At 41.5% G+C, this 279,664-nt stretch overlaps 2 protein-coding genes and 1 pseudogene across 3 annotated transcripts in view; 2 read left to right on the forward strand and 1 right to left on the reverse strand.

Annotated features, from left to right (window-relative positions):
* The window catches only part of ARL14EPL (ADP ribosylation factor like GTPase 14 effector protein like), a 7,141-nt gene extending 2,595 nt beyond the window's left edge, over positions 1–4,546 (forward strand). Inside the window, exons 3-4 of the mRNA XM_036309676.1 lie at positions 3,222–3,361; positions 4,256–4,546. Coding sequence (XP_036165569.1) covers positions 3,222–3,361; positions 4,256–4,478 — 363 coding nt within the window. The 3' untranslated portion in view covers positions 4,479–4,546. The remainder of the gene's footprint in view (positions 1–3,221; positions 3,362–4,255) is intronic.
* Positions 4,547–20,028: 15,482 nt separating this feature from the next.
* COMMD10 (COMM domain containing 10) lies at positions 20,029–173,574 on the forward strand. 2 transcript variants are annotated; one of them, XM_036309884.1, is made up of 7 exons: positions 20,029–20,172; positions 21,478–21,568; positions 23,066–23,176; positions 26,078–26,233; positions 45,305–45,415; positions 171,964–172,023; positions 172,732–173,574. In XM_036309884.1, the coding sequence occupies exons 1-7, from the start codon at positions 20,132–20,134 to the stop codon at positions 172,849–172,851; spliced, it is 690 nt and encodes a 229-aa protein (XP_036165777.1). In that variant the 5' UTR covers positions 20,029–20,131; the 3' UTR covers positions 172,852–173,574. The 2 variants fall into 2 exon arrangements, with proteins under 2 accessions (XP_036165777.1, XP_036165776.1); XM_036309883.1 differs by having other exon boundaries at positions 20,030–20,172; positions 172,728–173,574.
* Positions 25,105–25,686, reverse strand: LOC118656477 (annotated as a pseudogene).
* Positions 173,575–279,664: the final 106,090 nt, after the last annotated feature.

The following is a 279,664-nucleotide window of genomic DNA, read 5'->3' on the forward strand; positions in this document are numbered from 1 at the left end:
GTAGGAGGTGTGCAGGAGGGAGCTGATCGATGTTTCTCTCTCATCGATGTTTCTAACTTTCTATCCCTCTACCTTCCTCTCTGTAAAAAATCAATAAAAAATATATATAAAAAAAGTTTGTTTTTCTTTGACTGCTCTGATTGGGTGTTTTCTACTATCATTTCCAAATCGCTTGTTCCATCTTCCGCTTCATTTAACCAGATATTGTATTCTTCATTTCTGACTGGTTATTTTTTTATGGTTTCTGTGACGTTTTTTATCTTCCATCTCTTTGTTGAATTTTTCACTGTGTTCCTTGAGCATCCTTATAATTGTTTTTATGAACTCTACTAGTGGCCTGGTACACGAATTTGTGCACATTGAAAGGGAATTAATTAGAAGAAATATTTTAATATCACTATGTTCCAAGTCCTGGGTGTGGGTATTTGGCTCCCTCCTCCCTCCTGTCAGAGTCTGGGCCGACGCCCGCAGGGATTCAGTGTCAAGTCCTGCCGGCACTGCGAGACCCAGAGTCAAGTCCCCACCTACCCACACGCCCTCAAAATCACACAAGACCCAGACCCGCCGGTGCCCGCAGGGATGCAGCATCAAGTCCCTGCCCACCCATGTGCACCTCGCCATGCACGCAGCCCCGCCCACCCGTGAATGCCTGCCATGCACGCAGCCTCCTGGTGATTGTTTGTTACAGCATGAGGGCATCACGACTACAAGCTTTTTATAATATGGGATATCTGGTAAATTGCTTACCTATGCTTCATTTAGCTTTTTTTTTTTTCTGGAGATTTCTCCTGTCCTTTCATTTGGGGCATCTTTCTTTGTCTCCCCATTTTGACTGCCTTTTGAATGCATTTTGTTTGTTTATATATTAGATCTGCTATGACTTCCAGTCTTGGAAGGGTAACATTATATAGTAAGTGTCCTGTGGGACCCAGTGATGCAGTCCCCTTGACCACCTGAAGTTGGTGATCCTGGCAATGTCTCTTATGTGTATTAAGTGGACCTTCCTGTTGTACTTAAGTATTTCTTTCTATTAGCCTGTTCATCTGTGGTGTCAACCCTCAGACTGGCTGGCTTTCAGTGTACAAGCTGCTGTACCTCAGAATAGAATTTGCCTCAGCAGGGTCTGGTACCTGTTGAGTTCTCCCTTTGGTTATGCTGTTTGTGAAGCTATTTGGTTTCTGCTCTGATGTTGTCTAAAGCTGGCCACTGGCTATGTTGGTTCTGTGCCTCTTGGGAGAGACTCTAGTGCAGGTCCATGTCAGATGCTGCCTGTGACTGGCCCTGAGCAACCTCTTTGAAGCTACAAAGCAATCCATAGTTTTTGGCTGCCTCTGCTGAGCCTGTGTGTGCAGGAAGGACCAAGCTGTGCACCAAGGCCATCTTTTACCAGCATCTTTTGAAATTCAGTAAAAGTTCCAAGGCACCCCAAGATCCACCGCCACCTGCCTCCATCTGCTGGCTGCCTGTTAGGCTTAGTCACTGAAGAGCCTCTAGTGGTACTTGAGTTGCATGAAGTAGGTTCACAGTGAGTCACCAGGCAGAGATGAGTGGTGTTCACCAGATCAATACAGTTTCAAACTCGGAGCCAATGCTGGGTCTGAGGCCATTCAACAAATGTCCCAGGGTATACCAAATCTAGCTGTCACCTGCTGAATTTTTGCACACCTTATGGTGGGGGCAGGGTCTCAGGGAGTTATCAGGCCCAATGAGACCAAAATTTGGTTGTGTAAAGGGAGGGCTCCGCTTGATTTTCACAGACAGATGCTATGTGGGCACCCCTTCCCATCTCTGGTTCTCAGGACTGGGGAACCAGCTTGGGGTTTATGCCCCACATTTCTCAGGTGGAACCTTTGCAGCTGAGATAACCCTCCAGAATCTCAGCTGCCGCTTGTGGGAGTAGTCGCTAGCCCTTTTCTCCCCTCCACCCTTCCTACCAGTCTCAATGTAGCTTCTTCTATAAATCTTTGGTTATAAGACTTTTCTTCAGTGAATCTTCACTTGGTTATTCAGGTTGATTGTTCTCTATTTTAATTGTAATTCCAGTTTTGTTCTGGGAAGAGGCGAGTGTAATGTCCCCCTACTCTGCCACCATCTTGGATCCCTCCTATTTATTAATTATTGTATTATTTTCCATATGAATAACTAAACCTACTTTTACCCCTATACCCTTGTATAGTAGCCTTGTATAGTAGCCTATATGTTTTTGGGCCACTCAGGTTATCCTTATAAAATCCTTTAAAAAAGCATTCCCGCCGAAACCGGTTTGGCTCAGTGGATAGAGCGTCGGTCTGTGGACTGAAGGGTCCCAGATTCGATTCCGGTCAAGGGCATGTACCTGGGTTGCGGGCACATCCCCAGTGGGAGATGTGCAGGAGGCAGCTGATCAATGTTTCTCTCTCATCGATGTTTCTAGCTCTCTGTCTCTCTCCCTTCCTCTCTGTAAAAAATCAATAAAATATATATTTACAAAAAAAAAAAAAAAAAAAGCATTCCCTTCCCTCATTACATATATGACACATGTTCAAAATAAGACATCGGTATTGCTTGAAGCATCTTTGTTACTTGTGTTCCTGATTAAGCCCCATTAATTTGGAATTATAAATAACCCCAAACTGAGACTTTTGAAAATTTGCATTAACACTCTAGACAGCATTTTAGCAAGATTTTTTTTTCAAATCTGGCTTTGCCTGAGAGTGTAAACTTCATTTGGCTGCGGTCTGCGCCGGAGCCCTGGTAGAGCCCACACTCCCAGGGTATCAGTCCTTCCGAAATGTCCCAGAGCACGGAAGGGAGGACCGCGTGTACTTGGGCCCTCTGTGATGTGACACAGTTTACCCGGGCTTCTTCAGCCGACAACTGTGGAAAGGCCTTTGCTCCTTTGTCCTTCTCTACCACAAAATGCTAATTCTCACTTTCATCCCCATCATGTTTGAGGAGCCAGCTGGTGTTTTGCTGGTATAAAAAGAATTATGTTCCCATTTGTTGGTTTGTTTTTACATGTCTTATACTATGGATTTCTTTGTTCAGAAAGAATGACTTAACTTGAGAAAATTTACATCATCTTCTGGAACTTAATCAGATTAAACTGGTTATTTCTCTACGTAATAATATCTGTCTTCCATGCCATTATGGTAAACATTACAGAAAATTTATTTTGACACAAGGTAAAATAGATAAAGCTATCCAGTTCTTACTGCTAATGCATTTTATTTGTTTCATAGCAACAGATAGAGCGGCAGTTAAGATGCTTGGCATTTCAAAACCCTGGACCCCAGGTAGCAGACTTTAATCCTGAAACACGACAGCAGAAAAAGAAAGCCCGGATGTCAAAGATGAATGAGTATTTTTCTGTGAATTACAAGTAAGATCATGATTTATTTTATTTGATCTCTGGGATAATAAAATGCACGAGTTCTACTTGACAAAGCAAAGTAATTAAAGGTTGTCTCTTGTTTATGATTTAAATATATGTTTCTAAAGTACAGTGTCACCCGATGTATCTGGAAGTTAGTAACTTTAACAAATAAACGATAATCCCAAACTAGAATTCAATTTCAAAAAAAAGCTTCAGAGAAATTTAGTAGGGAAAGTGATTAAAAGTAAGATACATCATTTGAAGGAGAAATAATATAACCATGGGAGTGGATTCAGATATCAAATCAGCATGAAGTGTCATAAGTACAATGATTGCTAGTGCATCAGAAGTGTAAACTAAGTAAGCCACAAAGAAAAAGCTTGATAAGTTCTACTACTTTGAAATTAAGGATTTATAACCAATAAAAGACACCCTAAAATAATGATACACAAATCACAAGGTAGGAAAAGTTACTTATAATTTAAAAGATTAGTGTCCAAAATCTATAGAGAATTCTACAAGTTAATTTTTTTTAAAAAGGTAAATTTCCTCTGAGAAAAAAATGAACCAAACAATGGACAGACATTTCATAGAAGAAAAGGCTAATAAACACTCAGGATACTGAGCCCCATCAGTAATGCATGGAGAAGTGCCCCACTCCCCAGACAGCAAAGAGTTCAGTCTGATAATATCAGTGTTGATGAAACTATAGAACACATATTGGCTGAATTTCCCAGAACATCACTGCCATATAATATTTTGAAGTGTTGCTGGGTAATCTCTAGGGTACTGTTTCCTCTGAGTAAAGGGATCACATTAATGAAGTTGTTGCATAATAATTTATCCTCAGTGTTGAGGAACAGTGCACTGTTGTGTTAGTGTCATTCTTTTTCTTTGCAGAATTATGAAGAAGTATGACAAAAGTGGCCGGCTAATCTGTAACGATGCTGATCTGTGCGACTGCCTGGAGAAGAACTGCCTGGGCTGCTTCTACCCCTGCCCCAAGTGTAACTCCAACAAGTGTGGGCCCGAGTGCCGCTGCAGCCGGAAGTGGGTTTACGATGCCATTGTCACCGAGTCTGGAGAGGTCATCAGCACCCTGCCATTCAGTGTTCCTGACTAGGAGCCATTACATGTGAATTGTTTGTTTCTTCTTCTTTACATTTAAGCCAACCTATTTATCTTGGTGAATTGTAGGGCATGGGTGGGGGGGGATGCTGGAAAAAGCATACTTAAGGGTCGTGTTGGACAGTCATTCTATAACCTTCTTACTGTGCCTTCTCAAATTCTTTCACTTGGGAAGACTGTGATAGTGGATGGATCTCTGTTTCTCTCATCAATACTTCCATCTCTACTCTGTCCTCAAATTTAAAATCTCTTTCTTTTTTGCTGGTACATCTGAGAAACTGTAATTTTAAGATTTTCAGATTTCTTTGGCTTAAAGTTGTTTTTTTTTTAACATAGAATCATACATTTATAATACCTAGTTATCCTTAGAATTGTACACATCACTAGTTTTAAATCAGAATTGCTATTTGGACTTTAAAAAAAGGACCCAAACCTTATGACTTTGCATTGCATATTCATAGTCTCATTTATTATTGTTATTTTAATAATATTAAATTTGGTAATGTTTTTATTAAAAATTTATATTTTACTTGTAAAGTTGAGAAATGAGGACTTGCATATCCTAAAAAGCCAGTGGTTTACATTGTTTTCATTCAGGCTCAGTATCTCAAAATTTGTTTTCAAAAGAAGAAAACTGAAGTTATTATACAAATGTGAGTTTGTTGTATGTTTGCTAATTAAGTGTATGGCTATGCAGTTGAATAGATATATGCTGTGTGTTTTTTCAGATCTGATGCATTGTGGGAGGTTTATAGAAAGTTGAGCTGTCTTCTTTGAATTTGGTTTTATAGTCCCATTTACCTTAAGTTGGTAGACTTGTATCATAGATTTTTATTATCCTACATCCAAGTTTCTAATTCATTAGGTTGAATTTGCATTTCCAAGGTGATATTGCTGCTGCTGGTGTGGGGCCAGCCTTTGAGAACCATTTCTTCAAGTTATATTAGATACATAATGTATGGAAAGGTTTAAGTAGATAATTGAATAAATGCTTTAAAACATTATTAAGCACATTTAATTTGAAAGTAAACTTTTCAACGTTTTATTTTTCCTCTATAATCATTTTCAAAAGCATTTATTTCTTCACAGTCCACATGTCCCAGGGAAGGGTCCTGGTAATTCTAGGCTTGTTATTTCACAGTATGTTTTGAGACTAACATAACAAAAATTTTAGAAGACCTATTTTGACTATAGTACCTCTGTGTGTGTAGCAGGAGAACTTACCTATGCTTCCAGTTCATTACCTATGATCATCACGGCAACTGAGGAAGATAGGAACTCAGATCGCCAGAGTCAGACTCTTTGAAATGCCTACCAGGAGCGTGCAGCCCTGAAACCAGTCAAAAGGAGTGGGGGTCTTTCTTGGTTTATATTTTGTTTTGAGAATAATTGTTATTTTATAAATATCCAATGCATTATTTTATTACTTATTTATTTTACAATCACATAATTTTTTACATTGAAAGTAATCTTATAGGTTGTCTAAATAATAAACTAATCAGCAACTATGAACCAAGAGGCTTCTCTGTGCCAGGCCCCAGGCTAAGCCCAGGGGATGGAGCAGTGAGTGAAACCCAGCCGCTTCCTGTCTTCACAGGGTTTATAGACTACAACCAATCTTTTTTGTTTGTTTTGTTTCTACAATGGAGGAAATTTACACCCAATGAGGTAAAATGACTCTGTTAAGGGCACATGGGAGAGCTGGCTACCTTGGTGTTTAGAACCCTAAGACTAGGTCAGTGTTCTCTCCACGACACCAAGCATTTCCCACATTGGCCTGATTGTAAAACGTACCCAAGTGCTTTTAATAATACACATTCCTGAGCCCCATCCCAAACCTCAGGAATCACCACCTCTAGGGATGAGACCTGGGAATTCATATTTTTAAACAAGCACCCCAGGTAAGTCTCAGAGCAAGTAAGTTTGAGAAACACTGCCTTATCACTAGTTGTCCAATTCTCTTATTAAAAAAGAATCTTAGGCAAAATAACACCAAAGTACCTTTCCCTTTTGTCTCCTCTTGTCATTCAGTCTTAATCATTAGATGAGATAATCTGCTTTAAAAAGTGTGTTGGTGAATTATGTTGGTAAGTTTCCAAGGTAACGCAATAAATAAATAAGGTAAAATGAATGGCAGTTATTAAGCAGACACCTCATACACCATGGGGACCTGGTAAGACATTTGATGGAGAACTTTTTTAGAAATCAGGTTATTTCATCCTGACTAATGTCAAGTCTATGCATTTTTCAAAAGCCTCCTGCACTAAATGATCATTGAAAAAATAAATTTATGTGAATTGTCAGAAACCTATTTTGCAAGTGTCAATTTTATCACAGAGTGAACAAAACTTTTTAGTTATTTGAACTAAATTCAGATTAACAGGGAACATAGCCACACTATCTGATTACATTAACTAAGGAAATTGTCTTGTCATTGTATTAGGATTTTTCTCTTCCTGCTTGGCTATCTTTGAATGCTGACAGCGTGTCTAAATGAATATGTATAGAAATGGTAAGGAAAGCTATTTCACAGAAGATCATTTAAATATAAGCTGTTACAAACTGAAGCATTTAGACAAGTCATCCTGCACCAATTTATACAAATTGGAATGCCATATCACATCAGTTTGCAGAATGACTTTATCTGAATCTAATTTGTAAGAATTAAAGACTATCCATAGTGTCCAGACAACCCTTTTGTACCCTACCCCTCATTCCCCCACCCCCACCCCCCAGTATCCTAGATCCATTTCAGCTATAAACATTTGGATGCTAACTGATGGAAAAATCATTTGATCTCTCCTTTATATATTTATTTGCTTTTCTGGAAAGTGAACAAGGTCATCTTGGATACTTGGTGGATATCAGGATTATGGTTCCATAACGCCTAGGAAACTTGAGCATTGGCACGAGCAGGCCGCAGTGTTTGGCTATGAAGGCTGTCAGTGGCTTACATGCAGGGGTTGCCTTCCACGTCATGATGACATAGGCAACACTGCCAAGAATGCCCCCGAGGGCTGAGCCGCCAGGGGCCCCATGAGCAGGTGGATTTCTTGATTGTCTTGTCCAGTGATGGCGAACCTTCTGAGCTCGGTGTGTCCATTCGATGTGTGGATTTCTTGATTGTCTTGTCCAGTGATGGCGAACCTTCTGAGCTCGGTGTGTCAGCATTTTGAAAAACCCTAACTTAACTCTGGTGCCGTGTCACATATAGAATTTTTTTGATCTTTGCAACCATAGTAAAACAAAGATTTATATTTTTGATATTTATTTCATATACTTAAATGCCATTTAACAAAGAAAAATCAACCAAAAAATGAGTTTGCATGTCACCTCTGACACGTGTGTCAGAGGTTCGCCATCACTGGCTAGTCTTTATTGGCTTTTAGTATGTTCTAAGCATTGAGTGCTTTAGATGAGCTTACATTCTTGTATAAAATAATGAAAAAAAAACCTTTCATTCTTGTTTCTTTCTTTTCTACTTTTTCCTTCTTGCCTTCGCTCTCCATGGGTTCTGTAACAGTTTTTGATTGTTTAGGAAAATGGCCCATATATCTGACCTAGCCTAAGCAGTTTTCATACTTTGTTTCCTTTTCAGAATCTGTACTTTAATCCTAGATTTGGAATGTTCTTTTCATATTCACAGATTTCCTAAACTTCTGCTTTTTCCACAGTATTTTCTTCACTCTATGGGAGGAAAATGACTCTCTTATCATCACTATCCTTGTATAACAAGGAGTTTATTTTGTGTTTATAGTGTTAGCAGACTTTTCCCCCCTTCACTTTTGTATAAGCTGTCTGTTTGTTCTTTTTAAATTGGCCAATGTGTACATGAGATAGAACAATTTCAAAGAGACTGGGGACAGAATTTGTTTTTTCTTCAATAATGCATTTAATAGCTGTGCATGCTTAATAGATACATCACTTAGTGATCATTCATTCATTCATTCATTCATCAAGCACCTGTGTCTGAGGTCTCTATCTAGTCTGCCTGTCTCTCTCCACATTACAGAATTGTCTGATTTGTTTTATTTACAATGTCAAACCTTTTTAGCTATACTTACCAAGAGGAATATAAAAAAGAATGTCTTTCTGGAAGTGGAAGTCTCTTGTTGGGCTTTGGTATCAAGGTTTATGGTCCTCACAGTGAAGTTGGGACAGCTTTGTCTTTTTTTCTTGTCATCTTTGTTTCAGATGACATTGTTATTAATTTTTTTAATATTTGTGGAACTTGCCAGTGAAGCCATTTGGGCCTGGAGAGGTTTTTTTTTATAGGAAGGTTTTTAATTATACATTTATTTATAAAAATTGTTATAATCTATTTTCTTTTATCCTTATATTAATTTTGGAGAGTTACATTTTTCTAGGAATTATTCATTTTACCTAAATTTTCAAATTTGTGAAATAAAGTTGTATAAAATAAAATCTTATATAATTTTTAATTATAAAATATTTCCCCCAGATTTTAGTTATAGACTATTGAAAAGATAATGCAAACCAGCATTCTTTCAATAAATTCCTTTCCCCCTTAAGTTAGTCAAAGTTGGATTCTCTTGCTTTAAAGCAAAACACCCTAACTAATACAGGTATCATGCCGAAAATGGAGAGAAGGTTACATTTATTTGCAGCCAATTCCTTTTCAACAACTTCTACAAAACATGTACTACTTCTCTTCCTAAGGTTACATATCTATTGCCTGATTCAAGAGGTCTGAATCAGGCAATAGATATTCTTGTCAACACAACAGGAACCGGTATGAACCAATATGTGCCCAGCAATGAAAAGTGAAAAAGTGTTGATACAACTCACAGAATGTTTCCACAGAAATAGAATACAAATTACCTAGCTTTGGAGAAGTTACTCCAAACATGCCCCAGAGAGAGGAGAGAGAGAATGAGAGAGGAAGGAAATGAGGGAGGAATGTTGCTTCTTTGAACTATTTGAAATTCAGAATCTCATTCTAGCTTTGAAATTTTCTATGCAGTATTTGGTGGCAGAGTAGCATTAAGTTATATTTTTAATGATTTTTGCATATATTTTTAGAAGATGCGGTTTATTTGCATTTTGTAGTTTTTATTCCATTTTCCTAAAAGCTATGTAGAAAAGAGAAAATGTCCATGTGTGGTTTTGGCTCCCTCTGCTGGCCACTCATATGTAATTTAGGTGTAACATACAAGGAAGGCAAGACACCACTATTGGAATAAATTGTTTTTATTCCCCCCAAAGTTTATTTCAGTTTTTAATTTAATGTTTCCAGACTTATGACAAGCTTGAAATTTTGGTAAGTATATATTTTATTTTGGTACTTTTTTGCTTCAAAATTATAACTGAAAACAAAGGATACATTGAGCAAAAAATAAAGTTTAGAAAATACTTCAGAAACATGCATGCCTCCCACTGTCTCTTTCTCAAGTTGTCTATGGGAAAGTGCCAGCTTATACAGCCTGATGCTCTTACCTGTTCCCATGGCCATGATTCCCTTGGTTCAATCAGCTCCTCACATCCTTCACAGCAGCTACTTAAATCTTTAGCCTCTAACTCCCCACCTCTTCATTCTCTCAGCAAGGTTTCCTCCTTCTTAGAAATGTTAGAGGTCACCCAACACAGATAATTTTGACATCCTTATGACCTCCCTGCCCCAAATCCGCATACAAATCTTTATCCATGCCTCTCCTTGCCTTCATCCCTCTGGGTTCAGAGAAACACCTTTCTCTCCTGTCAAGGGCCACGATTGGAATGACCTCTGAATCCTATTTCCCCTGATTCTTCAGGAGCACTACTGTGTTTATCACTGTTATTTCTCCTCTGCATTTTCTATATCTCGGAACTATGACTCTTTGGGGGCTTTTCATGATCAGGATATAGACATACTTATGTTAACTATGGCTTTTATCTGCAAATGGCTCTAATTTAAGCCAGAAAAGAAAAGGCCCCCCACATGTATGGAAATGTGTACCCACCTTGGGAAAAACAGGTGCCCAAGCAGCTCTGTGGAGCTGGATAGCATTGCATCATGGGCAGTGTTTTCTAGGTCTAAGATTAGGCCTGGACAATCATACATAGGTTTTATAACCAGAGCCAGGCTCCTCATCATTGTTGGGGTGGATCAACTCCATTTTTTTTTGTCCTGGTGTCAATCACTCAAGTTTTGATGTCTGTCGGGAGAGTGTCAGGAAGTCCTAGCGGAGGTCAGGGAACCACCCACCAAGTTAGCAGTCCTGCCAAAAGAGCATTGAGGGCCAGAAGAGGATTACCCAAATAAAAATCAGGGGGGAAAAAAAGGTGGGAGAGAACCTAGACAGGTCAACTCAGCGCCCATGCCCTATCTATGCTCAAGTCTCTCCCTTAGAAAAACCAATTGTAGAAAAAGTCCCTTTGGCCTAATATCTATTGCTCACCCTTATCTGAACAGCTAGGCTTCCAGAAATAACACTCCACACTTACTGTGTTTGTTTCTCTGTCGCTTATTTATTCATTTCCCAACTCACTGAGATCTGGTATCAGCTCCCCCCAACTCCACTCAACCAAAACTTCCCTTAGCAAGATCCCCAAGGCCCTCACTGTGATTAAAGCAAAAGGACCTCCTCTCCCTATTTATTCTGCTGGCCAGGCTCTGCTCTTTGAAACTGTCTCAATCCCTCCTTCCTCTCTGACTGTTCCTTCCCAGCCTCTGTGGTTGCCCTTTTGTTAATCATTCATCACGAAGTTTCAGTCTTCAGCCCACTTGCACTCTCCTTGTTACATCAGCCTCTCAGCAGGACAGTGGTTAAGAGTGCTAGGTCTTGAGTTAGCATATGAGTTCAAATCCTGGCTCTAGCCACCACTCACTCCCTGAGTGACCGTGGGAAAGCTGCTTAAGCGCTCCTGTGAGTTTCCTTATCGGTCAAAGTGGAACTGCTCCCAGGCTGGCTGTGAGATGTAATGAAATAATGCTTGTAAAGCACTGAAAACAATGCTGGGCACACAGTACGCATGGCCTGATAAGTGGTTGCTATCATGTGTATTCAGAGCTCCCACCCTTCTCGTGCTCACATCAATCAGGGCACTTTTTTAAAAAAAGCTTTGTATTGATAGGGGCAGAAATAGAATGTTGGGGAACCAGCTAGAATTGTAAGAAATATTAATCATGCTCTGTTGACCGTTATTGTTTTGTTCTGATGTAAAAAAGGCACATTCTAATCTGGCTGGCAGTTACAAACGGCACCTGGGAGCTCACCTGGAAATGCAGCCATCCTCCCCATTTGGAGCTAGTTTTTTCATAGAAAGATGAACAACTTTGTTGCAGAAACCAGAATAGACAGCCCTTTGAAGACCCCAGCTCTTGTGCATATCTGTAAACTGCTCATTTGCCCTTTTTGCCTACTTCCCCATGAAATCTTTGTCCTACCCAGTATAAGCAGCTGGCTTATGGTGGGGTGCAGAGCAGATTTTGTGGATGACCTGCTGCTCTCCCCATACTGCCGGCAGTATTGGAGTAAATGCTCATATATGATTCAATCCTGACTCTGCTTAATTGGCTTAAGTAGTGACAGGCAGCACGGACCTGTTGCTTGTCTGGTTATAGTATTGCCCTTTTTCTTTTTTCTTGGCTTCACATTGGTTTGTAAGTTCCTTATCAGGAAGTACTGTGTTGTTACAATAACAGATCCCTAGCACAGAGCTTGGCACAGAGTTGATAATAAGTACTAGTACATATTTGAGGAAGGTGAGAGACATCATGGATTCCATGCTGAGGAGAATATTAGAGTAAAGTGGGCATGGTTATGAAAGGTCTTCTGGGTTTCCTAGGTAGTAACATAAGTTTTTTTCACTTAAGTATTTGGTTATCATTTTTATATTTTCATTCCCACTTGACAAATATCCCACTTGAACCCTTCTTCAAGTAAAACTTTTGTTCAAATAAATTCAAGAGACTATCAGACTTTTCCTTTCCTTTGTCTTCCCATTACCACCAGGACTGCCATCATCATCATCATCATCATCATCATCATCATCATCATCATCCTGGTCTTCAAGTACCTTTATGATCATTGAATAAAAACTTTTTTGAGCAGTTTGTCCAATAAAAAAAATCCCAGCAGAATCTGAGCTGACATTAGCATGTAGGAAAGTTAGTTAAGGACTGCTCTTGAGTTAAATACCGGGAAAGGCATTGCAAGGAAGCAGTGTTAGGTAGTCGATTTGTTTTTTAAGTAATATATTTGTTTTAAGATAGCATGAAAGATTAAGAAATTAATACTCAAAACTTTCACTTATTTTGTCCATTTTAAAATTAGATTTCTTAGCATACATTAATTTTCCATGATCAAATGCTAACATATATATATTTAATTTCACAAACATACTTTTCATTTTAACTAAATCTTAGTTCTATATGGATTTAATGTTCACTACATGCCATAGCACCTCCATTTTGGAGTTCTTTATTTTTATTAATCTCTTGGTTGGCTTGTTTACAATGATCAGTTTTCCTAAAAAGAACTCATAAATGTTATGAATGCAATCATGTTTGAGAATATCTGACTTTTGCTTAATAATTGAATAGTGTCTTGGTGTGACATAATGTATTTTTCTTAAAACTTTGAAGAAGTCTGAGACTTGTTGATTTTTTTTCTTCTTGTGAGTGACTTACTTTTTTCACCTGGAGGCCTGAAAATTATTTTCTCTATCCTGACATTTGATAATTTCCCCAGAATTTGTCTCAGCATCATCATTCTATCTCAGGGTCTTCCAGAAAACAATATGCTCTTTCAGTTTTTCCCAACATTATAGGGAAATTGTTGTGATCATCCCATAGAGGGGAGATGACTTCCCACCCCAAGTTTGGTTTGCTGTTGAGAGTTATGATGCCACACACACACCAAGATGGTTGTTACTCACAGAATGAGGCTTTCTGGGACCAGTAGGGGAGGCTCCTGGGCAGGCTCAAAACGGCTTGAGAGAGCAGGGCAGGGAGACTGGCTTGGGATTTCCTGTTGGTTACGGAGCGGGCCAGGATGTGGATTCTCCCAGGCAGTCAGGGGCTTGGGTGGTTTGATCTCTTGCCAATGCCAACGGAGGGCGCACCTGGGCTTCCTTATCCGTTTGCCCAGATGTGGAGCAGAACAGGACAGGGAGGGATGAGGACCTGCAAACTGTCAGCAACCAAACATCAAAAATGGAGTCAGCCGAAACCGGTTTGGCTCAGTGGATAGAGCGTCGGCCTGCAGACTGAAGGGTCCCGGGTTCGATTCCGGTCAGGGGCATGTACCTGGGTTGCGGGCACATCCCCAGTGGGAGATGTGCAGGAGGCAGCTGATCGATGTTTCTCTCTCATCGATGTTTCTAACTCTCTATCTCTCTCCCTTCCTCTCTGTAAAAAAATCAATAAAATATATTTAAAAAAAAAAATGGAGTCAGACTCCTATTTCAGTACTTGAATATATTTTTGTGTCTATTTCTTGGGTTCTTTCCTTGGGGACAGTTATCTTTAGGTTGGCTTTTCTTTGTTCTCAGTATCTATTTTGTGTTTGTCTCTTTCCTTTGCATTCTCTAAGAATAGCCCTTCCTTTCTGTCAATAACTCAATTTGCAATTTTGTCATCTGTTTTTTTTTCTCTTCCATTTCTAATTTATGCATTACTTAGGAAATGGTGAGCTTTCAGTCTCAGTTTCTTTCTTTGGTTTTGCAGTGGCTTTTACATCTAAATGTATTGTTTTATCAAATTGTCTTTTAGCTCTTGTTCCACTGAACTTATTTTATTAAGTTTTATCTTATGGAGCATTCACATGGGATTTTCTTCAGCCTCTTAGGTTATATTTTATTCCAGATTGAATTTTTAATCTTTTATTTTTACATGCGGTTTACCTCTCTCTCATAGATTTTTCTGCAGGGCGATTGCACAGTTGTCATGCCCTTTCTTCTCATCCTGCTGTGTGTAGCATGGACCGCTCTGCCCAGGCCTCTGTTTTCTCTGATGCAGTGCCAAAGGCTCTTTAGTTGCTTTGCTTTAATGTGAGATCTGTTTTTCCACCCAGGACACCAGCTTGATAGCTCAATATAGCATTCTATCTACTTTCCTGCAAAAGTTTCAGGGGAAGCTGGGGCTGAGGGTAGCGTTTGTTGGTGGATTTGATTTCTACTTTCCCAACTCTAAGATTTAGTTAACTGTCCTGTATCAGGATTCACCAGTCCCTGAGCGGGACAGATACTCCACCCTTCAGCTGAGCCCTTCATTAATTTTGGCACCTAGAGCCCCAGAATCCTCCTGAGTCAGCCCTAGCTGTTCACTTCCTTATTTCGTTCTTCCATTTCCACTTAGTACGGGGAAGGATTAGTGGTTTTCAGCCAGTGTTAGTTTAACCATGGGGTGGGGAGGTTGAGGGAAGGTTTTTTCACTGCCCTTCAATGTAACCTCCCCCACTGGCTTTTTGTTTCAGAGTATTTTTTCTTCTGTTTGCTTTTCAAGTCTCTAGCTCTTTATTCATAATTTGGGACATTAGATAGAGTTTTGTTTTTTCTGCCTACCGCTCTACTTTTCCCTTACCCCCCGAGGCACCAAAAAAGTGACTCCTGGAGGCTCCTCCACCAAATCCTGCACTGGCCCTCACAAACTCACAGCCTCTAGGGCACCGGTTCTCAACCTGTGGGTCGCGACCCCTTTGGGGATTGAACGACCCTTTCACAGGGGTCGCCTAAGACCATTGGAAAACACATATAATTACATTACGATTCATAACAGTAGCAAAATTACAGTTATGAAGTAGCAATGAAAATAATTTTATGGTTGGGGGTCACAACATGAGGAACTGTATTAAAGGGTCACGGCATTAGGAAGGTTGAGAACCACTGCTCTAAGGGTTTCCCGAGGATTCCCCCGCTGACTATTTACCTCTCATTCTGCTCCTCTCCAAACCAGGGGTGATTAGAGAATTCTCGTGACTTTGTGGACAACCCTCTTTCCTCCTCTAGGAAGGGAAGAGAAGGCGTCTGTTTCAACAGATCGGGAATCACCTTTAGACTCCAGCTTAGCCAATACACATAGATATTCTGTCTTTTCTTAGCAGACTTTTTTTTGAGTGTGTGATTAAGTTATGCTTCTTTCCTGGTTTGTGTGCTGTTGATGCATGGATTTTTCTTTTTCTGTAGCCTGTTTGTGTTGTTTGCTATTTTTATTTCCTTTACTAGTCATTGGGTAGACGCGGATCTGTAATCGTGCCTCGCTTAACCTGTGTCTATGGGGAGCACCATCTCATTCTTTTCAAACTGTGTTCACTGGTGAAAATTACTGAAGAAACCGTTCAATCTCTCTCACATCCTATGTGTAAATATCAGTCCCGTTAATGGAACAGGCCTCTGGGAGGTAGAATGGAGAAAACTAGGTGCAAATTAAAATGAGGGGTGATAATTTGAGATGGTTTTCAACTTTAAATTTGAGAGTAGATTAGACAGGGATCTGTTCATATATTACAAAGTATATTTTTGCTACATTAAAAAAAAAACTTACCTCTCATACTCTTCCCAATCCTCCATTTAGTTAAGGGTGGGTGAACATAAATAATGTTTTTTATGGGCAAAAGTAGCCTGCAGCTTTAATAGTACTTTTTCTTTATTTTCTAAGTTTCTTGCTTCCTATCTACATCACAACCTGGTATGCAAGTTTCAAAGAATTCATTATATTCATGCACCCCTTATTCTTGATATATCTTACATTAAACAGGAACATTCACATAACCAACTCATATATAAAAATATATAATTTCAAAACTTTATTCCCTCGAGAATCCGGAGAGAAAGTGTGAAACCAACAATTACACATTAACCATGTAGAAGGGTGTTCTTCAGTTTATCCCAATTGGTTCTCTCACACCTATGAGGCAAGTGCTGACTACAGAGCTAAAAACGGGCGAAACACTGAGTGATGGTGTGGAGGGGGGAGGTGTGTGTCGGCATGGTGGGAAGGGGGAAAACTGGGCCAGTGGCTTCTGCAAGCAAATGTGACAAAGCAGCTGAATATGAATTTTGTATTTGATTGTCATCTGGGGATAGGACATGGGTAGCAAGTAGTGTTAGTCCTCTGCCAGTGCTTCTAAACTACCTCTGGTAAATGCACCTGAGAAACTGAAGGTGAGGTGAGTGTAGGACTACAGACTTTTACAATCTGAAGGGCCTGGTCCAGATACCTAGCTAACCCAGTGACAGAACAATCTAGGGTACATAATGGGAAACCTGTACCCTCCTATTTGACAATATATACTGGTATATCAAGAACCTACTTGAAAGGTCATTTCAGCTGGACTGAGTTCCTGGGGCTCAGATATTGTCGTGGTGGGTAAGTAGGTATTGCCCTTCCTCCAAAGATATCATTTTCATTGTGGCTGGAATGTTGAAGGATGGATTTGGGCAGGGCTTCTTGTTGTACCCAGGGTTTACTTAAGGGTTGGAGGAGAATTCTGGGGAAAAAGGCTCAGACTTTGGTCTATTTCATTGAATGTTAAAGATATAAATCATGCCTAGAGGGCGAGAGGGTGGGTACGACTGAGGCTATGTTGCAGGAGACTGCACAGAGTCCTTGAGAAGGAGTCCACCAAAAGGGAGAAGCTCTAAGCAGGACAAAGATCACACCTAGAAGGAAGTATTAACTCTCCTGACACAGTGGAGGGCTGTCACCAATCTCACTCCAACCTGTGCTGTGACAGACTTTGGTAAAACAACTAGGCACATGTGAATTGAAAAGCTACATCATTAAAGAGCTGAAGAACTCAGGACCCAGGCAACTCTTGTGTTGAGATTCCACTCAAGGACTAAAACTGTCTCCAAGTTACCAGATGTACCTCCCCAGATATGCTCAGCCTACTATGACCTAGGCTTCAGTGTGTTGCTTTGCTTTCCAAGAAAGTGGTCCCTGGGAACTCACCTTTTCCCATAGCCATAAAGCCCCTGCCACTTGCTGCCACCCTTACTAGGGCAGGGGGTAGAGAAGGAGACATCTGGAGGTGGGTATGGTTAGGGATTAGGCCATGGACTCCTCTTCTCCTGCAGCTCCAGGACTTAGTTCCTCTCCACCAGACTGGACTCACGGAAGCTCTGGATTTTCCAGGGCTTGTTTAGAGGCACCAGGGACATCCTGCAGAAGTTCAGGGGAGGTACGAGCTATAGGACAAATATTGACCAACAAGAGAGAGGAGATATAAAAGAGTCTGCAGACAAATTTCCTCCCCTCACGCCTACCTCCTGGCTATTCCAAGACACAATGACTGGACATAGTCTCTCTCAGAATACCCCACAGTACCAAGAAATGAGCTAGGTTTTGAAGCTGTAACCAGCTGGATAACATACTACTTTGTATTTGCTTCCCTTCTTTCCTTCCTTCCTTCCTTCCTTCCTTCCTTCCTTCCTTCCTTCCTTCCTTCCTTCCTTCCTTCCTTCCTTCCTTCCTTCCCTTTTGTCCTCACTCCCACGTCCCTACAATTATAGTACCCAGTGAAGCACTATCATGTAATCAGATTGTTTTCTAGAGAACCCAGGCTAACACAGAATGTAGAAAAGAAACAAGTGAATTGTTGGAAGTTTGCAATGAAGACAAAGGGATGAAAGAAACTGGGGCATTCAGCATGTTTAGTAGCCATAAAAGATCAGGGGCAGCAGATCTGGGCTCTGGATCCATCATAAAGATGCACCGACAGGTTTGGGGATCAGGGGTAAAGTATGATTATGGGATTATGTCTCCAGGAGGTACATTTCCTATTCTCTAGCAGGTGGCAACAGGTAGACAACTATAAGGACTTTTTTTTAATGGTTATATATATGCCTATATTCCAGAGACCACAGAAATATTTTGGGTGAGAGTCTCATTTGAGGGATAAAATTATTTACTGCATCAAGCCTTTTTGGCAAGTGGCAATTAGAAATCATCACCCCATCAGTGAAAATGAAAAGAATTGGAATGAGAGGCCCCTGTATCCAGTGGAGACTCTCTTTTGCTAAAACCTCAGAAGCCTGCGCTTTGCTTAATGAGGGAGGGTAGAGTGCTTCTTGTACATATGCATCACCTTACGCTATTCTCACCACAGTGCAGGGGAGCAGACATTGTTCTTGCTCCCATTTTGCAGATCAGGAATGGGAAATAGTGAGGTTAAATGCTTTGTTCCAACTTGATGCTCTTTTGCTCAAAATCTTAGCTATGGTTTTGAAGGTAACTGAGGAGGACCAAAACTCCACTAGAGATTATAGAGGGTTTTAGCTGGTTAGTGGCTCTACTTTGGCAACGGATCAAGACAAATGGAAAATGACTCAAAAGGCGATTGAACTGGGTTTCTTTAAAAGTTAGGTAGGGTAATGTGTTTGTATCAGAACCTATAATTTATGTAGATTCAGATCCATCTTTTTTACATCTTGCACCAGTTGGGGAGTATGTGGAGTGCTGTGGAACTAAATGTATTTGTATGTGTTCAGCACACTGTATAATTGACTCAATTATCCATGTGGGGATTATTGACTTTTAATTTGCAATCTGGCTTCGCCTTTCAGTTAGGATGTTTTGGGCTGCTGTAGGAGTGCCAACTAATTTAAATAATAATTTAAGTAAAACATAATTAGGTAGGAAAATGAAATTCAACCTCTTGCCAGCTCCGGAAGATTCTACAGCTGAAATGTAACACTAATCCATCTACTCTCTTTTTATTCACCAATGCCATTTTACTACCATAGGATCTTATTGCTTTCCATAGATTATTGCAAATTTCCTATCTGGCTTTTTTGCTTACCTCTTTCCAATCAATCATCATTCTGCTGACAGTAATCTTAAAGCAAAAAGAACCCCCCAAAACAAAAAACCAAAAAACCCAAAACCAAAACCAAACCAGCTCTCATCACAAGAATTCCTTTGCTTGTAAACATTTAATATATCCCCATTTTCACCAGATCAAGTGCACATGCCACAACCCATCATTCAAGGCTTCTTCATGTCACCTGCCCTAGGAATCTTTCCTGATCCTACCTCCAATGCCCCATCACTGTTCCCACCTTTGAATCCCCTTCAGGCAGTACAAGTTTTTCTGGGGTAAACCAAGGTATGTGAACCCCCGTTGTTGCCCACTTTCTCTCTTGTGAGATCCTTAATAGCAGTCTCTGCGGCGTTTCATCTCTCCCACTATGCAGAGCCTAGCTCAGTGTCGGACCCCAAAGAGGGAGCAACAAATACCCGTGCATTTGTGCTGCGGGGAAACCAAGAGGGCAGAAAGTTCGTTCTTTTGTGTCCCAAGTGCCTAGCCCAGCGCCTGGCGCATAGCAGGCGCTCAAGGAACAACTGAAGGTACTCCTGCAAGCTCCACGTGGCGCCCCGCAGAGCGTGTATGTAACATGCATATATACACACATGCTACACACATGATCCATAAAAACATACATACACACCTCCATATGCAGGTGTATACAATTAGTAAACATGCAAATATAAATAAATTTATTCGGGTACAGGCCTAACTCCGAACAGGTTGGAGAGGCAGGGAGGACGGTGGCGCCCCCCGACCCTCGGACCGCAGGACGGGGGGCGGGAGCCCGCAGGCGGGGCGGCGGCGCGGCCTGGCCCTTCCGGGTTCCCGTCCGCGCGCCGCCATTGGCTGGGCCGCGAGCAGCTGACGGCGAGCGGCGGGCGAGGGAGCTTCGAGGATGGCGGCGTCCGCGGCGTTGATCCTGCGGGAGAGCCCCAGGTAGCCGCCCGGCCCGGCGCTCGCGGCGGCCGCCCCGGGGTGGCGCGGGCGGCAAGGGTGTCCTGCGGCTGTCGCCCCGGCTCCGCGGGGGCCGGCCGGGACGGCGGCGCGGGGCTGTCCGAGTCGCGGTGCGGCCCGGGACGGTGGGCGCCTCGCCCTCGGGGGCACCCCCGTGGGTCCCAGCCGCGGTCCGCACGCGGCGCGCGGACGCCGGGGGCAGGGCTTCCGCTCCGCCCGGCGCTCTCCCCGACCTCGGACCCGAGAGAGGCGCCCCACGCCGGGCGGTCCGCAGCACTGGCCCGTGTCAGCACCCTCCCCTCCCGCGGGCATAGACCCAGGCCGGGGTGGGGGCTGCTAGCATGGTGCAGTCAGAATTTGGTGACATGGCTTTTGTTTTCATTCTGTTTCCGTTTAGTTAGTTTCTGTTTGTGGTAGGTAAGCGGCTGTCCGCGGTGGAGATAGATTTGGGTGAAAATGACTTCATGTAAGGAACAGTCATCAGTCCCACTGAAGCGGTGGTGTGTGGGTGTGGGAAAGTGTGGAAATAGATGGGCAAGTCACTGAAGGTGGAACAGAACTCCTTTGCGCCCGAATTGGGCAGGAATGTTGAAGAACACCGTTGCCATGTCAAAGCTTTTCCTTCTGCCCGGAGTCCTTGAGTTCTGACAGCCAGAAACTTGCCTCCCGCCAACGTCTGGGTAACCAGACGCCACATCAGTGACCCGCAGTGACACGGTGCCATAGGACTGTGCTTGTCACCTAATGTAAAGTTCTCGATTACTGTTGCACCAGGGTTTTAAAACAGCCGTGTGCTTAGTGACCCCAAATGATTTTTGTATAGTATTTTTTAAAAAAATTATCTGCCATACAGCATTCTATTCTTCATATGTATGGTGTACTAGCCACTTCCCTCCTCCCACTCTTTTCATGTTGCATTTGCATTTTGGGTTAAGTGGATGCTGTGCTGCTACATTAATGCCATCCCCCACAGAGTGCAAACTTTCCTCCTGGTTTGCCTTGCCCCAAAGAAGGAGAACGTTTGCCAAATAGACCTTTTCAACAATAGTTGAATGGGTGTGTGTGTGTGGGGGGGGGGGGGGGGGGGACAGGGGGGGCATTAGGTAATGCCCTGCCTCCTTTGCTGGCCATCATCTATTTTTCTTTGTTTCACTCAGACTTACCTTATAGCCATTAGAGTTGTTGCAATGAAAACTTACACCTGCAGTTGTGGACAACTGTACTTATAACCAGTACAATTCCACTTGGAAAGCATACTTAAAAACTTTGTTTTACTAATTTATTTAGCATGAAAAAAGCAGTGTCGCTGATAAATGCAATAGATATAGGAAGATTTCCACGATTGCTCACTCGAATTCTTCAAAAACTGCACCTGAAGGTTTGTATGTTATTTCTATAACTTATAATACTTTCTTGTGATTCCACTGAAACTGTGTTTCTCCTTAAAGAACCTTTTGCGAAGAATAATGTTTCAAAGTGCGTCTTTGAGAACACCAGGTCTCCAGAAAAAAATTTTTTTTTTCCTGGTTAACATTTTCTTTTTAAAATCTTTATTGTTGAAAGTATTACATAGGTCCTTCTTTTCCCCCCATTAACCTCTTCCAGCCAGCTCCCGCCCTCCCGGGACAGGCCCTCACCACCCCATTGTCCGTGGCCACTGGTTATGCATACATGCATACAAGTTCATTGGTTGATCTCTTCCCACCCACCCTCCCCTGTCTTCCCTCCGAGGTTCAACAGTCTGTTGATGAAAATTTGATAATGTCCCATGGTCAAAAGTTTTGGAAGCTCTGTCTTCATTAACGTTAATTCTTTTTATTATGGAACTTTTCAGTATATATTATATAGTAGTGTTTATAGTAAATATTTAAGGCTGTGCACAATTTCCCAAATGTGTTTGGCCTTGGAACTGTTTTAGATGGCATGTATTTTGGGACTAAGGTTCTGTGGAATATGCGTTGGGAAAATTCCGATTTTATGACTTAATTCTTCCTCTTAAAAATAATTCTGTGGTATTGCTGTCAATCAGTAATCTTTCATTTAGCCTTTCACTTTTGTTTCAAGGGTGTGGTTATTTTTGACATATTGATGTTTAGTAATTCACTGCTTGCTCACTAATCTAAGTTAACTTCTTTATCAGGTTATAAAAAATTTAATTCCGTCCATCACATGTTTATGGAGCACCACTAACTGTTCTGGCCTCCCTGTTAAACAAGAACTTGGACTCGTTCCTCTTTTTTTTTTTTTTGCCTGGCCAGGAGCCAGCCTCAAAGCCCTTCCTTCCTCTGAAGTATCTCTCAAATCCAAGTTCTCCTTATAGTCTTAGTTCAGATTCTTATTATCTCTTCTATGGATGCAATGATTACCTTCAAATTGCTATCTTGAGGCCTCTAGTCTTTCCCTTCCTATTGCTTCTTCATAACACTATTTCATTTATCTTTCCAATTTTTTTTTTTTCCTAAAAAAGAATTGATTATATCAAAGCCATCAGTGATTTTCCATTGTCCATGGAAAAAAGTTCAAAATCCTTAACATTATATCATAATAATACATTATGGCCACAACCTGTATTCTCCCCACGTTGGAAGTGCTCCAGTCACACTGGACTGTGCTCTTTTACTAGAACTTGTGGTTGTGCATAACCTAAGCTGTCAAGGCAGAGACTCATGGCAAGATCCAGATATTGAACTGTGCTGATTTTCATAGCTTGAAATTTACAAATGCATAAGTTTTTGTTGTTGTTGTTGTTTTTTTTACCATGGATTTACTCTTTCTTTCAATTTCTCATTCCATATATGACTGAATGGATCTTCCTTTGAGGATCTGAGTTTTGAATACCTGAATGTGTGCTAGTAGATTGCTTTTTGTGTTGTAGGCTGAGAACAGTTTCAGTGAAGAAGAGGAAGAAAAACTTCAAGCTGCATTTTCTCTAGAGAAACAAGATCTTCACCTAGTTCTTGAAACAATATCATTCATTTTAGAACAGGTATTTTTATTGTTCTCAACCATTGGTGTCTGGTACATGTTTGTATTGCTATGATAGGGGTAACATTTTTTTTCTTAAGTGTGCAAATGGAAGCTGTGAATATATTTTAATTAAGAATTTCAATGTAGTAAAAAAAAAAAACATTTGAATGTATGATTTTCCCCCCACAGGGTATTGCATTTTATAAAACAGTCTTAATGTTGAGTAGTGTAAGTGTTTGACAGTATGAATCAAGACTTTATTGACTTGAGACAGTTATGAAAGATATGAAAGATTTTAATTCATTGTTACTTGTTATAATAATTTGGAAAAATGAACACTTTATTTAAAAATTTTAACAAATGATTTTTGGGGGATTTATTTGACTAAGATGGTAAATAAAACATTTAGAAAAGAAATATTTGTCAAAGGACTTTTAGTTATATTATTTCTTCTTACTGAGCTGCCCTTCTGCCTGCATCTCTTCTCACATCTCCTTTCATTGTACCCTTGACCCCTTATACTTGCACTCTTCCTCCTATTTGGGTTCCTTTTATCTTTAGCTGATAGTAGACCACTTTGTTAGTCTTTCATTGTTTCATGGGTGTCAGTGATATCTTCTTCACTAGGTTTTAAATTTGTGGGAGGCCAATATCTTGTGTGCGCGCGCGTGCGTCTTATATAAACCTAGCACATTCCAGGGCTTAACATAGATTCTGTATAAATTCCTGTTGGTTGATTAAATAGAATACTTGTGGAATTAAATTTTAAATAGTACTGTAGCTTTATGAACATTCTAGTGACAGATACTGTTAAAAGGACAAGCTACGAGGCATCTACACATATAGCTTTATACAAATTACAGATCATAATGATGACTATCCTTGGTGGGCCTTCAGTAGATGAAAAGGATAATCAAGTAAGACAGAGCATCAAGGGGCTTATGAGAAAGTTGTTCCAGAATAATATAGGTAATAGGACAGATATCACTGTTATAATTTTTACAATATTTTATTATATATTATCTAGGAAGTTGGGAAAGGGAGGGCAGTATTGAGAAAGTGCTTCTTAGAAATTTTTGTTAGTTGGGAAGCAAAACCATTGTACTACTCTTTGAAATAATTAAGTGAAATAAGGAAATGAATTTTTTTCCTTTCATAATTGACATTTAATTGGTTGTTTTTAGGATAAGTACACAGACATTTCAGTTTGTACGTAATTCTTAACATATATACCAAAAACCTAAAGTCATGTAATTGTGATTCTTTTCTAAACAGTTATTCCAGTGACTTCCCAGCTTAAAATTTGAAGGCTAATTTTCCTTAATAGACTATCAAGAACCAATATCTTCAAATGTTGATACATCAAAGTCCCACTCATTTACTGTTCAATGTCGTATATACTACAGAATCAAATTTTCAATCTTTCACAGCACATTAACAAACTTACTAGGAAAACTGGACTACCACACCAAAGATGTTATAGAGCGTACAAAATTCTGACAGTGAGAGCCAAGATCATGAAGTGGTTTTCTTTAGGAAACAATTTTACCAGAAATGAAAATGAGAATAAAAGTAATTTAAAATGTTCAGGACATGGTAAATGTATGACTGACTTCAAATTGCCACTTTAATATGCTTTGTATCATAGAACAGAAAAACTACCCTCATCTATGGAATGTTAAGTTGACACCCAAGATAATCAAAGCCTCCCATATTTAATATACCACTATGTTTTGGTTGTATCAAAAAAGAAACAACCAGCAAATGATTTCACCTCTTAAAAAACCATTTACATTTTAAAAAATGGGATGAGGTCGAATTCCTTCATTCTTAAAAATGTTTCTAAAGCTACTAAAATATGGGCATTTACAAAATAGTTGGTAAAATTATTCTCTGGATTGTACAAAAAGGGAGACCGATACCACTGATAAGACATGGTATATGATATTAATTAGACTTGGCTTCTTTTTCTCCTGCTTCATCTGAGTCTGGCCTGTCCTCATTTTTACTTTTTTTATTGTTGTTAATCCTTACCCGAGGATATTTTCCCATTGATTTTTAGAGAGAGTGGAATGAAGGGGGAGAGACAGAGAGAGGGAAATATCACTGTGAGAGAGACACATCAGTTGGTTGCCTCCTGCCTGTACTTGCCCCAACCAGAGCTAGGAATGGAGCCTACAACCAAGGTATGTGCCCTTGACCAGAATCGAACTTGGGACCCTTCACTTTGCTGGCCGACTTTCTATCCACCGAGCCAAACTGACTAGGGCTGTCCTCATTTTTAGTTTCTCCATTTTCCACTGGTAGTTCTTATTTAGGTTCCTGGTTTGCCGTTTTTATCTGTTTTCCCTTTGCTTCCCTTTTCCCTTTCATTTGCACTTTTTTTGTCTGCATATTTATCCTTTCCTGCTGCCATTTTTGGCTTCATTTCCACTTTTACAGAGCAAGTTTAGCTGACAACCTCACTGGTCTCCTCTTGGGTTCCTCCTTTGCTTCGCCCTCAGTGAAGCTGACCTTCCTCTTGGGCATCATGGCAGTGGGGTGGGGGGCCGAGAGCCTTTGAGAACCTGAACTGCCTAGCCATTGCCTGGCCCAACCTGCTTGGACCATGATGGGGTAGTGGGAGAACCCAGGAAATGAATAATTAGGGCACCATTAGTTAAGGCAAAGAAGTTTTTCCATTAAATGGAGTACTTAAACCTCAGGCAAAACTGAAAAAGTTTAGCCTGAATAATTTAAGCATTTAATCCTAAATCTTTCAGCCCTTGGAATGGTATATTGTTTGTAAAATAACAAAAACTTTCTGCAATAGAAATATAAAATATTCTTTTGGTTTAAATTATTAATTTTGTATTTGATTATAGATCAAGGTCTCTGTATGAATATTAGAGATATATGTAATTTATTTTCTCTTTAATAGGCAGTATATCACAATGTGAAGCCTGCAGCTTTCCAGCAGCAGTTAGAGAACATTCATCTTGCACAAGACAAAGCAGAAGCATTTGTCAATACTTGGTCTTCTATGGGTCAAGAAACAGTTGAAAAATTCAGGCAGAGGATTCTCGCTCCCCACAAGGTATAGGTTATGTTACACCAAAGATATTTTTCAGTAATGTATGGCATAGATTTTTATACCCGAAGAGCTTTTTAATATTTTGTAGAGAGGTACAGTCAGGCAGAAGAGTATATAGACAATTTCTCCTGTAAAGTTATTGCCATACATATTTGCTACCACAATGTGATTTAATTTCAATTTACAGTTTAAAATATGCCTCTATAACTTAAGGATAGGAATGAAAGTTTTTTTCCCCTCTTGGGCCATGATCAGAGTTGGTTCTCTTTTAATTGTGTACCTGCATCTAAGACTCACTGTAATTTTACCGACACACATACTTATTTGTTTTTCTGTATTAGTGCCTAGCAGAATGTTGTGCGTGCAGAAGGTAGCATAGCCAATATTTGTTGAGTTACAAACAGTGAACAAAATGAACACTTTAGGAAAAATATAAAGTAACAAAAAAGTCACAAATCTCTTTAGTTACCTTTAGTCACTCTTTTTTTAAAAAAAATATATTTTATTGATTTTTTTTACAGAGAGGAAGGGAGAGAGATAGAGAGTTAGAAACATCGATGAGAGAGAAACATCGATCAGCTGCCTCCCGCACATCTCCTACTGGGGATGTGCCTGCAACCCAGGTACATGCCCTTGACCGGAATCGAACCTGGGACCTTTCAGTCTGCAGGCCGATGCTCTATCCACTGAGCCAAACCAGTTTTGGCAGGTAACTAGTCATTCTTAATGGAGGTTAAAATGATTGTACAGATCATTTTGCCTTTTTTTTTCTGTGTTAGCATAATTGATTTTCCGATTTTCAGCTAGCTTTGTATTCCTGGGTTAATATCACTTGGTCATGATGTATAATCCTTTTTATGTGTTGCTGTATTTGATTTTGTAATAATTTGTTAAATGTTTTTCCATCTGTGTTCATGAGGAATATTAGTCTGTACTTTTATTGTGATGTCTTTGGTGGTATCAGGGTAATACTGGGCTTGTCAAATGAGTTGGAAAGTGGTCCCCTCCCTTTCTCTTTTCTGGAAGTATTTGTGACAGGTTGGTATTATTTTTGCATTTCAATGCAGCATTATATGAGAGTTCTAGTAGATCCAAATTCTTGTCAGCACTTGGTATTGTCAGTTGTTTACATTAAAACCATTGTATTAGGTTTATCATGGTATCTTGTGTTTTTAATTTGCATTTTCCTAATAACAAATTATGTTGATGATCTTTTTATGTGCTTACTTGCCATTGATATTATTTTTTGGTGAAGTGTCTATTCAAATTTTTGTTTAACTGTATTTCCACATTATGACAGATAAAGAAGTCCCGTTATAGTAATACAAAGGATGATTATAGGCATGAATCCCAGCATATAGAAATGTATGGTTTTTCTTTCTTTCTTTTTTCTTTTGATTGTTACAATGTGTGGAGGGTATTTGTTTTCTTTCTGTTGAGTTTTGCGAGTTCTTTATGTAATCTAGGTGTAAGTTTTTTGTCAGATATGTGATTTACAGATTTTTTTTCTAGCACATAGCTTTTCATTTTCTTAAGTGTCTTTTGCAGAGCAAAAGCTTTTAATTTCTGATAAAGTTCCATTTATCAGTTTTTTCTTTTATTGATTTTGCTTTTGGTTTTGTATCTAACAATTTGTAGCTTAATGTAGCGTCACAAAGATTTTCTCTTTTGATTTTTTCTAATTGTTTTATAGGTTTATGTTTCACATTTAAGTCTAAGATCCATTTTGAAGTAATTTTGTATAAGGCATAAGGTGCAGGTCAAAGTTCTTTTTTTTTTCTGCTTACGGATGTTCGTTTTCCCCCACATAATTTGTTAATAACATCATTTTGTCACTGACTTGTCTTTGTCCCTTTGTCAGAATCATTTGACATATTTGTGTGGGTCTTTTTCTGGACTCTCTTTTTGGTTCCATTGATCTCTTTGTCTGTCTTTATGCCAATATCACAATACCTTAATTATTGTAGCTTTGTAAGCTTTGTAGTAAGTCTTAAGATCAGGTATTGTGAGTCTGCTTTGTTCTTTTTCATAATTGTTTTTTTTTTTTCTAGTTTCTTTGCACTTTCATATAAACTTGAAAGCCAGCTTCTGTATATCTACTAGAGGCCCAGTGCACAAATTTGTGCATGGGATCGGGTTTGGGGGTGCTGATCAGAGGTGGGGCCAGCTGGGGAGAAGGGCTGCAGTAGAACTCCTGGTCGAGGGGATAATTTGCATATTACCCTTTTATTATATAGGATAAAAAATCCTGCTGGGATTTTAATAGAGATTATATTTAATTTATAGATCACTTTGTAGAGAAAGGTCTTCTTAACAGTATTGAGTATATCTCTTCATTTTTTAAAGTCCTTTTTTAAAAATTTAAATTCTTTATTGTTTAAAGTAGCAGTCGCCAACCGGTGGTCTGCGGACCACTGCTGGTCTGTGAGGTCTGAAAGGTTGGCAACCACTGGTTAAAGTATTATATATGTTTCCTTTTTCCCCATTGACCTCTCTCCAGCCACTCCCACCCCCCAGCACATTCCCTCACCTCCCTACTGTCTGTGTCCATTAGTTATGCTTTATGCATGCATACAAGTCCTTTACTTGATCTCTTACCCCTCCCCACCCACTCCCCTGCCTTCCCTCTGAAGTTTGATGTTCTTTTTGATGCTTCTCTGTGTCTGGATCTATTTTTGTTCATCAGTTTATGTTGTTCATTATATTTCACAAATGAGTGAGATCATGTGATATTTATCTTTCTCTGACTGGTTTATTTCACTTAGCATAATGCTCTCTAGGTCCATCCATGCTGTTGCGAATGGTAAGAGTTCTTTCTTTTTTACAGCAGTGTAGTATTCCACTGTGTAGATGTACCATGGTTGTTTTTTTAGGTCCTTTTTTATTTCTCATGTCAGTGTTTGCATTCTTTAGCATACAGATCCTGCACATATTTTGTTAGATTTGTACCTAGGTATTTAGTTTTTTTTTTGAGTTGATGAAAATAGTACTATTTTAAAAATTTTTTTTCTAATTGTTCGTTGCTAGTACATACAAACACAATTGATTTTTGTACAGTATATTGATCTTATATTCTATGACCGTGTAAACTCACTAATTAGTTATGGCATTTTTTTTGGTGTGGATTCCTTGTGATTTTCTTTGTAGACAGTCATGTTGTCCATGAATAGAGACAGTTTTATTTCTTCCTTTCTAGTCTTTTTAGCTTTTATATTTTGTTTTTTGCCTTATTGCACTGACTAGGACTTTTAATATGATGTTGAATAGGAGTGGTATGTCTGAAACAACCTGCTTTGTTCCCAGTTTTAGAGAGAAAGCATTCAGTTTCTCATTAAGTAGGATATTAGCTATAGGTTTTTGGAAAATGCCCTTTGTTTTCATCTCTCGCCATTTCTTTCTTTTTTAAAAACTGCATTCTAAGAGCTCTTAAGTGTCCTCAACATCACTGCTTCATTTTTCATTTCAATTCTACTTTTTCCTATGTCCTGTACAGATTTTAAGTTTTCCATTTTGTGTTACTGGAATTCCTTTTTCTTCCAACCATCTCCATTAAAAATAAATCTCTACTTGCCTTTTAATATTTGCTCGTTCTCTATAATTTTCTGCTATTTTACAGGGTTCATATTTTTACATTGATACAAGTAGAGTTAAAATATTTTTATGCTTCTAACCGTAAGTCATTTTTCAGTATCTTCTAGATCAGTGATGGCGAACCTTTTGAGCTCGGCGTGTCAGCATTTTGAAAAACCCTAACTTAACTCTGGTGCCGTGTCACATATAGAAATTTTTCGATATTTGCAACCATAGTAAAATAAAGACTTATGTTTTTGTTATTTATTTTATATATTTAAATGCCATTTAACAAAGAAAAATCACCCAAAAAAATAAGTTTGCGTGTCACCTCTGACACGCGTGTCATAGGTTTGCCATCACTGTTCTAGATGATACATATTTTTAAAGTAATACTTCTCCATATTATGTTACATTTATATTAAGTTCTGCTTAAAATGTGGTTTAATCAGTTATCATATAAAATGTGCAAAAAGAAGTTGAATGAACATGATTAATTGCATATTGGCCTCTTGAGAATGATGGAAATTATTTTTGCCAATTTATAGTACATGAGAGGATAGCCAGTACATTATTTTAAATGCTTAAATAAGGTAATGTAATAATAGCAAACATTTTTTGTGTTTTTTTTTAATACTTTTTTCTTTATTGGTTAAGGTATTACATATGTGTCTTTATTGCTGCATTGCCCCCTGCCCCCCACTCATGCCTTCACCCCCTGTTGTCTGTGTCCGTTGGTTAGGCTTTTTTTGTGTTTATTGTTGACCAACTACTCCAATAAGTGCTTTATATCTTATAAAACCCATTAATAGTTCTACTTTCTATTTAAAATAAAATCGAGGCTTAGAGAGATTAAATAATTGGTCCATTGTTATGCAGCTAAGTAAGTGGCAGAGTTGGGATTTGACACAAGTAGTCACACTCCTAAGCCATTATACTATACTGGAGGCCCAGTGCATAAAATTCGTGCACTCGGCGGAGGGTGGGGCGGTCCCTCAGCCCGGCCTGCGCCCTCTTGCAGTCCAGGAGTCCCGTGGGGAGCGGGCCTAAACTGTCAGTCGGACATCCTTAACGCTGCCACCGTTGCACTCGCCAGCTGTGAGCCTGGCTTCTGGTGCACTGAACACCAGGGGGCAGTTCCTGTGTTGAGCGTCTGCCACCTGGTGGTCAGTGTGCATTATAGCTACTGGTTGTTCCACTGTTCAGTCGATTTGCATATTAGCCTTTTATCATATAGGACTACCGCCTAAATGTTACCTGCAAATTTTTTTTTTTGTATCAGACTTTATGAAGGGTGGTTTATATAGTTGTGTGTATGTTTGTGTGGTTCTTATTTTTGAAAAGGAAGGAAATAAAACTTTAGAAAGTGTAATTTTATCATGATAACCCAAGCAGTCCATGGTGAAGCTGAGATGGGAATCAGATTTGTCTATCTCTTAAGCTTTGTTCCTTTTATATCATGCTACTTCTGGCAGCTATGATGTTATCTTTCTCTTTTATCCTAATAACTGTTTAGGATATGGTGACTAAAAATAGTCATGTGTGAAAATAGGTCATGTCATTTAAATTGTAACAAAATATATGTCAGTGATTTATTATATAATGAACAAAAGGTATATTTACAATGAGTGACTGATGTTTTAATGGTAACTTAGGGGCTCACTCATGTGAACTGTCTGGGTGGTACTTGCAGTGGAAGACTAGTGGGTAATAATTCTAAATTCAAAGAGTCAGGTTCAATTAAATAATAAATTAAAAAATCAACAGTTGCTTATGTTTAATTCAGTTTTTAAAAACACCTCTTTTCACCTTTTATTATTTGAAAATGAATTTTAGTGACAGCTTTTTGCAGGATATGATTGAAGGGATTTTTATATTTTATTCTGTCTCTCTTCTTTTAAAAAATAGATGTTTTTCTTAACCTCTTTGTAGACATGAGACTGAAATGTCACTACCACTTATTATAATTTGTATGCTCTTTTTTTTTTTTTTTTTTAAATCAGTGTTGACTCTGCCAGCAGAGTTCTTGTAAAAGGGTTTTCCTATTTGATTTTTGTTATAATGCCTATGTGGTCATGACATTTATTAAATCATGAATCCCCTTTCAGACAGAACTTTAATGCTATGTTTAATTTTACTCTTGAAATTCTATTTATAAATTCTTTACATATATTTCTCCTAAACTAAATTTACAGACTTACATGTTAAATATTATTGATGTACATCTTTTTTTTTCCTGAGACCATAAGGGAAATAATTGTATTCTTTTTATATAATACTTTTTTTCCCCAAAATATTTTTACTTTTCTAAGCTAACTTTATTCCTTATTTAGTATCAGATATGATAAGTATCAGATATAATAAGTATATATAAGGCACATTTAAGCACTCTAACTTTCTCTTTAAAGACTACATGCACTGATTCCCTTTCTTAAAAGCATTTATGTGTGTTTGTTAGGGAGTTTTAAAATATAAATCTGACAGTTACATTTGTTTGAATGTTCAAAATGAGTTTAATGTGATTTTATCCTGTTAAGAGTAGTCTTAACGTTACCAATTACATGGCAAATATATTCATACTAGAGGCCTGGTGCACGAAATTTGTACATGGCGGGGGGGGGGGTGGGGGTGGTGTCCCTCAGCCTGGCCTGCATCCTCTCCAATCCGGGACCCCTCAGGGGATGTCCAACTGCCGGCAATAGGACATCCCTCTCTCTATCCAGGACCGCTGGCTTCTAACTGCTCACCTGCCTGCTTGCCTGATTGCCCCTAAATACTCTGCCTGCCTGACTGATTGCCCCTAACCCCTTTGCCTAGCTTGCCTGATGCCCCTAACTGCTCCCCTGCCAGACTGATCACCCCTAACTGTTCTCCCCTGCTGGCCTGATCGCCCATAACTGCCTCTGCCTGCCTGCCTGATTGCCCCTAACTGCTCTCCCTTGCTGGCCTGATCGCCCTTAACCACTCTCCCCTGCAGATCTGATCACTTCTAACTGCTCTCCTCTGCTGGCCTGATCACCCCTAACCACTCTGCCTGACTGCCTGATCGTCCTTAACTGCCTCTGCCTCAGACCCCGCCACCGTGGCTTTGTCTGGAAGGAGGTCTGGAAGACATCTGGTCTATCGGTCTAATTAGCATATTACCCTTTTATTAGTATAGATCTTCTCATCTGTCTACACCAGGGGTCCTCAAACTTTTTAAACAGGGGGCCAGTTCACTGTCCCTCAGACCGTTGGAGGGCCGGACTATAGTTTAAAAAAAAACTATGAACAAATTCCTATGCACGCTGCACATATCTTATTTTGAAGTAAAAAAACAAAACGGGAACAAATACAATATTTGTATTTGCATGTGGCCCGCGGGCCGTAGTTTGAGGACCCCTGGTCTACACTGATATAAGAGAAACATGCAAATTAATCATCACTCCGCCACTCTGCTACACCCACAAGCCACGCCCACCAGCCAATCAGGAGCGAGTATGCAAATTAACCCAACTAAGATGGCGGCGGCCATGGAACTGGAGCCAGCAGGAGGCTTGGATTGCCCCTGGCGATGGAGGAAGCCAAGCTTCCTGCCTGCCCTGGCTGGCCCTGGGCTCCGCTCAAGGCTACAAAATTTCAATTATAAAAGATAAATAAATCCCAGATACCTGCTTCCAGCCCACCCTGGCCTCTGCTCAAGGAGGCGCAAAAAAAAAAGGAGAGGCTGGGAGCTTGGGTCACCGGGGGGGCCTGGCCAGCCTGAAAATGGCCCTCAGCCCCTCACCCAGGCTGGCCAGGCACCCCCGCAGGACCGCCCCCCGCCACCATGAAGGGGCTGTGGCCAGCCTGAAAACAGCCCTCAGCCCCTCACCCAGTCTGGCCAGGCACCCCAGCAGGACCCCCACCCTGATCTGGGACACCCTTCAGGGCAAACCAGCCGGCCCCCACACGTGCACCAGGCCTCTATCCTATATAATAAAAGGGTAATATGCAAATTGACCCTAACAGCAGAATGACTGGAAATGACTGGTCACTATGACACACACTGACCACCAGGGGACAGATGCTCAATGCAGGAGCTTCCCCCTGGTGGTCAGTGCACTCCCACAGGGGGAGCTCTGCTCAGCCACAAGCCAGGCTGATGGCTGCCAGCACAGCGGTGGTGGCGGGAGCCTCTCCTGCCTCCTCAGCAGCGCTAAGGATGTCTGACTGCAGCTTAGGCCTGCTCCCCGCTGGCAAGTGGACATCCCCCGAGGGCTCCTGGGCTGCCAGAGGGATGTCTGACTGCCAGTTTAGGCCTGACCCCCCAGGGAGCGGGCCTAAGCCAGCAGATGGACATCCCCTGAGGGTTCCCAGACTGTGAAAGGGCACAGGCCAGGCTGAGGGACCCCCCCAAGTGCATAGATTTTTGTGCACCAGGCCTCTAATATATATATAAAACCCTAATATGCAAATAGAATGAACTGTGGAACAACTGAACAACCAGTTGCTGTGACGTGCGCTGACCACCAAGGGGCACACGAGGAACATGGTAGGTGTTGACAGCAGGCAGCAGAGCGTGGAACATGGTGGGTGTCGGCTGTGGTGGAATGGTGGAGCAGGTGAGCGGGGGCACCAGACCAAGGTGTGGTGCCAGTCGCTGTCATTGGGGCAAGCCTCTGGTGGTTACTGAAATTCTTTGTTCCCACACACCATGGTCCTGCTTGGCACTCGCATCTGCTGCTGGTGCCAGCCCCACTTACACCCGCTGCTGATGCCAGAGCCACTGCTTGCACCTGCTGCCAGCGCCTGGCGCTGGCCCTGATCACTCGGTGCCATCAGCGGGTGCGAGCGGTGGCTGCCGGCCCCAATTGCCCTTAGGGCTTCTCCACCTCCCCCTGCTTCTGAGGGGCTATCGGGGGCAGCAGCTGCTGCTTGCATCCACTGCTGGTGCCAGCCCCACTTGCACCCACTGCTGGTGCTGGAGCTGCCGATCGCACCCGCTGCCGGCCCCGATCACCTCTGAGGGCTTCTCCACCTCCCCCTGCTCCTGAGGGGTGATCGGGGCAGCAGCCACTGATGGCACCTGCTGACGGTGCCAGCCTTGCTTGCATCTGCTGCCGGCGCCAGCCCCAATCGCTCCACGCTATTAGCAGGTGCGAATAGGGCTGGTGCTGTCAGCGCGTGGGAGCGGGGCTGCGGCAGACAGGGGACCAGGGGGCTGCGGCGGGAAGGGCCAGGTGCGGGCGTGGAGGATGGGCTGAGACCCGCCGCCGTGCCCACCACAGCCTCATGGCCCACAGTTCCTTTCAAAGTGCACGGATTCATGCATTGGGCCTCTAGTTTCATTATAAAGTGAAATTTCATCATGTTTTCTCATAGATTCTTGAGAAATCTACGTTTAAAAATGGATGGCCATTGTTCCTAAGATAATAATATTCCTATAACATTCTTAAAAAATATCCCTGTTAAAGCCGTTATATGATTAACTTTATTGTTAAGTGTAACAACTAATTATTTGCTTCATTAATTGTTAAATATCTGTATTTTATATAGAGTATAAAAAATTAGAAATTTTTATTTGACATTTAAATGCTTCTTAACATTATCTTCTGCATTCATAGGAAATTTATTTTACAACTAGAGGCCTGGTGCACAAAAATTTGTGAGAGAGGGAGAGGGGGGGTGCCCTCAGCCCGGCCTGTGCCCTCTCGCAGTCTGGGACCCCTCGGGAGATAACGACCTGCTGGCTTAGGCCTGCTCCCGGGTGGCAGAGGGCAGGCCCAATCCCTAGGTGCAGCCCATGGTCGGGCTCAGAGCAGGGCTGATTGGGGAGTTGGGGCGCCGCCCCTGTCATGCACAGAGCAGGGCGGATCGGGAGGTTGCGATGCCACCCTCTGTCACGCTCAGGGTAGGGCCGATTGGGGGGTTGGGGCACTGCCCCCTGTCACACTCAAGGCAGAGTCAATGGGGGGTTGTGGCTCTGTACCCTGTCACGCACAGAGCAGGGCCAATCAGGGGGTTGGGGCGCTTCCCCCTGTCACGCACAGAGCAGGGCGGATCAGAGGGTTGGGGCGCCGCCCTCTATTACCCACAGAGCAGGGCCGATCGGGGTTGGGGCGCCGCCACTGTCACACTCAGGGCAGGGCCGATGGGGAGGTTATGGCTCTACCCCGTCACACAAAGAGCAGGGCCCGTGGGAGGGCGGGGGTTGGGGCGCTGCACCCTGTCAGACACAGAGCAGGGCCGATCAGGGGGTTGGGGTGCCGCACCCTGTCACACACAGAGCTGCAGGGCGATCAGGGGGTTGGGGAGCTCCCCCCTATCAGGCACAGAGCAGGGCTGATCAGGCGGTTGGGGCGCCTTCCCCTGTCATGAACAGAGCAGGGCCGATAGGGAGGTTGTGGCCCCACCCCCTGTCACACACAGAGCCGAAGGGGGATCAGGGGGTTTGGGCGCTGCCCCCTGTCACGCTGATCCCGGTGCCGGGAGGCATATTACCCTTTTACTATATAGAATAGAGGCCTGGTGCATGGGTGGGGCTGGCTGGTTTGCCCTGAAGGGTGTCCTGGATCAGGGTGGGGGTCCCCACGGGGGTGCCTGGCCAGCCTGGGTGAGGGGATGATGGCTGTTTGCAGCTGGTCACACATCCTTCAGGGTGGGGGTCCCCACTGGGGTGCCTGGCTTGCCTGGGTGAGGGGGGATGATGGCTGTTTGCAGCTGGTCACACACCCTTCAGGGTGGGGGTCCCCACTGGGCTGCCTGGCCAGTCTGGGTGAGGTGCTGAGGGCTGTTTTCAAGCTGGGGGTGACTGAAGCTCCCAACCGCTCCTTTTTTTCTTTTTTTTTTTTATTTCTGGGCCAGCTTTAGCTTTGAGGCTTGGCTCCAGCTCTTAGGCCTCCGCTGCTGAAAGTAGGTTTCTGGCCTTTGCTTACAATGTTGCGATCCTGCTGGCTGAAGCCCGGCGGACTAAAGCAAGTTTCTGGGGTTTTGTTTAGCTTCTATATTTGTTACATAGTTGCTTAGAGTTGCAGCTCAGAGGCCTGCAGCGGCAGGCGGGGAACGTTGGAGTCCTCCGTCACTGAAGCAAGCAAGCCTCATGTTAGTTTCAAGCTTCCTGGCTGCCGACCGCCATCTTGGCTGGCAGTTAATTTGCATATTGCCCTGATCAGCCAATGGGAAGGGTAGCGGTTGTACGCCAATTACCATGTTTCTCTTTTATTAGATAGGATAATTATATCTCCATTCTACTCGTTTTTGCCTTCTTTGTTATTTTAGTTATTATTAGTACCAGAGGCCTGTTGCAGGAATATTCCTGCAAGAATAGGGCTTCCTGTGGCTGGAGCAAAGCAGAAAAGGGAGTGAAACTCGCTGAGGCGGGCTTCGCTCCCGCTTCAAGCCCCTGCAGCTGGTCTTGCCCTCCTGCTCCAAGCCGCTGCCTCTTATGCTCCCAAGCCACAGTGGTTGGGCTTGCCCTCCTGCACCCATCCCCTGGGGCTGGGCTTGCCCTCCTGCTCCCAGTCGCTGCCCCTCCCCTCCAAGCCTCTGCCCCTTCCACCCCCAGCCGCTGCCTCTTACGCTCCCAGCCAAAGTGGTTGGGCTTGTCCTCCCACTCCCAGCCGCTGCCCCTTCCTCTCCAAGCCGCTGCCCCTCCCGCTCCAAGTCGCTGCCCCTCCCGCTCCCAGCTGCTGCCCCTTCCCCTCCAAGCCACTGCCCCTCCCGCTCACAGAGGCTGCGGCTCCGTTTCTGTCATCGTGGCCTCTACTTGGCTCCCTTCTGTACCGCTTGGCCTCCATGTTGTCGTCAGTCTTCGCTCTCAGCTAGTATATGCAAATTAACCGCCATCTTTTAGCTTCTATAATTGAAACATTGTATCTTTTGGAGCTGTTGCTTCAGGAGCTCGGAAGCCGGCAGCGGCAGGCGGGGAACGTTGGAGTCCTCAGTCACTGAAGCAAGCAAGCCTCATGTTCACTTTAAGCTGCCTGGCTTCCGGCCGCCATCTTGGCTGGCATTTAATTTGCATATCTCCCTGATTAGTCAATGGGAAGGGTAGCGGTCGTATGCTAATTACCATGTTTCTCTTTTATTAGATAGGATGCTATGAATCAAGTAAAAGACAGTTTTCCGTGTGCTGAAATTAACTGAATATAAATTTTTGTGAGGTTTAATGGTGCTATATTTACTACTTTTTATTGAAGTATAATTTACCTGCAGTAAATTGTAGAGATTTTTTAAGTGTTCAGTTTGATGAGTTTCAGAACGTACACCCATTTAATTACTATCCATAACAAAATAGAGAATATTTTTATGACTTGGAAAGTGCCTACTTTCAATTCTTTTTCATTACCATAGATTGGTTTTGTTTGTTCTTGGACTTAATATAAATGGACTCAAATAAGTGTGTCTAGCTAATATCTCAACATTTAAAACATTTATTCTTTACCCATGTTGTTCCTTGTATTGGTAATTTTTTGATGGCTGAGTCATATTCCATTGTATGAAAATACTGGAGTTTATTTATCCATACTTTTGTGTATGGACATTTGGGTTATTTCCAGTTTCTGGTTATTATAAATAAGACTGCTATGAACACTTGTGTAAAACTTTTTCTGTGGACATATTTTTTTTCTCATGGGTAAATATCTAGGAGTTGGATTGCGGACCCCTCAAGCGAAATCTGAGGCTTTACATTTGACTTTCAGCCATCCCATGCTGTGTGGATTGGGAAAAATCATATAAATGTGCATCTCTCACCTTGCGTGGGATTCCTTCCTTCTTTTATAAGTCAGATTCTCTGCCTGGAGAACTTAGCCCTTCTACAATGCCTTCAAATTATTGTTTTTAAAAAAATATTTGTCTAGAGGCTATAATTTTTATTTGTAAGGAGGTTAATGTAAACTACTTCCTACTATTACCAGAATAGAAGCTCTAAAAGTATTATTTTAAATTGTTAGATCTGATTCTGTCCCTTCTCTGCTCCAAACTCACCAAAGCCCTTAAGACAGGGGTCCTCAAACTTTTTAAACAGGGGGCCAGCTCACTGTCCCTCAGACCGTTGGCGGGCCGGACTATAGTTTAAAAAAAAAACTATGAACAAATTCCTATGCACACTGCACATATCTTATTTTGAAGTAAAAAACCAAAACGGGAACAAATACAATATTTGTATTTGCATGTGGCCCGCGGGCCGTAGTTTGAGGACCCCTGCCTTAAATTCTTACAATTGCATTTAAGGCCTTACATGATCCACTCTTATAATTGCCTTTAAGACCTTATGTGCTCTATCATTCCCCTTGTCCCCCTCGGTCCACTACCTATCTTCTTGACCTTCATCTTTTAGCATCCTACATCTGGCTCAGTTTGGATACTTGAATCTCTACCTCAAATGTTCTTTTCCTGGATTTTCATATGGCTGGCCTGCTTTATCTTCTTCAGCTCTTTGTGTAAATGTCACATTGATAAGTGAGTCTTGCCCTGATTATCATAATGAAAAGTGCCCCCACCTCTATGGTACTTAATTACTTCATTTTTCTCCATAAAATTTATTATCTGGCCCACTATATATTTTACTTATTTTTTTTATTGTCTATCTCTACTACTAAATAATAAGCTTCACAAGGGCAAGAATTTTTGTTTGTTTTGTTCACTGCTGTATTTCACTGCTTTAAATGCCTTTGGGATATAGTGGGTTTTCAAAAATAGTTGTCGAATGAATAAATATGCAATATCCATGCATTATAAATTGTCCTATTTAAAGTTCAGTTTCTTAAGTTTTCTTATAAAAGGGATATTTATATTTATTGGTAGAGATAAGAACAGTAAAGAGAGGAGGGTGTGGATTGTATTTTGTATTTCCTAGTTTTTTTGTAAATATATTTTTATTGATTTCAGAGAAAAGGGAGAGAGTTAGAAACATCAATGAGGAGAATCATTGATCAGCTGCCTCCTGCACACCTCCTACTGGGATCAAGCCTGAAATGCGAGCATGTGCCCTTGACTGGAATCGAACCCGGGACCCTTCAGTCTGCAGGCCTAGGCTCTGTTCATTGAGCCAAACGAGCTAGGGCTATTTCCTGTTTTTTTGTTTTTTTCTGTGTGTGTGTTCATTTTGGTTGTACTTTAAGCCTTTTGTGGTTCACCTGTTTCATGACTTGAATTTTGCTGGAATACTAGATTCAATCATTTACAGCTTGTCCTCTTTAAAAGTGGGAATATAGAGAGAATTACTTTAGCTTGAAACAGATTCTCCAGGGGGAAAAAGTGACATCATTAGCTGTTGATGCAGCAATCAATTTAAAGAGGTTTAGATCCAAGAGACCTTGATCAATCTTATTTGGCACTGAAATGTATTCTCTGCTTCATACATAATTAGCTAAAAACCAGAACCATTAATAAATTAAATAAAGATTTCACTAATGCCAAAGAACTGTGCTGTTAGCAAAATTACTCTTATTATGTCATACTATTCAAAGATATGTACTTGCTAAATAATTTTGATGTACCTTTTCAGAGTGTTGCCAATTGTGAGAGCATTAGTTGAATTATATTTCAGTGTCCTCAAACTTGTACTGTTAGCTTCATATATTCTTGGTATATAGAGAGGTAGCAAACAGTTTGAAGGCAGATTCATCGATGTTTTCCCTCAACACCTTACAACTTGGATATCAAGACTATGTTTAGGGCCCTATCCAATTTGGCTCAGTGGGTAGAGCATTGGCCTGTGGACTGAAGGGTCCCAGGTTTGATTCCAGACAAAGGCATGGTCAGGGGCACATGCCTGTGTTGCAGGCTCTATCCCCAGTAGGGGATGTGCAGGAGGCAGCCAGTCAATGTTTCTCTCTCATCATTGATGTTTCTATCTCTTTCTCTCCTTCTACCTTCCTCTCTGAAATCAATAGAAATATACTTAAAAAAGAAAAAAGACCATGATTAGGTATTTTGATCAAATTTGTGTGTTAAGGAGTATAATTAAGTTCCATGCCACCCTAGCAGTAAGACTAGGTTGAACTTTTTTGTTTTGTTTTGTTAATCCTCACCTGATGATATTTTTTCCCCAGTTGATTTTTTTGAGAGAATGGAAGGGAGGGGGAGAGAGAGAGAGAGAGAGAGAGAGAGAGAGAGAGAGAGAGAGAGAGAGAGAGAGGAACATCGATGCAAGAGAGACACATCGATTGGTTGCCTTCCGAACATGCCCCAACCTAGGCTGGGATCAAGCCTGCAACTGAGGTACATGCCCTTGACTGGAATCAAACCCACAACCTCTCCATTTGAGGTCCGATGCTCTAATCACTGAGAAAAACCATCCAGGGTCTACAATGACTTGTGGCATCTAAACTTGAGGGTATAAGTTAAGAAGTATCCCTAAGTTGTGATATTTGTAATAAAACATTTGTACCTCTTATGATTTGATGTAGTAGCGACATTAAAAAAAGACATTGGTTCAGTTACTTTTGGATTTGTTAAAAATATATATTTTTATTGATTTCAGAGAGGAAGGGAGAGGGAGAGATAGAAACAAAAATTGATGAGAGAGAATTATTGATTGGCTGTCTCCTGCACACCTCTTATTGGGGATCGAGCCCACAACCCAAGCATGTGCCATTGACAGGAATCGAACTGGCTTTTTTAGGTCATATGCATTTCCATTTAAATTTTAGAACCAACTTGTCAGTTTCTATAAAAAGTGCCTGCTGCCCTAACTGGTTTGGCTCAATGGATAGAGCGTCGGCCTGGGGACTCAAGGGTCCCAGGTTCGATTCCGGTCAGGGGCATGTACCTTGGTTGCAGGCACATACCCAATAGGGAGTGTGCAGGAGACAGCTGATTGATGTTTCTCTCTCATTGATGTTTCTAACTCTCTATCCCTCTCTCTTCCTCTCTGTAAGAAATCAATAAAATATATATTTTTTTAAAAAAGTGCCTGCTGGGAATTTAATTGGATTGCCCTAAATCTGTAAATCACTTTTGAAAGAATTGACATCTTAACAACACTGAGACTTTAAATTCATGAACATGGTATATATCTCTTCATTTATTGATATCTTATATCACAATTGTTTTGTACATGTTTTGTCTTCATTACTAGACTTGGAGCTTTTGGGTCAGAGATGGTAAGTTTATTGATTTTAATGTCCCCAGCACCTAAGACAGTATAAAAGTTAGGTCCATACTCTTATGATTTTTCTCCTTTCTGATTGCTGCTTTTAGTCACATTGCTACTTTCTCCTTGTTTCCACAACCTCTAAATTTTACACTGTGACAGAACTCCTTTGTCACTTTTAGGTGATCTTAATTTTGATCTCTTGGTAAAGATGGTGTTTGTTTTCTCTATTGCATCATTACTTTTTTTTTTCCTAACTAAAAAGCCATTGTGGATAGATGCCTTGTGACTCTGCATTCCACGTCAGATTTTCACTACTTAGATTTAGTATCCTTTGCTGATTCTTACTTGAATCAGTTTCTTGTAACTTTTTTGATTTTGGTATAATTTCAAAATTAGAGAAAAGTTGCAACTCACACTGGCTGGGCCAATTCACTAAGTTTTTACATTTTACATTATTAATCTGTTAAATGATGATGATAAGAATAGCTCTCTCAAGTAGTATTGGTTTTGTCTCCTACTTTCACTTAAAAGTATGTTTTGTTTCTCTTACCGTTCTGTGTAACTGTAAAATGTTCTTTTATAACTCTAGTTATTCTTTCTATATTTCTTCATTTAAGGTTTCTGAATACTGATCATTTTCTGTAAATTTTTGTGTGTGTCTGTGTATATGCCTATACGTACATATGAGCTTAGCAGTGTTATTTTTCTTTGTAAGTAAATCTTTCATGTGATCTTGGGACAAATATTTTTTAAATCATAAAACTCAATAGAAGGGCTATGAAATTAAAGAAAGCCAATCCACAAAACTCTTTTCAGAAATCACTTTTTAAAAAATTACCTTTTCTTGTGAGTGTTCTTTGATTCATTTTAATTCAGTTCAATCTACATATGTATAAAAGCCTAAGTGACCGTTAAGATTGGTCAACCAAATGATCGGTCAACCGGCCGGTAGCTATGACATGCACTGACCACCAGGGGGCAGATGCTCAATGCAGGAGCTGTCCCCTGGTGGTCAGTGCGCTTCCACAGCCGACCTTCTGTGGCCGGCCAACCTCCCGCAGTTCCTCCCCCCGGCTGGCCAGCCAACCTTCTGTGGTCCCTCCCCACTGGCTTGCCAACCTCCTATAGTCCCTCCCCCCGGACTGGGTGAGACAGCCCCGATTGGCCCCCATCGCCGGCCAGGCCTAGAGACCCAACCTGTGCATGAATTCGTGCACTGGGCCTCTATGTATAAAGTGCCTACTCTATTTGAAAGTTATCATAGAAAAGAATAGGTGATCAAAATGTCTATATTTACAATGCTTTGCAGTTTCCAAAACACTTTGAATATGGGAATTTAATTTTTTATTTGATACTAGAGGCCCGATGCATGAAGATTTGTGCAAGAATAGGCCTTCCTTCCCCTGGCTGCCGGCACCAGCTTCCCTCTGGCACCCGGGACCTGGGCCTTCACTCTGGCCGCTGCCTTCTGCCTTCGCTCCGGGCTGGAGCCGCCTTCCACCTTCTCTCTGGGCCAGAGCTGCCTCCTGCCCACTCTGGGCTGGCTCCGTGGCTGCCGCCCAGAGGCTGGCCCTTGGTGGCCGGCTGGGGCTTGCAGGAAGCCAAGCGTCCTGCCTGAAGGAAGCCAAGCATCCTGCCCGCTCTTGACGGTCTCCGCCATCTTTGTGGCTATGGGAGCCGCCATATTTGTTGTGGAGTGACAGTTAATTTGCATATTACCCTTTTATTAGTATAGATTACCAATAACTTAGAAAAGTAGATAGTTCAGATAGACATTTCTATTTCATATGAGTAAATTGAGAGTTTAGAAGATTGTTATTTAACCAGGGTTAGGTAACTCGTGAGTGCAGCTTAAGCATGAACCAAAGCATAAGCTTTAAGTTCTTTTTAATTCTCCCACATACCTCTATGCAGTGACTAAGCATATATTAATTTATGCAAAGATCTGACCACAGTGGGGTATGCTGTTCACTTAAAGCAATATTTATCTTTATTTATCTTAAGTGCTTACAAGACAGGGATAGAATCAGTTAAATTAGATCAAAGAAGTGTCTTATAGGTTCATATGAAGTTCTAGAAGATGACATGTATATATGCTTGTATATACGAGAGTGGTTATGTCATGTTTTTCCCCCTGTTCTGTTGTAGGCTCTATTGTATAACTATTGAAAACAGTGGTGGGCTGGTATTAAAGACTTACTGTAATCAGTGTTAAAGATCAATGCATTAAGGATCCTTACTTAACATGCACTATTAAATTGATATTTTACTTGTGGTATTATGGATTATGTTTCTGCAACATCTTCCCCATAACTTCTAAAAGGTTCAGTGCCAGAGAGAACAGAATTGTATCTTTATTTTCACATCACATCCTCTCTCGAATAGATAATACTTCCATTGCTCTCTTTCCAATTTGGCTTTGAGTCACTGCTGTGATTCTAACTGTTGAACAGGCTTCCAAGTTAGCAATTAGTATTCTGATTAAGTAAAAATTCTTCTGAGGCTGCCATTCTTACCAGTGCAGCTAAGGTAGTTGACTAAATCGGAGTCGTTGTCAGAGGCATTTGACAATTGGCATTTCATAATACTTCCCTAAATAATGATACTTGAACTTTACTGGAAATTAAATCTAAAATTTTGTACTCATAGTTCTGAGGTTGGAGAAACCAATAATCTGTCAAGTTCAATAAAGCCGCATTTATGCTGCTTTAACCTGTCTATACTATGTTTGCCTTACTTGATTAACTTTTGCTATTGTGCTAATTAATAAATTAAAAGGAAATATTCTAATTAGTTTGTGTCATAACTGGGAACCATAGTAAGTTAGAGTACTTTAGAAAGCATGATAGTCCATTGGGTAACACCTGCTCACTAGTAGATAGCAATTCTTTGCCTGGCTCTATTCCAGTCTCACTAACTGTGTCTAAATGTGTGAACCTCTTACCATCTGGGTACTTCAATTTCTCTCTAAATTAAGAAAAAACCTCTTCCCTGTGTTCTACCTAATACAAGGAGTTTTTAAAGATAAAGGAAGGTCATTGAAGGGATTATGACCAATATATACTATTTACTAGTTAAAATTCATAACTACTTAAAAATCATTGGCTTTGAAATATACTATTTTAAAATAGTAATGTGCTATTTAAAAACCATTGACTCTCTTAGTGTGCTTTATTGCTTAATCTTGGAATTTTTATTTTTAGAGCAGATTGTACTTAAAGACCAGTTTTACTGTTGAATTTGACAGGCATGGCATGAGGCCAATATAATGAGCCTGAAGGAAGAATTTGCAGAGTATGCCAGTTAAAGGAGCTCTGGAGCTGACTTTCCATATAGTCCAGGCTATCCATATTCATTCCTGCTAAGTGGAGATTTGCTTAAAGTTGTGTGCTTTCTTCCTTCTGTATCATCTGATTCTAATCTGCACTTCTCTTTTATAGCTAGAGACGGTTGGATGGCAGCTTAACCTTCAGATGGCTCACTCTGCTCAAGCAAAACTAAAATCTCCTCAAGCTGTATTACAGCTAGGAGTGAGCAATGAAGATTCAAAGGTAAGAAATGGTAGCACACTGAAATGATGTATTTTTTTTTTTTTTAACTAGGTCTTGTACTTTAGCACAACCCAGGTTTTTGTTCTCTGGGTTGAAAATTTAAACACAATTCAATTAAAATTAAACAAGGTTTAACGAATCGACTGATCCTTATTTGTGACAGGTTTTGATGTCATATTTACATATATCCCTTTGTTATTTATTTGAAGAAATAGCTTATCTTATAAGGTGCCTTTCTTGCAAGGACATTTCTTAATGTCTTCTTTTAAATTCTGTAGTGGAAAAAATTGGTAGTAGCCATATAAAATTATAATTTTAATGTCTTGTATATTTGTGGTAAGATTTCTTTTTCTTTTTTTTTTAACCAAATAGTATTCCATTGTGTAAATGTACCACAGCTTTTTTATCCACTCATCCATTGATGTATACTGGGTGTGGATATTCCTGGGTGTATTGTGGTTTAGCCTGAATACATATGGTAGAGGGAATATTGTTGTTCAGCCAATGCTGGAATATGAGGATGATCTGCGTTGTGTTTGTGATTTTGTAGTAGGTGTGTGCATATGTTTATATTTCAACTCTTGCAAAATAGAATTTTTGATTAGTTTTGTACTGCATGGTGATTTCTTCTTTAATATTTGTTTCAGAAAACTTGGGTGTGTTATCAAAGGTTAAAGAGTTTTATGGAATAGTTTTTCTTACTATAACATAGAGAGAAATGCATATTTCAGATACAATGAGAGCTGTTTTTATATTTTTAAATTATAATTATCTTTTTAAAATAGGAAAGGGGGAGTTATTTTAAGACATAAAATAGAGGTGAGACTGAGGCAGAAAGAACTGAGGAAGGAGAGATTACTATCGCTGCATGTGATCAGAGAGTAATGGAAGAAATGTTATTATTTATAACATTTGAAGTATATTGAAGGATGAGAATATTATGACTTATTTGTTAGCACTTCCATTATTTATCATGTCATACACATTTCTGTCTTCGTTAAGGACTGGGTCCAGTGCCTCGCCCAGGTTACATGTCTATAATATTTTACTAGGTCTTGTACTTTTTCATTAGCATGGTCTTTGTTCTCTGGATTGAAAATTTAAACACAATTCAATTAAAATTAAACAAGGATTAATAAGATTGAATTGGGTCTTTAAAAAATTTTTTTATTTGATTTATTGGGGTGACATTGGTTAATTATATAGCTTTTAGGTGTACAGTTCTATAATACATCATCTGTATATTGTATTGTGTGTTCACCACCCTAAGTCAAGTCTCTTTCCTTCACCATTTGTTTCTCCTTTATCCCTCCACCTCTGCCCCCCTTTCCTCTTGTAATCACCGTTCTGTTGTCTGTGTCTATGAGGTTTTCTTAATGTTTTCAAAGTTTTTTTTCACCCCAACCTACTAAACCCCCTCTCCTCTCTGGCAGCTGACAATCTGTTTTTGGTATGTGAGTCTGTTTCTATTTCATTTATTTTATTTTTTAAATTATTCTTTATTATTGAAAGTATTACATATGCCCCCATTTTCCCTCTATTGACCTTCTACAACCCACCCCTAGCATTCCCCCCCCCCCCCTCAGGTCTTCAGCACCCTATTGTCTGTGCCCATGGGTTATGCATATATGCATTCAAGATTTTTGGTTGATTACTTCCCACCTACCCACCCTCCCCAGCCTTCCCTCTGAGATTCCGCACTCTGTTTCATGCTCCGAATCTCTGGATTCACTCTGTTCATCAGTTTATTTTGTTACTTAGATTCCACATATGAGTGAAATCATATGGTACTTGTCCTTCTCTGACTGGCTTATTTCACTTAGCATAATGCTCTCCAGGTCCATCAATGCTGCTGCAAAGGGTAAGATTTCTTTTTCTTTTTCTTTTTTTAACCAAATAGTATTCCATTGTGTAAATGTACCACAGCTTTTTTATCCACTCATCCATTGATGTATACTTGGGCTGCTTCCATATCTTGGCTGTTGTAAATAACACTGCAATGAACATAGGGATGCATAAATTCTTTTGAATTAGTGTTACAAGTTTTTCATGGTTTCTGTGTCCTTCTCCATGATGTTGAGTATCATTATAACCATTACTTTGAACTTTATCCTATACTAGAGCCTGGTGCACGGATTCGTGCACCGGTGGCGTCCCTTGGCGTGGCCTGTGGGGATTGGGCTGATACTGGCAGTCCAACACCACCTGCTGCTCCAGCCTGCTCCTGCTTATCCCGGCCCTGCTGCGCCTGCTGCAGGCTTGCACAGAGTCAGTCCTGATCAGGAGAGGCTCACACTGCTGCAGTGGTGTTCGCTAGTTGTGAGTCCTGTGTCTGGCACCTGTTGGTCCGTTGAGCGGCACTCCTGCTGTGGGAGCGCACTGACCACCAGGGGGCAGCTCCTGCGTTGAGCGTCTGCCCCTTGGTTGTCAGTGTGTGTCATAGTGACTGGTCAACTGGTCGTTCGGTCGTTCAGTCATTTGGTTGCTAAGGCTTTTATATATCTCTTTATATAAAAGCCTAATATGCTAAGTGTCTGGCTTGACCAGTTGCTATGACATGCACTCACCACCAGGGGGCAGACGCTCTGACCGGTAGGTTAGCTTGCTGCTGGGGTCCAGCTGATGGGGACTGGGAGAGATGGGCCGACACACCCTGGAGCTCTCCCGCAGTCCCTCCCCAGCCAGCCAGCCCCCATTGGCCCCAATCGGGACTGGGTGAGATGGCCCTGATCAGCCCCGATTGCCAGCCAGGCCAAGGGACCCCACCTGTGCACAAATTTGTGCACTGGGACACTAGTATAGATAATAATATGCTAAGTGCTCGACCATTTGACCAGTCGCTATGATGCACACTGACCACCAGTGGGCAGATGCTCCGACTGGTAGGTTAGCTTGCTGCTGGGGTCCGGCCGATCAGGACTGGGTGAGACAGACCGGACACACCCTGGAGCCCTCCTGTGGTCCCTCCCCAGCCCCCATTGTGCACTGGTCCAAGGGACCCCACCGGTGCACGAATCCGTGCACCAGGATTCTAGTATCTGATAAATTGTTTGCCTCCATTTCATTTAGCTCTTTTTCTGGAGATTTATCCTGTTCTTTAATTTGGGGTCTATTCTTTGTCTCCCTATTTTGCCTGCCTTTCTGTGTTTGTTTTTATGTACTAGGACAGGTAGATCTCCTATGACTGCCAGTCTTGGTAGGATGGCCTTATATAGTAGGTGTCCTGTGGGGTCCAGTGGTGCAGTCTCCTGATTACCTGATCTGGTTGCTTTAGGAATGTCCCTTGTGTGGTTCACATGGTCCTGCCTTTTGTACTTGAGTCTTGATTTCTATTGGTCCATTTGTGTCTAGGATTGACCCTCAGGCTGGCTGACTGAGGATTGACCCTTACCACAGAGTACAGGCTGCTGTGCAGGTGCTGACCACACGAAGCTTAATTTGCCGCAGGTGTCTCCCTTTGGATATGCACTTGTGAAGCTAATTGGATCCTGTTCTGATGTTATCTGAAGCTGCCCACTTGATGGGTGGGTTCTGGTGCATCTTTGGAGGGACTCAGGTGCAGGCTAATGTTTGATGCTGCCTATGACTGACCCTGGGCAACCTGTTTGGAGTGAGAAAGCAATCCACAGTTTGTGGCTGCCTCTGCTGAGCCTGGATGTGTATGGGAAGGACAAAACTGTGCACTAAGTCCAGTTTTTACCAGCACCAGGCTCTGGATCAGGTCAGCAAAAGACCCAGTGCACCCTGAGATCTGCCTCCACCTGCCTCAGCCTGCTGGCTGCCTCATAGGCTTATAGGTTGGAAGGATACTGTTTGACTATATGTTGGATGCTTTAAGCGTCATGACTTGGCAATGCTTGACTTTGGGATGCTTAAGTCTTCCCAGCAATTTTGGATGTCTTCAAAATATGACTACTGGTATGTCTCTTATATTTTTAGGCAGTAGGAATAAACGAGTAATGCTTCTAGTCAAAGAGTCATGTTTTTAATTCATATTATTCAGGAAGTCTATACAGATGTGAGATCTAACTTATTTGCAATATAGGTGTGAATGCATAGAGGTTTTGTAATTTTGTGTGTTGCTCTTCTGAAATTTTGAATGGACTCTTATAACTTGCAGAGATAAAGAAGCATTTTCATTAATAAGTGGACACTCAGGGAAAAAGAGCAGCACAAAATGTAGAGGTTATTTTCATTCTGTGAGTAGATATAAGTAAACCTCTTTCTCTGTATTGCTTGTGTCCCCTATAGCATTGTGTGGAATTAGTCCCCGTTTCTCACATATGCTAAATGATGTACATGTGGGGGAGTGCACAACCACTATCAACCTGGACAGAAACATGCAATCTCCAAGTGAAGTGGTGTGCCTTGTCGTAAAAGAACAGTTAACTTCTACACTTCTGTTCTCCTCAGTTAAACCTGCCTGGAATTTTTACTTTTTGTTGTTGTTTGTTTGTTTACATTCTCCCTGTTTTTATGTTCTAGAGGTCCAGTCTTTGTACTCTTATTATATCTGGTAACTGGATGTTAATTGTTATGTAACTCCTGTTACTAAGGACCACACACTACTTTTCCCTAAACACTTGTTCTTTTCTGAAATGAGAATGCTGGAATTCTTGACAAGTTGGAATATTAGGTAAAAGGAATATGAGTATGGATGATGTTTTAAAAACCAACTTTATTAAACAAAGGGAGAGGTATTATTAAGAGGAAAATTAAAAGTTAATCACTGGTTAATTTATGATACAAAGTACCATAAAGTACAAAGTTGTTATACTTATGAAATTGGCATTTATTTAAACAAGAAGCAGTAGGTAAAATTATTTTAAAGGTATATTTTATAGGGTAGGTATCTTGAAAATATACATATACTAAAATTATTCTGAGATGATTATAGTCAATGTAAATTCGAGAGAATATTTTGATGGTATTTACTTTTGAGCTGCTGAACTGAAAACTTACTGTAATTCACTGAAGAGTGTGATTTCTTAGAATCTCTTTCTTCTCATTCACTTCCAACATACACATGAAAAGTGCAGCCTGCAGTGAAACTTTAATTGCTATCACATTTGATAACATTGTTTTACTGCTCTCCTTTCTCTTAGAACATTTCTGTCTCAAGGCTTTCCTGTTTTGCCACTAATTTTATCATGGAAACTGGGTGATTGTAATTTTTCCTACAGTATTTGATATATATTCTACTTGTTTTCAGTTAATTGTCTTAGTGTTTGTCTATTGCGTTTAGCAAAGTAAGATTATTTTCCTGTTTCACAGATATCTCAAAGGGAGTTTTCTGGGGTGTTTTGTTTGTTTGCTTTTTTGTTTTGTTTTTTTGTTTTTTGGTCTATTTCATTAGGGGGCAGTAGAGCTCTTTGCTTTCCTAACCTCTGGTAGTCACATTATTATTTGAAATAACATTCAAAATAATTTGTGAAGTCAGTAGTTGTGGGAAATGCTTGTGTTTACATTTCTAATCTGTATATAACAATAGAATTTGCTTCTTTCCATCAACAAAATTAATGCTTATTAATCAGATATTGCACATAACAAATAAATGAAATCATCATGATTTCAGTGTTTAATTTGTATGTGATCATTTGCCAAGATGAAATATATTAAAAGCCTTCTACACTGTTGACTTTTTTGTTACATTCTGTCACTTGTATTTTCTTTATGACAAAAGAGATTAAAAATCCCCAAGATAGTTGAATGGCTGTATTGTTATTGTGTAACTAATTCTAGGCTAATCATAGACAATTGAAGTTTCCTTATTTATAGAGAATAGCAGTATTATATGTAACAAATGTTGGTAATTTTGAATGTCATCAAAATTTTTAACTTTGAATATCTGAAAAACACTGAAATATTTAAATGTATTATTTTTGCTGTATTGCATTTTCCCCAATAAATTTGCTGTTCAGGACAATTATGTTTTGTTAATAAGTGATTCTAATTTTTTTGGGTAGATCATTTAAGAAAGTCCTGTGTTATACTTTTTGTTTCTTCAACTGGGATGAAATCATCTTGATAAGAGAACTTTCATTTCTATTAATGTTAAACTGGATTCTGCTCAGGTTCTCAGGTTGCAGACAGTACTTCATGGGTGGGTAATTATGATGTCAAATGAGGTTAGGACTTTCAAGACCACTTTTTTTTTTAAAGGTCTTTATTTTTATTTTCAAAATTTATGACAAATTCTATCTAGAGTGTTAAAAAGGGGTGAAGGGAAGCCCTTTTTTTTGTGGTTACTTCGTGCTAGACATGGTTTTACCTCCAACATCTCTACCAGGTATGAATACTTATTATTCTTGTTTTATATATAGAGAAATGAAAACATATAGAGCTTATTGTCTTATGTTATACAGCTAATAAACAGCAGATCTAGGATTTGAAGCTAGACAATTTTACTTCAGAGTCCTCTATGCTATATTCATTGCTAGGACACTGTATTATGCTTATTTAATAATTTAGTACTTGATCCTATAATATGTGTATATGTTTCAAGTGTTAAAATTGTTCTAGAATGCAATGGTTGTCTTATTGTTATTCTTCATTATAAAATCATAGTTATATGGATTCTATTTTTCTTTTTCTTTATTTGATTAAGTTGAAACAATTTTACACTCTAAGTCAATGAGAGACATGTGACTGTTGGGTTTGGTAGATGGACTTCTCTAAAGACCTTGACAAATAGTAACCTCAGTTACAACTGAGTGAAAGAAGAAACTTTACTGATTAAACTAAATAAAGAATTTAAGGAGAGAAAGGAAAAGCAACCATACAGTAAACTCTTTCAAGAAGAAAAGAAATGGATAGTCAGTGTAGCAGAATGTGACTTCAGTGACTCGAGATATTAGAGGAGGTTTGTATGCTGATACCACAGATCCATTGGGGGAGAAATTGATGATGCAGGACAGAGAGAGATATAAGTTTCTTAAGAAAGTGAGAAGATAATGAGGTCCAGAGCATAAATGGAAAGGTTGGATTTTTGATGGGAGTGGGAACATATCATTTGTTTTAATAGGAAAAAAGGAAGAATACAAGTTAGGTTTTCTCATGAGTAAATTGCATTGTTCAATATTGAATTCAAGCCTAAAAATTTGACAAACACTTTTCCTTCCTGGCCTAGTTTAAATGAGATTTTGAGCATGTTTGATGTTAGGTACCATATAAATGCTTAAATATATCTCTAACAGATTCTGCAAATTATGTTTATTTCACATTTTTTCTTTCCTTTATATGAAAAATATTTAGAGGAAATTAAACGTATATGAAGAGGAGGAATCACTTTTACTGTATAACATATTTCTCTTCTTAGAACAGATAATTGGACACTGTTGGCTGTTTTATGGTATTGGGAAAAGTGAATATTTTTTTATGTCAAAATCTTTTCTTTATGTCATGTTCTTTTTCTTTTTCCTTTTTTGAGCTTTTCAGCTGTCTTTAATTTTAATGACCCAAAATGATGTACTCTTTTACAAAAATCTTATGTCTCTATATAAAAGGTTTAAAGGGCTTAATCAGATCTTCACATCTTGCATCATCTGGCTTATTATTTGGAATTGTGGCCATCCTAAGATGCCTAAGGATTGTGAGTCTGGTTTGGCTGTTTTCTTTTTGTATTTAGCATCAGCTCAGCATTATCACTTCTGTGCTTTTGTTCTGGATCTGGGTATATATTTGAGGGTCTGAAGGTAGCTATTTAGTCAGTACACAGAGAATAGTGTATTTCAGTCATGTTATCATATAATGGAGAATGATATCTTTAGGCAGTGGGAACATATCATAACTAGGGTCATAGATGAACAGGGGGTAGAGATAGGGTTAGTGAAGCAATATTTATCTTACCACTTATTCCACTCCTTGCTACTAGCAAAATATCAGACATATCCTATATAATAAAAGGGTAATATGCAAATTGACCCTAATAGCAGAACAACTGGGAATGACTGGTCACTATGACACACACTGACCACCAGAGGGCAGATGCTCAATGCAGGAGCTGCCCCCTGATGGTCAGTGAGCTCCCACAGGGGGAGCTCTGCTCAGCCACAAGCCAGGCTGATGGCTGCCAGCACAGTGGTTGTGGCAGAAGCCTCTCCCGCCTCCTCAGCAGGACTAGGATGTCTGACTGCAGCTTAGGTCTGCTCCCCGCTGGCAAGTGGACATCCCCCGAAGGCTCCTGGGCTGCCAGAGGGATGTCTGACTGCCAGTTTAGGCCTGATCCCCCAGGGAGCAGGCCTAAGCCAGTAGGTAAACATCCCCTGAGGGGTCCCAGACTGCGAGAGGGCACAGGCTGGGCTGAGGGGACACCCCCAGCCCCCCCGAGTACACAAATTTTTGTGCACCGGGCCCTAGTAGAATTAATATAATCTAATTTTTACAAACCCTGATAACTTATTGTTTCAAAAAGTATTGATCCCAAATCTAATTAATGAAGTAACAAACTATAAACAACTTTTAAAATATTATATATTAAGTTTTGAGAAATATTTTCTTGCAGATGACATGATACTGTATATAGAAAACCCCAAAGATTCCACCAAAAAAAACTATTAAAATTGATAAATGAATTCAGTAAAGTAGCAGGGTACAAAAAAAATATCCAGAAATCAGTTGCATTTATATATATAAATAATGAACTATCAGAAAGGGAAACTGAAAAAACAACCCCATTTACAATTTCTTCAAAAAATACAATTCCTAGGAATAAATTTAACCAAGGATGTAAAAGACCTGTACAGTGGGACCTTGACTTATGAGTGTCCCGACTGACGAGTTTTTCAAGATATGAGCTGTTTCTCAGCCGATTTTTTGCTTTGAGTTGCGAGCTAAAATTCGGGTTACGAGCCAGCTTCACATACCCCACCGCTAGTTGGTGCAGCGAACGTCACAGTGAATGCCACAACATCAGCCCAGCATCACGTGTCTCACTCGTTCACTTTAAGCGGTTAGCTCTTAGTTGAAGCATCAGTTTTGTGCTTGCAGTTATTTTGCAAAACTTAGTTTTTCAACCATGGATCTGAAGAAAGTAAGTGCGAAGGACAGTGCTGAGAAGAAGAAGCAAATGATGTGCATTGAATTAAAGAAAGAAATTATCGAAAAACATGACCAACGTGTGCGTGTAATTGACTTGGCGAAGCAGTACGAGCGTAGCACTTCTACGATCTGCACCATACTGAAGCAGAAGGAGTCGATACAGGCTACAACTCCAGCCAAGGGCGTTAAAATAATTTCTAAACAGCGGACATCTATCCATGAAAATATGGAGAAGCTGCTAATGGTGTGGTTAATGGAGAAGCAGCTCGCAGGAGATACCGTGACGAAGGCTACAATCTGCGAGAAGGCACGAGCTATTTATGCTGATTTGCTGCAGCAGAGCCCAGGCACTTTAGTGGACGAGGCATCGGGCGAGCCGTTTAAAGCCAGTCGGGGCTGGTTCGAAAAGTTTAAAAAGAGGACCGGTATTCACTCCGTTGTCAGACATGGGGTGGCAGCGAGCGCAGATATAAAGGAAGGTGACATCAACAAGCTCGAGGAGCACTCCGAGGAACTGACAACGTAGGAGCTAAAGGAGCTACAGGCGCAGCAGCACACGGAGGTTTTGCAGGAAATAGATGACGAGGAGGAGGAGGAGAAGGAGGAGGAGGAGGAGGAGGAGGAGGAGGAGGAGGAGGAGGAAGAGGAGGGGGAGGATATCTCTATAGGTGAGATAAAGGAAATGTTGGGAATGTGGGAGAAACTTTCAGACTTTATTCAAAAGAAACACCCAGAGAAAATTGCAACTGGGCATGCGATGGAGCTATTTAATGACATTTGCCTAACTCATTTCAGAAATATTCTGAAAGGGAGGATGAAACAGATCTCATTGGGCAGGTTTTTATCGAAAACTCCTGTAGATGAAAGTGATGAAAGCGTGGCGAAAAGGGCAAAAATCAGCAAATAAGATTCAGTTATTCAGTTATTCAGCTCAGCCTTTCTCCTTGAACTCCATCAGCATCTTTAAGTCTTTTGATCTCCAAGGTAAATGCTGTACATTAAACTTAATAAAACAAGTTTATTGCGCTACATTCTATTGTTCAGTATTGTGTTTTTATACAATATTCGTTATTTTTAAATACATTTTTCTTATTTAAAAACATTTAACAAAACAATTGCGGTGTTTTTTGGGTGTCCGGAACAGATTAATGGCATTTCAATTCATTGTAATGGTGAAAATTGATTTAACATACGAGTAATTTGAGTTACAAGATCCGTCACGGAACGAATTAAACTCGTAAGTCAAGGCCCCACTGTACTTGGAAAATTATAAGACACTGAAGAAAGAAATTGAAGAAGATAAAAATAAGTGGAAGTCTATACTGTGTTCATGGATAGGAAGAATTAACATTGTTAAAATATCCATACTACCCAAAACAATCTTTAGAGTCAATGCAATTTCTATTCAAGATACCAATGACATATTTCACAGAGCTAGAACAAATATTCCAAAAACTTATATGGAACCACAAAAGATACAGAATATCCACAGCAATCTTGAGAAAGAACAAAGTTGGAGGAATCATACTACCTGATAAAAAACTTTTCTATAAGGCCATAGTAATCAACAGCATGATACTGGCATAAAAACAAACAGACAGATCAATGGAACAGAATAGAGAGCCCAGAAATAAACCCACATCTTTATGGTCAGTTAATATTTGACAAAATAGACAAGAACGTACAATGGGATAAAGATAGTCTATTCAGTAAATAGTGTTGGGAAAATTGTACAGGTGTGTGCAAAACACTGAAACCAGACCACCTTCTTACACCACACATAAGAGAAAATTCAAAATGGATTAAAGACTTAAATTGTAGACTTGAAACCAAAAATATCCTAGAAGAAAACATAGGCAGTAAAATCTCAGATATGTCTCATAGCAGTATTATTTCTCATCTGTCTCCTCAGGCAAGGGGAAACAAAGGAAAAAATAAACAAATGGGACTACATCAAACTAAAAAGTTTTTGCACAGCAAAGGAAAACATCAACAAAATGAAAAGACACCCCATTGAATGGGAGAACATATTTACCAGTGATACATCTGATAAGGTTTAATATCCACAATTTATAAAGAATTTATACAACACAACACCAAAAAAAATCCCTAAATAATCCAATTAAAAATGGGTAAAGGATCTGAACAGTTTTTCAAAGAGGACATACAGGTGGCTAATAGTCATATGAAAAGATGCTCAGTGCCACTAATCATCAGAGAAATGCAAATTAAAACCACACAATGAGATATCACCTTATACCTGGCAGAATGGCTGTTATCAATAAGTCAACAAACAAGTGTTGTCGAGGATGTGGAGAAAAGGGAACCCTCGTGCACTGTTGGTGGTGATGCAGATTGATGCAGCTACGGTGGAAAGCAGTATGGAGCCACCTCAAAAAATTATAAAAGCAACTGCCTTATGACCCAGCATTTCCACTTTTGGGACTATAACTAAAGAAACCCGAAACACTAATTTGAAAGAATATATGCACCCTTATATTTCAAACCTCTAAATTTAGTGATGAGAAAATTCAGGCTCAGTGAAGTTAAGCGATTTGTTAGTTGATTATTAGCACAGTCAGAGATACCTTAATTTGACACAGTGAAGGGAACACTGGATTTAAAGTAAGAATACTGATTTTAAATTCATAGACTGGTCAAGAATCTGAATCTTTCTGTGGAAAATTTCTTAATTTGATAAAATCTCTGCCTCTTAGGTTTATTGATAGAATTAAATGATATCTCTGCAAAATGATTATTATAATAATTCTCACATAGTAGGCACTTAATGTTAATTGAATTTGAATTTGTTATATTGTAATTTTGTTAGGAACATAAATTACTCAGGAAGATATTTTTAGGAATGTATTATCTTGGAAGGTAGCTGAGTACTGACTTGGTGGCTTGTACAGTAGTTTGTATTCAGTGTTACAGTGTTTTACTTTGTAGCCAGACTATTAGAATTGAGATTGAATTGTCTTAGCCATCATTTTTAACAAATCATTGTTCCTTTCCTTTTAATTAGTAGAGATGATTCCCAAATGAATATAGAGGAAGAATACCACATCCTTAATTACTGGTATTTTATTGTAGGCTACTTGAACTCCCTGTGGGATTTTCTTTTTTCCACCCACAGTGACCTTTCGTAGAGTATGTGCTCTGAAAGAACAAATCCTCAGGGGTAGTATGGCAATGTGCCAATTATAAATGTAATTTTCTATTATATTAAACCATCTTTCATTTATTTCATTATTCTCAATTATAGTACTTAGTATTTACGTGGTAACTTTCAGCTACAGGGCCTAAAACTCTTTACAAATATTGAGTCTTTTGCGGCAGGAACACTGTAATCATCCTATTTTTTTTTTTTTTTAAATATATTTTATTGATTTTTTACAGAGAGGAAGGGAGAGAGATAGAGAGTTAGAAACATCGATGAGAGAGAAACATCGATCAGCTGCCTCCTGCACATCCCCTATGGGGATATGCCCGCAACCCAGGTACATGCCCTTGACCGGAATCGAACCCGGGACCCTTCAGCCCGCAGGGCGACGCCCTATCCACTGAGCCAAACCGGCTTCGGCATAATCATCCTATTTGTTAAGAGAGGAGGAAAACAGTATTATTTAATTGTTAATGCTATAATGAGAGAAGGAATAGTCTAATAAAAATATGTTGTAATTATAAGAGGGTCTCATTTTAAATTGAGAAACGGAAAGTTCTTCTGCCTCAAGTGAATGATGCTCAAATTTTCACCTCCATTTTAATTTGGTTATTGGCTCTACTTTTCAACTGATTGTAATGTACATTGACTTATTTTGATGCCAAAGTACAAGCAAATATGAAAATTGTAAGCATGCTTCTAGACTGGCTTGATTTAAATTTACCTAGCCTTTTTTGCTGTATATAGGTAAGTAAAAGGATTTATAGATTTCTTGGCTTTGAGAGTGGATATTGGATATTCATTTATGCAAAAGTTACATAAAAGTCACCTTCTCCAATACTTTAGGTTGGCATGATAATGACTATTGAATAATAAGACTGCTGTCACATAATAGTGTATTTATGCTTCTCTTTGATGATACACAAGCCCTTTATGAATAAAGTACTACCTAATCCTATATATTTTGGCTCTTTCTTATAAGTGGTGATCTTTGGAGATGGGGAGACATTGTACCGAAAAATCTAAAAATACAATTAAAACTGGGGCCTAATTAATAGTAATTCATAAAAATAGATACATATTTTTCATAAAATTTTGTTTATGCTAAGAAGTAAACCTGTAAATTGCCTTTCTATCTGGAGGCTGAGGGGACATCTAAGTCCTTCATAATATTATATAAAATTTGCAGGTGGTTAAGAGACTTCATTGTATCTATGTAAGTGCTGCCACCTTTTCCTGAATTCTAGTCAGACTGGATGGGTGGAGCTTATCAAAGCTGAGTTTCTCAATTGTTGCAGTGTACAAAGAATAACCACTATACCTGATACTATCACACCAAACAATCAAGAAGATATGATGATATATAACATTTATTGACTACTTATTATGTGCCAGGCATTATTTTTATGTACTTTTATGCTTTGTCTCATTGGACCCTTGAAATTAATAAGCAGTGAGTCACGTTTTTTATTGTCCCAGAGGGCTGAAAATTAGGTACAATTTAATAAAGTAGCCACCATGCTTTCACAGTGAATTCTTTGCCATTGGTCTTCTTTGAGGTCCATGGCTAGTCCAGTAAACCCTATTCTCACAATCTGTATGGTTTTATCTTGCTCTTAAACATTTTGTTTTGATGGCTGTGAAACTCTCTTGAGGGTAAGTGGGTAAGTGATTTATTTCAATTTCCCAGATGTGAAGAGTGAGAGAATGAGCTTGATAGAAGATTGGACTGAGAATTGTTCCTGTTTTTTGTTTTTTCTTCTGGTGGGGCTAAGTGTTGAAGTACTTATAGTCCTGCAGAATCAGAGAATTTCTGGTAGTAGAATAGAGTCTGTACTGGATTTTTCTAGAGAGTACTCAACTGAAGTGTGAGTAGGCAACACGTCAGCTGAGATATTGGTTGACCTCTTAAGCCCTTGGGGCAACCAAGCTGTGTTGGGGGAACTGGAGTCCCCAGCCAGTCACCTACCCTCAAAGTCTCCCATGGTTTTCATTCTTGTAGGCTCTACTGTTTTATATGGTAGGAGTTTGCCTTTATTTATATTAGCAGTATTACTCATCTATTAATTTTTCTCCATTTTAGGTTATTAAAACATCACATTCATTAATATAAGAAGAATTATAAAAATTTTCATAACAAATTAAGGCTCTAAAATTTTTTAGAACAATTGTAACACTTAATTTATTATACTTCAAATGATTTGGCTGAAGATTACCATGGTTTTCTTTCTGTTTTTTTTTTTTTTTCCATATTAATATTGTTGTAGAAAGGGCTTAGACTTTGTTGCTAAGTAGTTGTATATCCTGGGACAAAGCATTTCACCTTTCTGATCTTAGTGCTCTCATGTACAAAATAAAGGGATTGAGTTAAGTGATTTCTGTCATCCAGCTAAAAAATATCTCATATCTCATATTACATTTTGACAGATAGATAATAGAGAATCAGGTGAATGACTTTGAGCATAGCATTACATAGTAAAAACAACACAGGCCTTGGAATTCTACTGTTTGCCTCTTAGCTGGAGAAGCTCAAGCAGGTTACTTATTTGACAGTTTCAGATTCTGATCTGGAAATTTGGAGAATATCAGCTATGTCAGGGCTTTTCTGAGAATTAAATATGACAGAAAATGTAAAAGTGTCTATTATAGCACAGTTTTAGATCATTGATATCTGTTAAAAGAGGTCTTTCCAGGTTAGAGCAGGAGAATGGAAATGCCCAGCTCTTTATAAGATCGTTATTGAGTTTTGCAAAATGTGAAATGAGCTGTTAACATAAAAGACATATGGAAGACAATTCTTTCTGTTTTTTATAGACTCTATAACATCTATGATAAATTGTTATTTGACAGCAATTGGAAGAAAATATTTAGGGGAAGATTAGGCCTGTCAAAAACTTTACTGAAATTTGTTCTTTGGTGCTAGTGACCTTTTCCTCAAGCATTTGAACTTGAATCAGAAGAGAATACTATGTAAGTATTCAGGCAAAATGTTGAATCAAATTTTTTTTATTTTTTGAATGACTTTGAGCTAGTCATTCAACAGCTATATACATCTTTACAGATTATGCCAATTTGAGGGGTACTAGAATACATGTAATATTTTGAAAAGTTATATTTAGAAATATAAAAGAAAAGGGACTCTCAGCACATTTTTGAGGAAATGGTTCACTCAAACACAAATAATAAAAGACTATGAATTTCTCAGAGTTTTCTGTTAGCACCATAATGGTAGGAAATATTTTGTTTTTTTTTTTAAATTTCCTTACCTGAGGGTGTGTTTCTACTGATTTTAGAGAGAGAGGAAAGGAGAGAGAGAAATATCGATGTGAGAGAGAAACATCGATAGGTTGCTTCCCATATGTGCCCTGACCAGGGATCGAACCCACAACCTAGGTTTGTGCCTTGACAGGGAATTGAACCTGCTACCTTTTAGTGTATGGGTCAGTGCTCCAACCAACTGAGCCACTAGGCCAGGGCAATGGTAGAAAATCTTAAAGCAGTAAATTCTCTCTTGAATTTGTGACAATTCTCGTTTTTAAAGTTGGTACCTTTTTAAACTACTGAATATTTAATTATAATGTGGTTTGCATGTGACCTTTAACTGAGTATATTGGGTAATTATACATTGCTTTATGTATACCAATTTGTTAGGTACATTCTTGGTGGATTAAGCATACTAGTGGTATTTGCCCTTAGGATTCATTTTGTTATTTTTTGTTAGGATCGCAAAGTTTTAACTTGTCTCTGGGGTTAGAGCAGCCGTGGGCAAACTACGGCCCGCGGGCCGGATCTGGCCCGTTCGGCTGTTCTATCCGGCCCGCGGAGCCGAAAGAGCGGAGGGTTCTCTTGCTCTCCCCTCCGCTCCTTCACCAGCAGCAGTGTTAACATGGCAACGTCGGGAAACACGGCCGCAGCTCCTTCTTCTGAGTCCAGTTTAAGAACCTATTGTGGCCCTCAAGTCAAAAAGTTTGCCCACCCCTGGGTTAGAGTAACAATTTTGGACTTATAGTGGCTGTTTGAAAAGTTAATAAAGATCTACAAGAAAAAATATCCTATCTAATAAAGAGGGAATATGCTAATTGATCCTCACACTGTCACAAAGATGGTGGCGCCCATAGCCAATAAGGAGGGAATATGGTAATCGACTGCCCCACCCTCAAAGATGACGGTGCCCAGTCTCCTCAGCCCTGCTGGGGCGGCAGGCGTGCAGCAAGGCTGGGCCCGGTGAGCCCGGCCACTCCGCGCACCTGCCTCCAGAGTCCCCCAGTCCCCTCAGCCCCCCAGCTGCCCAGGGCTGCCCGAGGCTCAGGCAACCAGGGCCGGCCAAGGCTTGTGCTGCCAGCAGTGGCAGCAGCAGAGGTGTGATGGGGCGTCGCCTTCCCCTGATTGCCGGGTTGCCTCCTGCCCCTGAGGGCTCCTGGACTGTGAGAGGGGGGCAGGCCGGGCTGAGGGACCCCCCTCCAGTGCATGAATTTCCATGCACCGAGCCTCTAGTCACTATATAAAAAGCTGTACACTTTTTAGAAAGCCTGTCCCTTTAATTATAACAAATGGGAGAAATTTTGAATGTTTGATGAATGTAAAACTTGAGCTAGAGTTATCAATATTCCTTCTCAAGTTTAAAATTCAAAAAGTTTATAGATTCCAAGATGGCTGTGGAATAGGTGGAAGCTATACTCATCTCTGGAGCCAAACTGTATTTACAACTAAATTACAGAGCAAGTATCCTGAATAACCAACTGAATTATAGCTGAACAGGAATATTGTCACCATGAATTTACAGAAGAAGCCACATAGAGACTGGTAGGAAGGGCAGAGATGTGGAGAGGGCTGGTCCCTGCACCCATGTGCATGGCTGAGAAGCCAGAGGGATATGTTGGCTGCAAAAAAGTACCACTTGAGTAACGTGGGATCTCAACCCCACACCGGGATCCCCAACCCAGAGAACTAGAGCTGGGAAGAAGAGCCTGTGTAGCATCTGGCAGTGAAAATCAATGGGGACTCTGCCACCTGAAAGAGGAGGGAACCTGCTATAAACCCAAGTGCTCTCTTAAGTAGTCAAAGCACAGGATCTGGCTCTGACACTCACCCAGAGCTCCGGGAGAAGGAAGGCGACTCAGGGCATATGGGAGTCATAAACTGAAGATCTGGGTGGCGTGGCCCTGAGGAGAGATCTGGAGGGTCAGCCACTGAGGTCCCTATGCTGAGTCCCTATCCCACATCACCCTCAGGCACCATCTTCCCAGGACTGAGCACTCCTATTCTACAGCACCAGCCTGGGAGTGTATTAACCTAGTCCTCCACTCACTGGCAACACCACCTGCCAAGCTCAAGTCCTGCAGAAAGGTCTGTTGGCTGTACCCAACAGGGACCTTTGGTACAGAAACCTGTATGGCTTTATTAACCAATGTCACCCTGATAAATTCAATACAAAATAAGAAATAAAATTTAAAACATTAAATTAGAAATGTATGAATCACCAGATAAGAGTTTTAATTATTATGGGAAAAGTGTATAGAAAATTTGGGAGATTTTAGGCATCTTAATTTAACATTTGTAATGAAGTTATGAAAAATTAATTGAAGTATCTTCAGATTTTCAGTTTTTAACCAAAGTTACTTTTAGGACTACATCTACTTACTAAAAATAGTCACTGACTTGATTCTTAAATATTTGGACTAAGTTTTATAGAAATTTACTCTGTAATAGTTTTATCAGCATGCAGAATCAATAATTGCAATATAAAGTTTGCATGATATTTGGACCTTATAAAAGCAGTTCATGAAATTTGCTTACTGCAATTTTATCCAAATGTGTAAGTGACCTTGAAAACATTAAAAAAAATACCAGTCACAGTGGGGTCCTGTGAAAGAAGTATCAGTAAACTGAACCTGATTTGAAATTACAGTTGTCACTTGGTCAAGAAAAATCATTTAACGTGGCATTTACCTCAATTGAAAATAACATAAGCAAATAACTGGATTTTTAAAACATTATTGATTAGTTTGCTTCCATTAAAGCCAGGTAAGTAAAATTATAACAAGTTCTATTGTTGATATAAATAAATATTTATACTTAAAGTGTTGTGAGTTATAAATTTTTGTGTTGTGAGTTTTAAATTTTCAATCTATGTTCTGGAAAATATTAACCATTAAAATATACATGAAACAAAGGAGAAACCAAGATGGCGGGATAGGTAAACACCTGAAATTGCTGCTTCGCACAACCACTTCAAAAATACAACTAAAAGACAAAATAGACATCATCCAGAACTACAGGAAGGCTGGCTGAGTGGAAATTCTACAACTAGAAGGAAAGAGAAAAGCACATTGAGACTCAGAGGAGGCGCGGAAGTAAAGTGCAGAGGTACGGAGGCGAACACGGAAAGGGCTGGCAACTGAGGATGTGGTTGTCTCTTTCAATCAGGAGGGAGTCACACGCTCCTGACTGCTCTGAACTCCAGTTCTGGGTGAGTCTTTGGGAACCCAGACTCATACGGGGAGAAACTGGACTGTCTTGCATCAGGCGGAACTTGAGGGCAGCTTTCTCTCAGAGGTGCTTGCAGTGATTACCACGGTACACTGAGACCCAGGGCCTCTTAGGGCAGGGCTGAGGATCAGCCATAGCTGTTTGCACCACCCTGTTGATTCCCTGAGACCCTGCCCCACCCAAGCTGCATGCAGAGGCTTTTGCATATGAATGGCCTGGCCCTTTGCAATCTAAAATTACCTAACAAACTGCAGCTGGGTCAGAGAGACCCAGAACATCCAAAAGAAGGCCCAAGGCCCCACAGCAGCTTGCATTGCTTCACAGCTGGGCCTTATCTGGGCACCTCCAAATCCCAAACAAAGAAGAGGACTTTGCAGATCTCTCTGTAGCTCCTGCTGGGTAGCCTCAGGCAGAGGCTAAATTAGCACCTCCTTAGAGATCAAGAGCCAGTGTACCCAGTGGTCAGAGTACAACTGCTCAGATCCATAAGGGACACACTCAGGGGGAAGACTCAGCACCAAAGCCCCACTGAAGTAAGTCTTGCCCCATAAGGGTGTCTCCAGCACAGAAGTTCTCCCACCGTAGACACAGCTGATTCTCACGGCCAATTGGCCTGGAGGTCAATTCCTCCCAGTGATACCAACAACAATCAAGGCTTAACTACAACAAGACTGTGCACAAAGCCCACAGAGTGGTGCACTAAGAGTGTCCACCTCAGGTAATTAGGGAGGCTGAGCCACTGGGCCCTATAGGACACCTAGCACAGAAAGCCACTCTATCAACACAGGGAAGCAGCCAAAATGCGGAGACAAAGAAACAGGTCACAAATTACAGAAATAGAGGAAAGCAAACTACTGGATATAGAGTTCAAATCCACACTTTTAAGGTTTTTCAAGAATTTTCTAGAAACCGCCGATAAATTTAGTGAGACTCTCAATAAATCTAGTGAGACCCTCGAGGATATGAAAAAGGACCAACTAGAAATTAAGCATACACTGACTGAAATAAAGAATATTATACAGAGATACAACAGCTGACTAGAGGATCGCAAGAATCAAGTCAAAGATTTGAAATCCGAAGAAGCAAAAAACACCCAACTGAAAAAGCAAAAAGCAAAAAGAATAAAAAAATATTAAGATAATGTAAGGAGCCTCTGGGACAACTTCAAGCATACCAACATCCGAATTATGGGGGTGCCAGAAGAAGAGAGAGAGCAAGATATTGAAAACCTATTTGAAGAAATAATGACAGAAAACTTCCCCTACCTGGTGAAAGAAATAGACTTACAAGTCCAGGAAGCACAGAGAACCCCAAACAAAAGGAATCCAAAGAGGACCACACCAAGACACATCATAATTAAAATGTCAAGAGCAAAAGACAAAGAGAGAATCTTAAAAGCAGCAAGAGAAAAACAGTTACCTACAAGGGAGTACCCATAAGATTGTCAGGTGATTTCTCAATAGAAATTATGCAGGCCAGAAGGGAGTGGCAAGAAATATTCAAAATGATGAATAGCAAGAACCTACAACCAAGATTACTTTACCCAGCAAAGCTATTATTCAGAATTGAAGGTCAGATAAAGAGCTTCACAGATAAGAAAAAGCTAAAGGAGCTCATCACCACCAAACCAGTATTATATGAAATGCTGAAAGGTATCCTTTAAGAAGAGGAAGAAGAAGGAAAAGGTAAAGATAGAAATTATGAACAGCAAATACATATCTATCAACAAGTGAATAAATAATCTGATGAACAGAATAAACTGGTGAATATAATAGAATCAGGGGCATAGAAAGGGAGTGGACTGACTATTCTCAGGGGGGAAAGGGGTGTGGGAAGAGACTGGACAAAATTTTTACACCTATGGATGAGGACAGTGGTGGTGGGGGGATAAGGGCAGAGGGCGGGGTAGGAACCGGGTGGAGGGAAGCTATGGGGGGAAAAAGGAGGAACAACTGCAATAATCTGAACAATAAAGATTTAATTAAAAAAATATACATGAAACATGTGAATAGGGGCACCCATTTCTCCTTTTTCCTCCAGTTCCAGGCACTGATAAGAACTTTACAATAATGTATTTCCATTTCTCTCCTCCAGGCCTTTTGCTATTGTTTTCATACATTTGTCTTACATATTTTATAAATGCCACACTATATCATTATTTTTGTTTAAACGGATAATTATCATTTAAAGAGATAAAATTAAATCCCCAAGTCAATTGGCTTAAACTATGGGGAGTTATCTGGGTGGGCCTGGCCCAATCAGATGTGATCTTTAAAAGCAAAAATTATTGTCTGGATGGTAGCAGAAGAAAAGTGAGAAAGATTCAAAATTTGCAATGGACTCCATATGCTCCTGGTTTGAAGATGAAGAAATTGGTGAGAAAGAATGAGGGCAACCCCTAGGAACAGAGAGTGGCTCATGGTTGACAGCAAGGAAACAGATCATCAGAGGCAAGAATCAGAATCTGCTACCAACCTGCTTTGAAGGAGCTCCTTCCCAGAGCCTCCATATAAAAGCCCAGCCTGACTGACAACTGATTATACCCTTGAGAGTCCCAAAGCAGAGAGGCCAGCCAGGCCTGTCAGAACTCCTGACCTACAGAACTCTGAACTAATGGATGTTGTTGTAAGGCACCAAGTGTGTGGTAATTGTTTATGTAGCAGTTAAAAATTAATATACTTTACTAGAGGCCCAGTGCACAAAAATTTATGCACTGGGGGGGTGGGGTCCCTCAGCCTGGCCTATGCCCTCTTGTAGTCTGGGACCCCTTGGAGGATGTCCACCTGCTGGCTTAGGCCTGCTCCCTGGGGGATCGGGCCCAAGCTGGCAGTCAGACATCCCTCTGGCAGCCCGGCAGCCCTTGCGGGATGTCCAGTTGCCAGCGCGGAGCAGGCCTAAGCTGCAGTCAGACATCCTTAGCGCTGCTGAAGAGGCGGGAGAGGCTCCCACCACCATCACTGTACTGGCAGCTGTCAGCCTGGCTTGTGGCTGAGCAGAGCTCCCCCTCTGGGAGTGCACTGACCACCAGGGAGCAGCTCCTGCATTGAGCGTCTGCCCCCTGGTGGTCAGTGTGTGTCATAGTGACCAGTCATTCCCAGTCGTTCTGCTGTTAGGGTCAATTTGCATATTACCCTTTTATTATATTGGATAGAGGCCTGGTGCATGGGTGGGGGCTGGCTGGTTTGCCCTGAAGGGTATCCTGGATCAGGGTGGGGGTCCCACTGGGGTGCCTGGCCAGCCTGGGTGAGGGGCTGATGGGTATTTGCAGGCTGGTCACACCCCCTTTTGGGTGGGGGTCCCCACTGGGGTGCCTGGCCAGCCTGGGTGAGGGGCTGATGGCTGTTTGCAGCTGGTCACACCCCCTTCAGGGTGGGGGGTCCCCACTGGGGTGCCTGGCCAGTCTGGGTGAGGGGCTGAGGGCCGTTTTCAGGCTGGCCAAGCCACCCGGCGACAGAAGCTCCCATCCTCTCCTTTTTTTCTTTTTTTTATTATTCTGGGATTTATTTACCTCCTATAATTGAAACTTTTTAGCCTTGAGAGGAGCTCAAAGCCAGACAGGGTGGGCAGGAGGGAAACCTCCTGCTTGCTCTAGCTCCGTGGCCATGGCCAGCTGAAAGCAGGTATCTGGGGTTTATTTATCTTCTATAATTGAAACTTTGTTGCTTTGAGTGGAGCTCAGAGCCCGCCGTGGCAAGCGGGAAGCTTGGCTTCCTCCATCATTGGGGCAAACAAGCCTCCTGCTTGCTCCAGCTCCATGGCTGACAGCTGTCATCTTGGTTGGGTTAATTTGCAAATAGTTGCTCTGATTGGCTGGTGGGCATGGCGAAGGTACGGTCAGTTTGCATGTTTGTCTTTTATTAGTGTAGATAAGACCTTTTGTCAATCTGAACATTTCTATGAAGTTCTGTTAGATCTTCCTAAAGTCTTAACATATGTTCTAAAGATCTCTGGATTTGATTTTTACCTGGAAGCCACTTACTAGTTGAGAATAATTTTGTCATCTGGAGGTGCTTGTTACTTCACATTGTTATTGTTTAACACAGCAAGTCCTTAGTTCTTGAGATTTAACAGTTTGTTCTTTAGCTCATCTGTTTCCTCTCATATGTTATCTTACGCAGCCCAGAAGCCCAGTGACACTTTCGGTGAATGATTTCATTAGGAACATTTTCTATTTAAAATTTTTCTGCCAGTATCATTGTTTCCAAGTGTCCTTCCAAAATAAAACAAGGATCCCCTTCCCTGCAGCTTCCAATCACATTCCCTTACTTTCTTTTAAACCTTCACCAAGAACCCTTTCCTGGGCCTTACAGGCTTCCACTAACACTATCCTCAATGCCCGTTAGGGTTTTAACTCATAGTCTACACCTAGATCTAATGCCAATGGCAACTAAATTCTGAGAACGAGCATCCCAAGACAGACGTGCATGACATTTTTATGACCTAGCCTCGGAAGTCACACAGCATACTTTCTGTTGTTTTCTATTGGGGGAAGCAATCACAAAGGTCTGCCAGGTTCAAGGGGGAGGGATGTTAAATTTGGAGAAATGTTAAATTCATATTGTAAGAGGGGTGTGTGAGATAAAAGATATTGTCTATACTTGGAGAATTAAATATGCTACAGTCCTTAACATTTTGGCTTGTATTTTAAAATTGCATTTTGTCTGATTTGTAATCCCTTTCAAAGTATAATGCTGCTAACCTGTAACCCATTTTACAGTTATAGATTCATAGGAAAATTTATAGTTTTCTTTATAACTAGAGGCCCAATGCACGAAAATTCATGCAAGAGTAGGCCTTCCTTCCCCCAGCTGCTGGCACTGGCTTCCCTCTGGCACCCGGGACCCAGGCTTCGCTCTGGCTGCTGCTGACAGGCACCCGGGACCTGAGCTGCTTCCCTCCGGACGCTGCCCCCAGGCACCTGGGACCAGGGCTGCTTCGCTCCGGCCCCAGCTTGGTCTGGAAGGACATCCAGAATGACGCCCAGAGGACATTTGGTCTAATTAGCATATTACCCTTTTATTACTATAGTTAGTCTTATAGTATAACCAGTACTAACATCAACCGACTGGTACATTCTAAATTTAAGTAAAGTTGTTATGTGCTAATTCAAGCTGCATTTTTTCTTTAATGTGTTTACAGTTTTATTATGCTTTTTAAATTGATTTTTAGAGAGAGAGGAAGGGAGAGGGAGAGAGAGAGAAACATCTATGTGAGAGAGAAACATCTATCAGTTGCCTTCCACACCCACCTTTACTCAGGATCAAGCCCACAACCTGGGTACATGCCCTGACCAGGAATCGAACTGGCGATCTTTTGGTGCACGGGATGACATTTAACCTTTGAGCCACAATGGCGAGGGCAAATGAGTTTGCAGTTTTAAAGAAAAGTGTTCTCTGAGTCAATCTATAATTCTCTTTTATGCTCTGTGTTATAGATCGCAAAACCTGTAGCAGTAGAATATGAAAAAATGGACAAATATGAGTTATATTAGTAATGATTTTTCAGCATTTATTTTATAGTAGTATCTTTTTTTAAAAGAGAAAGTTATAATGGAAGCTAGGTAGTATAGAATATTGTCATCTTGTGTGTACATGTCTCTTACCACATATATCAAGTTGATAGTCAACTGGGATACAGTACTGAAGTCTTAAGAGAGGTCAGATCTTGTGGGCTCTCAGTTTTGGTGTTTCTCTGGCAGAAAGGGACTAGGTCTTCTGCTTTCAGCTGTAGTGGGATCAGGAGGGAATTCTACTAAAATGTGTCCCATCACAGTAAAATATTGATTTCTGAAGAGCAACTAGATAAATGATGGAGGAGTAATATTTTATCAGGACTTTTTGAATTGCTGTTGAACACACATCTTAACTATTACTGCCCCTAATGAGAGACAGTGGCAGTTCATCTCATAATATAGTACCTGCTAGATTTTATTGAATAACTAATCAAAAAGGAAATCCTTTTTTTCTCTCTTAAACCGGCTGACAGAATAAATCAGTGTTGCTTTGGTTATATGCATTGAACAGAATCTCAGCACAGCATATCATTTTAAAGAAATAGATTTATTACAAAGTGCTTATGAATCTGGACATATTTAGTTCTTTGGCTACCATGGTCTGACCTGTGGTCTCACTTATTCACATCTCTTTCACATGCTAAATTATGTATATACAGAAAAGTACAGAAAACACAGATCAGTTAATCACAAAACCAATATCAGTGTAACTACCACCCAGCTCAAGATGTAAAATATTGGCAGAATGTCAGAAGTCTCCATGGCCTCTTCTAAATAACTTTCCCTTCTCTCCCCCTCATGTAATCTGCTGTCTATGGTAATATTTTCTTGTTTTTCTTATATTTTTACCCCAAGTCTTAAATTTCTAAGCACTACATTTCAGTTTTGACTTTTTTTTAAAAAATATATTTTATTGATTTTTTACAGAGAGGAAAAGAGAGGGATAGAGAGTTAGAAACATCGATGAGAGAGAAATATCAATCAGCTGCCTCATGCACACCCCCCAATGGGATGTGCCCGCAACCAAGGTACATGCCCTTTATTGGAATCGAACCTGGGACCTTTCAGTCCGCAGGCTGACGCTCTATCTACTGAGCCAAACTAGTTAGTAGTTTTGACTTTTATTTTTAACTGTATTTTAAAAGGAATCCTATTAATTATGTTCTTATATTTCTGATTTCTTCAAAATTATATTTGTGACATTCATTCTTGTTATGTTTAGCTATAGTTTGTCCATTTTTATGGCTCTGTAGTATTTTATTATATAATCAGATCACATTTTATTTATTCATAATAATGTTGATAGGCATTGGGATTGTTTCCAGTTTTTAACTAATATGAACACTTTCTTATACATGCCTCTTGCTACAGACGATCACCTATTCCTGTTGGGTGTCTGCCTGAGAGTGGAATTACTGGGTATCACATTATGCCAAATGCCACACTTAAATCATTTTGAGATGTGCCTCTTTCTCTAGACTTACTTTGGGTGTGTCAGACTGCTGTGAGGCAATTCCTTTAAGGCTGTAAAAGCCTTTTATTTAAATGAGAAGGTCTAACAGGCCCCTTATATTTCTTTTTAGTGGCATTAATTAAGAGTTTTCATATACTCCCTTGAGTTGACCTATAGTCCCAGAATCTATTCTATATATATAAAAGGCTAAGTGACCATCTGACCAGCTGGTAGGTATGATGTGCACTGACCACCAGGGAGCAGACATTCAATGCAGGAGCTGCCGAGCAGTGGTGGTTCTTGGTTGATGCACCCTGGAACCAGAGAGGAGGGAACCCGATTCCTTGTGGGGCCACGTGATTCCACCTTTGGCTGTGGGTTATGTTGTTGCTGGGGCACTGTCAGCCCAAATCTGGTCTACTGCTGAGCTGCAGTGACTGCAGATGCCCTTCGAGCCAGGGTGCTGCCCCAGGTACAGCCAGCTGGGCAGGGACCATGGGAGATTGGCTCCAGGGCGTGTCCAGCTGTCTCGCCCAGTCCCGCCCTGCTGGCCACCTTCTAATTAATTTCCTTTCAATGTGCATGAATCCATACACCAGGCCACTAGTATATTATATTTGGAGAATGTTTTGCTAGCTGAAAGACTGGAAATGAGAAGCAGTTATATATTCCAACCCAGCAAGTCCTGACCCCTCTTAATTCCTACTACATTTTGCTTATAAACTAATAATTAGTTTTTCATTAGCTCTCCTTTTTTTAAAAAAAATATATCTTATTGATTTTTTTACAGAGAGGAAGGGAGAGGGATAGAGAGTTAGAAACATAGATGAGAGAGAAACATCGATCAGCTGCCTCCTGCACACCCCCTCCTTGGGATGTGCCCGCAACCAAGGTATATGCCCTTGACCAGAATCGAGCCTGGGACCCTTGAGTCCACAGTCCAACACTCTATCCACTGAGCCAAACTGGTCAGGGCTAGTTCTTCTTTTTTATGCCATATTACTTTATCATAGACTAGAGGCCCAGTGCACAAAATTGGAGAAGCTCAGCCTGCGCCCTCTGGCAATTTGGGACCCCTCCGGTATGGTCCCTAGGCCTGGCCTGTGGTCAGGGCCTATCAGGGCTTTCCTTCCCCTGGCTGCCAGCAGCTGGCCCCGACCTTGCCGCTGCTACTACTTGCCATCTATGTAGCACTGCCCTCCTCCCTCCCTCCACTGGTCGCTTCTCTCTGTGGGTGATAGGCATGGGGTGCCATTGCTTGGCTGGTCTGGGCCTCCTTCAGCAGGGCAATGGCTGGCTGGCACCACACACCCATCACAGCATCGGTGGCTGGTACCCTGGGCCCTCCTCTCTGGGGCGATCGATCGCGAGGCCCCCAGATCCATCACCCTGCAGAGGGAGGCCCCACCCATCCACTGCAGCACAGTCAGCCAGGTGGCCTCGGCCTCCCTCTGTGGTGCCAGCCAGGTAGCCTGGGCCTCCCTCTTTGGGACGATTGATTGCGGGGCTCCATGATTGATTGCCCAGCAGATGGAGGCCCTGTCCACCCAGCTAGGGCTCCATGCAGAGGGTGGCTTGGTCTCCTTCTGCAGGGTGATTGCGGAGTCGTACCCCCCCCCCCCCCCTGCGCCATCGATGCCTTGCCAGCTGGTGGCCTGGGCCTCCCTCTTTGGGGTATTCGATTGTGAAGTCCCCCCCCCCCCCCATCAATTTCCCTGCAGAGGGTGGCCTGGGCCTTCCTCTGCAGGGCGATCGTGGGACGATGGCAAGCTTCTTGACCAATTCCATCACACCTGCCTTGGCTGGCCTGGCGCCATTGCGTGTCATAGAGTGGTTGTCTGGAAGGTTGTCCGGACAGTTGTTCTGCTGTTCAATCGTTTGGTCGATGTGCATATTACGCTTTTATTATTATAGATAGGTAGGAACAACCAGCTGACTGTCAGTATTTGTCTAGAGATCTCAGGCAAATCCAAATAGTTATTAAGTAACTTTTTTATCTTCTGAGTTACAGTTGACAGCATAATTTTGTCATTTGTTTTGTTATTACAAAACACAGTTCTTATTATTTTAGCCTCCATTGAAAAATTTCTTACCCTTTTACAGCTTTTCCAGTTTGCACATCATTTTTCAAGTCTTAGGCCATTGGTTCCAAAGCCAGTACCACATATTTTTAAAATGATGGCAGTTTCTCACTTCTGGTACCATTAGTTAGCTATTGCTATGTAACAGACCACTCCAAAATTCAGTGGTTTAAAACAGTAAGCATTTATTCTTCTTCACTAGAGGCCCAGTGCATGAAATTTGTGCATGGGAAGGGGGGTGGTCCCCTCAGCCCAGCCTGCACCCTCACCAATCCGGGACCCCTTGGGGGATGTCCGACTGCTGGTTTAGGCCCTATCCTGGGAATTGGGTCTAAACCAGCAGTCAGACATTCCTCCCACAATCCGGGACTGCTGGCTCCTAACTACTCACCTGCCTGCCTGCCTGATCACCCCTAACTGACCACCCCCCCGCCAGCCTGATCACCCCTAACCACCACTGCCTGCTGGCCTGATCCCCCCCAACTGCCCCCCTCTGCTGCCCTGGTTGCCCCTAACTCCCCCCCCCCCACTGGCCTGGTCGCCCCCAACTGCCCCCCTCTGCCGCCCTTGTTGCCCCTAACTGCCCCCCCCCCTGCTGGCCTGGTCACCCCCAACTGTCCCCCTTTGTTGGCCTGGTCTCTCCTAACTGCCCCCCCCCCCGCCAGACTGATCACCCCTAACCACCTCTGCCTGCCAGTCAGATCACCCCCAACTGCCCCCCTCTGCTGCCCTTGTTGCCCCTAACTGCCCCTCCTTGCCAGCCTGGTCACCCCCAAATGCCCCCCTCCCACCGGTCTGGTTGCTCCCAACTGCCCCCTGCCAGCCTGGTTGCCTTCAACTGCTCTCCCACTCGCCAGCCTGGTTTCCCCCAGCTGCCTCCCCGCCCCCCCCCCCCCCCCCAGCTGGCCTGGTCACCCCATGCAGCCTGCTGTTCGGTTGTTACTGTGACAGCATCCTGGACAATTTGCGTATTCCTCTATTATTAGTATAGACTAAAGGCCCGTTGCAGGAAGATTCCTGCAAGAATAGGGCTTCCTGTGGCTGGAGCAAAGCAGAGAAGGGAGCAAAACCTGCTGAGGCGGGCTTCGCTCCTGCCCCCCGCTGCTGTGGCTGAGTTTGTCCAACCTGTCCCCAGCCACTGTGGCTGGCTGGGTTTTCCCAACCTTCCCCCAGCCACCGTGGCTGGGTGGGTTTGCCCAGCCGCCCGCAGCTGCTCCGGATGGGTGGGTTTGCCCAACCCGCCCCCAGCCGCTGCTGCTGGGTTTGCCTAACCAACCCCCAGCCGCTCCGGCTGGGTTTCCCCTCCCACTCCCAGCTGCTGTGGCTGGGTTTTCCCTCCCGCCTCCCGCCTCCGCAGCCTTGGCTCCTTTACTGTGTCCGCGGCCTTTACTTTGCTCCCTTCTGTAGCACTTGGCTTCCATGTTGTCTTCAGTTTTCGCTCAGAGCTGGTATATGCAAATTAACTGCTATCTTTGTTGATTTGCATATCACCCTGATTAGCCAATGGGAAGCATAGCAGAGGTATGGTTAATTACCCTTTTTCTCGTTTATTAGATAGGATGAGTCTGTGAGTGGGTAAAGTAGTTTACTGGCTGGGCTGGGCTGATCTCAGCTGAGTTTGCTTATGTGTTAGCAGTTTCCTGGGGGCAGGCTAGCTTAGGATGGCTTTATTCACCGTGGCTCTGGGGTGACTGGGCTTCATATTTATTACCATTTTGCAGGTCAGCCTAGGCTTGTTCACTTGGTTCATAGGGAGCATGAAATGACACAGGCTTTTTGAGGGCAAGGTGCAGAACTGGCACACTGTTGTTTTCACCACATTCTATTGGCCAAAATAAGTCAAAGAACAGGCCAGATTCAAGGAGTACGTAATAGCTCCTAGTTATTGATGGAAGATGCTACTGAGTCATTTCAGAGGTAATGTCTTTAATAAAAAGTGGAGAATTGAAGTCACTTTTACCTTCTATTAAAAAATACATACATATATGTATATATATATGTATTTAATTTTAAAGTAGTTGCATAGTTTCCACACACCAAGTATTTAAAAGTTGTGATTGTTTCACATTGTTATCAGAACTTAGTAATGTCTTTTTAGTTTTAGCCATTTTGATGAGTGTCCAGTGGTGTTTTGTTGTGGTTTTAATATTTATTTTCTTAATTGCTAATAAGATGGATTACTTTACCTTAAAAAAAATACCATTTGAATATTTACTGTTGTTAAGGAGGAAGTCAGGAATGCTTCCAAAGGCCAAGTTTCTCAAAAGGGCTGCTCCTGGATCCTGAATTATAAGTCATTACTTTGTTGTTAGCCGGTGAGAGCCTACATGACCCCAGTGCCTTCAAACAAATATGTTTTCATGTTTGTTTTTAGTTATTGTCAAGTGTTTCTAGTTGATCTTTAGTAGGAGAGTTTGTGTTAGCCTGCTATTCCTGGAAATGGAATAATTTATTCTTATGTTTGTAGTTTTGATTTTCATGAATCTGACAGGTTTAGGGATATACATTTAAAGCTTTAAGGATTAATGTACATTATGAAAAGACTTCTGTAAATGAAGTGTCATTTATTATGCATAGAGTGTTGTTTTTCCTGAGGTCTGACTAATTTGTTGGCAAACAAATTTGTTGTGTTTGACAGGTAACAGGTGCTAACATCTTTGCAATTTTGTCATAGGGAATAGAGGGTCTAGGTCACCATGTTCATTAATTAAGTCCAGGAAATTTTATTTCTCATGTGGCTAATCATTTACATTTGACAGGAATTTGTCATCTGTGCTTTTAATCTCCCTGCTTCTACCTTTATTCTCTGTAGCTTACACAATAGTCATAATTATTAGACATAATTCAGATTATGTTATTTCTCTGCTCAGTGTACTTTAAGGGCTTCCCTTATAATTCAAATTAAAACCCAAAGGCCTTAACATAGCCTATGAGATCCTACGAGATATAAAACCTTTGCTGCCTGTTTAACTCATCTGTTACCTGACCCCACACTCCACCCCCAGCAGGCTCCCACCTTCCCCGACCCTCATCCCCACTCACTGTTCTTTAACCATGGAAGCCACCTCGTTTTTCCTGGAAACATTGCTTCTGCTTCATGGTATTTGTATCCTTGTCTAGAACGAATCTTCCCTTCATATCCACATGAATTGCTATTTTCTCTCCGTTAGGTCAAATACCTCACCAAAGAGAAGCTTTCCCTGAATACATTATAAATAATTGCCACAAACATCTGTGACTTCTTATCAGTCTTAACTTATTCTATTTTTCTTCATAGAAATATCATCCTTTAATATACTACATATTAGTATGTTTATTTGTTTAATTTTTGTTTCCCTCTCCTAGAATGTAAACTCCATGAGAGTGGGATATGCCTAAAACAGTTCCTGGCAAATGGTAGACCTTCAATTGTTACTGTATTTTTAATGAATGAGTCTGTAGCTACTGAAGTATTTGTATTTCACATTTACGGACTGTTCTAAAATGCTGAGCTAAATAGCTAAGTTGAACAAGAGTAGAACATAGGAACTTTTATCAGTAGGCAGGACTGAGACCTTTCTGACATAGTAAAACAGCTTTGAGCCCTGAGCATGTCTGGCCATGGTGATAATGTTACAGAGTTCTCTTCATGCAGTGACGATTTTGAAAACTAATAAACCCCAAATTAGGAATAGATTATAGAGGGAAGAAGTTTTTTCTATATCTTAATCTTTATAAGGATTTAAAAACAGTACATGATTTTAATTAAGTATCCTATCTAATAAAAGAGAAACATGGTAATTAGCGTACAACCGCTACCCTTCCCATTGGCTAATCAGGGCAATATGCAAATTAACTGCCAGCCAAGATGGCGGCCGGCAGCCAGGAAGCTTGAAACTAACATGAGGCTTGCTTGCTTCAGCGACGGAGGACTCCAACGTTCCCCACCTGCCACTGCAGGCCTCTGAGCTGCAACTCTAAGTAACTATGTAACAAATATAGAAGCTAAACAAAACCCCAGAAACCTGCTTTAGTCCCCCAGGCTTCAGCCAGCAGGATCACAACATTGTAAGCAAAGGCAGACCTACTTTCAGCAGCGGAGGCCTAAGAGCTGGAGCCAAGCCTCAAAGCTAAAGCTGGCCCAGAATAAAAAAAAAAGAAAAAAAGGAGCGGTTGGGAGCTTCAGTCACCCCCAGCTTGAAAACAGCCCTCAGCCCCTCACCCAGGCTGGCCAGGCACCCCAGTGGGGACCCCCACCCTGAAAGATGTGTTACCAGCTTCAAACAGCCATCATCCCCTCACCCAGGCTGGCCAGGAACCCCAGTGGGAACCTCCACCCTGATCCAGGACACCCTTCAGGGCAAACCAGCCAGCCCCCACCTGTGCACCAGGCCTCTACCCTGTATAGTAAAAGGGTAATATGCCTCCCAGCACCGGATTAGCGGAGCCACGAGGCCTCCCGACACCGGGATCAGCGTGACAGGGGGCAGCGCCCAAACCCCCTGATCGCTCTGCGGCTCTGAGTGTGACAGGGTCGGGGCCACAACCTCCCTATCCACCCTGCTCTGTTCGTGACGGGGAAGGCGCCCCAACCCCCTGATCAGCCCTGCTCTGTGCCTGATAGGGGGGAGCTCCCCAAGCCCCTGATCGCCCTGCGGCTCTGTGTGTGACATGGTGTGGCGCCCCAACCCCCCCCCCCCCCCACGGGCCCTGCTCTGTGTGTGACAGGGTAGAGCCATAACCTACCCATCGGCCCTGTCCTGAGTGTGAGAGTGGCGGCGCCCCAACCCCCTGATTGGCCCTGCTCTGTGGGTGATAGAGGGCAGCGCGCCAACCCCCTGATGGGCCCTGCTCTGTGCGTGACAGGGGGCAGCGCCCCAACCCCCTGATTGGCCCTGCTCTGTACGTGACGGGGTGGTGCCACAACCTCCCCATCGGCCCTGCCTTGAGTGTGAGAGGGGACGGTGCCCCGACCCCCCAATCAGCCCTACCCTGAGCGTGACTAGGGGTGGCATCACAACCTCCCGATCGGCCCTGCTCTGTGCATGACAGGGGGCGGCACCCCAACTCCCCAATCGGCCCTGCTCTGAGCCTGACCAGGGGCTGCACCTGGATTGGGACTGCCCTCTGCCACCCGGGAGCAGGCCTAAGCCAGCAGGTCGTTATCTCCCCAGGGGTCCCAGACTGCGAGAGGGCACAGGCCGGGCTGAGGGACCCCCCCCTCCCCCCCGAGTGCACAAATTTTTGTGCACCGGGCCTCTAGTTTATTGATAAGAAAACTGGCTGTATAGACAAATATATTATTGAATAAAATGTCTATTTTAATGGAAATATTTGAATTTGGCATTTTGTCAAATACACCATGTTGACTGTTAATGAATGGATTTGGGAATGAATATAAGGTTTAATAAATTTAATACTTAAGATAGTGATATCAAAATCATAGAGGATAGTTTTCTAATTCTCTATTCTTATACCTTATTTCCTTTGTCCTTCCACCAATACAAAATCTCAGAATTGTGGTAGATATCAGTTGTATTTTTATGAGTTACACCAATATTTTTTGTGTTCTGTGTTACGTATCTGTTTGAGTACCAGTGGTCCAAAGGAAGACCATAATAATCATTGCTGGATTAGGGCTAAATATAAATCTCAGAGACAACAGCTGCTGTCTACTGAATTAGTGTGTGCCAGTGCCTAAAATATGTTATCTAATTTATTCTTCACAATAGCTCCGTGGAATAATTAGTATTTATTATCTCCATTCTATAAATGAAGAAACTGAGCAAAACCATATGGCTAGTAAGTAACTTGAACACAAGTCTGTTTGACTCCAATGTAATAAAGCATTCAAAGAACAACTCTCCTGATTTAGAGATAAAATTATTTCAGCAATTAATTCTCTATGTGAAATGGGGAAAAAAAAGTCAGAAATGAGGATCTGACATGTGGACATCATACTGATGCTAAGCAATTATTTTATATTTTAATTTTTAAAAATTAATTTTAGAGAGAGAAACATCTATCAGTTGCCTCCCGCATGCACCCCGATAGGGGATTGAACCCACAACCTAGGTATATGCTCTGACCAGGAATCAAATCTGCCACCTTTTGGTATATAGGACGTTGCTCCAACTAACCGAGCCACACCAGCCAGGGCCTAAGCAATTATTTATATCAATTTCAGTTGTGGAGGAAAGTAAAAAATCAAATTTTGCATTAGAATAATAAAACTTGAAGATGTTGATCAAATTATAGTTTTTATATCTTAGGCAAATGCAATTTATACATATTTCTTTTAATAAAATGTATACTTTTAATAAAGTATGAACATTTGTTTAAAACCTGTTATCTGCCAACCTCTGGGATAGGTGCTGAGTGGATGAAAATGGGTATTAAGGTTTCCTCCTCTGAACAGACTCACAGTGATATGAGAAAAAAGGCTTTGAAACAATGCTATTAATTGGTGCCTGACATACTATATACTTATAAATGGTATTGAATTATGGAGGTTTATTCAAAGTGTAGTGTGAGCACACAGATGTGTTTGATTTAATCTTATCTAGATCTATAGGGAAGGCTCCACAAAGGAGAACACATTTGAATTAGGTCTTAAAAAGTAAGTGAGACAAAGAAATGAATAACCTGATTAAGGGGAAGAGTTTATGCAATGACTGAAATCAGTAAGGCTAAAACCTAAGTAGATTGCCCAGAAAAATGCTTAACTTACCTCCTTTGTAGCATTTTTTTATAGTTAGAAAGCATTTCATTTACAATATGAATAGATTGTTCCAATAACTATATTATGATCTAAAAGGAAGTGAGTGACAAAATCGAGAATATTTATTTTTGTTTTTATGTTTGGGCAATAGAGATATATAACCTAACTTTACCATGTAAGATGTAGTAGATCAATCATTATACTATTTAATCCTTAAAAGAGAGATTTTCCCCAGTGTTTTGGCCTAAAAGAGTTATTGCATAAAATTATGAACTTTATTTCCAAGGAATGAATTACAGAGGTTAGTTTCAAGTGCAATTGGACAGCAAACAGTAGGTTGCTTTCTGTCTATTTGCCTCTCCCTAGACCATTGATCCCATCATCTGCTAAGTAAATAGACGAAATTAGAAATACCAAATACTGTAGTATTTAGATATACGTGTCTCAGAATTATGACTTTTGATGCTAGTCACTGTTTTGAGGACAAACTATGAATTTGAAAAATGTAAATTTATTCTGAAAACTTAGCTCAAATTTATTAATATTTTACACTTTTTCTGGCATTGGTTATGAGCTAATAAATTCATTGTATATTGACCCTCAAATAGCAATTTAGCATCATGATATCAGATGTTTCATCCAAACATGAGGAAGACAAGGTTCTCACTCTTTTTAATTAAATGTGACAGATAAGGCTGGGAAGACAGGTGAACACTGAAGATGGATGAGTCTCTTAGGTACAAGATAATAGAGCGAGGCTCTTTAACCACTCTTTTGTTTGCATCAGATATGAAGATGTTGTTTGAAGAAAAAAGCCTAGAGAAGCACTGCTATCTGTGAAAATACATAGTAAAACTGGAACTGTTGATCTGTTGATACCAAAAGCTTCTTTAACTTATTTTTAAGCCTCATAATTCTTTTTGTCCTCAGAACCTTGGCATTTAAAACTTTGAGAAAACCCGTGGCTTTAGTCAAGTCGAATGCATGTTTATCACCTTTGCAATGAGGTAGAAGTGAATGTAGACAGTTTTCTAGGCTTTCTGTTCTACTTCTCTTGTATGGGAAACAGTGTGCTTCGGTGCACTCTGTAGGAGGACCTGTGCTGTTCGGGGGTGAAAAATAAAGGTTGTCTACTGTTCTTTCTTCAGAAGCCTTGCTTATATTTTGAGATTGTCTTTCTCATGTTAATATCCTTTTGCTTTATAAAATAATGCTAATGGTAAATAGTAGACTTTTAAAAACATGTATTATTTCTGCCCTGGCCAGTTTTGCTCAGTGGTTAAAATATCAGCCCTTGGACCAAAGGGCTTGGGGTTTGGTTTCCAGTAAAGGGTGCATACATTGGTTGTATACTCTATCCCTGACCTGGGGCACACACGGGAGGCAACCAACCGATGTGTCTCTCTCACATCAATTTTTCTCTCTCCCTCTCTCTCTCTCCTCCTTCCCCTCCACTCTCTCTAAAAAAAAAAAAAATCAATGGAAAGAGTATCCTCGGGTGAGGATTAAATACACACACACACACACACACACACACACACACACACACACCCACTAGAGGCCTGATGCATGAAATTTGTGCAAGAGTAGGCCTTCCTTCCCCCACCTGCCGGCACCGGCGTCCCTCTGGCACCTGGGACTCGGGCTTCCCTCTGGCCACCAGCAGGCACCCGGAACCCAGGCTTCCCTTGCAGCCCTGGCTTCATCTGGAAGGACAGAGGAAGTCTGGTCTAATTAGCATATTATGCTTTTATTATTTTATATATATGTTACTTCTTTTTTTTGATTAATTAAATCTTTATTGTTCAGATTATTACCTTTGTTCCTCTTTTTACCCCCCATAACTCCCCTCCACCCAGTTCCCACCCCATCCCCCTCCCTCACTCCCCACCCACTGTCCTCATCCATAGGTGCACGATTTTTGTCCAGTCTCTTCCCGCATCTCCCTCACTCCTTTCCCCCCAAAGAATAGTTAGTCCACTCCCTTTCTATGCCCCTGATTCTATTATAATCACCACTTCATTCTGATTATCAGATTATTCACTTGATTTTCAGATTCACTTGTTGATAGATGTGTATTTGTTGTTCATAATTTGTATCTTTACCTTTTTCTTCTTCTCCCTCTTCTTAAAGGATACCTTTCAGCATTTCATATAATACTGGTTTGGTGGTGATGAACTCCATTAGCTTTTTCTTATCTGTGAAGCTCTTTAACTGACCTTCAATTCTGAATGATAGCTTTGCTGGATAAAGTAATCTCGGTTGTAGGTTCTTGGCATTCATCACTTTGAATATTTCTTGCCACTCCTTTCTGGTCTTTAAAGTTTCTGTTTAGAAATCATCTGACAGTCGTATGGGTACTCCCTTGTAGGTAACTGACTTTCTTTCTCTTGCTGCTTTTAAGATTCTCTCTTTGTCTTTTTTGCTCTTGGCATTTTAATTATGATGTGTCTTGGTGTGGTCCTCTTTGGATTCCTTTTGTTTGGGGTTCTCTGTGCTTCCTGGACTTGTAAGTCTATTTCTTTCACCAGGTAGGGGAAGTTTTCTGTCATTATTTCTTCAAATAGGTTTTCAATATCTTGCTCTCTCTCTTCTTCTGGCACCCCTATAATTAGATGTTGGTACGCTTGAAGCTGTCCCAGAGGCTCCTTGCACTATCTTCATATTTTTGGATTCTTTTTTCATTTTGCTTTTCTGGTTGGGTGTTTTTTGCTTCTTCGGATTTCAAATCTTTGACTTGATTCTTGCGATCCTCTAGTCTGCTGTTGGGAGTCTGTATAATATTCTTTATTTCAGTCAGTGTATGCTTAATTTCTAGTTGGTCCTTTATCACAACCTCGAGGGTCTCATTAGATTTCTTGTAGGTCTCATGAAGTTTATCGGCAGTTTATAGAAAATGCTTGAAAAACCTTAAAAGTGTGGTTTTGAACTCTATATCCAGTAGTTTGCTTTCCTCCATTTCTGTCATTTGTGTCCTTTTTCTTTGTCTACGCATTTTTTATGCTTCCCTGTGTTGATAAAGTGGTTTTCTGTGTTAAGTGTCCTTTAGGGCCCAGTTGTTCAGCCTTCCCAATTACCTGAGGAGGACACTCTTAGTGCACCACTCTGTGGGCTTTGTGCACAGTCTTGTTGTAGTTAAGCCTTGATTGTTGTTGGTATCACTGGGAGGAATTGACCTCCAGGCCAATTGGCTGCAAGAATCAGCTGTGTCTGCAGTGGGAGAACTTCTATGCTGGAGACACCCCTCTGGGGCAAGACTTGCTTCAATGGGGCTTTGGTGCTCACTGAGTCTGCCCCCTGAGTGTGTTCTTTATGGTTCCATGGAGCTGCAAACTGGATGGTCCCACTCTGACCTCTGGGTTTCCTGGCTCCTGGATCTCTAGGGAGGTGCTAATCTAGCCTCTGCCTTAGGCTATCCAGCAAAAGCCTCCCTGCAGGGCTTGGGTGTGGCGGGTCCCACGGGATCAACAGGGTGGGGCTAGCAGTTATGGCTGCTCTCAGAGGCCCAGCTTCTCAGTGTCCCGGCAATTTCTGTAAGCCCCTCCGAGAGAAAGCTGCCCTCGAGTTCTGACCGATGCCAGACAGTTCCGCTTCTTCCGTATGAGTTTGGGTCCCCAGAGACTCGCCCAGAACTGGAGCTCAGAGGCTGAGACTCCCTCCCGATTGAAAACGACAGCCGCGCCCTCAGCCACCAGCCCGCTCCGTGTGCGCCTCTGTACCTTAGTATTTTACTTCCGCACGGCGCCTCCTCTGAGTCGCGGTATGCTTTTCTCTTTCCTTCTAGTTGTAGAATTTCCACTCAGCCAGCCTTCCTGTGGTTCTGGATGATGTCCCTTCCACCTTTTAGTTGTATTTTTGAAGTGGTTGTTCGAGACAGCAAACTCCGGTGTTTACCTATGCCACCATCTTGGTTTCTCCTATTTTATCTTGCTATGTCATTTCTTAGAAAATAAAATGTTGCCAGACTTATGAGATTCACCAATTTGTGTGTGTGTGTGTGTGTGTGTGTGTGTGTGTGTGTGTGTGTGTATTATATTGGTCTATGAAATCTGAAAGTCTGGGAACTGATGTTTTAGTGGAAAGGTCATAGGCTTTGGATTCAGCAAATCTGGTTTAAATTCTTTTTCTGCTATGGTTCTTATCATTCTCATCTTTAAAATGGATGCAAATACCTATCTCCTGGGGTCGAGAGGATGACTGAGATAATGTATTTAAATGATATGTGCCAAGTACATAATAAGAGCTGAATAAATTTAGTTTCCTTTCTGTTTTTTTCTTATAAGTAGCTGAAGTGGAGGGAATATCAGGTAAAGTTTACCATTTAAATGGAATGTAAACCCAAGAGAGAAAAATTAAGGAAGGGACCTTAACAATGCTCAGTTTGATGAAGGGACATCGCATGGTACCTTGTACATATTTGGACTTTAATGATATGTATTTGTTTTAAATTATTTGAAAGTGTTGGGTAACAGAGTTAATATAATATTTGAGTCATAAAACAAAGAAAAATAAATCAAATTTAGAGAAAAATGGTAAGATTTTAAATTTTATTGTGGTAAAGTGAATCAGATAATGAACCCACCAGTTTTACACTAATAAGTCATTTTAGTAAAGTATTAGAAGTATCTATTCCCATCTTATTATGTATACTTATAACTTATATTAACTCAGACATGTGTTCTTTATTGTTTTAAAATATTTTCACACATTATACCATTGATGCTTCTATGTATGTACTCTGCATATTACTATTTTATTAATGTTAGTAGATCAAAGAAAACTGAAGGTAAAAAGGTTAAGTGACTAGCATAGTTAGTCATGGTTAGTAGTGATAATCAGAATCAGATCTTAAGATAACTAGTGTAGTTATTTTTTTATTTTTTTTTGCTATTATTCATGAGAAAGACTTATTAGGACCCAGGGTATTTTAAGTATTTTTAAGTTTTCTCTCTTGTCTACTATGAAACATTTTAATCCTTATTATTATAAGTTGGGCATTTTATAAAAAGAGAGAATGATTTCCCCAAGGTCACATTAATGACCTTAATAATTCTGAAGCAGAATATATCTAATCACTAAACTCTCTTGCTTGCACTGATATCCAGTGACAACAGTTGTTGCTATGGCACTTGGATAAATCAGCCAAATGAAAGCTTTCTTGGGGTAGACAATTGGGATAGATGACCCAGATACTTTTTTTCCAGGTTTATGAGCAACTAATTTTTTTTTTTTAAATTTACTTAAAAAGGCTTTACTTAGAGAGGCTTTTTCAGATTGCTTTAAACACCTGAAGATTTCCGTGTAAAGTAGGTCAACTGGACGAAACATATGCAAATCAACTCTCATTTAGTGATATACAGTGTATGTATGTATGTGTGTGTGTACATATATATATATATATATGTACACACACACATACACATATACACATACACATACATACAGCAGGGATGGGCAAAAGTAGGCTTTTAGTCGTAATACAAATAAATAATATAATAATTAAACAATAAAACAAGAATAAACTGTCTTGCATACTCACAACTGTAAACCTTCTTTTGCCCACCCCTGTATATATATGATACAGTTGACAAATATATGACATATATATCACATAAGATATATATAATCTGTATATCTATCTATCGTGCATTACTTTCTATCTCCTTACCTTGCTTCATTTCCTTTGAATTTATCATCATCTGACATATATTAGTTTCTAACTTTTATGTCTGTGTCACCCCAATGAAATATAAACCCTGTAAGGGCAGTGGCATATTTTTTACTGCTGTAGTCCAGGGGCTAGAATAGTACTTAACATGCAATAGTTACTCAGTAAATAACTGTACATGGATTGAATGAATGTTTTTTAAGTAGTTGCCCTTATGTGAAAACATAGCACAGTATGTGGCATAAAATTAGTGTTTATTAAATGGCAGCATGAAAAGAAAAATGGTCATTCTTGTGCATTGCTGGTGGGAATGTAAAACAGTGCAGTTACTGTGGAAAACAGTATTGTGATTCCTCAAAAATTAAACATAGAATTACTGTATGATCCAGCAGTTCTATTTATGTGTATGTGCCCGGAAGTGAAAGCAGGGACTCAGATATTTGGACACCCATGTTCATAAACAGCATTATCCACAATAACCAAAAGGTGGAGGCAACCCAAGTATTTGTTGACAGATGAGTGGATGAAAATATAATATACACACACAATAGGATATTATTCAGCCTTAGGAAGGAATGAAATTCTAACATTCTACAACATGGATGATCCATGCAGACATTATGCCGGTCATGAAAGGACTACTATTGTATGACTCTACTTACGTGAGGTGCCTGGTGTGGTCAAATTCAAAAAGTAGAATGGTCCTTTCCTGGGGCTTAGGGAAAAGGGTACAGAATTTTAGTTGGGGAAGATGAAAAAGTTATGCACAATAATGTGAATGTGTTAACTCCACAGAAGTATACACTTACAAATGGTTAATATAGTAATTTTATTTTACTACAATAATAATACAATAATAATTTTAAAAAAACACAGAAAAAAAATGGGCCTGAAAACAGGCTGTTCTGAGTTTGAATCTCACCTTGACCTTGTCAGCTTTCTAGACTTTTTGGTGGTTCTACTTTAGGCTTTAACAAATAGAATCTGAAGTATTTAACCTAACATTCACTGAATTGGAAGCTTGACAGTATTATTCTGAGGCTTTTAATTTTGTATTTCCTCATTTCTAGGTTCTTATTAAGCTCAATTTTACTTATGGTATTTTCCTATATATATATATGTGTGTGTATGTGTATATATATATATATATATATATATATATATATATATATATTTACTTTATTATGTATCTCAAATTCTTATTCTAATGCTTTCTATTCTGTGTTTTCTGATGTTTAGGTCAGAAAGGCTGTATTTTTAATAGATGATTTACTTTCATTTCCTCATTTTATTATTTGTAAAAAAATTCTCATGTTATTCATTTTCAAGTATTTATTCATTCATTCATTCATTCATTCATTCATTCATGACTGTTGTCAGTATCTCTCTGAATCCATTCTGGAGACAGAAACCACCAAGTGATTTAAATAAGGGGCATTTAATATAAAAAATTATTAAGCTACCATAGGTGAATAACTTTCCCAGAAGAGACAATACTGGACAAGGGGCAAGGACTCTGCTGTTTATGTCTTCCATGGTACTGGAAGCCAAACTTGACATTTCGTAGATTCTTAATAAGTAATTGCCATGGACATGGATAACAGTGTGGTGATTGTGGGAGGGGGGAGGGGAGTGGAGGTGGGAGAGAGCATAGAGGGGATAAATGGTGATGGAAAAAATAAAGTAAAATAAACAAAAAATACAAAGAGAGCTATAACATACTTTCTAGCCGAAGGAGAGTATTTAAGGACGGAACAACTCAGAAGAGAGGACCCCTTCCCAAGGCTGGAGTTCAGACCTTTTTGGAGACGATGTGATTGTAGCCTACTGGATGGTGGAGAAATTTGCTTGGTTGCTGAGGCCAGAGTTGTTCAACAGTTGATGGGCAGGCAGGAAATAACCCTTTGGGGCATAGTCAAGCTGGGGCTGGTGCTTGTAAACACAGAAGTACTCAGGATACCACTGACTGGCAGCATGAGGCTTAGAGCACACGGGGTCTGTATTGAGAGGTCATAGGGGATCCTGTGGAAGAAGAATGCTAATAGAGATGGAGAACTGGGAAAGGTTGATGGTATTGGAAAAGAAGCAGCAAGAAGCTGGGACATTTGTAGTGGGATATGAGAAAGGAAGACAGCCTTAAGAGAGCTTTATTTTTCCTCTCTCCTCTAATTCTCATATATTTAAAATACATACCAAGTATTATAAATGCTATTTCCATTAATATCTTCCCATCCTCATTGCTTTAGCTTAGGGTTTCATCATCAGTATCCCCTGGGACTGCATTCTCCTAATTTATCATCCCGTCTTCAGAATATTTCTCTTCCAATCTAGTGTTGCTTTTCTAAAAAAAGTAAATCTGATATAACATTTGCCTGTTAAAATTCTTCAATGACCTCTCACTACTGAATACTATACCTCCAAATCCCTATGGTGGCATGTGAGGCCCTGTAGGTCAGACTACTGCCCTCTGCCAGCTACCCTAGATACCTTCTATATTGAATTTATCAAAGATCTTTAAACATCATTTTATTCTTCTTTGCATGTTTTATCCCCTCTATTGTCCCTTATTCACCTCGCCCTCATCCTTTAAAATTTAATGCCATTTAATCTTTCCCTCTTTGCCCAAGCTTTCTTCAGTGCCAGGTGACCATTTTACATTGAACACATTCTTTAGTTTTTAATATTTCATCCCACAATGGAATTGTTGTTGTTATTGTTTATACCTTATGTCTTAGTTCCTTCAGGCTGCTGTAATAAAATACTACAGACTAAGTGGCTTCTAAACAGCAGAAGGTTTTTGCTCACAGTTCTGGAAGATGGAAGTCTAAGATCAGGGTGCCAGAATGGTTGGGTGAGGGCCCTCTTCTGAGCCTCAGACTTCTCGTTGCATCTTCACCTGGTGAAAGTGGATAGAGATCTCCCTGGAGCCTCTTTTATAAGACATTAACCCTACTCAGGCGGGTCCCATCCCAATGCTTTAAGCCCTTTGAAAGACCCCCATCTGCTAATACCATCAAATTGGGAGTTAGGATTTTAACATGAATTTGGGGGTTGGGGACACAAACATTCAGGTGATAGCACCCTTTTCATCTTTATATCCTTGGTATTTGATGTACCACACAGCACATAGTGGGTGTTAGATGCTTGTTAAATGAATAAACAAACTATGCCAGTTTACACTGAATTTTTTTTCTTAAACAACATGATCACCTGCCATAACTTAAAAAACAGAATTCAGAAGTTTGATTGAGAATTATTGGTGTTTTTTTAACTTTATACTTATAAAAAATACCTTAATTTCTAAAATTCTTTTATTTCCCTAGTGCTTAAATATAGGGGTGGGCAAAAGTAGGTTTACAGTTATTTGTATGGAAAAATATATAATACAAAAATAAATAATAACAAGATTAAACTGTTTCATGTGCTCATAACTGTAAACCTACTCTGCCCACCCCTGTGTAATACATATCTTTTATCCTCAGGAACTTTATAACTTAGTAAAGATGATTAAATGTAGATAAAACTTAAAATATTAAGATAATAAGTATTGTAGGAATTAAAGAATTTTAGAGATAATCTAGCTTAGTATCTCATTTTACTGATGAGGAATCAGAACTTTTGTTACCTCAAAAATCTTTCCAGGGTAACACTACTGGATAATGTCAGAACCAGACTTAGAAACCAGCTTTTCGGACTTTAGCCTAGTTCTTTCTGTTTGCAAGCACCTTTGAGCCTATGTGGAGTGGTCTTGATTCAAGACATATGGAAGAAGTGAGATGTAGAAGAGTATGGAAAGATGGTGTGGAGAAGAACTGGTATTGCGTGATGGAGAGAGTTTAGCAGGCTTGGGAAGGACAAAGGGAAGGACCTGAGCAGAGAAGAAGGCACACAGTAGAAACTGTTAGTAACCTGGGGTTGGGTTAAGGAGATCCTTGCAAACCAGGTAGGTTTTATGGAGGCACTAGAGCGCATTTCTAGATTTCTAAAACATAATGACTTGATAAATATTGCATTTTGATAAGATCAGTCTGTGGTGGTGAGCATGAAGGATTAAAGTAGGTAATACTGGGGCCAGGAAGATAGGGTAAGTTGGGTTGTTAGGTTGTGGTAGTAGGAATGAGGTAGAAAATTCAAACCCACAAGGCATTTCTGGTGTGGTGGGGTGGGCCATAGAACTAGAGTGTAGTTTTATAGTATAGAGAAGCGATTTTCAAACTTTTTCATATCATGGCACACATAAACTAATCACAAAATCGGTGGAACACACAAAAAAAATACATTTTTTGCCAATCTGACAAAAAATAGATATAATTTTGATTCATTCATATCAGATGACTATTGTGTTGGCTATTGTAATTTTTTTTATTTGGCAATCTAAGGGTAAAGATGTCAGTGCCCCTGACTAAATTTTCAACCGTGGCACATGGGTTGAAAATTGCTGGTATGGAGAATGAAGGGAAGAAGCATGTAGAGAATGGTATTTCCATGGACAGAAATAAATAACTTGGATGAGAACTAAGATGAATTGAGTTTTTGTGTGAAATTAAGATGTTTAAATTGTAAAGGATTTGGAAATCATCTGTGCTGAGTTTGGGGGATAATATTAGGTCATCTGATTGAATATGTGTCTTGGGGTTAAGAAATAGAGCACTGAAGTGAAGGGATCAAAATATAGATTTTTAATCTCATTTATGTGATCTTATTGAAATTGTCAAAATATATGAGCTTACTAAAGAAATAGGGCAGAAAAACAGTAGAGAAGAGACAGTCTTCGATATTACCTGCAATTAAAGGGAGAGGAAGAAATGGAAGAGCTAAACCAGAGACAGAAGAGAATGAATTAGAATTATAAGTGTTATGGGAGAATAGTTAAGAATACCATGGACTTTTGGTTCCTTACAAACCTAGTTTGAAGACTGTCCTCTGTGTCCAGTTGGCTTTGTTATATTGGATGTTATCTTTTTTAACCACAAGATTTTTTTCATATGTAAAATAGAATAGTAATAGTAATAGTAATAGTACCAACATTTTGAATAAAGGTTACTGAGAGCATTAAATAAAGCCAATGAAGAGCTTAGGACGATAGGTTCTACAAAGAATAGAGAAATGAGACTGGTTCTGATAAACAACAAATAAAGAAACTAATGGGTGACATCTGAAAGATGGGTTTGGGTAAAGCAGTGTGGAGTCATAATGCAGTGAATTTGATGCATGTTTAATGCAGGTTATACAGTGGTGACTCAAGTTTGAAGTAGAATTAAAATCAATTCCAATTCAAAGGATAGGAATTAAGGAAGCTTTTCTTGTTCTTGTCCTTAAAAGGATTGCTACCAAGTGCTAATGAAGACTTACTGTAAATATATTAGCATTTAATTTAAAATAGGATTTTAGATTTTTCCCCTATATCTTTGAACAGTCAATAATGAAGTTTTTGTATTTTCATTTAGGGTTAATAATCCATTGTACCTATTGTGTACACTTAGACTATTAGGTTATTTCTGTAAAGTTTTAAGTTATATGTGCTAACATTTTTTTTTCCAGTTTTTTTATTTCAAGAAAAAGGATCTTAAATATAATAATGTTACATGCAGTAAACTTTAATATCTCAAGAAAAATTGATTTTAAACATGATAATGTTACATGCAATAAATACCAATTATTCAAGAAAAATTATCTTACATATAATAATATTACATGCAATAACCATTAACATTTCAAGAATAAAAGGATTTTAAGTATAATAATATTACCAAAATTGTACTAACATAGTATGATATCACAAAAGTTGTAGGAAATATTAAAAATCTGCAAATAGGATTACTTCTATTATATTCTAGTATATTTTGCTTAGCATGATGCTTTTAAAGTCTATTTTGTCGGATATGAGTATTGCTACGCCAGCTTTATTTTTCTTTTTCATTTGCATGGAAAATTGTTTCCATCCCTTTACTTTCATTTGTGTGTATCTTTTGTTTTGAGGTGGGTCTCTTGTAGGCAGCATATAGTTGGGTCATGTTTTTGTATCCATTCAGCTACCCTGCACCTTTTGATTGGAGCATTTGATCCATTTACATTTAGGGTTATTATTGAGAGGTACTTATTTATAGCCATTTTAATTCTGTATGGCTAGGTTTCTCTCTCTGTTTCTTCTCAGCAATTCCTTACAGAAATCCCTTTAGCATTTCTTGTACTTCTGGTTTGGTGTCGATGAACTCCGTTAGCCTTTTTTTTTTTTTGGTCTGGGAAGCTCTTTATTTGACCGTCTATTTTGAATGATAGCCTTGATGGATATAGTAATCTTGATCTCAGATCCTTGCTTTCCATTACCTTGAGCACTTTATGCCATTCCCTTCTGGCGTGTAGAGTTTCTGATGAAAAACCAGGTGTCAGCCTTGTGGGAACTCCTTTGTAGGTAACAGTTTTGTTTTCTCTTGCTGCCTTTAAGATTCTCTCTTTGTCTTTAATTTTTGGCATTTTAATTATGATGTGTCTGGGCATGGGTCTGTTTGGGTTCTTCTTGTTTGGGGTTCTCTGTGCCTCCTGAACTTGTGTGACTTTTTCCTTTACTAAGTTAGGGAAGTTTTCTACCATTATATCCTCAAACACCTTCTCTATTCCTTTCTCCCTTTCTGCCTCTTCTGGCACACCTACTATTCTAATATTGTTACGTTTCACATAGTCCCACAGCTCTCTTAAGCTGTCTCCTGTTTTTTCTTTCTTTTTGGATCTCTAATTGAGTGGTATTTTGAACTCTCTTCTAACTCACCTCTTCGATCCTCATCTTCCCCTAATCTGCTGTGTATTCCTTCCAATGTGTTCTTTATTTGTGTTATGGCATTCTTTATCTCAGACTGTTCTTTTTTTATAGTTACTATATCTTTTTTCATACTGTTGAGCATTTTTAACATCCTTACTCTGAACTCTGTTTCAGCTAAATTTCTTATCTCTGCTACATTTATCCCTTCTAGAGAATTCGCTAGTTCTTTCACTTGGGGGTTGTTTCTTTGTTTCCTCATTTTGAATGTGTTTTTTTTAAAACATATTTTTATTTGATTTCAGAGAGGAAGGAAAAGGGAGAGAGAAGAACATCAATGATAAGAGAGAATCATTGATTGGCTGCCTTCTGCACACCCCTATTGGGGATTAAGCCTGCCACCCAGGCATGTGCTCTTGACAGAATCAAACCCAGGACCCTTCAGTCCACAGGCCGACTCTCCATCCACTGAGCCAAATCGGCCAGGGCTGTTTCCTCATTTTGGTTGTATGTTTGGGTTTGTGACTATGTTTTAGGTAGATCTTCTATACCTCTCAATCTCTAGTGCAGGACAGTTTTAATGGCTCTTTCTGACTAATTGGATCAGGCAAAGACTCAAAGCCTCTAGAGACCTCCTCTGTCTATAGACTAATACAGTGGTCACCAAATCGCGGCTCACGAGCCACACGCGGCTCTTTGGCCTCATGTTATGGGCCACGAAGTTTCAATCGCACTGTATGTGCGCGCCCGCACTTCGTATTTTGTGGAAGAGCCACACTCAAGGGGCCAGTTTGCCGACCACTGGACTAATATGATTCCGACTTGAATTGCCCCCAGGCAATCAGCCTCAGGTGTGGCAAGAGTTTTTTCAACAGGGTGGGGCAGTTGCTTCTGCCTGGCTAATTGTTACTTTTAATCTCTTAAGTGGCCTCAGGGCCAGGTGTTTTCCAATAGGGTGTGTCAACTGTTTCCCCCCCCCAGGCAAGGCAGATGTCTATGTGGGAAAAGATGTCCTCTGCTATGTGAGGCAATGACTCACATATCATGTGGAAACTTAGGGTATCTGCCTTCTGAACTCTATCCCTCGAGTTCCCAGTCCTGGGTTCTGCTCTCACAGCTCCAGTCCACTTCACCCTCCCTCTGCTAGAGCACAAGATGGGTGGCTCCACAGAGAATTTTTGTGCGTTGGCCCTTCAAGAGGGTGCCTGAACTTTTAGCTGCCACTCCCTGGCAGACAGCACCCCACTGCTTTTCACAGCTAGATGTTATGTGGGAATAAGACCCTCCTCAGTTTGGTGCTCTCTGCTGGGGAGCCCAGTTTTGGGATTAGGTCTTAGAGTTCTAAGTGGCACCCCACTCCCTCCCAGCTGAGATATCTCTCTGGGACTTCAGTTGCTGTCTGTGGGTGCCTGGCCAACACTTTTGTACCTCCACCCCTCCTACCAGACTCTATGTGGCCTCCACCTTCAGTCCTTGGGTATCAGGGTTCTCTTCTGTGAGTTTTCCATTGATTATTCAGGAAGCCTTTCCATATTTCCGTTATAATTCCAACTTGTTCTTGGGAGCATGTCCGTGCAGCATCCTCCTACTCTGCCGCCACTTTTAATCTCCTGTACCAACATTTTTTAATGGAAGGTTAATTATATTCAAGTTTATAAAAACACTATGGATATTGTTTAAATCTAATAGCATTAATATACCTGAATTTGTAATTGTTACTGCTGTATTGCTTAGACTGTGTTTTTAACATATTCATCAGATTCCTTCTCCAATTAAGTTATTTATTTGCCTTTTTTTTAGGTTCTAGACCACTGAAATAGAGTAAAAGAGAAGGAACAGGCATTGTTTTTCATTTCCTTCTTTTCTGTATTATTCTTGGAATATGGATTTACTTTTTCATATAAGACCCTAGTGGTTCATTACATTTTTAATAATGCTTGCCTAAATGAAAGTATAATTTATTGTGACATTTTCTATTAGCAATTCATTCATAAATGTTTCAGAAATCATTAGTTTTTATCTATTTGTGGCCTCTAATTTTAAAGTTTTTGAAAAACAGATGTAATAAAACTAAAATAAAAAGAAGAAACATTTCACCCTAGCCAGTTTTGCTCAGTGCATTGATCTATCGACCCATGACTGAAGGGTTGTGGGTTTGATTTCCATCAAGGTTACATACCTCTGTTGCAGGTTCGATGCTTAACCCTGCCAGGATGTGTGTGGGATCCAACCAATTGATATGTCTCTGTCACATCAATGTTTTTCACCCCCGCCCCCCCTTTCCTCTCCCTTCCACTCTCTCTAAAAAATCAGTGGAAAAATATCCTCAGATGAGGATTAACAAACAAACAAAAAAACATTTTTCATTGCTAAAATTAGGAATTTTTAAAACTGTTTTTATAAAATCAGTTCTTTTGATTTGGGGATATTTAGTGGGTTTATATATATTGTATCCTACTGGCTACTGACTGCATTTTAATTTTTTTCAGATTAAAGATATTTTTTTGTTGTCATTTGAGGAGAAAAGGGATAAATATTTGTTAAAATCTTTATTATTTCTGCCACACATCCATTTTAATCACAAATTAATTTTATTTCTTAGGTGTACTTCTCTATTGGATAAATTGAGATCTTTAGAAACATATTAAGTAGTATATGTGTATATAGTCTGTGGATATTCGATACTATGTGACTTCTAAACACTGACTTTTATGCCTAGGGATTTTTTTTTTTTTTATCAATTTCTTTATTATAAACTAAAATTATGCTTTATATTTGCAAATTCTGAAATTATATGAAGTAGTAAGTTAAAACTAAGCTAGTGATTTATAACTAATGTGAAATAAATTAATAAAACTCAGAGTAGTTTAAACCTGTGTACAGTATGCATTATATTTGAGTCATGTATTTTAAAAGCATAAAGCATAGTTAATCATGAAAATCCATGTAAAGAAAGAAAGAAATAATAAAAGGAAGTCTGTTCAGTTAAATTCAACAAATATTTTTAGAGAATATCATTTTAAGAAAGCACTGTGATCCTGATGCTGCTTCGAGAACCAGGATCCACACTTGGCGAACCACTGTTACAGATCTTGTTAGGCCCATTTGAAGTCATCAAATGAGATTGAGAAGAAAAATCTTTTAATTTAAGAAAGTGATCTTTGCCCGGCTGGTGTGGCTCAGTGGTTTAGCATTGACTCATTCCATTCCTGGTCAGGGCACTTGCCTGGGTTTTGGCTTGCTCCCCTGTAGGGGATGTGCAGGAGGCAACTGATTGATATTTCTCTCTCATTGACCTTTGTCTGTCTGTCTGTCTCTCTCTTTCTCTGTCTCTGTCTCTGTCTCTGTGTCTCTCTCTCTCTCTCTCTCTCTCTCTCTCTCCTTCCCTCCTTTCTCTCTCAAAATCAATAAAAACATATTTGGAAAAAAGAAAGAAAGAAAGTGATCTGTAACTTCTAGCACCCATGGCCTTGTTTACCACACTGTGTTTAAAAAACAAAACAAAAACTGTCCAGAATCTCAGCTTTTCTTCATTTAAACTTTCCAGTGTATTTATTCAACAAATATTTACTAAACATATACCAGGTGTATTTAGAACTGGAGATAAAGGGTAAGACAGACATAGCTCTTGCCCTCATTGAGCTTACATTGCCCTTCCATATACAGACAAAAACAGGTAAACAAATTAATGTAGTTGACATATGTCATATAAAGGGCACAAAGAAGGGGAAGAAGATTGAGACGATCAGAGAGAAAACTATGTTAAGTATAGTGGTCTCTGAAGAGGTGACATTGTGGTAGAAACTAAAAAAGAGAAGGAACTAGGTCTCTTAAGAGGAGGATGGAGAAGCATTACTTGGTACAGACAATTAAATATACATAGGCCCTGAAGAAAGATAAAAAAATATTTATTCCAGGAACTGAAAGTAGACTAGCCTGTTTGTAAATTTGGGGATAGGAGGGAAGGGGAAGGTAAGGGAGGAAGAGGGGAGAAATTGACCATTTGTACGCCATAAGTGTCTGTAGATGCAAGCGGCAGACCTTTTTAAATTAAATTCAAAATATCGTGGCAGTTAACTGGTTAAGAGCAATCCTTAGGTTTCTGGTTTATGTAAATTGATGAGCTGTAGTATTAATGGGAATGGTGTAGTGTGTGTGTGCGCGTGCTGCACATGCACGCGGGGGTGTGTAGGTCTCAGCTGTGTCTTGAGGGAGTTTGGTCAAAGAAGCAGTCAGTTGCAGTAATGAAAATTGTTACTACAGTAAAGTAAGATTATACAGAGAAGAAACTTTAATTATTGCTACAAAATTTAGGAGATTCCTCAGAATTTAAGAACAGTTAGGGAAATAGAGCAGTGTTCTTGGGAAAAACTCCAAGGCTATTAAGAATTGAGAGAAAAGCAATCTGTTTTGGCAAGTTTGAAGTAATATTGATACCTACAAAGATGTACAGTTAGAAAATCAAGTAAAAAGGGGTTAAAATTCTAACCAAGTGGGAAAAAGGCAGATTGTCCAGACAGTAAGTGAAAATAATAAATTAATACATGATCATGAAGATTGCTGGTGAGAGAGGCATTGGCTCATCAGAAAATACCCTATTATATAATAAAAGCCCAGCAACCGAACGTCAGAATGACTGGAACAACCCGAATGACTGTGGCCCCATCCCTTGGCTGGCCCCACCCCCCAGCAGGCCCCCACCCTGATCGAGGGTGGGGCCGGCCAGCACCACTGGCATCCCCTTGCCTCTGCCGGCCCGCTTCCCAGGGGCTCCCCCCAATCTGCCCCCATCGGGCGGGCTGGTTGGACTCCACCAGTGCACGAATTTGTGCATCAGGACTCAATAATTACCATGGACACAGAATATCTAATATTATAGTTGAAATGTGAAATGTTAGTATTCATATCCATTACTAAGGGGATAGGGCCAGAATTGAAAGGAAAAAAGTTTCTACGGGATCTAAAATCTTGATCTTAGCAAACTCCTTGAGAATAAAATTTAAATGCCTAAAGTAGTTTTAAAAATCTGGATTTAGCTAGCTCATGCTCTAGAATTTCAATGACTACATAGAATATGAACTCATTAAAATGAAAGTCAATCTGCTTTTATTTTTAATGTGATATTTCTCAGTTCTCCAAGAGACTATTGGAAGGACTTAAATAATCCATATCCACATGAAAGTGAATTATAAGCCTCCTTGAAATTAGTAAGGGTAAATAAAGATTTTCAGAGTAGTATTCAGTCTAAATTTGGGACTTTCTTTCAAAAGAAAGCTCTGTTCTGAGAAAACAGTTTATTTGCATTTGAGGAAATAGATCATTTCTGTTTTGTTCACCAAGATATGACCATACTTATTAAAGCACAGTGCCAAACTCATAGTAGCATTTAGTAAGTACTTATTGAATGAATGAATGAATATGGATTTTACATTCAGTTTTGGGTTTCTGGAAAGCTGATAATCTACAAAGCAGTTCATTTGTGGTGCCTGAAGAGATCTCTCTGCCATCATTGTGTTCCGATATTGTACAGAAGCAGCGCTATACCTAAAAAGTATTAGTGCCAATCAAAAATGGGGTCGAACATTTTTGAAATTAGGTGTTTCCATGCATTACAGAGGTTGCTGGCATCATTGTAAGGGAAATGTAAATTCCCTTTAGAATTTGTGTGGATTTTAATTATTTTGTTCAGTTTCCTGTGTTGTTCTTAAATTCCACATATTAAAGAGGACTGAGTTCATGATGCTTTTGAGATAATTACTATCAGTGACTATTGAAAGAAGTTTTATAGCTGATAGATGAGATATCCCAAGACCTCCTTTTACTTGGTTTTATTTCTGGAAGTGTAGTAGATGTACCTATTACTGTAGTCAGATGTGGAAAAATGGCAGACATTTCTATCTGGTTCAGAGTTCTGTATTTTTCAACTCTCTGTATTTTTTAAATCTAGCATGCCAGTTCTTTTGTATTCACTCCCTAATTATATACCCACTAGAGGCCTGGTGCTCAGATTCATGCACCAGTGGGGTCCCTTGGCCTGGCCTGTGGGGATCAGGCCGAAACCGGCTCTCCGACATCCCTTGAGGGGTCTCAGATTGCTAGAGGGCTCAGATCAGGCCAAGGGACCCACTAGTGCATGAATCCGTGCACCAGGCCTCTAGTATGCATATAAGATCTTTGGTTAATCTCTTCCCGCCATCCCCCCCCAACCCCCTTCCCTCTGAGATTCATCAGTCTGTTCCATATTTCCATGCCTGTGGTTTTTGCTCCTGCATTAAGTGTCTGCCCCCTGGTGGTCAGTGCACATCATAGCTACTGGTTAGCTGGTCACTTAGGCATATATATATATATATATATATATATATATATATATATATATATATTCTTTCTTTATTGTTCTTAATTATTTTTTGAAGCTTTTGATTAAAATAAACTTTTCTCTAGAATAATTTGAATTGACCTGAACTTTTTTTTTTTTCATGATTCTGTTATTTGGTGATTATTTCCTCAAATATTTATTTCCAGTACCTTTGTTACTTTATGTAGATACATTCTAGTGGTTGCAGTTTCATCTCCAGCTAACCTTTCTGGGTTAATAAGACTGGTTTACACTAATTCCTAGGATAGGCTCTCATGAATTGTGTAGATGTGGAATTAGGACATAATGAACACTAAAGAAGTAACATTGACTTTTACTCTAGCAGCAGTTGCAAGCATTATTATTATTTACTCCTGTCCTCCCCAATAAAAAACAACAACAACCCGACTGAGCAGAGAGATCTGTTAGAGTGACTTTGTTATACACTATTACAGCAAAAACAGTTACAGTTCTCAAGAGTTAAGCTGTTTTTAATGTTATGTATGAGACAATATTTTTTGGGAGTTTAGCCAGAGAATTTTGTATATAAATGGTAAAAGAGGAATAACATAACATTTATGAACTTGGAAGCAATGGAATATAATGGACTTTGGGGCTTTGGTGTAAGGTGCTTTGAATCTAACCCCTTCACCTATTAGTTTTGTAACTCTGGATTTGACCTCTCTGGACTCCTGCTTCCTGTTTTACAAAATAGAAATAATGTGACTTCTTGACAAGAATTTTGAGAGAATTGAATGAAATTACAAATAAAATGTCTAATCAGACTTTTGGCCCATACAGATTTTTCTCCAAAAACAAGTAAATCCTACTGCTAAGTATAGAAAGGGAGGTGTGAGAAGTTTCTTCATAATTTTCTAGATCTTTGTGTGCATAGTTTTCTGTATTGCCTCATCCTAAGTGATCCATCCGCATTGATCCCAACAAGGATATGTGTTTTAAGGAGGTGTGGAATTTTTACTTTTTTGTATACTTAGAACAAAAGGTTACTTTTGACTCTGTGTTCCTAGGTGGCTACTAAATACAAGGATATGGAAGGAATAAGGTGAGCAAAGGGAGTTTAACAGACCCTTGGTCCTACTTCCAGCAGAGCAGTACATTTTTCTGTTTTATCTTGTGTATTTCCATGGAGTATATTCATTGAACAAAAAAGTCTGTGTCTTTTTAAAAAGTTTGAAAAACTAAAAGCAAGCTTACCCACTCTATTCCTTGGCTTCCTTTTCTCTTTTCTTTCTTTTTAAATTATTTAAAAAAAATTTTTTTTATTAATTTCAGAGAGAGGAAGTGAGAGGGAAAGAGAAAAATCAATGATGAGAGATAATCATTTATCAGCTGTCTCCTACACACCCCCTACTGGGCATGTGACTGGGAATTGAACTGTGATCTCCTGGTTCATGGGTCATTTGAGCCATACCGCCAGACCTCTTTCTATTTAAAAAGTTAAATATTTTAGGTGACATTGATTAATAACATGTAAGTTTCAGGTATACAATTCAATAATGCACCCTCTGTATACTGTATCATGTGCTCACCACCCAAAGTCTAGTTTCCTTCTGTCACTATATGTTTGGCCTCCTTTACTCTCTTAGTCCTCCCCACCTCCCTTCCCTTTTGGTAATCACCATACTGTTGTCTGTGTCTGTGAGTTTGTTTATTTGGTTGTTTTGGCTCATTTGCTCTCATGTTTCACTCTGCTTTCTCCTTGGCCTTTTAAACTTTGTGGGGATGAGTGGGAGCACTGGGAACAGAGGAGTTCCATGCCCTCTTGTTGGTAAGAGTTCTCAGTCAACAGAGCATCATAAAAGGATAAGGGTCTTATGCAAAAAGAATACTCATGGTGGAAAAATTCCTTGACCTCCTTATAGCTCTAGCATTGATCTCTATCTATGCAAAGTCACATATTGAACCATCATCAAAAAATTTCCAGCTTTGAAATAACAAACAGACATCTTTCTTCTGATTACGTCCTTCTATTTTGTTTTATTGAGATCTCTTTAGTTGAACCTTCCTGTTTTCATTTTCTCTTGTATTCATCTTAGACTCTGATTCATCACTTGATGGATCTTTTCAGTGTCCTGAAGCATTCTCCCCATTAGTCTACCCTACACCATCAGCAAGAACTCTTGCTCTGAATGAATCTGACTTCATCTGTCATGAAGCATTGTTGGAGAAAATAACACACTGGGCTTATTAGTTTTCCATAATTTCCTGAGCTCTGGGTTCCATTCCTTTCAGTTTATCGGAGTGATTTTTCTCTTCTCCATCTTCACTATCTTCCTCTCTCTGGGCCTCTTGCTATCAACATTTAAACATGCTCAAATGAATCCAAGCTTCAAATGAAAGTAGCCAACCAATCCATCTGTCATTTGAGGTATAACCGTCTCTCATCTTCTTACAAACTTTTAAACAAATTGTTTATTTCATGGTCTTTAGACTGTAATACAGTTTCTTCTTCTATAACCCAGACTGCTTTTGTAAATTTGTTTCACTTCCTTGCTTAATGTTTAACAACTTTCTCACATCCTCGGCCTTATATTCGTACCATTCTACTGCTCCTCAATATTCATACACACTCCCATCATTTTAGCAAATATACTTTTTTTTTTTAATTTTTTTTTTAAAATATATATTTTATTGATTTTTTACAGAGAGGAAGGGAGAGAGATAGAGAGTTAGAAACATCGATGAGAGAGAAACATCGATCAGCTGCCTCCTGCACATCTCCCACTGGGGATGTGCCCGCAACCCAGGTACATGCCCTCGACCGGAATCGAACCTGGGACCCCTCAGTCCGCAAGCCGACGCTCTATCCACTGAGCCAAACCGGTTTCGGCAGGTTTGTTTCTTATAGTTGGAAGACACTCTACTTGAAGTCCCCACTCCTCTGTCAATTTATGTCATCCCTTGAGAGATTTCCCCTCACTTGACCTGACTTGGCTTAGTCTTCCTTCTTTACATCCCCTTCATAGCACTTACCACATTTGTAATAATTTAATGTCTTTCTTCTCGTGTCTTTTAATGTTAGTTTCCAGAGAGTAGAGATCTCATTGTCCATACGACCTGATATTTTTAAGGAGCTCAAGAAATATTTGTTGAAGAAATGACTGAACAAATGAGCAACTTTATCCTCCCTAGCTCAGTTATGTCTTTAACCTTATAAGAACTTCTTTTCCTTAAAAGTGTAATAAATTTTAAGTGGAGTTGAAATTAGGAGTTCCTCTGCTAGAGTTATTATTGTTAATACTGAATAATAACTGTACAGCATATTAAGTTTTTTCTTACTGCCCTCTGCTTTTTACTTTAAAAAAAATCTGTACAATGTAATATGTAATAATTTCAAATTTTTTCTTAGGAAGTTGAGTACTTTGTTTCTTATGGCATTTTGAATTAAATCACATATTTATTGAGTGTATACCCCTAAATGAAAATTTTAAATGTAGATAAATGATTCAAATTTCTTTTAAAATATACTATAAAAATAGTGTAGGAATACATATATTTAAAACAGGCCCTATAAATTATGTTTTCTCTTTTCTATCTATATTAGGTATCAGTTCCTAATGATCTAGTAAATAAAATATTATAAAACCTTTATAATAAAGCTTTGATATCTAAAACTACAGCTAAAAAATAAGATAAATTAATGAATCTATTAAGGAGCAGATACCAGGGACAGTGTATTTGTTCTGTAGAATTTTCATTTATACATAAAATAATAATAACATGTGCATTTAAATACAATCTAATGCTGCACATATGCACAGAGATTGGTACCATATTTTGTGGATTGGTAAATAATGTTAGAGGGAATTCTGAAAATATTTTAGTGTTTAAAGTAACCTTACTTCATTTGCAAGCTACATTATTGATGTAAAAAAAAAATTTCCATAAACTGATCTAACATATGGATATGACAAAGAAGAGTGACAGAATATGGGCTAGCACTACAAGTAGATTAGATTAATGACTCTCTTAATTACTTCATGTATTAACATTTACATGTAAATATATTCCAGCATGTTCTAATTCAAGCTCCCAATGGAAATGTAGAAATGAATGTAGTTTGCATTTAACTGGGTCAAGAAAACATATTGTAATAATTAAATTCTCTTTTAAAAAACACAAACTTTTTAATAAATAAAATTGCTGGCTTATAAGTACTTGTACTTTAATTAAAACAATAACTGTATGTTTTAAGGCAAATTTTCATCTTAAATACTTCCTTTGATTTTTTTACTTTATTTTCTTTAGACTATAGCTCTGTGATTTGGGTAAAATTCTAAGAGAATAATAATCGACCTTTGCCTTGCAATCACTGAAGCACTTTGGTAATGTAGGAGCCAAATGACAGCGTTTTCCTTCCAAGAATAGAGATCCATAGTTTGGACAGGAATCTTTAGGACTGAGCTAACACATCGTTCAGTTAGTTTGCAGTAGAAGATTGACTCTGTTAATTAATTTCCAATAGCTATAATGGAAACTAACCTAGATGGACATTGGTACCTACTTTGCAGTAAGTGACTGAATTTACTTGACCAGTTACCACTCATGGTGAAAGAAGTAATTTGTTCATGACCTGACATAATCTACCACAGAACGTCAAATTTGGATTTCCTCCCAGGATTATTTATTGCCTTATTAAATCCACTTGACTTCAAGTATGTTGTACAGGCAGGATACATTTGGGGATAGGGAATGGAGTTTATGTATTTATTTTTGTTATTATTATTTTTAGTCCTCACCCAAGGATATGTTTATATTGATTTTTAGAGAGGGAGGAAGGAAGAGGGAAGGAGGGAGGGAGGGAAGGAGGGAAGAAGGGAGGGAGAGAGAGAGAGGAGAGAGAAAAACATTGATGTGAGAGAGAAACATCCATCAGTTGCCCCCCATAAATGCCCCAACCAAGGATTGAACCTGCAACTGTTTTTTTGTTTTGTTTTTGGTATATGGGACAATGCCCCAACCTACCGAGCCACCTGGCCACGGCAGAATGGAGTTTATTTTATTTTATTTTATTTTATTTTATTTTATTTTAAAAAAATATATTTTTATTGATTTCAGAGAAGAAGGGAGAGGGAAAGAGGGGTTGAAACATCAATGATGAGAGAGAATCATTGATTGGCTGCCTCCTGTATGTCCCCCACCGGGGATCAAGCCCACAACCCAGGCATGTGCCCTTGACCGGAATCTAACCCAGGACCCTTCAGTCCACAGGCTGACACTCTATCCACTAAGCCAAACCAGCTAGGGCTATTTTTTATTTTTAGAATGGAGTTTATTTTTAAGGAGTTCTGTCTGCTGGAATTAGAGCCAAAATAGTTGATTCAGAGTAATCAGTTTTTGCCTGTTTTCTACCAATAATTGTGTGATTTTGGAAATATTTTTATTGTTTTTCTTTTTCTTTTACCCTCATCTAAGGACATGTTTATTGATTTTAGAGGTAGAGGAAGGGAAAGAGAATGAGAGAAAGAGAAACATCGATGCGAGAGAAAAACATTGATTGGCTACCTCCCTCACGTGCCCCCATTGGGTACCCACAGCCTAGATATGTGCCCTGACTAGAATCGAACCCACAACCTTTTGGTGCACAGGATAATGCTCCAACCCACTGAGCCACCTTGCCAGGACTGTTGTGTTGTTTTTTTAATGAAGATGATGCTATCATCATTATAGTGTCATGGTGCAACAGTATTTGCCATATAATCCTTAAACCATGCTTTTGTGAGAATAATAAATTATATTTAGTAAGGCCTCATTATATGTTAGGGTTTATTCTAAGTGCTTGAGGCCTCCTGCTCTGAAAGCCAAAATGGGCAGATAGTCCCTCTCATGGCTTTTGATATAGCTGGAGTTTGGGACACATGATTTACGCTCAACCATTTAGAAATCTCTGCATGAACCTTCACATCTGAAAGAAAAATGATGCAAAGAAATGGGAACAGTGAAGAATCATTCATCTAGCTGCTATAGGAGCATGCAGTGGAGGCACTGGTGCCAGCAGTGGTTGGGGTGCCAGCATTCTCAGCAGAGGCTTCCTAAGCTGATTTTTTCTCTAGCGTGGTTTCGGTTGCACTTCTAGCTTCCTAGCCTTCTTTAGTTCCAGCTTGTTTCCCAAGTCCGTTTCTTCAGTATCATTTTTGTGTACTACCCCAGTTCTTTTCTGCCTAACAGAGATTGCTTCTGCTATTTGCAACCAAGACCTCTGATTAGTGCGATTATGTTTGGCAAAAAAACTGGTATTAATCTCTAGCTATTTGAAAATATATTCTATTTTTTGATAACTACAGCTGTCAAAACCTCAATTTCAGTTCACATAAAAGGAATTTGAAAGGGGAAAATTATTACCAATACTTAAGTAATTAATTATTGGTATCAGAAAGAAAGAATAATAAAAATCGAATGAAGAGTACTATTTTTAAGAGATGTTTATAATATTCAGCAAATTAAAAAACTTAAAGCAGTTTTTGTAGAAGTTATTGTTTATTTACATAATCTTTATTATGAAAGAATATAATTTGTATTGGCCTTGTATTCCTATATTCTGAAAACCATCCATTGGTTTTCCTTTGAAGAATCCATCCCTTCCCTTCTCTTAGGGTAAAGTCACACCCTCCAACTCAGAGATGGTGTATGTCCCCTACACCTAAGCAGTCTGCATATTGTATCTCCTTAGATGCACTGATTGGTTCATATTGGGCAAATATATATTAGTATACTTTGAAAGATAGCTCTAGTAGCTTCAAGTACCACAGCCTCACATATCATGTGGAGCCCAAGAAGGAGACAAACATGTCAGACAGTAGAACTGAGAGGAGGGTGGAGAGAGAGAAACTGAGTCCTGATTATATATTTTGATGCCAAAATACAACTCTTCCAGAAGCCATCCCTACTGTTACACTTTTAATCCTATGAGCCAACACATTACCTTTGTGTGTATGCCAGTTTGGGTTAGGTTTTCTGTCACTGGCAACCAAGAGCTCTAGTTTCTTTAGAATGTAAATGCCAAATCATCTTGATATGATATATTACTACCACATTTTTTATGATTAACTTATATTTTCTAAGTTATATGTAACTTTTGTACCTGAAATATTAAAAAGGAAAAAGCAACTAATACTTGCAGGTGAAGTGTAGTAATCCAAAAAGAGAACAGCGTGAAAATATAAACTTTAAATTCTATAAAGCTTTCAGATAACTATATTTTTACTTCCTATATGATTTAAATATATAAAATACAAGTTGGGAAACAAAAACTTAAAAATAATATTTAAGTCATGTAAAATGTGTTTAAAAAGTCAAAATAAACAAACATTACAAATACTTCTTGGATGTATTTGATTTACAGTAAGCACATTCCTACATTTTATACTCTATTGTTGCCTTATTATATAACTTTCTACAGTATTGACATGGTAACATTGTGCTTTTTTATCAAACACCATGACTGAAAATGAGTTTATAGGTGAGAATCATTTTATTTCCAGATTTTTGTATATAGATATTTTAAGTAGGAAAATATACTTACTAATATTGCTTTTAACTACCCCAACTTCATTCTATATCCCTATATTTACCCTCTACTAATCATCCTTGATTTGAAATTGATTTGCATTTTCTTCTTACTTACCATATTCTCGGGTATTTAACTGGATGAAGAAAAGGACTAATGGAAACACCGAGGGAAGATCTCCTCAAGAGCAAACTCTGGAACCTGTGTTAGTCAGGATTCTTTTGGGTGCTAGTGTCAGAGACCTAACAAATTAACTTAGTCACGATTCACTGGTCCAAGAGATACTACGAAATGAGGTAAATCTTTAGCTTTAGTCATGGTAGGATCCAAGGGGTCAAGCACTCCCACCACAACTTGGGCTCGGCATCCTTCAATTCTGCTCTCCTCTGACTGTGTTGAGTTTACTCTCTGACAGGTACTCTCCATGGATTGCATGTGTCCATGTATACACCATTCTTGTAGTACTAGATTTCAGATAAGTGTGGCTTTATTTTCCCAGTGAATTGAAAGTCTCCAGGGGGAGAAGGGAATATTGGTCCTGCTTGGCTCTCATGGCCACCAGGGGTTGGAGAAGGAAGACCACATGATTGATAGCTACATCAGATTCACACTGAATGGAGTAGAGATATTTCCAAAAAGGAAAAGATGCCAGATAAGTAAGATGTCTTTTTTGGTAGGGCTGATCTACTTTGCTTTACAAGCTGTTCTGCTTACTTTTGTTTCACTACCTAATATACCATTCTTGGGTTCAGTTGAGTTAAGTTGTTGCCTTTTTATTTTATTTTTTCTATTTCTTCCTTCCTTCCTTCCTTCCTTCCTTCCTTCCTTCCTTCCTTCCTTCCTTCCTTCCTTCCTTCCTTCCTTCCTTCCTTCCTTCCTTCCTTTCTGTATTACATATGTCTCCTTTTTCCCCGATTGAAGTTGTTGCCTTTTAAAAAATCATAATCCTACTACTTCTGCTAGGATTTAGTTATTTTTATCCAGTCTAAATTAGATCAGAATGTTTTTTTCTAATGTGTAGCTGGGATCACCTGTATTGAAGAATTGGGAATTTGGGCTGTGAAAAGGAAAGTAGTAGGTATTTTAAAGGCTGGCAATGTAGTAAAGTGATAGACAGCATAACTTTGGAAGCCATATGGACCTGGATATGCCTTAACCACTTCCCAGCGACATGACCTTAGAAAGTCACTTAATTTTTCAAAGCCTGATTTTTTAACCTGTAAGATGAAAATAATACCTATTTCATATAGTGGTTATGAAAATTAAATGAGGTAAAACATGTAAAGCATTTATCACAATGTCTAGCACATAGTGGGTGCTCAGTAAGTGATAGCTGATATTATTCCCACCCTAATAACAGTAATAATGAACACTACTCCTTGCCACCCCTGTCTCCAAATGGTCCCCAATACCTAAGATTAGAAATTTGAAAATGGTTCTGTAGTTCAACTAAATTAAGGCTCATATCAACTTTTACAAATGAGTCTGGAAGTCTAACTGCTGTTCGTAACATTGGTTCTATGGGAGAAATTTTCTTCAACTTGAAGAAAATATATTTTTGTAACATAACTCATTCTTTAGTGTAATTTGTCTCTCTTTGTTCTGTTTTCTATTATATCTAGTTCCTTTAATGAGGGCCAGGCAAACAAGTAAGTAAGGATTAGAACTCATTTAATAAAATGATAGAAGTCTTTTCTAGCAGAATAAAATACTGTATATTCTCAGGCTGCTGACTGCTATAAGTTGTACCATGATCATGTGGCTTGTTTTGAGAACTGTTTAACTTGAAGCCTAATTAAGCTACAAATGAAATTTCAAGCTTTTTCATTTTGTTTTTATATTTAAGAAAAACAAATGTTTAAGATTTCACTTTAAAAGTTCTGTTATAACTTGCGGCCCTTTATAGTGGTGAGCTGATTGACTCAATATGAGGAAATGTGGTTATGGTAAACAGACAATTCTCCTGAACTTGAGACTATTCATTTTATGAAAACTGATCTCAATGTAAATTATACAAATATGCCAGGATAGATGTACACAACTACACAGTGTGTGGTCAGGTGAGTCTGTTGTCCATTGCTTTATCAATGATATATAGTACAGATGAATATTTTAAAACTTTTAATATTGAGAGAATTAGAATAATTGTACTTAGCAAAGTAGCAAAAATTATTTGCCTCTTTAACTGTTTTGATATCAATGAGGATTAGTTCATGAATGAACAGTCTTAGACACACAAAGCTATAATGATGACTTCCTAGTATAAAAAAACTTAATGGCCAAATCTGTCAACACTCTCATGCCTACTTTGGTAATTATTACATGATATTAAGGAGTCAGTGTTATAGCGTTGGTATTGGACTGGCTTACTTTTTATTTTAATATATTTTATTGATTTTTTTACAGAGAGGAAGGGAGAGGTATAGAGAGAAACATCAATGAGAGAGAAACATCGATCAGCTGCCTCCTGCACACTCCCTACTGAGGATGTGCCCGCAACCAAGGTACATGCCCTTGACCGGAATCGAACCTGGGATCCTTGAGTCTGCAGGCTGATGTTCTATCCACTGAGCCAAACCGGTTAGGGCCGGACTGGCTTACTATTAAGAAAGAAAGTTTACTATTTATGACATTGTGTGTGGCATGCTTAATGCAAGCATTCCCCATGCTATTATTAGTCACAGAAATATTAAATACTAGAGGCCCAGTGCACAAAATTTGTGCACTTGAGCGGGGGGGGGGGGGGTTTCCCTCAGCCTGGCCTGCATCCTCTTGCAGTCCAGGAGCCCGGGGGATGTCTGACTGATGACTTAGGCCCACTAAGCCATCAGTCAGACATCCTTAGCATTGCCACGGAGGCGGGAGAGGCTCCGACCACTGTTGCTGTGCTTTCTAGTTGTGAGCCTGGCTTCTAGCTGAGCAGCGCTCCCCCTATGAGAGCACACTGACCACCAAGGGGCAGCTCCTGCGTTGAGTGTCTGTCCCCTGGTGGTCAGTGTGCATCATAGTGACTGGTCATTCCACTACTAGTGGCCAGTGCACGAAATTCGTGCATGGGGGAGGTGGGTTTCCCTCAGCCCAGCCTGCACCCTCTCCAATCAGGGACCACTTGGGGGATGTCCGACTGCCAGTTTAGGCCCGATTGCAATCAGGCCTAAACCGGCAGTCAGACATCCTTCTTGCAATCTGGGACCACTGGCTCCTAACTGCTCGCTTGCCTGATTGCCCCTAATTGCCTCTGCCTGCCTGATCACCCCTAACTGCCCTCCCTTGCCTGCCTGATCTCGCTCCCAACTGCCCTCCCCTGCCAGCCTGATCTCACCCCCAACTGCCCTCCCCTGCAGTCCTGATCTCTCCCCCAGCTGCCCTCCCCTGCCGACCTGATTGCCCCTAACTGCCTCTGCCTTGGCCCCCACCACCATGGCTTTGTCTGGAAGGAAGTCAGACGTCCAGAAGATGGCTGGTCAACCCAGTCTAATTAGCATATTACCCTTTTATTAGTATAGATTTGGTCATTTGCATATTAGCCTTTTATTTTATAGGATACGCTGTAGATGAGGCCCCCTAGAACCATAAGAGATGCAAAAAATTCACTGTTAACTCATTCTTGAATTGCCCCCACTTAAAATCAAATTGCCCCCACTTAAAATCAAATTCCCCCCCCCCCCCCCCCGTGGGGCATGTGCTGCACCTTGGGAACCACTGTGCTTGACACTTTTCCTCTCTGAGCTTAATTTCTGAATACATATGCATATACCGTGGGAATTGTAATCTCTTCTCCACCTACCTCACTGGGTTGTCATGAGGAGGTTCTGATCTAATAAACCTAGAAATGTTTCATCAAGTAAGTGATCTCTAAACAGGAAGGGATTGTTATTTTTAAGCCCATAGGTACCCTCGCAGGTAGCAGGTGCTGAGTAGGGGAGGAGGGCATGATTGTTTCCTGTGACTGTAACTATTGAAGCTTTGCAGAGGGTTCCGAAGGCCTTGGAGGGGCGAGCTCTGGCCAGCAGCCTTGTAGTGGTAGTCATCTCTGGAGGCGCTGGCTTGGGGGCGCTCGGGGTCGGGGAGGCTGAAAGGGGGGTGACTGTCAAACCTCCCTGCTTGGCTCCATTCTTTAAATTGTATGTGGCTGTTTCCAAGCTGTACCTGCTCAGGGTGGGGCTCCAATCTCCTGGAGCAGTGTGGGGGCAGGGCTAGGGCGGGGCCAGGCAGGCTAGGAGGGTGGGTTTAGCTGCAGCCCCTGGCGAGGTTCAGTGCGCTTCCGCAGCAGAGATGGCGCTGCTGCTGTCAGGGGGATGGGTCTGACCCTGGGGTGCCACTCGGGCCTGCCTCCACCCGGGTGTGGAGTTGTAGGGAGGAGAGGAGTGCCCGGCCCCAGCAGAGGGGACCCAGCAGTGGGGGGCCATGGGCCCCGGGTGCCTCAGGGGCGCTGATGGGTCATTGCCGGTGTGCTATTGTGGTGGGCACCCCTAACGGGGGTGATGGGGGAAGAGATCAGGAGTTGGAGGTGTGGGCTGCAACTACCCCTGAGGCTGGGTCTTCTCCCCGTCCATCCGGTCAGCCTCCCCGTCCCCTCAGTGGTATGGGGGCTAGGTGTCCATTTAGGGGGATTGGAAGAGCTCCCTGTGGCTGCTTCCTCTTCCTTCTTTGCAGTCCGGGCTCCTGTCAGGCGCTGTCCTCGGGCTCCTGGGAACTTGGCTCTGCTGCTCCGCCCCACTCGGCTCTCCCCAGCTGCCTGCCTGTCAGGAGGCTGCTGGGTCGCCCTGCTGCAGGCAGTGCAGTCCTGGGGCAGGGTGTGGGGGTGTGGGGAGCATCTCCAGTAAATTTTAGTAAACCCCGGGTCCACGTCGGGATTTGGCTGCGGGGCCTCAGGGGAGTCTGCCTGGGTGGGACAAAATCATGCGAGACCCAGAGTCCCACTCCATGGCCCCACAGCCCCACCTACCCTGCTGAATGGTGGTGATGTGACTGCATCCCAGATAATTTGCATATTCCTCTATTATTGTATAGGATGTGTATATGGATGATGACATGATGTAATACAATTGGAAAAATAGCTAATATAATATATTCTGCATGATGGATTTATATATTCATATATAAAGGATAGCATATTACTAATTTTCACATTTATCAAGAAAAAATGACACTAAACAAAACCTCAAAAATAATGGATATTGTTTTAGTGTGACAGATGATCTTCTAAATAAAGCCTGGGAACATAGCTATACCTGTATCACTGTCTCTCAGTATGGGCTTACTTAAAAATAACATCTAGATGGTGTTTTTCCCTTTATATATTGTCAGTAATTTATATAAAAATACAGAGTGGGGCAAAAGTAGGTTTACAGTTCTGAGTACATGAAACAGTTTATTTTTGTATTATTATTTACTAATTATATTATTTTCCATATGAACAACTGTAAACCTACTTTTGCCTCACCCCTATATATAAATCAAGAAAGGATTATTGTTTTTGGCAAACAAATAGCTATCATTTTCATTTTTTATATTTTCTGCAATAAACATTCTTGGCATTTTTAAATGTGGGGTTCTTTCACATTTCTCAGGCTAGTTCACAATCATAGAGTCTTTAGTTTTGGAAGACTGTAAAGGTTACTTCATTCATTCCCCCCCGCCCCCACCCCCATCCATCTGATGGTAATGTGCTTTGCAGATTTAATATGAAAGGAACACCCTAGGCAACATTTTTTACTTGCTAAAATGTCATTGTATTTCAAGTAAACAGTTTTTTAAAATCTTTCTTGCCAATAAGAATTATAAGGAGAGTTTTACAAAATCTATGGAAGGACCTACTACTTTTTCTCTCTGAAAGTGCAGTAAAATGTAAATTACTACATGGGCTTCTGTGGAAATCACCAGTTACCCTTTGAGTAGAATTCAGTTCAGATACAGAAGCACAGGGAGATTACATGACTTACCTAGGTTAAATACAGAGTTAGTAGTAGAGGTAAAATTGAAGTATAAGACCCTGATTCTCAAGTCAGTTCAGTATAAAGCCATGGATGCTTTCCTTGTGATTATTAAGGGAAGCTTGACAACCAAAAGTGTAGTCACCTCATGTCATATCTCACTTCATCTCCCCTCCCCTCCTTTTCCCCTCCTTCCCCTCCCCTCACTTCACCCTGCTCTCCTCTTCTCCCTTCCTCGTCTATCTTGTACACATAGTATTGGTTGTTTTGATAATTTTTCTATCACATATATACACAGCTCACACACATTTTTAAAAACTTCATTTTATAGCCTTGAGTGAAGTTATCCTCAGAAATGTGCTTTGCTACCCTTAAAGAGAAAGGTTTAATATTAGTCACAGCTGGAGAGAGAAAAGACAACCTAGAAGGAGCAGTTTAATTTTCAAGTACATTTTGGTTTTCTCCTTGCTGTTTATTATAGGTGGATGCTTTCGCTAGATTTTCACCTTTAAAAGCTAGTCTCTTGCCTCTGACTGATACTGTGAAGAATTCCTAAAACCGTATTGATATCAGTTAGTTGCTGTGGAAATAATTTTAATTTCATAAAGGGACCCTGACTACACTGCTACATTAAATGAAGAGAATAAGAAATTGCTTTTTGTTTTTAAATCTATAAAGCAAACGCCAGGAAGGTTTTTTATTTACCCAAAGTTACACAGTTTTAAATAACACAGGGGGGAACTAGAACCTAATATTTGGACTCTCAATCAAATTCTCTTTCTACTGCACTAAATTCCACTTTTCTGAAAAGTATTGTGGATGGCTCATATAGAGAAATGTTACAACGAGGTTTAAGTTATTATTTCTGATATATTCATTTAGGTGTTTTTCTCTTCCACCCTTTTCAGTAATTCTTTATTAACTTCCTTTTTGGATCCAGTTCCTGATTGTGCTGAATATTTAGAAGAATACATGCCATTTTTGAGGAGAAAATATCTAATAATGTAACCTTCTTTCTCTATACTATAGGCAGAAGGGGAATTGAAGCACAAATCTGTCTTCTCTTTTATTCATTTGAATTTATACAATATGTTAAAATCAGTTCTATGCAAACAGAAATATCATGTGATGAATCTACTTATATGCTTAATTCAGCACCATGATTAAATTACAAAGTTTAATATCATTGTACTCCATTTTAATGTTAATATTTGATTTTGCTGATAATGGATGTCTGCACGTAAACTTTTTATTTACTCTGAAGGTTGTAGTATAGGATATTAAAGAAGACATTCAACTAAAACTCGATTTTCCTCATGAGCTCCCAGGTTCCCATAGCAATTTTAGACAACACATGCTGTTTACTGGAAGAGTAACTAGAGGATATAGTCTGATCACTCTCTGCCTCCCATGGTAAGCCTTCTGTTTGTTTTGTGAATTTAGTAGTTAAAGGTGCATAATAAAACTTTCCATCTCTGTTAGATGCTGCTAAATCAGACAGTAATAAAATGATTGCCATGCTCCAGCAGCTCTTCTTTTTATTCCAAATTAAACATTGATTTCCTAGATGGACATACATTTGCTGTGTCCAAAACCTTCTTCTCTGAATGCTCTATAAAGTACAACGTAAATTTTAAATTCCAAATGAAAGGGAGGAGCCTTCCTCATAAGTGAAAAACATTCTTTTAACAAATGAAAGAAAACATAAATTTTCATGGACATTTGCTTTTCATTTTTCTGACCGTATATAATTTTCCTAGCAATATAGAACAGTTCCCTGCAGTCCCTCCCATTTAATTTTTGAAGCAGTAAAGTACATTAAATCTTAATTAGCCATACTACCTATAGTAGCATCTGGTGTTACTGAATATTTTCTGGCATCTAAAAGCAGTTCAGTAATCATTCCTTACCTGGGGGAAAAGATTCCAGCATTCTGTTTCATTAGGTAATTTTTCTAGTCTTTCTTTCAATTACATGATTTGTTGAGGAAAAGTATATGTATTCAGTTACATGATTAGTTTAAAAAATATATACACATTATATACATACATATGTGCATATATGTGTATTCATATATACATGTACATGTGTGTTTATATGTATATATGTTCCTTTCTGTTTCAGGTCTTGGAAAAATATAAAATCATGAAAAAATAAGGTCAAGAAAGCTTCTTTTAAGAAACTAAGTTGTTAAGACATTTTTTCACCTTTACATCACAGATATTGAGAAAACTTAAGGACTTTTAATTTGTTTAGACATTTTTTAAAAAACATTTATTTGATTTTTACTTAGCTTTCTTTGTATTCTCAGTTATATGTTTGCTTCTTATTATTCTCAGTGTTTTTTATTTCGCTACAACACTGTGAATTCCACCTCACTAGAATACGAGAACCATGAGGGTGAGGATTTTGTCTTTCTGATTAATCTGATGGTTTCTAACTGTGGAACAATGCCTGGTACACCTTAGGTATTTGGGAAAATGAAAGTAGGAAGACATGTTTGCTGTGGCAATAAAGGAACTCTGGGCTGGCTGTTTTCACCAGTGTCAACTGTGGTACCTTTACACATTTTTGCTTAACACATTTTTTAAAAAAATGAATGAATACAAAAATTAGGCTTTAATAACCCACTTTGGAAAACTGCTTGTCAATGTCTTCTAAAATTGAACATGCATATACCATATAATCCAGAAATTATACTTCCAGGTATATGCCTATCTGAAATGCAGATATCTGTGTTCAACAAAAGACATGGACAATAATGTTTATAGAACTACTATTTATGATGGCCCCAATATAGAAACTATTTAAATGCCCATGGACAATAGAATGGATCAATTGTAATATTGTCATAAATGAAATAATATATAGTGAGAATGTAAGAACTATAGCTATATTTAACACTGGATGAATCACATAAATATGATGTTGAGTGAAAGAAGCCAGAGGCAAAAGAACACTTATGATAATCTTATAAAGTTCAAATCTCTGATGTTAGTTGTCAGGATAGTGTTTACCCTTGAAGGGTGGGACTAGAAGGGGACATGAAGAGGGACTTTTAGGATGCTCTAATGTTTTGTACTATAAAGAAGATGTGTTTCATACTTAAAGATATTCCAACATGACAGTCCTGGTTTAGAAAAACTAACTTAATGAAGGAGCAACAAACTAACATTAGGCTGAGTAAAGTAAATGATGTACAAATAAAATGCTTTGAGTGAGTGGAGAATAGAATCACTAATCCTATTAAGGTGTGGTAGCCTTCTGTCTTTTGAGGAGTATAGAGTAAATGTACCTTCAAATCTAAGCCAGTAGTGATGGCTCTGATTGCCTGGAGTGGGGTTTTTTATAAAGTGGGGCTTGCAAGGAGATTGAAGATTAGAAATGAGGTTCCAATGAAGGAGGTGCTAGGGAAAGGGGCATTAGCATGGGGGTAGATGGAGAAAGGAGGATATAAAGTGGTAGGCTAGGGTGATAGGTCTAATACAACTTTGGATTTTAAAAAAATGCCACCTGTATATTACTTCAAGTAATTACTCTTGGTATTTTGTTGAAACTAGATAATGAATTCATCACATTTTATGATCCCAGCCATCTTTATTTTAAGAAAACTAACTGGATTTCTAATCGTTTGTTTTAATAGGACAGTGGTATATGTGAGTACAGACATTGAAGTTTATTAGCAAACCCAGGTTAGAAGTTTAATGATTATAGGAATTGAAGAATATTATAAACTAGAGGCCCAGTGCATGAAATCTGTGCACTTGGGGGGGGGGGGATGGTCCCCTCAGCCTGGCCTGCACCCTTTCACAGTCCGGGAGCTCAGGGGATGTCCGACTGACGGCATAGGCCTGCTCCCTGTGGCCTAAACCGGCAGTCGGATGTGCTTAGCACTGCCGCGGAGGCAGGACAGGCTCCTGGCTTCTGGCTGAGCAGCGCTCCCCCTGTGGGGGCACACTGACCACCAGGGAGTAGCTCCTGTGTTGAGCGTCTGCTCCCTGGTGGTCAGTGTGTATCATAGTGACTGGTCGTTTCACTGTTAGGTCAATTTGCATATTCGCCTTTTATTATATAGGACTAAAGGCTCGATGCATGAAAATTCGTGCAAGAGTAGGCCTTCCTTCCCCCGGCTGCCAGCACCGGCTTCCCTCCAGCACCCGGGACCCGGGATGGCTTCCCTCTGACCCCTGGCTTCGTCAGGAAGGACGTCCGGAATGACATCCGGTCTAATTAGCATATTACCCTTTTATTATTATAGGTACCTGACACATAACTACTTTTTGAAGAGTGACTGTAATAAAACTTCGGTCATGTGGTTTTTTGTAGTCAATATTTTCAGAAGTAAACTTGGTGCATAATCATATTGAATGGTTTTTTTAAAAATATATTTTATTGATTTTTTACAGAGAGGAAGGGAGAGGGATAGAGAGTTAGAAACATCGATCAGCTGCCTCCTGCACACTCCCTAGTGGGGATGTGCCCACAACCAAGGTACATGCCCTTGACCGGAATCGAACCTGGGACCTTTCAGTCCACAGGCTGACACTCTATCCACTGAGCCAAACCAATTAGGACAATATTGAATGTTTTTAGAAGACTAAGTCTGTATCTTTTATCTTTGTGAACTACACAATGGCTAGAAAGTACCTTCTATAAAATAGGGATTTAATATGTTAATGAGTTACTATTTATGAAGATAATGTACTTTATTTCTTGCATTAGCTTATCTTTTTTTTTTATTTTTTATAAATTTTATTGATTTTTTACAGAGAGGAAGGGAGAGGGATAGAGAGTTAGAAACAACGAGAGAGAAACATCGATCAGCTGCCTCCTGCACACTCCCCACTGGGGATGTGCCCGCAACCAGGGTACATGCCCCTGACCGGAATCGAACCCGGGACCCTTCAGTCCGCAGGCCGACGCTCTATCCACTGAGCCAAACCGGTCAGGCAGCTTGTTATCTTTTATAAGCCTGCTTTCTTTTAGAGAATCATCATGATGTAACTTGCCAGGGAGCCTTGGTCTATGCAAGCAGTAGACCCTTTTCATTATGAGAAGTCCAAAGACCTGGATATACTAATGATTACCACTAAAGCATGTCTTGATAACTAAATAATGAATTGTAAAGATGCCAAAGTCAAACTGAGATGTGAACACCAGGCTTCCTCACTAGCTAGGTGACTTGCTAGTTCACATCAGTCTTTCAGGTTTATTTTAATGTGATTCAAATGTGTGCCTCAGCAAAATAACAAATTGTCACTGGCCTTGGACCTGGGGTCACAGTGAAAATATTCACTCAATATTGAGGGTCTGTCTACATAAAGATTCTTAACCTGTATGGGTTCTGTCTTCAGAAGGCTATGAAGCTCCTAAGATGGTCTGCTATATTTTGTATGTGCATACACATTTTTTTCTAATGTCTGTACCATTTATGAGTACTATCACGTCTGTAACCCAAAAAAGGTTAAGGGCCAATTTATACTAATAAAAGGGTAATATGCTAATTAGGGCAGATGTCTTCCAGACATCCATCTGGACAAAGCCACAGCGGCTGCCCAAGGCTCAGGCAAGCTGTGGATGGTGGCTGCCACTGCCAGGGATGGCCCGAGGCTCAGGCAGGCCCCAGATGGCAGGTACCACTGCCAGGTCTGGCAGCGGCCACTGGGAGGGTCCGAGGCTCAGGCAACGAGGGCCGGGCCGAGGCTCAGGCAGCGCAGCAGCCGGCAGTGGCAGCAGCAGAGTCCACAGGGAGCAGGCCTAAGCCATCAGTAGGACATCCCCTGAGGGCTCCTGGACTGTGAGAGGGGGCAGGCCGGGCTGAGGGACCTCTCCCCCCAGTGCACAAATTTTCGTGCACTGGGCCTCTAGTATATTCATAACCTCTTTAGGAGTCTTTTTACATTGACTAACCGTTTGCCATCTTATTTTCTTGATACACAGCATATACCTCTAGAGGAATAAAGATGTCCTGCATGTTTATCAGTCTTATTTTAATTTTACAGTCTAGAAAACTTGTGGCCTTTTCAAAATACAGTAGTATTTTTATGTGAATTAATATTTTATTGCAGTGCAGTGTCACTGAATGAATGTGGTTGATAAAACATGAATGATGCTTTAGGTAGTTTTATTATTTATATACCTGAATTCATTATTAAAGGGGCAAAGATGCCGAAACCGGTTTTTCTCAGTGGATAGAGCATCGGACTGCGGACTGAAAGGTCCCAGGTTCGATTCCGGTCAAGGGCATGTACCTGGGTTGCGCGCACATCCCCAGTGGGAGATGTGCAGGAGGCAGCTGATCGATGTTTCTCTCTCATCGATGTTTCTGACTCTCTATCTCTTTCCTTTCCTCTCTGTAAAAAATCAATAAAATAAAAAAAAAATAAAATAAAATAAAGGGGCAAAGAACTAATTTCTCATATTTTACATGCATCTCTTTTCATTAAGTAGAGTATTTTAAAGCAAATTTTGGCTTGAATTTAAAGTTTTCATATTCAGAAAATACCTGCTTTTATAACCTTAACTCATTCTGTAGGAATAAGATCTTATCATACAGAAAATAACAGTACAGTAGAGACTAAACAATGGTTATTATGAGTGTATGTGAATATTCTGTCTGAACTGATAGAATCACACTTCATCTTTAAAGTTTTAGCTGTTGCTTCCTGGACCTTTGTGTTGCTTAAGGAAAGCAAATTTCCTAGAAAGCAGATCCACAGAGAGTTGAAAATGAGCGAGAAGAATTAGAAGAAGTATTTATAATCTAACATTAATTAATATTTTGGAATTAGAAATGAGTAATTTATTCTAAAACTCCAGTACCCATAGTTAATAAATTTACCACCTACATTAATGAACAAATGTGTTGCTATTTTGCTGATTTAGGAATTAAATTTTGAAAACAAGAAAATATTTTGTCACTAAAAAAGGAAGCACATTGGTTATGTTAATAAAGAGACTAGAATTAACAGCCGTTTGTTGGGTGTTTACCCTCTTATAGGCACTTTTGCATATCACCTCATTTGATTTTTGCAAATGTCTGAGATAAACAATACTGCCATTTTGATATGGATACTATAACACAGAGTCGCTTGTTCAAGGTTTTCTTTGGGCCTTCAAAAGCAAGCTATAATAGATCTTCAGTATTTGTTAAATTGAATTGCACTATCTGTGAATCTCGGATCCTTTTATTTTTTTAACATTTCCATGTCCCCATTTACCTGTGGTTAAATTATGGCCTCAAGACTCCAGACCTTAATCCATGTAACATGGAAATGCAAATATGTGCCATCTTGTTAGCAAACTTTTATCATAATGTTTAGAAGAAATATGATTATATTTTATAATCCTATGAAAAAGTAAGTGGATTTCCTATATCTCCACTTGGGCTTATTAAACAGCAATTATTGGACTGGAGATTGGTTGAAATACAGTCACACACTAGATAACACTGTTTTGGTCAACAACAGACCTCATATGCCATGGTGGTCACATAAGATTACAATAGAACAAAAAATTCTTTTTGCCTAGTGACATTGTAGTTATCATAATATCATAACTCAATGAGTTATTATTGCCTATAGCGTTTAGTACAGTAACATGCTGTACAAGTTTATAGCCTAGGATTAATAGACTATACCATATAGCCTAGGTGTATGGTAGGCTATACAACTAAATTACTGGTGTTTAACTTTGATAAAGTACAGATAACTGCATCACTTGACCATGGGCCCTGCATAGATTGAAAGTTATATTGCTTTTTGAAAGTTAAAAGATGGCTCCTATTTTTATAAAATTGTTTTTGAATTAAATTTTTTATACTTTCAGTTTAGTAAACTATTTTTGAGGTGACCCCACTGATTGTTTTTGGATGTTATATTTTAGTTCTAATCACCATTCTTTGTTTAAATGGGTAGTAAGTCAGGAAGAAAATAAGGGTGGTTTGGAGACCTTGTTTCTTTTCTTTTTTTTTTTTTTTAATAGATTTTTATTGACTTCAGAGAGGAAGGGAGAGGGATGGAGAGATAGAAACATCAGTGATGAGAGAGAATCATTGGTAGGCTGCCCCTGCACGCCCCACACTGGAGATTGAGACCGCAACCCGAGTATGTGCTCTGACTGAGAATTGAACCATGACTTCCTGGTTCATAGGTCAATGCTCAACCGTTGAGCCATGCTAGCTGGGCCTTTGTTTATTTTCCCAGATTTTTTTTTCTTACCAGAGGAAGAATAACTAGATAGATAGATAGATGATAGATAGATAGATAGATAGATAGATAGATAGGAAGAAAGAGAGACAGATAATTCCACCAGAAAAATAAAATAAAACCTATGTGGCAGCTGGTGACTGCATGTATTGATCTGTGGCTATCCTTTAGTGAGCAAGTGGGTGTCAGTAAGCCTCGGTGCACCAGCATTGATACTATTTGTGCTATAGTCCAAATACTGTAAAGATGTGATGAAAGGAGGGAAAATGTTAATTCTCCCTGCGGTATTAAAGAGTAGAGGGAGGACACAGAGCACAATTAAGAAGAATTTGTAATGTCTTCCTCTCTAGTCATAGTTAAGACAAATTTAATCCTGTTACTCAAGTCTCGTGAAAATATTACCAAAGTTGAAAAGGATAAATAGTAAGACACTCATGTGGATCTTAAGAAAAGTTAGTTTTGACTGTTGGAATTAAATTTTAATAGTTTAATTTGGAAATCTACTCATCCTGAAATCTCTCTTGGTAAAAACGTAGAAACTTGTAATATGGGTTAGAATTATTTTGGCTAACAATTATAGTTTCTATACCCATTAGGTTATCAAACTCTTATATTCCAAATAATATTAAGTTGACTCATTGATTCATCTAGTTAAATGGAAATGTGCTTTTAGAAGTAGGATAGAATCTATTTGTAGTCACAAAGTTCACACAATGTTTTATGAGTGAATTTAATATTCTATTCAGGAACATGAGGCTGGTCAGAAAGATAATCTTACAAGAAATTATCTCAGTTATTGATTTTGACCTTTTGTTCACAAAAGAAACTAGAATTCAAAAGAAAATAACATTTAGACTTTTTTTACATTATGGTTATTTTAGTTTATTGATATCTGCAGATTGCTTTTGATTAGACTATATAAAATATTTAATAGTATTTTGTGTTATTTTAGTTTTATTTTTCTGTGTTTATTTCTTTCAAGTTGTCATCTTTCACATATTTTTGCTGTCCATCTATAAATTATGCATTGCAAGTCTATACAGGAATCAGATATATTCTATATCAAAGTGCTATTTTTCTTAAAAAGAGAAAAGACAGGATAAAATATGAGGAAATTAAATCTTAGAACTGCTTCAGAAACATCAGTGGATTTCTACTTATTCTGTGATGAGAGGTGTTAATATATATATGCTAGAGAAAATGACAAAATGACAGCATGATTTCCTGCTCTTTAATTAGAGAAAAGATTTTCCACTGCATTGTAATATGTGTGGCAAGAAATAATGAGTATGTTTATTCATATTTTACCTGAACATCATTTATTCAACAAATATTTATTGAGTTTCAAACCAGGTGCTCCAGGAATATAGTACTTGCAAACGTATTGTTGAATCAGACATTACACTTATAATTAGAAATTTTAGGAATTCTAGGAAGGGGAAGCTCATGGTGTATTCAGAGCACAGTCCGGGGAGCTGTAGCCTATTCCAGGGGACCTCAGGAAAGATCTAAGCTGAGACATGAGCAGAAATGTAAGACTGGTCAGAGCCAGAGAGAGAGGCCATGTTATTTAGGCAGTGGGAATAGAATATTCAAAAACCCTGAAGCGACTATAACATATTGGAGGGATCTCTAAAAGATGTTCATAATCACCGGAATGGAGGCGGTGAGGTGAGGTGAAGCCAGACTGGAATGATTTAAAAGGCAATACTTGAAATCATCTGATTAAAGTAAGGTAGTCAATATATCCTTAAGAATGAAGGTATTCTAATTGGTGCTCCTTGACTAATTGCTTAAAAGCATTTTTATGTTTCTATGTGCTGAATTTATTTTACATATTTTCAAAAGGAAATCATGTTAGAAGCAACATTACAAGTCCATGAAAATGGTTTTCCCTATTACTCTCTTCCTTTGTAGTATATTTTTAAGAACAAAGCATTTTAAACTTCCATTTCCAGGTCTGTTCACTTAATTACGATAGTTTCTGTTCTCGAAGATAGTTTGGAAGTTTAACTCAACTCTTTTTTATAAATTGAACCAATACGTTTTCATTGAGAAATAGTTCATAAATCTTGCTGCTCAAATAGGTGACTTTGGTAGGGAAATTGCTTTATGTTTGTTCATTAGGATTAGAAAATCTACATGTAGGGGGGAACCATCTCTGTTTTCACTCATCATTGTATCTCCAATGCCCAGCTATTGCCTGATATATAATTGATGTTCTATAAATATTTGTTGATTGAATTAATACTAAATTTTATTTTTTAAGTCCTATTGAGTATTTCGTAATTCCATGGTCTGTGATAAAATCTAGGGCTAAGGTGAATAAGTATTACAGTATGATTTGAGTAATCTTTTAAATTTAAATATAGGATAGATGAGAATATTATTTTAACATTTTATATATCACTTAAGACTCTATATGCGAGTCCTGCCAGAGTGACTTAGTTATTTGGGTGTCATCCTGTGCACAGGAAGGTTGCAGGTTCAATTCCCAGTCAAGGCACATACCTGGGTTGCAGGTTCAGTTTCCAGTCAGGGTGTGTAAGGATTCACATGGATCTCTCTCTGTCTCTGTCTGTCTCTCTGTCTCTCACTCTCTCCCTCCCTCCCTCGGGTGAGGATTAAAAAAAAAAAAGAATATGTGACTCTTCAGTTTATGAGACTCCTTTTGAAATTAGTATGAGTTTGATATTAAGGAGACATATACTGAGAACAAAAGGAATAAGAATTGGATTGTTCATGAAGTTTTATACTTATACTAGAGGCCCGGTGCACGAAGTTCGTGCAGGTGGGGGGGGGGGCGGTCCCCTCAGCCCAGCCTGCACCCACTCCAATCCGGGACCCCTCGGGGGATGTCTGACTGCCGGTTTAAGTCCGACCCCTGGGATCGGGCCTAAACCAGCAGTCGGACATCCCTTTCACAATCCTGGACTGCTGGTTCCTAATCGCTCACCTGCCTGCCTGCCTGCCTGGTCACCTTAACTGCCCCTCCCCCCCGCCCCCGCTGGCCTGATCGCCCCTCACTGCCTCTACATGCCAGCCTGATCGCCCCTAACTGCCCCCCACTGCCGGCCAGGTCACCTCCAACTGCCTCCTCCCTGCTGGCCTCGTCACTCCTAACTCCCCCCGCTCCGCCAACCTGGTCACCCCTTACTGCTCCCCCCTGCTGGCCTGGTCACTCCAACTGCCCCCCTGCCAGTCTAGTCACCCATCACTGCCCCCCCCCCCGCCAGCCTATTCGCCCTCAACTGCCCCCCCCCCCCCCAGCTGGCCTGGTTGCTCCTAACTGCCCCCCCCACCAGCCTGGTCATCTCTTACTGCCCCCCCTGCCAGCCTGGTCGCCCCCAACTGCCCCCCCCCCCGCCGGCCTGGTCGCCCCTCACGGCCCCCGTGATAGCCTGGTTGCCCCATGCAGCCTGCTGTTCAGTCATTTAGTTGTCCCTCACTAACCCCCCTGCCGGCCTGGTCACCCCACGCAGCCCACTTGTTCAGTTGTTTGGTCGTCCCTCACTAACACCCCTGCCAGCCTGGTTGCCCCACGCAGCCTGCTTGTTCAGTCGTTTGGTCGGCCCTCACTAACACCACTGCCAGCCTGGTCATAGGCAGCCATCTTGTGAGGGCATGAGGGTTAATTTGCATATTACCTCTTTATTATATAGGAGGATTGGGAATCAGATAAAGCAGTTATATGCTGAACCATGTATAATATGGACTTGTGTGTTTGAATTCTTTTACTTAGCATACTATTTTTGAGGTTCCTTAATGTTGTAGAATATATCAATGGTTGGTTACTTTTTATTGTTTAATAATATTCCACTTTATAAGTATATCCTATTTTGTTTATTTATTTAACAATGGGGGGCGGCATTCAGATTTTTTTCCAGTCTAGTACTGTAACATTCATGCACAAGTCCTTGTATGGGCACATGTTTTCATTTCTCTTATGGTAACACCTAGGAGTAGAATTATAAATTGGTAAATTTACTTTTAACTTTTTAAGAAATTGCTGATCTCTTTCAGTGTGGCTATGCCATTTTACCTTCCCTCCAGCAAAGTAGGAAAGTAAGTTTTTCTTCCTCAGTAACACTTGATATTATCAGTTTTTAAGATTATATCCATTCTAATAGATGTGTTGTGGTATCTTATTGTGGTTCCAAATTTTCATTTCCTTAAAGACTAATGATATTGGGTGTATTTTCATGTGATTAGTCCTCTTATATCTTCTGTGGTGAAGTCAGATTTGCAAATGTTTTCTTTGAGACAGTGGAAAATCTTTATTTTCTTATGCTGTCTTCAAGAACAGAAGATTTTAATTTTTATGATCCAGTTGATCAAATTTTTCTTTTATAGATTATGCTTTTGGTGTCGTATATAGGATATCTTTGCTAGCCCAAGATTTTTTCCTTTATTTTCTTCCAGAAGTTTTATAATTTTATAGAGGAAAGATTAGTCTTTCAACATGCAGTACTGGGCAATTGGATAGCTATATGGACTATTCTTTCCTCCATATAATTCCATAGTGGCACCTTTGTCTAAAATTAATTTTTCACAAATGGAAAGATTTATTTTTGGGGTTTCTATTCTGCTACATTGATATGTATGGCCATTTTTAGACCAATACTACACCGTCTTGATTATTACACCTTTATAGCAGGGTTTTTAACTTGAGTTTTATAATTTCTTCTACCTTGCTCTTTGTCAGCGTTATTTTTCCTACTTTACATTCTTAGCATTAGTATAAAAACTTATGATTAGTTTGTCAATTTCCACAAAATACTGGGATTTTGATGCAAATTGCATTTTATCTTTAAATGAAGTTGGGAAATTTTTCATCTTAACAATAGTCAAACAATTTATAAACATGGAATGTGGCACCATTTGCTTAAATTTTCTTTAAATTCTCTTAGTGATCTTTGGTAGTTTTCAGTAAATAGGTTTTGTACTTTGTTGCTAAGGATTTTATTATTTTTAAAGCTCTTATGAGTAGAATTATTTTCTTAATTTCATTTTCAAATTGTTGGTAGTAACCTTTAATTTTACTAAATATATATATTAGTTTTAGTAGTTTTTCTTTTAATTTCTTACAATTTTTTGTATACAGTATCATGTTGTCTAAGAATACATTTTACTTCTATATTTCAAATATGTTTGCTTTTCATTGTTTTTGATGCCTTATTATACACTAGAGGCCTGGTGCACCAGAAGGGGGTCCCTCGGCCTGGCCTGCGTGACCGGGCCGAAACCGGCTCTCTCTAACATCCCCCAAAGGGTCTCAGATTGCAAGAGGGCACAGGCCAGGCTGAGGGACCCCACCAGTGCATTATCAGGGTGAGGGAGGGATGTGGGAGGTTGGCCAGCTGGGGAGGGACCATGGGAGGGCTCCAGGGCATGTCTGGCCCATCTCGCTCAGTCCCAATTGGCCAGACCCCAGCAGCAAGCTAATCTACCAGTCGGAGCGTCTGCCCCCTGGTGGTTAGTGCACATCATAGTGACTGGTTGACCAGTTGACTGTCTGCCCCCTGGTGGCCTGTGCACGTCATAGCAAGCAGTTGAGCGGCCTTAGCATATCATTAGCATATTACGCTTTGATTGGTTGAATGGACAACCGGACACTTAGCATATTAGGCTTTTATTTTATAGGATTTTAGAATTACCCATACAATGTTGAATAGAAGTGATTGGAAGGTATATTCTTTCCTTGTTCCCAAACTTAGGGGGAAAGTATCCACTTTTGCATTATTAAATATGATGTCAGGTGTAGGTTTTCCATATACAGTCATATGCCACTTATTGATGGGGATACGTTCTGAAAAATGCGTTATTAGGCAATTTTGTAATTGTGCAACATCATAGAGTATACCTACACAAACCTATATAGTATAGCCAACTACTGAATTCATATGTGCTATACTTTTATATGACTGGTAGTGCAGTAGGTTTGTGTTACCACCAGCATCACCACAAACACATAAGAAATGCATTGCACTACAATGTAACTAGGCAATAGAAAATTTTCAGCTCTGTTATAATCTTATGTGACCACCATAGTATATGCGGTTCGTTGTTGATTGAAATGTATGACATATGTGTGTATGTCCTTTGAAAATTCTCGTTTATTACTACTTAGTTTGTTAGGTGGTGGTGGTGTTTTTAGTGATGCTTGGTTTGCTATTACACCAAACAGTTATTCAAAAGTTAGAGTTATGGTATAATCACTATTATATTACCCTATGTTAGTAATTAAAGTTTTTATAGACTTTATTTTACAGTAATTATAGGCTTTCAGAAAAATTGAACAGAAAATACAGAGTTCCCATCTATCTCTTTTCACCCTGCATAGTTTTCTCCTACTATTCACATTATACTTAAGTGTGGTATATTTGTTACAATAGATGAACTGATGTTAATACTACATCATCATTATTATTATTACTATTATATTATTAACATAAAGTTCATACAGTGGTATAACTCTTGCCTTAGGTAATCTTTTGTGTTTTTTTATTAGGAGAAGAAAGAAAAATTTTGTATACTCTTTATATTATGCATATATTTACTCATCCTTCTTTTCTGTAGACCTTAGTTGTCATCTAGTATCATTCAGACTGAAGAATTTGTTAGCATTTTTTATTATTCAAGTCAGCTGGCAATAGATTCTCTTATTTTTGTTATCTGAGTATGTCCTTATATTACTTTTATTTTTGAGGGATGAACTTTCTGGAAATAGAATTCTTGGTTTCTGTACTTTAAGTATGTTGTTTCAATTTCTCTGGCTCCTTTAGTTTCTGAAGAGAATTTGGCTGTCAGTCTTCATTTTCCCCTTTATGGAATTTCCCTGGTCTCTTTCAAGATTAATTTTTTATCTTTGGCTTTCAGGAGTTTAACTATGTTGTTTCTAGCATAAATTTTCCTAGTATTTATCCTGTTTAGATATTACTGAATTTCTTGGGTCTTACCTATTATTTTGCATTAAATTTGGGGATTTATTAGCCATCATATTTATGAATATTTTAAAATTCCCTTTATCACTTGTTCTGCTAGGATTCCATTTATACTTATGTTGGATTAGTTCATACTGTCTTACAGGTCTCTAGTGTTACAATCATTTTTCTTCAGTCTTTTCTTCTCTCTCACCTTTGGATTGGGCAATTCCTATTAATTCAACTTCAAATTTATGGATTCTTTTCCTGCTATCTCCAATTTGTTGTTGTGTTCATTTGGTGAATGTTTTATTTCAGTTATTGTATTTTTCAGATCTAGAGTCTCCTCTTTTTCTTTTTTAGCTTCCATTTTTCTCTTGAGATTTTTTTTTTGTATGTTCATTCACTGATAATGTTTTCCTTAAATATTACTAGACATTCAAAGAAATGGAAAATGTTACTTAAACTCAGTCGCTTCAACATGCAGGGTGAGGCAAAAGTAGGTTTACAGTTGTTCGTATGGAAAATAATACAATAATTAATAATACAAGAATAAACTCTGTGCTTTGTGTACTCACAACTATAAACCTACATTTGCCTCACCCTGCATGTTGAAGCGACTCTAAGCTTTATTATATGCTTTGAGGACCTTGGTTTTTTTGATCTGGTAGTCAGTTAACTTGCTTGAATTGAAACTGCAAATGTTGTCTCTGCACAGTGTACAGATTATAGCTTCCCATTGCCCATATTTTTTATGAATTTAGCCTGAAAAGCTATAGGTCTCCCCTTGTGCCTGCAAAATTTGGTTATTAGCTCAAGGATTTAGCCTCTCTCTTTCTATTTTTTCTTTGCCTCTGAGAATTCCCTCCTTGTTGATAGTAACTGTGCTGGCTTTGAGCTCTATACTTTGACAGTGAAGCCTGTCCAGGTTCATCTTTCTCCCACACAAGGTGCAGATGGCTGATGAGTTGACTCAGTTCCATTATTAATCAAGTGAGATTAATAATAGCAGCATCTACCTTCTAACACTGTAGTGAGAATTCATTGAGTTAATGAATAATTAAGTGTTTTTTACAGTAGCTGGCACTAGGCAAATATCATTTGTTGTGATTGTCATCATCTTGTTAAGAAAACCTCCATCTCCACCCCAGACCACACCATTAAGAATGTTATAAAAAGGGTCATAGAGTAGAAGACTGCTTTTCTCAGTGATCTGGAATAAGTCTAATCTAGGAACTATATTCTTCCTCTTACCTCTACTCTCTTCTTAATCATTCTCTTTCCCTCATTATGTCTGTCAGAATAAACATTCTCAGACAATCAAGACACAAATTGTGCCTAACTTGAGTTTCTCCATACCTCACTATTCTGGGGGATCATATGTAGTCACATTAACAGTAGTAACTCAGTTATATTTGTTCATGCCCTACCTGTATAATGCAAGGCTTCCACCTCCTCTGTACAGTATACCCCCATTTATTTTTTATATGCATGGCATTTTGCCAGTGCACACAGGCCCCACATGTTCCTTGACTCTTGTCTTTTCATGCAGTCAGCATGAGGGCCGACCCTCACCACGACCTCTGTGATGTATGTCCTGTATAGCTCCTTCCTTATTAGAGACACTGTCTTTTGGTGCTCTCACATGCAAATTTGGAGCTTTCAATATTTCATGGCATTCGCTTCAGTCATCATTGCTGTGATTGTACATCAGAACTCACATGATGAAAACAATTTGTCTCCTTTCCATAGGCCCAGGGTTAGGCTTTTCTCTACTCTCCTTCTACTCGCCCTCAAGTCAGCTGCTCTTAGGTTTCCACTCCTTGTGCAAGTCAGGTCATGACACAGCTGGTATATGTTACCAGCTCTGCCATACATCCTGCCACAGACATCCTGATACTTCTGAATTCAGAGTAATTTCAGCAGCACTTAAATCCATATTTATTCTTAAAAATAGTAATTATGATTTATTATAATCCCTAATATGCTATTACGGGTTTTACATATAAGCAAATTGTTGATCTTGACAGTTTAAAGCATTAAACACTCTTTATTCAGACCTCTCTAACTTCACTTTCATTTTTTTCTACTTTTCATTACTTCTGGGTCCCAGGCCCAAGGTGCAGGTAAGTTTACTGCTCTGTATACTGTACCTGAGTCTCACTCTCTTTTGCTTTCCTGATTCATAAGGGTGGTAAACTGGACCCATTTCTATTGGTACTACAGGCTCACTATCCTTGGCATACATTTGAGTTGATCACTTAGAAAATATCACTACTCAAGTACTGGATTCTGCCTGTTGAGAGAAATTCTTTCTCTTTACTTCTCTTTATTTTCAGGACCCTGAGCCTCTTACCTAGTATTTTCCTTAATGGAGCCTCAGATTTTCAATCAACATGTCTTGGATTCCTTTGAGAAGACATTTTTATTTCTACCAATAATTTCAATAACTTTCTGGTAAATTCTCCATTAGTTCATTTTCAGGTATTTTTCTTCTATCTCACACTATCTTTGAAAGACCTTTTATTTTATATCTTTAATATACCTGCAAAATTTTTTTATTTAATTCATACTTCCTGATCATTTAACATGGAATAGTATTATCTCTGAAATTCCACTTTTATGTTTTGTCTCATATGCCTTCCAGTTGCCAGTCCACTACTACCTATGGGGAGTAGGGAACATGGCCAGAAATACTGAGACTACCAATTTAGGTGATTTCTTTCCTATTATCTTCATTTCCCAAGATATCAGCTTTAGGATATTTTCTTTAGCTTGTGTTGTTACAAGGTTTAGTTTTCTTACTTGATTGGTGAAGCCTAGCATTCACAGCTTTTCAGTTTCTCAGTTTAAAAGCAAGGAATTTTTAAAAAGTCACTATCGATGCCTTTTATCATGAAAAAGACAAGTAGAAGGAATTAATCTCTCTCACCCAGGGATGTCAGCATGTGTATACCAGTGGGAACCAGACAGCATGTCTAGGTAAAATCACTTATCAGAGTGCAGCTACTTTTTCACTATAGTAATTTTAGCTGAACTGGGTCATGTTATAAATGTCAACAAGGCAAGAGAGGGAATAAAATGTCATCAGAATAATGCACATATGCTTACATTTCAATGGAGCTTAAAATTTTTTATAGGGATCAGGATTAGCAGGTGTGTTTTTTCATTGTAGTGATAAATGTGAATATAGTTACTGTCATTATAACTTTCTTAGGTGTTCATTTTGGCCTTTTCCCTGCTTTTCTTAAATTAGAAAAAAAAAATTCAGTTTGCCATTGGAGGTTGGTGCAAATAAGAGCTTTTCAGCCAAATAGATAGCAGCCATTGTAGTGGTTTGATTTTAAAATACACTTCACTTCTAGTTCACCTTTAAAACATGAGTAGTGTGAAAAACTGTGTAGTGTGAACCACAAAACCACAATTTTGATACTAACATCATTCATATTTTCGGCCAAGTTATAAAATTAAAAAAAAATGTTTCATTATTTTTTATTTTCCATGACATGAAGTTTTAATTTTAATTCATTTAGCAAAGTAATGAAAGAAAAATCATTTATTATGTTCATATATGATAATTTTTATATCAAGAAAAAGAAATCCTATCTAATAAAGAGGGAATATACTAATTGACCCTCACACCGTCACAAAGATGGTGGTGCCCACGGCCAATAAGAAGGGAATATGCTAATTGACTGCCTTGCCCTGAAAGATGGCAGCGCCTACAGCCAATAAGGAGGGAATATGCTACTTGACTGCCACACCCTCAAAGATGGCAGTGCTCACAGCCACAAGGTGGCTGGCAGGGGTGGACAGTTAGGGGTGACCCGGCCAGCAGGGGAGGGCAGTTGGGGGTCACCAGGCCTGCTGCAGGGGAGGGCAGTTGGAGGCGACTGGACCGGCAGGGGAGGGCAGTTGAGGGCAATCAGGTCAGCAGGGAAGGACAGTTGGGGGCAATCGGGCTGGCAGGGGAGCAGTTAGGCATTGATCAGGTACTACAGGCTGAAGCAGTTAGGGGCAATCAGGTAGGCAGGGGAGCAGTTGGGAGCCAGCAGTCTTGGATTGTGAGAGGGATGTCCAACTGCTGGTTTAAAACTGGACATCCCCCACGGGGTCCCAGATTGAGAGGTTGCAGACTGGGCTGAGGAACACCCACCCACCCACCCCCCCGTGCATGAATTTTGTGCACCAAGCCTCTAGTAAAGATATAAAATGTGTAATAAAATAGATTTATCAAAGAAACTTTGATAGGTCATTGCTTTTTTTTTCCTTCAAAGTTTCAATTAAAACTGAAAAGATAATATAGTCCTGCTATGATTTTAAATAAATGTTTTCATGGTTGCATGAGTTGTGGTTTGTCATGAATTACAGGGCTTTAAATGACAATTTAGTCAGAATTCTGATCCTTTTTCTTTCAAGCTTATTAAAATAGGACCTTTTTGGATCACTGTGACTCTCTATTAGTTTCATGTTATAACTTAGCCCTGATTAAGGAAGTTTCAACTACATCTTAATTCAGTTCAATATTTCTATATTGAAAAAGAAAAAAATTTTATTAAATAAGCATTGAGACGTAGTTTTATATTTGGAAAATTAACTTACTATGATAATTATATTTTTATTTTGACTCCCAGCTTGTGATAGGATTAAGATAGATTATTTTATCTTCTTATAAAGTAGTGTAAAGTAAATACCTGCCAATGGACATTATAATTTAAAGTAGAGGAATTTCACTTTAGAAGAAATTAATTTGCCTTCACATTTGGGCATAGTAATGCCAGTATATAGAGAACATTTACAACTTATCTACTTTAAAAGTAATTAATTTTGAACCCAACCAGGAATGGCAACTGAAGTACATGCCCTTGACCAGAATTGAATCCGGACCCTTCAGTCCACTGAGCCAAACTGTCTAGATAATCTTTCTTTTTTTAATTTTATTGAATGTATTGGGGTGACATTGGTTAATAAATTAATAGGTTTCTGTAATTTAAAGTAATTATTTTTAGTATTTCCCATTTTGCTATTTTTTAAAATGTTCACTTATAGAATGAAAGATTCAGGCAGTGAACTTATATTTAAGTTTGATCATTTGTTTTGAGTCAAGTGCAGGTAAAAATGACTAAGTCTGATATAGGTATTTTGGGTTCAATCTCTAGGTAACAGGTATTTGTATATAATAAAACTTACCACTTGAACTGGCATTGGGGCATTGTCATTTATTGTTGATAATCCTGGCAGGAGCAGCATTGAATCAATGTAAAGATTTGTCTTCTTCTAGCAATGTGGTCATAGAAGCAGGACGAAGTATAAAAGCTGACAGTGCCACAGCATTCAGTCTGTTCAACTGTACTTCAGAGAAAAGAAATGGCAATGACTAAGAGTACTGTCCAATTCAGTACGCATTTATTGAGCAGGTCTATAGTCCAGCATTGTGTTAGCTGCGAATGATAAAAGGATAAGACAATATGATTTGCCCTAAAGAAGTTTATCATCTAATTGGGGAGACAAATGATTCATATGTGAAACAACTGGAGAGGAAAAATGACAATATATAATCAAGTATGGGTTTGTTTTGTAACAAAATATAAGCACAGTTATTTGTCTGGCAAGTGAAAAGACATATGTGTATGATGTAAAATTCTGTGTGGTGACATAAAGTAACATTCTGTGTGGGTTATTCAAGATTTGGGGTCATTTAAAATGAAAAAGCACACAAAGTAATTTAAAAGATGTTTATTTAAAATATCCTTTAGCCTATCCTAAACACAATTAAATACATGATCACTTCAGTATCTGAGACACTAAATTAATTCAAGAATACCTTTATGGCTCAGTCCATTGAGTGTACATTTTATTAAATTTTATCCAATATTCTTTCCTTGCCTCTAATATCTTAGAATCATTAACTCTATTTTGCAGACAGTCTCCTATGTATTCTAAATACAGTTTGTTTTTCCCATGTCCAAGTATTCTGAACTGCATTTATTAGAAAGTGGGTTTCAAAGAGCATAGTTGTCTACTTAGCTTTGTGAGAAGAGGCCATGTAATACAGCAGCCTCAGTACATCTGTTTTTTTGTTATTTGTTTCTCCATTGCTTGCTAAGTGGTAATGGTCCAGGAGTTTCTTTTCTCGTTTTTTAAAATTTTTTATTTATTTTTTATTATACTAAGAACAATTAGCATGATTTCTGCTCTCTAAACAAAATATTGTCAACTATAGGGACAGTGTTGTACAGCATATCTCAAGAATTTATCTTGCTTAACTAAAACTTTATACTTACCATTTCCCCTCTTCCTAACTCCTGGCAGCCACCATTCTACTCTCTGCTTCTATGTGTTTGACTATTTCAGAGATCTCATATAAGTAGAATCATGTAGTATCTGTTCTTCTGTGACTGACTCATGTCACTTAACATAATATCCTCAAAGCTCATCCATGTTATTGAATATGGCAGGATTTCCTTCTCTGTTTTTAAAGGCTGAATAATATTCCATTATATATGTATACCACATTTTCTTTACCCATTCATCTGTTGATGGACACTTTAGGTTGCTTCTACTTCATGGCTATTGTGAATGATGATGCAGTGAACATTAATGCAAATATCACTTCAAGATCCTGATTTCAAATCTTCCAGATAAAAGCCCAGAAGTATGATTGTTCAATCTTATGGTATTTCTATTTTTAAATTAATTTTAGAGAGAAAGAGATAAGAAGGGAGAGAGAGAACAAGAGAGAGACATTGAGTTGTTGTTCCATTTATTTATGCACTCATTGGTTGATTCTTTTTAAAATATATGTTCATTTTGATTTTAGAGTGAGAGGAAAAGAGAGGGAGAGAAAGAGAGAGAAACATCCATGAGAGAGAAGCATAAATCGGCTGCCTGCATGCCCCGTGCTGGAGATCAAGCACGAAACCTGGGCACGTGCCATGATTGGGAATCGAATCGGCAACCTCTCTGTGCATGAGACGATGCTCAACCACTGAACCACACCACCCAGAGCTATTTTTAATATTTCAAGGAGCCTCCATACTGATTTCCAAAGCAGTTACACCATTTTACATTCCCACCGTGTACAAGAATTCTAATTTTTCCACATGCTCGTCAACACTTATCTTTTGTTTTTTTGTGTGACAAAAAAAATAGCCATCCCAACATTACTTCAGTTAATACATTTTCTGATTATTCATCTGGAATTTTTGGTGTTCTTGTTTCCTGTAGTAGAGCTTTTTAATTTCAGCTAGTTTACTTTTGGCCAAACTATATTTTATTATGTGCTCAAACACCAGGATATTTGGAGAATCATGCTCTATCTACAAATAGGAATTCTTATTTACTAGAGGCCTGATGCACGAAATTTGTGCAAGAGTAGGCCTTCCTTCCCCCGGCTTCCGGCACCGGCTTCTCTCTGGCACCTGGGACCCTGGTTTCCCTTGCAGTCCTGGCTTCTTGCAGAAGGTTGTCTGGTCTAATTAGCATATTACACTTTTATTATTATAGATAGGATATGACATACTGCCATAACCATAACATATCTACCTGTATTACTCTATGAGAATACATACTTCATGCGATAGGAAGGCATCTAATACATTACATTGTATATATTGTAAGTAGTAGGAAATACTATATTCGTAGCAATAGTATACACCCTGTGACTTCCCTTCCTGATTTGGGAATGGTTCCCTAGTTCTGTGAACATTTCCTGGCCCCTGATGTATTTGTAAAGAAAATAGCTCTGAGTTTGGAGAAATTAAATTACAATCATGACTCTAATTCAACTGCCTCCTGTACTTCCAGCCAGATTGCAGGAAAAACATCCCGGGGCCAGCACCTCCTATGGCTGAGCTCCAGAGTGAGGGCCCACTGCCCAGCACTGGGTGGATGATGGCCACTGGGGCACCTTGGGTCCGTCCTGCTGTCAGCCCGGCAACCAGGACCCTCTGCTCCCAGCCCCTCCCAAGCCCCGGTGCCTCCTAACGGGGCCCTGAGGCTGCGCCCCCAATCCCGCTGCCCTCTCCTCGCCAGGGACCAGGGCAGGCGTCCCATTTTCATGAAAATGTTCAACCCACACCCGCTCCATCGGTGTCCGTAGGCGGCCTGAGCGCAGACAGTGATCCCAGAGGTGCTTGCCGCCCCCACCAGAGCTCAGCCACGATGGTCCGGGGTGAGACAGCCCCGCCAGGCCCCATGGCTGCAACTTGGACCTGCTTCCTTAACCAGGGACCTGGCGCTGGGTGGGTGGCAGCGGCGCTTCCTCCCCAGCCTGCGCTGGAGCAGGTCCTTTCGGTTTCAGAACCGAACTCTGAGGTCCTCCCTGGGCAGCAGTGGCCCTGAACCCGCCGGCTTTCCCTCTATCCCACCAAGGCTTGCTTCTCATACTTGCTTCTCACACTTGCTGAAAACCTTGTTGGTCCACTTACCATAGTAATCAGTTTAGGCTGAAAGGACTGGGGACTCCGGCTGCCCCACCCTCCCCTCCGGCAGGGCTGAAAGAACTGGGGGACTCTGGCAACCCCCTCCCCCCCGGTGGGGCTGTAAGGACTGGGGGACTCAGGGGGGCTGAGGGGACTGGGTGCTGCCATCTTGTGGCTATGGGCTCCACCATCTTTGTGATGGTCAATTTGCATATTCCCTCTTTATTAGATAGGATAGTTTATTATTTTGAACTATTTTTTTCAAAGTCATTATTTCAGCAGTCAAGGTATCAAAGTTTTTACTTCTGTTGGGTGATATTTCCTGGCAGTGAATACAGGAAATTCTCCAGTTCAATTTAAAAGAGTGAAGTTTGAAGTTTTTGTTTTTGATAGCTATGCTTCCCTGAACACCTGTTTCAGTTGCAAATTGAGATGGTCTGGTTTTGGCTTTCTTCTAACTATAGTCTGATAGTCTTAAAAGTACTGAAATCATATCTAGGATGAAATCATATCTAGGAGCTCTAGGTGCTGCTATTTTCAGAATGTAGTAACTACAATTGCACTTTTCTGTAGTCACAGTGTTGCCAGTATTTACCATAATTTAAAAATATGCCGAAACCGGTTTGGCTCAGTGGATAGAGCATCGGCCTGCGGACTGAGAGGTCCCAGGTTCGATTCCGGTCAAGGGCATGTACCTGGGTTGCGGGCATATCCCCAGTAGGAGATGTGCAGGAGGCGGCTGATCGATGATTCTCTCTCATCGATGTTTCTAACTCTCTATCTCTCTCCCTTCCTCTCTGTAAAAAATCAATAAAATATATTAAAAATATATATATATATGGTAAGTTTTTTTTCTATTTTTCCATTAGGATTATTTCTTGGACAATACATCACTTCAGGTTGTGTCCTTGATTCTTGTTCAGAGCATTATTTTATAAACATAAATATGAAAATTAAAGGAAACATTTTAATTATTTAAAAATTTAAGCTGTTTTATTAATGTGGCTCCAGAGAAATTTCTTCAACTTAATCAGAATTTTAAAAATGTTATTAAATTTTTTTGGGTGCCATTGGTTAATAAAATTAGATAGGTTTCAAATGTACACTTCTATAATACATCACCTGTATATTGCATTGTGTGTCACCACCCAGAGTCAGATCTCCTTCCGTTGCTAAGTGTTTGACCCCCTTTATACCCCTCTACCCCACTTTCCCTCTGGTAACCACCATACATTGTGTCTATGAGTTGTCTGTTTGTCTTGTTTGTTATTTGTTGCTTTATATCCCACATATGAGTGAAATCAAATGGTTCTTGACTTTTTCTGTCTTATTTCACTTAGCATGATATTCTTAAGATCCATCTATTTTATCTGTTTGTCAAAGTCTGTTTCAAATGTACTTCTTTGAAGTCTTTTCATTTTTCTCTCTTCTCCGGTCTGTTTTAATTTGCCCTCCTAATGTTTCCCTTGTTTTTCCTTATTTCTTTCTCCACTTATCTGTCTTCCTTTTCCCATGTTAACCTCTTCCATTTCTTTTCATATTTTCTGCACTTACCTGTATCACTTTCATGTTCATAATTATGTATCCTTTTCACTTGCCGTTCTGCCTTACCTTTATTGAATCTAAAAGAAGACACACCCCTAGCCTCATACAGTGGTCTCCAGTTATCTTCCTATTTTTTGTACTCATTTCTATGAAACAAAATAAAAGGGAAATAAGAATTTGAATAGGAGAAATGGAGGTTCTTTTAAGAAATATATTTTTATTGATTTCAGAGAGAAATGGAGAGGGAGAGAGATTGAAACATCAGTGATGAGAGAGAATCATTGATCAGCTGCCTCCTGCACAACCCCTGATGGGGATCGAGCTTGCCACCCAGGCATGTACCCTGAATGGAAATCGAACCATGAGCTCCTGGTTCATAGGTCAACACTCAACCATTGAGCAACACTGGCTGGGTGAGGTTTATTTTTTTAAAAAGTTGTTCTTAAATCTTGTTAGGATTATTAGTTAACTGAGAGTGTGTAAAATTCTACTAAGATCCTTCTGTAAAAAGAGTTATGTTAATATAGCATTCTTGGTTGAAATCCATAATTTAAATTGAGTATCAATTTGTGATTGACACTTAACAAACTTTGCTGTTCACTTTAATTAAACAGATAATAGTTAAAAACATTGGCCGAAACCAGTTTGGCTCAGTGGATAGAGCGTCGGCCTGCGGACTGAAAGGTCCCAGGTTCGATTCTGGTCAAGGGCATGTACCTGGGTTGCAGGCATATCCCTAGTAGGAGATGTACAGGAGGCAGCTGATCGACGTTTCTCTCTCATCGATGTTTCTAACTCTCTATCTCTCTCCCTTCCTCTCTGTGAAAAATCAATAAAATATATTAAAAAAACCCAAAAAAACCATTGATCTCTTTAATAAAAGATATTTTAATCAACTTGTTGATGCACTATGTTGCTGCTAAAGGATGCTAGAATTACTTTAAGCTTAAAGCAAAACAAAACTTGGAAAGCTAAATGCAAAGGCTTCAAAGCAGTTTAGCATCATCAACTGGTTAGTCTAAACAATTGAAGACATTAAACCGATCTATATTGGTAAGTGACAGAAATGATTAATGGTGTAAGTATTATCCAGTGGTACTTTGTCAAAACTTAGTCCCCCTCACAGTCCAGTGCTTTGTTGGGCTCATTCCCTGAAGGTTTGCCCCATATAAGGGATATGGGTTGGAGTGTTCCTATTATAGCCAGTAGAAATGGATTTTTATGATTCATGTAGAATTGATGTTGTTCAATTGAAGGTGAATTCCTGGGGAGCTTACACATTTAAAAATTTTTCAAAACCAACTGTTAGATTAATGCTGAAATACACTACTAATCCTGTTATAGCATAGAGGATACATGCTTATGAGGTTCTCAGAGCCGAACCTTGAGGTTTGTTGAATAAAACTTAATGGGATTTTAAGATGGTTCCTAACTATTATCAGATGCAACATTTAGGGAAACATTTTAAAACTACATTAAACCCTTTGAAAGTGGTCAGGACAGTCATCAAACATTTGAAAGTTGCCCAATCTAGGTTCATTGGAAACTCCTGCCTTTTAACCTATTAATCATAAAAACGTCCTATTCTTACTTGTGGTCCAGTAAATATGAGCAGTTTTTTTCTATGTCACCAATGCTGTGAATAATCAGGCTGATTATTTCCTGATAATGCTTTATTATGGTGGTAACAAGTAATTCTGGAAATAGTATTTTAAGAAATGTCTTGCTCAGAATCATCATTTCTTTCAGGAAACAGCCGTTCATATTGGTCTTAAAAGTTCAAGGATATGGCATCCTGTTGGAGCTCTGGGTGCTGCTATTTTCAGACTTGTTTGTGTGCAGCATGAGCCATATTGATTTCCTGATAACATGAATTTATTCAAAACAGGAGATTGTAACATTCTAGCAGCCGATTTTTTTTTTTAGTTTTATTAAATTTGCTTTGATTACAACTAACAAAATTGCTTGGAAGCAACCATATTATATTCTGACTCTTTAGCTTAGCTGTCATTTAATCTTTCCCAAGGTTTCTATTGTTATCCTAACTCTACTCAAAAGGAGTTGATGGTATCAGTACAAATCCAGAGATGTAAGATTTACAACATTGTTGGTTTGCAAGAAAGTGTTTATTACATTGTTGGTTTGCAAGAAAGTGTTTATTACATTTTTCTTTAATAAATAGAACCAATTGAAATATATTCTAAGAGTACTTCAACTTACCAATTTTGTATATAATTTTTTTCTGTAACACTTGCCTACATTTATCTGCATATTGTAGTATTATGGTTTTTCCCACAATTTCTGAGCTTATGATAGAAGTAAATTATGTAATTTTCATAACTAGAACATTAAATCTATTTTATTATTTTTTTCTTTATTGATTAAGGTATTATATATGTCTCCTTATCCCCAAATTTTCCCTCCCACCCCCCCACACATGCCCTCATCCCCTGGTGTCTGTGTCCATTGGTTAGGCTTATATGCATGCATACAAGTCCTTTGGTTGATCTCTCCCCCTTACTCCCACCCTCCCCTACCTTCCCTCTGAGGTTTGATGGTTTGATCGATGCTTCTCTGTCTCTGAATCTGTTTTTCTTCATCAGTTTATGTTGTTCATTATATTCCACAAATGAGTGAGATCATGTGATATTTATTTTTCTCTGACTGGCTTATTTTGCTTAGCATAATGCTCTCCAATTCCATCCATGCTGTTGCAAATGGTAAGAATTCCTTCTTTTTTACAGCAGTGTAGTATTCCATTGTGTAGATGTACCACAGTTTTTTAATCCACTCATCTGCTGATGGGCACTTAAGCTGTTTCCAAATCTTAGCAATGGTGAATTGTGCTGCTATGAACATAGGGGTGCATATATCCTTTCTGATTAGTGTTTCTGGTTTCTTGGGATATATTCCTAGAAGTGGGATCACTGGATCAAATGGGAGTTTCATTTTCAGTTTTTTGAGGAAACTCCATACTGTTCTCCACAGTGGCTGCACCAGTCTGCATTCCCACCAGCAGTCCATGAGGGTTCCTTTTTCTCCGCATCCTCGCCAGCCCTTGTCATTTGTTGATTTGTTGATAATAGCCATTCTGACAGGTGTGAGATGGCAATGACATTCAGACTGAGAAATCTCAACATTAGCCTGCAAAATCCTCAATGACATGGCCTCCTCGAGGTCTCCTCTCTGATCTTAAACTACTCTCTCTCCCTCACTCAGTTTACTTCAGCCACACTTATATTCTTACTGCTCCTGATACATGTCATGAGCTTTCTGCTTTAGGGTCTTTGTGCTAGTATTCCCACCTGAAATGTTCTTCACACATACTCACTTACATAGACTTTTCTCAGTGCTCACATTTAGCTTCTTAGTGAGGTCTACCTAGATTATCCTATTAAAAATTCAAAACCTGTACTCCCTCCCCACCCCACCTCCAGCATCTGAACTTCCTTATACTGCTCTACTTTCTCATTCTCATTTGCAATAGCATCTATCACTTCCTAATAAACCAATATGTTCTTATTTTTTTAAGAACATAATGTGTGAAAACATAGAAGGATGTTCAAAGATAATGGATGGACACAAATAATGTATGTACACTGCAGAGCAGAACTTAAGGAAAGAATTAAAAAAATCACAAGATCTGAAGAATGCTATTCATCTTCAAATGGAAGGGTTGAGCAAGTATTAAGCAGAATGAATGCGTAAAATACCACCATGCAAATACATACTCTTGGAGTTTCAGTTCACCAAACATAAAGAAGAAAACCCTAAGAGGTTCCAAAGAGGGGGAAGAAAGTGGTTACCCAAGAAAGGATGAATCAAACTTGTACTATACTTTTCATCAGCAACCCTGAATTCTAAGGCACAATGGAGAACATGTCATTAGGGTTCTGTCGGAGAATAATTTTGAAACTAGAAGCTTACATACCCAGCCAAACTCTCCACCATGAAATGTGAGAGCAAGCAAAGATAATTCAGACATGCAAGAACTCTGAAAATGCATCTCCAATAAAATCACAATAGATGAAGAGGTGGGAGCCAAAAAATAGTTAGTCTAACCCAGAGGTGTAGCAGGAAAGTGAAATACCTGAAATATGTAAGTGACAGCTTTGCAGCAATACAAGAACGTAACTGAATCATACTGAAACTCCAGATCTAACAAACAAGCAGCAGTCCTACAGTTAGCAGCCAAAATGAATTGCAGTTTTTATCTTCCTGATTCTTGAAGGACCAAAGAGAGTCCTCAAAGAAAGGAGCAAGTATTCCTTATCAGCCTGTTCTATAGTTAATCTATGTTTTTAATTTATGAGCTTCCTGTTATTAGACCACGCTATCTTTTCTTAATTGTGTTCTTTGTGTTTGTGTGTGTTTTAAGTAGATAGGTAGAAAATAAATAGATAGATAGATAAATAAATAAATCTATAATAATAAAAGTGTAATATGCTAATTAGACTGGATGTCCTTCCAGATGACCTTCCCAATGAAGCTGGGACTGTGAGGGAAGCCTGGGTCCCAGGTGCCAGAGGGAAGCCAGTACTGGCAGCCAGGGGAAGGAAGGCCTACTCTTGCACAAATTTACTAGAGGCCCGGGCCTCTAATAAACAAATAAAGTAGATGGGTAAATTCTGGCACATTTCACAAATGGAAAAATAAATGACAAAATATGTAGAAAAACACAGATCTGAAATTATAGCATACAAATGATTGATTTCTATGTCCTCTTACAAATAACACCCTGATGGTTGAAATTCATTGGTAGGATGTAGACATTTGGATAGACGAAGTGAGAGTTTTCCAGCAAAGGAAAAGCCTCAGACCCTTCAGCGACTGCTCTGGCTCCAACACTGTTTTGAGTGGCTGGCTAGTGGAGCTGTTGCCCTTCCCTCCCTCTCGTCTCCAGCACTCCTGAGGCTCCAAGTCAGTTGCTCCCTGTGCTTTGCCAACCATTTATACTCTAAGGAATCTCTTCACAAAAGGGACTCTGAGACCTTTTTAAAATCAGCACTGTTTAGGCTTGGAGACAAAATTATTCTATTGGGTATGTTTTTTTAGAACTCATACTATTTTTTAGCTAGCTCATAACTCTATGTGTAAATTATTTACAGATAAATGCAGTTATAGCAAAATTGCCTTATTTAAATGCACCATTCCTGGACACTTCAATACTTCCATTTGAACACTGAATTTTACTTTATTTAAAATATATTTGTATAAGCAATCTATATCATTACTTTTACTGTATTCCTTTTACTGTCATACATTTTACTGTATTAAAGTAAAATGTATGACAGTAAAAGCCATCTCAAAGCCATATGCATTGGATCATTACTACCATGAGGATTTATATGTGAACTATGGGTCTTTTACCTGTTCATGTGACCTTGTTTTAACAATTATTACAAAATTGAAATTGTTTTTCTTTCAGTGCCATCCAGTACTTTTTCTTTGTTTCTGAATCAGGCAGTGTTTCAAATGTCTGCCATAAGTATTTATTAGTTAGCAAAGCTATCCTAATTGATTGGCAAAGCTGTCTAATGACAATCTCTGTCTTTCCCTGTGAGTGTTGTTTGAGGAATTCATTATATTACTGTGATTCTGCTGCAACTTTTCCTGCCTTCCTTTGTTCCTTCTGCTTCACTGTCACCTGGCTTCCATAGTAGAAGTTGACTCAGATTCTAGTCTTTCCAACCATAATACCAGTGAAAAGTATAGCTGCTTCTCGCTACCTTTTACCCTGCCCTTCAGACATGTTAACTTTATTCATTGTGATCCTAGTTTTGTTTATTACTCTTCACCTCTTCTGTTTATGCAAAACTTCACTTTTCCACTCACCAAGGATTCTTCTAGAACCCTTAAAGCCAAAAATACTTTGAAGTTTTGGTTTTCTGTGCAAATCCCTCAAATGGCTTCCTATCTAAAAACAATAGCCCAAATCCCCACTACTACCTTTCTGTTCCACTCACACTGTCTCCTTGTTGTTTCTTGAAAGATACCATGTACACTTTCTCCTCAGGGACTTTGCACTTGCTGGTTTCTCTGTCTGGAATATTCTCAGATATTTGTACGGTTTATCCCTTCACTTCTTTCCAATCAAAATTTTTACAACAGAGACTTGTGAAAGATGAAGGAAGACATGAGAAAGTAAAGCTGGTCCTTGCCAGACTTTAGTTAGGCATCAGATCAGCCTATGAAGTTTTGTCTTTGTTGATGTAATGTTGTTTTGTTTGTTTTAATACATCTGTCCTAGCCTAAAGATTTATAGATTATTTGGGAGTGGCCCTGATCATAGAAAATTTTTAATAGAAGTTCCTATTGGTTCTGTTAGAGCCAAAGTTGAAAACTACTGTGGACTGGCTGTGTAGATAATCTTATTTTTCTTTACTTTCCCACCCATCTTTAAAAACAACACTAAAATAAAAACCAAAAATAGTACAATATCCATTATTACAATTTTATGTAGTACTAAATGTCAGTAATATTGTTTTGGCAATTTTTATTGTTTTTAGTGAAAGAAAAAATATTTATTATTTTATTAGTTCACTTCAAAGCGTGGTTATCAGCTATACTCTTATTTTGTTTATTTTAAAATATATATATTTTATTGATTTTTTTACAGAGAGGAAGGGAGAGGAAGAGGGATAGAGAGTTAGAAATATCGATAAGAGAGAAACATCGATCAGCTGCCTCCTGCACACTCCCTACTGGGGATGTGGCTGCAACCAAGGTACATGAATCGAACCTGACCCCTTCAGTCCTCAGGCCAATGCTCTATCCACTGAGCCAAACTGGTTAGGGCTATACTCTTCCTTTAAAATCAAAACTTTGCCACATACCTTGGTATATATTTAAAACTCCTGTGGTTGGTGCTGTTTCAAATATATAAATGATTGCAAGTATTTACTTTTTATTTTAAAATTATTTACTTTTTGTTTTGTGACAAATTAGGGAGGTTCCCAAGCATTATTCCAGTGATTATAGTGGATTACCATTTGGATCTCTCATATGTCAGACATCTAGATAAATCGAATGACCTGAGCATGGCAGACCACACACTCTGATTTTCTGGTGTTCGTTTGCCTTAATGTAGGATTTTAATTCTAAACACAGTTGTCTAATATCTGATTTTGAAATTACAGTAATAATAAATTAAAAGTAATTTATTTGTAACGGCAATGAAGTATTAAATTATCAATAAATAAAGAATCGATGCCCTGGCCAGTATGATTCCATTGGTTGGCATGCCATCCTCTACACCAAAAGGTGGCGGGTTCAATTTCTGGTCAAGGCACATACCTGCATTGCCTGTTCAATCTCAGTCGGGGTGTGTGTGGGAAGCAACCAGTTGCTGTTTCTCTCTCTCTCTTCCTCTCTCTAAAATCAATTAAAAAAAAAAAAAAAGAGTCCTAGTCTGTTTGGCTCAGTGGATAGTGTCAGCCTGTGAAGGGTCACAGGTTCAATTCTGGTCAAGGAATGTTTCTGTCTCCCTCCCTTTCACTCTCTCTGATAATCAATGGAAAAATATCCTCAGGTGAGGATTAACAACAACAAAAAAGAATTGAGAATGTGAAGTTGACTAGAGAATTTAGAAATGAGAAGAGATAGTTGAGGTCAGTTTAGATCAGTGGTTCTCAACTTTGGCTGCACATTAGAATCACCTGGGAATCTCTTTAAAATCCTGATTTCTGGGCCTCATCCTCCAGAAATTCTGTTTCTTTGTTACTAATGTTGTGGCCCCACCCCATAACAAAGAAACAGAATTTCTGGAGGATGAGGCCCAGAAATCAGGATTTTATTTTATTTTTTAAACATATTTTATTGATTTTTTACAAAGAGGAAGAGAGAGGGATAGAGAGTTAGAAGCATCGATCGATCAGCTGCCTCCTGCACACCCTCTACTGGGGATGTGCCCGCAACTAAGGTACATGCCCTTGACCGGAATCGAACCTGGGACCTTTCAGGCTGATGCTCTATCCACTGAGCCAAACCGGTTAGGGCAGAAATCAGGATTTTAAAAAGATTCCCAGGTGATTCTAATGTGCAGCCAAGTTGAGAACCACTGGTTTAGATCCTCTCCCTGCTGCTCCTACCATGGCTCTTCTCCTCCAGTTCATAAAATTCTCAAAGATTAAGAGATGATGCCAATATGGCTGAGATGTTCTGTGGGTTTATATAAAATAATATTATTTTATAATTTTAAAAAATGTTTTTCTATTTCTATGGCTAATTTAAATATTAAAAAGAGTATATAATGCAGTACATATTTTAAGCTATCTTTATATAACTTGTGGTTCTTGTTATATTTCTCTTTCTTTGGAAATTCTTGCTAAATATCTGTTCCACATGTGATCTTATGAACCAAGAATGAGACAATGGCAATAAAGTAAAAGATTGACATAATTATTCCATTAATTATGATTCACAGAAACCACTTTAACAGTCATATTTATAATTCAGTGGTATATTTGTCATAAAGTTAATACCTGTTTTCTAATTTTTAAGGACTATACTGTTATTTTTCAAATTTGATTTTATGAATAATGATAGTTTATATTCCTTCAAACTTCCATATACTATTGTAGTTGATTCTTTTCACTCATTGCCTTCTTTAGGGAAAATAAGAAAAAATTTTATTTTCAGACATCTAGCTTTCATTATCTTGCAACTAATTGATAATCATTCAATTACTGAAATAATTGGAAAAAAGCATTTTATCTTTTAGTTTGTGAGGAAGCCTTTGAACTGGAAACAGAAACTGAACTTTTTTAAGATCACTAGTTGGATTAGGATTTCTTAATGAGCATTGGGTATAGATAAGTAAAAGAATTTTCTATCCTTCAGGTGTGAAAATAACTGATTTCCCATCCATAGACAATTTATATTACCTTGAAATGCTATGGGATTTTAGAATTTGTTTAGATCTTAGGTTAGCTGTTCTACAAATTAGCAGATATGATTTTTTTTATACACAGTTACAGGGACTAGATAGACGTAGTCTGATTACATTTTTAAGAATAGTCCTACTTGGTAAAAGATGGAGGCCTGAGCATACATGTTCCCTGAAACCTCACTAAAGTAGATGCATAGAAGCACATTAAAAAATAGATCCATGCAGCAAAGAAAATCAGAGAGATTCATTAGTACTTGGAAGTTTTCAAGAAATTACTGGGAGAAGGAAAGATGGGAATGAGCTTACTGATGAAGCAGGCTGTGAGGAAGCTGCAGAAAAGGTGAGAGGAAACGGATCAGCCTGCCTGAACCAAGGGCAGGAAAAAGATGTAGACCTGAAAACAGGAGGATGAATTAAATTTCTTACATGAAACTAGGACAATTGGCTCCCTTACCTCCTTCTACACCCCCAGGCTAGAAACCAGAGTCTCATCTCAGAAGAAAAGGAATGAACCATGTGGGAAGGGGTAAAGTTTCTGTTGTACATCTTGGCACTCCACAAATAAGCCTATGTTATTCTGGCCTTTGAGGGGTTGCAGCCTGACAGCTGGCTTCCTACCTGCTCGCTACAGCTTCTGCCTAAATTGAAGCTTGCCTGTGTCCAAGCCTTCCCGTGTACACAGAGCTCCTAGTTAATGCTACCAAGCAGGCAGGAAGACAGATGAAACCTGTTTTCATTATTATGCTTGTGCATTATTTCTGAAGCCTTTATATTACTACAAATGCTTAATTTCCTGTTAAATATCAGTTCTTGTTTTTATTGTTCCTTAAGTGTTTGCTCCCCATTGTACAGATTTTTCACAAATTGAAAACAACTGTATTTTCAAGAGTAATTCTCTGTTGGCAGCCCAGTCTTAGAAATCCACCAGAAACTACTTTTTCTTTTGAAGACATCTTCATTTGCTAATATATTGGTGCGATATGTTTTAGGAACAATTAATATTTGCATTTTTATAATCTTAGTTTGAATTTAATGATGGTATAAGATAATACTGATATTTAATAGTATACATATATGCTAACAGCAAAGTCAGACTTATTTAGTCTCTTGAGTTGTATCTTTTTTGCCCGTAAGAGTTATTATGCTTTATTAAAACATTGAGAAAGGTTGATCTCATTAAGTGGAAGAACATATTTCTTGTTTTTAAAATATTTAGTAATGTGATTATAGTAGTCAGAAAAATTGCAGTTAGAACCCAATCTTTTTTTTTTCATTTCCTTAATTTATCATGGATATGTATATGGAGCTATTTTGTGTTCATTCTCAGCTAAATAAATTAGCTCAAATATTCATGACTGAAATTACCTTTTATAAAGTTTCCAAAAGTATTTGAAAAATATCCCAAGGGTGGCAAATCCATATTTTACTTCCTTCAAATGCTGTGCCTGGCTTCTGGATGGATCTGTGGCCAGAAGAAAGAATCTAAATGTAATGAAATTAACTACACTGTAGTAAAGTTCAAAATGATCTTATATCAGTGAATGAGACTGACCTTGGAGACTAGTGGAAACTTTAAGTAGTAAAATTTCTAACTTTTATTCGTTTTGGAGTTAATGAGTAGATGAAGACCAGTTCCTGAAGGTCAGTATGCAAGGACATAATTATGCTGAAGTAAATTTGGGTATTGTTGGTTTTAATTTGTAATAGATTCTATATTTCATATTTTGGGTACTATAGAAATTGCCATTCCCATGCATTCATGTGACAGTTGAGATCTGAAGAGTCTTTTGAAAAAAAAAAAAATTATTGATTTCAGAGAGGAAGGGAGAGGGAAAGAGAGATAGAAACATCAATGATGAGAGAGAACCATTGATTGGCTGCCTCCTGCACATCCCCTATTGGGCATTAAGCCCGCAACCCAGGCATGTGCCCTTGACTGGAATCAAACCTTGGGACCCTTTAGTCCGCAGACTGACGCTTTATCCACTGAGCCAAACCAGCTAAGTCTGAAGAGTCTTGATTAATGGTTCTTGTATTTATGTTTCACAAAGCCATATTTTCCCTCTCACTTTGATATTTCAAGCAAGATATACAAACATGTCTTCTAGATCTTGTGAAGATCCTTTGTACACATTTTAAATATGTAGGCTGTTGTCTATTGAGTAAAAAGATAGACTTTTCTTTTTCGTCTGTTTAATACTTTAAACTTCAGTGTTATCCATTTCCACTTGCTCTGTGCTGTAGAAACATTTATTTTTATCTGAAATTTATAAAAGGAAAATGCACCGGAAGGCATTTGTAGCAAAACAATGAGGACAAAACAGCTTAGTCCCTTGGTTTGCTCTTAATGAGAACATTATAAATTGAAGGCTCCATTTAGACCCTCAAAATTAATTTCTATGAGCATTCTTAGCAGTGGGCCCTCTACCTGAAATCATGGAGCTGGTTTAGAATTTTGTGTTCTTTTTTGAGAATACAGCTCTTTTCAAAATTAGGTGAATGTTTAATAAAGAAAAATAAGACATCAAACTTATTTACTGAACAAAATGAAGATTATTGTGGTTCAAGGTCAATTTAATTAGAACATTAGCAGTATATAATTTGAAGATTCTCAAATATGGACTGCTTTTATATAAATTAACTTCAAGATAAAGTTCTCTAAGAATTAACACTGAAGCTTTTGAGTCACAGTTTTATATACCTGATTTCATTATTTGGTTCTCTGTCATATAGGACATTCAAGGCGATATATAATAATTTTTGTTCAATTAGTTTTAAAAAGGGTTCAGCAGCTCCAGGAACAGTATAATGGTGATGTTTACACACCAGTAAGGAGTTATTTATATACAAATATGGGTATATATGGAGAAAAACAAATTTATATTCAATCTAAAAGCACAGAAATTGATATTTTTTTTCCATTGTCAGGCATCTCTTTGTATAACTGAATAAAAGGAATATTTTGAGGACATCCAAAAGCTTTTCTCTTACTGAATATTGGTATTCTTTTCTAATGACATCTAGAGTTTAGATATACATCATAAAATAATGAGATACATTATAAAATAATAATGTATAATATACATCATCTGTATATTGTATTGTGTGCTCATCACCCAAAGTCAAGTCTTCTTCTGTCAAGTATATATATGTATTTATTCCTCCCTGATATTCATTAAAAAATACTTTTGTACTTTAATTTTAGATCGTTATTTTTTAAACATTATGCATCAATCAATAATTATTTACATCTTAATTTTACTAAATTTAGTTTAGTAAATTTAGTTTAGTAAATTTAGTTTTATTGGTTTTGGACATCACAATTTATTTCTCATCTTTCTCATTATTTGTTTTGTCTTGTTTATTTTACTAGAATTAATCATTTAGTAATTTTAGATTGTATCTGAAGGCCTTAAGCTAGTCTGAGTTTTTGCATGACTGAAAATGTGTATTTAATTTCTCACTTGATTGCTACTTAGGCTAGACAGAAGTCTATATTTAAATAATTTTACCTGAGAATTTTGAAGACACTGTTCTTTTATTGGTATTTGCTTATAAGAATTCCAATATCAATATGATTTTCATAACTTTGTGGATAACCTGTTTCCATCCCTCCCTCCATCTGTCCTCCCGCAACCCCACCTGAAGATTTTGAAATTTCTATATGAGTTCTGATATTATACTAGGGTGTGATTAAGTGTTTGTTTTGTTTTTATTAGTGTTCTTCTTCAGGTGTCTTTGTCCCCTTTTGTCTAAAAGTCTGAATCTATCTTTAGCTAAGGAAAATTTTCTTTTATTTCTGTGAATACTTTTCAACCAGTTCTTTCTGATCCTTTTGTTAGATAGCTACTGGGGCTTCTGAATCTGTCTTCCATTTTTCTTTATGTTTTTCTCATTTTGCAGTGGATTATGGAGAATCTCTTATTCTTATCTAGCTCAATAATTTGATCCTAGTTGAGCCCTTTAAATTTTCAGTTAATTTTGTTAGGCTTTGTTTTCTCATTATTTTATTAGGCATATTTTTAATTTCATAGAACTCCTTTTCAAACTAGCCTGTTCTTCTTGATGTTATTGATACGCTATATTTTTTATCTCACTGCGAATGTCCATTATATTTAGTGTTCTTCTGCTTGTTTTACTCTTCCTAAATATTATTTCTTCAGTTTAAATTCAGTGACTTCCTTGCTAATTTTCCCTCAAATGATTAGTGATTCTTGGTTGTTAGCATGTATAGTTAAAAATATAGATTGAATAGTTTTGGTGGCTGGAGAATAGTTACCTCTCAGCCCAAATGAATCCATCCCTTTTTATTTCTTGAGGTAATAAGCTTCTTTTTAAAAAAAAAAAAAATATTGAATTTATTGGAGTGACACTGGTTAATAAAATTATATAGGTTTCAGGTGTACAATTCTATATTACAGCATCTGTTTATTGTATTGTGTGCTCATCACCCAAAGTCAAGTCTTCTTCTGTCACCATCTATCTCCCCTTTTACCTCTTCTTACCTACACCCACTTCCTTTCCCTCTGGTAATCATCATACTGTTGTCTGTGTCTATGAGTTAAGATTCTTATAGCAGAAGCTTTCATCCAGTGACGTGCAGGGAGAAGAGAGGTAGTATGATTGGGCAGGGTGTTCCTTGTTGCAGGAGTTTATCATCTGGGTTGGAGACTCCCTTCTCATAAATGGCCTGCCCCTTTGTTCTGTTTCTCTAATCCTATTACCCAGTCTGGGATTCTTCAAGTTATAAATCACATTTGAGAAAATAAATGCCTGCTTCTGTTACTTATTGGCCATGAACTTTGTTTTTTTCTGGGCCACTACAGTAGTTTCTCCTTTGGTTGTTTTAGCTTTAGTTTTCTCAGATTTGACTTTTTTTCTTTAATCAAATATCCTCTCATATTTAGTTTATAGAACTTACTCAAATTTTCTGGTACACAATGGCATTCTTTCTTAATATCTACCTGAACTGTTAATGTTTCTTCTTTTAAAAAAATAGACTCTGGCCGAAACCGGTTTGGCTCAATGGATAGAGCGTCGGCCTGCGGACTGAAAGGTCCCAGGTTCGATTCCGGTCAAGGGCATGTACCTGGGTTGCGGGCACATCCCCAATAGGAGATGTGCAGGAGGCAGCTGGTCGATGTTTCTCTCTCATCGATGTTTCTAACTCTCTCTCTCTCTCCCTTCCTCTCTGTAAAAAAATCAATAAAATATGTTTAAAAAATAAATAAATAAATAAAAAAAAAATAGACTCTGTGTGGCATTTGGGGGAAAGTAAATGTGTCTTTTGCCAACATGATCCATTTTCTTTTCAAGTAAAAGGTAAAAGTACAGATTTTGTTATTACTAGTAAGAGAAACTAAAAAGATTATGAAACCATTTAATGGAGGTTTCTGAACAATTTTGAAAGGAGGAAAATATGCTAAATGTTGATAGTGCTTAATGAGTTTATAAAAGCAAATTATTGAGCGTTAATCTTTTTCGGAATCCCTCCTCTCCTCCTCCCTCTCTCCCCATAAGAAAACATATTTAAACTACTGACTTGGGAGAAATTTCTTGGGCAATATTTACTGTTAGTCATCCTATTTAAAAGAATTAAGTGATATTTTTGTATTATGGTAACAGATGGATTATTTTGATGTATTTAGTGGTCAGTATTTATATATATATATCTATATCCTATATAATAAAAGGCTAATATGCAAATTGTCCCCTCAGGAGTTCAACCAGGAGACCGGGAGTTGATCGCTCGCTATGATGTGCCCTGACCACCCGGGGGTGGCGTGGAACATGGCGGGTGATCAGTGGTGGCGGCAGGGTGCTGAGGGAGCGAGGCAAGGAAGGGGTGGGGAGGCCTGGGAGGCAGGGAACCAGATTGGCCCTGGTCGCCGGCCAGGCCTAGGGACTCTACCTGTGCATGAATTTGGTAGACGACCAGTGGCGGCAGCAGGGGAAGGAGGAGTCGGCACATGGGTGGCGAGGGAAGGAGGAGGCGGGGAGTTGGGGAGGTGGGGAACCTGATTGGCCCTGATCGCTGGCCAGGCCTAGGGACCCTACCCGTGCACAAATTTCATGCACCAGACCTCTTTCTCTCGCTATATATAATTTCAGAGAGTAAGGGAGAGAGAGAAACATCAATGATGAGAGAGAATCACTGATGGGCTCCTGCACCCCCACCCCCACCCCCAGGGATTGAACCTGCAATCTGGGTATGTGCCCTGACTGGGAATCTAACCATGACCTCCTGGTTCATAGGTTGATTTTTAACATTGAGCCACATGGGCCAGGTGAGACTTAGAAAATTTGATTTCATTTTTGTTTTTTACTTTTTTCTAGCAAAACCAGTTCCTACTTTAGAGACATCAGTATCCCATGGAAATTTTTTGCTTTTCTTTTAAGATGCACCTGCATCCAAAACTGATTAAAAACATACTTAAAAAGAAAACTCCTATAATGAAATACATTTCTCAGTACTACCTAATTTCCCAGTATGACTAGTTTTGATTAAAAAGAAGTTGATTATAATGTTCGGAACTGTTTATTGAACAGAAAAGTTAGGTGCAATCAGAAATCAAAGGTATACCCATGGAGATACTGAATCTGAAAATCTTGATGTGACAATTGCTTTTTCCTTTTAAGGGTTCACTAATTTTGACAGGATAATAATAAGTAGTTCTTCTACAAGTATTTGGAGGATTTCCTTGATTTTCACTGGGGAGAGTGGGAGTGGAGGGATGGTGATTTTCCTTTTTTTTTAAAAGTAAGGTTAGAGTGATGTTGCTGTGTGTGTATGTTTTTTCTTCTTCCATATATTAGTAAGGTTCTTTTGTCAAATTGATCAGTAGCCTGTAGCTGGGTAATTAAAAAAATATGTTACCATGACTAGACGTTTTCATTTCAGGGCATTTATTTGACATGACATCTTTTTGGTTATTACTGACCAGAATACTTGATTCCTGCCTCCTTTCTTTTCATCCATTTATTCAGTTTTATTTTGAAGACTTTGCATAAATATGGATCTCCGGCTTCTTCACTTTGATCAACCAACACTAATTTTTAGTATCTGACTTTTATCTTTATTTACAACTTAAATTATTCTAGTTTAAAATTTACCAGTAGACTCAGTGCTTCTGTTCTGTGCCTTCTAGGTTTCTTGTCAGCCTCTGGTATTACTGGTCAGCCATTCTTAGTGTTTGGGCTTCAGAAATATTATTTTTCCCTTAGTTTTATAATAATTAGCTAATATTTATTGAGCACTTACTTTGTGTCATTCACTATTCAAGCACTTTATATATCATACTAGAGGCCCAGCGCACGATTAAATCGTACGTGCTTAGGATCCCTAGCCCTAGCCGCAATCAGGGCCATGTCGATTGCCCAGTGTCGCTCCTCCACCTCCGTGGCCCCTGCCCCGTGAACCTCCACGCTCACAGCCCCCGCCCTGTAAGGCTCCTTGGCCTCAGCCGCCTAAGCCCCGCAACACTCCTCCACTGCCCCTTAAAGCTCCACGCTAACAGCCACCTCCCCGCGAGGCTTCTCCGCCTCTCTGCCACCCACGCCCTGCGATGCTCTTCCGCCTCAGCCGCCCGAGAAGCTCCACTGTCACAGCCCCCTCCTCTGCCTCAGCCACCCCGCGAAGCTCCAGGCTCATAGCCCCCCATCCCGCGAGGCTCCTCAGCCTCCGTGGCCCCGCCACACTGTGAGAGCCGGACCGGTCCTTTGGTCCTTTGGGCCCACAGCTCCCTCCTCCTGCCGCCGCAGTGTGGGCAGCTGGAGGCCCACAGCTCCCACTCCCTCAGCTCCCTGGTCTGCTGTTTGGTCATCCGTCCAGTCGTGAGAGCACCTGGCTTTTTATATATATTAGGATGAGCTTCACAACAATCCTGAGATAAATTACTATTATTCCCACTCACAGATAAGAAAAGTGAGGCAGAGGCAGCTTATTTACTTTGTGTGGGGCCACACAACCAGGAACTCAAACTCAGGCAACCTGACTTAAAAGCTTTTAACCTCAAGATACTATACTTCTTTTCAAATCAGTATTTCCTTTTGTCTTTTTCTGAGTCTAGGTTTTTGAGTCTAGGTTTTTATATTTTTATTTAGCCCACGTTTTCCTATTATGTTAAAATTTTTACATCCCTAAAACCTGTTTAGGTGTCAGCTAATGTAATTCTCAACAGAGTGGGAGTTTAATAAATGTTATGGACAAATTTATTCTTGTTGCCCTTTAAAATTACATTTAAGTAGTTTAACCATTGCCAGGTTCAAATTTAGACCTAAAAGGATTTAGAGGCGACATACATACAGATATGTTTTTATTTTATCCATAATTCTCAATTTCTTAGTTGCCAGTAATGTAATCCTATATAATAAAAGTCCAGTGACTGAATAGTGGAACAACCAGAACAACTGGTCGACCAGTTGCTATGATGTGCACTGACCACCAGGGGCCAGACGCTCAATGCTGGAGCTGCCCCCGGTGGTCAGTGTGCTCCCACAGATGGGCCTGCAGCTGGAGCAGCCACTCAGGGGTCGGGTCCACAGCTGCTCGGCTGACCAGGATGAGCGGCACTCCCACAGCAGGCCTATCCCCGCAGGCCATGCCACCCCACCAGTGCACAAATCCTGTGTACCAGGCCTCTAGTAAGATATAATGCCTGGATTTTATCATTAGCAATTGAGGTTTGATTTTCTTAGAGTTGAAAACTGAACTCAGGGTCAGTGTTTTCAATGTTAATTATTTGAAAATGTATAACTTTACTTATTATAAAATAGATTATTATCTAAGTATTAGTTGCCAAGTTCTAGTCTATACATTTTCTTTTTAAATATTTATTGAATTTATTGGGGTAACATCTAATCTAATAAAAGACAAACATGCAAATTGACCATACCTTTGCTATGCCTTAAGCCACACCCACCAGCCAATCAGAGCAACTGTATGCAAATTAACCCAACCAAAATGGCGGCCCGCAGCCACGGAGCTGAAGTAAGCAGGAGGCTTGCTTGCTCCAGTGATGGAGGAAGCCAGCCTGCTGCCAGCTCTCAGCTCCACTCAAAAGCAACAAAGTTTCAATTATAGAAGGTAAATAAATCCCAGAATAAAAAAGAAAAAAAGAAAAAAGGAGAGGCTGGGAACTTCCGTTGCCGACGGGCTTGGCCAGCCTGAAAACGGCCCTCAGCCCCTAGCCCAGACTGGCCAGGCACCCCAGTGGGAACCTCCACCCTGAAGGGGGCGTGACCAGCTGCAAACAGCCGTCAGCCCCTCACCCAGGCTGGCCAGGCACCCCAGCAGGGACCCACACCCTGATCTGGGACACCCTCAGGGCAAACCAGCTGGCCCACACCCGTGCACCAGGCCTCTATACTATATAATAAAAGGGTAATATGCAAACCGACCCTAACAACAGAACAACTGGGAATGACTGATCACTATGACACACACTGACCACCAGGGGGCAGACGCTCAATGCAGGAGCTGCCCCCTGGTGGTCAGTGTGCTCCCACAGGGGGAGCTCTGCTCAGCCACAAGCCAGGCTGACTGCTGCCAGTATAGTGGTGGTGGTGGGAGCCTCTCCCGCCTCCTCAGCAGCGCTAAGGATGTCCAACTGCAGCTTAGGTCTGCTCCCTGCTGGCAAGTGGACATCCCCCAAAGGCTCCCAGGCTGCAAGAGGGCACAGGCTGACTGAGGGACACCCCTCCCCCCCCCGCCCCGAGTGCACAAATTTTTGTGCACCGGGCCTCTAGTTGGTTAATAACATTATATAGGTTTCAAATGTACAGTTCTATAACACATCATTTGTATACTGTATTATCTGTTAACCATCTAAAGCCAAGTCTCTTTCCATCACCATTTATCCCCCTTTACCCTCTGGTAATCACCATACTGGTTATCTGTGTCTATGAGCTGTTGGGGTTTTTTTTTTTTTTTCCATTTTGCTTAATCCCTGTGCTTTCCTCACCCAGCATTCCAAGCCCCCTCCCCTCTGATAGCTGTCAGTCTTTTTTCTGTACCTAGGAGTCTGCTGGTATTTTGTTTGTTAGTTTATTTTATCCATTAGCTTCCACGTGTAAGTAAAATCATATGGTATTTGTCTTTCTCTGGCTGGCTTGTTTCACTTAGCATAGTACTCTCCAGGTCCATTCATGCTGCAGTGGCTGCACCACCTAGCAGTGCACAAGGTTCCCTTCTTCTTCACATCCTCACCAGCATTTATTGTTTGTTGATTTATTAATGATAGCCATTCTGACATGTGAGAGGTGATACATCATTGTGGTTTTAATTTGTATCTTTTCATGTCTGTTGGCCATCTGTATGCCCTCTTTGGAGAAGTGTCTATTCATGTCCTTTCCCCATTTTCTAATAGGCTTGTTTGTTTTTGATGTTGAGTGTGTAAGTTCTTTATAAATTTTGGATATTAACCCCTTATTGAATGTATCATTGGCAAATATGTTCTCATTCAGTGAGTTTCCTTTTCATATTTTTTCCTTTTTTTTTTTATTGGTTAAGGTATTGCAAATGTGTGGTTATCCCCACATTGCCCCTCCCACCTCCTCAATCCTGCCCTCACTCTCACCCTCACCATCACCCTCTATTGTCTATGTCGATTGGTTAGGTTTATATGCGTGCATACAAGTCTCTTGGTTGATCTCTCCCCCTTACCCCCACCCTCCCCTACCTTCCCTCTGAGGTTTGAGCATCTGATCAATGTTTCTCTGTCTCTGGATCTGTTTTTGTTCATCAGTTTATGTTGTTCATTATATTCCACAAATGAGTGAGATCCTATGATATTTATCTTTCTCTGACAGACTTATTTCACTTAGCATAATGTTTGCTTTTCATATTTTTGATGGTTTCCTTTGCAAACATTTTTAAGTTTGATATAGTCCTATTTATTTATTTTTTTTTTTATTTCTTTTGCTGGGGAAATACAACAGAAAAAATATTGCTATGAGAAATGTCTGAGATTTTACTGCCTATGTTTTCTTCTAGGATTTTTATGGTTTTGAGTCTTAACATTTAAGTCTTTAATCCATTTTGTTGTGTATGGTGTAAGAAGATGCTCTAGTTTCATTTTTTTTTCCAAGTAGCTGTACAGTTTTCTCAACACCATTTATTAATATAGACTGTCTTTACCCATTGTATGTTCTTGCCTTCTTTGTCAAATATTAATTGACCATAAAGGTGTGGGTTTATTTCTGGTCTCTCTATTCTGTCCCACTGATCTATTTTGTCTCTTTTTATGCCAGTACCATGCTGTTTTGATTACTATGGCCTTATAACATAGTTTGATATCAGGTAGCAGGATTCCTCCAGCTTTGTTCTTCTGCATTTTCAAGTATTTTACTTTGAAATGAACTAAGGAATAAATGCCTATGTATTTTGTTTTTTATATTTTGTACTAGCAAAATGAAAATTTTAAAATTAACATTGTTACTCATTTTCAAAATAATTTGATATAGTTTGGCTCATTTTTACAATATTTGACCATATTTCTATGTTAAATATTTTTAAATCCTGCATTTAAAATGGACATTGTTTTATCAGGCACCATTGTTTCCTTTTTAAAAATAAGTGTAAAATTTGAAAGCATTGCTTTGGAAATGGTCTCTTTAGTCTTTGCAATAGAACAGTTAATCTAGTAATGAAAAAACTTCAAATGAGGTCAGATATTTGGTTGTCATAACTAAAAATTTCTATAGTTTTATAGAAGTTCTTCACTAATATGTAAGCAAGTTTTTATTTATACACTCACACATACATTTTTAAAAAATTAATGGTTTTATTTTGCTCTTTAAGGACTTGTTTCTTAAACATGTTAAACATTAAGATGTATTTAAATTGCAGCAAACCATACTCCCTGGGAAGATTAAGAGTTAGATAAAGCTGGAGTTTATCCAGAGTGTGAACCTGTACCCTGGCGTTTAAAATGCCAGAGCTTCAGAGCTGTTAACTAATATTGTGACCCCTAAATCAAGTTTAACTGTTCCAGGCTTCAACTACATTTTGCCATACAGGATCCATCTAGCTCTGCTTTCTCAGAGAGGTGTACATTTTCCTTCAGTGAATCCTAAAATGTAGGACATAGTGCTGGGGAAAGAAAGAGATTTTACTTTGCAGGTTTGTTCAACTGTAATTCAGGCCTAATTTTGAATGTATATATGCAGCCCTAGTACTGTTTAATAGTCTAGTTCATTCCCTTCAATAGTTTCAAAAATTACTGCTTAGTGAAAGTTCAGCTAGTCAGGATATCCCTGCACTCTGTCATTTTACAATTCATTTCACAGCATCTAATATTACTATCCACTATCACACTTTAGAATTCTCAGTCCTCTCTCTTATCAGAAGATGGGGGCATTAACTCCAATGCCGTGTAACAGACCAATCAAGGCTTAATTTGAAAATAGAAGCCTATAGTTTTCAGGCCCACCTGTTGACATAACAGGCATAGCATTATAACCCCCTTTATGATGGTTGGGCATGACTCCTGCTTCATATTGCTAATTTCTCAATTGCCCTTCTTAGCATGGATTTTTACTAATTCGGAGCTTGATGGAAAGAGATACCATTTCTGTCAGGTTTCACAAAATGTCTTGAGCCCCTTTTAACATAGGTGTCATTTAAATGTAATATTTGGTCAGTTCTTTTAGGTTTTGCCTTGATAATATTTATTTCTTTAAAGGAAATCTGTATTATGTAAATGAAATGTAATGCTTACCATGAATAAGTTCATGTCCTGAAAATCTGATACTGACTATATTCTGAGTAGTTGGCATTTCATTTTGTTTTCACATGTTCATGCAAAAGAGTAGTGACAATATTTCTGATAAAAATATTAAGGCTTACTCTCTAGATTAAGTCACAAGTGAAAATAAACTTCATAGACCTATTCTATTAAAGAAATTTTATCTGCTTCATAAAACAGTTGCATTATTTGGTGGTCTGTCTTCAAAAGTCAGTACATCTAAAAATAGCTGGGAGTTGCTGTTTTAATAAGAAGCAATGTCATGTGGGAAAGTAACCCAACCCTCTGCATGTTCTTTGCCTAGAACATAATATTCTGCATACTGGCTTTTTTATTTCACTCTTCCTGAAAGTCAGGGTTTTTCATGCTGTTCTGATACAATTGAAATCGACCTTCATTATATATATAAAGGGCCTCTCAGACTATCTATATTAGTATGAAAATAGCTTTCAGAATTGTAGTCATATTTAGGCTATATCCAAGCAGTAATGTTATGTCCTTTCCAGAAAGTAATTTATTTGGACAACATTTACATAACTCTAGGTATGTAATTGTTTATCTGCTTATTGCTTATTTAAAACATTACATTGGAGACAGTTTTTATTTTCACTCTCAGCATTATACATGTGGCTTTATTTTCCATTCAATTATTGATTCTTAGAAAGGAAAGGAGGGAAGGAAACATTGATGTGAGAAAGATACATCAGTGATTGCCTCCTGTACACACCCTAACAGGGCATCAAATTCACAACTTAGGTATGCGCCCTGACTGGGAATCAAACCCACAACTTTTTGGTGTATGAGATGACACTCCAATGAACTGAGCCACCCTGCCAGGGCATGTATACATGTATGTTATTAAAGAAGATAATTGGCTTTATTCTGATCTGTGTCTTCTCTAACTTTTGTTAGAGGAAAAAGGGATGAAGGTGGGAAAATTAGTAAATACTCTTTACCCTATTTCTGAGTGTTCAAATCCTGTCTCCAAAGACTAGGTCCAATTTCGCTTCTAGCACAAATTTGAAATGAAGGTAAAAGAGGTTATTAATTGCCATTTCATTGTTATTTTCTTATTTTCAGCATTCCAGTCTAAGATTAATAAATGGGTAGTATTTAAAAAATTATTCTTCTAAACTTAATGTAGTTAATAATTATATTTTTACATTTTTAAGTCTTTTGTTCATTGTCTCTGATTTCCTACTTTATATTTTTACTAGAGGCTTGGTGCATGAAATTCGTGCAGGGGAGGGGGGCCCTCAGCCCAGCCTGCACCCTCTCGCAATCTGGGACCCCTCAGGGGGTGTCCAAATGCCAGTTTGGGCCCAATCCCACAGTTAGACATTCCTCTCCCAATCCGAGACCACTGGCTCCTAACCATTCGCCTGCTTGCCTGCCTGATCACCCCTAACCACTCTGCCTGCCTGCTTCATTGCCCCTAACCACTCATCTGCCTGCCTGATCACCCCTAACCACCTCTGCCTCGGCCCCCACTGCCACAGCTTCTTCGGAAGGACGTCCGGAAGGTCGTTCAGCTGTCCGGTCTAATTAGCATATTATGCTTTTATTATTATAGATTTCCAGCAAGTCTTTATCCTTCTACTAAAGTGAAGGAAATAGGATGAGTGGTGGCATATTTTAACTGTATTCTTTAAAGGCAAAATGTTAATATGAGTTATAGCTAGGTGTTGGGTTACATGAATATTTGTTATATTAGTCCCTATAATTTTACTGTTTTTAATATTATATAATTAAAAAGCAAAAGGTAGACTGGGACCAGCTTATGGAAGCTTTGACCTCTAGACATAAGAGATAGAAGTTTAATTATTGGTAATTGGGAAGATACTGATTATTTTTAGTAGAAGAGCAACCTAATGAGAGCGACACTTTAAAAATTGAGTTGGGATCACTATTTAATATGGTCTAGAGAATAATGAGACTGAGGAAGACGAATTTAAGCAAATTAAACATTCCACTTTTTGAGAAATAAGTCTTTAGACGAGGTGATGGCATGGGGGTAGAGGCAGAGTCTTCCAACAGACTGGGAAGGGGGAGGGATGCTGCTTCTTTCTGTGAATGGTAAGCATTCCCAAATGAAAGGATGTATTAACAGTCCTGCTCAGTACTTTACTACCTAGCTCAAATCTAGTTCTTGCCACATAAACATAAGCCCTCTGCATGAACTAGGTCAACATTCCAAACCAACACCAAACTGAGACATTGATCAGAAATATGGCATTACTCCTAAGACACCATGTTACCAATAATTCTGGTTTAAATAAGGCTGTTCCATCGAAGAGGAGGCTTTTTGGAAGAGTTCTGATTTGCAACATAGTCTGTGGCTACTTCTACAAGTTTCTGCAAACTTTTTTTTAAGCCAGTCTCTTTATAAATGTCTCAAAGAGAAACTCATAAATCATGATTTAATCCCACCTTAACATTGCTTCACACAAACATTCCATTTTTAAAAATATTATTGACTTTTCCCAACTTTATGACATACATGAGTAACTTTTCACAACTATTTGGGTAGATTCCACCAACCTTATCATTTTTATATTTGTTAACTCAGATCTGACTTGAAAGTAAAGGTTACTTATAATCACTTTGAGGTTAAATAGGTTTAACTTGTTCTCATACTGTATTTCCTTCAACTATGGAATAACCTGTCTTAATTCCCTAATCTATGAATCTATGATTTCAAAGCCTGATGTGAACTGTAATAAAAAAGTGATGTTTGATAGATGTTCTCACCATTCCATCATTTTTTCCCATTTTCAGGATAGGAAATGCCTTTGAAACCCTTATGTATTTTTTAACACTATAAAATAATTGTATAACATAATTTCAAGTTCAAAACATTGAGAACTTCTTAATAGGTTATTTAAAGATTTGTTTCATTAAATTGGCGTAGGTCACAAAGCTCATTAATATTAATGATTAGACTAGAGAGGTACTTAACCTCTCTAATCACCAACAGATACAAAATATTAAACTAAATTGTGTAGCTTTATTACCTTATGTGTCATTCCAGGGAAAGACCTCATATAACAAGCAAAAGCTGAACAGTCCAGTTTTAATGTTTCTCACTCAAACCTTTGGCTTCTTCTTAACATTGACAAACTTTAGTTTTAAAAATGACAAACAAAATTTTTATGAACTTTATATGAATACATAACCGATTAAACTAAAATAGTTGGGACTAATCCTTTAAAAAAGCACTTATTGTTAATAAACTTTAGAAAAGAGATAAAGATTGAGACAAAATTTATGTTTTAATATCAATTTTTAAATCACATTTGTGTTCTCTTAAGGAGATTTGCATGATGTAAGATTTTACTAATGTTTGAAAAACTATATAAATAAGAGCTGTTAAGTGATGCATCCTGTTTATTGAAAAAATATGATCTAAGCCTCAATAGCTGTCACCAACCTTTCCTATAAAACAAGAGTGCATCAGATGGTAGTGAAGAGGGCCTGGTATTTCAATCTTGAGATGGGTAATTATGCTGTTTGCAACACAGCTGATTTTACTTCCACTTACATGTAAACAGGTCTTTTTTAACTGGCAATAGTGAACATAATGTGGAATATGGTTGTTTATTAGGTCACTTTGGTAAATAGAACTAATAATTTAAGACATTTGTCTACAGTAGGGGTTGGCAAACATTTTTCTGTGAAGGGGCAAATAGTAACTATTTTAAGCTTGCAGGCAATGTGACACTGCTGTGGTAACAGGAAAGCAGCTGTCTATATATTTAAAAGGCTAATATGCGAAGTGTCCCTGCGGGAGTTCGACTGGGAGACCGGGAGTTCTGTTGCTCGCTATGATGTGCGCTGACCACCAGGAGGCGGCGCGGAACAAAGGAAGGCCCCAGCCAGCAGCCGGGGAAGGGAGGCCCCAGCTGGCAGCCCATAGGCCCTGATCGCTGGCCAGGCCTAGGGACCCTACCCATGCACAAATTTCGTGCACCAGGCCTTTAGTAGACAGTAAATATACAAACCAATGACTGTGTCTGTGTTCCAATGAACCTTTATTTACAAAAGCTGACAGCTAGCCAGAATTGGCCTGTGGACTATAGTTTACCAACTCCTGGTCTACATTCATTTGACTTCCTCACTTTATATTCACCCCTCTAATCAACTGGGGTTGGCTTCTCCTCACCATTCCACCAAAAATACTTCTGCCAGTGTCAGTAACATTCTCCTTGTCATTGAATCTAAAATATATTAGTCCTTTTCTCAGTTGATTCTTGGGAGCCTTTGACACTTGAATCACCCTTTCCTATTTAAAACTCTGTCTTTCCTTAGGGTCCAATATAGCATGTTTCTAGTTTTTATCCTACCTCTCAAGGCATTCCTCAGTTTTTGTGTTTTCAGAGCTCCACTTTTTTATAGCTCGTTTCTTAAATAATGGGGTGCATCAGGCATCTTTTAAAATTTATATTGTTTCTAGAAGAGACAAATTTATAGGCACAGCAAGTATATTGCTGGTTGCCTAGAATGGCAAGGAGTGGAGTGGGGAGGCAAGTATAGTTAGGAGTGTTGGTAGATGATAGCTAAAGGGTATGGGGTTTCTTTTTTTGGGTGATGAAAATGCTCTAAAATTAATTGTAGTGATAGTTGCACAATTCTATGAATATACTAAAAACTGTTGAATTATTTACTTAAAATGGGTAAGCTGTGTGGTAAATCAGTATTTCCATGAATATGTTTTAAAAATTATAAGTTAAATTCTCCAATCTTATTATTTTCCCCAAATTAAAAATAAAACCTATGCTCCACCATTTTACTCAAGTGCAGACTGAACTATCTGCCAATAATTCTATTTGTGTTGAATTCATAGTGATATTCCCTAAACACTATATATCAAATGTAAAATAAAACCCTTATTTATGAGCGCCTGATATACTCAGGATTAAAAAAAAATCAACGTGTTTAGAACCATTTCGGTTTTTAGAATATGCATTGTTAGTTCATTTGATGATTCCAAGAGGATTTTGCAAATCGTAATCTGGTAATTAGGTTAGCAGGAAATTAATTGGGTTGGAAAAAGAGCTCAGTCTTCATCTGTCACCATTACAACTTAAAAATCTATAATGGGACAACATAATTACAGTTAATAATTTCTTCTAAACAGTTTCTGCCTTTATTGACCTTATAATTAAATGAGTTATTGTGTTTGCCTGTTTTTCAGACTTTGGGCCCATATGTTGAGGGTAAGATAGGGGGTGTCCCACTATTATGTTAAAGTTAACAGTGGATTTTCAGGTGTCCCCCTATGTCAGTGATGGCGAACCTTTTGAGCTCGGCATGTCAGCATTTTGAAAAACCCTAACTTAACTCTGGTGCCGTGTCACATATAGAAATTTTTTGATATTTGCAACCATAGTACAACAAAGACTTATATTTTTGATATTTTATATATTTAAATACCATTTAACAAAGAAAAATCAACCAAAAAAATGAGTTCGTGTGTCACCTCTGACACACGTGTCATAGGTTCGCCATCACTGCCCTATGTGATAAGTTCAGTACCCTTCATAACATGAAGCAAATGCTGAACTTACTCTTTTTATTTTGCAGAAGCAGAACTTTCAGTTAGCTTAGAAGAGGTGTAAATTGTAACTAAATTGAAATTAATACTCATTTAGGTGCACATATTGGTCCTCTTTTCCTTGAACACTGACATGACAGCACAAAATAGAAAAAAATTAAATCAACATATGTTTTTAATTACCTTTTATTAACACTGAAAATTATATTAGGTTATTTAATTTAGGATGCAAAATACACTGTAGCTCTTGAAAGTACACACACATCATCCAAATTTATGTGTATGAAGACAATAGAGTGATTTGATGAACAAATGGCATTGAGCTCATAGTCTTTAAAACTATATACTGGAAACATAATATGATTTCAGTTTGGTATCTGTAGTTTACCTGGAATTCCTCAGCTAGGATACTAATACACATTTTGAAAAGTTAAGTAATGCAGCTATTCTAAATCTGTAATGATAATGCTTCAGTAATCAGATAAGTACTTATAATTAGAATAAAGTATAATTTCCAAAAAAAGATAGCATCACCTATAATATTTATTACAGAAAAAAAGCTCCATTTCATAGTTCTCAGTGCTATCCTTAGCATAATTTCTTATTATATGTAAGGAGCTTCATGTAATCATATCAAAACCTCTTATCTTGCTGATTATATTCAGCAACCATAGCTAAATATTTCAATGCCAAAGCTGAAAATCATAATGACATATCAGCATACACAGAATAAATTACAGGCAATGAGTACTATATGAAGTGTATTTGTATTGGCTCCAAGTTTGTGATCTGCTCATGCATAGAACATTGTAATTTTTAAGAGGACAGAAAATAGTGATGATATGACTGCCAAACACATTGTATTGTCTATACAAAAACAAAGTAATATTTTAGCCAGACTGATAAAGGCATATACAGATAACGGGTTAAATGTTTTAACAGCTGAAATAGATACTTCTGATTACACATTTAGTGACTGTATTTCATGCACAGTTTTACATAATTTTTTTTTCACAGTAGAAAATCCTCAGGGAGATCTTTTATTTCATTCACTTCCTACTTATAAGGTAGTAGTTGTTTTTCTTTTACTAGTATCCTCCACTCATAATTTCCTAGGTGAAAAGATAATTGTATCATTTCTAATTCTGATACACAATTTAAGTTTAAAAGCTAAGCAATGTAAATTTGGTTTAATTGGTATCTGGTTTATATGGGTATTATTTAGAGGCTGTTTCTGCTTGGATAATTTATGGAGAGGCTAATACATTTCTCTCTTGGAAAATGTGTATGTGTTCCTAATTCCTAACTAATGGGAAGCAAAGGACATTTTTACTGTCAGCTTTCATCAAGTTAGACCCCTCTGAAGACCTCACTAGATTGTTTCCATGGAAATTTTGCTAATGGCTATGTGCAACATTATCCAGGTACTTGTAGACAGTATTACAAATTAAAGATGAAAAGGAATGGGTGAACAATACAGCTTCTCTTTTAAGAAATTGGCAGGATGTTAATCTTTGCACTTTCATTTTTACTTTGCAGTGTTTTCAGATAGGGTGCAGAAGTTTAAGTTTGGTATTATTATTAATGCATGACACCAGCTTAGACAATTTAAGTAATTAATTTCCTAAATGGGTTCTGAGTTGTAATCTTATATGTATAAGGCAGAAGAAAGAGAATAAATCTTCTAGTCTGTGTATGTTTAGTTAACAATATTAGTGATTATAATGGGTTTTACTGGAATATGGAAGACTGAAGGCATATTTAAAAATAAGCCACCAGTTTTATTGCCTGTATACTAACATACTAAATTACCTTGATCCATGTAATAAATGCCCACCATATATTACCACATACCACATAGAAAACATGTGCTAATCTAGTGATACTCATCCTTTGTGGGAACACCTACTTACCCTAAATAGTGGCATTCTTAAAGAGGGTCAGCCCCAGGTTCCCCTTCCTTCTCATTCTGCATTCTTTTCTAAGGCAATTTCATCCACTCTTATAATTTTAAATATCAATATATCAGTAACTCTCAAATGTTTATCTCTTACCTAAACCTCTTTTCTGGCTTTCCAGAATTACTTCACATATTTTCAGGGAAATCTCACAGACATCAAGCTAATTACATCTGAAGCTGCACTTTTGATTCCCCCCTTCAAATCTTCTCTTCTAGAGTTTCCTATCTTAGTTACATCTATCCAGTTTCTCTTGCCAGAAACCTGAGAGTCATTCTTGACTTTTTCTATTCCTTCAACCCCTCCGCCCCAACTCAAGTCTGTCACTAAGTGCTATCTCTTCTGCCTCTAAACCACATCTGAAGTTTTCACACTTCTCTATCACAGCTGGCATTACATTCGCAGAGGAAGTATTATTCTAATAGTATCTTGGTTGCTTTACTCTGTAGTTTTAACACCTAAGTATTTTTCTCTAAAACTTTTTGTTGTTGTTGTTTTTAAACTTTATATAAATGAAATCAATCGGTATGTGTTCTTCAGTTCCTGTCTCTAACATTGTGAGAGTCATACAAGATGTTGTATTTAGCTGTAGTTTATTTTAATGTCTGTGTAATATTTCACTGTATTACTATACTACAATTTTTTATATAGTCTTCTGTTGAAAGAAATTTTGGTTACTTCTGTTTTTTGGTTCTTTTGAATAATGGTACTATCAATATTCTTGTACCAATCTCCTGGTATCCAAACGGGTACAATTCTGTTGAGTGCAGTATTCTACTTAGGAGTGAATTTCTGGGTCATAGGTTGTGCATATATTCAACTTTAGTAAATATTGCCAAACAAGTTTCCAGAATGGTTATACAAATTTCCATCCCTCCCAGCAGTATGGTTTCTAATATATTTTTGTATGTTTTTGGCTGTTTGGACATCCTCCTCTGTGAAGTGTCTGTTCAAGTCTCTTGTCTTTTTTTTCTTTTTTTTCTTTAACCAGAGAATATCTGTCAATCCAGGGCATTCTTGGACACCTTTCTCAGCTGGGGAAACTGCCAGGAAGTCTACCAGGAGAAAGGCTGTGTTCCTAAGTATTAATTCCTCCACCTCTTGCATTCCACCACCAACCAGGCCTCCAAATCATTCACGTTAGCTAGTGGAGTCCCTTTGAACAATCTATTTGGCATCATAAGAATCTTCTCATAGTTTCTTCCTTCTTCCACGCCAAACACTACCACCCAGGTGGCTTTTTAAAAATTTGAGATATAATTGACATAACATTGTGTTAGTTTTTGATGTATAATATAATGATTTTACATATATTGTCCATTTTTAAACTGAGTTTTGTCTCTTTTACTGATTTGTAGGGATTTTTTTGTATTCTAGATGTGAGTCTTTGTGGCTAACCTTTTGACTCTTTTGATGATGTGTTTTGATGAAATCTAATGTATTCTAACTTATTAATCATTTTCTTTATAGTTAGTATATTATTTACTAACAGCTTACATGCTACTAAAGATTACATAGTTAGTATATTTTCATGTCTTTTTGAAGGAGTCTTTATATACCCCAAGGTAATGGAGATATTCACTTATACTTTCTTTTAGTTTTTTGTTTTACCTTACCTATTTAGAACCACAGTTCATCTGAAAGTAGGAGGCCACATGAGCAAAAACAGGGAAGAAAGTGTGGGATATGTGGGAGATAGTGAGTACACCAGTTTGGTTGGAATAAGAGTTTTTGGAGGGTCTTGTGGGAAATAAAACTAGAAAGTTAGATCAAGGAAGATTGTGTCGAACCAAGGAGACTGAAAAAATGTTACCCTTCTTTATTCTCACATGAGCAGGTATCATTAGCAGTGGCTTCCATCTTACTTTTGTCTCAAGAGGGACTGTGCAATTGTGTGGATGACTCAGTACAAATCAACCACCCTCTTTACTGCCAATAAAACAATAGCAACAACAAAGCAAAATAAAAAAAACTATCTTATTTATTTACTTTATTTTTATGTTTAAAAAAATATTCATTTATGTGGAGGGTATGTATAACAATATCTTGGCCTAGTTAGATATTATGAAATTACTTCTTTTTTTAAAAAAAACAAACATACAAATCTAGTAAGTTTTTAATAAGTTAGGATAAATAATAGCAGTATCTACTGATACTTCTGTTAAATAAACAAGCAACAAAAAGTCCTTCAAGAAATACTTCTTATTAATTATCTAGTCATTATATTCCTTTGGAAGATAATATAAACTCTCTGCTCTTACTTTAACATGTTTTTACTTAAAATACAGTTTTCCTTGTATGAACATATCCTTTGTACCTGGTTACTGGAAGAATGAGGATGTAACGTTCTTATAAACTTTTTTCTTAAACACTTGACTATGTAAAAAAGTGAAGTATTGCCCAGCCGGGACAGCTCAGTGGTTGAGCATCATGGTTCAATTCCTGGTCAGGGCATGTGCCTGGGTTGTGGGCTCGATCTTCAGTGTGGGACCTGCAGGAGCCAGCCAATCAATGATTCTCTCTCATCATTGAGGTTTCTATCTCTCTCCCTCTCCCTTTCTCTCTAAAATCAATAAAAATATATTACAAAAAAATAAATATATATTTTTAAAAAGTTAAGTACCATACTATCTAAAGGTGTGTGTGTACATATATCTAGATATATATGTTATATACACATATATTAAAATATTTGTATTTAATTGGTTTCACCAAGTAAGATTAGAGTTGTTTAGTTTTAGTTTAAAAGTAGTTTTGGTATATGATTGACAAATTGTTGATACATTTGATAACTTGCAACTGTTATGCCACTAAGATATTTCTCTTAGTTAGTATTATATAACTACAGGTCTAGTGCATGAAATTCGTGCACTCGGCAAGGGGGGCAGTCCCTCAGCCCAGCCTGCACCCTCTCACAGTCCAGGAGCCCTTGGGGGATGTCCGACTGATGTCTTAGGCCCGCTCCCTGCAGAAGCCAGCAGTTGGACATCCTTGGTGCTGTCGCGGAGGCAGGAGAGGCTCCTACCACTGTCGCTGCGCTCACCAGCCATGAGCCTGGCTTCTGGATGAGTGGTGCTCCCCCTGTGGGAGTGCACTGACCACCAGGGGGCAGCTCCTGTATTAAGTGTCTGCCCCCTGGTGGTCAGTGCGCGTCATACTGACCAGTTGTTCTGCTGTTCGGTCGATTTGCATATTAGCCTTTTATTATATAGGACTAGTGGTCCAGTGCACGAAATTTGTGCACTGGGATGGGGGGGTGGGGGGCAAAGGGCCCCTCAGTCTGGCCTTCACCCTCTCCAACCTGAGACCCCTCAGGGGATGTCCAACTACCTGTTTGTGCCCACACTTTTAACAGATAACAGCTCCATTGTTGTTTCTTTCTTATGCTTAAAACCATTGGAATTAGTAGGTATTCAAAGTGTGTATACATTTTGGGGGGACACCCTGTATATCTCTAGTCAGCGGTGAAAGAAACCAACAGCAGATTTGGAACCCCCAGACAGGAAACCTCGCTCACTCCCCACATGTCTCCCCACTTCACTTTCCACCTTCGTGGGCAGCAGGAGAATCAATGTTTTTCTCTCATTGATTCGGAAAAGCACGTCCTGTCACCCGCTGCCTGGCAGGAGTGCGCTAGGCCCCAAGCAAGCGAGGCTCAGTCAGGGCAGCCTTCACTCATGGGTGCTGGCACCCAAAGTGCACATTCCTCCTCTACAGTCGCCCCGACTATCCCACTGTTTCACTGAGAGGACGGAATTCCTCTCCGCCTCTGGGTTCTTGATCTTGAATGCTGACCGAAGGCACCTCAGCAAGGGCCGCCTGCGCCCACCAGGTTTGTCTATCTGCACCTGCTCCTGCCTCAGCACCTGCATAAACCCCCAGAGGTGATCTTGTAGCTGCACTGGCCTCCGTGGGAACAGGGCATCACCACTCTGCCCTCTCACTGTCATCTCACAGGCGCCCACCCTCAGCACCCAGAACACCCAGACACTCTCCAAAGGACGTGAGCTCATCAGAGGGGATGTGTGCACATCCTGTGGGGGTGTTAGGCATGCCGGGTTGATGGAAGTGTGGTGGAGGGGTGGGGGGGAACTTGTGCACGCCTTGGTTTACAACTGTTGCAGGTGCGGGAGGGTGACAGTGTGCTGGGGGATGTTGGAAGATATATGTAGAGCTAGACAACCCAAAGGGAAGCACCCCTTAAATATGAGCAATTGAACTCTCATTAAACATAATGCTTTTTTGTACATCCTTGTTGGGTCTAGACTACCATTGCTTTGTGTCCTGACAGTAAATTGAAAAGAAGTTGTTTGAAAACATGCTTCCTTAATGGATAGACCCTTCCAAACATTTTTGGAGGAGTAAACAATAAAGTTAGAGAGTTGATTCTGGTTTGCTAAGCAAATTTGTGACTTTCTAATTATATTCTCAAGGATAAAAGGTTGGTACACTATCCACAAATCAAAAAAAAAAAAAAAGGAAAGCTAGGAGTATTTTCCTCCTTAAAATGTCATGGAAAAGTTTTTGATCAGGCCTATTCCTAATATTTTTAGGCCTGAAGCAAGAGTAAAAATGGAGCCATGGACTATATGTCTAAATTTAGAATCATTAAAGCTACCAACCTGTTAAATAAAATTGATCTTACTCCTTTCTGGATAAGATACCTTAATAATGTCCTGGAAGGCCAGATTTGAATTTAAAATTTTGGACTCTTTGGGGTTTAATGCCAGAACATGGCAATGTGGGGAGCAGGCCAGCTTCCCTTCCGTTTTTAGCCTTATCTTAGGTTCCATTGTTACCTTCCGAAAGAACAACTGCTCTTGGCTACTCCATGGATAAACATAGATTCTCAAATTCTAAAGAAAATCTCTTTACATATAGACATGAAACACTTAAAACCACTTCTATATTCTCCCTTATTATTATTTTTTAGAATTTTTAATATGTTTTTGATTTCAGGGATAGGGAGAGCTATAGAAACATCAATGATGAGAGAGTCATTGATAGGCTGCCTCCTCCCTTATTCTTGAGGTCTTCTCTAAGTCATTGTGGGTTAAAAGGAAGGCGCATGTTTAAGTCCCAGCTTGGAAGCTGTTGTGTTAATTGTTAACTTTTGCTGAGTCTGTACATTGAAAAAGGTAGCAATCTCAGCATGTTAAGATCATAACTGTTAGATGCTTAGAGACAGCAGCAGTGCTGATGTGAGGCATTAATGGCTGGATGGATCCAATCAGATATGCCACCCCCGGTGTCTTTATGTAATGGCATTTACCAGATTTCAAATGGACTGCTGAGAAAGATGAAATATAATCTCATGTATTATCTCTGTCTTGAAAAAATAGATAATGAAATTGTTCTCTTGCTGGCATCTATTTTATTAAACTTTGCAGAGTCAACTAAAGAACAGATGTCCCTATAGAGTTGAAACCTTATGCTAATGTGGGGTGTTATTAAGTGCGTTTGTGAGTTCTAGGAACAATGATGTTAAGTAGAGCAGGTAACATTTATATTGTATTTCTTTTAAACCTAATCAGAATAAGATGGCATATTTGGGGGCTAGCTGGATAGAAAAAGAACTATAAATTGTATACAACTAAATTCTTTTTTCTTTTTCTTTCTTATAGAATCTGGAGAACGTTCTTGTGGAATTCAATCACAAGGAGTTGTTTGATTTCTATAACAAGGTAAGTATTTTAAAAATAATTTCTAAGAAGTGGGTTTTTCCCTAATGTTTTCTTCATTTTATGAATTCTTATTTTTAAATTCCCTATTATGGAACTAAGTTCTTTAAACTTGACTTGTAAACACCTTATGTTTCACAGTAGGAAGCATTGCTGAGATGAGAATCTGACAAACTAAATCAGGAAGAAATGGAAATGGTTTTAATTAAAGCAATAGGAGTATTGCTGTAAACAATATGTAATGACTTATGTGGTACCTAGCCACACTGGCACATTAGATATAAAGTAATGTTAAATATTTTAATTTCTGTGTACAAAAGAAAAGGAAGATGCCAGGCCTTCAAGATTTATCTTTGAGTATTTTTGATGATTCTTTCCAAATACTGATTTTGTAATCTAGGAAATTCCCCCAGACACACACACCTTTAAAGGTCATATAATGAGCTTTTAAAATGAAACAGTTGGGTGTACGTAAAACAGTAATATTTAGAAATCCTCCTTTACAAATCTGAAAATTTAGCAAGCACTAATTCTAATATTGTCACTAAAAAAGAAAAAAAATTTAAGTGAAATTGCTGTGAATGGATTTAATATGCATAATTGCCAATGCCATCCTTTCCCTTCTATTTGCATGTTTCTAAACAGCACTTCCTATGCATTTCTCTTTCTTTACCAGCTCTCTCTCTTTTTCTTGTCTTTGTAAATAGCTAGAGACCATCCAGGCACAGCTGGATTCTCTTACCTGATGTTCCTGAAGACCGCTTTCCCCGTCACACTCCTGCCACGTCATCATTGTGCTCTGAAGACAGACTGCCAGGTTGTGTTTTCTGAAGGATTCAGTAGTTTTCTTCCTGTAAATTTATGGTTTATCGCTTCTTAGACAAATAGTAGCTAAAGGAAATAATTTTCTGAGGACTAAGATTCTAATATACATTCTCTAGTTCCATGAGCCAACAGCAAGCAAGCAATTGTTAAGAATACTCTTGCTTTCAAAAAAACAAAAGTGAACACCATATTGTTTTTACTGCCCTATTTTTTCTTTATTGCCCACATGCATTTTTTACATACTTGATGATACCTATAGGTATCAAGGAGGGTCCATGGATATAAAGTATACTGTGTACCGTAGAATACAGAACTCAACAATTACATTGATAAAAATAAGAAAGCCGCCCCATGCAATCAATACATTACAGTATTTTTCCTGAATATAATGAGTATACTTTGCTTTGGAAATAATATAGGAAAGATTAAAAATAGAGCTGGTAGTAGTTATCCAGAGATTCCAGTGTGAGCTTCTCTACACACTTTTACTTTTTCTCTGAGTTTAATGATTTAATAACAGTTCTTTCTACTGCAGATAGTAGAACTAATTATTCATTTAATAATGATTCATTTCATAATGTGGGAGACAGATTCAGATCATGAAGAAAAAGAATTGTAATGAGTGCTGAAGGGGTATCCTTAAGATTTCAAAACAGCTTTTACATTCTCTTTCTGTAAATATGTTAATTCATTTCATTCAATAAAATGTTTGTCTCAGAAGTAGTTGAACTGAAGTGCACAATACTTTATGCTGTGAATATATATAAATATGAGTATGGCTGTCTGTAAAAAATAATATCAATTGTATTTATTGTTTTCAGAAAGTCAGAGAAGGAGGGACGGGGAGAGAGAGAGAGAGAGAGAGAGAGAGAGAGAGAGAGAGAGATTGAAAATGCTTTTTCTTAACATGATGGAATTTTATTTCAGAAATGTCCTAAACAAACAGAGCCATTAATATGAAATCACATTCTTTATATGAGGTATCTGAGTACTACAAGTGTTAAATTCTCCCAAATAAAAATCCAATATATATAATTTATGCCCTTATTTATATTTGTGCTTCTGTGTTGTCGCTTACAAGGATTGGGAGTTTGGATTATTTCAGTATTTCAGAAAATAAATGTTGTAGTTGCTGTCCATAGTTGATTGATTTAAAAAGTTTTTAAACTTCCATTGACAGGATATCTAGAAGACATATTTTTAATATAATGAGATTTGTCTTCAAAGGTGTCTTGTGGCATAGATCTGTCTTATTTGTTTATACTCTGTTCTGCCAGACCCCAGAGGGAACTTCCTACTATAAACATTTTGACAAATATTTTTTTAGATTTCTTATGTACAAATAAACATATATCATCTCAAGTTGAATTTGTTAGGCCTTTCTGACCATATGAATAGGTAGAAGTTTTCATTGGTTTCATAGCCAACTTAACTAATGTAGGTATCTAAATTAAATGTGACAGTTCAAAATGAATTGTCTAATAGTAGCTCATTTTATGGCCCCTAAAAGAGCTGGTTTTATACACTCTAAATGTATATCTAAACCTAAACAAACACGTGGTAAATAGTTCAAGAAAGTCTGATCACCGGCATTGACGGAAGGACAATTAGAAGGTCTAATTCCAACTAAGAACGTATATTTTCCTGAAATATATTTAATTGCAGGTCATTTTCTTCCCTAAGGCACCACTTTTGTTTCGATACACAAGTCAAAGAAGATATCATTCCCCGAAAGTATTAATTGCATGTTACTTTTTAATAGAAATAAGATGGGTGAGAGAATAAGTGGGGACTTGAACATACTATCTTAGCAAATAAATATGCCTTGCATGAGTGTTTGACATGAGGATTGAATAAAAGTAGAATTACTTGTTAGAAAGGAGCCAATGTACTATTTCTGTACCTACTACAAATAATATATGTAATTATTCAATTATAAAATACGTTTTTTTTTAATTAGGAAATACCAAAAATTATAAGTAACCTAAATTTATAGAGTCACATAATTCAGAAATGGCCAATAGGTTTTATTGATTTTTTTTTTCTATCCGTATATCCATATATGTGATATTTATTTCTGTAGCATTACTTTCACTTTAATTTTTGCCAGCCACATGGAAACTGGAAATTATGTTTCCATCCTCTGCAGCTACTGCAGCCATATGACTAGGTCTCACCCATGAAATGTAAGTGGAAATGATATACATCTTCACTTTTCTGTATCTCCAAATCTGAAACATAGATTTGGAGATGAGTGAGCTTTGACTGAGCAAAGATTATTCCTTAAAGGGTAGGGAGCAACAACATGGAAGGGAACTGGGTCCCTGAATGTCCTCATGGAGCAGTATTTCTGATATACTCTTAACAAACTGCTATCTCCAGCCTGTTAACATGAGAAATAAAATATCTGGTTCTAGCAAGTACATTTGGAATCTTAATATAGCAGTTTAGCACATAGCCTAACTAATATGGGGGTAACATGATTTTAAGTAGCCAATAATTTAGAGCATTTATATTTTTAAAGAGAGATAAATATTTTATGTCATACAGTTCAAATATATATGAATGTTAAAGAGAAATGGGCAACTTCAGGCTAAATTCACAGCTACTGGGAGGTGTATTCACCCTACTTCCCCAGTGGCTACATGAAGGAAAAGTTTGAGAAAACATAGGTTACATTGTAAATTTCTCAAAAAAATAAAATAAAATCTTTACATTATCCCTTTTCCACTGTTGAAGAAGAGGGCCAGGACAATTCTGACTTGTTCAGGCTCATTACTCAGAAGCTGCTCAGGAATTAGAATTTAAGTTTCAGTTGAGTCTATTTTGCTGCCCTGAAACTTTGTCATTATTATGCAAATAGTTCTACTCAATACACCAGCCTCATTTAATGCTAATATTAGAAACACATTTATTTGAGGGATTTTATAGTAAAGTTTAATGGCATATATAAATTTGGAGAATTTCAAGATTTTATCATTGCTTCCTTGCCACTGCGCCGCCGCTCCCCCCACCCCCCGAATCTTTTAAAATGTCTCTTGCTTTTCTCTGAATTGTAAGGAGGTGCTAGCTGACTGGCAGCCCACGATTCAGATAGAAATGCTGGCAGTTTTCATAGCCTACTTTATTTGTTTTATTGGAAATGGAAAGTTGTTAGTTTTTGTTTCAAAAGAAATAGTCTGCAAAGACAAGAACGTTGAAGCGGGGCCAGTCTATAAATATGTAAGGAAAAGGATGCTACAGGATTAGAGAAAATGTTTTAAATCTTCAAGGCAGGAAAAATAATGAATATATAATAATGTCTCCTTTGTAAAACCAGAGTTCAGTCATTTTTAGCATCTTTTAATGAGAATTTGTGAATCTCATTTTATAAAATACTTGTTTTTTTTTTTTTAAAAAAATGTTTCTTCAAAGGAATCTAAGTAGGGGAAAGAAGGGAAAAGCAGTTAATAGTAAATTTAATAGTTGCATTTATTTCTGAAACTGCATTTTAAAGAATACAATACATCGTACCTGAAATGTTTAAGGAAAAGCCAATAAGGTTTTTCTCATCTATAATAAATGTAGATGTGCTGTGAGGCATGGAGCTCAGTGATTTCTCAAGGTCTTTTCCCATAGCTCCTTGCTTCTGAGATTCCCACATTTCTTTTGTGCTATTTCTAGTCCATATTTCAGATTGTTCCTACAGGTTCAGCCAGCATACTCATTAACAAAGCAGAAAGCTGTCCCCCAAAACAGGCTGCTCTAACACTTCAGCATTGGAAGCTTCAGCATCCCTTCCTGTCCAGGAATGTGGTTATGCTTTGGCAGCAGAGCACAGTAATTTTCCAAATGATCAGAGAAAGTAGTGGCTCACACAGCCCAGACCATGTGCTCAACTTTGTAATCCAGCCTCTCACTCTACTGCATGCTGATGTAAGTAGTCCTGTGAACATCAGGGTACTTAAGAAATATTGGCTGAGTGAACTAACAGAGTACATAAATAGTTTTGCCCTCTTCTTCTCTTATTTGACCAGTACCATCTGAATTCTAGAAAACAGACCACTCCATCATAAACCTCAGATTTACAAGAGTAGTTTTCAAACTGCTTTAGTTAAATACATTGGTAATCCCACTAGGGAGTAGCCGTATCTGGGGAGGATCTCCTGAAGTTGTTGATCCTTTCATTCATGGAGCAAGAGATATACAGGAGGAGAAGGAAAGCCTGGTAACAAAGTATGTTCTGTACTTTACTTGTCCAGGATGCTAGAGCAAGTTCTCACTTCTGTGAGATTTATCATAGTCATGAAGTTGACCTGGGCATGCTCTGGTGCTAATGCTGCAAAGACTGCAAAACAGCTGCGTTCCTACCAAATTCAGAGGTGACTTATGTGATGAGGTCAAATGAAGTGTTCCAGAAAGACATCTCAATATGCCGTTATATTATGATTATGTTAAATATGTATAGATTTTATGAGCTCATTACCCAGATTTTAATTTCCTGTAGAAAGCAGTATGTCTTGACTAAAAGCACACAAATGTATACACTGACTACAAAGAGGCTTTCCTCACTGACGTGGGGCAATTCAATGACAAAGTTTTAGAAAGAAGTCTCCCCTTACAAGATGGTTCCAAGTTATCAAAAACATATAGGCTGAATAGAATCTGAACAAGCTGACACAGATATAATGCAGAATGTGAGCAAAATGCAGAGAGCCAGGCAGAAAGCTGTTCAGTGTCATTTTACTTAAAATTTTCCCTATGCAACCAAGTCCATGCCTTTAAATCAGGGGTGGGAGCCCTTTTTCTGCCAACAGCCATTTTGGATGTTTATAACGTCTTTCTCGGGCCATATAAAATTATCAACTTAAAAATTAGCCTGCTATATTTGGTCAAACATTTAATTAACTCACCCCTAATGCTAGGGCCAGACCAAATGATTTCTTGGGCTTATACGGCCCTCAGGCCAGACGTTCCTCACCCCTGTAGGATCAGTTTCTTCTTGAAGGAATGACTGTAACACCTTTCTACCTTGTGGCAGAAAAGGCCCTCTTTGTCAGAGTTTTGGTGTTTCATATTGAAATGTATGTTCTGCACTTTACTTGTGTGATCTTCATTGACTGGAGTAGAAATAAAAAGTCAGCAAGTTTGGGTACATCAGCTTTCTGGATTTGCAAGTTCCCCAGAGCGTGCTTGAGGGACTCTGGGAGTGGCCATCTTTGCCGTTAGCCTCCCTTGTAAAGGGAGGTCTTAAAAAGTGCTTCCGGGTGGACTCAGATGTGTCCATAGTTTCCCTGACCTGACAGACCCATAGAGTGACCACCATCTGGAGGGTTATCCCTTCAGCACTAAATGAGAATTTGCCCAAACATGCTGATTTTATGGTGCTTTGGCTCTCCTCTACTGGCTCTGGAAACCATTCCTTCCAGCTCTGAGTCTTCCTGACTTATTTTCCTTGGTTAATGCTATTCCCCCAAATGCATTTATACTTTTGGGCCCCTTTTCTTTAGATTATACTTTCAGTTAAATTTGTAACCAGTATAATCTCAAAAACATTTAAATTAATTTTCATATTTAGCACTATAGCCTATGCTGAGGGTTCCAGGATTTCAAAGTGTCTGCCTGAAAAGGTAGGACCTCACAAAGTCAAATTTTCTTTCTACAGAATCATATTTTTTGAGAAGTAAAAAAATTCTCTTATGATTAAATAATTACTTATTTCATCAGCTTTCTAAGACTAAATATGTATTTTAAGTTTTACTATAGAAGCCGCCTCGACTTCATAAGCTTATCTGTATAGGGTTTGAAACAGAACATTTTTGTGGGGAGAGGGTGAAGGTTTTATAGAGAAAGGGATACTTCTGGTTTCTGCCTACTTTCCTGCTGCTCTTTCTCTTAAGGGATAATGACTTGCTATTCTGTTTGGTAAGTTATAAAATATTGATTGGCCATGCTTACTGATGGATGGAGTACTCTACAAAGACCTTGTCTGCTCTTGGTGATCCTCTGTGACACTTCATGGCTGGGGATTGCCGGAGAACCAGGGATCCCTCAGGGCCTAGCCATCTTTCTCTGCTGCAGTAATGCATCATTGCTTTAGTTATGGGCCATGTGGCTGGAAGGAACTAGTTAATTTGAGGTGAAGCTGAGGTGTGTAGGGGAGGAGGGCAGGAGGATCCTTCATTGACCCCGAGAGTGAGCCATGTGCTCTAAACCCAGCTTTAGGTAAAGTTTCAAGCTCTGAAAGTGTCACTTTGTTTCTCGTTTGCTATTAGTCTTTCGGTGTGCAGCTCCTTGGGGAATATCAAGGGTTGAGGAATGATTGGCAGGACAAGATTTGGGCATTTAGAGGTTCTCTAGTCAAGTGCCATTAAATGCAATCACAATTTCCCTCCTGTCCCTTATAGCTCTTCTTAGCAAATCTGTCTTATTTTTCAGTGGTAAGCATGCAGTGGGTGATGGACAAAAATATCAAAGGCATCATTCATACCTTTTAACTCTCAAGTGGGCATTGAGTAAGAAAAGAGGGCTTTAAAATCAATGACTCCCACTCCCTCTGAAGAAGATCAACTTGACACTTCTAACCATCCTTTCTAAATAAGCAAACTGTCCACTTCTCTGAGAACAGGCGAGACACAGCTGAGCCAATTTCAAAGGCTCCTTGGCTACTCACCTGCTACAATAGACCAGTGAGACCAGTTTTTTGCCAGCATGGAAAGTGACCTCATTCACCTTCCTGTACATTTCTTTTTTAAAAAATATATTTATTGATTTTTTTACAGAGAGGAAGGGAGAGGGATAGAGAGTTAGAGACATCGATGAGAGAGAAACATCGATAAGCTGCCTCCTGCACACCCCCCCACTGGGGATATGCCCACAACCAAGGTACATGCTCTTGACCAGAATCGAACCTGGGACCCTTCAGTCCACAGGCCGACGCTCTTTCCACTGAGCCAAACCAGCTAGGGCCCTTCCTGTACATTTCTGAGCAAGAACTTGAACTTCTCCCTCCAGCTCTCTAGCACTCTAAGGAGGTATGAATGTGCCTTCTGGTAGTCTGACAGGATTCTGTCTTGACCACTTGCTGAATTGGTGGAAGGAAAAGAACAATGAAAAGCAGTGCTCCTCTCTTTTCAGACTCAGCATTTACCATGCAAACACAGCTAAGTAGGAATCAGAAAAAGGAGAATGAGATTAACGGACTGATCAAGTTTCCCTTATATGCTCCAATAACAGATCTCCAAGCCACTTTAGGGCTATTTTGTGCCTCCTTGTCTAAATGTGTTGTGTTATCTGCAAGTGGGGCTAACACATCAAATGAAACCCACAGGATTTGCTTCAGATGGGAATGAATGAAAGAAAGATTTCTTCCGTGTGTTGGTTTCACCCCTGAAATAGCTAACCCATCCCAGTGTGTATCAAAAGCAGAGCAAACTGATTCTGCAATGCCAAGTTGTTTCTGCCTCAAATAATTAACCACTACCATGCCCAAGTCTGTGTGCCCACTGGCCGAACTTCATCACAAAATGTGTTACAGGCTGGACAAAACCATTTTCTCTAATTATATGTGATGTTTAGCTTTAAAGAGCAGTTCAGCCCCCTGCAGGGAGCTCTGAAATATCCCAGGACATGCTTCAGAGTAAATTTGCTTGTCTTTGCTTGCTTCTCCTTCAAGATTGCCGTTGTGGGGGAGGAGAGCCATGTGGCAGAGGTTCCGCTCCCAGACCCAGCAGCATGTCCTCAGTTTTGCCCCTCCAGCCGTAGCATGTTCCCAGCTTCCTCCCTGCATCAATCAGCAGCATTCCCAGGGTGGGCAGAGTGGGAGCCCAGACCACCAGGAACTTGCCTTTCATGCTAAGACAGACTCTTGAGAAGTCAGACAGCTTGAGACCTTCAACAGCAGTGCCCAAGATGCCCAGACAGAGCCCTGCTGTATTCTACTATGGGGTTTCTGCTGCAGAAATACAATAAATGAATTAATTAATCAGCAGTTGCTTTGCACATATACCTTGATTTCTTCATTTTGTTAAAGAAAAAGGAAGGAAGGGAATACTAGAGAAAGAAATGGACAAAGGTGTGTGTGTAGTCATTATAGTTCAGAGAAATGCATTTTGGTAGTCTTCTGATTATCATTCCCAGATAGGATGCTAGGCAAGACATTAGCTGGACAATTATGCTTATTCATTTACTCATTTATACATTTATTTATTCATTAACTAATAGACCAACAGGCAATAATACTTATTCTGCTTGAGTATTAGGATCTACAATAAAGGTATTGCCCCAGGACCTCAGGAGGAGGAGGCTGATCAGGGGCAGAGAGGCTCACCCTGCTGACTCCTCCAGCAGCAATGTGGTGGTAGGGAAGATGGGCCACCTCAGTGTGGGCCACCTCTGAGGAGCTACGGTTGTCCTTGTTCAGGCACAGCATTACCTTCAGCTTCAGTGCCTCAGTTAATGAGACTATCAATAAATGAGTAAAACAGTATAGTTCTGGTAACAGACTAATTAACTGTCTGCTTCATGCTAGCTAGGGTGTTAGGTGCCAGGAATTCAAAAGAAAAAGACAGGGTCTCTCATCTCTGTGGCCTTAATACCAGGAGGAACATCACCCAGCTTCACAGGCAGCAGATGTACTAGTAATACTGAATACAACAAGCACAGCAATGACCCATTGGAAATGTACAGCACTTTACAGTTTACAAAGCCCTTTCATACTCCTAATAGTATTTGATCCTCACAGTATTCTTGTGTAGTAAACTGGAGAAATATCATTTCTATTTTATAAATGAATAAACAAACTGAGACAAGTCACTTGCCCAAGATCACAGATATACTCAGAATTTCTGAGCCTTAGTTTAGGGCTCTTTAAAAAAAAAGTAATGCTTTAATACAATAAAGAATTATTAAGTTATGATAAAACACTAACTATAAGACATAAGAAAACTTTATAGGGGCCCATAGGGCTGAGAGAGTGCCCACAGAGGAACAAACTTGGAAAAGGATTCCCTTCCTCTCTAGAGGGCCTCTTTGTTTATTTCTTTTTATTGATTTTTAGAGAGGAAAGGAAAGGGATAGAGAGATAGAAACATCTATGAGGAAGAAACATCATCAATTGGCTGCCTCCATCACGCCCCCTACTGGGAATCAAGCCCGCAACCTGGACATGTGCCCTGACTGGGAATCAAATCAGTGACCTTTTATTTCATGGTCGATGTTCAACCACTGAGTCACACTGGCCAGGCTAGGGCTCTTTTAATATCAGTTTTTTGCCTCGGCTCTGAATGTCCCCTTTAATACCTGCTCTGTAATAATGATTGGAATCCCTTTAAGCTCTTCTCCTTTATGGTGAGCACCATGGTACGCTTTCTCAGTAGAGGGCACTGGAAAGAAAATGTCGGTCACCAGTGTGAATGTGAGGCCATCTGGTGGTGCTCTGCCCCAGCCACGGGTCCAGAACACATAGTCCTTTGTCCACCTTGCAGCCCTGGCCTAGTTTGGTGAGCTCTTTCCTGTGGCCCTCTCCACAGATACTGCATACTCTAAGCCTCTTGCCCAGGGCAGTACCTCCAGCCCCTCTGATGCCCACTCTTTTCCTCACCAACTAAGACTCACCTGTGCCCTGCTTCCCTCTGCTCACTTTCCCTGCCCCTCAGGCTTGCAATCCTGACAATGGGCACTGAGTGTGCCAAGCCTTATACAAACACTGGCATTCTCCGTGCACATCTGGTTACTGACTGTGCCTTACCTTTGTCCCAGAGGGTTGTTTCCTGCTCGCCCAGTGACTGGGCAAACCAACCAACTTGTCTTCCATCCAAATATATTTCAACTACACCTTCTCCAATGAGGTATGAACCCCAGCCTTGAGGAAGGGGATCCTTTTCCAAGTTTATTCCTCCTTGGGCACTCTCAGCCCTATGGGACCCTATAAAGTTCTCTTATGTCTTATAGTTAGTGTTTTATCATAACTTAATAATTCTTTATGCTAAACTTCCCTTATTTAAATCTCTGTATAGTCACAGGCTATGTTAAGGAAACAGTTAAAGTTTCTTATGGGCAGGGATGTTGTCATATGTCTGATCATTGCATGTATCTGCCTTCTTTGATGCCTGCTACATAGAGGTTCTGAATAAACTCCTGTTAACTGAGCAAGTTTACGTTAATTTTAACATCCCTCTTTGATGGAAGCAATAGCAGCCCACAGAGAGAGCCGGCATGCAGGAAGGAGTTAGAAATTTGTTTATGCGTGTGGTAATCTGTTCATTTATTCATTAAAATGGATCAAATGCCAAATGGGGGCAGCAGCATTTGCCCCACCAGCAGGTCAAACTGCAGCATTAGTCCTCCAGGTAAATGGTTAGTACTAGAGGACAAGTTAAAGGAACATTCTGGAAGACAAAATGAAAATAACCTGGAAAGACCCAGAAGGAACTAGGGTAATACTAAATGATCTAACCAATGTGAGGCTCAGAAAAGATATGTGAGTTATCTAAGGTCATGTGGCCCCTCCTTGGTAGAGCCAGGAGTAGAAGACAGGTCTCCTGATCCTTGGTCCAAACTCTTGCCAGTGATTCTTCAAGTGGGATGAGAAGGGGTGGTGATACAAACTGCCATCCGGAAGTGGGAGGTACACCCCAAAACATGGTTATGCCTTACCTAGTACAAAAGTCTCCAAGAAATTCCCCTGCCAATACTATTACCTTTGGGAAAGCAACTAGCAGTCTGATAAATATACCCCTCAAGGTAATTGGCCACCTGTTAGTCCACAGCATCGCAGGCTTGGGGGTCAAGCAAAACCTTCCCTTTCCCACCCTCCTGAAAGCATTACTGGTTTCTCTGAGGTGGTCCTATACCCCCACATAAAGTCTCTTCATAAGCCTTCCAACATCTGCAGCTTAATTGTGCTAATGAATTTCCTTTATTATGTAGGTTTACTTAGTAGGACATTTTGTGATTTCTGATCAGATGTCTTTCCAGGGAGCCAAAAGCATGGAACCTTTTAAGTGGGGAGAGCCAACAGAGCCTGCTCCACATACTCCTCTGAAGCTTCCCCAAAGCATGACTTCTAGCTTGCATCCCACAATGAACGTATGGGCCTATGTGACATACAGCGTGTCATTAATTTTCATCAACAGATGGGGTGCATATGAGCCAAGGAGGAGTATGGATGAAGCAAGGGCTGTGCGAGCTACGTCAGGCCATGTTTAGAATGCCTTTGTTGGCTGTCATTGAGGAGGAACTTCTGCTGATTAATTGACTCAGGATGTGCATACACCTCAGTGGTGGGAAGCAAGAGACACATGGGTCCAGAGAAAAGAGGCTGCCTGTGAGCATCCTGGGAGAGGCCAGATGCTCCACAAGGAGTGTTAGTGAAATCAGTTACACTTTACAGGCTGGCCCTGGCTGGAGATGCATCTTTCGGGAAGTGCAGGTGCACGGGAAATAAGATTTCCCTCACTAGGAAAGCTGCTCTATTCACCTGGCCCACTGAAGTCAGTGGGAATGACGCTGCCAGGATTTGCAAATGAACTTCATAACCTGGATGTGCTCTGAGAGCCAGTACTGAGGCACTTCCTGGCCTGATGGTTTTCTTCAAAGCCACTGTTTTTCTCCCTCTCCACTCTGGCTCTCTCAGTCCTTGCATATGTGGTGTTCTAGAGATCTAAGGTTTCCTCTGGGAATACACTTCTTTTACTTTTGTCTTATTCATTCATTCAAAGGGCACAGTGCCAAGCTCTGGGAATTCAGCAGCTCTTCATGGTACTTCTTTGTTAGCCAAGACCTCATCATCATCTCCTAACACCTAGGAGAGAATTTTATAAACAGAAACATTCAGAAGAGTGGACTTCTAGTCCTGGGATGTCATTGAGTTTGAGAGGAAGTCAGTTCCAAGGCTCTGGTGCAGCCGCTGGCAAGAGCTCAGACCTTAGAATGGCCTTGCTCCACTGCAGTACATCATCCTGGATTTGAAATCAGCTGACTGTCTGAAAACTAAATGTAAAAACTAGAAATTATTTATTTTTTGGTCAATTTTGTTGAGATTCAAGTTGCATACAATAAAATGTTCTCATTTTAATTGTGCAATTCAATACGTTTTCACAGATGTATACACAGATCCATGAAGTCTCCATTACAGTCACAGTATAGAACATTGCCCTAGCCCATTTGGCTCAGTGAATAGAGTGTCGACCTGTGGACTGAAGGGTCCCTGGTTAGATTTCTGTCAAGGGCACATGCCTGGGTTGCAGACTCGATCCCCATTAGGGGGTGTGCAGGAGGCAGCCGATCAATGATTCTCTCTCCTCATTGATGTTTCTTTCTCTCCCTCTCCCTTCCTCTCTAAAATCAATAAATATATATTTTAAAAAATGATATAGCAAACTTTCATCATCCCCAAAGCTCCTATATACTCCTTGGCAGCCAATTTCTTCTACCCTTGATTTGTTTTCTGCCATTACAGTTGAGTTTTGCCTATCCTAGAATTCATGTAAATGAAAAGTATACATACGGTATGTATTCTTTTGTGTCTGGCTTCCTTTGTTTAGCATATTTTTTTGAACTATTTATTTTGTGATATCTACCCAAAGTTTGTTCCTTTTTATTGCTGAAGAATATTCCTTTGTATGGATGTGCCACAAAATGTTTATCTGTTTATCTGTTGATATGATTTTGGTTTATTTCCATTTTGGGGCTATTAAGAGTAAAGCTACTATGAACAATCGTATATGTCTTTGGGAGGGTGCATGTTTTCATTTCTTTTGTGGAAATGCCTAGAAACTAATGAGTTGTAGGGAAAGTATTTGTTCAGCAGTGGTACGGATATGATGATTCCAGAAATATAATGTATAATGATTCCAGCAGGAATTTAAATCTTGCACAAGGATTAAAAACAATTGGAGCTCCTACTTTATAAGCGTAAAGTATAAAAGGCCCTAGTAGCCACATAGCCACTGTCCATCTACATAAGCCTGAAGGACTGCCAACCAGTAGTCACAGGTTTTACCCATCACAGGTGAAAGGCAGCAGGAAAAGTATGTCCTTGGAGGATTGGCGTAAAGCTGCTGAATTTTTCTCCAAAGGCTTCAAATAAATTGAACTCAGTTCAACGAATATTTATTAAGCGAGCACATACTTTGGGCCAGGCACTGCGCTAGCTACTGAGAACATGGCAGCACACAAAGCATGGTGCCTGTCCCAAGACTCTGGGATTTCTCTGCCCCACAGTCCAGAAACTAGAATGCAAATAGTTTTCTCTAGGACCCCAGGCCAGCACATTTATATACTGCTAAGGTAAGTGACTGGCATGTTGGTGAGGACAGAGAGCCAGATTGTTGTGAAACATAGTAGGGGTTGGGAAATGATAGATGATTTAATGACTAAAACTAGATTCCTGAACCTTGGTGGTAGCTAGAGCCATAAGAGAGTCCCAACACTCCTGTTCATGATCAGATCCACGGTAATCCTGACATCCCATGTTTGAGCCCGTTCTGACCTCAAAAGCTGAAACATGGAGGATCATACTTATTAATAACTAGAGGCCCAGCTTCGTGCACCGGTGGGGTCCCTTGGCCTGGCCTGTGCCATCTCGCAATCCAGGACCCCACCCTGGCTGGGGAAGGACCATGGGAGGGCTCCAGGGCGTGTCCGGCCTGTCTCACCCAGTCCTGATCGGCTGGACCCCAGCAGCAAGCTAACATACCAGTCGGAGTGTCTGCTCCCTGGTAGTCGGCACTCATCATAGCGACTGGTTGAATGGTTGGAGGGACAATTATCATATTAGACTTTTTATATTAATAATTACTCAAACTGCATACTGTCATGCCTGTGGTGGGTGGCAGCTTGGTTCTCAATTTAGTTCTTTGTTTTAGCTTCAAGTTCATTCTAATTCTACCCAGAATGCATGATGCATTGATCAGTTGTAGACCTGGGCTATGTTTACATGCAGAATTAGGGTGTAATCTTTCTGGCTTGCTCCTTTCCAAGGTTGTCCCATAGTCCTGTCCCTGCTAACTCTGGACAATAAGTTAATGGGTTTTCTTATTGGAGTTTTAGGAACTTTTCAATGTTGCCACCACATATGTTTACCTTGGGGTAAAGGACAAGAACAGGGAATTTATTTTGTGCTGATCATTTTTCTAAGTTTCAAATTCTTTCTATAACCAGCCGTGTTTTTCAGTTTCCAGAGTCTTCAGATAGCTTTTCCCCTTTGTTTTGTATTTTTTCAGGGTTTATAGCTATTATTTGAAGGAGAATATATTCATTAGTCCTTCTAAAACTAAAAACAGAGCCTCTGTGATACTTATTTTGCAGTTTTATAATGTCAATATGACTCTTTAAAATATGGATTCAAGCCCTGGCCAGTATTTCTCAGTGATTAGAGCATTGGCCCATATACCGAAGGGTCACGGATTTGATTCCCAGTCAAGGGCACTTACCTTGTTTACTTTCAGGTTTCATCCTCAACCCCAGCCAGGCTGTGTGTGGGAGGCAACCAATCCATGTGTCTCTCTCACATCAATGTTTCTCTCTCTCTGTCTCTCTCTTTCCCCTCCCCCCCCCCACACCCCTTTCCACTCTCTCTAAAAAAATAATCAATGGAAAAAATGTTCCTCGGGTGAGGATTAACAACTATCTATATCTATATTCAAATTATTTGTTATAATATTTTATTTTTTCCATTCAGTAGTTGTATCCTTTTTAAAATTTTATTTGTATATTAATCTTATTTATTTTGAAATTCTTGCCAGCAAACCTCAGCATCTGGTTCGTTTCTCATCCGCTTCTATTAACTATTTTATCTCTTGATTATCAGTCACTTTCCTGTTTCTTAACTCTAGTTTTATTTTATTATATGCTAAACATTGTGGATTTGGAAATTTTAGAGATTTCAAATGATGTTATCTTTCACCAGAATTGATTTACCATTTCCTTTATGAGGCTTACAGAGTAGGAGCTGATTACTTAATCCAATCAGGATCTGGGCTAAGAAAATGCTTATACGCCACTTTTGTAAGTCCAGTCTACCTCTGGATCAGTTATAGACTTTGGCTAAGTTTACATTCATCCCTGCTCCTAGGGGATTATCTTCCAGATCTTCCTGGCATGGTCATTGGGTTCCCCATCTTGGTAAGCCCTGAACTCTATTCTTTGTTTCATCATTGCTGTGAGACTACCCCAAAGGCCTTTCTGCTTTTCAACAGCTTTCTTCTTGTCTTTTTTACAATCCCTGTAGCTCCAGAAATTGACAAGTGTCTTTAGGGAAAAATGAGGTGCGTTGTGGCCAATCAGGTTTCCATCCCTGTGAGACTGCCAGAAATGTCTTCTGGTTTCTCTTGCTGTGGTCAAATAGGATGCCTGATTCTCAGGTTTTTGCACTTTGGGCAAAATAACAAATGCCTGCAGAGAAGACACAGCTACAGAGGGTCAGTTCACTTCTCTTAACTCTCTCCAGAATGTCGACCCTGTTATCCCCTTAGATGTCTTTATCTAAAGGATTTTCTTAAAAAAAGAAAAATTTATTACAGATGTATCTGTTATCAATGGGAGACTTAGTGTGTCACAAGCCAAAAGCAAGTCTATGAGAAAAAGTAATAGACTTGTAAATAAAACAAGAAAGGAACGTGAGCAGACCCATTATGATAATACGCCATGGATAAAGGAACATGACCCACGCTAACCTCTGAACTCACTCTGGACAGCTAAAGGAGGAAAGAAAGAAAAAAACACAGAACAGTTTCTAAACACACTATTCAATCTTATGCCTCCTGACTGTTCCCTCTGCTGGAAATATCCTGATTCTCAAACAAGACACCAGAATAGATAAAAACAGTAAGACTTCACATTTTGGCCATAAAGATAGAGGATGAGTCCATCAGGGAACACGTCTTAGAGAAGAGGAGGCGTGAGCTCCATCTGGTCCATTTCCTTTGCTCCCCCACTTCAGCAAGGACCGGGTGGGAGGCACATTCCTTCTCACAACGGGGACTCCCGGGCTCCCCACTGGCATGAATCACGTGTTGAGCTTCTGCTCTGTCCAGCAGGACATTAGGCATGAGGACATAGGAATAAATGAAATATACAGCTCTGTCCCAGAGGAGCTCCCAACTCCTCATCATGGCTTTTTCCACATTTTTGAGGACCTCGCAGGCAGTTCTTAAGGGAGTTTTAGTGATGTGTTCAATGACATGTCTTTTGTTTCTCCTTCCTGTCTGTGTCTTCTGCCAACTTTATGCCAACCAGGCAGAAAGTTGTAAGCAAGAGAAATGAGAAAGTTTTGTGCTTCTCATAGCTTGAAACTGACCCCATAGGCCACTAGTCTCTGCTAAACACAATATCATTCTGAGAGATTGGCCACTGTGTTGAAAATGGGAAAGGAAATCTTTTGTAGGAATTATTATACCAACCAGGTCCAATCATGCCTGGGTCCTTTTTTGATAAGGTAAATAGGGAGATTACTGTCTAATGGCTTTCAGACAGTAATGGTTGAACTGTGAATTTGTATCTGAATAAAATGTTAACACTACTGGCATGCAGAGATTATGGAAATGTAAATTGTATCAGAAGAAACAGTTCCAATTGGGTAGCTTAAAAAATACCAAATTCTATTTGCAATTATTGCCAGAGACTTAAACATTAAGTTTCCTTCCCTGGGGCAGTTTAACTGTCAGAATAGTTACTTCTATTATCTGCCCATCCAAAATCATTCAGTTGACTTAATCCCCTCAAAATTAGTGGCTTTTCACGGTGGGATTTAGCTAGGGGATTTTTCCAGCTCTGCTGATACCAACATTTAAAGTGATTATGTATAATCTATTTCCTTTCCACTATTTCATCTCAGAAAATGCCATTTTCCCAATTTTTGTATCTTCAGCAGAAAGGAAATCCGGACCAGGTATGCTATCAGAATTCAGCTCTGTGCTGTTTTTTGCAGGAAAATACTCTAAGAATTGCTGTTTACGTCTCTTTGGCAGTGGATCCTCTTTCCAAAAAAGAGAAGAGTGCTCTAGCCAGAGCTGTTCACAAGTCAGAGAAGAGTGTTGGGTTGTTGACATAAGAAGCATTGGGTAACACAGGCGGCATTTGGAGATATGGTCAGAGGTCTTTGTAGTAATATATTCCCTGTGAGCATTTCTGTTGAGTGATAAGAGACAAGAGGAGGGAATGAGAGGTGTTGTTTTGTTACCCCTAAATTTTTTCAATGGCATTGGGTAGTGGGAACTGACCCAACTGCATTATAACGATTTAAGTCTAAGCTCTATTTACAAAGGCATAGAGTGCACAATGGATTTTGCATCGGGTTAAGAAGCTGGGCCATTTATTGTGCTCAAGTACTAACCCCATTCACCATGTATTCCCTGCTATACATAAAGCAAAGGCCAGAAAGCTTATGTTTGATATAAAGTAATTTAGATACAGTCCCACATGCCTTATTTTTAGGAATGAGTTCTAAATCTTTAAGACAAATGTGTTGGTTTTGGGAAATGTGAAGAACATGATACATTTCTCCATGTCCCTCCATCTCCATTAAACATAGATAGAGCTTCTTCTGGTTCTGTCTGCGAGGGATTAACTGCTACAGACGTGTGCATGGGTGGCCCTTGAGTCTCTGGTTGGTTACCAATCTGTGCATGCTCTGTTCAAAGAATTCAACGGAACCATGAATATAAGGAGTAGAGAAATGGAAAACATCCTGCAAAGTTGGGCAAAATCAACTTCCAAAGTACAATAATTACAGGGGAACTATAAAATAAATAATTCACAGATCTCATAAAGGACTGAAAATTGTTTGGCTGAGTGAAGAGATTTTGTTAAGTTGAAGGACATTCAGTAGAGACCTCAAAAGGGCCAAGTCTTGAAAGTGGGGCAAAATAGTTCTGACCAAGAGCTCCTCGAGGCCCTCCTAAAAAGAACTTTTAAAAAATATTTTTAAAGGTTCAAATTAATGTTGAAAGCAACTTTACTACCTTCCAGAAAATGTTTAACACTATTTATAGGAATACAACAAAATTGAGCACCCAACAATGTCTGGGTAACCAGTGAAAATTATTACCTTTACAAAGAATCAGAAAAATGCAGTTCATAACTGGGAGAAAAAGCATCAATAAAAATAATGCTGGAAGTGAAAGAGATGATGAAATTAACAGTATTTTAAAACAGCTACTATAAATATGTTCTGTTTGTTCAAGTTATTAAAGAAAAACATGGATGCAATGAAGAGGGAAATGGAAGAAATCTGTATTAAATAGAATTTCAGATAATGAGAAATACAATATCTGGAATAAAAAATATACTGAGTAGGTTTAAGAGCAGATTAGATACCGCAAAAGGAAAAAAATCAGTAACTAGAAGTTATAGAAATATAAATCCAAATATAGAAAAACTTACCTAAAAATGAAACAGAGAAAACAGACTTAAAAATAATGAACAGAGCATCTGTGAGCTGTGGGGCAATACGAAGCAGGCAAACACACATGTAATTGGAATCCCAGAAGAGGAGTGGGGTGAAGCAGACAAAAATGAAGAAATGGCCAGAATTTTCTCAAATTTAACAGAAACATTAAACCCCACAGTTTCAAGAAGCTCAATAAACTTCTTGAGAAGAAATATGACAAAAACCACACCAAGGCACATCATAATCAAATTGCTGCAAACCAGTGATAAAGAGATGTAAGGAGCTTGGGACTCATCCCTCAGCACTAATAATAATTAAACAAACAAAAAAGGCTGAAAAAAATGAATGAACAACTTTTTAGATCTGTCAGAGAAGTGAGGTCCCGGGGCAAATAACAGTTCCCCAAATTGGAGACTTGAGGGTACAGAGAATCATATCTTACTAGAGCAGGGACTTCTGTGGGAACCAATTCCAGGCAGAAAACCTATCCTGTACTTGACAAATTGCTGGAGGCTCAGTGTTGAACTGTCTGAGAGCTAAAAACCCCAGAGGGGACAAGTACAGAAGGAGCCTCCACACTTTGGCTGAGTTTTTACCTCTAGAAGCCCCACCAGGTTTTCATGGTGAATATTGTAGAACCCGCGCGCCCCCCCCCCCAGCCCCCCGCCCCCTTCATGCTTCTGGTAGGGGATGGGGGAAAAACTATTTTTAAATAGGCCAGAGCATTCTGCTCTTGACAAGGTGTGACTTTAAGATAAACTATTTTACCAGAGCCTAACCTGTTGGGGTTTTGTTAGACCCTGGTCAACATAGGGGAAGGGAAATACCCAACTCCAGCTCTCTCTAGCCACCTCATCTCACCTAAGAGGTGCAACAGCTGAGAAGCCCTTGGGAAGTTCACAGACCAAAGGCACAGGGTCACTAAAAGACTGAGACCTAATCATAGAACCATATAATACCTTCCCTTTCCTTATGCCTCACCACCATATCACCAATGGCCTTTCTACCAGTGTTCCTTTTACCCAACACAGCATGTCTGGCTTTCAGTAAAAAATTACAAGGCATATAAAAGGCAAAAAATACAGTTTAAAGAGATAAAGCAAGCATTAGAATTAGACTCACATAATACCAGAGATGTTGGAATTATCAAACATTAAACATTTAAAATAACTAATATGCTAATGGGTCTAATGGAAAAATTATACAACATACAAAAATGGATGGATAATGTAAATAGAGAGATGAAAATTATAAGAAAGGATTAAAAAGAAATCCTAGAATTCAAAAACACTAACAGAAATTAAGAATGCCTTTCATGGGCTTGTTAGTACTCTGGACACAGTGGATGAAGGAATCTCTGAGCTTGAGGATGTGTGAATAGAAATCTTTAAAACTGGAAAACAAAGATTAAAACAACAACAACAACAAAGCAATGGAACAGAATATCCATGAACTGTGGAACAAGTACAAAGGAGAAGAGAGAAAGGAGCAGAAGCAATAATGAATAATTTCCCCCCGAAAAAAAATGTCAGACAGCAAGCCACAGATCCAAAGCTTAGAAAACACCAAACAGGATAAACAAACAAACAAACAAACAAACTACACTGCCCTAGCCAGTTTGACTCAGTGGATAGAGCATTGGCCCTCAGACTGAAGGGTCCTGGGTTTGATTCCGGTCAAGGGCACGTACCTCAGTTGCAGGCTCATCGCTGGCCATGGTTGGGGAGCATGTGCCAATGCAACCAATTGATGTGTCTTTCTCACATCGATGTTTCTCTCTCCCTCTGTGTCGCCCTCTCCTTTCCACTCTCTCAAAAAAATCAATGGAAAAATGTCCTCAGTGAGAATTAACAAAAAAACTACACCTAAGCATATCATATTCAAACTGCAGAATTTAAAAGATAAAGAAAAAATATTGAAAGCAGAGTGGGAAAAGTACCTTACCTATAGAGGAGCAAAGATAAGAATTATATCCAACATTTCCTTAGAAACAAGAAGAGAGTGGAGTGAAATATTTAAAATACTGAGAGAGGGGGGAAAAAACACATTAACCTACAATTGTGTCCTGTGAAAATACCTTCAAGAGAAAAAAATAGAAGACTTTCTAGATAAAAAATGAGGGAGTTTGTTGTTAGTGGACCTGCCTTGCAAGAAATGTTAAAATAAGTTATTAAAGGAAAGGAAAATGGTATAGATCAAAAACATTAAAAAGGAAGATCATTAGAGAAGGTAAAAGCATCAGGAGTAAAAATATATATTGCATGTAGAGAAATAAAGAAATGTGACAGCCAACTCCTCAGGAATACATTCAAAGAATATCTTTAAAGTGCAGGGGGAGAGGGAGAGAGATATCAACCTAGAATCTAAATCTAATGAAAACACCATTAAAAGATGAAGGTAAAATAAAGACGTTCAGACAAATGAAAGCTAAGAAAATTCATTGATACTGGACCTGCACTAGAAAGCATTGTTGAAGGAAGCTTTTCAGGCATAAGTGAAGTGGTTTTTCTGATGGAAACTTGAAAACACACACACAAATGAAGAGTACAGGAAATGGTAAGTATGTGGGTAAATAGAAAATACATTTTTGAATTATTACTGTCTTGTAAATATAACTTTAAAACAAAAATGGTAACAATAGTCTGAGGGCTTATAATAAATGTAGATATATATAGTAGCATAATATATGAGAACAAAAGATGGAAAAAGGGAAGTGAAAGCATACTGTTAAGATTCTTTAACGATATGCAATATTATGTGACAGTAAACTGTGATAAATTAGAGATATATATGGTAAACCTAAGAACAGCCACTAAAAAATAAAGAGATATAGCTAATAAGCTAATAGAGATAAAATGTAGTACTAAAATATATTCAATTAATCCAAAGGAAGTCAGGAAAAGAGGACAAAGAACAAATATGAGAAATAGGAAGCAAACAGGAACATGTTAGATGTAAATTCAGCTATATTGATAATTCATTAAATATAAATGGTCTAAGCACTGCAATTAAAAAACATAAAACGAAAAACAAGAACCAACTTTGTAACAGTTTAAAAAAACATAGTTTCAATATAAAGACATTAAAAATAAAAGAGAGGAAAAGATATCTCATATAAACACTAATGAAAAGAAAGCTAGAGTGACTATATATATAAAAGCCTAAGGAACTGGCCAACTGGCCTACTGGCCAACCTTTTGGCTGACTGGTAGCTATGATGTGCACTGACCACCAGGGGACAGGAGCAGCTGAGCTGTGGTGACTTGGAAGCTGCGGTTCTCACCGGAACTAGAGAGGAGGGAGCCCAATTCTGGGGTGCGTAACCCAAGAACTGCCCTCTTGCAATCCAGGACCCCTCGGGGGACGTCGGAGAGCCAGTTTCAGCCCGATCCCCACAGACCAGGCCAAGGGACCCCACTGGGACACGGTGAACATAATGTCTTCAGAGCAAGTAATACTTCTAGGAATGAAGACTGCCACTACATTATGATAAAGGGGTCAAAATATCAACAAGAATAAGTGTTATACCAAGTATGTGTATGCACCTACCTAATCATGGACATTCAAAAACCCGGAAGCTAAAGCTGATTGAACCAAAAAGGGGAAAAATTACAAACCCACAAATGTTGAAGATTTCAATTAATAGAACCAGCAGACAAAAGAAATAAGTAAATTAGTAAGGAGGAGACATGAGCAGCACTATCAACAAACTTGACCTAACTGGCATTAGAGAATATGCCATCCAAAATAAAACACAAACCAAAAGAAAATGTAGCAGCAATTTTACGTATAAAAAAAATCCATACTAATAATAGCTTAGATGGTCATCACGCCTTACGCCATGATGCCCTCATTCCGTCACAATTTCACAATCCATCACTAGGAGGCTGTGTGAGCAGCGGGAGCATGCAGGTGGGCAGGGACTTGATGCTGTGCGGTGCAGAGGCGGGGCCCGGTGGCCTCTCCACACGGCCAGGCCCAGGGGTCCTGCAGCCCTGCACAGCGCAAAGGTGGGACCCCTGGCTCCGGCCTGCCTCTTTGGGGCACTCCATCAAGGAGCCCTGGGTGGGTGAGCAGGTCCTACCTCTTTGGGGCGATCGATCACGGGGCTTCCGCACTGTGAGAGGGCATAGGCCAGGCTGGGGGAGCCCCCCTTCCCCCGCAAGTGCACGAATTTTGTGCACTGGGCCTCTAGTAAAAATTATAAAAGTATGAGAGAAAAAATCATATGAAAATTATGTTTTTAATCTTAGAAAAGAGAAGACCTAACTATAATATGCAACTCAAGTAGCTTAAAGAAAAGAATGATGAATACAATTATAAAAGTAAAAAATTTCTTCATGGCAAAACCTTCATAAGCAAATTCAAAATATAAATAAACCAAGGAAAATATTTGCTATTCCAATCATATAAGAAACAGACAACCATTGTATCAAGTGCTTCTACAAATAAGAAAAGGACCCCTACCGCAATAGAAAATGAACAAGGGACATAAACAGCTCCTAGGAAAAGAAATGTTCTTAAATAGAGGAAAATATACTCAATCTCATGCACTTCATTTTTCAGTCAGGTGACGATTAAAATGCTTGCTAACACTCTGTGTGGGCAGTGTAAGAGTCAATTGCGGATATCTCTTCCCAACACCAACTATAGTGACTTCATGTTGATAGCTTGAAATCAGCGATGATGAGAGTGTTTATATTATGGAAATTGGCAAACACTACAAATCAAGTTTTTCACTCCCCTGAAAGCCGGTTAATCATTTACCAGCACACCGCAAGGCAAGAGTGTGCAGAAGCAGGCCCCTCACACTAGTGCTTTGAATATAAAGCAGCACAGACTCCACAGAGCATTTGTTAATATCTAGCCAGGCTACTGATTCACACACTTTGTAAAGCAATGATTCTACTTCTAGGAAGATGGCCTAGATGTTTTTGCATACATATGAAATAATATGTATTTTTTCTGGCATTATTACAAATATCTGTTAATAGAGGATTGGTTTAAAAATTCCACATTTTATACAATGGGATGCCAACCAACTGTTAAAATAGATGAGGACATCTTTTATGTCCTAACAGGGAATGGATCCATGTAATATTTTCAACTGAAATAAGCAGGATTGTGAAGAAGAGAATATATTTACATATATTTGCTACCATGTATACAAAATGTCTTAAAAGTACTCACAAGTATTGGTTGCGTCTGGGGAGAAGGGATGTCCCTGGAAGATAGGGGGTGAAAGAGAAATTTCACTGCATTTACATTTTTTAAAGTTTTGCATTACATACAGTAGTGCTTGATAAATAAATTAAATTTAATTTAAATGTTATAAAAATTCATACCAATCTGTTGTGAGATAGGCTATTTTATATAATGCTGATGATACAGTCAAAATAATCTTCCTTGAAAGCAATTTGGTGATATGTAAAGAGAATCTCTAAGTAGTTCTACTCTTTTTAAAAATATATTTTTTTTATAGATTTCAGAGAGAAGGGAAATGGAGAGAGAGCTAGAAACATGAATGATTAGAGAGAATCATTGATCCCTTGCACTCCCCACACTGGGGATCGGGCCTGCAACCTGGGGAATATGCCCTGATCATGAATTGAACTGTGACCTCCTGGTTCATAATCAATGCTCAATCACTGTGCAACACCAACCAGGCTGTCAGTATCTTCTTGATCATTCCCTATATTTTACAAATTTTCTATAATGAGCATAGATTTTTTTTTAAGTCAGCTTTAAGGCTATTTACAAAAAATTGAACTCTAATGTTGACAATATCTATAATAATAAAAGTATAATATGCTAATTAGACCAGACAGCTGAACGACCTTTCGGACGTCCTTCTGGACATCCTTCCAGATGAAGCTGCGGCGGCGGGAGCTGAGGCAGAGGCAGTTAGGGGCAATCAGGCAGGCAGGCAGGCAGGACAGCGGTTAGGAGCCAGCAGTCCGGATTGCAAGAGGGATGTCCTGGATTACAAGAGGTGCAGCCGGGCTGAGGGACCCCCTTCCACGCACAAATTTCATGCACTGGGCCTCTACTCTTAAACATAAAGAAATACCTTGCATCCTATTATAGTTTCAATCACACTATACATTGTTACCAATTAAAACATGTGGAGCTATAAAACCTCTAGAACAGTGGTTCTCAACCTTCCTAATGCTGCGACCCTTTAATACAGTTCCTCATGTTGTGGTGACCCCCAATTTCATTGTTACAAATTGAACATAATTAAAGCATAGTGATTAATCACAAAAACAATATGTAATTATATATGTGTTTTCCTATTGTCTTAGGCGACCCCTGTGAAAGGGCCGTTTGACCCCTAAAGGGGTCGCGACCCACAGGTTGAGAACCACTGCTCTAGAAAAATAAAGGCAAAAATATAAATATATTCACTCTTATTAAATTATGTTGTACAAAATATGGGTTCCAGAAAGAGAAGAGTTCTGTGATCAAATACATTAAAGTAGGGGTCCTCAAACTATGGCCCACGGGCCACATGCAAATACAAATATTGTATTTGTTCCCGTTTTGTTTTTTTACTTCAAAATAAGATATGTGCAGTGTGCATAGGAATTTGTTCATAGTTTTTTTTAAAAACTATAGTCCGGCCCTCCAACGGTCTGAGGGACAGTGAACTGGCCCACTGTTTAAAAAGTTTGAGGACCCCTGCATTAAAGAAACATTTTATGGTCTCTTCCTCTTAGGGATATGTAAATACTATTAGCATATTAAAGTTTCTAAGTGGTCCTAAAGAAAATTTTTTAACATATAGTTTTTTTCTCTCCCCCCCCCCCACCCCCCCTGCCCCCAAATATAATACTAGAGGCCTGATGCACAAAAATTCATGCAAGAGTGGGCCTTCCTTCCCCCGGCTGCCAGCACCGAGACCCAGGCTGGGTTCCTCCGGGCTGCCCGCAGGCACCCAGGACACGGGCTGGCTTTCCCCCAGCCCCGGTTTCATGAGGAAGGACGTCCAGAATGATGTCCGGAAGATGTCCGGTCTAATTAGCATATTACCCTTTTATTATTATAGATGGCCTAGTGTTCCAAAGAGCATAGTTTAAAACATGATGAGCTCAGGAACTTTAGAGACCTCTTTCTCTGATCTCTAATATTGTTGGTTTATGACACTGGCTCACTGTAACATCAGTGACAGCTAGTGTGAGGGCTTCCTAACACCTCCTCTTGTACCCATGCCAACAAGTCACACTGGATCCCTTCATTGTCCTCATCACCCACAGCCCCAGCAGCAGGGTCTACTGCACATTATCACTCCTGCCCACCCGCATATCAGAAGGAAAGGTACTGGAGAGCGCTTGGATCATGTTAAAACACTGTGCACTTGAGTTTGTGATAGGACAAAAAAATATTTTGTGTGTATTTTTTTCTATTTCCCAATATTTCCATTTCCTTTAAAAGAGGAACCTGGTTTTTTAGTTTCCTCTGCTCCATTTTCTTCTCCCTTGTCCTCCTAAGAAGTCTCTGCTATTTTTAGAGGTATTCTTTGAGCTTTAGAAGAGGCAGGTGAGCCTTAGGGTGGAATTTGGGAAGCATAATTCAAGGAGAAGGGATATAGAATATATGAGAGAAACCAAAGGAAGAGAATGTGGAATTTTAAGAATTGTTCCTGCGAATGTGTATTGTCTTTGAGATGTTCAAGAAATGGTAAAGAAAGAAATGTGTGAGAAAGGAAGGAGAGAAAGAAGGGACAGTGAGTTATTTTGAAAATTATGCTTTGGTTGCTAGACTGAAGTTCTTTGACCATAACAGCTCTGAATTGGACCATGTGAGTCACCTTCAATAGCATAACAGGTTTAAAAGCCCAGACACCATAAGTAGAAGATTGTACGGGCTTGGAAAAAACTGCTGGGACCCTGCCAATCACTCAGCCTTTTTGGTTAGAAAGAGAGGAAGTTGAACAGATTCGGGAGCATAAAGAGGAAAAAGAATAGCAGCTCTGGAATTAGCATCTCAGTCACGCAGGTAACTGCATCCTAATCAGAAAACACGGTTTAGGGGGGACTGGGTGATCCGGCATCCTGAAGACTGCTTTCTCTCCTGAAAGGGAAACACAACCAAAAAGCTGAACTTTCCATGGGACTGACGAAGAGAGAGGCAGAATCAAAGCCAAGCTGAACAGAGGAACTGCAGCGAGTAGGAGACCACATAGCTCATTAGACAGCAACAGCTCAATAAGCACAGCTTGAAAAGAAATAATAATAATGAGATGCCTGTTTTTCAATGCTCAGAGCATCAAAGAAGGAAAATATTGACAAAAGTCAGTGCTTAAAAGGATGCCAATGGAGGAGCACTTTTATAAACTGAAAAGCAAATGAGAGCACCATGTCTGAGGGGAAGGTTAGGCGATTAAAACTAAGCTGCACAAACAGATCAGAAGCCAGGGAATGGAAGCAGGTGACACTCACTGAGGGGAGAGGGGGTGGGACCGGAGCGACTGAACCACAGCTACATAGAATTTTCATTACCGAAGCCACAAATTACTGTGGACAATTATGGAGAAACAAGAGACCTAGGTTTTAAAATATAAGGTTTCCTGAGATGATAGGGAAAATATGAGTTTAGAGCAGTCTATATTAGTCAGAAAGCATTTATTTGTACCAATGAATTATTATTACTAAAATTTCACTAGGTATCCATGTTCACTCACTCCTTAGAGATTAAAATTAGCGCTAATGTATGCTGTTACACTGGTTTAAAAAGTTAGGTATGTTTAGAAAATGTCACACTATTGGAGTAAGGGTGAGATAAATCTCTTTTTAGCCCCATGGGGGCAGCCACTCACTCTGCAGGAATGTAGGGGATTTGATAGGGACTTTTCTTGTAGCGTTTATTGTCGAAATACGGTATTCATGTCTTGGCTTTGACACCTAAGTGCTTCTTCCCTCATCACCTGCCCTCTGCTTTTACCTTCCAAGTTCAGGTGGTATTGTTTTGTAGCTTTCAAGAGCAAAGAATTCCACCTTCCAATCAGCTTTAGTTGGGGTGGATTTCCCTGAAGCTTGTCCTAGTGCAAGTAATTATCCCTAGGAGGTAGCAGCCCAGCTAACTTAGGTTTAGCAGAAAATTCGTTGGGAAGCTGGCTGTGTGCCTGGCATCAGGCCTCGGGAGTTCAGCTTTCTCTTTGACACAGGGGCAGGGCAAGCTGCACACCCCGTGAGATGGGAGTGTCTGATATGCTGCCTTGCTGGTGCCAAGTGGGTAGCATCTGGGCAGTATTGGAGTGGCAAGCAGCTGTTCTTTGTTGTTAGCTGCTGGATTAGAAGGGCAGGAATAGGTGAGGTTGATAAGTAATTTTACTGTAAATTTCAAAATTTGAAGCCACCTTCTCTCTCTCTCTCTCTCTCTCTCTCTCTCTCTCTCTCTCTCTCTCTCTCTCTCTCCCTCCCTCTCTCCCTCTCTCTCTCTCTCTCTCTCATGTCTGGGAAGAACCTAATACCCATTGTCTGAAGCTTGACTGTTTTTTTTTAATTGATTTCAGAGAGGAAGGGAGAGGGAGAGATAGAAACATCAATGATGAGAATCATTGCTTGGCTGCCTCCTGCATGCCTCCTACTGGGGGAGGGGGGTCGACCCCACAACCCGGACATGTGCCCTGACCGGGAATTGAACTGTGACCTCCTGGTTCTCATAGGTGGACGCTCAACCACTGAGCCACACCAGCAGGGCTGAAGCATGACTATTTTTGTTTTCTAAAGCTTCCAGGTATCTCTCCATTCCTAAACAAGTGAGCTCTCTCGTCGTCGCACCCTCCTCTCCACTCCTCGCACCTTACACTCCATCAGTTCCCTGTCTCCGCATACCTTCTTGTGCACAGCTCTGTCACTGCGCTCGAAGCCCAACAGAACCGAGTTGGAAATGTCTGCGTGTGATATATAGCTCTTTTCTTGGAAGTGTCTGACTCACAGTCGGGTCCACAGCAGACCAGAGGAGCTCAGTCTCACAAACAGTCACTGGGTGCCTAGTAGGTGCCAGGCATTGGGGCAGATACCAGAGAAATAATCCCGGACCAGACAGTTCCCTGCCGCCCTGGCCCTTGGCTTCCTCGGCTATTGTTCTGGAGCAGGTGGCAGGCTTTGCGAGAGGTTTGGCAGAATTCTGCCTTGAGCACTGGAGTAACGTAGGGACTTAGAAGGATGTGCCAGCCCCTCATACAACTGTGACTGTGCTTTATCCAGGCACAGTCGAGTGACATGGGATCAGAGGCCCAAGTGCTTTGGAACCTGAGTGTCGTCCTGACCGAGTATGCCCCGTGCAGGCTCTTCTACCTGGTAGGGTGTGAGCTCGCCTGCGGCCTCAGGGAGGTGCATGCAAAAATAGAAAACAAGTAAGAGCTTCAGGGTTACTGTTCATCAGAAAAGCCAACTTACATTTCCTTGCAGATTTATCCAATCGGTTTCTTCCCCGTGAATCCAAGCCACTGTCTAGTAAATCTGACATCTAAATTGGGTCTCAGAGCACTTTGATCCTCTGTGGGCCCTGAAATACTGACATGCTCCCCCTTCATACTGTCCTGTCTAGTTTCTCACAGGAAAAGAGTTTAGCTCTGACCTTTCTGCTGCTGCCCAGATGACATTATTTTGATCCTAACTCTTGAGTAGCTGCTTTGGGGTGAGTCAAGATGAGATGAGGAAGAAAAACGCTATCGGACTGAATACTGGACTGTGGTTTGGGCATCCCATTGCTGTGGATGCTGACGAGCCAGAGACAGGCAATTGCGGGCAGAAGCAGGGGCTGCGTGGGGTGGGGAGGGGGGCAGTCAGGGGCTGTATGTGAGCGTGGGGGCATGGGAGATGAAGGTACAGCCCAGTCAGTCTGGCCAGACCCAGCAAGCTTGGTCTGTGAACCGAAACCAAAGGGAAGGGGAATTTGTTAGCCAGCCCCTGTATATACTTAGTTTATAGCACTTAATCCTCACAGAAACCCTACTGGTTGAGCAATGGGGAACAGGTCAAAGAGATTAAATCCCATTCTTGAGACCACACAGGGCACTGCTAGCCTCAAATTCAGACTCGGGCTTGCTGATTCTCCACACCCCGAAGTCCACTTCTCTGTGGAGAAGGGCCCCTGCTCACAGGCCCTTCAAAACAGGCCCGTGATTTGCCCTTGACACAGAGGACAAAGGCTGGACTCCCTGCTGCCTCCTGCACTTCAGGGGCTGCTCTCTGGCTCCAGTTGGTATTGACTCCTGGTGTCCTTCGGCAGCTCACCTAGCCAGCCCCTTCATTCCCTTGCCCGGGGACCCCCACAGGACCCTATAGCTGCACGGAGACTGGTGAGGCGCGACATTTGCCAGAATGAAGTTCATTGTTACACTGTTGAATTAAATCACCGAGCTTGTCTTCATCAGCTAATGTTCTGAAATAGGTGGCAGGCTTTATAAGAGGTTTGGCAGAATTCTGCCTTGACACTGGAGTAACTTAAGGACGTGCCAGCCCAAAATGCAATGTGATGGTGCTCTCTGCAGCCACTTAGGGTGAGTGATACAAAACACAAGCTCCGTGGAGTGACAGCACGTGTCCTGGTTTGCCCAGGTTTCAGCCACATGGCCCCCCTCCAGCTCTCCCTGAGCGCTCGAGGTCCTCAGCCCTGGTCAGCTCCAAGGAAGGGTTCCCGGCAGACGCTGGCTGCACTCCAGGGCCGGGGGGCTGTCAGACAGGTGACAGAGGCTGGGGCCGTGGAGGTCAGCCAGATTTCTGTGTTGTCAAGACCAGCTCCTGGGACTGAGCCATGACACTGAGCTGCTGCAGGAACCTGGGAACCTTCCTTTCCAGGTGGAATCCACCACTGGCATCTGGTGTCATTTCTGTAACAAAGGGAGGGAGGTTAGGAGAGAGGAAAGGCCGCCCCGAGGGTGAGAGGCTGAGAGGCTTGGGAAAGGGGTGGGGAGCCAGCTCCGGCCTCACGCAAGGCTTTGGATGGAGAAGACACAGAGTTGGGTGATAATTCCCACCATGTTTGAGGCGGCAGTTGATGTCTGCTTGGGCTGGGGTGGTTTTTAAAATAGAACACTTTCCCTGCTAATAAGCTGGCAGAATCTGCTCCTCTTTCTATAAGAGGGTGTAGATGATGCAGTTCTATCAACACTTTCCTGTGTGTTTTCAACTGTAGCTCTTTCATCTCCTCCCACCTCTCTGCTAGATTTCTTCTTCAGATGCCCTCTTCTCTTTCCCACCTCCTATTCCTATAGGTGTGCAGGCCCTCCTAATGAGCTCAGCACCAAGCTGCTGCCATTGATTGAGTGCCCCTGTGTGCCAGGTATGTGGTCGGCACTGTGTATGCACGTCTCACTTAATCTTCCTTGTAACTTTAGGCGTACATCTCCACTTTACAAAAGAAAAAGCAAGCCCAGAGAGGTTCAGTAACTTTCTAAAAGTTGCACAGTTTCTTGTGAGTGGCGGAGCTGAGAATTGAGGTGATGCCTGATCAGAAAGGCTGTGCTCTGTGAGGTGAGAGGCAGCTCTTCACTTCTCACTTTAGTGTCTGTGATGTTGGCGGAGGGTGGATGAGCACTGCATTCAGCTGCTGCTTCCCAGGAGTGGCAGGACCGTGGGGTCTAGGGCTCCTGGCTTGTGCTGTTGGCAGAAGCCCCTCCAGGCCTGCCTGATGCTCCAGGCAAGACCTCAGGGAGCGCCCCCTCGCTGTCCCCCCCAGGGAGGCAGCTGCTATTTCTACCTCAGTGATTGGAGCAGGCCTCCCAAAGAAAGGCCCTTTACCCCTCCTTTTCCAGTGATTGCAACTCCTGGCTCTGGCTAGAGGTCTAGATTGCAGTATAAGGAAGGAACCGAGCCAATGTTCTGGTCACTTCTTGGCACCGAACTCTCATGTTTTTACAGCAGCCACAGGCCCTACATCCTTCCTGGAGACTCGAGGGTGGAACACAAGCAAACTCACTCGCCCCACGCTGCAGCCCCGGCAGGGCGGCTGTCTTGATTTGCTGTGCTCAGATCCTCCCTTGCCTGGCAGTGGCTTCCATGCGGCCCTCATTAACAGAGGCTGGCTCGGAGGGGCTCCTGGAAATGTGCTGCAGGTGGGCTCCTGGGCGCTTGGCTTGCCTACCGCCTCTTCAGCTCTGTTTGCTTTGCCTAATTGTGTGTTCTCTGCTGATTTGTCTGAGTGAAGTTTTTCTTCCCCACTTTGTCCAAGGTCTACACGGTGCATCTGGTACCCATTTGGCTGGGAAGGAGGCAGAAGCAGGGTGGTTAATTGAATGCTTGGCACAGGGCTGCCAGAAGTAAACTGAGGAGAAAGGCGAGGACTGGGAGAGCTTGGAGAATGGGGTTGGTTGGAGCCTTTGCCCAGAGCACAACCTCCACGGCCTCCATCCTCTCACTTGGTTCCTGTCCAGAAACAGCCTCGAGAAGGCCCAGGGAAGGGCTTTGATGGGATTCTGAACTAGACTGTTTCCTGCTTCAGTGTAGGCTCCACAGGAGCCCACCTTCCTTTCAGGAGCCCAGGGCTTCTTGGCAGGTGGCCAGGGCACCACAGGCCCTGCCTGCGGGGAGGGGGAGGGAGGAGGGGGGCTGGAGAGATCACCTGTGCCTCTGCTCCTGCGCTCGTCTGGTTTGGAGGCAGGCCTGTCACTCTGCAGCAGGAATCTTGGCTCTGCACCCTGGTCTGCTTCCAGGAGGCCGAGAAGAAGTAAAAACGAAGTAGCACTACTTGGAATCCCCATTTCTGGCCAGGGCCCAGGGCCGGCCCAGCCACAACTGGGGTTCCCTTTGCCTGTTTACCTGCCTGCCCGTCTGTGCCTCTGATGGAGACCAAAAGGAGTATGGGCCTTGGAGAGTCACAACGTTTGGGTTTCAAATTGCAGCTCCTGCTCCATGCACATTGTCCAGTAAGAGCCTCAATTTCCCCATCTGTAAAATGTGCCAAGAAGAGTAAATGAGTGAACCAAAGCACACCCGGCTCTGCAACTCTCTAGGGACTCCACACATACTGCTCTTTCAATCCACACGACCCTGGAGGAAGGTCATTCATCCTCACCCTCACATCCCCTTTTTGTGGAGGAGGAAACTGAGGCAGAGAAACGCTAAATGACGTGTCTCACAGCCAGGAAGTGGCTAAAGTGGCAGAGCCAAGACTCCAGGCAGGGGATCCACAAAGTGTGGCACACCTAGGCTGTGCTCTCCAGCCCCCTATAATGTGGGGGAGCTCCTGGCCCACACCTGGCTGGAGAAGGCACACACGGAGCCTGAGCCTTTACTCCCATACCTCCCAACCGGAGCTGCTCAGGGTGTGTTCTGGCTGCCAGCACGTGGGGCCAGCACAGTGCAGGAATGACACTGAGGAGAGGCGCTGGTCAGGCAGGAAAAGCAAGGTCAGTGGGGACCCCGAAGGGCGCTGAGGTCAGCCTGCCTGCTCCAGGACGCTTCTCTCAGACCACAGCTTCCCTCGCAGGCGCTCTGGAAACCCGGGCGCTGTGTTCTAATTGGCTCTGGCCAGTGAGCAGTGGTCAGACCTGACTGCCTGCCCTGCACTGTGTTGCTGTCTCCCCCACACATCCCAGGTTTAGGGATCCCCCACTGGTTGCTCGTCCCCAGGCGCCTGGCACTTTCAAGTGGGACTGGCACACTCTGGATTTGGCTGCCGTCCCTGCCTCTCCTTGGAGAGAGAGAGCCTCTAGCTTGGGTCCGGCCTGCACCCCGCCTGCTCCTAGCCACACGCTGTCAGCTGTCATTACTGCAGCGTTGCTGCTCCCAGCACAGACCCGGGCTCCTCACAGAAGGAGGCACAGCACTCACTGACCGCACCGTGAATTTTATCCAACCTGCCGAGGGTGACATACTTGGCTGTTGGGGACAGGGAAGCTCGTGGGAAGAGAGTGACTTGAAGAAGGAAAGAGTGACATTTAGTAGATGGATCTGAAGAAATCACATTATTGCTCTGTCCAGACACCCCACTCCCAAAAGAGTGAGAAAGAAGCCAATAGCCACAGAGGAGGAAGGCTGGGGGAGAGAGGCCGCAAGGAGTGTGCTGTTACATCTAATCAGGTCTAATCAGGTCTAATCAGGTCGAGCCTCCAGGCCGTGGAAGGAATGTTCTTACCTGTCACCTCACAGACAGGCCTTCCCGGAGCCGGAGCCGAGGTGTCGGCTGACAGGAGGGCCTTTGGAGTCAGTCCTGGGGGTGTGCTCTGGCTCAGCAAGTTAGTTCCCTAATCTGAGCTTCAGTTTCTCCTTATGAGAATGGGGAATGTTTCTGTAACAATGCCATTCTTACATGAAAACAAGGCACCTAACCTGCCTGCACATAGTAGGTACTTAAGAAAAGACAGGCCCTTCTTATGAATTTAGTGGAGAAAGTCTTTGGCATCTCCTCTCAATTCTATTAAAACTTTTGAGACTTCTTACCTTCAAAGCTCTTTAATCTTTTTATCTCTTACCTTCTACTCAGGCCAATGTCCTCATACCCCAGGCTATACCAGGCTCCCATCAAATGAGGACTGGATTGCTGCTGGGCCCCCATGGCCATGAGGGCAGGGGCTCTATGTCTGAACCCAGGGGATCTATAGTAGTGAATTTCTTTTCCAATGACTATGCTAAATGGGCAATTTAGCAACCATGACCTAATAAGGGCAAGACATTAAGGATCAGACCTCTTGGGGAATAAATGCCTTTGTCGCTGCATAAAGCAATCAACTTACACCCGAGAAGTGCTGGCTGAGGAGGAGGAAAATGGAGACTGGGTGAGAGAAATAGATGATGAATATATATCAATTATGGCCTCCAGGTCACCTGGGGCAGGGGGACCCGAGCTTGTTTCATGCACTCTCTTGCCTTAAGTCCTGGCAGAGGTTGCAGCCTTCAATAAAAATTCAGTTGGACTTAATGGGTCCATGAGAGATAGGAAAGTGCAAGGGTCCTCTCAGCCTCACTCCTTACTTTATGGCTATTGCAGGAATCTGTTCAGCCCAGGCTTCAAAACAGCCCTGCTCAGCAGCAACGTCACAGTGTCTGTCCAAGGCCTCCCTGAACCTGCTGTGCAAATGCCCTCAGAATCCACGGGCCCTCCAGGGACAGCCTGGAGATGTAAGGGAGTTAGCACCAGGGGCCAGCCTTGACCAATGGAAGACAGAAATCTATGGTAAATGCCCACCCATTTCATTCCCTGGGCAGAAAAATCTGAGCCGCATCCCATCAAGTTCCTTAGAAGATCCCATGGGATTGATCCCCTGTTGCTCATAGGAGCAGCCAACACAGTCATGCATCTTTGCCTTTCCCGATTTTCCCATTTCCCTCCTCAGGTTCTCTCTGGACCCCTGGGATCATGTCCCATATAAACGACTGGCAGGTAAGCCTGTGTCTCAGGCACAGCGTTTAGGGAACTCAGGCTAAGATAGCCATGTGTAAAGTCTTACCATAGATTTCTGTCTTCCATTGGTCAAGGCTGGCCCCTGGTGCTAAGGGGGTGGGGAGTATGAAACAATCGTTTCACAGAGTGCAAAAGTGAGCACATTAGGAAAGTATCATAAAATCCCAAGCGTGCTGGGTTCCTATTGGGGATGTGTAGCGATGTGTTTAAGGAAAACCCCCAGCACCTTTGCAGTATCTACTGCACCTTTGAAGATCTCAGGAGTAATCACAAAATATGTGGATATAGATTTCTATCTAAATCCACATGTTTTCGCCAGATGAAGCTGATGGAAAGGGAAAAGGCAAGAAAAATAAGAGAGCTCACAAAACAGTAATTGTAATGTTAAACCAAGCAGAATAAGAAGGCAAGTGGGTGTAGAAGGGGAAGAATATATATGGTATCTGTGTATCTGTTTTGTGTCTTTATAAAGATATGAAGGTGGTAGGATCAATGGACCAATATCAGAAAGTGGTGATGACAGGGTTAGGAACACAAGCATGAGAGGGTGGCTGAGATGGAGGTGAGGTGTTCAGAACTCAGAGAACAAGGTGATGAATGGGTCACTCTTCTACAAGGTTAAGACACTAAGAATGGTGACAGGAATATAGGTGCTAAAGTCATTAATGAATGAAGGAAAGTCGATTGGTATAGATATCAGTAGCAAGTACAGGTGGCAGGTGGTAAAATCTGGCATGATTTTCAAAGGATCTGGGAAGTTTGAAGGAGGAGGGAAGATAATTGAATTGCAAGTTCAATGAGACACCCCACCCTCAAGCCCTCTGATATAAAGAGAATGGAGTTGGGGCCAGATGAGCCTTAACTAGAGAGGCTGCATATGAGGTGGTATTTGCAGGGGACAAACAAATCAGGGCAAGATGTGAAGAAACAAAAAAAGACAAAAGATATAAAGGCACTTGCTGATGATAAATACCTAAATGTCAAGGTATACAGTATGTAAAGGTGAGGAACATGGTCAGAATATGAGAAATGGAGATTATACTTGCCTTGTAGGATTATTGCAAAATTGAGAGATAATTTTATATAAAGTGGTCAGTAGTGTCTGGTGACCATGATGATGATGAAGATCATGATGATGATGGTGGTGGTAATGGGGGTGATTGCTAGAAGAGCAAGGATTAAAGGTGAATTGTGGGTAATATCAGAAGAAGCACTGGTCTGGGAATCAAGTGTTCTTGAGTCTCCTCCTGGCTCCACTATTAACTAGCTGTGTGTCCTTAGATGAATCAATCACCTATCCTCAGGGGCAATGTTCTCCATCTATAAAATGGCAGGGTTAGATAACATCAGTGGTTGTCAACAAGGAGGTGGCAGAGTGGTCATACTTAAAACGCAGATGATAATTTTCTGAAAGACTTTTTCAAAATGTGTGTATTTGCTCCCCCCTCTCCCACCCACGATCTCCAAGAAGTCAAGTCCTGTTTTCTGGGGTAAGGACCCAGAATGTGCATTTGGATAAGTGCCCCCGGTGATTTAATAAATGCTCCCCCCAACCATAGCCCTATTTCCTTTCTTCAGGGAATCATTTTGCCAAGAAGCTAGCCTTTCCTCGCCCAAATGTCATCGCTCAGAAGGTGATAGTGAGAAACCTGTAGCTTGACAGTCAGAGCTGTGTCAGAGCATTTATCAGAGGGACCAGAAGCCCCGAGTTCTACCCTTGGTAGGCAGATGGCCAAGGAGCAGGCAACATTATTTTTACAGCTTCATTCTCTAGGCATTTCCCATTCAAATGCATAAGAATGGGAACTGAATCAGCACAGCTCAGTGTTGTTGCTGTTGTTTATTGTGTTTTTTGTTGCTGTTGTTGTTGTTTAATATCAGACCATGTTGACCAGCCTAGGCATTGGTAGCCCCTCGGCCAGTCATTGGGGAAAGCACAGGTGCAGTGGTGGGGAGTGAAACCAGGCCTACATTTTAGTCATCCCTACATCCTCAGCACTGAGGAATGTACTCAGCACATTGTGGGGCTCAACAAATACTTGTTAAACTGAAAGCTAAAGGAAAATAGCAGTAGACCAAAAAAATAGCCACTGAGGAGAACTGGTTGGTTTCCAATCACAGGAAAGAGAATGGCTGCAGAGAACTACTCTTATGCTAAGCCAAAGTAGCATTAAAGTTGAAGGACAAAATAGAAATCACTGACATGCAAGGAACTGAACGATTACCACTTACAGACCCTCTCGGAGCAGAGATACGCAAGTGTTTCTTGCGGAAAGAAAAATGAACCTAAGAAAATGATCAACAGGTAACAAGAAAGTGGTACACCAATAATGCTGCAAAGTTAGTAGTTAGATATAAAAAGGTTTTGATAGCACAGTATAAAAATAATTAATAGAGTAACCTACAATGAAAATTTCAAATGATTTGGGATGAAGAAGAAAGTAAACGTAGACTTATAATTGGAATTGTATCAAATCAATAGATAGCCTTTCCGGGAAAATGTAGAAATGTTGATAAGTACCATAGGTCCATAGAAAAAATATAATTAAATGTGTGTTAAAAATGTAAGGATAATCACAGCAAAAGAATAGAAATAGCTGTATAATGTCTAAATTACTGAAGCAAAAAAAATTCAAAGAACTAAAAATCAAATTTAAAAGATAAGAAAAAAGAAACAAAGATTTTTTTTTTTTACAAAATAGGATACATGGGAAGCAAAATAAGATTGTAGAAATATAACCAGTCATATTAGTAATTACAATATATATAAATGGATTAAATGTTCCATATTGAAAGATAAATTCTTAAAAATGAACTAAACTTATGAATTGGGAAGCTAAATAACAAATTATAAGTAAACCCCAAATAAGCAAAAGAAAGAATTAATAAACATGTGAAAATGAAGGGTTAATGGAATAAAAGAAAAATTGACCAAGGCTTTGCAACTCCAATTATGAACAAGGAAGAAATTAATGAAACATTAGAAATAAGAAAGAACATATATTCTTTTTAAATTTTATTTGCTTTCTATATTTATTTATATTAGTTTTGGTATTTATTAATGTCTGTTACTATTCATTATTACTATCACTAGAGGCCCGGTGCACAAAAATTTGTGCACTCGGGGGGGGGGGGGTCCTTCAGCCTGGCCTGTGCCCTCTCGCAGTCTGGGACCCATCGGGAGATAACGACCTGCTGGCTTAGGCCTGCTCCCGGTGGCAGAGGGCAGGCCCAATCTCTAGGTGTAGCCCCTGGTCGGGCTCAGAGCAGGGCTGATTGGGGAGTTGGGGCGCCACCCCATCATGCACAGAGCAGGGCGGATCAGGAGGTTGTGATGCCACCCTCAGTCACACTCAGGGTAGGGCCGATTGGGGGGTTGGGGCACTGCCCCCTGTCACACTCAAGGCAGGGTCGATGGGGAGGTTGTGGCGCCACCCCCGGTCACTCACAGAGCAGGGCCGATCAGGGGGTTGGGGCACTGCCCCCTGTCACTCACAGAGCAGGGCCCATCAGGGGGGTTGGGGCTCCGTACCCTGTCATGCACAGAGCAGGGTCGATCAGGGGGTTGGGGAGCTCCCCCCTGTCAGGCACAGAGCAGGGCCCATCAGGGGGTTGGGGAGCTCCCCCCTGTCATGCACAGAGCAGGGCCGATCAGGGGGTTGAGGAGCTCCCCACTATCACTCACAGAGTAGGGCCGATAGGGGAGTTGGGGCACTGCCCCCTGTCACACACAGAGCAGGGCGGATCAGGGGGTTGGGGCGTCGCACCCTGTCACACTCAGGGCAGGGCCGATGGGGAGGTTATGGCTCTACCCCGTCACACACAGAGCAGGGCCTGTGGGGGAGGGGGGTGTTGGGGCACCACCCTCTATCACCCACAGAGCAGGGCCGATCTGGGGGTTGGGGGCGCCGTAGCCTGTCACACACAGAGCCGCAGGGTGATCAGGGGGTTGGAGAGCTCCCCCCTATCAGGCACAGAGCAGGGCTGATCAGGGGGTTGGGGCGCCTTCCCCTGTCACGAACAGAGCAGGGCAGATAGGGAGGTTGTGGCCCCACCCCCTGTCACACACAGAGCCGCAGGGCGATCAGGGGGTTTGGGCGCTGCCCCCTGTCACGCTGATCCCGGTGCTGGGAGGCCTCGCAGCTCCGCTGATCCCGGTGCTGGGAGGCATATTACCCTTTTACTATATAGGATAGAGGCCTGGTGCACGGGTCGGGGCCAGCTGGTTTGCCCTGAAGGGTGTCCTGGATCAGGGTGGGGGTCCCCACTGGGGTGCCTGGCCAGCCTGGATGAGGGGATGATGGCTGTTTGCAGCTGGTCACACACCCTTCAGGGTGGGGGTCCCCATTGGGGTGCCTGGCCAGTCTGGGTGAGGGGCTGAGGGCTGTTTTCAGGCTGGCGGGTGACTGAAGCTCCCAACCGCTCCTTTTTTTCTTTTTCTTTTTTATTCTGGGCCAGCTTTAGCTCTGATATTTGGCTCCAGCTCTTAGGCCTCTGCTGCTGAAAGCAGGTATCTGGTTTGTTTGGGTTCTATAATAGAAACACTGTTTCAACTCCAGCTCTGAGATCCCGGCTGGCTCAAAGCAGGTTTCTGGGGTTTTGTTTAGCTTCTATATTTGTAACAATGTTTCAAACTGCAAGCTCAGAGGCCGGCAGCGGCAGGCGGGGAACGTTGGAGTCCTCCGTCACTGAAGCAAGCAAGCCTCCTGTTTGCTTCAAGCTGCCTGGCTGCCGGCCGCCATATTGGCTTGCAGTTAATTTGCATATCACCCTGATTAGCCAATGGGAAGGGTAGCGGAGGTATGGCTAATTACCATGTTTCTCTTTTATTAGATAGGATTATATTTTATTTTTATTTGAAAAATTAATTAAATTTATTGGGGCATATACTCTGTTAGGGCATTTTTTGTATATTATCTTCATTTTTAATATAATTTACTTGTAAGTTTGTAGGTGGGGGACAGAAGCTTCTCTTAAGCTCAAAATAATCTGCATAGCACAGAGGCACATCTTGGGGACTGTTAAGGTATTTAAAACATACCATGCTCAACTTCATTAAATAAATTTGAAAAGCTAGATTTGAAAATGGGTGGTGTCCTGGTAAATATAATGTCTAAAGTTGACTAAAGAGAGATAAATAATTGCACAGACATTTAAAACTTAGTCAGAGTTAGTCATAAAGCTCCAGTCACTAAGGAATAGATAATGTTGGGGTTCTATAACTTCCCTGAGAACATTCAATAAACTTGGAGGCCTCCCAACTCATCTATGAGGTGTGCATAACCATATACCAAGCCTAAGCAAAGATATCGTGGGAAAAGAAAACTATAGATCAATCACATTTATGAACAAAGATACAAAAATCCTAAATAAAACATTAGCAAATTAATCCATTTATATTAAAGGAATAATACAGCTTAACTAAGTAGGGCTTATTCTTGGAATACCAGGTATGTGAACATTAGGAAATCTATTAATGTAATTCATTTGATCAAGAATTAAGAAGGAAAGATCATAACATCATCTTGATAAATTTAGGGGGGAAAAAGGTAATGAATTCAACAAAGACCCATTTATCATTTTAAAAACCACTTAACAAAATAGAAATGAAAATGAAAACAGCCTCATTTTAATAAAGGAAAGAAACCCCACAGAAACATCCTATCAATGGTGAATCACTAGTTTGAAATCACAAAGACAAGACACTAGCACTACTATTATTCAGCATCCTAGCTAATGGAATAAAACATACAAATATGGAAAAAGAAGAGACAAAACTGTTTTTACTTGCAAATAATATGTCAACTCAAAGAATTCATGCAAATCAACTGAAAAATGTTTTGAACTAATAAGAGAATTGAGCAAGTTGGCCAGATACTATACCCATTACTAAACAATTGCAAAAATGTCATGAGAAAACAAAAGATGACATTTATGAAGCTCTAAGCTACTCAGGAATAAACTACGTGAATAAAAAATGTGTAAGATCTGCATGGAAAAGAAATCTGAAACAATTTCCTAAAGATTTAAGGAGATTCCCCCCCCCCCCCCCCCCCGCCCGAAGAATTGCTTAGTTATAAGTGTAAGGGAAGTTATGCTGGGACCTGGCTAGGGAAGATGGGTCCACATTGTAATACTGATATTTGACCAGTGACTTCTCATGACTTCTCCATGACTAACTTTTGCTAATACAGGTTTTCCAAAATTTAGAGTAACCATTCCACCCACCTGTCAAAATCAATTATTATTTTAGCCCTGTAAGGGAGTTAAATGACTCCACTATATTGTATTTTTTAAAAAATTTGATTTATAGGTTTTGCAGAACTAAAAGCTAATCTTCAAAATGACCTCCTGTATTCATTTGTTGGTTCAAGGTGTCATACTGTTGTAGTTTCTAGAAAGAAAGTGTGTTGGAGTGGGTGAAGAGAGCTGGTGGCCGACCTTCATGCAACCGGGAAAGACTGAGATTGGCTGCAACATGATTTGGTAACACCACGGATCAGAGCGGGAGAGTTTATAGTATCGAAGAGTAAGGGTGTTTAGAGGAATATCTGTTTTCTGGCTGTGCTGAGATATTTTCTCAGTGTCTGCTGAGGACTGAGTGGACGTGCCATTTTCCTCAGGACAGAGGCAGGCCAGCATCCAGAGTGGCAGCTGTCAAGCTCTCCATTTGAAACTGGCCTTGCAGACTAGCCAAGGTCTACTCTTCTCGTCTGGACCTGGGAACTCTAAGGCATCAGGACAACCATGGGGGTCAATTTTCACAAGGTCTTTGAAGTGTGGAAGGAAAACAGTGAAAGAAACTCTTACATTGATGGTTCTCAGAGCACTGAGCATCACGCAGCCTGAGGGAAGGGATGAATGCCACCCCAAACTTTGCAGGTGTTGGTGTCAGGACAGAGGAGTTTCCCAAGAAGTTGGTAGTTTGTCTTGAGGTAAGAGGGAGTCATCAACACATGCTTTTCTAGGACTGGGGTGACCTGAAAAAATCGGGGTAAAACAAATATTCTACAATGTAACTCCTGATTCCCAGGGGAAGCTACCCGACATGTGGTTGCAGCATCTCTCCTTCATGCTTGTTTCTTCATTTGCGAGTTTGTCAGTGACTGTTGATGGCGTGCCTGCCGGTTCCAGTCCTGGGAGCACAGACCAGGCTGATGAGTCTAGAAATAAGGTTCCATCAGGGGGAACAGTTACAACTGTTTGGGGGGTTGCCCCTCTCTGTGTAATCATCTTTCCCTACATGGGTGATGGAGATGAGGGATAGCTGGGGACAGGAGTGCAGGAGAGCATTGCTGACCCTTGCCTTTCCCTCTACTCCACTTCTCTCCGAGCCGAGCAGGAAACCCCCTGCCCGCTGCTGTCTGGCTCAGTGTGACCTCTGGCAGGTGCAGGCGACCCGCGGCAGCAGCAACTGTGGAGAGCAACACAACATCCTGTCTGACTAAACGAGGGAAGCTGGCCAGCCCTGGAACAGGTGGGCTGTTGATAAGTTTTCTCCTTTACAACAATGAACTGAGTATTTTTGTGTGTTCTATTCTGCAAACCCCACAGCTCCTGCCTGGTCAGGTGCAGACCACAGCCCTGTCGGGCACCAGGTAGTTCTTTTGGGACACCCCAAGCCAGGCACGGTTTCTGCTCCACGTCAGGTTTTGCATCTGATTTTGAGTTCATTGCTTGGTTCTTCCTTCAGTTGAGTTAGGATAATGAGATGCACTGTCTCTGCCTGAAGGTGCTTGCATCCTGTGGGGAAGAAGGCTGAATAAGTTAGTTTCCAAATCTGATGAACAGCTTCACACAACAAAAGGATGAGCCCATTATTCAGCTGTCTGCATTCCTGTTAGGTGAAAGGGAAACCACAGCCACAACCTCTCAATTGGAGACATTATAGTAATAACATCCAAGCACTCAGAGATTTTAAAGTCACAGTTTAAAATTATAATCATGTTTTAAAACACACACACACACACACACACACACACACACACACACAAAACCAACAGGTTTGGCAGTAATGAGATTTTCCCCTCAGAATTCCTATTTTGCATATGACCCTTAATATGCCTGCTTCACTTTCTCCTTGGGATAGAAATTGTCAGACTGTTCGTGGGGTTTGACATAAAGTTCACTTGGCTCCAGCCACCTTGGAAAAGGGAGATTTTTCATCTGCTTGGTTTGACTTTTTTCATTATTATTATTATTAATTCTGCATTCTTTCTGGGGTGTTTGGAAAGGATACTTGAGTGAATTCATTACATTTGTAAGACTGTTAAAAGTCAAATATCATAGGATGAAAAGGAAGGCCACAAAAAGGAAATACTGTTTGCATAAAACTGACGTTCCTTGACTTTGCCAAATTTTGTTCCAGAGGTTAGTAACCTTCTGTTTCAAAACAGGAAAGAAGCTGAATCACAGGGAGTCACCTACACACAAGCTTCTAGATAATTATTCAGCTGACAGTCAGAGAGCTTAACAAACCCTGCTCTGTGGTCTCCGAAAACTGAATTCATTATGTCTTAAACCAGAAAAAAAATTCCCATTGGGATTTTCAGACCTTAGTACTTTCTTTAAATATGTGGTTTACCTGTTTAAAGATTTGGCAAAGAGGATAAAAATGCCTTTCTTAACAGTTACATCTCAGGCTTTAATTATTCCTATTTTTGATCTTCTAGCTGTAGATCTAGAATTAAACAGTCTTCCTTTAATGTGGGTAGCTGTGTTAAAAAAAAAAAAAAAGCCTTTTTCAACTTGTAGACTTTAAATATTTTTTTCTGCATGAACAGCGTGGGCGGAGAGAGAAAAGAAAGTGCCAACTATGGCCTTTTTGTTTTACTGGGAAGCTGAGGGGCACTTATTTGGGAATGACTGAAGTGCCACGCAGATCGGGAAAAGGCATGGGGAATGATCCAGGTCACCATGGGAGACAGACATAGGGCTGCAGCGAAGTGGCTTTCTCCACCATGTCTTTCACCAGGGCTCTCCTTGAAGATGGGCTCTGTTCTCAAGCTGCCTGTGGGCTTTAGGGACTGGGGGACTGGGGGACTGGGGGACTGGGGGACTGGGTAGGGAGAGGATGTTGTCTGGGGGTTGGGGAAATTATTTTCATAACTTTTTTACCTTAGAGAATTCTCTTTTGATTCTACTCCTCTGTTGTTAAAGCTTTTAATGAGATAGGTATCGCCCTGGCCCGGTGGCTCAGTTGATTGGAGAGTCATTCCATGCACCAAAAAGGCTGTGGGTTCAATTCTAGATCAGGGCTCATACTAGGTTGTGGGTTCAGTCCCCAGTTGGGGCAGGTACGAGAGGCAACCGATCGATGTTCCTCTCTCACATTGATGTTTCTCTCTCTCCCCACCCCCTCCCTTCTTCTCTCTCTAAAATCAATAAACATATCCTTGGATGAGGATTTTAAAAAAGAGATAGCTATTGAGGGAGAATATTAAGAAAAACCAAGTCTTCTGTGTGCCTCCCTCATTTAGAGAGAGTTAGGGACACAGCATAGCTTCCTTTTTTTCCCATCTTGGGCCCTGATGTGGGCTTGAGCCTGGTAGTGGTGGTCGTGTGGTTGACATTTTTGGGTATTTTGACTTTAAAAATTAAGTATATATCTGTTTATAAAATATAGATATATATTTCTCTCTGTGTAAGTGGGGAAGGGTGGATATACAGAAATGTGTGTAAACAGATAGTTCCGGAAAAAGAGGAACCGTCCCAAGAACAGGATGGACTGGGTTGTTCTGGGATCATAGTAAACAGGCAACAAGAGGCCAACTGTGTGTTGCAACATGACGGATTAACTTAATGTCCTGAGTGGATTGCTGACGGGGCAGTCTCTAGTCCCTCTTTCCTGAGAGATAAAAACTCTGAAGAACCCACTAATTATGAGTTATTACCAAGGCATATTATAGGAGCAACAATAAAGCAGTCAATGGTGTTTAGCATGTTACAGACAGTGCACTGACTGCTTTACCTGCATAAACTCTCTTAACCCTCACAACAAACCTGTAAAGGAGGAGCTATATAATAATACTAGAGGCCCGGTGCATGAAATTTGTGCACGGGGGTGGGGGGGCGTGCTCAGCCTGGCCTGTGCCCTCTCATAGTCTGGGAGCCTTCGGGGATTGTCTGACTGTTGGACATCTCCTTAGCGCTGCTGTGGTGGGAGCCACTGTGCCCGCCAGCTGTGAGCCTGGCTTCTGGTTGAGTGGTGCTCCCCCTGTGGGAGCACACTGACCACCAGGGGAAGCTCCTGTGTTGAGTGTCTGCCCCCTGGTGGTCAGTGCGCATCATAGCAACCAGCCATTCCACCGTTTGGTCAATTTGCATATTAACCTTTTATTATATAGGATTTTACAGTTGCACAAACTGAGACAGAGAGATTAAGTCACCTGGCTAAAGTAACATAAACAGCAAGTGGTAGAACAGCACTTCGACTCAGGTAGTCTGAGACAGAGTCCATGCTATTAATTGCTAAAAGTTTACTAGTAGGAAAAAATGAACAGTACGTCAAGGTAGGAAATGCTGTGACTGAGACTTGAAGGACAAGGGATGGGAAGTTCCACTGGAGGAGCAGGAGGAGTCATCGAGGGAAGGAGAGGAGGAGGGGGTTTTTCTGTGTATCCTGTCAAAGCCGCAATCCCCGATTCAAGTTCCCACCACAGGCCAGCAGGATGTGGACCCTCTCAGAGGTGAGAGAGCTCTAATGGAACCAAGTGGAAGTGGCCCTGACTCTGTGACTGCAGCTCATCCCAGGCTGACACGTGGATGACAGGGAGATACACTGTCTTCCGTGTTGATCTGGAGTCTCAGGGCCATATTGCCTTAGTGCTTGTTGGAGATGGGTCCCGCGGGAAGATGAGCTTCGCGTTTGTGGTTGCTGTTGATGAGGAAATACCAAATGGTGACAGAATCACCTTCCAGCCATCAGTGTCTTGGAGAGAAGTCCATGGATTCAGCAGTAACAAAATTTAACTACATGACAGTGTCTCTGGAATGACCCTGGGAAGGGGTTATTACTAGGCCTTACCTACTCCTCAGAAAGGAGGAAGCATGGCCTTGGACAGGTTCAACAACTTGCCCACAGCTATGCAGCTGGCAAATCGCAGAGTCAGAATGAGTGACCCTCGATTCCAGTGGTTCAGCTGCAGGTGCCACAGGTGACTATTCCTCTTTGTGTGCAATTATATAACCTCTTTTTTTCTAATTAAGCTTGGGTGCATTTGAGTGCCCAAACCTCAACTAAAAGTTATTTTATGTTTCCCATGGAACACTAATGAACATAGGTGTGACTGAAATTATCAGGGTTTGAGCAGGGTGGCAAAAATGACTCACTTCTCACCTCCATCTACAAATGGCAGAGGAGGTGCTTTGGGACTGGGTGCCGTGAAGTCACAGGTGCAAAATCAGGCAACTGCCTGATGCCCACCCCAAGCACCACCTTCTCCCAGAGAAAGCATGTAGGTCACAACAAATGTAGCTCCTGTCATACCCTGTCCTTAGGAAAGACTTTTGGGGGACAAAGAAGAGTGTTTGCATACTCAAGATGCGACAAAAACAAGAGGTACGTAGTACTAAACAATTTCTATATGCTAGATACCTAAAAAGAATTATCTCATTGAATAAGTTTTTTTTTATTTGCAATTACAGTTGACACTCAACATTATTTTATATTAATTTCAGGTGTACAGCATAGTGGTTAGACATTTATATAATTTATAAAGCGATCCCTCGATAATTCTAGTACCCACCTAGCACTATACATACACCATACCTGGGGACTGTTTCTAAACCAGTTTTACAGATGAGGAGACTAAAGCTTAAGTAGATGAAGTCACTTACCCAAGTTAAGTGACCTCAGAGCCTAGCGGATAACCATTAGTAATACTATCTCTCACACTTTGATTACATGAGATTACACTCAAATGTTGCAATGGATTGAGTAATGGATGCAAAAGTGCTGTCTGTGGTCCAAAGGGAAACCTGATTCTGCCCTATTTCTCAGGCCTCTGACCCTTGACCTCTGAGGCCGTGGGAGTCCTGAAGAGGGAGCTCACTCAGCTCCAAGAGGAAGGAAGCCCCTCGTCATTTCCCCAAATGAAGCCTCCCACTTCCTCACCTCCAAATGGGTTTGGAGAACTCCCGAGTTTGTTCTGGGATTAGGGCATGAGAGATAGAAAGGAGTCTTCAGAGCCACATAATTTCAGGTCTGGTCAGGGGCTCCCCACTATGGAAAAAATATATCTTTAAATACCAAATCTGAGTGATGGACTGGAACCTTCAAGGTCTTTCTGAATCAAGAAAACAAGTTTGTGAACTAGAACCAGCACTGGATGTGCAGGTTTATCCCAGGTAGAGTTACCCTCAAGGGCAAACTTGTAATGCAAAGCATGGGATTCAGTCAACGGTATCTCCCGCTACACCTTGTCTCAAGTTTAGGGCTAAAATTAAGATAAGCATCCTCTAAGTTTTCTCTCAGAATGGTGGTACAGATTTTGGAAGTGAGATCATCTTTGGACATAGTTAATTTTATACATTAATACAATCCCTCCATGTTACAGCTGAGGAAAATGGGCTCTGGACTTTCCCAAGGTCATTCCTTGACTAACAAGGCTGAGACTAGAACCCAAGTCTCTTGACCCCCTGTCCAAAGCCCAAGACTTGACTATGTCCAATGGCTCACTCAGGCCTTTGAGTGCATGAGGTCTAGCTCAGGGGTTTTTGGACAAATCTCTCCTCAGGACCCCTCTTCTCAGAAAAGAATGTGATGCTTGGGCTGTTATAGTCTTAAAAAATGATGTTTAGCATCTTGAGCATTCAATTCCCTGCTTCCATGTGAACAAAATAGAAGTTTCTCTTGTTGCAAATATTTACAAAATATTTGCAGCCACTTAGTGAGTTTAATGAGCATACAAACATTTCACATGATTCAAGATGCTACAGTATCTCAAGGTCATCATGCTAGAGGTCTCTATGACTACCTTCTAATACATAATCTAGTTTGACATTTTAATTGATTTTTTGTCATTTGACCTTTTATATTTATAAAAATAGAAAGTAAAATGTCTAATCAACACACTTGGGTTAATTGAATTCTGATTGAGGCCTTTTTATATTATATGGCCTGTTCTACCGTTGTCCTCCCGGCCTCCTTAAATAAGTTGTGAAGAATATTTAATGGTATTAAATATTAGAAACTTCATGATATTTATAAAAGTACTGTGCATTCTTCGCAGCCTGGAGCATGCTCTTTGTTAGTCAAACAGAAAAATTATCAAACACCTAAGTGGTTGGCACCCAGCCTAGAATATGAATCTAATTAACCCTCCTGTAGGTCTCATCTTTTGTCAGGTTCTAAGAGGCAGATCAGGGTTTAACCTCTTCTCAGGCCTCATCTGCTGCAGTGCCAGTGTTGCTGTCCCCACACAGAGACCTGAGAGCTGCCCGCCATGACTTCAGCTTCTCAAATCTCCAAATGGACAGCTGTTCTGACAGGAGAGATCAGACACCTGTCTTTCTCCCTCTGAGGCAATCAGATTACTCAGTCTGTATAAATGGCATTGCCTTCGGCTGCTGGGATCATCCTCTTTGGATCTGGTGATTGCCTCATAAATCAGGGCTTTTGTTCTCCTTCCTTTAATCAATTAGAATAGCGACAATTAAATGTGTTCTTAATATAATTTCTCTTTTCTCCCTGGGCCCTGAGAAACAAGTCTCCCCAAGACATCAGTTGTTTTTTTCCAGGCTTGTTTTGAAGGAAGGCATAGCCTAAGACTTCTTGAAGCTAGCCTAAGTAAAGGGGATTTAATGGTAAGGTATATATGGATCAGTGAGGAAGGACAGAAACCAAGGTAGAGCTGGGTCCTCTGGAAATGAAACACAACGACTCAAGGGGGCGCTAGCAGGGTCCTCACTGAAGCACTCCACCTGAGGCCAAATACCTGCATTCTGTCTGGTGACCTTTCTCTTTCAGTCCCAACCATCAGAGGTTCCCTGTGCTTGCCCATCACCCCAGCTCACCCTTAATTTTGGCTTTTTCAGTTGTAAATTTACGTAATGACTCCTCAGGAGTAATTTCTCACACCAGTAGGAAATTCTTCTTTGATTCATGGTTCATATGAGAGGGAGGGAGGGGAGGAGACAGGGAGAGAGAGAAAAAGAGAGAGAGAGAGAGAGAGAGAGAGAGAGAGAGAGAGAGAGAGAGAGAGAGAGAGGAACCCCTGGTCAAATGAACAATGCGGAAGGGGTATGGGTGGGGAGGAATGGTGTTTCCCTTGGAATGAAGTGTGGTCCGAGCGGGCACCAAGGACCTGCCAATAGAGACAGCATACATGGCATGTGAGTCTTTTTAAAGCAGTTATAAGCTCTCCATATGCTGTCACTTCCAATGGAAGACCTGATTCTATAGGACACTGGGAAAAGCTGGGAGAAGATGAAAAATGTGTCTTTGGCTCTAAGAGTCCAGCACATAATTTTTCAATTCAAAGACAATCTGGCTATTTCAGAGTGAAATGAGACACACCTAGTCTTGGGGCCTGCAGGGTGCTCCCAGCTTCAAGCCCTACTCTGAAATCAAAACAATGTGCATCCCTAGCGCATGCGTGTGCACGCTCGTGCGTGTGTGCGTGTGCCTCGTGGGACAGAGGCCAGGGCAGGAGCACAGGTGACGGTGGAGAAGATGGGCACCTGTCCTGCAGCCTGGACGGGCAGTCTCCTGATACCCTCTCTTGTTGGCCTGAACCCAAGAAGCTGGCTACAGTGCTGCCCTTTCGACAGAAATGCCGACAGAGCTGCTATTGTTTCCTCAGGTAACAAATGCCACAGGCCTGGGCCGGCTAAGCCGCCCTGGAGCCCAGCTGCTTCCCCGGCCATCACATGAGAAGGCTGCTTTGTTTTCATTGTCACATTTGTTGTTTGGAAGGATGCTCTTTGACTAAGGAGTTTTCTGGTGACCTTTCCAGAAGAATTGCATGCAAATGTCTCAGCAAAGTGGTGATTGGTCTGAAAAGGTTATCTCCGTTTGTCTAGACTGCTGTCTTCACAAAAGGAGAGAGTTCAGGCAGGGTGCCCAGGGTTGGGGTGCCGCAGAGGAGGAAGGTCATTTGGTCCACACCCCTCCGCTCCCTGGGCCCCACCTGCAGGTGGCTGCTTCCGTTTGCTCCTGGCCTCATGGTTTGCCCCGGCCAATAGCCCTGCTGGCTGAGGGCGTCCTGGAGTTTCCTGGGGACAGGCTCTCTGAGCAGAGGGGGTACATCCTCCAATTGCCCTGAGACAGGGCAGGCAGAGGAATCCCCCCTCTGAACAACCAAGGCTGTTGATAGGTTCTTAAAGGGTTTGTTGAGGGAACAACATGTTAATGGTTCATCCTCCAAAAATCCCATTTAAATAGCCACCCTTTCTGAACCAAAAAAAAATTCTTTGGAAACTCTGATGAGATTAATGTGTCTCTTATTACCCTTGAGCAGTGTGGCAACCCTCATCCCCAACCCCAGGCTGGCCATGGGAGAAATGGCTTTTAAATGAGACATACTCCAATTTAAACTGCTGAAGGAGAGGCCTATGTGATTTATGGGCATGTGGTGGGCAGTGGATTTCTTTCCCCTCTGCCCAGTCACTCCCAGTGAAAGCAGACTGTTTCTTTTCCTTCTGTGTGGACACCGGTCAGCATCATTAACCTGAGAGGTCGCCTGGGGCCAGGGTGGGAGAGAGGGAAGGCAGGGATCATGGAGCCCATGGCCTGGGCTATGCGTGAGGGGTAGCAGAGAAGGTGAGAGAGGCGTGAGGGGATTGCAGTGGAGTGTGAACTTCTAATGAATCATGTCAGCTGTTGACTTGGGATTCACAGCAAGCAGCTGCAAGTGCCTCAGCCCAGTCCTTAGGGAAGCAGGTGGTGGTGATGTGGTGGCCAGCCTGCCCCAGCCTGCCTCCATTAGCTGTAATTACGCTCCTGACTTCTGCTCGGGGCCAGCGAGGAGCCGTCAAGGCCTGCCGAGGCTCTCGAAGACCCACGTTTTTAGCCGGTGGTCATTCAGCTGTAAAAATGGGCCACAGTTGGCGACTACAGAAGGAGTTGGAAGCCTGAAGCAATTTTTCTTTGAAATCAGCTTCTAAATTGCAGGGAGTCCAAATAAATGGACACATTTACTAGCTTTCCATTCCTGCTTCATTGCCTCAGCTGGGCCTCTCCTTGCAGGAGCAGCTCAGGTGTGTGGATTGGAGAGTGACTGCCCCCCAGCACCGGCTGGGCAGGGCTATGATCTGTTTGGTCACAGGCTGGGCGCTTAGGTGATGATTTCTCTGCGCAAGCACATTTTCATTTCTGACATTAATGAGTGCATTTCAACTTACCAACTGAAAACATTTTTTTTTTTTAAAAAAAGAACCTGTAATCTTTAGGGATTTCCCCCCCTTCCCACCTCCTATAAAATAAAAAGCAAACCGGTACCAAGTGCTTACTCTAAGGTAAGTGTGTGGTTGCCACAGTGTGGGCTCTCTCCCCAGTCCACCTCCTGGATAGAGAACGTCACCTTTTAGGCCACAGAATTCCTTTATAATTTAGCTGGTTTACATTATGGGACGTTTCCTTCCCAAATCAAAACTGATAAGGAGTGACAGAAGAAGGCCCTCGTGAGCTTAACATTTGATGGGTCACTTAGCTTTTACAGCAACACCTTTCTCACTAGGATTTTGAACTGCAGCCCAACTGGGAAGTCTCGAGGTGGTTAGGGGGGAATTGTCATTGAGAGTAGACATGTCAGTGTGGGTGGAAGCTTAGGACAGAGTTGCAGGCTCAGGCATCAATTCGGATCCCAGCTTGGCCACTTGTTGGCTGGGTGACCTTGGATGAGGAACTTCATCCTTCTAAGCCTCGGGTTCCTTATCCATCGGTGGGGATAATAGTAACGACCCAATGGTTACTTTAGGATTAAGGAATGGATGGATATAACTGGCATATTGTAAGTGCTTAATAAGTGTCAGAAATTTTTAATAATCATTGAAGATGAACGGGATGGCATTTTTCATTCTCAGTGCTGGGAAGGCTGGGCAGTAGGGGAGCATCCTTGGTGTGAGCCCCAACTTCTGTCCTCCCATCCTCTACACAAAATTAAAACCTATCCAGATTGGGGCCTACTGCTGCTCTACATGGGCTTTTTGAACTTTGACCTCTGTGCCTTTGCTGTCCTCTTCCTCCCCCTCCCTCTCCTCTTCATCTATCTTCACACACTGGCTGAAGCCCAACCTCCACTAGAAGCCTTCCCTGACCTGTTACCCATAGGATGCCTAGATATTCATTAGCACTCCCTGCCTCTCACCACATGTAATACTGATATTCACTTTAGATAAATTATGTCACCTCTTAAGCCAAATGGCTGCAATTTTGAGGGCATGAGGGCCTCTTTATATTTCTTTGCATTTTCCTCAGGACCAGCCCAATGTCTGATTCAAATCAAGTGCTCAGTAAATGCTAGTTAATCCGTTTTAACTGGTGCAAAAGTACAAAGTGGGCTGAAGCCTTGTGCAGGGTTTGTTCTGATTGTCTTGTAGCAAGTCATTCAACCAAAATTGACCTCCTTATCAGCATAGGAATAGGGCAGTGAGCAAAACAATGTCTCCATTTCCATGGGCCTTACAGCCTTGTGATGGGTGTAGAGGAGGATGAATGTGTTGCCTTGGGATTAGTACTCCTTCCACAGGTGGGGATGGAGGTTGTGGAGGTGGAAGGTCACAGATCTCTTAAGTATTTTGGTGGTGTGTACTGTAGCAACTTAGCTAAACTGAAGCTACAGTCCCGGAATTACCTTCGCGTATGGTTCTAGTGAGCACTGGCTCTACCAGTTAATTTGAATAAAATGTGAAAAGTGCCCTGGCCAGGTAGCTCAGTTGGTTAGTGTCATCCTGATATGCCAAGAATGCAGGTTCAATCCCTAGTCAGGGCACATGCAAGAATCAACCAATTTATGTATAAATTATGCATAAATAAGTGGAACAACAAATCTCTCTCTCTCTCTCTCTCTCTCTCTCTCTCTCTCTCTCTCTCTCATCAGTAAATAAATATTTTTTAATGTGGAAAGTGGAGGTAAAGCAGGTTCCAGTTTTCTTCCCAGTTTCCATGTGTCTCAGTTCATCGTTGCAGGTTCCAGTTTGTGTTTTCTTTCGTCCACATCCCACTTCCTTCTAGCTGGTCTGTAGTAACCGCAGGTTCCACACTAGGCGCAGAAGCAGCAGCCTGCGGAAACTGCATCACTAGGTGGTTTGCAACCTCCATTGCAGAAGGCCCAGCTCCTGCAAACTCTGAAAATTCCTTCCCAAATCATCCACAGTAGTTTTGCTTCTCTGATCAAACTCGGCCTGATCCAATGGGTATAGCAGCTAACAGTTGTGGAGCCTCATTCTGTGCAGGTACACACAGTTGTCTAAGAGGGTGCACAGGCAAAGGATGCAGTGGGGGGTGGACCCTTAAAATTCCCATTTCAGAGGGGAAGGACTGAGCCATCCACCACTCCCTCTCTCTCCGGGGCTGCTCAGGTTGGGGTTGGGGTTGATGGAGAGGAGGCAGGATGGTGCACTTGACCACAATGGGAGGAACAACCTGTTCATCAAAAGACCGGTGGGACAGAGCTGCATCAGTTTGCTGTGGCAAAGTGTCCTTTCAGTCCAGCAGATGCTACTGCCTGGCTTCCGTGAACTGGCAGTGGGAAGAGAGACCAGGGAATCCTGTTTCCCAGATTCGGGGGATGCATTTGCCTTCAAAGGGGTAGTAGTAGTACACACCTTATCTTTGCTTTTTTGTTTTTAATTATTTCAATTACCATTTATATTCAGTATTATATTATACTGTTAAGCCCAGATTTCAAGATTCCCAAAAGACCACCAGGGAGCGTCGAGTCCGATGCAAAAGCAGAGAGCCTTTATTCAAGCTAGCTTAGGTCCCCGTCAGCCACACTCGCCGACGCAGCGGCAAGCAGCAGAGAGAGCTAGCTCTGTGGGAAGAGGGGTTTTATAGGGGTGTTGGAGTAAGGGGAGGAGAGAGGACTGTGGGCCCTGCCGATTGGCCAGGTGCAAGTCGGGGTCTTGTTACACAGGATGTGGTTGTGTCTATGGCGCGCACTTCCCTTGATTGTCATTGGTTAGTTTGAAGAGCAGAGGCTTAGGCTTCCGGGAAGAAACTCCTTGCTGAGCACATGGCTAATGGCTGCTGCCCAAATGTGGAAGATCCGGGGTAAGATGGAGGGCATAGCCCTCGCCCTCTTAATACTAGAGGCCAGATGCATGAAATTTGTGCAAGAGTAGGCCTCCCTCCCGCACCCCCCCTCCCCCCCACCACCCCCCACCGCTGCCGGCACCGGCTTTCCTCTGGCACCTGGGACCCGGGCTTCCCTCACAGTCCTGGCTTCATCCGGAAGGTCGTTTGGAAGGACATCTGGTCTAATTAGCATATTATGCTTTTATTATAGATTAGTTTCAGGTGTACAGCATAGTGGTTAGACAATCATATACTTTACCAGGGGTTCCCCCCATATTTCCAGATGTATGCATGGTTATTGCAACATTATTGACTATATTTTCTGTGCTGTACTTTACATCCTGGAACCATTTTGTGGCTGCCAGTCTGTACTTCTCAGTCCCTCCGGGCCTGACCTTTGAATGAGATGGCTCAGGCCAGCTGAGGCTGCAGACGTGTCCCTGGGGGTGGCGCCTTGAGACGCAGAGCTGGGGAACCATTCCTGGGCTGTGGGGACAGACACAGCCACCACTGAGCAGCAAGGCTGCGTGGGTCTGAGGTGGGAGGAGATGAGGAAAAAACATCCAACATTGAAGTAAAATATGCGACAATGTGTGGAAAACATGGGGATGAGGAGAAAAAAAAAGTAATGGAAACAGCAAATCTCCCAAGCGCACTTTTACAGAGCGATGAAATGAAACCTCAGTGTCTGTCACCATGCAAAGTGCCATAATTTCATCATCTTCCCACACAACGCTGTGCTATTTTGGGTTCTGTTATTTCCCCCCTCACCTCAATATGGCCAAGATGTCTGACAAACAAACGTATAGGCAAATACTTTATTTTCACCAGCACGGATGGAGACTCTGACACGGGAAGCGCCTCTGGGAGCGAGCGGCCTCCTCCGTGTCCTCACGCTCTGCCCGGGACGATTCCGGCTGAGAGCAGAGGCGCTGTGGTCTGCGCCCTGGGGCTGAACCCCGGTGCTCTTTGCTGGTACGATTCCTCTCCTTAGTCACAGATCCTCACAGAGCAGAAAAGAACGGCAGCCACCCTTTGGCAAAGACAGCATACTTCCCTGCCCCTCACACAGTGTGCCAAAGACTTCTATGTTCTGCTTTGTCTAGTTTCCTTTGTTAAAAAACAAAACAAGACAAGACGGAAAGAAAAAAAAACACACACACAGAAAAAAAACAACTTGGAGCTCTTGAGGACAAGGAAGGAGAAGCCAGAGGAAATGGAAGCATCTGATGTTATCTTAATGCCATCTGTTCACCTACGGAAGATATTTAATCAAATGAACAATCGAGAGCCTGTATCAGCCAGGAGACTGAGGATCACCCTGCAGCCCACTCCTTCCCTCCCTGCCCTGCAGGCCCGCCTGCTCCACTGCCGGCTGCTGAGCCCTTGGACACTGTGTGCGCCTTCCCCTCGGGGAGGCTGAGCGGGGGGCCGGGCCCAGGCAGGCCCTGGGGTGGTGCCGCCCCCAGACGTGTGCTGTCTGGGCTGGCGAGGTGTAAGCCTGCAATCCTGGAACCCTGGCCCGAGGACAGCCCTGAGCACAGCGCTAGGGGCCACATTGATTTGAGAATGGCATTTTCAGCAAGGGGAGAGGAAAGGAGCCGCCAGCCGTCTCCAGCAGGGCTGGCATTGACTGAGACTCACTCAGGCCCTGGTCGTAGACTGGTCACCAGTCAGCTCGAGCGGCCGTCGCTGAGATCGAGTCCTTTCTCTTTGGAACTTGATGACACTTCACCTCAAAAAGGGAACTGAGCCAATTCGGGGCATCCGTTTGGGCCTGTTGTAACAATGATAACAAACCACATGTTTCCCGAGGAGAGTTGTGCAGCAATAGCACAAGGGTGACTACGTTCTCATACTCCTCTGCCAGGTGGCCCCGGCCCCTTCTCCCCAGCACCTCCAGGCAGATGGTCCTGCCTCCTGCCATTCATATGCTTCTCTGTCAGGGACCCAGACCAAATGAGCCCTGTAATGCTCGGAAGATTTACTTTACAATATAATATGCGTGATTTCCTCTCTCTAAACCATTTTCAACCCTATGTCACATGAGTCTCCTTCAGTTCTTTAGCTGGTCAGCTTACTGTTCTTGTGCAAGCCTGTGTTTCGCTGTCGCTTCTAAGATGGCATCGTTTCTACCTGGAAAGAAAGCTTCTCCAGTAGCTGAGTTTCCCAAACTCGTCCATGCCGGGGGAGACAACTGAGCTATACTGCAGCCCTTTCTTGATGAAAAATTTGCAATTTTTTCACTGTGGCAGAGCAAATGGGACTGTTCTTGTTACTCGCCAACACGAGCTTTATTGCTCTCAGAGTCATGGAGAGCAGCCTGCTGAGGTGCAGTCTCCACCAGGGGTCCGAATGCAGCCACACCGCCCGGGGCTTCATTTAGTCTCTGCTTTCAGACCCGTGAGCAGGGAGGTTTCTGTTGAAAGCAAATATGATTATACTCATTTAAATCATTTAAGGACCAAGTAACACCTCACAGAGTTGGTTGAGGTGTTAAGCACCAGTGTCTCTCAAGCTGCCAATTAATTGCAACGCAGATTAAAGTGGGAGTCAGACTGCAGGGAAGGTGCCTGCCTTTCGCACCCGTCCTGCTGGTGTGCGCCATGGAAGAGGCGCATCCCCACGGTTTCCGGGGAAGATGAGGCTACTGCGACTTCACTTCCCTGCCTGTGCAGCACGGTGGGAAGAGAAGTGTCCTAGGTGCTGAGCTCTGAGGCCGTCAACACTCCATGCAGAAATCGCCTCCCTGGCCAGGCCCTTGGCTCCCAGGCTAGAAGGTCAAGGTTGGGTGGTGCTCAGCTGGTACTGGGAACAGCCTTCTTCTCACAAACTGGAGGTTCCAGCTTATGGGAGAGGGGTGACAAGTCCCACACCGTGGCTGAGGTCACCCCAAGTAGTATTCCTTCTAATGGGCTGAACGCTCCTCCTCCGATAGCAGGGTCCCCTTCCTTGCCTGAAGTACTGTCACAAAGGGCCATCCTCTGCTCAATCGGGCACACTGGCCCTGTCAGGGCTGGGCACACCCTGGTCACAGCACAACCAAGAGAAGACCCAGACCCCAATGACCACCTTGCAACCAGTCACATGACCCTCAGGAGGTATCAGACTAAGCCAGCCATGGGCAAACTACGGCCCGCGGGCCGGGCCCGTTTGAAATGAATAAAACTAAAAAAAAAAAAAGACCGTACCCTTTTATGTAATGATGTTTACTTTGAATTTATATTAGTTCACACAAACACTCCATTCATGCTTTTGTTCTGGTCCTCCGGTCCAGTTTAAGAACCCATTGTGGCCCTCGAGTCAAAAAGTTTGCCCACCCTTGGACTAAGCCATTTAAAGAGTGACTAGCCTGTTTCTTACTTACTGGATGACAGACTTGGTTGGGAGTGAAAAATGGAGGGGCATCTGGATGTCTCTCTGAATTTTATTTATTTTTTAATCCTCACCTCAGGATATATTTATATTTATTTTTAGAGAGAGTGAGAGGAAGATAGATAGATGATAGATAGATAGATAGATAGATGGATGGATAGATAGATAGATAGATAGATAGATAGATAGAAATGTGAGAAATATAAAAAGCATCAATCAGTTACCTCTGGTACGTGCCCCAACTGGGTATAGAACCTGCAACCTCCCAGGGTACGGGGCGATGCTCCACTCAACTGAGCCTCCTGATACTACAATAGCCACAGATCAGAACCAATCCAAATTATTCAGTAATAGAGAACTAGGTAAACAAATAATGGTACATCTACACAATGGAATACTACATCCCTATAACAAATAAGAAAGTACATCCATATGAATTGGTATGGAAAGATCTCTAGTCTATATTGCACAGTGACAAAAGCAAGGTGTATATTGTATACTGCATACTGCTTTGTATAATTCTTTTTCTCAACCTTTTTAAAATTACTTCTCCAAGAAGCCTTTTTACAACATGTGTTTCCCAATTGCTAATCCCATGAAATTTCATTACCATGTGTATCTATTTATATTCTGAATGTATAATGTCCAACTGTGATTTATACATAAAAAGGTTAAGTATTTTTCACTTCTAAAAACCAATTTTCACCCCATTGGGATGATATCACGCCGTGTTGAGAATGCCTGTTCAGTAAGAAAGGGAGAAAAATATATTATATATCAAACTGGAAGGAGATATAAGAAACTAATAAGAACGGCTGTCTGTTTATGAGGGAGAGAATGGGGTGATGAGGGCTAGGGTGTGAGCAAGATTTCTCCATGTCTTCATTTTTTTAACATATATCTTTTATTGATTTCAGGGAGGACGGGAGAGGGAGAGAGAGAGAAACATCATTGATGAGAGAGAATCATTGATCAGCTGCCTCCTGCATGCCCCACACTGAAACCCAAGTGTGTGCCCTGACGGAATCCAACCATGACCTCCTGGTTCATAGATCAACGCTCCACTTCTGATGCATACAGGCTGGACGCCATGTATTAATTTTTATATTATTTTTGATTTTGAAACATGCAAATGTATTGGCTCTTCAAAAAAATTAAGTGGAAAGATATATAAATTCATTTTTTCTATAGTCAAACAAACCAATTAAGGACATCAGAAGAACCGTGAACCAAAACAAGCAAGCACAGCCTGCAGCCCTGTTAACACAGTTCTCTACTCACACAGAGAGCCCTGTGCAGCCTGGAGCACCACCCTTCCCTGCAGAGCGCCGCTTCCTGCTGCACCACCTGGGACCTCCGCTCCTCAAGAGTCTTTTGTCCTCTCAGGTTTATTTTTCAGCACAAAAGAAAACCGAGAGTATATTCTGCTCCCTAGTAAGGGCTGTTTGGGCATGCGTTAGCTTTGAAGATTGTAGCTTCCACTTTAAAAGCACCAGGGTGTTTCACAGCTGGAGGAAGAGGCTGCACAGGAGCTGTGAGGAAGCACAGCCAGCCCTTCCCAGAGACTGTGAAATGAAGGAGGAAACTGCTCCTGCCCTCTCTTCCTCCCACGGCACATGCAGGCTCTCACCAGGAAGGGACCAGGATGGGGCAACACAGCTCTGGCGGTGAAGGGTAAAGGGCAGAGCTCCCGGGCTCACTCGGGTTCCAGCCAGCGGTAGCCGGCCAGGTCAGCTCCCTCCAGCAGTGTGTTTCCTCCTGCCAGAGAGAGCGCTCTGGGGGAGGAAAGGCCAGGCCTAAGGTTGATTAGTGGACCAGAAATTCCATTGTGGGATTAACCAAACAAAACAAAAAACTGGATTCACACTTCAGTGTATCAGCAACTTTAATTTGACTGTGTAATGAGGCAAGATGATAAATAAGATTTGCATGATTGTGCCCTTTCCTTTGCTTAAATATCAAACATTGCAATGTGTATTTGGAATAAATGGCTGCTTTTCGATGAGCTTCGTTTTTTAAAAATGCTCCAATAAGTTATCTAGGGAGGAGAGAGTCAGTACCTTTAGGTCAAGTCCTGGTTGTTCCCTCTACGCCTGTTGCCCCCTCTGTGGGATGGGTATAATAATACCCACCATATCTGCATGACAGTGCTGGTGTAAAGAGTGGATGATTCCAGTTAAGAAATGTTTCATCAGAGTAAGACACTATCCCCCTTATTTCTAGAAGAGGGAGGGAGTCCTGCTTTTTTAGATCTCAGTAGAGGAAACCCAACAAACATGTTGAGCTGAATTGAAACGTCTCTGCTCCATTGGAAGGCGACTCTAGAGCAAACATTGCCTTTCCATAATGTGGATTCACTTCTCAACTTTTTCAGAAATTTGGGAGCCACTTAGGATGGGTAGTTTAGATATCGAGGGTGTTGTGTGCACAGTGGCAGCTTTCGATGGATTTTATGCCCTCTTGCCACTCTCCCTGTTGGGCCTCAAGTTTGTCACCTAACTTTCCAGTGTTCTCTCCTTTTCCTATCTCTGCCTGTTGTTCTTTGAAATATACACTGGGACACGCAACATGTCTTGGGAAGCAGAGCAGCGTTTCTTTCTGCTGGGCCGCACCAGTGCCAGGGTGAGCATCAGGACGTGCCTTTCAGAGCTGCTGTCCCTCAGCGTCATTTTCTATCATAGTGAGTGTCCACCTACTAACATGGGTTCCTGGCAGAGGAAGCTGAGCTTTCTTGTTTTAAGTTAAAGAATAAAAGATATATATATATATCTGTCCCTCAGCCTGGCCTGCACCCTCTCCAATCTTGGATCCCTTGGGGGATGTCCGACTGCCTGTTTAGGCCCGATCCCACAGTTGGGCATCCCTCTCACAATCTGGGACTGCTGGCTCCTAACCGTTTGCCTGCCTGCCTGCCTGATTGCTTCTAACTGCTTCTGCTGCCAGCCTGATCACCCTCAACTACCCTCCCTTGCCGGCCTGATCGCCCACAACTGCCCTCCCCTGCCGGCCATCTTGTGGTGACCATCTTGTGACAACATTGCATGACGCCACCTAGGCTTTTATTATATAGGATGCTTATTGTAGAAGAAGTTATAAATATTAAAAGTATGCAGAAGAAGAAAATAGACATTACTCATAATCCCACTTCTTAGAGATATGGAATATTAACATCTAAGTTTATAAAACATCTATAGATTATCTGTATATGTACAAATGCGTGTGTGTGTGTACATTCTGTGTGTATGTCTATCTATCTAGACAGATGGATAGGTAGGGAAATAAATAGAGATGTATGCATATGCAGGTCTATGCATGTATGTATATTTACTTATATATTTGTGTATTAGGTTTATATAGTTTTTGTTCATTTTACTTTTATATACAAATGGGATCACAATGAACATACTGTGGTGTGAACTGTAAAAAATATTGCAAACAACCTTCCACATTAATAAACATATTTCTTATGTATTATTCTTGGCTCTCATATTTTAAAAGATTTTGATTTTTTTACCATAAGCTTGATGTTATGAAAATCATTGCACAGACTCTTTGTTCAAAAACTTAATTCTTTCTTTAAAATAAGTTTTTAAAGGTGAGCTTTACTTGCTGAGTTGAAACTCTACACACCAAATACAAGAGGCTCTATCAATCTGTACTCTTATCAGCAGTGTATGATGGTGCCCCTTTGTCAATTACATTGGCTTTTCTCTATTTAATCTTGCCAAATTGTATTTTGGACTTTCCACTTTCCTTGTGAAGTTGTACATTTTCTTATGTTTTTCTTCTTTTGCAATATGCTTGATGTTGTCCTTTGCCCATTTTTTCAAAGAATGTCGTTGTTATTTTCCTGTTGATTTATAAGATTCCTTTTTTCTTTAACAGATTTAGTTTCCCAATCTGGGGTTTAACATTGGCTGCCCTTTCTGGCATCTGTGTGTCCTGTATGTAGTCACAGTACCACTATGAGGAGATGCTGAACTATAAAGCCAGTCATTTCCCATTGCATTACCCAAAGTTTTCTCCATGTTGGTTATAGGGTTCTGCTTCTCACCCCAACTCAATCAGAAATTTATTTCTCCCAGCCAACTAAAGCAAGGTCATTCCTGCCCCTAAAGCTCTAATTAGGTTGTTCCCATTTCTCAAGTTCAAATTTCAGCTCCTCCAGGAAGTTTCCTTGATTCTTCCCGCTGCCATTGCTCTCCCTTTGCCTTTTCTTTAAACCCTTGGAAAATTTGCTGTCTCTATCACACATTTTAGCAGTTTAGCTATACATTCTTTTATATCATTTATATACACACTGAGTGGCCAGATTATCATGACCACCTGATGTTTGTAGGCAAATTAGCTATAATTTCGCGCTAAAGTTGCTAGAGGGCCAGACCATTATAAATAGGGAAGCAGGTTGTTTACCAAGACAGTAGAAGTGAGTTTTTTCTGAAGATATGGGTAAACAACGTGATTTAACAGTCTTTGAACGTGGAATATATATATATATATATATATATATATATATATATATATTAAAAGGCTAATATGTAAATTGACTGAACAGCAGAACGACCAGTCGTTATGATGTGCACTGACCACCAGGGGTCAGACGTTCAATGCAGGAGCTGCCCCCTGGTAGTCAATGAGCTCCCACAGGGGGAGCGCTGCTCAGCTAGAAGCTGGGCTCATGGCTAGCGAGTGCAGCAGCAGTGGCAGGAGCCTCTCCTGCCTCCGTGGCAGCGCTAAGGATGTCCAACTGCTGTCCGGGGAGCAGGCCTAAGCCATCAGACATCCCTTGAGGGCTCCTGGACTGCGAGAGGGCCCATGCTGGGCTGAGGCCCCCCCACCCCCCCCCACCCCCCAGTGCACAAAATTCGTGCACTGGGCCTGCTTGAATAAAATATATATTTAATTGATTGATGAAGGACACAGTATTTTTTAACTTTGATTTTAAATTATAGTTGACATATAATATATGAGTTTCAGGTATACAACATAGTGGTTAGACATTTTTATACTTTATGAAGTGATCACCACAATAAGTCCAGTACCCATCTGACACCATACCTAGTCATTACAGTATTATTGACTATATTCCCTATGCTGTACTTTACATCCCCATGACTAATTTTGTAACTAGCAGTTTGTCCTTCTTAATTCCCCTTCCTCTTTTTGCCCCTTTCCCATCTGTCAACTGTCAGTTCTTTGTATGTATGAGTTTGTTTCTGTTTTGTTTTGTTTATTCATTTGTTTTTTAGATTCCACATAAAAGTGAAATCATGCAGTATCTGTCTTACTCTGTTGGGCTTATTTCATTTAGCATAATATCCTCTAGGTCCATCCATGGTGTCACAAATGACAAGAGTCCATTCTTTTTCTGGCTGAGTAATATTCCATTGTATATACATACCACATCTTCTTTATCTGTCTACTGATTGACACCTAGGTTGCTTCCATATCTTGGCCATTGTAAATAATACTGCAATGAACAGAGGGGTGTATATATCCTTCTGAATTAGTGTTTTTAATTTCTTCGGATAAATGCCCAGAGGGGGGGACTGCTGGGTCATAAGGTAGCTGTATTTTTAATTTTTTGAGGAATCTTCATATTTTTGTCTAATAGTGGTTATACCAACAGCGCATCCAAGTTTCTTTTTCTCCATATCCTTACCGACACTTATTCTTTGTTGTCTTTTTGATAACAGTCATTCTGACAAGTGAGGTGATTCCTGTCTGTGGTTTTGACTTGAATTTCCATGATGATTAGTGATGTTGAGCACCTTTTCATGTGTCTGTTGGCCATCCGTATGTCCTCTTTGGAGAAATCTCTATTCAGGAAGGACTCAGTATTTCGAATACTCCTTCTAAATGTTCTTTAGAGACTGGGATGGAGATGATCGGTTGTTAATGATTGGCTAATTGACTGATTGAGAAAGAAAGGCCACGAGCAATATTTCTGTGCTCAAAAGCAAAGCTGGAATACATAAGAATATAGTTGGTAACTATCAATGATGGATTTCCCCTCATATGTTTTCTTGTGAGTCATATGTAATATCCATAAAGCAATATACTTTAAGGAGAGGTTGAGTGGGCATTCCTAATTTCTATCTGGTTTAGCTCCTCCATATTGTGTAGGCTTCTCAGGGAACCATATGAAAGTGGGTAACACTTTAATTTTTTCTGTACTACTTGGGAGGGGATGGAGGTTCAGTTCATTGCCAGGAAGTTTGTTTCTTCATCAATTATGAGTACTCATGAGCACTCTCTCCCTCCTCCCCTCCCTCTCTCGCTTTCTCTCTCTCAAATCAATAAAAAAGAAAAGAGACAACAGCCTATGTGATGATATGGGATGCACATTTTCTCATGGCAACAAGCTATTGCCCTCAGAGCCTGCAGATTGAAGGGACAATAAAAGAGGGTCCTCAAAGTCAGACTGCTGCCCACTCCTCACACCCCCTAGAGCAGTGGTTCTCAACCTTCCTAATGCTGCGACCCTTTAATACAGTTCCTCATGTTGTGGTGACCCCCAATTTCATTGTTACAAATTGAACATAATTAAAGCATAGTGATTAATCACAAAAACAATATGTAATTATATATGTGTTTTCCGATGGTCTTAGGCGACCCCTGTGAAAGGGTCATTCGACCCCCAAAGGGGTCGCGACCCACAGGTTGAGAACCGCTGCCCTAGAGAAACAGAGCCAGACGCAGAATTTACTGTTAGAAAGAGATAGGGACTGTGGAAGAAGCTGTTTTCCACACTTCGCTTCCTCCAAAGAAGCAGATGACCGAGGTGAGGATACGCTGACCTGCTAAGAAGAGAGGATCTGGACGATCAGACATGAGTACCATGGGAATGACACAGACCTAAAGCCTTTCTCAGTGGCAGAGCCTTCCAGGTCTGCATCCCCAAGTGGGATAGCAGCCCAGCTGGGGTGCGCTGGGCACCGCATCTGCTTCTGCCACAGGCAGAGGTCAGAGGCTCTCCCTGGAGCACAGCATCCAGCCACCCTGCCTCTGCGTGAGCCCTAAATTTTCCAGGTCCCTCAGACAGTTCTTCTGGAGAGACGGTGGAGAGACACTTTCCATGCCCCTTTGTGCTTCCGTTGCCTGAGTCCCCCTGGCTTCTGAAATGGTTGTTTGTTGTTTTTTTGCACTGGACATACTTTGCCTCTAGACACTTCTTCGCCCTGTTTTCCGCCACCCTTTCAGGATTCTGCTGTTGCCATGTCTCTCCTGGCCAGGGCGGCTGCCGCTGCGGCCTTCTGATAGCTCTTGTGTTCCTCTCGGGGTATATTCTTTCTTTTAAAACAGATTATGTAGCACACTCAACTCAATGCAACTGTCATCCTTTGCCTGGGGCTAGTCAGCGGCCTGCCTAGCAAAGAGGCTCAGGAGTCTGCAGGCTGCACTCTGTCCTGAGAAGTTCCTGCAGCTCTCCAGTTGGTACCTACTGGGGGGTGGGGGGAGGAGAGAGGGGACCGGGTGTCTGTTTTAGAAACCTGCTTTATGAGGGTGGAGGGCCAGAACGGATGAGACTGAGGGGGTAACGACATCCCCTGTAAGACTCAGGAAGAAAGTGCTGCCACTTTCTGAAAAGCTACACATCAATCCCAGAGCCAGCGGTGGCCCTGCCTGCAGCTCACAGGGATAATCCCCACCCTCACCCTCACCCACCAACCAGAGGGGTGGGGTCACTTCTGCAACCCACACCCCCACTCAAACCTGCCCCCCCCCCCACTGTGTGGTACAGACAGCCCTCCCCTGCAGCTCAGCTCACTGTCCACCGCCCTCCCCACGTCCGCTTCTGCCACAGGCAAAGGTCAGAGGCTCCCAAGCCTTCCCATGAGGTAATTTCAGGTTAAATCGTGAAATTGCTAACAGTCAACTGTTTTGTATCTAAAAATGGTAATTCCATAGGTTTCAACTCAGCACTTCTGTGGCCTCTGAGAACCTGCATGTGGGGTGAGGGCTGGAGGAGGCAAAAGAGCTGCCCCGTTTGGGCCCCTGTCACTCCACCTCTCTGATGATCTTCGGCTCTTCCTCCTTTTGACCCTCAAGTGGGAGTGTTTCCCATAGCTCTGACCTCAACCGTTGGTTACCTCTTAGTACTCAGAGCTCATCATTCACAGCTGCCACCAGCTGCTTTCTAGACAGACGCCAGAGCGACCCCACGCTCTGTCCTGAGATACAGCCCTACCCATCCCATTGCTGGAGAGGTTCCCTTAGGGAGGGAAGGGAATGGGATGGCTGCGTCCCACCCAGAGCAAGAACGGGCACAGGAGTGTGCATGGACCCACACCCCCTTCCCACTGCGGGAGACACGGCGGAGGCCCCGGCCCATCCTGCTTTTCAAGGGCTCTGTCTGGATGCTGCTGCAGCTCCCTCGAAGCAATGACTGTCAGCACTGACTGAGGGCACGTCTACTTGCAAAGACGGGAAACTGAGGCCCTGAGAAGGAAAACACCCATCCAGCAGAGCGGACGAGAGCCCTGCTCAAAGCCAGAGCTCAGAAATATGATCAGCCTGGATTTTAAAAACTAAGAACAGAGAAGGGGTTAAAACCAGATACTCACTGGGAGTGGTACAGTGGTCGTGCTACTGGGTGTCTACTGCATGCAATATGACGTGTGGGTCCTGGGGCACAAAGGGAGGCTCCGGCTCCTCACCCAGCGAAGGGGATGCGTTCCGTAGCCGTGGGAGAAGTCACGGTGGACACGTCAGGACGCATGATGGCTTCAGTGACCTGAGGAGTAAAATATTCTCATGTATGTCATGGTCACATTTTATGCAACACATGATTTTTTGAAGAGCTTGCATAATTCAGTACAAACTTCCCCATAGCGGTAAATGTAGAGTCGGGCATGTGTTCCAGGAGAGCATAAATCTGTAATTACTATGTTGTCTTTTTGCTTTAAAGCTGTTCCCGCCCCCCCCCCCCCGCCCTCCCCCCCTCCCCCCCTCCCAGCATTATCTTTAACATTTTGCAGAGCCTTTTCCTACATAAAGAGCACATCAGAGTGTGAGGACCAGTTTCATTGCGGAATTTTACCATATCTGACTTCCCTTGGCAAAGATTTTGATTTGGTGTTGCTTTTTACCAGCCTTAGCATGAGCATCCACATTTAGATCTTATAGATAAAAGTCATGTATTTTAAAAAGACAATAAATTACGTCAGTAAAGATTACTGTTAGCAAAATTGTCATCACGATACTAGCAAACTCTTTGATTTATGTGAACAATAAGAAGTTTCACAGATTACATCCTGAGAAAGACTGGCACGCGTGTCTGTGGAGAAAGTATATACTGTTCCCAAGAACTTCTGCTGGTCTGGAAATTACACAATGTTTGATGGACTTTTAAAAAATTTTGGATGCCGAAACCGGTTTGGCTCAGTGGATAGAGTGTCAGCCTGCGGACTGAAAGGTCCCAGGTTCGATTCCGGTCAAGGGCATGTACCTGGGTTGCGGGCACATCCCCAGTGGGAGATGTGCAGGAGGCAGCTGATCGATGTTTCTCTCTCATCGATGTTTCTAGCTCTCTATCTCTCTCCCTTCCTCTCTGTAAAAAATCAATAAAATATATTTTAAAAAAAAATTTTGGACGATTCATATTAATTGCAATTTTGTATATAACATGCGACAGTGAAGTTGTACTATCTTATATCGCCGGGTTCAGATCTGCTGTGACCATGCTGTGATAACTAAATGGGATCCCATGTGCCTGACAACTCTTGCTGGAAATCCTGGAGGCGGACAGGCAGGCCTGAGCAGATGTGAGGAGAGGGGGAGCTGAGGTAAAGCTTTAGGGTAGCTGGACTTGAGTGACAGCTGTAGCAGCGAATGGGAAGGGAGTTTTCCACCCCAAGTGTGTTGGTCTCTTCTGCCAAAAAGGAAATGAAAGTCCACTAACTGCCTCTCCTACCCCAACAGGAAGATGCCCCAGGAGGATTCTCCAGGTGGGTAGTCCCTGAATGGTTCTAGGACAGTGGTTCTCAAAGTGATCCCTGACCAGTGGCATCGGCAACACCCGGAGGTCTGCAGATTCTGGTCCAAAGGCACTGGGTGGGGCCTGAGCTTCTGCATCCCTAGCAAGCTCCCAGGGGGGTGCATGTGTCGCTGGTCCAGGGACCACATTTTGAGTAGCAAGGCTATAGGGTGCAGTTAGGGCTCCTCTGCACCCTCCCCCATTCCTCTCACCACTTTCCACTTTCCAGGGCCTAAAATCCACCTCTATTGCTACAACTAGAGGAAAAAGGTAAGCACAGTGGAGTGACAGCAGCCCTGGAGAATTTGTTCACAGGATGCCTTGACTGGTGAATCGCAAGGAACTCCCCCTTTGGGTGATGGAGAAAATGAGGCCCTGACTTTGACCCGGGAGAGAGGATAGAGAAAGGAGCCTGGGGAAGCCAGCACCACTCTGAGGACAGGCGCTTTCCGAGCCAGGGCCAGCCCCTGCCTCTCACATCTCAGGTTTCGTGCTGCTTCTGTTATTTAATATGTCTGACTTCACAGAAAGGAGCTTTGTTTAGGGAGGGAGCTAATTGAGGCATCGAGGTATAGAATACAGACTTTGCCCTCCAGGATGGCAATGCAGTTTTTAACTGTTTCCAGAACCAGACTTAAGCAGCCCAACTCTGCGCAGAAACCGCCGCGATTAGTTTTCCGTTTCTGAGTACCTTTTCGTTCTGGACGGAGAAGCTGAAAATCATGAGGGAGTGTGTGTGCTTCTCCAAAAGCCACAGGTCCATTTCATGTCAGAATATATTCAGCTTCTTGGGGAAATGTCTTGACAAGCAATTTTCACATAAAGTTCATCTTGGTGTGCACGCAGAGACCAGCAAGCAATACGCAATAGCTGCGCCTGCGATTACTGAGATTTTTTTCTTCTTTAAACATTCCTTTCACTGTGGTTGTAATGATGTGTACACAATAAAAACATTCATTTTAGAGGCCGAATAGTCTCTGAACTGTTTCTATTGTGCATTGTATTGGTAGGGGTAGAATAAGCTCATTATTCCCATACTGTCAGGAGAGCGGAAAGTGATTAAACCTTTTGATAAGAAGATAAATGATAGGAAATCCATCTGAAAGCCCGCAGTGCCCCTAGTCAGAGTTTCTGCACAGGGCCAGCACAAAGCCTGCCTTCTGCGCAGGGCGCCCTGGGCAGCCTCATCCTTCCAGCTGTGGCCCCGTGTTGGCTGTGACACTCGTAGAGACCCACACCTGGGGCAGTAGTGTTTCCTGAAAGCGGGCCCCTGAGCTCAGTAAGGCCCCCGGTTCTGCACTCCTGTTGATACTTACTCATCACTCTCGGAGCTGTTTGCTCAGCGTGAGCTTCCCTGATGCTTTTTGCTTCCAGACGTCAGAGACCGGGTCTCATTTGCAGTCTGGCACATGCGGGCACTTGGAAATATTTGTGGGCTGGCTGGCTGGATGCATGGATGCATGGATGCATGGAAGGAAGGAAGGACAGATGGAAGTTTGTCAGGCTTTGAAGTTGCCGTCATTGTGTACTTGGCCATAGGGCAGACTTCTGCACAGGCTGGTCATCGATGTGCCATGTTCGTCACCCCCCTAAGGTGCAGGCTTCTCCTCAGGGAAGTCGGGAAGCCCATCTTCCTCAGGAATTTCATCTGCGCACAATGATTTATTTAAATATCCACTCTCAAACCGCCTTCACTGTGTCTACTACAGGCTCGATAACTCACATTCGGGGCCTTGAACACACCCAGGGCGCATGGCCCTCCTGCTGCCAACCACCTCTCACGTCACCTCAGGTCTGGGCAGGGCAAGGCCCGGACTTCCAATCCCGAGTTCAATACCCACGAAGCAGGGAATCAATAAGGGATTATGGAAATACTGCTCCATTAGTTTCGGAGTGCACTGGCCTCCCACTGCCCTGCTTCTGCGCTTCAAGGGAAAGCATTGCAGGATTAACATCAGTGACTAGCCAACCACCAGCAAAAACCCACTCATTTCATGGAAACTTCTGAAGTTTTGTGTAGCAGGGATATGGAGTTTTTAAAAATCTAGTTGTCATTTCTCTGAAAAAAACAAGGGCGGGGGACTTTCTTTTCTTATGTACGAGTAAATAAACAAAGGAAAAAACCCCAAACTTGACCTTAAATATTGTATTTATGCTCTTGATCTCTTGTCTGACAAATTAACAACTTTGTCACTTCCGCCAGCCTCATTCAGCTCCCTGATTTGGAATGAATCGTGATATCTTGACAGAATCCAGAGAGTGCTGAAGAATACATTTGACTCTATTGCCAGCTTCCTCTAAATTTCGTCTCGCTCATGTGAAAGCAGTGGCACTCTGTAATCCTGAATCAGGAGTTTATCAAATTAGAACTTTCTCTGGTGTCAGAGTAAATTACAGCACAAATTGTACTAGTGAAAGGAAGCCGATGGCTCCATTTGGTATCTTGTGTACGAAATAATGTTGTCTGCATGGGTTTATTTTTAGCTGGCCCTTTTCTTTAGAGGGCAGGATAAATTGAGGTTTTGGACCTCAAATTCACCCTGCCTACACTGGCTAGTGAAATATAAAAAGAGGGGCACATCCATGAAATTGCTTTGGGCCTATGAAAACCTTGGGTTTAGGAATCAAAAGGTGTACATTCGGCCGAAACCGGTTTGGCTCAGTGGATAGAGCGTCGGCCTGTGGACTGAAGGGTCCCAGGTTCGATTCCGGTCAGGGGCATGTACCTGGTTGCGGGCATATCCCCAGTGGGAGATGTGCAGGAGGCAGCTGATCGATGTTTCTCTCTCATCGATGTTTCTGACTCTCTATCTCTCTCCCTTCCTCTCTGTAAAAAATCAATAAGATATATTAAAAAAAAAAAAAAAGGTGTACATTCGAATAATCCTGGCTTTGACATTTACCGATGGTCCTGCTGTCCAGAGTGGACATCAGTTGTGTTTGCCAGCCTATCACCCATGTCCCTGTATTCAAGTGACAGCAACTCTTTCCTATTACACATCACGCTTTCTCGGGCTGATCCCACATCTGGCACTAGGGAGCATATGCGCAAGGCCAGGGCAGTCAGTTCAGAGTCGTGGTGATGAGTAAAGCACTGGGCATGCAATTTAAACCAGGTCAGTGACATCCAAGCTGTGACTTTTACTGAAATACTGAAGAGAGTCTCTTTATTTTTGCTGGGGATGCCTAGTTGATGGACTATAGAGCTAGAACTCCTGGTGGCCTATTTTGCCACCTCATAGGAAAGCAAATGCATTGCCAAGAAATGGAGAAAGGTGCATCGGGGACATTCATTGAGCACTGGGCACAGCCAGACCTGCACAAACAATGCCTGGACTTTTCAGATACACGAACTAGTAAATGATGCCCCGCTTTGTCTTTTTCTTTCCTTTCCTCCCTCCTTCCCTCCCTCTCTTCCTCCCTCCCTCCCTCCCTCCCTCCCTTTCTTTTTTCCCCTTCCTTCCTTTCTTCCTGTTTCTGGTTTGGTTTTTATCATTTGCATCCAAAAGAACAGTAACATTAGTGAATGTCTTAAACTCTCTGACTTTAGTATATAATATAATTGATGAAATGAAATGAGATTTCGCCCTAGCCAGTTTGGTTCAGTGGCTAGAGCGTCGGCCTGTGGACCAAAGGGTCCCAGGCCCTTAACCAGAATTGAAGGGCACATGCCTGGGTGTGGGCTTGGTCCAATGTGCAGGAGGCAGCCAATCAATGATTTTCTCTCATCATTGATGTTTCTATCTCTCTCTCTTCCTCTCCTTTCCTCTCTGAAATCAATAAAATTTAAAAAAAAAGAAATGAAATGAGATTTCTTTTATCTAAGAGCAATTATGACTCAAATATACATTGTAGAGGCAATGAAGCACTTGAGGAAGTGGATTTATTCTGGGACACCAGCTCAGCATTCAGGGACTGGACAGAAGCAACTGCAGACCCCTCTAAGCTCTGCACCCGGAAGCAGTGTGGCTCCACTGTCATCGTGGGCCTTCATGTACGTCTCACAGGTCAGTTCGTGTACGTTTCACAGGTCAGACCTGTACCAGCGGGTGGGAACTTAGTCCAGGAGAGCTCACTGCAGTCCAGGTAGCCGGCACACTGAATGGCTGAACTCGGTGGGGTGCGTGTAGAAAATTTTCACTCTTTCTCAGTACTGACCCTTCAAACCCATTCTGATGACCAGTTTTTACCCACCCGTGGGATGAATGCTTGGGCAAATCCCATGGCTTTCCTTATTTTATTCCTAGATAATAAAAAGTCTTCTGGTTGCTTTAAGTTTTAAGAATAGATTCATTTAAATAATTAAATCATGCAGTCTGCTATAATCATTAAAACATCAAACTTGATTAAAAAATGAAATCTTCTCCCCCTCCCAGCTGGGGCCTGGGCAGTAGGCAGCGGGGAAACGGTTGCATACGTTCTCATCTTTCCCTCCTCACATCACCAGGCTGCTCTGGCTTCTCCAGGGCTTGGAGATGGCGGAGAGAGGAGAGGTGACGGGAGGAAAGGTTGTGTTTGGCTGGCGTCACTGTAACTAACCCACACTGTTGCCTCCTGTTGGACAGGTTCTCAACAGGGGCCTTTTTGTTTGTTTTTGTTGGGGACATTCTCCTCTTGGGAGCCTTCACCTGCAACAGGCATTACCACCTGTGAAAATGCCTTTTCTCCTTCGGCCCCCACATTCCATGGTCCATTGGCCCTGCTGGGTCCCATTTTCCTCTTAGGAGCCCACAGGGGTAGGAGCTAAGATTTTGCCAAGCCAGTTCCCTTCCTGGGCTCCCAGATCTAGGGAAGTTGCCATTGTGGCATGCAGTTAGCCCTCAGTATACATCTCTACCTCTCTCCAAAAAAGTCTGGCAGCTTCCTTAGCCTCAGCCCTCTGTCTCCTCCAGGCAGATCACGGCTAGGGAACAGGCCTTCGCGATGGCCTGCATAAGCAGTGCACACCTTGCGTTGGATTGGGGTGTTCTTGGCTCCTGCTGTTTACTGATACTTCTTGGCTTCTGGGGTTTCAACTCAAACTGAGACATAATGAGTCCTATTTTAACACCCTAGTCCCGTGGTCAGCAAACTGCGGCTCGTGAGATACCAAACTGCGGCTCTTTGGCCCCTTGAGTGTTGCCCTTCCTAAGCCTTAGGAGTACCCTAATTAAGTTAATAACAGTGTACCTACCTATATAGTTTACGTTTAAAAAATTTGGCTCTCAAAAGAAATTTCAATCCTTGTACTGTTGATATTTGGCTCTGTTGACTAGTGAGTTTGCCAACCACTGCCCTAGTCCATACCTTGGTTTCCATGCCAGAATTTTCTGGTTCTACTTCTAACTATAAGAGCACTCTTCTTGGTGGAGGGGTGTTCCAACCCAGACTTGGGCTTTCCCCCCCAAATCTCCTCTGTGTCCAGGAACCAATAGGATCTGGGTCACTGTGGTCACACACATTTCCACGGAGCATGCTCAGACACCTTGCTGTCGTACTCATTGAGGAGGATTTCAGTGACTTATGATGGGACTTCCTACACTCTTGCCAGTAACTGGCATCATTATTTAGCTTCTAACAAAAACAATTGGTTGAAAGTTTTGGTTAGTTAGACTCCCAAAAGGAGGCCTGGCGAGTTGGAGTAGCTCACCCACAGGCACACAGCCGAACCATGGCGAGAATGCAGTGTGGCCACCGGTTCATTGCTCCGGCCTCTGGACCTTGCTAGCGCCTCCTTCAGCTCATTATCATCTGTTAACAATCCCTCTCCTGTTTTGCACACAACAGCCGAGATGTCTACAGACTCATATTAAACAGAATGCAAACATTTCCAGAATTCATTTCCATCTGCAGTCTGAGGAGGTGTGAACTTCGGAGTACTTCGCTGATCATTTTTCTTCTAGCAGCAATAATTGTTTTGAAGAACTTGACACACATTTCAGCAGGGCTCAGTGCTACTGAGCAGGCAGGGAGCAGTGAGAAACTGCCTCCATGAGCCAAATCTGCATCGTGCTGCGCCCCGAGAGTGAGCTGCACACCCCGGTCCCATTAACAATAATGATAGGTGAGCGCTGAGGTCTTCCTCGTTGCCAGAAACATATTTCATCCTTTGGGGATCTGTTCCAGTCCTTGGCCCTCTGTGCACCCAGACTCCATAGTGTTTGCTCTGTAATTTATAAAAGATGTGTGTTGCACCTGGGTGCCTCAGAAAATTTAAAATAATTTCAAAGCATTCAACACCAGCCTTAAATTAAAGCTCTCCAAATCCCTGGCCTGACGAGTGTAATTAAACTCAGACCCACATAGGTGAGTCTTTTAATACATCCTAGGGATCAGGAGGCCTGGGCTGGGTCTGAGGAGCGATTCCAAGGATTGGAGGGGGAGAATGAGCTTCCTACAGGCAGCATGGCATGCTACAGGCAGATCACACATTCCTAAGTAAAGCTTAGGAGAGCACCATTGTTTCAAGATGCTCTATGTGCTTGCTTAACAGACATTATCTTATTCCTCCCACTTCACCCATCAAGGAGGATGGCTTTTGCTTCCCATTTGACCCCCTGGCCAGCAAGATCTGGGCTGACATGACCTGACCCCAGACTTCTTAGCAGAGCAGGATGGAAGGAGCCTGAGTTCCTCCCAGTGCTGGGATCAGCCTGCTCAACCAGGGGAGGCTTGCAGGTGCAGAGTGCTTGAGCTTGGGACCTGACTAATAAGCTAAAACAACAACAACGCTTCTCTACCTTAGATCTTATTTTCTAGAACAGTTATTTTTAAACCTAAGTCCCTGGAACCTTGGGCACCATGAAAAGCACCACTTTTGGAATTAGAGGGACCCAGGTTTGAATCTTGACTCTACTACCCATGGGGGAGTGGCCTCCAGCAAGTCACATCATGTCCTGGTTTCAGTTTTCTCATCTGTAGAGGCAGGGGGATAACAATGTCCAGGCGGCAACAGCTGTCTTTGCAATGAAACAGAGCTGGACACTTTTATGTTCCCAGGGCTCCCCTGCCTCCATGGTGCAGGCTGGGTAAGTCCACATGATCCTGAATCCTTGGCATGCTTTTCCAGGCTGGCAAGTCATCCCCATCTTATTCTTATTTCCAAGTCTAAAAGCAAGGATACTCCATCGGCTCCCAGGGAAACATGTCCTTGTGTTCCAAGATCATTGGAGCGGGGGTTCTAGAGAAACAAAATCACTCAGTGTAGACAATAAAAAAAAAGAAAGAAAAAAAGATGAGCTTAGGACCTGAACGATTCAGATAAGGGCTTTATCTATACACTTAATGGTTCCTTAGATATATGCAGTCATATATACACATATATAATCTCATTAAACATTTTATATTAATTTTATGTTGCAATGATAATATTTTGAACAGATTGGATTAAATAAAATGTTAAAGTTAACTTCACTGCCTTTTTCTTTTTTTTTTGTTAATCCAAGGATATTTTTCCATTGATTTTTAGGGAGAATAGAAGAGAGAGGGAAAGACAGAGAGAAACATGGATGTGAGAGAAACACATGGATTGGTTGCCTCCTGCACAAGCCCTGACCAGGGGAGGAGCCTGCAACCAAGGTATGTGCTCTTGACTGGAATCAAACCTGGTACCCTTCGGTCCACAGGCCAACGCTCTATCCACTGAGCCAAACTGACTAGGGTGCTTTTTCATTTTTTATGTGGCTACTAGAAAATTAAGAATTACACATGTGACTTGTATTTATATTGCCTGAGGGGTATCTTTTGTTTCCTTTGCAAGGGCTAGATACACAGTAGGATCAGCCCAAACAAGGGGCTTGTTATCTGGACCCATGTGTACTTGCTCAGACACCTCAGAACCCAAACCCCAGTGTGGATGCAGCTCAGGGTGACTATAGCTCAGGGGTCCTCAAACTACGGCCCGCGGGCCACATGCAAATACAAATGTTGTATTTGTTCCCGTTTTGTTTTTTTTACTTCAAAATAAGATATGTGCAGTGTGTATAGGAATTTGTTCATAGTTTTTTTTTAAACGATAGTCCGGCCCTCTAACAGTCTGAGGGACAGTGAACCGGCCCCCTGTTTAAAAAGTTTGAGGACCCCTGCTGTAGCTGGTAAAGGCCTTCATCAGTGGGGTCAGAAGCAATCTTTAATTTACCTGTGACTCAACAACTTCTGTTCACGGGCCTTCTTTCTCCTCCTCCTACCCATGGGCAGCCTCTCTCCAGATTCCCTGTTTGCATGCCTGGGAGAGGACCGGAGTGGCCCACTTAATGTCATTTACAAGTCGAGGAAAGAGGCTCCAGGAGAAAACAACCCTGTCAGCATATTGATCTCAGACTTTCAGCCTCCAGAGAACTGTGAGGAACTAAATTTCTGTTGCTTACGCCACCCAGTCTTCAGTACTTTTTTCTGGAAACCCTAGCAAATGAATGCAGCCCTCACGGATGAACTTGCCCTGGGCCCAGTTTTGCTGCTGCTCAGCCTGCCTGGGCTGCAATCCTGTGCCTGAAGGAGGCAGCCAATGAGCTCTCACGGCTGGAAGCGGACCATCCAGGTGTTCACTCTCCCTGCAACCGTGGCAGGAGCCACCGGCCTGGTGGAGCCCTCCCCTCCCCCTTGCTGCTCTGGCACTTCAGCCAGCCGCTTCTTTCTGCTCTGTTAGCTCCTGGAGGACGAGGTCCAGTTTCCACACCTGCTGTTTACTCCGCCTTTTCCTTCTGAGTTGGCAGCAAGAACACAAGGACTTGCCCTGGCTTCTCAGAAGCGGAGAGGCAGCCATTTTTGCTTTGAAAGTCACAGACCTGGGAGCTGCAAGGATACTACCTCTGGTGGAACAGGCCCCGAAAGAGCAGATGGCGCAGGTGCCAAGAGCCAAGAGAAAGCTTAGTTGTCATCTGAGGCCTTGAAACTTTTACCATGACTCAGCAAAGCTGTGTAGGCAAAACTTTATCAATCATGCTTCATAAATAAGTCATTTAAATGCACAATGTACTAGTTGAATATTACTTTAATTCATAGCAATGTGGATTAATTACAACCCCCCACTCCATCCCCTTTCCAAATGGAGAGGTGAGCAGAATGGACTGCCCTTGATGGGCCTTGCAGTTGGGAAGATGCCCAGCGTATGTTCATGGGAGGCTGTGGAGAGCTGAGGGGTGCTGGAGCTCTTTGTACCTGTCTTTGTCCTCCTGTGACTGCAGAGATCTGGATGCGACAAACCCCACTCTCCTCTGTGCTGCGTTTTTGAGTCCCAGGAAGGGTTAGCTCCTTCCAGTACGCAACACCAGCACTGGCCTCGGAAGGGCACGCCGGGGCATGGAGCGTGTGCAGACGTGCCAGCAGCGCTCTCCAAAGCGAGAGACTCGTCGGGAACCAATAGCCTTGGATTATCTTAGAGTGTGTCATGTAGAAACCACTTGCCAAGTGTCTTGTTTTCTTGAAAGAAAACTTTTTTTTTTTTTTTAAAGAAATAAGAGTGACAGAGTAATTTTGAACAAGGGAGAATTGAGATGTTTACAGATAAGATTCATGGACGGTGGGTATCTCAAGGGGCTGAGACCACTGGTTCCATTCCAGTGTCCATTCCCATCTTTTGGTATTGGCATATATATTCATTTTCTAGTAATAATAAAAGAGATAAAGCCTATATATGTCTCCTTTCTACCCTGCACCATGGCGGCAGCCGACCATCCATCCGGTTCCTGGATGGCATCCAAGCCCTATGACCTGCCAAGTCAAGACCATCATTGGAGCTGGATTGCCAAACAGACCTGTGTGCTGGAGAGAGCAGCCATAGGAGGGAAGATCCAGGTGTGGCTTCTGGCCAGGGAGAGGCCCCGGCTGAGCAGGCTGGGAACACGGCCTGGGCCGCCTGTCCCAGCCCAGCTTTCTCTGCCTCGCTGACCTGTCCTCCCCCCGGAGGGCTGCTCCTCCCTCCAGATGGTGAAAGGCACTGGTTTCCCTGAGAGCGCAGCAGTGTTCTGTCTCTAAGGCCTGGGGGGCAGGGCTGAGAGGAGCCCGGCCACAGCTTTCTGCCTACACCAACCTCCATGAGGTGTGTGCCATCCCTGCACCCCTGCCCAGCCCCTTCCCACAGCCACTCCCCTTCCTCCCACGGACAGACGGACAGACGGACAGAGCTTGTGTGTTTGAAGAAGGCAGGAGAGGGGAGTCTAGGGAATGAACAGTCAGTATTTGCCAACTGGGAGCCAAGTGCCTCAGAAAATAATCTAGCTGAGTCGTCACAAACACTAGGAGAGACTGGTGTACTAACCTACATTCCAAATGGGGAAACGAGGGCTGAGGATGTGTGAAATTCGTCGGCCAACACCATGTAGCGGGTGAGCGAGGCCGCCGGGACCTGAACCCAGGTTTTCTGACTTTGAAAGTCACGCTCGTGCTTTCCCTCCAAGTGCATCCTTCAGGGTTGCAATTAGTTCTAAGCCTCCCTTCCAAAATGTACTTCTGTGGCCCGAGAGGCTCTTGTGTGCGGCTTTGTGATGGATGTAGGTATACACCCAGCTCTGTGGTCCATAGAGTGTCCTGCAAGAGCGCCTGCCAGGGCTCACCCTACGGCTGGAGAATTGTAGGTAAAATGGGTTGCGTGGCTTTGCCATCCTCCTCACTAACGGTGACCTCCCTGAGCACGGAGTGTCATCTCCCCTGCACCAGCCCCCCACCCAGCCCTCGGCCACCACAGTGCGTCTATTCCCTTTAGTAGAAGTTAGATGAGTGTTGCACCCTGGTCAAAGCAAAGCTATGAACGATAAGCCTTTAAGAATATGCCCTACTGTGAAGTCTCCATGTGAAGTGTGTTAGGATCACATCTAACTTACATTCCCCGGCGGCCCATGTGATGATGGGGCTCACTGGTCTTCGAACATCGCTTAGGAAGCCCTGGTACGTTGAGGGGCTTACTCACTGTTCTTATGTAGCCAAAGGTTCAGCTGGGGCGGGGTCCGAGGTGAAGACCAGGAGAGCAAAAACTGAAAACGCTGAAGAAATTTGGTCCAGAGAGGCAGGCCCCTTTGAAGAGCAATAACCAGGGACAGAATTTATCAAATTTTCTTTATTTCTCTCTCCCACCGTTATGATTTTTGTCATTACAATAGATCACTGAGCTATTATGTACATTCATTTAACTTGACTCACTTCTTAAGTATTTTGGCCTCATGTCAGGTAATAGTGGTTATGAAATTACTTAACAGTGCTATCTTTTTCTAAAACAGCCTTAAATTAGGACGTGACAATTGAAAAGTATTTGTATAGCACGTGTAAGCCATCTGACAGGCCACACTTTGGTGATGGAGGCCCAAGGAGACACAGAACTCCTTCTCCATCCGCACGGGCCCTCTGCACTGGGGCTCTAAGACGGGAGGCTGCCAGCTCCCCCGTCCCAGGTGTGGGGAAGGACAGTGGCAGTTCAGACAGGCCTGAGCTACAGCCTGGCGGCTCCCTCGGTGATGGGAGTTTCATCTCCTGAGAACACAGACTAGCTTGGGGCTGCTTTATGAACAGTAGCCATCTTCACGGAATCCCAGGTCTGGAGACATGGTGTGCTCCCAGGATAGAATATTTAAAAATGAGACAGTTCCTCTAAACTCTGGGGAGCGAGGGTGTTACAGTCAAAGGTCTGAGCGGCTTCTGCAGCCCCTTCCTCAGCCTGGTGTTTAGGGGTAACGTGGGGCCACCTGGGACAGCTGGTGCCCCCTGTTGCCTCTTGGGGTTTTATGGGCTGGCTTCAAAATAGCTGCACATTTTCCAAAACTTTAATTTCATGTGTCTTATTACTTGATGCCCTGAGGCTCTTTCACAAGCACAAGCACGCTGTGGTCAAAACTAACTGTAGAGAGAGGGTTGGGGGTGCAGGGGGCGGGGAAGTGAATGAGGGGGGGGCGGAGGGCAGGGGGCGGGGAAGTGAGTGAGGGGGGGCGGAGGGCAGGGGGCGGGGAAGTGAGTGAGGGGGGCAGGGGAGCGGGGGGGGGGAAGTGAGTGAGGGGGGGGCGGAGGGCGGGGGGCGGGGAAGTGAGTGAGGGGGGGCGGAGGGCGGGGGGCGGGGAAGTGAGTGAGGGGGGCAGGGGGGGCGGGGAAGTGAGTGAGGGGGGCAGGGGAGGGGGGGCGGGGAAGTGAGTGAGGGGGGGGCGGAGGGCGGGGGCGGGGAAGTGAGTGAGGGGGGGCGGAGGGCGGGGGGCGGGGAAGTGAGTGAGGGGGGGGCGGAGGGCGGGGGGCGGGGAAGTGAGTGAGGGGGGGCAGGGGGGGCAGGGGGGCGGGGGGCGGGGAAGTGAGTGAGGGGGGTAAGCGGGAGAAGCAGCTGAATTGATTCAAGGACCAGGGGGCTCCGCGCTGCGAAGGAAAATAATGTCGAGGCCCAGGAGTGCCCCACTCTGTGCCCTTTCTGCCCCAGAAGGTGGACAGAAGAGAAAATAAAAGAGCTCCTGCTGGGAGGGGGGTCTTTATAACATTTCTGCAGAGTAAACCATTTACCATGTGCTTTTCCTGCCTCAGTCAACTCAGGAAATTTTCTTTGTATGTGCCGGTCAGATAGGATTCTTGATTACAAGTGACACAAGCGCCATCTCGAATCGTCTTTGCCAAAAGCAGAATGTGTTGCTTTGAGGAGGCTGCAAGGCACGGCTGGACACGAACCTCAGACAATGTCCTCAGGACTCATTTTCCCTTCGTTTTCAGCTTTTTAAAAAGTAGTTAATTCATTAATTATTTTTTTTTTCTGAGTTGGCCTCTGTCTTGACTTTTGTCTTTGGTTTTTAGGGTATATTCAGCTGCAGCTCCCTGCCATGCAGCTTTATGGCAGATCCAATGTAGGGAGGTCACAGGCCATTTCCACCAGGGGCAGCCCTAGCTCTGACTTGCAAAAGAGAAAACCTGAAGGGCAATGACCGGGCATTGCACTTGCTTCAGAAAGATCTCTTTGGTGGTGTTTGTACCTTGAGGGGCAAAATAACTCACGAATTTCCATCACCAAATTAGCACTTGGACTATGAGACTTCTACACAGTTTATAAAATGTACATTAAAAAGATGGGGAAATATTTTTAAAAGACTGCAATACAATAGCCCTTTGCAGTCCCTGAGATTCTTGGAAACTCCTCCTGGACTGGGCTTCCTGTGGCCAAGGATGTGCTGGCACAAGGGTGCCTGGTGACCCCAACCCACCCTCCAGGCTGTCTCTTCAGCTGTCTCCTCCTTTCCAGCCAATTCCGCTAAACTGTTTCCCTTTCAGACTTTCTACTTTTGTCCTCTAATTTATCTGACAATATAACTCAAGGATACGGGCCACATAGGAAACCAGCGGGACCTGGTTTAGAATTTCCTGATGGAGAATACAGAATAACTCATACTTACTGCTAGACACTGACATGTGCTTCCCCATAGAACCTTTAAAGCAAAGTCGATATCCTTCAGGTGTCTGTCTGGAGGAAGGGTCTCAGACAGCCTCTCAGGGTCACCTTCAGCTCTGAGACTGGCTGAACCGCACGCAGCATTCTGCCCCGGTCGCTCATCTTCACGCCGGCTCCTCCTCCGGCCGGCTCCTCTGGTCATGGCCATTAGCAGCCACCTCCTCTCCCTGAACACACGCCAGCTGCTGACTGGCTAGGAAAGCCACAGTTCTGCTGCCTGTTTATCTCAGAATAACACAAAATATGGCTGATCTGACTCTCCGGGTTCACCGAGGCTTTCACTTTTCATACCTCATGTCGGTCGATTTGCCAGACACTTGCATGAGGAGGGCTGAGAATATGAGCATTCCTGGCATGGCTGCATAACAGCCCACTCCAAGCACAGCGGCTGCAAACACCCACAGCGTTTATTTGCCACGTGGGTTTGCAGTTTGGGAAGGGCTTCGTGGGGGAGGCTCATCTCTGCTCCATGAGGAAGGAGCTGAGACAACCTGGAAGCTGCAGGATGAACTTCCAGGACGGCTCACTCACCCCGCAGGCAGCGTGGTGCTGCCCTCCCCACCCCTCCCGCCCCGGGCCCACCAGGGACTGCATCAGAGCAGGTGGCTGGGCCCCAGAGTGAGCATCATGAGATGAAAATTTGCAGTTTTTTAAGAGTTAGGTCTGGACGCTGGCCTAGCAGAATTTGTGCCAGCTTCTCCTGGTCAAACAGTCCCTGGGCAGATTCAAGGGGAGGCACAAAGGCCCACAGCTCTCAATGGAAGAAGCGGCAAACAGTTGACTGTAATTGCCAGATTGAGGTGTGGAAGCTCCAAGAAGTTTAGTGAGCTGCCTGAGACCACTTTAGTGTACACCTTTTGAGGTGCCTTGTTCGCTGCCACTCTCTCTGAGATTTGCCGTTTATCCATGGGGTGTCCCCTGAGGCCCTTTTCTTACTATGGAACTAGGTACCCTAGGGTTTCCCTGGTTTATGTGACTAGCGCGCCCTGGAGACCTGGAGAACCGCCATCCTATAACTTGCTCCCAGGAATTGGGACTTGGGTCTGTAATTTGCTGGGATCTACATTCCTTGAGGACTCTCTCCAGGTCAGGGACCAGGGTCCAGAGCAGGAGGCTCCACTGATACATCTGATGTAGGCGGAGTTATTTCTCTTCTCTGGGCCCCAGCCTCCTATAAATGAGGAAGTGAGTGATGTTAATAATCTGAATTCTTGTGATTCAAGGCAGGGCAGGAATGTCCAAACTTGGCCCCTAACGCACTTCCCACAGCTTGTCTCCGGGTGTTTGGATCCCTGTTTCAGCAACTGCCACAACGAGCATGTGGAAAGAGGTGGCTCATTTTGTGATTGACTCACAATCCGAAGCCACAGACTGTCTGCCTCAGAGTGGAAAGGCTGAGCTCCGGAGAGCCCTGCGCTAACCCAGGCGGGGCCACAGGAAGCTCCAATGAGCCTGTCTTACATTCCAGGGCTGCTGTGGGGCCAAAGGAGAGTGTGGCCACAGAGGAACTTCTCCACCCGGGACACTTCATGGCAGTGTCGGGGACATTTTTAGTTGTCACACATGGGGAGGGGGTGTGCCACTGGCATCAGTGCGCAGAGAGCAGGGATGCTGCTAAACACTCCACGATGCACAGAGTTATCCCACCCAAAATATCAGTAGTACCAAGGCTGAGAAATCCTGCTCTGTCCTATCACCTAAGGGAAAATTTGAACTTATCGTTTACATTGACTCAAAGGGGACATTGTGGCTTGAGTTTGTAATACTGATCTTTCCTTTCTGGGTTATGACTTGGTAATCTGTATGACAACTGGAATCTCCCTGTAACTTGAGTTAATTTTATCAGGTTCATTCAAATTCCCAAGACCGCATTACCTTGCCCAAGATTTCTGCTTTACCTGTCCCATGTCAGCTCATATGTAAAACTCACCTTCAGTCTCAAGTGTGAGTACAGACACACACATCATGTACACTAGACAATGTGTGTGGGGCGGGGGGGGGGGGGGAGTGAGAGGGGGGGCGGGGGTTGAGGTGGAGTAGGAGATTATAATGCAGCAATATCCCTGTTCTTAAGTTTTCCACCTGTCATGCTAATGGACCACTTGTAACCAAGTGAGCTGCAGCAATGAGTATATGAAAAGAGAGTGATATACTCATTGTGAGAGTGAATGAGAGAATATTTTGTAATGGAATGTTCTGCAAATGAAAAAGCCAAGGAAATTATTTTCATACTTTTAGAAATCATGACTTTTAGGGGGAAAAAAAAAACTGACATCAAGCCATGTACCAGTATACTCATCAATACATATAATTCAAGCAAAAGTTTCATGAAAAAAATACCTTTATTCCATGCATTGCTCTTGGAGATTTTCTGTTTTATTTTGTAAAAGTTCTACAGTTCACTACACTAACTTCAGAAATCAGCAATGGCTCTGACCTGCAGTTTGAAAATATGGCAATGGTGATGCCCAGGGTAAAAGCCTAGGCCGTGGAAGGGGGTGGATGTGGGGAAGACTGAGGTTGCTGGAGCGGGCAGAGTTGGGCACTGCCAGGCTCAGGTGCTACATGACCATTCGCAGTGGCACCCAAGTTCCTCAGCGCTTGTGGGACTAGTGGATCAGGGAAGGGCTGTTCTACCCAAGTCTTTAGGGAATAGAGGGGATTATCAAAATGTCATTAGATGTCTAAAAGGAGGAGGGAGGAAAGGCACCCTCAGAGGTAGGGTTTTTCTCTACCAGTGTTGGTGGTTTAGAAGAAACCAAATCATCCTTTGAGGCCCACAAACCCATGGCTTGGAGCACAGGTGGGAAATCAGTGTGGGGGAATTCATTCTTTTGACAAATATTTATTCAGCACCAACTAGCCTAATACTGGATCCACACACTTCTGTGTCTGGTGTTGTTCTTCCTAAAGCGTCCTAGCCAATCTAAAACTCGATGCTAAGGATTCACAGCCATAGCCAGGGGCACTGTCTGATAACATTATCTTATTTCGCCCTTACTTACCTTCTGCGTTAACACATGATAAGTCAAAAGCAAGAAGACAATTTAAAAATATAAAAATCTGAGCTTTTTATGTAGAACTTTAAAATGGTTCCTGATCCCATTATCACATAGATTTCAGGGCAAGATCGTCCGACTCAGGTGAGCTCACATGCCTGCAATGGTGCTGGGAGCAGGAGCACCCCAGCGCATCTGCCGTCCAAAGATGGAGGACTCAGGGCATCAGACTCCAGTGATTGTTTCCAGCACAATGTCCAAGCATTGGGCACTCTGGGAGATGCCTGTGTTTGAAAAGATCACAGTTTATCTACCTCTTTCCTGGCTCAATGTCCACCGGCAGCTCTGAAGGTCTCTGTCTCCGGCTCCATGTCCGTTGGCAGAGTCTGGAGTCTGTGGGCCCATGTGTGAATCCTGGCTCAGTTGCTCACCAGCTTTCCCAGATTTCCATTTTCCATCTATAATAAAAGGTTCCTGAGAGGATTAAATTAAGTGTTGAGCCTGAAACACAGAGTAGAGTACCTGGCACAAGACAGATTTCTGAAAACAATACCTCTTTTGCAGTCCTTGCCTTTTCCCTTCCTCCCTGCGGAAGGTAGATGGCTTATTATTCTCTACTCTTCAGCCCTTGCAGTGTGCTGTTTGCTCTGTAACACTGATGTTCCTTTCACTAGAGGCAGAATATATTTTTCTGCTCCTCTGATGTTGGGCTTGGCTACTTGGTTTGATTCGGGCTTGGCCATGTGGCTTGCTTTGGCCATTGGGATATTAGCAGATAGGACATGGGTGGAGGCTCGGAATGTGTTTTTATGGTTGAGCTCATTCACTTGCACTCCCACTTTTTACCATGAGAACAACATGCCTCAAAAAGCTGCTGGGCCGAGGAGGGTGAGAGATGTGGAGGAGCCCTGGGCCCAGCCTGCAGCTCGGCGTGGAGGCCAGCTGAGCCCAGCCTCGTTCAGCTGAACCCCAGCTGATCTCCCGATGCAAGAGGGAGAGATAAATGCTTATGACTGCATGCCTCTGAGTTTATGTAACATCATTGTGGCAATAGCTAACAGATAACTGCATTATAGTTTTCACACTCCATAAAAATGCCGCATATATTAAATAGCAGAGAAAGTAACTGTTCCGGGGAAGCAGCAGAACAAAGTGAGTCACTGGTGCACAGAAGGGACCAGAGTGTGATTCTTCTGCCGAGCCCTGAAACCATTCTGTGGTGTCACGTCCTGAGACTTCCCCTCCATCTCGATTTGTGGGTGGGAGATTTCATGTCCAAATGAAACTACTTGGAGACGGCAGTGTTTCCTTTAAGAGAGTCATGCTAGGATTATGGTTTCTCTGAGAGCAGGGCCAAACTATTTATTGAAAAAAATAAGCACACTTCGTGCAAAACCAGGATGTGTTGATTTTAGAAGAAAACCGATTCTTATTGGGTGAGGTTATTAGCTCTTCCATGATCATAAAGTAGCCCAAGCCATCAATGGTGGAGACACTAAGGTGTACCCCTATTGTGCATGGGACAGACCCCTGTCCCTCCACTTTGCAGCCAGCAACGGAAAGGGGGCACCGCCTTGCACAGCTCTGGGAGACAGCAAGACAGCATTTGCATTGCACCTGCGGACTAGTTTCCCAGGAGGAGGGTTGTGTCCAAGCAGATGGGCAGGGGGTGGGGGGTGGGAGACACTGGAAGAAGCAGAGAGAAGAGTGGGGCTACAGGACAAGAGGGATGGAGGAGTTCAGGAGGTAGGGTTAGGGGACCTCAGGGCTCCCAGAACAGGCTGGGCAGTTTATGTCTGAGCATTTGTGAGCTGATGGGGTGAGTGAGGCCTAGAATTCCAGCCATGCTCCACTCACCAAGCCAGGTGTCCAGGCATGAGGCTGTGTCTGCCTCAAGCACCATGGAGATGGAGGAGGAGTTTTCTTTATTTCTCTAGTTCCCACAGGAGCACAGCATGGACTAACAGCTGCTCTAGGGGAGAACAAAGCACTGCCTATGTGGGAAGCTCCTGAAGGCCTACACTCCGAATCTAGTTCTCCCACCCCCAACCTTGTATGGGGCAAGGAACAATGTTAGTTAAATAAAGCCACACCTTCCGGCTCATCTACTGTGTCTGCCATAGGATACCTTCTTGATCCTTCAGTTAAGTGTCCTGCTGAGTTCAGAGCTGGCTTCTGCTGGGAAGCCAGGGCGGTGGTTCTCACAAAGAGGAAGCACCTGCTTCCTGATCACCTGGCAGCACCCAGCCCTCCCTCCTTGGACTGCTAGAAGGAGTCGACTGCAGAGCACAGACAGTTCCTCAGGCCCGAGGGCCTAGGGCGTGCATCTCTGCTTGCCCAGGGTCCCCACTAGGGAGTGAGGGACATCCCCTGCGGGACAGAAGGAAGGGAGGTTCCTGACACTCCCTGGTTACAATTCTACTTCAAAAGCAAAAATAATACTTAGCTTTTAATTTTGTTCAGAGAGCGCCTACCTCTGAGTTTCCTAGCTTTATTTCTCTTTCCTGTGTATTTCACTCAGGATAGAGCCAACTTTTGTGTGGCCTTGTGCTTACACAATTTGGAGGGCCTGCTTAATGAAAAAAAATATATACACTGACAATATGGAATTAGATGAAATAAAGAAGTGAGTATTTAGTATGAGACTGGACGAGGTCCTGAAGCTTGGGTTTTATTAGTATCAGTACTTCTGCCTCAGACCCCAGTTGACTTCAGTGTTCCCCCTTTCATCTAGGAGGGTGATAGGCAGCAGCCAGAGGCTTGCTGACTGGGAGGGGAGGGGCCGGGCAGTGAAAGCCCCCTCCTGTGTTCCCTGTGGGGGATGGCTCCTACTTTATGATCTGCTGTGCCCAGGCAGGCCAGGCCCTGAGGACGAGGTCACCAGCCCTCAGAGGACACCAGCACGGGTGTGGCCAGGCTGCTTCGGTGGAGTCATTTTTCTGGACCATAAAAAAGTGGGGTGCTCATGCAGAGGCCTCTGCCTGTGTCCAATGTTACCCTCGGGCCTTTGATCTTCCCCTGGAGCGTATTGGTAGAACCACAGGGAGACCGAGATGGTCTGGAAGCAACTACTACCAATTCCTTTTTCTCAAGGAACAGTCCCCCTGCAAGCCTTCCTTTTCTTAAAATGTCCACAGTTTCCATTCTTTTCGGTAAGAAATGGTATTAGGGGGTTTTGCCCTGCTCACTAGTCTAAGAGAATAAAGGGGAGCACTTCACTGGGCACTTACTCAGCCCTCAGCACACGGCACAGCCCAGGGGTGGAGAACTAGGAAGCCACAGCCAGCGCTCCTTTTTCAGAGCCCTCGTTTCAGCAAAGGTTGGAGCGGTTGGTCATCCTCTGGTCACTTCTCTCCAGAAGAGCCTGATTGGCCTGGCTGGAGCCATGTGTCCTCTTCTTGCTCAGACGGACTGGTCACTTCGATAGCCATGGTAGGAGGAGGGGACATTCTGCAAAGGTTAGAGGAGAGCTGCTGCAGGGTGGGGAAGCGGTGAGGGCGGCACACGCACGGGACCTGGACTTGAGGAGTGCAGGCACCTTCTTTAGCAGTGCGAGACCTGAGGGGATGCACCCTTTGATTAATTAACAGTGCAGGGAGCGAGGAGACGGGGCAGGGGGTGACTGGTGGAAGGTTGGGCTTCAGGAAAGGCCTGGAACATGGGAAGTGACCAGAGGCAAACCTGGGAGGAGGAGGAGGAGAAGAGGCTGAGCCCCAGAGAGGCACAGAGAGTGTGGGGGGTGAGCGCCAAATGAGATGGGAGAGCTAAAAGGAGGAGGATGGGCCCTGATCAGGAAATGTATGGAGGTCACCGGTGTGTGCAGGGAGAACTCTGACTTTCAGCCTGGAGTTTTTCCTATAACTAAGCACTTGTATGCTAGCCATTTTCAAAACTTTATCTAGGCACCCCGATCCAAAAGGCGTCAGAGAACAAGTGCCGAGGAGAGAGCAATTTCATATTTAACAGGGGAGTTTAAAGCTCTGAGGAACATCCCCGCAAGGGATTGGGGAGAGCTGAGGTGCTGGATGGTCAGAGGCAAAGCTTGCCTGAGCGGTATTTGTGGGGAAGGCCACAGCCAACTATGAGAGATGGGGTCTCAGGAAGAGCAAAGGGAAAATAAATCACTTCTGGATTTTAGAGGCAAACAAACTCGTGCCATCACACAGCCCTGTGGAAGGACTTATGTACCAGACGGCTGGTCACAGAGAAGGTCAGGATCTGCATGGCCACAGCCTTGAAGTGAGAGTGTCCTGGCTGGATTGCAGCCCTCTCTTCCTGCAGGGTTTCTGGCATCATGGATCACTTGTACGTCCAAACTATGGAAAGAGTTCCTTTTCCTACCAGATTCTTCAGGCCCCAAACACATGCAATGAGCAAATGGAGGACCACGGGCTTCGAAAGGGAGGCTGCTGAGGCTGGTCAGTGAGGACAGGCGTTTGCTTATTGTCAGAGGTGGAGCAGAGGTGAGTGGCCACATCTTTCTTCTTGCAGACCGCATGCATGCGCTGTGGCTTCTTACCCTTTCTCAGCCTCCACACTCCCTCTCTCCCTCACAGTCAGAACAGGTTTGTTTCTGGTCCACACCCCCACAAACCATTGGGCTCTGCCTGAACCACTGCCCTTGGTCCCAAATCCATTTTGAGCTTCCGAGCCTCGTTCAGTGGTGCTGCCCTTGGCTTTTTATCCCACTAGAAACCTGCTGCACTCATGGGAACAGGCCAGTTTTATTTTTATTTTTTGCTCTTTTAACTACACAGAGAAGTAGAAAGTACCTGTGTGTCCTTCACCGAGGATGATATTTTTAGATCGCTCCCACATGCCTCTCTTCTTTTTTTACTTCCAAACTCCTATGTTTATTCTTGGAAGCAGCCCCCTGCTGCTGACTTCTCGGTTGTACCTAAGTAGGATCACCGAGCCAGAGTCCCTCGTAGCCTGTTTTATGAGGAGGGAGGACGTGCAGTTCTGCTTGGCAAGAGGACACTGAGCTCTTATGGAATGCCCTTGTTTCAGCTCTTGGCTGCTCCAGGTGAGGATTTGTTGACCAATTTTAGACCCTTCATGAGCCCTCTGGGCATGGATTTGAGGATCTTAAGCAAACACACAGACCCCACAGTGATCGGAGTGTATCAGATCTGCTTAGACACCTCTGGTGGTTCTCATGCTAGAGCCCGGATTCTTTAGGCTTATGTAAAAGGCCTTCACGATTTAACTGCAGCCAGATGTTCAGGTCTCTACCTGTTCCACTGTGACTGTGCATTCTACGCTACATGCCTGCCACCTCACCAAAACCAGCTGGCCAGTTCCTGCTTTCTTTCCCCATGTTTGGCCCTCAGCTGGGAGTGCTCTTTACCCCCCCCTCCCCCCCATCCTCGTCTCCTAGGCACTGGCATCCCTCCCGGCAAAGTTCATGGCTTGATGTTCATCCATCGGGGACACTTACCCAGGTTCATTGTAATGATTTGCTCATGTCTATCTTCCTTGACTGTGAGTTCCCTGAAGAAAGGTGCAGGTTCTTATTCTCTCTTTAAATCCTTAGTATGGAGTCAGGCCAGTAAATATTTGATGAACAAAATGAATAGTTCAGCAAGGGCAACTTTCCCTTAGACACCAGAAAATCAGCACTTTTTTTAATGGACACGTGTCCCTACAGGGTCCAGATGTTTGGGGAGGGACTCACACCTTTTTTCTTTCCCTTGCCTGGCCCCAAAAGGGCCATTATTCCCAGGAGGTCCCTAATGCCTCTCCTGGTGATCTATTTCCTGTTACCAGCTACAGGGAGCACAACAGCCTTGTCCAATAAAGCAAGAGGTTTCCCACCCTGTATATGGGTGTGTGCTTCTGGACCCCCTGGTTTCTCTGTCACACCATAAGGCAATGACGTCTCTGTCCCTGTTTATGTCATTCCTAGCTGGACACGGGAGAGAGCCCTTTGCTTATGTCCTTCTCCAGAGCATCTCTCACACATTTCAGAGAAGTTTCTGTGCATGCAAAGAATTTATTTACCTTTATTGCGGATGGACCTCCCTACCAGGTTCTTTGTAGAAGATTCTGACAAAAGGAGGGTGATGAGAAAAATGTTACAACTCAGAGTGACCACTTTTCATAGATCACTAGACACACACACACATACACACACACAATTTTGCATACAATTTCAAGGGGGGTCAAGAACCCCAGTTTAAAAACCCATTCTCTATAGGATGACTTAGGATGCTCTTCTGGGCCAGGGATGGCTACAACCTAGTCATGGCTATATAATGTGTGGATGAATAAATATGTGATAAATATCAAGGAGATGCTAAAACAGAACCTTGTGATTATTTTGCTTTATGTGCTTTAAAACCGCCCAACTAAAGAAGCATAGTCCTGATAAAATTAACCAATGGAAGGGAATAAGGAAAAGAATTCAAGTAAACTTGGAAACAATGTGGATGCTATCACTCAGGGTTCAATCACAGAAGCAGAACAACTCTCACTGATATAGATGGCAGTTGTCCATACAGGTGATTTGGGCCCAAGAAACATTTAGCAATGTGTGGAGACATTTTTTGTAGCCAAAACTGAGGGGCAGGTGTTACTAATATCTAATGGGTAGAGGCCAGGATGCTGCCAAGAATTCTACAATGCATAAGAGAGCCTCACATAACAAAGAACTATCCAACCCAGATGTTAGGGCCTGAGTTGCCACAGAGCAGTCAGGAAAAAAAGCTGACCTGGAGCTGGTGAGGAAAAGGACAAACTGGAAACCATGAGGACAAACTGGAACCTGAGTCTGTCTGTCACCATCTTGACCCGTGGGTGACCTGCGGGAGAAGCTGGTGCCCTGTCCCACAGAGCTGCACCTGGCCCAGGACTCAGAGAAGCTGATGGAGACTTGGTGGGAGCCAAGGAGCTGCAGTCCTGGGTGACGCTGCAGCCAACACTGCCCAGGAACACCTTGTACTGTACAGTGACCTTCCAAGCATAACCTCTGCTGTGTCACTTTCACCTTCTTAATTTCTCTTGTAGCTATTCTAACCTGGACCATACAGGAAAGGGAGTTTTGGAAAATACAGTTCCAGCTTCGCGAGTTGACACCACACCAATATTATAAGACAGTGGGAAGAATGTCTTACATAGTAAATAGGGTTAGAACAACCTGCATCTGTTTGGAAGACAAGAAGCATAAAGCCTTCCCTAATGCACATATATAAATAAAATGAAGAAAATGGAGAAAATCCATGAAAAAAAAGAGAAATAAAGCTCTCATTATTTGCAGATGACAGGTACTGTATACTATAGAGAACCCAAAGGACTCCCATCAGAAACTCCTAGAACTGACAAATGAATTCAGTCAAGTAGCAAGATGCCCGGTGGTTTCAGGGAGAAGCTCAGGCATAAGCCAGACAGCAGGGGAGTGCAGAGGGGCCCCTCAAAGGCTTCTGTGCTCCACAGGCTCCTGGTGGTGCTGGAGGGTGAGCCTTTCAAAGAGATACTCGCCCAGCCCAGCCGGGGGCCCGCCAGCCTGCAGAGATGAGTCAGGTGTTGCCCATCTTCTTGATGAGTTTCACCTCCTCACCCCGGAAGTGGTTCTCCAGGAAGTCACAGAGCTGAGGGTCAGCGAGGGGAGAACCCAGGGCCTGCAGCTCCAAAGGCCTGGTTCCGGTTCCTCTCCAAGGCCGTGGCGGCTTCCTTGGCCTCCTGCGTTTTGCCCACTCACCTTGGGAAGGCTTCAGCACATCCTGGAAGAGAATGCGGCCACTTGCTGGTTTTGAATCTTTAAGAGACACTGGGCACCCTAAGGAGGGCTTCTCCTCAGCCAACTCAAGGAGGAAGTGGCCACGCCCTCCAGAGCCAGATGGTCGGGGCTGAAATGAAGCCCAGAGCGAGGTAGGTGCAGGAGGCCCTCCGAGGCAGGTTGGCCAGGCGGTTGAGGGCAGAATCCACCTCAGTGGGATAATTTTTTTTCTTTTCTCAGTGGAATAATTTTGACAAATCTGGGAGCTCATGGTTGTTTGGCAATATACAGTTAAGGTTGAAAAGCAGTGTTGGCTGGTCTCAGAGGCCGACGATGGCTGAGGTGGTTCCAAGGTGGCGACTGAAGGGGCGTCCCTGGGTCTGTTCTGTCGAAACACTGTTGAAGCAAGAGACAGATCCGGGGACTGCTGGGGGCACCGCCTTTGCCCATTTTTTAATTGGATTGTTTGTTTGTTTTGGTGTTGAGTTATATACTAAATCAGCGGTTCCTTTGGCGGTTGAACGACCCTTTCACAGGGGTCGCCTAAGACCATCCCGCATATCAGATATTTACATTATGATTCATAACAGTAGCAACATTACAGTTATGAAGTAGCAACGAAAATAATTTTATGGTTGGGTCACAATAGGAGGAACTGTATTTAAAGGGCCAGAAGGTTGAGAACCACTGTCTAAATTCTTTATAAATATTGGATATTAACCGCTTACCAAATGTAGCATTGGCAACTTTGTCCTCGCATTCAGTGGGTTGTCTTTTCATTTTGTTGGTTTCCTTTGCTGTGCAAAAACTTTTTAGTTTGACGTAGTCCCATTTGCTTATTTTTCTTGTTTCCCTTGCCTGAGGAAATAGATAAGAAAAAATATTGCTGTGAGAAATGTCAGAGATTTTACGGCCTGTGTTTTATTCTAGGAGTTCATTATTTCAAGTCTTACATTTAAGTCTTTAATCCATTTCGAGTTTATTCTTATATATGGAGTAAGAGGATGGTCTAGTTTCATTTTTTTTTTTTTTTGCATGTATCTGATTTTCCCAGCACTATTTATTGAATAGACTGTTTTTAGCCCATTGTATGTTCTTATCTCCTTTGTTAAATATTAATTAACCATATAGGCATAGGTTTATTTCTGGGATCTCTATTCTGTTCTATTAATCAATGCTTTTTTTATGCCAATATCATGCTGTGTTGATTAATATGGCCTTATAGCAGTGATGGCGAATCTATGACATGCGAGTCAGAGGTGACACGCGAACTCATTTTTTTGGTTGATTTTTCTTTGTTAAATGGCATTTAAATATATAAAATAAATATAAAAAATATAAATCTTTGGTTTACCATGGTTGCAAATATCAAAAAATTTCTATATGTGACACGGCACCAGAGTTAAGTTAGGGTTTTTCAAAATGCTGACACGCTGAGCTCAGAAGGTTCGCCATCACTGCCTTATAGGATAGTTTGATATCAGGTAGCATGATACCTCCAACTTTGTTCTTCTTTGCCAAGATTGCTATGGATATACAGGTTCTTTTGTGGTTCCATATAAATGTTGGGATTATTTGTTTTAGTCCTGTGAAAAACACCATTGGAATTTTGATAGAAATTGCATTGAGTCTATAGATTGCTTTGGGTAGTATGGACATTTTAATGATGTTAGTATTTTCTACCTATGAACACTGTATATGCTTCCATTTATTTGTATCTTCTTTGTTTTTTTTCTTCAGTGACCTATAGTTTTCCAAGTGCAAGTCTTTTACCACCTGGGTTAAGTTTATTCCTAGGTTTATGCATTTGTTTGTTTTTTGATGAAATTGGAAATGGGATTGCTTTCTTAGTTTCCCTTTCTGATATTTCATTATTGGTATATAAAAATGCAAGTGATTTATGAATTTGAATTTTGTATCCTGTTACTTTACTGAATTCTCTTATCAGTTCTAGTAGTTTTTTGGTGGGGTCCCTAGGGTTCTTTATATACAGTATCATGTCATCTGCAAATAATGAGAGCTTTATTTCTTCTTTTCTAATTTAGATGCCTTTTATTTCTTCCTTTTGTGTAACAGCTGTAGCTAACTTCCAGTACTATGTTGAATAAAAGAGTGGTGAACTCAGACATCCCTATCTTGTTCCTGATCTTCAGCAAAATGCTTTTAGTTTTTCCCCAGTGAGTAAAATGTTAGCTGTGGGCACCTTTATTACGTTGAACTGTGTTCTCTCTATTCCCATTTGCTAAGAGTTTTTTGTATGTTTTTTTAAATCATAAATGGGTGTTGGATTTTATCAAATGCTTTTTCTGCATCTAGTGTTATGATTTTTATCCTTATTTTGTTTATGTGGTGCGTCACACTTACTGATTTGCAGATATTGTATCAATCTTGCATCCCAAGATTAAACCCCACTTGATTATAGTGTATGACCTTTTTACTAGTAATGTACTTCTGGATCCAGTGTGCTAATAATTTGTTGAGTATTTTAGCATCCATGTAACTTTTATGTTCTTTCTAGTATTTTTATCTGGTTTTGGAATTAGGATAGTGCTGGCCTTGTAAATGAGCTTGAGAATCGTTCCTCCTTTTAAATTTTTTGAAATAGTTTGAGGATAGGTGTTACTTTTTTGGGGGAATGTTTGGTAAAATTCACCTGTACAGCCATTCTATCCATGACTGTAGTTTGTGGGGAGGATTTTGACCGTATTACTGTCTCAATGTCATGGTTGTAATTGGTCTGTTCAGATTTTCTTCTTGATTCAGTCTTGGAAGATTATATGTTTCAAGGAATTTATTCATTTCTTCCAGAATGTCCTGTTTGTAGTGATATAGTTGTTCATAATATTTTCTTACAATCCTTTGTATTTCTGTGGTGTCAGTTGTTACTTCTCTTTTAGTACTGATTTTATTTATTTGGGTCCTCTCTCTTTTTTTCTTCATGAGTCTGGTTAAAGGTTTATCAATCTTGTTTATCTTTCAACAGACCCAGCTCTTGGTTTCATTGATCTTTTGTATTTTTTTTAGACTCTATTTCATTTATTTTCACTCCGATCTTTATTATTTTCTTCCTTTTACTCACTTTGGGCTTTATTTGTAGTTCCTTTTCTAGTTCCTAAGTGTAAGTTTAGATTGTTTATTTGAGGGGTTTTTTTCTTGAGGTGGACCTGTAATTTTTTTCTTTCTTAGGACTGCTTTCTCTGTGTCCCATAGATTTTAGGTTGCTGTGTATTGTCATTTGTCTCAAGGTATCTTTTGATTTCTTCCTTGATCTCATTGCTAAGCCATTCATTGTTTTGTAACATATTATTTAGCCTCCATCTGTTTGTGTATTTTTCAGTTTTTTATTGTGATTGATTTCTGGTTTCATACCATTATGGTCAGAGAAAATGCTTGATATGATTTCAATCTCCTTAAATTTATTGAGACTTGTCTTGTGTCCTAACATGTGATCTATTCTATTTTTCAATTTTAACATTAGAGAATGAAAATACATTGAGCACCTATTGAGTCCCATCAACCACATAAAATGCCATGTTTGTTTAAACCCATTCAGGGCCCCGAGACTGCTCACAGCGCTGTCACTCAGCCTAATGGTCCCACACGCAGAGTGTGGGTGTCAGAGCAAGCTTGGCGAACTTGTGTTTACAGTCAGAATGAGCCTTCAGAAAAGCTGAGAAAAACCCAGAACTGCATATGCATGTGTGAAACCTCGGGACCATGTGCGCACCACTGGAATGGCCCCTGTCCTCATCCCCTGTGACCCTCTACGTGGCAGGCAAGACAGGAGAATGGCTGCCATTTCTTGAGAGCCTAGCTGTGCCAGTAGTTTTCTTAAATGATCTAATTTAAATCTCTCAAAAAAAATTTTTAATGAGGGAGTTGGGGTTCAGAAAGGTTAAGTAATTTTCCTCAATTTAAAAGTGACAAGTATTAAACTCCAAAATCAGACTCTGCTTCCTCCTTCTGTTCTTAAATGACCCTTAAGAAATTCTCAAAACGGCAGGTAATGCCGGTACCTCCTCTACATCGGCCACCCCAGTGACAGATTCCAAAGCTCGGGCTCCAATCCCGAGCCCCAAGGCTGACACGCAGAGAGGCCGGTCAGTCTCCGCCACGTGTGAATCGGGAAGTGATGCGCTCTGGCGGGTCAGGCTGCCTTTCTGGAGTGGCCACTTTAGAAGCATGTGCAGAGCGTCAGAGGAGTCCCTGGGACTAAACTAAGACTGGGCATCCGAGGCCCAGGGGCCCCTGAGACACAGAGCACCCAGCTGCTTGTCTTTCCAGTTCTGGGTTCCAGGCCCCCATGAGGCCCAGTGAACGCGTGCATCCAGTGTTTGAGATGACCCCATAATCTGATAACAAACTCCCATTTTACTTAATTCAATCTTGACTATGTGTCATGTTAGTTTGTTCTCAAGTTGTACCCTTTGTCTAGAACAGTGATGGCGAACCTATGACACGCGTGTCAGAGGTGGCACGCGAACTCATTTTTTTGGTTGATTTTTCTTTGTTAAATGGCATTTAAATATATAAAATAAATATAAAAAATATAAGTCTTTGTTTTACTATGGTTGCAAATATCAAAAAATTTCTATATGTGACACGGCACCTGAGTTAAGTTAGGGTTTTTCAAAATGCTGGCACGCCGAGCTCAAAAGGTTCACCATCACTGCTCTAGAAGGCCCACTGCCTCCGCCCCATGATTCACCAATGCTGCGCGCAAACTGCCATTAATCACCATACCTTCTAGAACAGTGGTTCTCAACCTTGGCTGCACATGAGAATCACCTGGGAATCTTCTTAAAATCCTGATTTCTGGGCCTCATCCTCTGGAAATTCTGTTTCTTTGTTACTAATGTTGTGGTCTCACCCCATAACAAAGAAACAGAATTTCCGGAGGATGAAGCCCAGAAATCAGGATTTTAAGAAGATTCCCAGGTGATTCTAATGTGCAGCCAAGGTTGAGAACCACTGTTCTAGAAGGTCTTCCAGGTGACCCAGCTGAACGATGCCTCCTGGAGCTCCACCTGAGCCAGACGGAAGGCTCATACAGTAGCTTCTACTTCCTATCTCACCTCTTTGTGTACCAATATGTGCATCCCCCTCAAACAGCACTTACCCAGTCCTTTGTGGATATGAGTATTTTATGTCACTACATCTAGAGCAGCTTAGAGCTACATCCTGGGCGTGGTCTTTCCAGAGCACCTCCAGGGAACGGCACTTGTGGAAGCATGGGTACCAAACACTGAGTACATCCTTCTCCTTCAGACTCCTTTGCTCTAGCTTGGGTCACCTGTCCACTTCTTGGTTAAGGGAAGGGCAAGAAATCTTACTGTATGGGTCCATCAGCATCATAACAAAGGGGGCACTAGTTCTCCAGGAGGAAGATAGGATGCTGTTGTCAAAAAAAAAAAAAAAAGAAGAAGCGAGGAAACATGGCCTTGGGTGTTGGCTATTACCTGAGGCTTTTATGTATATCAGTTGTTTATTTTCACCTGTGTCCTTATTATATCAAGGCCAATTGCTTTGTTCCCTCTTCGTGTATCCAACAGGCTGCTTTTAAAATTGGACTTCTGCCTTCAAATAGGGTTCTTTATGTTTATTTTAATATAATTCAACCTGCACTAAAAAATGTATAGCATGGGTTGCAATGTCCCTCCAGGGCCTGCCATGCCCTTTGGCATGAGCCAGGTCCCACGAAGCCTACGGCTAACCATCGTGCATGTCTCTCTGCTTTCGCTGGTTTGGCTTTATAGTTCCTCATTTAGAGAAAAGGCTTCAAACTCTCAGTTCCTCCCCCTTCTTGGGCAACTCCTCGTACAGTGTCCCATCAAAAATGGTGGTTATTAAATGTGTTTTGATGACCCTGAAGACTCTTACAGGGATTCTCCTCCTCAAAGACCCCAAACGAGAAACAATGGTTTTGTTTTCAGCTTTAAGAGGTTTCCTCCCTGAATGTCACACTTCCCCGGACTCAGTGGTTGTGAGGAAAGGCAGGTGTATGTGGCCGGCAGGTGCTGCGGGGGTGCCTCCCCCCACTGTCCTCCTGGCCCCTCTGTTTCCTCTGGGCCCTCCCCAGTGCTTTGCACAGAGGTCGGGTGAGAGAATCCACGAGTGAGGAACTCCACATGAGCCTGCAGCCCCCTCCCACCCTTGTCCACCCACCAGAAAGATCCCAAACTTCTGTAAACCAACATTTTAATTTTCATCTCCAATTTTTGAATAAAGCTTGAAATTTTGACGCCTTATTTATTTAAAAATCAAATTTAACTTCTTCCCACACAGCCCAGATGTTCCTGCACTTTTCCTATTTTGATTTCTTCTTGACGTAAGTGATGAATGGTAGAAATGAGGGCCGGTGGAGGCATCATTGTGACAACCTCCTGCTCTTTGGAAGGTACTGATCTGCAGATTCCCGACTCTTCCTCCAGAGCTCCTTTGCCTCCTCTAGACCCTGGTGAGCAGCATCTGAACTTGGGAAATGTGCACGTCTGCTAAATCAGGCACTCTCTGTCAGCCTGCATATGCTGGCACGTCACAGAGACGGATGAATAGCCAAAGTAAAAATAAACCTAGAATAAATGGCATTTGAAGGACTTGAAACAGATTATTTAGATGTGATTTGAAAAAGAGTAGGTTGGCCTTCTTTTTTCTAAATTTCTTAGTTGGGATTTGGGGATTTTTAAAAATAATAGAGCAAAAGATTTAAATTCCATTCCTTTAATTTCTTACTTCAAATTGGTGTAGAGTAGTAAAGGCTCAACTTGGCTCACCTGGCTTTCCTTTGTGTAGAGCGGGCACTCAGTTCACGAAAGGACACTCAGGTTCCTGGGCACATGAAGGCTTGTTCGACCCTCCTAGCGCCCACTGCAGGGAGAGGCAGAGGCAGATATTAAACACCATTAAAAAAAAATTAAAAAATTAAAGAGGAGTCCTGGTCCTTAAACTACCTCTAGGAGATACCATGTTACAATTTTTTAGTGTTTCCTAGGAAACCAGTTCAGTGTAAAAGCCTATTCTTTATCTTCTGCTCTTTGCAAAATTGTTTGAACCATATCTCATACAAGTTTGCTTCACAGGCAGTTCGAACACCATTTAAAAAACTTAATCTGCACTTTGCTGCACCCATGAAGAAGACGATACACCTTCGTTAGAAGCTTGAATGCTTCAGATTATATTTGCTGAAAACAGATAAGATTATGTCACTATTTCTGAAGCATCTGTGAAATCAAATATTGTCTTTTCCCCCCCAAATCATGAGTATGCCTCCCCCCCCTGCCCCCCCAAAGGACCCAAGTTGCATTAAAAATACCTCCGAATGTCTCCTAAAATAGTTTTAGGAAATTCTCATCAGCACTTATACAACAGAGCATCAATGAAGAGAAAAGTAAATCCGCCCCCAGCCCGCGCCCCTCTCCCCCCCCCGCCCCCCCATTCTCTCTCCATGCACACGCTTGGTCTCCGGAGCTAATGTGCTTTGTGTCCTCAGTGTCATCCCAAGTCAGAATCCCCCCTCAACGCCCACTCTTCTCTCTGGGGTCATCTCTAGCTTACATCCCACTGCCATTTCATGCTCAGTTGTTACTGTGGTTTTGCAAATGATTGGGTGCTTAAATGTGCACTGGGGTAGGGATCTCATGAAGGTCAAGGTTTTAGAATATTGGAAGGTTTGTTGGATTATTTTTAACACTTGCAGTTTCAGCTACTTTCTCATATGCGCAAGCCCTTTGGAAAACAGGACGAGCATCTCCGCGGCACTGACGTGGGCGTGCACATATGGAGTATCTGCGGGGTGGGCTGCACATGGCCGTCTGTGTGGTTGGAAGAGGGTCGCTAAGGGATTAGTCTTACTCCTATCCCTATGTCATTAATCACTTAGCTCCCTACAGTGTTGGCTGTCTCTTGATTTCTGATAGGCTCTCCTTATCGTGTTACAAAAAGCATCCCCTATCCCACCTCACATATATGACACCAGATGATTAACAGCACTGGCTGTAGGGTCACCCCAGTGTGCACCCTGGATCCCCCCAGTACTAGCTCAGTGAGTATGGGAAAGTTCTTTAACTTCTCTGTGCTTCAGTGGCTTATCTGTCAAATGGAAATAACAAAGGGTAGGATGCTTGAGAAGATTAAATGAGCTAATGCCAAGGAAACACATGCCTAGTGCCTGGCACCTGGTGAATGAGTGAGCAATGCTACAGTTACTGGGACAACTACGGCAACTACTGCAGTGATTTTGTTTCTGTGTGGAGATGTGTAGAGACTCAGCCTCTACTATCTTATGTTTGATGACAACTTAGTTTAGCAAATGCTTTATTGTGAACTTACAACTTATCAGGCTCAGTGTAGACTGGACTTATAAAGGTAAAGAAGATACATTTCTGCCCGGGATGTGCCTACAGCCTAATGGAGAAGCAGATCTTTCCACCTGTGGTGCAGATGAGAACCTGTAAGGACTGGCTGCTTTGGGGGAGGATGGGAGGAGAGCGCAACTGGCCTGGGAGTTCAGGGAAGGCTTGGTGAGCAAGTTGCATGAGCACTGGTTGATTACATCTTATTTTTGTAAAGTATGTACAGAGGAACATACATATACATGCACTGTGTAATAAGATTTATATGTTCCTATGGGTACAGAATGTGGCAGACTGCTGACTTCCTGCAGCATCCATTCCTCCTCCCCTTTTATAAAAATTTTTTTTTTATTGATTTCAGAGAAGAAGGGAAAGGGAGTGATAGAAACATCATCAATGATGAGAGAGAATCATTGATCAGCTGTCTCCTGCATGCCCCCTACTGGGGATCGAACCCACAATCCAGGCACATGCCCTGAGAGGAATCAAACCATGACCTCCTGGTTCACAGATCCATGCTCAACCACTGAGCCACACTGGCAGGGACAACTACGCCATCTCCCTCCCTTTTTAAAGTACTAGCTCACTTCTGAGTTTTATAGAGCATGAGCCACTGACGTGTACATTTCCCAGCCTCCCTTGCTACCTGCTATGGCCCTGACATGATGTTCCTGGTACTTGAGCTAAAGGTTCTGTGCAACAACTGGGATTAACTCTTAAAAATGACTGGGTTGCCCTAGCTGGTTTGGCTCACTGGTTAGAGCATAGGCCTGCAGACTGAAGGGTCCCAGGTTCGATTCCGGTCAAGGGCACATGCCTGGGTTGTGAGCTCAATCTCCAGTAGGGGGCATGCAGGAGGTAGCCAATCAATGATTCTCTCTCATCATTGATGTTTCTATCTCTCTCTCCCTCTCCTTTCCTCTCTGAAATCAATAAACAAAAAATGACCGGGTATGTTCCACCCACTCTCTTTTACTATTATTTTTGACTGAGTAATTGGCACACTTGGAAAAACTGCTTGTATCTGAAGATGAAAGCCATTGAAGATGGCAGAACTATCCTGCCAACCCTAGGTCATGTGCTTTGGGGCTATTACATGAGAGTGAAATAAATTTCTTTCTTATTTTCAGCTTCCCCAGCTGGCATTCCCTTTTCTTCAGAAGTTAGTCTATAGCTCATAGATTATGGTATCATGTAATGAATTAGGAGTAGGGACACCTGCTTCTTGCCCCTAGACCTGTCATGAACTAGAGGAGTGTTCTTGCGCAACCTCTCATGTCTTGATTTATCCTTCTCCAAAAGGAAGGAGTTGAACTAGACCTCTTAGCACCATGAGACATATAATAATGACTGTCACTTATATTTTTTGGTTTAATGCTTTACAGTTGCAACAAGGTAGTTTTTCTCTTGGAAGAAACGTCACAAACTCCTGGGACAGGAGATAGGGAGAGGCTTGGGACTGAGTGGGCAGTCCTTCCTTCCACGCCAACTGTGGCTGAGCCTGGAAATGCTCTGGGCCAGGCCGGGGCAGCCCTGCAGGTGTGCTCTAGAAAATGGCCAGGAGTGCACTGGCTCAAACAGGGAGTCACCAAAGCAGACAGGCAAGCCAAGGGTACTGGGCATCATGTGCTAGTGCGTTGAGGATATGGACAAAGGCAGTGCATGAACTTACAGCTGTGTTCCTCGCAGTGCATTCTCAGCCCATTTTGCAGGTCAGAGAGTCCTACCCGGAGGCAATGGCTCAGGCCAACCAGACAGGAATCCTAGGTAGCAGGAGAGGTAGAATTCACAGAGGCCATGACTTCTTCTCCCCAGACTAGCCATCTGGGAATGGAGGAGGTGGGTGGTACTAGAATGTTAGAGCCGCCAGACCTCCATGCAGGCATCGTGGGGCTGAGATGGCCACACCAGTGCGAAGAGCCAGAACTCTATTGGGTCAAGCAGGGCTTTCGTTTAACCAGGTCCAACTGACTGCTTTTGTTGGCAGGTAAAAGTATTTGGGGGAGAGAAAAAGAGACATGTTCATTATCAGCAGGTTGGGGACTCAAAGCGTTTATTTAACTTGAAGATGTAGGGAACTGGTATCTCTTTTTGATGCCAAGTTGGGATTTTGAGTTTTGCAAGCGCCAGTCAACACTCACCTTGTGTGACTTTTACCTGCTGCTGAGTCTATTTTGCAGACAGGGAAAATGAAGTGCCAGGAGTTGGAATGACTGTCCTACAAGAGGCAAGGCCAGCTCGGGTAGAACCCAACTCACAAGGTGACAAGCTTCCTTTTAAACTACTTCCCCCCCCCCCACCTTTTTATTGAATTTATTAGGTGACACTAGTTAACAAAATTATATAGGTTGTAGGTGCACAATTTCACAAGCCATCATCAATACACTGTATTGTGTGTTCACCACCCCAAATCAAGTCTTCTTCCATCACCATTAATCCCCTCTATCCCCTCCTCCACCCTCCCCTCCCCCAGTAATCACCACACTATTGGCCATGTCCATGAGGTTTTTCTTGCTTTTTTTCCCCCTTTTTTGCTCAATCCCTCTACCATCACCCCAACCTCATGAGAAGCAAAAACTCCAAGTTACAAAATTAGCCATGACTTTCTTGAAGAGCCTCTTTGTGGGGCTGGTTTTGGAGCACCTCACCCTCATGTCACCAGCCCCCCACCCCTGCTCCCGCCAGCCCTGTCCCCGCCCCCCCCACCCCCCACCCCCCTGTGCAGGCCCTGCTGCTCTGGCCAGGTAATTAAAGAGGATCTTTTTTGGGTCGCTCTTTCCTGAGTATAAAGCAAGCCCTTTGGTTTCTCGATGAGAAAGCTGAACAGATTAAGTGACAAGGAGAAGTTTTTGATCTTGCCATTACAGCCACCTAATTAAAATGAGATGCAGATGCCCCAACACCTAGTAATTTTCACCTCACTTACTTTGGCTCCAATTACAGCCCTTCCCTACTGACTTGCACTGTTTAAATTACAAAGTCAGAAGGAAATATGACTTTTTACCTGCTTCTATTCATACATATAAGTCTAACACATTATCTTTTCTTCCCCCAGCAAGTAATGTGATCACAGGACTTCTCTTCACCCCGGAAATAGAGGGGGCGGGCGTAACTCTTTAGTTCTCATATAAAATTAAACACTAATAAGAATTCAAATCGCCAAAACCAGTTTGGCTCAGTGGATAGAGCATCAGCCTGCGGACTGAAAGGTCCCGGGTTCGATTCCGGTCAAGGGCATGTACCTTGGTTGCGGGCACATCCCCAGTGGGAGATGTGCAGGAGGCGGCTGATCGATGTTTCTCTCTCATCGATGTTTCTGACTCTCTATCTCTCTCCCTTCCTCTCTGTAAAAAAATCAATAAAATATATTTAAAAAAAGAAAAAAAAAAGAATTCAAATCACCCAACACCTCTATCAAACTTCAACAATTTTTTCATAAAAAGAAAAATGTATCCTTTCTCCAGAAATGGAAGAGTCGGTTTTCAGAACTGTAGCATTTGGTCTTGTCCTGAAATGCACACTTTGGTATAGCAGCCTTCCTTTTCAAAGTTAAGAGGTTACTCTTCCACTCTCTGTTCTCAGGAAAGAGCTGTTAAACTCATTCACTCTCCTGTGTAAGTGACTAACATACCTTGAAAACAGAAAAAAAGTTGATGGGTATTGACTCTGACCCCTTTGATCAGTTACAGTTAATTGTTGTAAAGGCTGTTACCTTTATTGAGTACATACGTAAATAGCACTGTGTGGCAGTTGAAATTACTATAAATATTTTCCCAAAGTTGGTGGCAACTAAGCCTATGTCTTTGCTAAAAAAGCACATTTGTATACTGAGAAAAGCAACCAACCAAACATAAAGAGAAAAGTGGGGCTCTAAGAAGAAGGGCTATGTTTCTCGCCTTCTGAGTAAAACCTGACTGAGGTTAACTGTCAAGGCAGCAAATGGCAGATGCTGGGTTCTTCCGAGTGCTGGGTGCCCTGTATAGTGACTGGCCAGGCCATACTGCTCCCAGGCCAGGAGGGAGGCCAGGAGCCCAATCTACCGATGGCCCTGCCTCTCCTGCACCGCACGCACTCAACACCAAATAGCTTCTTAACTCCGGGAGAGCCCGTCTGAGGAAGTAGCAACAAGGAACACAGGCAGTTATGTGGAATAGGAATATAGGTACCCACATGCAGATGATGGCTACCTTCCATCTCCTCTTGGGAGATTGTTCCAGACAATCATCCCACCTTTGACATCAGGGATGAAGTCAAATTGTTCGGCACCCACAGTGCCAACGTGGCTAATGGGGCTAACAAAGACAACAGTGTTATTTTTTACCTCCTCCTTTCACGCTTACTTCACCTTGGTCTTCTATGAAGGGAGAGGTGGGCAAATTCTTCGCCCTTCTAGGTATAGGGCATTTGTTGTTCTTCTCTGTCCCCAGTTAATCCTGGGTTCTCTTAAATTTCTCTTGTGATCTGTGGCTTGAGTAGGATAAAGAAGCAATAAAAGCCAGGCTTTTCGCCCTTTTCTTTCCTCTGAGGCAGTGGGTGCCAAGGGCCCCTGAAGCAGTGGCGGGGTGGGTGTGCCTCCAGGGGGAGGTCAGGCACTTGGCTTCACCGCTCTCTGCTCCTGCTTTGTTGACAGTCCCTAATAACACTGCCAGCATCGGGACTTTGCAGACACAGGAAGGAAGAGATGTGTTCTTTAATGATGGAAAAATATTAGAGCACAATACCCTTAAAATAGAACGTGTGTGCCTAGCCTTTATTTTGGGGACTTTATTGTTGTAACCATCTCCCCTGGGAAATGCTGGGGGAGGCCTTTCCCCGCTGGTGGAGCAGAGCAATTGTGTAACCTGAGGTGTCCCCGAGAGAGCCTACGGGATGATGTCAACACACAGGGTTTTGACATTTTCATGTTGATCAGTGCTCCTTTAGAACTCTCCTCTCCAAACTCCAATTTCTATAAATGAGGATAATCCTCCATGTGCTGCCCACCTCACTAGGCAGCTCATATGAGCACCTACCAAAATACTGGACATGACTATGTCCGCAAACTGAAATCCCACTAATGTTGATTGTCATTGTTATTGACAGCGGCAAGCCCTGCCCCTCGTGGGTGTACACTTTTCATTTTTTATGAAATAAACCTTAGCCCTGGGGTTGAGATTTATGCTTTTGTACTGACATGGACTAGGTGTGCAAAATGTTTAGCATCCACACCGGAGAACTGACACTGTTTGCGAGATCAGCTCACTTTCTTACCACCCTGCGCCATGGAAGGGCAGCTGTCAGGAAGAGCAGGCAAAAAAGAGAGCCTTTGGCTCTCAGGCGGATTTTCCATCATTTTCCTCATCCCAGGAAACCCCAGGGAATCCTGCCCGAGTTTCTTTCGTGCGGGCTTCCTGGCATTTGATATCGTGTCCAACGTCCCCTTCAGCTGTCTTTTATTTTTTTCTGAAAATCACCCATGAAAAATGCTTCTGATTTCATGGTTCCCCACTTCTTCCCTTCATTCGCATCGCTTTATTTGGGCCTTTATTGCAACCCATTAGCAGGGCTGATGACTTGCTCTGGAGATGATGTTAAGGATTCTCAAGGGAGTCTTCATCAGAAGGTGATTAGGAAGAATAAAAACGTTGCTAGCCACCTCAGTCAGCATCGGTGGGCTGTCAGGGACCCGTGGCCAGGCTTCCCTGCAGAGACCTTGGTTCCCCTAAAGCTGTGGTTTAGGACGGTTCACTTTTGATCAGAAAATACTGACTGGAACACATGTTTTACCAGGAAAAGGGGTGAAAGACGTGGGTTCTGAACACTGAGACATTTTGGGTGTTAGGCACCCAGAGGAGAAAGGCTCCTGAAAGCATTTTCTGTGCACGTGTGTGTGCAGGGATGTTTGCAGAGGGAGATGGGGAACTCCCAGCTACTCAGTTGCCTCTCTTGATTTGCTCCAATTTCATTTCCATTTGCTAGAGGGACATCTGCACATTTTTCTGCCCAGCCAACATTTAATGCACATCAGTTCAGCCCTAACCCTCTGCTGAGGTCATCCACCCTCCACCTCCAGGCATCCCAGGGGGTTAGAGCTAAGGAGACTCAATACTCTAAATGGAATATTGAAGATCCCCATCTGTCTGGCAGTCCCAATCGATAAATGTGAGCCCTTCCTTTCCAGTCCTGTATACGCAACACGTCACCACCTGGTTTGAAGACAAGCGTAAGATCTGGGTTTCTAAGGGTTACTGAGTCTAAGCGCCCAGCTGTCACAGTGCTCGGCCAGAACAGGGATTATGCCCTTAATTATGCTATTCTGTTACTAACGGGTTCTTTTAAATTTCCCTCACTCCTTTCCCCTCAAGCAAAACCACCAGTGTCTGAAATTGTAGGTGCCTTTCTGACACTTTTACTTCACTTGCTGAACGACTGTTTTTGAAAGAGCTTTTGTTCAGGCAGGCAAACCTAGGCACCATGATTCTGGGGCATCTAGTTTGGCTTCTGCCAACTTATGAGGCTGAACGAGACCAGTTTGTATTTACGAACAGAGCGCTGAAGGAAAGCAAGCAGGTCTGATCCCATGAAACACCTCACCCATTGGTTGCATTGAGTGGGACAGCTACTCCTTAAAGCCAATAGTTTAAAAACACCCTGCAGAAACCACCGACCCTGTCACAAGCAAGCAAGCAGGCACAATTACAAAGCTGGGTTGTCTGAGGCACTTCAGCCTGAGCAGGACATCCCTGGGGACCCAACTAACACACAGGCTGCACCTGTTCAGCCTCCGTCACCTCTCCTCAGACCAGAACAAAGCTGACTGCAGCAGAAGCCACCCTACCAAGTATCAGGTTGCACTGCAGGGACTGTGTGCTTCCAGCCAGTGTGATCTGAGCTCCAGCCCACCCTCCCCTCAGCCCAGATGAAGGGATTTGGGATGCCTGAAAGGGGGAGGCGGTGGTGAGGCGGGTAGGAAGGGCTTCCTGTGAGAAAGGATGACTGAGTGAGATGGAGAAGCTGTCTGGGCTGAGGGGGTCTCAGCTTCCCAGCTAGTATTGCTCAAATGAGGTGAATGAATGGGGTG

The sequence above is a fragment of the Myotis myotis genome, unplaced genomic scaffold, assembly GCF_014108235.1.
Source record: "Myotis myotis isolate mMyoMyo1 unplaced genomic scaffold, mMyoMyo1.p scaffold_m19_p_5, whole genome shotgun sequence".
Classification (NCBI taxonomy): domain Eukaryota; kingdom Metazoa; phylum Chordata; class Mammalia; order Chiroptera; family Vespertilionidae; genus Myotis; species Myotis myotis.

Bases quoted from the DNA above. Each gene is read 5' to 3' on its own strand.
- COMMD10 (XM_036309884.1), top strand. From the start codon at position 20,132: ATGGCGGCGTCCGCGGCGTTGATCCTGCGGGAGAGCCCCAG. The intron at 20,173-21,477 runs GTAGCCGCCCGG...TAATTTATTTAG, and splicing joins ATCCTGCGGGAGAGCCCCAG to CATGAAAAAAGCAGTGTCGC. The intron at 26,234-45,304 runs GTATAGGTTATG...TCTCTTTTATAG, and splicing joins GGATTCTCGCTCCCCACAAG to CTAGAGACGGTTGGATGGCA.